The following is a 288358-nucleotide window of genomic DNA, read 5'->3' as shown; positions in this document are numbered from 1 at the left end:
GGGGGGGGGGGGGGTATATAGCCTATTGTTATTTGCACTGAATTGCGAATTATGATATTTTTGAAGAAATACACTGAATTACAATGGTGAATGTAATTCAGTGTATTTCTTCTTTAATATCATAATTAGAATGGGTGTGATAAGAGCATTAAAATGAGAAACAATAATGGGACAAAAATAAATCAAGGAACATTCAGGCTAGAATAAATAAAAATGCGATTTAACTATGACATTAATGCGATTAATCGCGATTAGATATTTTAATCGTTTGACAGCACTACTTTTAACGCTTCTCAACGAGCAGCGGGAGCCTCCCGGCCCGTCCCCCGTCACAGAGCACTGACAGACGGCCCGGTCCTCGCGCAGCAGCCCCTCCCAGCTGCAGTCAGAGCAGGAGATACACCTCTCCGCTCGTGTTCCGTTAGCATCACTATTAGCAGTTAGCAGCTTTTCCCACCTCTTCTACAGTCTACGTGTTATGCAGTGCTTTTTTAAACCATTAGCATATGATTACTGCTAGACTTAACATTACCACATTGGTTGTTTATGCGATTGTCACGTTCATAACACTAGAACCTCATCTATTCAAATATTACTTTATAAAACCCCTGTCTACAAATATGCAAATTAGACGATGACGTCATCTACAAATATGCAAATTAGGCGATGACGTCATCTGGCGACTTCTAGCGACTTTTTGGACAGCCAATAGATACTTTCCTTACTGAAGAGTTGGCAGCACTGCACGTAGGCCTAGCCCTAATCTCTATGACCATTCTACACAACACATGCTCATCTTAAGCCCATTTTAGCCTGAAATAGCAATGTGCACTTTGAATATGGAAAATGCTAACATGTATTCACATATGGTTTGGTGTCTATAAACACACACTTTATTTAGCCATCGCTACAATTACTGCTAAAAGTTACCGGTGAAGCTAGCCAGCGCAAGCCTTATGCTAACAGTGCTCATATAGTTATCAAGCTAGCTGCGACGCTAATGCTAACGGTGTTATGCTAGTGGGAGGCTGTGTCGCTAATATATTTCACATTATTCATTTCTTACATACACGCCACTATATTGTCTCACAAAAACCTTAGTTAACTCTCCAATAATTTCGTTGGGCTAATGGCAGCATAAGTTTAACCACCACGGGTCTTTTGTGAGAATAATGGGTCGGTCAAGCTGGAAAGTACTCTTAGCACATAGCTGCTGCTTTATTAGGCACATGTCCGTCTTTCTTGCTGGCTGATCGCAGGGTGAGTTCAAGTGCTTGAAAAACGTGGGTAATCATAATGTCAATAAGGTTTGGAAAGAAATATTTTCTAAAGTCTCCAAACATATTTTCACCTTCCCAAAGTTGAAAATACATTGCATGCATGCATTCCCTCTACAGCCATTGTTGATTATCAATAGCCTATTATTGATCACATTAATCACCTATATGTAACCGGGTGGTACAGTTAATATCTTTATGAATATAACACTTTCAGTTGCAGTACTTGGGAATGGGATTGCGGGTGGTTTGCAACGGGTAGTGTGGCCGTCTGGTCACAGGGTGGCAGTATTGAGTCTTACTATATAGTGCTGCGCCCAATGCATCCTGGTCCCTTCTTCCGTTGTTTACATCTGGACAGCGTTGGTCTTTTCCGTGAAGACGAGGTATATCTCCATTGTTTGCGTTTATAGAGTGGCTTATGGACATATGCTGCCGGTTGTTGCTGTATGGAACAGTTTTATAGCGATACCAGAGATAACGACTCGGGGGAAATAAGTCCGCTGGAAACTTCGGAAAGGGCTTGCCTTAGTTCAAGTTGCTGAAATTCATGCCACTGCCGTATTTTATAGGTTAGTATTTTATAAGCTAGTCTTTAGCTGTATTTTTCTATTGAAGCATTTTTCTATATTAGTATTTACTTTATTAATTTCTTTTATGATTCGGTCTCCTAGTGTTAAATTGTAGTGCAACTGTTGAGCACTGTGGGAATTAATAAAGTATTTTAAATTAAAATATATCACTCTGTCACAATAATTGAAATGTGTTCTATAATAAATTAATGCTACAAAAACCCCGAATTCATTGTGTCCTGTGTGGCAACCAATTCCACGGGCTACATAATTTGGTACCAGGAGTGGGGTGTAGCAAGAACAAATCTATTTTTTGAATTGGCAACAGAGTGATTTAGTTTTAGTTTTAGTTTAGAAAATACGGTAGTGGTGAAGATTCCAGGGGCCTCATTTATCAACAGTGCGTAGAAAAGGTTCTAAATTCATTCTTACGAATGAAATTTAGTATGTGCTTAAGTACAAAAAAATCGGTATTTATCAAACGTGCGCTGGCCTATCGTACGCACACCAGTAAGTCATCAATCTTGATAAATCCCACATGTTCTTAAGTACCATGCTCGTTCACGCTCAGACCATTTGCATTCAGAAACGCCTCCAATTAACCATATATGGTCACAACACATCCCTTTATCAACCATGTGAATGTGTTTTACCCCTCTCCGCCACAATGACAAAGAGGGCAACGAAAAGAAACTTCTCCAACACATAAATGGAAACCCTTGTAAACGAGGTTGTATCAAAGCAAAACATATTTTGTTGGCTCACTTAGTGCAGGCATTAAAACAAAAGAAAGCTTGCTGCATGGGAAAATGTGATATTTTCGAGCAAGTTGTAAGGCAACGGATTGTTTGGGGTCCGCGATCTGACAACTTTACGTGCAGTCATTCATAAACTCTTTCAATAAATAAGAGATGAAGATAAGTTCCTAACAACATTAGAGTTACTAAGTGAAATGAGTGATTGGCGAGTCTGGCGAGTCACCGCGGCTCGTCCAGCTCACAGCTGAGTGCTGTCAGATGAGACGCACAGAGAGCATCGGAGGGATCCTCCGCTTCAAAATATGTAAACGTGTGACACATTTAATGAGTAGCCTAATCAATTAGAGCTTACCTAAAAATAAGTGAGCCATATAACTATTTATTGCATTTAGGATGTTAGCTCATTTGGACGCTGTTTTGACCGTCTGTTTTCATTGATGTATTGGCGATTTTATATCTACTTCAGTTTCATTACTGAGTCGTGATCAGTGTTCTTAAATAAACTTAGATTATAATACAAGAGGTCCAAAACACAGATGGTGATTAAACAAACAAATGTATGACTTTATATTACCCTAGAAATGCACGGGTGGATTTGACGCGTGGCGATTATAGATATAAAGAGAACGCTGGCGGTTCTAGTGTTAATGCAGACGTTGAAACTCTTAAATGCTTTGCTTTGTGCTTGTAATATCGCTATTCTACCACTAGATTATGTTCGTAAGCGTGCTGAGGTGCTCCAAGGTTTGCTGCTTCCTGGAGAGACGACTCATCGGTACCAGAGCATCTGTACAGAGGATTCAGGACTCAAATTTCAGCTGCGAAGAAAAGAAACCTTCAGCAGGACATCAAGTTAAAGACTGTCTTCATAGTATCCTTAACTCACATTTTGGACTGGTGTTTCACATTGTAACCGGACTGTGCATAGACTTAAAGGTCTCATCATGAGTGAATCGGAAGATGAGGGTACTGTTATTTATAAAAATGTCCAGCCAAGCCAGGTTCCAGGTACAAGTAGCAAGGCTACAGGGGAAATGCAGGGTCATTTGCAAGAGCTCGCCAGATTGCGAGATGAGCTTTCCCGGTTAAATGCTGAAACAAGGGCTCAGAGGGAAAATAGTAACCCCGCACCAGCACGTTCATACATCTATGTTCCAAGAGAACGTCACATCACACCATTCAGTGGGGAGGGTGGTACAGATGGGAGATCAGTTGAAGAGTTTATTGAAGAGGTTGAAAGGGTCTTGAGGTCCAGAGAGCAGACACCATCAGAACAGTGTGACTACATAGTATCTCTTCTACGTGGTCCTGCCTTAGAAGAAGTTAGACTATGCATGAGGGGCCAGTCTGTGTTTCCTAGTGATTTGTTTTCCTTCTTGAGAAATGCTTTTGGGGAGAAACGCAGCGCCACACAGCTTTTGCAGACCTTTTACAACCGTAGACCTTCATCCCTAGATGTGAGGGATGAAGCCCTCCGGTGGGATATGGAGGACAGCAGGTCCCATAAGCCCAGAGTTGTAAAGAGCAGCCATGTTAAGACTGAAGTCTCAGAAACGCAGAGTTCCGCTATTAAAACAAACGATGTCCAATGCACAGTATTAGACGATGTCCAAAAAACAGTAGCCCATCAGGAAAAACAACTAGCAGAGTTAGCTAAAACACTCGCTCAGCTAACTAGCGCTGTAAGTGAACTGAGTAGGCGCAGCACTCAACCGACATACCGAGAGCCTCAGCATCAAGCTAGAGCCCAGCCTAAGTTCACACCCGATGGTCAGCCGATCTGTTTCAAGTGTGAAGGCATGGGCCACATTGCGAGAAAATGCCCACATGCTAGAAGGGGCCAAAGTGTTATGACACCTGATTTTTCTGTAGCGCAGGAAAACCCTTACCCTCGGTTGTCATGAGCCACACAACACGGGGGGAAGCAGTTGGCTCACGTAAAGACATGACAGACAGATGTAAAATCTTAGAGAACGCAGTTGGGGAATGCAAGACTGTTGAGTTGAAACTCCGGGGTGTTACAGTACCATGCCTGCTTGACACGGGGAGCCAAGTCAGCACAATTTCTGAAGGTTTCTTTAGAGAGCACTTGGCAGTAGAGGGTGAAGATGTGCATTCGGCCTTCGAGTGGCTTAAAATCACTGCAGCAAATGGTTTAGACATACCTTATATAGGCTATGTGGAGTTTGATGTAGAGGCAATGGGTTTGACTATCCCGGAACGAGGTTTTCTTATAGTCAAAGATTCTGCACACTCTTCCTCTGTTCCAGGTCTCGTGGGGATGAACATCGTCAAAAAATGCCAGGAGTTAGTGCACACAGAGTTTGACACCACACTACAGGGTAAACTTGACTCACACTGGAGGGAGGCTTTTCATCATGTCCATGCTGTAAATGTAACAGACAAGCTCTCTTTCGCTAGAGTAGCTGGTAAGGGTGTAGTCCATGTGCCCGCTTCATCTGCTGCCACAGTCATGGCTAGGGGACTCAGAACTGTGAGTGAGAATGGTCCTTTGTTGTTGCTGGAGCCTGTGGGTACTGAACCAGGTAATGAACATGTCTGATGAAGATATCTGGCTAAGGCCAAGAACCCGGTTAGGTGTCTTGACTCATGTAGATAGTGTGAAAAGCGATGAGTCTTGTGAAGTACAGTTTCAAAGAATCTCAGCAGATACTGAACAAGTGAGTATCGACAAACGTCCTGAAGCTTCTATAGATGTACAGTCTATCTTAGCCGAGCTCAATGTAGGCGGTAGCCCAGAGCAGCAAGCACAGTTGGCTTTGTTGTTGGAGAAATACTCTTTTGTGTTTGCGAAAGAAGATGAAGACTTGGGTTACACTGACAAAGTACAACATGAGGTCCATCTTACAGACGACATTCCAGTGACACAGCCATACAGACGTATCCCACCCACACAGTACAGTGAAGTCAGAGAACATATTGGCAAACTGTTAAAAAAGGGAGTCATTCAAGAAAGCTCCAGTGCTTATGCTTCGCCAATAGTGCTTGTGAGGAAGGCAGATGGTAGTCTAAGGTTATGTGTCGATTACCAAAAACTCAACTCAAAGACAAGACGTGATGCATTTCCTCTCCCGAGGATTGACGAGAGTTTTGATGCACTAAGGGGTGCACAGTTCTTTTCCACCATTGATCTAGCGAGTGGATACCACCAGGTGGCCATGCATGAGAGAGATAGGGCTAAAACAGCTTTTACTACACCATTTGGTCTCTACGAGTACGTGAGAATGCCCTTCGGTGTTTGTAACGGGCCAGCTACTTTCCAGAGACTTATGCAAGTCACAATGAATGATCTCATTTTTCAGACACTTCTGGTTTATCTTGACGACATTCTTGTTTTTTCTGAGACATTTGAAGAGCACCTGCAAAGACTTGAGACAGTGTTAAAGAGACTAGCAGAGACAGGTCTTAAGGTAAAACCACAAAAGTGTGCATTTTTACAACAGTCAGTGAAGTTTTTGGGCCACCAGGTGTCAGCAGAGGGTGTGGGGACTGACTCTTCCAAGGTCTCCGCTGTTAAGAACTGGAAAGTTCCAGCCACTGTTAAAGAGTTGCAGTCGTTTATTGGGTTCTGCAGTTACTACCGGAGATTCATCAAAGGTTTCTCACAAGTTGCTGGTCCACTACATGACTTAGTAAACAAATGTTCAGGTGTGAAGAAAACAGGAAAAGTAAGTCACCAGGTTGGTGCAAAGTGGTCACCAGAGTGTGAGGCTTCTTTTGAGCAGTTAAAGGAAAAACTTACGTCAGCCCCCATTTTGGGCTTTGCAGATTTCACACAGCCTTTTGTAGTTGAGACAGATGCCAGCTTAAACGGATTGGGAGCTGTGTTGTGTCAACAGCAGGGGGACAAAAAACGGGTCATAGCATACGCTAGCCGCAGACTACGTCAGGCTAGCGTATTGAAGTTGGAGTTACTTGCACTTAAATGGGCGGTTACTGAGAAATTCCGGGGTTACTTGCTCGGTGCAAAGTTTGTTATCCTGACTGACAACAACCCGCTCTGCTACCTCCAGACGGCCAAGTTGGGTGCTATGGAGCAGAGGTGGGTAGTAGTGATGGGTCGGGCAACACCGATGCGTCGGCGCATGTGTCGAGCTCATAGAGCGAAGCCCCGTGTCGGTGCGCGTATCGCTTTAAGAAAGTCACGTGACGATACAGTTGCAGTATCGTTTGTCGATGCGGCTCGCCGGGCGCGCCAAACTGTGTTTAAAAGGAAGCGCATCTGTGAACGGGATGCTTCTGTGCCAAAACAATCACGCATCATTTCAAACGAAAACCTTGTCTGCAAGCCATAATGGAGCCAGAGAGAAAAATAAAAGTTTCCGCCGTGCGATCTTATATCCGCAAATAAGGTATTTGTTTTTATTTCCTTGTAATTTCATATGGTTCTTCCCAGTTCCCACTTGATCTATCAGAACTCAACACCCCAACTTTCACTACAATATCAAAGATATTCAAACTTTGATTAAGATATGAAATAATACAATATAAAATACAATAAGTTAAATTATATTATTGTATAGCCTATCATGGTCATTAAATCAGTTGAGTCTGTCGTTGGGTTGCCGGTAATGATTTTAAAGATCCAGCAGATGTCAGTATGGAGCAGCACAGTGACACAGTACCGACACAGTATCAATACAGTTTGGTAATGTGTCGAAACGCTTCACGAGGCCTCATCGACCCATCACTAGTGGGTAGCACAACTGTCTGTTTTTGATTTTGAGGTTAAGTATCGTCCTGGTTCTAGCAATGCAGCTGCAGATGCACTCTCTAGGCAGGAGTTTGCAGGGGAGCCTGAAACTGACCATGATGCAGAGTTTGACAATTGTGTTGCAGTGTGTAACCCTATTTGGAGAGGAACAGTTTTGGATCCTGGCCTTGCCACTAAAGGTCTTGAGTGCTTCAAAGTGAGACAGATCCAGGTTGCCGAGTCGGTTTCTGGTGAGGATAGTGTGGGGCAAGGCAACACACCCACGCTGCCGGGTTACACTAAGGACGAGCTCATAGGTTTTCAGACCAGTGATTCCACTCTAAAGGGGTTTAGGGCGTTTTGGGATCGGGGGAGGAGGCCAGGGCCTAAAGAGAGGAAAGCCCTGTCAAGTCAGGTAAAAAGACTGTTGAAACAGTGGAGTAAAATACAACAAAGGGACGGGTTGCTATACAGGGTTATTCATGACGCACGTCATGGTGAAGTGTGGCAGTTACTTGTGCCTAGTTGTTTGAAGGACCAAGTCTAACAGAATGTACACAACAACATGGGACATCAGGGCATAGAGCGCACTATAAACCTGTTAAGAGAGAGGTGTTTCTGGGTGGGGCTATGTGTCGATGTTGAAAACTGGGTTAAAAACTGTGAGAGGTGCATTCTTACCAAGATGCCGCAGCCAAAAATCCATGCACCAGTTAAAGCCTTTCTGGCCTCTCGACCACTAGAAGTAGTGGCGGTTGATTTTACAGTGTTGGAGCAAGCCTCAGACGGGCGTGAAAATGTCCTGGTTGTGACAGATGTATTCACAAAGTTTACCCAAGCATATCCTACTAAGGATCAGAAAGCTGACACAACAGCTAAAGTTTTGCTGAAGGAGTGGTTCATGAAATATGGGGTTCCAGAAAGACTTCATTCAGACCAAGGTAGAAATTTTGAGAGTGAAGTTATAGCAGAGCTTTGCAGACTCTATGGGGTTAAAAAGACACGGACAACTCCTTACAGGCCACAAGGAAACGGTCAGTGCGAAAGATACAACAGAACACTGCATGATTTGTTGAGGACGCTTCCTCCAGAGAAAAAAAGGCGTTGGCCAGAGCACCTTCCTGAACTAGTGTACGCCTACAATGTCACTCCTCATTCCTCTACGGGGTACTCGCCATATTTTCTGCTTTTTGGGGTGCAGCCACATCTCCCTGTAGATGCATTGATAGGACGTGAGTGTGTTTCAGACAGGAAACAGGACTGGTTGACTGTTCATCAGGAGAGACTTAGACAGGCACATGAGAAAGCGAGAGTGTACTCGGAGCAGAAAGCAGCGGAGAGAATCACACTGCAAAATGAAAAAGTGTATTGTCCTCCTGTCGACATTGGTCAGTTGGTTTTTCTGCATCATCGCCCTTTAGGTAGACACAAGATTCAAGACGCATGGGGTCCAACAGTTTACAAGGTAGTTGACGTCTACGGTACCACACACACAGTTGAGCCTGTTGAGGGAGGTCCTGTTAAGAGGGTTCATAGGTCAGAGTTGCGTCCTTGTCCCAGACCAGTTCCAAAACCAAGAACTATAGCTAGGTTGCAGACTAGAACACAGCCTGTAGCCAAGGACATGCCAGAGTCACTTGGACCTGATTTTGTTGTTGTTGAAGAAGTGTTTCCTTCTCAGCTAGAAAGAGGGAGAGTTGATGTATCAGTATCTTCAGATGCGAGTGATTTTGAGGAATCTAAAGAAAGTTATCCAGATGTGAAAAATGTTGACACTGAAATAGAACATGTGGATGGTGATGTGTATCCAAAGAACAGTGATGACAGTGATGGTGACAGCACCTCAAATGGGGACGACGGGTATACATTTCCAGTCAATGATTGTGCACAAAGTAAAGCCTATACACCTAGAGCTGCCGTTAGAAAAAGCAAAAGGGCAACAGCTGGGTCTCATTCTAACCCATTTCACCTTCCGAAGTCATCTTGTAATGCTGTTTCAGTCAGCACAGACAACGAGGTTTGGACGAACGTCTGTACTTCTCTATTCACATTTCTCTTCACAGCCGTTTTGTATGGACTTTTTCGGTGAGAAATAGTGGTTGGGAGGGTACAAAGAGGAACACTTAGAACACTTCATTGTTGAGCAAATACAAGCATTGTTGATGTTTTATGGTAGAAATGATCAGAGTAAAGCTGAAGCTGGATTTGAGCTTCTTTAAAGTTCTGTAGTCACCGAGGACGTTGACTTGCTGCAGGGGAGTATGTAACCGGGTGGTACAGTTAATATCTTTATGAATATAACACTTTCAGTTGCAGTACTTGGGAATGGGATTGCGGGTGGTTTGCAACGGGTAGTGTGGCCGTCTGGTGGCAGTATTGAGTCTTACTATATAGTGCTGCGCCCAATGCATCCTGGTCCCTTCTTCCGTTGTTTACATCTGGACAGCGTTGGTCTTTTCCGTGAAGACGAGGTATATCTCCATTGTTTGCGTTTATAGAGTGGCTTATAGACATATGCTGCCGGTTGTTGCTGTATGGAACAGTTTTATAGCGATACCATGTCTATCTTAGAGATAACGACTCGGGGGAAATAAGTCCGCTGGAAACTTCGGGAAGGGCTTGCCTTAGTTCAAGTTGCTGAAATTCATGCCACTGCCGTATTTTATAGGCTAGTATTTTATAAGCTAGTCTTTAGCTGTATTTTTCTATTGAAGCATTTTTCTATATTAGTATTTACTTCATTCATTTCTTTTATGATTCGGTCTCCTAGTGTTAAATTGTAGTGCAACTGTTGAGCACTGTGGGAATTAATAAAGTATTTTAAATTAAAATATATCACTCTGTCACAATAATTGAAATGTGTTCTATAATAAATGAATGCTACAAAAACCCCGAATTCACATATAGATCTCGTTTTTTACTGGATCCTGGCCACTGGGAGGATAGAAAGACGGATGTGTGCCTGGTCAGTAAAAGCAGCAGCTATGTGCTTAACCAGCTTGATCGACCCATTATTCTCACACAAAAGACATGTGGTGGTTACAATTATGCTGCCATTAGCCAAACAAAATTATTTGTGAGTTAACTAAGGTGTTAGTGAGATGATATAGTTGTGTGTATGTAAGAATACTGTGAAATATATTAGCGACGTGGCCTCCCGCTAGCATCAACGTTAGCATTAGCATCGCAGCTAGCGCACTACTAGGCCTATATCATAGATATAATATATAACGTATATATGTCTATGGGCCTATATGAGCAGCGTTAGCATGAGACTTGCACTGGTTAGCTTCACAGGTTACTTTTAGCAGTAAATGTAGCGGTGGCGAAATAAAATGTATAAAGAGTGTGTTCATGGACACCAAACCGTATGTGAATAAATGTTAGTATTATTCCATATTCAAAGTGCATGTTGCTATTTCATGCTAAAATGAGCTAAAGCAGGGCATGTGTTGTGTAGAATGGTCATAGAGATTACATGTTTTTTGAATGAAAAAATCATGTCAACTTGTTAAAAGTTCAATGAGAATTTTATTTGATTAAGGTACCAAAGATATTTCAGTTAAGCAACGCTAGGCATTATGTTATATAATAATAATAATAATAATAATAATAATAATAATAATAATAATAATAATAATAATAATAATAATAATAATACATAATTTGGAACCGTAATGCTATGCTATAATGAGTTAGATAAAGGAAACAAAATGAACTAAGAACTGTTTACTGATTATTTATTTTTTTTCTATGTACATCAACTGGGTGATTAGACAAGATTCTTGGATTCCAGCTGCTTCATTTGGAGACGAGCACTGCAGGCCTGAGGCCTGTTTCAGGTAGCTGGTTTTGAGGCAACCCAGAGTTTGTTCGCTCTGAGTTAGTGGAAACTCTGGGTTTTCCGTTTCAGGTAGCAGGTTCAGCGCAACCGAGAGTCAGTTACTGCGGCAACATACGCCATGGGTCTAACCTGCTCGGGAGGTGGTTAGACCTACCCTGAGTTTGTTTTCACTTTACGCTGCAGCTCCGACTGAAGAAAGAGTGTCACTGTCACACGCGTCCCTGTACAGTTTGAAGCAAAATCACTCCATAGAAATCTCCATCGGGATGTTTTTATCATTTCCTGATGATTTTACGTTTGACCGATCATTTATCTGATCAGTAGCCTTGTTCTCAGCCGTTCATATAGGCGGCCACGTTACACATCGTGACATGCTCTACATTCAGATTAGTAAACCTATTTGTATTGTATGCTTTTTAACGTCTGTGCCACTGAACAGATTTATGTCAGGTGGATTCATGTAACGCTGCGGCTGCACGCGATCGTTACTGTTCACTTGTGCGATCCTAAAGTCACAGACGAGCCTCGTTAAATAGCCTAATATGAATATAAAAATTATATAATAATTTAAACTGTGATCACTTGAGGAAAATGGATCTGGTAATAAATCAATCAGGCTCTTCAATGGAAACTGTCACCTAATGTGTCTGTTTACTGCACAGTATTAGGCCATAGCTTGCCAACATATTATCCAGCGAATATAAAACACTGTCAGTAATGCTGTACCGCGCCAGCTTTATACTGCTGATATGCGTAACTTTTTAAAATAGACTATGGCTTCTCATAAGGAAGCAAAATTATTATCTTGACAAAAAATGTTTGCTCTGTTTTTTTCTGAATTGCCGAGGAGATTAGATCAGAGTTATGAGACAATATACCCGTTAATTCTTCTCCATACCATAAGCTCATTCGTTAATATTTCTAACTCTAGTGGGAGGAGAGGAGATTTTTTTTTTCTTTTTTGAGAAGTGGAGAAGTGGGAGGATCAAGCATTTGTTTCTTCTGTTTCCATGGTGAATCATGTTATCAGCGATCCATTGACGATGACTTTTACGCACGCGATCAACCCAGAGTGAACACGCTCAGAGTTGATTAACCCAACGCTGATCCACTGTTCTGAAACCGAAAACCCAGAGTTGCTCGTCAACCCTGCGCTCTGAGTTGACCATCTCTGAGTTGACCAACTCAGAGCGCAGGATTAAACTCAGAGTATGTAAAACCAGCTACCTGAAACAGGCCTCTGGAGTGGCCAGCAAACCCAAGAAATTGATTTAAAGAGAGCGAGAGATTATAAATGAGGGTCACCCCTCAACTGATCTTTCAAGTATAAATAAAGGTTAGATGAAATACATATACTCATTCAAATAACAGTGATAGGGCCAGGTTAAACTAGTGTTTAGTCAGAATAGAGTGATCATTATTTAGTTTTATCTTCAGTTCTTAATTAAAAATGGAACTGTTCTGTTCTTGGTGTATTTTATTTTTGTTTATGTTGCAACACTTCAAGGAAGTATATTTACTGTTAAACCTAACTGCTGAGTCAATGTGTCTTGTTTCACCATTGCTGTTAGTAATCCATGATTATTTCCTCCTGATGGTTCCTTTCAGAGAAAATCATTAAACTGGATATAATTTGTTGAAAAAACTATTTTGGAGTTCTTTGATGGTATTCATGTCAAATGTGAGAGCCGTGTTTCCAAATAAAACTAAAGATTCTAAATAAAATAAAATGTTCTTTCTTTTTTAAATAGTGACTGAATTGTGTTGATAACAGATTATTGTCATGAATTGATTTCCAGTTGGAAATATTTTCAGTATGTTTAATATTGTTATTGTAGAGAATTTACACGGGTCACAAAGAGCATGTTGATTGATGGATTGTATTTAGGTAATCCTTATTCAGCACTATTTTGCATTTATTAAGTGTAACAAGTCATAAATGGTTCCCACTTTACTTTACTTTTATTTATCCACGAGAGACCAATTGAGGGGTGACCCTCATTTACAATGACGTCAAGTTCAAAACAAATTCAAAGGAAAAACAACAATACAAACAAAATATTCAATGCAAATACATCAAATACACAACAACAGGTGAAGAGAAAAAACAATTGAAACATTTACATAGTGGTGAAAAGTGTCAGCAATTAAAATGAAATGGGTGAAAGTACATATAGCCTAATTAAAACAGTTACAGGTAGAGTTTGGTAGATGTAAGATAGTTTGTTTAAATTGGTTAAAGGATATGAAGGTATTCAGTTGAATTTTTTGTTGTAAGTTGTTCCAGGAGTCAGGGGCACTGAAGCTAAAAGCTGTCTTTCCCAGCTCAGACCAGGCTTGTGGGACATAAAGCATAAGCATGTCAGTGGAGCGGGTCTGATAAAGCCCATCTGAAATTTGCAGCATTTCTGTTAAATAACGAGCAAGCTTCCCGGTCAAGGCTTTGTAAATAAAAATGTGCCAATATGCGTCACGTCTCTCTTTAAGGGAGGACCACCCAACCTTTTCATATCAAACACAATGGTGTGTGTCATAAGCATCTCCTGTGATGAACTTTAAAGCGGAATGAAAAACAGAGTCTAGGAGTTTAAGACATGAATGAGATGCATGCCGGTAAACCACATCACCGTAATCAAGGACAGACATGAAAACTGCCTCAATAATCCTTTGCCTACTAAATAAAGGGAAGGTAGTTTTGTTCCTATAAAAATAGCCAATTTTTTTGTCGTAGATTATTTATATGAAAATTAAAAGTAAGTTTATCATCTAACCAGATGGCGAGATATTTGTAGGGGAGAACGGGGTAATTTGTCACACGGGTAGGTTGTCACAATCGTTATATCTCGGAACCAGAAGGCGCTGTCTGTGAAATTTTGGTATGTAAATATCCACAACTGGGATCAGAGGTCACCTATATAGTTTTCCTTGGAGTTAGACTGCTGCATTTGAGGTGAGAGGACTGTTAGTGTTTTTCATGTCAAATTGAAAATATTTAGCTCCTCTGTATTTTTCTTCTAGGCTTTTACACAATGGGTTTATAACAAACACTTGTTACCCTAAAAAAGTGTGAAGGGTAAGCTATAGTTTAGATTGTTTTTAGCAAGCTAATTAGTTGTCAGATGGTTGTTGGCCTTGATGCTAGCAATAGATTCCAGTTGGGGTTGGTCGTCAAATTTTTTGGGGGGTTGGTTGTCACATGTTATCCAACGGGTGCAGCCAGGAAAGGAACCCAAAAACAAAAGAAAATGTCGAGCTGTATCCTCACTGACACCCCAGAGAAGGAGAGAATTGAGCAGGAAAGGCAGCTAGCATGCAAAAGAGAAAAAGGGCAACAAAATCAAAACGACCCAGTGCATCCCAAACTAGACCAGTTGCCAAGGCTACTGCACCCCAGTGCACTCCACCCCAGATGGAGAAGAAGAAACAGAACAGAAAGAGACAGGAGGAGGAATCTTCATCAGATGAAGAGGATAGTTTGTGTTTGGTTTGTATGGAAACGTTCTCCAGCACCCGTTCAGGGGAGGTAAGGGAGAAGTGTTGTATGTGCAACCAGTGGGTACACAATCTCTGCTTAGTTAGAGTGAGCAGACCCTACATTTGCCATCTCTGTAACTCAGATAGTGCATGTGTGTATCCTAGTTAAGTAGGCAATTATTGTTAGACCTATTTGTTTTGTTCTTTATGTTGTTACATACAGTAGGTTGGTCTTAATATGGATTTCCTTTTTGTTAATTCCTTGCTCATTTTGTGTTAAGATGCATAAAGTTATGTAGGCCTATTTTTCAACTTGACAATGAAATTAAACTTTCAAATGTAGTTCTGCTTTCTTGCCTTCTTTTTAAGATTTTTCCCATAAAGATAACATTGTGACAAACAACCCCATAGTGTGTGACAACCGACCCCTTGATGGGGTTGGTTGTCACAATGTGTTAGAGTGTCTTTGATGGTAAATTTCTTCTTTATTAAAATAAGTTAGAAAAGCGAGGGGTTCACATTTCAAGCCAACACCTTAAGCCTCAATTTAATGTAGGAATGACTATTGAAAGATGTTTAGGTGATGAGCAATTCTCACTAGAGTAAAAAGTGTGCCTACTTACCCCGGTCACCCTACTCTGTGACTCTTTCAATTAAAAATCCATTCTCTGTAAAAATATTAAAATCATTCAAATTTGTAGTTCTTGCTCTGGAGAAACACATATATTTGGTTTTGTCAGCCTGAGGTCCACTAGACAGTCCTGCAGGGTGTTAAAAGAGCTGTGTAGGTTCTGATGGTGCACCCAATCGGAAATGCAATACAGTACTGTGTCGTCAGCGTATAGATGGGCGTGACAGTTTTTTAGCGATGAATGTTATTTATATAAATTGTGAAAAGAACTGGACCTAAAATTGAGCCCTGTGGGACACCATTTGCAACAGTTAAAAACTCAGATTGGTATCTTCCCAGTTTAACTGACTGCCGTCTATCAGAGAGATAATCCCTAACCCAGCTACATGCAGACTGATCAAAGTCAATGTCATGCAGCCTCTGTAAAAGCAAATGGTATCAAAGGCCTTTGAAAGATCAATAAAAAGTGCTGCACAGTGCTTTTTCTTGTCTAATGCTGTAACAATGTTGTCTACAACCAAAGTCACAGCAGAGACAGTACTGTGACCTGCCCTAAAACCAGATTGGAATGGGCTCAAAATGGAAGCACTAGTTCGAAATGTTTTTAACTGATTATTAATAAGTGATTCTAGAATTTGTGCAAGGCATGGGAGTTTGGAAATTGGCCTGTAGTTATTAAGATTATTTTTGTCACCACCTTTATGTAAAGGAATTATGTGTGCTTTTTTCCAAATTTTAGGAACTATTCCAGAGGAGATCGAAAGATAAAAAATATTGGTTATTTGTTTTGATATTATATGTGTAGAGAGCATGATTGAAAACGGGTCCACATTGTCCTCTCCCATGTACTTATTGGGGTTGATGGCTAGGAGCGCATCTACAACAACACTTGAGAAGAAGATCAAGGCTGAAAATAGGAGTTTGAGAGACAGGCGGTACGTCTACTGGTGGTAGAAGGCGTACATCCTCCATTCTGAAAGAGTTGACCAGCAGCTACAAAATGCTTATTAAAAGCTAAGCCAATCTCTTTTTGATCATTGAGAGTGTGACAATTTAATTTGATCTGAGTGGGAACTGTGCTAGAATTTTTTTTTATTATAGTTCACAGCTTTCCAAAATAGTGCAGGGTTAGAGTAGCAGTTTGAGATTAATTCAAGGTAATATTCAGATTTGGCTTTCCTAAAGTGTCTAAAAATAGTCCAATTGGTATTATCTCCAAGGCGTCTAGCTACAGACCATGCTTTATTTCTCTCGGAAAATAAATCAGACAGTTCACTTGTAAACCAGGGGTTTGATCTATTTTTTACTCTATGCTTTTTAAGGGGCGCATGCTTGTTTATAATTGAGGTGAAAGTATTGATGAAATAGTCTAAGGCTAACTCAACATCCGAAATTTCCGTAATGAGTTGAATGTCACTATGACGGAGATGACTTTAAAAGGCTTGCTCAGTAAAACCTTTAAAATTACGCTTAATTATGATTTTAGGCTGAGATATTTTTAAATGAATACTTCTGATACAGGCCACTGGGCAGTGATCACTATTCCCAAGGTCAAAGATACATTAACATTAAGAAATGGTTAATTATGCTTAAGTGACGCTTAATCAGCACTAGTATGCATGTATTAAGTGTTAATTCATGAGAAATGGTTCCCACTTTACAATAAGGGTCACAAAGTCCATTAAAAAATGGTTAATTACACTTAAGTAATGCCTATTATGGTTAATTATACTTCAGTAATGCCTATTCAGCACTGGTATGCATATATAAAGTGTCACTTAATGGATACATTTTTCCCACTTTACAATAAGGGTCACAAAGAGCATTAATAAATGGTTGATTATGCTTAAGTAATGTTAAAAAAATTACATTTGTTAACAGTTAATTAATGCTTATTATTATATTAATCAACTTTTGGTTCATGCTTAGTTATTGTATTAACTAAGGTTAATATAGAATATTTATAAACATTAAATAATGTATTAATTAATACCTTAGTTAACATGAACACCATTAGTAAATGCTTACTAGACACATTAGTTAACCGTTAACTAATGGTTAGTTAACCTTTATTAAGCATTAACTAACCATTAATTAATGTACCCTTATTGTAAAGTGTTACCCATTTATTTTACAGATCGTTCTCGCAGTGCGTAATGTGACATTATAAAGCACTTACAGGTTGAACTCGGATTAAAACAGTACACCATTTAGCCTAATTGATAGTCCTACACTTAAGAACGTGATTTAAGTCTGACACTGTCCCCTAATGAATAGCATATGTGGAAAATCACTTTCGTTTTGGGCCACATCAAAATTAATAAAATTTTGATTTTGATTTAGGCTAATATCCCTTTTTTGCATCTTATAAATACCAATAAAATAAATAGCCTAGATACAAAACCTGTAGTTTGTATTTTCCGAACAAATATGAATCTACTGTGAAAGGTTAACCTGCGAGTCTGCAGCGATGTCCGAACTGTGACAGCCGTCACCTGTCACGTCCCAACTGTAATCGCTACTGATGAAAAGAAAGAAGCCTACAGTGAAATAATGTTGCAACCTGTGATTTTATAGAACGCTTCATTAAGAGCCAGTGTGTGTAGATCGCCAGGTAAAATCATTTGAGGTGAGAGCATAGAGTGGCGCTGCATACAGTAGGTCTAGGCTATTTTACATTTTCTGCATCAATAACTGTATGCATGTGGCAAAAAGCCAGTTCACTCTGTGTAAGCCTTATGTCACGGCTTTGTTTCGTTCATTAACTTACTGATCAATAAGTTTACTTATTTAACGAGTTTCCTCAGTGAGACTGTATCGCTCAGACAATATAGTCAGGTCAGCGGGATTTCCAAATGTGTAGTTTCCTTAAAGGGCAGCGCTCTTTAAGCTCAAACTCTGGAACAAAAACTGGTCTGAGCAGTTAGCCCTGCAGCCTCTGTTACCACGGTGATCTAGCCAGGTAGAAAGAGAGCCACCTTTCGTGATACTGAAAACTCTGGCTTCAGACTCAACAGACCTCGCTCAGCCCTTAATCTCGCTTCGTAGTATACCCCTCAGAGGGCTTCGTAGTATACCCCTCAGAGGGGTATACTACGAAGAAAACTCAACAGAGCCTCGCTCTCTTTTCTTGATCTGGTTCAACATAACACAAACCCTTGCTCAGAGCTAACCGGTATCACGAAGGCAGTTATCAACCTCTTATGTCCGAACTGTGACAGCTGTCACCTGTCACGTCACAACTGTAATCGCTACTGATGAAAAGAAAGAAGTGCACAGTGAAATAATGTTGCAACCTGTGATTTTATAGAACGCTTTATTAAGGGCCAGTGTAAATTGCCAGGTAAAATCATTTGAGGTGAGAGCATAGAGTGGCGCTGCATACAGTAGGTCTAGGCTATTTTTGTCAGACCCAAACAAGGCGAGGACCACAATAGCGTCACGTTCAACAGTTTATTAAAGGATTGGGGGAAAGGGAGTGTATGAGCATGTTCAGAGAACGAGAAGAGCAGGTCCGGTATTGCAGATAGGAGTCAGAAGCGTAAGGAAACAGGCAGAGTAACTGGTGCTGGTTAGCAGACGATCCGACAAGGAGTGACTGAAAGCCAGGGTTTATATACAGAGGGTAATGAGCAGGGAATGCAGTGCAGCTGGCAGGTTAATTAGGGCAGGAGTGGATACAGGTGTGGCTGAGCAGAGTGGAGCGGCAGCAATTAGTGCTGTTAACAGGGCAGAGGGAGAAGCTCCTGACAGAACCCCCCCCTTAAGGGACGGCCCCAGAAGTCCCCAAAAAACGTCAAACAGGGCGGGCGGAGGGTCAGAACTCCTCTGAGCGGTCAGATTCCCTGGCCTCATCCTCCGAGGGGGCCTGAGAGGGACCATCAGGGGCCAGGGCAGGGTCAGGAACTGGGCAGGAGGAGCGACGGGACCCCTTAGGACGACCCCGACGGATGGCAGGCTGGTCCGGGTGCAGACGGTGGAAGTCGGCGATAAGAGTCCGGTCCACAATTCGACTGGACGGCACCCAGATTCTCTCTTCAGGCCCATAGCCCTCCCAGTCGACGAGATACTGGAGGCCCCTACCCCTCCGTCTGGACTGAAGCAGGCGTCGAACGGTGTACACCAGCCCACCGTCAATGAGGCGAGGGGGAGGAGGAGGAGGGGCCGCTGGGACCAGTGGGCTTACATGCACTGGTTTGACTTTTGAAACATGGAAAGTGGGGTGCACCTTCATGGAAGCTGGCAACTGGAGCCGGACTGCGGTAGGACTGATGATCCTCTGGATAGGGAATGGGCCGAGGAACCGAGGTGCTAGCTTACGTGATTCCACCCTCAGCGGCAGGTCCTTGGCTGACAGCCACACCTTCTGGCCAACACAGTAAGTGGGTGCTGGTGTCCTCCGACGGTTAGCCCCAGTGGCATAGCTGGTTACTGACTTGAGTAGTGTGGCACGGGCTTGTGACCAGGTGCGGCGGCACCGGCGAGCATGGGCGAGGGCAGACGGGCAGGAAACCTTTCCTTCCTGACTGGGGAACAGAGGGGGCTGGTAGCCATATACACACTGGAATGGAGACATACCGGTGGCAGAACAGGTGAGGGAGTTGTGGGCGTACTCTACCCATGTCAATTGTTGCGCCCAAGTCTGGGGCTTACGGGAAGCCATGCAACGGAGCGCCTTCTCCAGTTCCTGGTTCGCCCGCTCTGACTGACCATTGGACTGGGGATGAAACCCAGATGTGAGACTTACTGTGGCCCCTAGAAGATGGCAGAACTCCTTCCAGAATGTAGAGGTGAATTGTGGGCCTCGGTCTGAGACCACGTCCTTGGGCAGCCCGTGTAGACGGAAGACATGATCTACAACACTCTGGGCTGTCTCTCTAGCAGATGGCAGTTTCGGGAGGGGAATGAAGTGCGCCATCTTGCTGAACCGGTCAACCACAGTGAGAATGACAGTCATACCATCCGATGGGGGCAGGCCTGTTACAAAGTCCAGGGAAACGTGGGACCAGGGTCGTGAGGGCACCGGCAGAGGCTGGAGTAATCCAGCGGGTGGCTGATTGGAGGATTTGTTCTGGTTGCAGGTGGGACAAGCACGGACAAATTCTCTGACGTCCCTTCTCAAGGAGGGCCACCAAAAGCGCTGGGCAAGGAGATGGCAAGTGCGGGCTGAACCCGGATGGCAGGCAAGGCGGGAGTTGTGTCCCCACTGTATGACCCGGGATCTTAAGTTCTCAGGGACGAAGAGACGGTCATCAGGGCATGCACTGGGGCCGGGATGGTCACGGATTGCCTCTTGAACCTCTTCCTCGACATCCCAAGTCAAAGCAGCTATGATACAGGGATCAGGCAGGATGGGGGCAGGTTCCTGGGAAAGGGCGTCCTCCTTCTGGAACTGGCGGGAAAGAGCATCCGGCTTGGTATTACGTGAACCTGGGCGGTATGACAGGGTGAAGTTGAACCTGGTGAAAAACAAGGCCCAGCGGGATTGTCTGGAGTTGACGCGCTTGGCAGTGCGGATGTATTCGAGGTTTTTGTGATCTGTCCAGACCAGGAACGGCACCGTGGACCCCTCCAGCCAGTGACGCCACTCCTCCAGGGCAAGCTTGACGGCCAAAAGCTCACGGTTTCCAATGTCATAATTGCGCTCTGTAGGCGAAAGCCGGCGGGAAAAGAATGCACAGGGGTGCACTTTGTTGTCCTCCTCTGCCCGTTGAGAAAGTATGGCCCCGACTCCCATGTCCGAGGCATCCACCTCGACGATGAACTGTCGGTCTGCATCCGGCATCAGGAGGATGGGTGCCGTGGTGAAGCGGGCCTTGAGGGTCTGGAAGGTTTTGTTAGCCTCTGGGGTCCAGACAAAGGGATGTTTGGTACTGGTCAGAGTGGTGAGGGGAGCGGCGACGGTGCTGTAGTTCCGGATGAATTTCCTGTAGAAATTGGCAAAGCCAAGGAATTGTTGCAACTTCTTCCTATTCTCCGGAACTGGCCAGGAAGAAACTGCCGAGACCTTTGCGGGGTCCATCTGGATATTTCCCTCAGCCACGATGTATCCCAGGAATGACACAGACTGAACATGGAATTCGCACTTCTCAGCTTTGACATAGAGGGAGTTCTCCAGGAGACGACGGAGGACCAGTTGGACATGACGAGTGTGTTCAGACAGGGTTCTGGAGAAAATCAAGATGTCGTCCAGGTACACAAAGACGAATTTATTCAGCATGTCCCGCAACACATCATTCACCAGAGCCTGGAATACCGCTGGTGCGTTGGTGAGGCCAAATGGCATGACCAGATACTCGTAGTGGCCGGTGTGGGTGTTGAATGCTGTTTTCCACTCGTCGCCTTCTCGTATGCGCACTAGGTGGTACGCATTACGAAGGTCCAGCTTGGTGAAAATTGTGGATCCCTGAAGCAGCTCAAAAGCAGAGGTGAGTAAGGGCAGAGGATACCGGTTCTTCACAGTGATGTCGTTCAGACCTCGGTAATCAATGCAGGGCCGAAGAGAACCGTCTTTCTTTCCCACGAAGAAGAACCCGGCACCAGCAGGAGAAGAAGACGGGCGGATGATACCAGCTGCTAAGGAGTCCCTGATGTAATCCTCCATGGCCTTTCTTTCTGGAGGAGACAGTGAGTAGAGGTGACCCTTAGGTGGAGTAGATCCAGGAAGAAGGTCAATGGCGCAGTCGTACGGACGGTGTGGGGGCAGAGATGTGGCTTTGGTCTTATTGAACACTTGCCGGAGACCATGGTAGCATTCAGGAAGGTTAGAAATGTCAGGGGCAGTGCTGGGGGGTATAGAGTTGGTGGGCAGCGAGGCAGCACGCAAACAGGTCAGGTGGCAGTCATCTCCCCACTCTTTGACAGTTCCGGAGGCCCAGTCGAGGTGAGGATTGTGGAGACGGAGCCATGGGTGACCCAGGATTAAGGGTTGGCCCGGGGAGCAGAGTAGGTGGAAGCGGATGGTCTCTTGGTGGTTGCCTGACACCAACATTGAGATGGGGGCTGTGATGCTGGTAACTGTGCCAAGTATGTGACCGTCCAGGGCCCGGGCTGGCACGGGAGCGGACAAGCGGTGGCTTCCCAAGCCCAGCTGACGAGCAAGTTCTGTGTCCATAATGTTTGCTTCTGCACCAGAGTCCACCAGGGCTGCCAGAGTGTGGGTTGTATCAGACAGGTAAAGACAGACTTGGATCAGGGTTTTACTATTGGTGGAGGACCGAATGTTCGATGAGCCCAGCCGGATTCCTCCTACATCCGGTGAGCTCCGGCTTTTTACTGGACAGGTGGCGGCTCGATGCCCATCACCGCCACAGTACAGACACAGGTTAGAGGTGATGCGTCGCTGTCGCTCTGCAGGGGTTAGTGAGGCGCGGCCGATTTCCATCGGTTCAGGCTGGTCTGGCTGGTAAGATGGTGTGGCAGAGGAAGACGGGAGAGCGGTCGAGCTGCTCCGTGTGCTGGTGGATGGACTGCTGCGCCCCCCCTCTCGACGACGGGCCTGGATCCTGCGGTCGATGCGGACAGCCAGAGCCATGGCTTCATCGAGGGTGGAGGGTTGATCATGGGAAACTAACTCATCCTTTATGTAGTCCGCTAGGCTGTGGAGGAACGCAACCACCAACGCCTCCATGTTCCAGGGGCTCCGACTTGCCACTGTACGAAAATCGATGGAGTAATCCGCCACGGTCCTTCTGCCTTGGCGAATACTCATCAGGGTCTGTGATGCCTCAGCTGCTGTGGATCCCAAGTCGAAGACCTTAAGCATCTCCTCGGCGAACAGGTTGAAGGCAGCACATGCAGGGGTCTGGCGCTCGAACTCAGCCGTTCCCCACAGTCGAGCCCGTCCCGTCAGGTGAGTGATCACATAACCTACTTTAGCCCCCTCAGTGGCAAAGGTTCGGGGTTGCAGGCTAAACTGGACACGGCAGCTCGTCAGGAATGCTCGTACCTGAGTTGGATCACCATTGAACCGCTCAGGATTGCCAATCTTGGGTTCGGGGAAGGCAACAACTGCGGCGGCAGTGACCGGGGCAGAGGACACGGGAGCTGGGCCGGTGGGCAGACTGGCTGAAGCTGACGGAGGAGTAAGGTTGGTGAGAAGTTGGATAACCATGGCAAGTTGTTGTTGCTGCTGCTGAATCTGTTGTTGCTGCTGCTGGCTGAACTGGAGCAGAGAGGCGACGTCATCTGTCATGCGGTAAACCTTACTCTCTGTATGTTCCAGGCGCTGCATGGCGGCGGGTTGTCCAGGGTTGTCGAGTTCCATGCTGGGTGAGACGTGCGCTGGGTCCATATTTGGTCGGATCGTTCTGTCAGACCCAAACAAGGCGAGGACCACAATAGCGTCACGTTCAACAGTTTATTAAAGGATTGGGGGAAAGGGAGTGTATGAGCATGTTCAGAGAACGAGAAGAGCAGGTCCGGTATTGCAGATAGGAGTCAGAAGCGTAAGGAAACAGGCAGAGTAACTGGTGCTGGTTAGCAGACGATCCGACAAGGAGTGACTGAAAGCCAGGGTTTATATACAGAGGGTAATGAGCAGGGAATGCAGTGCAGCTGGCAGGTTAATTAGGGCAGGAGTGGATACAGGTGTGGCTGAGCAGAGTGGAGCGGCAGCAATTAGTGCTGTTAACAGGGCAGAGGGAGAAGCTCCTGACAATTTTACATGTTCTGCATCAATGCATGTGGCAAAAAGCCGCAGCGCGATGTTACAGTTCACTCTGCTGTAAACCTAATGTCACGGCTTCGTTTCGTTCATTAACTTACAGGGGCCGTATTCACAAAACATTTTAAGGCTAAGAGTAGGTCCTAACGTGCTGATTTAGGAGTGACTCAAAAATAAGGGGCGTTTCACTCCTAATTTTAGGACTCCTAACTTTTTAAGATAAGTGTAATTCACAAAGCATTTTAGCGCTAAAACTAGCTCCTAAATCTATGAAAAGCTAGGAGTCCTCGAGAGGACTCCTAAGTCACTAAGAGTAAATCACAGACACTCATTTGATGGCATTTTGGAGAGATTTAATGCTAGTGAGCTTTACAAAAGGTACCTTAATAGCTGTAAGGGTTTAATGATCTTAGTAAAGCTATGTTTAGAAAGTATAGACACATTTATATTTATTATATTTATATAAACTATTATTTGTTAAGTTCCTTTTCCTGCAGTTGCTTTGGGTTTACGATGCACTGAAAGTTACTGTTGGTGTCACGTTTGGGTTTAATTTGTTACTAGAGTAGGCCCATATGTTGCGCTTCCATCTCCTCCATTCCACAGGTCCGCTACTGTATAGTTGCGTGTCTCGCCTTTTTCCTTCCGCATGCACTTTACGATTTCGCCAGTTGTTGTTTCTAAATGGTGAATTTCCTGGTTTGTCGCTGTCTGACTATTGCTGCATAGTCCGCCGTTGAGGGAAATACAGTGAGAGTGCATGGCGTGCAGCTGTTCAATGAGGATATTTTTTCCGATTCAAATCATTGTAAAATTTTAAATTAATAGACCTATGTGGCGCTATTGTAGGTTAATTGTGAACGAATGTGTGGGAAACCCTGCAGTATCTTGGTTTCATGTTAAATCAGTGTCACTTGTCATTAATTGTATATAAAAACTCTTCACTTTAATACAGCGACATGATATGGATATCTCCCACAGTGGTTCTATCATAAACTCACTCTTAGCTCTCATTCCCTCTCAGCCAATCACTGTGGGCATAGAAGGTATGAACATGACATCATACATAGCAACAGGGTCAACACCGCCCTCTATTCTTAGCTCAGGAGTAAAAGTTGATCTTATCAGCTTTGTGAATAGGTTTTAAGAAATTACTCCTTACTAAGAACTTTTAGTGCTCCTTAGGAGTACTCTTAGCGCTAAGATAAAATGTTTTGTGAATACGGCCCCTGATCAATAAGTTTACTTATTTAACGAGTTTCCTCAGTGAGAATATATCGCCAAGACAATATAGTCAGGTCCGCGGGATTTCAAAAGGTTTAGTTTCCTTAAAGGGCAGCGCTCTAATAGGCCTTTCACACCGCCGCAAAATCGGAGCTAGTTCCGGGCTAGTTCGGAGCTAGAGCCAGTGTTTTGGTTTCACAACGCCAGAGAACCGGCTCCGGGCTGTAAAAACCGGTTCAACTCAAACCCCAGGATTGAGCAGGGTTTGAGGTAAGAACTGCTTGCGCCAGCGGCCGGGGAAGGGATTATCCTGACCAACCAGGCCAACTCAAACCTCATGCCCGCCATATTTAAAAACACCGCTACTACGAGACGTAAACATAACATAATTACCGAACGTAACGATCAAATTGACCGGCGAAAATACGCTGTATGGGTCCTGTTTGCAAAGTAGCGTGACCAGATCCCAATTCACCAGATGTGGGACAAAGACTACGTTTGTGCGGGACAATGTGCCGTTTTTTTTTTGCAAAATAAACTTGTGTCACCACCGGTAATGCCAGAGACACGGCTTTCTATATTGAAAAACACTATCTTTAGATCAGCGCGCAGCAGTTAAGTTACAAATAGAGCATTAAGGCTGCGGCTTCACATTAAAAGTATTTCACTGGCTTTACATTAGCATTTCACTGGACAAACGTGAGTTGGCTTTTATTTTGAAGTAACATGAAAGTAAACGCTGAAGCAGGCAGCACCTTCACAGCATGGACATATAAACACAGCCCACTGAGCCGAGCAGCGCGACAAACAGAGACACACACGCACACACACATACACACACACACACAGATAAAGTGAGAGCCAACACGTGTAAAAATAAGACGTATTCGCCGCTGTTGTTGTGCTTAAAGCTAGCGCTAGCTTTAGCGTTAGCCACGAGAGCAGCGGCGTCGGGCGACGTACACACACGTTTACAGTGACGTCATGACGTTGCTCTCTTGCCGGCTCCATGGCTGGCTCTGGTCGTTGTGAAACCAACCGGTTCATAAGTGGGATAAGGCTGTAACCAGTTTTGAACTGGCCCCAGCACCAGCCCAGAACTGGCTCATGGTTCTTTTTGGTGTGAAAGGCCTATAAGAGCCGAATTTAAGCTCAAACTCTGGAACAAAAACTGGTCTGAGCAGGTTAGCCGTGCAGCCTCTGTTACCACGGTGATCTAGCCAGGTAGAAAGAGAGCCACCTTTCGTGATACTGAAAACTCTGGCTTCAGACTCAACAGACCTCGCTCAGCCCTTAATCTCGCTTTGTACTGGTGTATTTGAGACATCCTGTTGTCACTCAGGGTTAGGGTTTTTACTGTTTACTTGTTTGATTGCTGTTCAGTCAACCATGAAGCATAAAACCCATCACACTGGTTGAATAAAATAATTTGTTGCGTTAATGCAGCCTGGACTGACTTGATCCATGTCAACAAGTTAATAATCAGCTGCCCCCCCCAAAAAAAACAAAAAACAATAACAATAACATGAATTTTAATTAAAGAGGATTTTCTTACTTGTTTTTACTAATTTGAACTGAAATACTTATAATGCTTAAAATAGTGAAAGTAAAGGCATTGTGCAGTTGACCTATTGGGGGTCTACTGAAACTACCTGTCGTTTAATTACCCATCAATTGTTAAAATAAGATGGAAGTTTTTTCCCAGATACACATTACTTTTTAAACTATAGGTTTAGTTACACATGTTTTTGTTTTATCAGTTACATGAGTGAATTCTTACTTATTAGTTTCATTACACGTTTGGCGTGTTAGGGAGATAATATTTGAGTTTTCAGATAAAGTAATTGGCCATTGGAATCAAAGCCAGTCTCCGGTTAACCTGGATATACACAGAGGAGCATCAGACCGGTGCGTATGTTCACCTATGCACTACAGCCACCGCGTGGTTACAAACGGGACTGGTACGCGCGTGGCTGATGCAGATTTCCACGGCCTGCAAGTTGATGAAAGTGATTTGAGAAGCAGAGGAAGCCTTGTGCGTTTTTTTCTTTCTTGTTCTCAACTTGCTAATTATTTCTTTCTCTTTTTACGGCGCAGGCCACTACATCGCTGCACGCAACACCAGCGCTCGCCGAGGACGCACCTCCAACTCTCCATCTCCATCTGCGTGTGCGTGTGCGTGTGTGTGTGTGTGTGTGTGTGTGTGTGTGTGTGTTTACTTAGTCAGTCAGTCAGTCAGTCAGTCAGTCTGTCTGTCTGTCTGTCTGTCTGTCTAATAGTGACCCCCCAGCACGCCGTTTAAAGGGAAGAAAAGAGTCAACGAATCACAAGGAGAAGAAGGATGCAACAGTTGATCTGCCCGAGTTGTTGCACAGTTTCCTTGTTTGCGTGGAGACAGACAGCCGCGCGCACACGGAGGATGGTGGGTTTGATTCTTGTGGCGTCTGTCAGATAAAGCTTTAAAATAATTTTAAAACAGAAAAGATCGGAGCGGTCGTGGACCCCCCGCCCCCTTCTCTCTCTCTCTGAAAAGCAACAAATATATGGACATTTAGGCTGACGTGCACTTGGAGGGACTTCACGCGCGGCTGGTATGGAGTTGAAGAAGTGGGGGTTTCGGATGATCTGCTGCGGCGGCGAGTAGCAGCGCCAGCAAAACATGCATCGGATTCTGCAGAGGAGGCGAGTGCGCAGGCTGCGGGTCGTCTGGGCTTCTCTGGCCCTGGTGGCGCTGTCTATGGCCGCGTGCAGCGCGTTGTTCACGGCGTGGACCTGGCGGCAGACGCGGGACCTGTCGCAGTCATTCAAGATCCTGCAGGACCGACTGGAGCAGGTTTGTATAATTCTTTAGACAGCAATCGAGCCTGCAAACACCCCCCTCACACCTCTCCTCTCTTCTCCGAATAGCATATAATATTTACTCTCCTGCAACTTTTTACAAAACTTCGTGTTCAGTTATGTAACTTTTTCGTGGCACGAATAATCTTCGCGGGAGGTGCATGGAAATTTGCAATCCCGCACTTCTTTTACCACCTCTCCCCTTTACACATACTCTATTCTGCTGCACCATGTATTTTTACATGGGTTCGTTTAGAAAGCTGCACGACTAAGTTTTAAGTTTAAGTTTTTCCTCATGAGTGCAGTGCAGTCGAGTTGTGTGGAGTTGCTGCTTATTTCTGTGTCCAACCAACTCTCTCTCTCTCTCTCTCTCTCTCTCTCTCTCTCTCTCTCTCTCTCTCTCTCTCTCTCTCTCTGCTCCCCCCGCCATGTTTAATTACTCTGGTGCCAGTTGTGCTCCAGTTTTATCTCAATTTACTGGAAAGCCTCAACTATTTGGCATGCGATCACTTTGTTCCCAACTGGCTGCACACACTGGCTCAGGCGTGATACAGGCCACATGATAAAAGACTACGGCAAGTGTCAATCCTGCTACACCTCAAATACTCAGGTCACAATCTGAGTTGCATTTACAGAAAACACTCACTAGATCTTTTTTTTTTGCACTATAGCAGCAACGTTTATACTGAGGGACGAGGTTGCATCACAAGGCACAAGTTATTTCTCTAAGAGCAGCCAAGAGGAGCTGATGGAAATTCTTCTGGTCTCGAGTTCAGTTGTTTCCAAAACCTAGGTTTTCACTGGAATTGAGATCATGGGGACAGGTTGGCTGTGTATCATGTTGACAGACCTGCTCGAACGGAGGCTTATACACACACACACACACACACACACACACACACACACACACACACACCAAAAATTGGACACGTGGAGTGTTGATGCTGGAGCTTTTCCCAAGGGGCCCCCGTTCTTGTCCATTTGACCGTTAGCCAACTCCTGATGAGAGCCAGTGAGTTGAACGTCTGGAGAGCGACTCGCTGCCTCCATTTCCACAGTAGCAGTAAATTTTAACATACCTTCTCCGTCAGCTACTTCTCCTTTTACTTCATATAGACCTCCGTCAGTCATTCAAGGCTTAAAGCTTTTGCTGGCTCGACAATAAGTAAAAAGAAAAGAAAAAATGCATTTCTTTTGGAAAAGGGAGTTAAGACATGTGAGGAATGCAAAGCACTAAAAACATGCAATAGGTGTCGCAACCTGGTCTCCAGAGGAAGTGGTGGGCCGCCTAATTCTAAAACGGCTAGCATGGCAACAAGGGCAGGATACTGGGAAAAGACATGCCTGTTTATGTGGCTGCCTGGCTGAAAGAGTCTGTGGCTGTTTGGGATGGGTGCCAGAAAAAAGTCATAATAAACTTATTAGACATTTGATAATAGCGCTTTCTTTTTCTTTTCTTTTCACAGGTCAATACACAGAGGAAGGCCATTGTTCAGCTAATTCTGGAGAAGAGAGAGCTGCTAGTGGGGCACAGAGTGAAGAGAGATGGTATTGAAACAAATCCCACGGATGCATTTTCTCAACTTTAACACTACTGGCACGTAGATGTTTTTGTGCAAATCGCCAAAGACACAATACATAACCAACTGCAGTTGTGTGTTTCTTTTGTGGGGGGTGTGCGGGGCGGGGGGATGGAAGAACATTTAACACAAACGCCAGCCACTCATGGCCCACACGCCACTATGGTCAGGCCTAGCGGGCCCGCAGGCACTACCCGCTGCTAAAAGTTGACACAGGAAGAAGTAGGCAGCTGGTCAGACCTGAAATTACAGGTCTGACCACAACGGCCTCGGAGCCCTACGAGCCCAGAACACCAGCTGGCATGGGAGTGAGGCCCTTGTTGCACGCTTTCAGGCAGGGAAGTTGACTTCCCTCAAGTCCTCCTACAGAGCACACGACTGACACAGCTATGATTTGTTGTGAAAGCGGTGATATTTGATGACCTATCATTGCAGCATTTATAGCCCACTGCTTGCGTCACCGTCATGGGGCTGCTTGATTGTTTCGCATTTTGTCCGAGAGTGAACCCTAAGGCGCTTTTGTGGACTAATGTCCAAACTTGACAAAAGGGTTCGTTTAGAAAGCTGCACGTCTAGCCAAGATATCTCTATTGATAGTCAGCAGACTACTGGCTTTTATTATTTGGTAACAGATATCTGACTTTATGCTCCAAAGCGTATTAAACAGTGTCAAGAAAATTCATGGCTATCAGTGAAAGAGAGAAAAAGCAAAGCAAAAAGGGCCAAACAGCTTTTTCCAGTTTGTGGAAAGTTGACCACCGTAGAGCAGGACACTGCTGTTATGTTCTCTCTTGATGACTGACAGCTTAAGTCAGGAAACTCGGGCCCAGCCTGAGGGGCTTTGCACTCGCCCATGGCAATTCCTAAGTCTACAGGGTTCACCCACCTGTGAGTTATTTTAGCAGGGGCCTAATATTCCTGTGTATGATTGCGGCGGTTGGGGGGGCAATACAGCGAAGCATAAAGTATGTATTTCACAGTTCATTTATACAGCATTGGAGCTGTATCTGTGTTTTCAAATCGCTCCCCGTAGGCCCGGATCCCTCAGCTAAAATTAACCTTTCAAGAGGGAAAAGGAGCAGTCATTCTGCAGCCTTTCAGTGTTGCATTTATTATATTGTATTTATCCAAGCAGGGGCTGTAGCTGTGGGTCAGGCCAAAGACCTTTTTCCCTGCACTTAATTTCTCTTATTTGACGTTCTCAGCTTCTCTTAGGCTACATTTAATGCTTTCACTCCCCCCCTTGACTCCTATTCTATTACAGTCACTCTCTCTCTCTCTCTCTCTCTCTCTCTCTCTCTCTCTCTCTCTCTCTCTCTCTCTCTCTCTCTCTCTCTCTCTCTCTCTCTCTCTCTCTCTCTCTCTCTCTCACACACACACACACACACATACACACACACACACACACACACACAGAGAGAGCTCTCCATCCTCCTTCACTCCATCTCGCTCCTTCTTCTCTGTATCCTGTATATTCTAGATGACTGCGAACAGCTGGCACTAAGATTAGCCCCCACAGATTAAAGAAAAGGCCGAAAGGTGCGAAAATAACAGTTTGAGGAAATATAGAAATATATCAAAGCACGTGATAGGAAATCAATTGTCCATCTGCTATCCGCATAAAAAGAAAAGACAGTTTGAATCTTAAAGGTCACATATTATGCTAAATGCACTTTTTAAATGTGTTCTAACATATCCATGGGTCCACGGTGTGCCTAGAGACTGCCAAAATATAAAAAAATAACAATTTCTCCTTTTCTCACTCTCCCCCTTTCTGAACCCCCCACCCCTCCCCCCCCAATATACTCCAGTCAGAATTCTCGCCGACTATTACGTAATAGTCGGCACAGCCACATCCCCATATTTTCTTTATATGTCCATGCTTCCCCCCCAGAAACGTCCACCGTGCACTAGTCTATGATGACCCCCCCCCCCCCCTCCTCTTTTCATATTGGTCCACGGCCCGAGATACGATGGAAAATTTTCCCCGCTAAGCGACAAGATGCCCTTAGTACAGCCTGAATGTTACATACACCAACACAGAATGCTTTTGCTCATACTCCACTAATTTATCTTAACCACAGCAGTCTATTAATGCCTCGTTTTTAATAACACAACGGATAGGAAGCTACCTGTGCTTTTTTTTAAACGGTGAAACTAAAATAATAGTTTTTATTGGTAGTTTTGCCTGACTGGTGTATAGCTATTAGCTTTGGGACAAGCAACCAGCTATGGCTTAGCTCCGGGTAAACACTGTGTTCACAGTCACGCAGTGTCTCTCTAGTATCGCGAGAGCACGGCAGAGACGGTGGGAGAGCCCCATGGACATATAAAGAAAGCCCGGCAGAGAGGTGGGAGGGGCCAGCCAGATCGCACAAATATAGGTCATCCTGAGACCAGAGGACAATCAGGGTATAGAGGCTTGCTACAATAAATGATCTGAACGGGGTTTTCAGCAAACATCTAAAAAAATAAGTATTAGGGACTACTTAGACCATATAAAATTGACAGCAAAGTGCATAATATGTGAGCTTTAATGGCCGCAAATTAACACACCATGCTATTAGACACATACAGATGGGAGTGATTGTTTTATCAAAAGAAGCCACAGATGCATTTTCTCTCTTACTCAAACTCATATTCTGTCTCTTCTTTGCCTCCCGAAAAAAAGGGGCGACAGTACGAGGGAGGAATGGAAATGGAAAGAAAGCGGCGTCTCATTTTGAGAGTAAGTGGCCTGGCAGATCCTTTATAGCCATCTCGTGTAGCATCTGTTGAAGTGGTTTCAATCATATAACCCTACACGATTACACTCGTAAAATCTTAATTGACTTTCCCCTTTTTCTCTCCCTCTTACGATTACTTTTCCACCAGTAACCAAAGTCTCCTCGCAGCAAGGTAAGAGTCGTAAAAAATGAAGGACAGTGGATCTGTGGAAGTTTTGTTTGTGAGATGAGTAACCTTGGTACTGTGTGTGTGTGTGTGCGTGCGTGCGTGCGTGCGTGCGTGCGTGCGTGCGTGCGTGCGTGCTTGTGTGTGTGTGTGTGTGTGTGTGTGTGTGTGTGTGTGCGTGTGTGTGACAGTGGGAGAGGGCGGTGTGATAAAGGGTTGGGAAGAGAGGACGTTGAATATGAGCAAAGCGGTGAGGTACAACAGGGACCAAGGCACCTTCACTGTGGAGAAAGCGGGCGTCTACTTCCTGTTCTGCCAGGTGAGTTATGTTTTTTTTTTTCTGTTGGGAGTTGTCATTAATGAACAGCTTTGAACTACAAACTGGCTCCCAACTACCCTGACATCCTTTTTGGTCATCATCTCACATTCCCCACTTTCTTATGAAGGTATTATGTAGCAAAAGTCTTTAGCACACGTTACTACAGATTTTGAATGCGTACACTTAAGTCACAAATGTGTAACAGTACATTTGAAGTCGTAAATATTTATTTTGCATGTGTACACTAAAGTCACAAATGTGTAACAGTAAATTTGAAGTCGTATATATTTTTTGCACCATTGTAAACACAAATTAGGGGCTACCAGTTCACAAGTCCTTTGTTACAGGTGTACAAATCATATTCTGTGCATCACAACTTCAAAGAGTAAAAAAATGTCCTCACAAATAAAATGATATAGAACGCTATGTTGATTCAGCATTTTAATGAGCGAGCACAAGTCTATCGCTACAACTGCTCGAATCTGCTCCTACAAGTCTCAGCTCTGGGTTTTCTTGCAGGTAGTTTTGCAACATGTCTAGGTGCTACATGTGTAGCAAAAGTGATTTGTACCCGTAGACCCAGAGCGTTTGTGGGCAGGACAACATTGTCGCATAATCCAATGAAAGCGCTGGTCGGGACCCGTGACGTCGGCATGTGAACAGACGAAGGAAAAGCCTGTTTCCTTTGTCTCTTTTCACCAGAAAATATAGGAAACGAGTGATAAAAACTACCAAAACAACTACCATAACAGAGAGAGGAAAGCCCGTTTGTGGGAGTACATTGAGACGACACTTAATTATATATTTATTCTCCGTATTTTCTCTATGGATTGTTGTGGACAGGCCCCTTACTACCAAAAATGATTTCCTCTGTCTTCACTGAATTTATAATAAGGAAATTCTTAAAGAATGTTTTAAACAAAAACATGCCTGCTGCTGCCTCGGACGACACTCCAGGGGCCTGTTTCAGGAAGCGGGTTTCAAGGCAACTCAGAGTTTGTTCGCTCTGAGTTAGTGGAAACTCTTGGTTTTCCGTTTCAGGAAGCAGGTTTAGTCCGTTAATGCAGGAACTCACGCCGTGAGTCTAACCTGCTGCCGGAAAGGTGGTTAGACCTACTCTGAGTTTGTTGTCGTGTTATGCTGCAGCTCCGACTGAAGTGTCACAACGCGTCCCTGTACAGTTTTTTTATTTTATAATAATATTTTTATTATTTTCTTAAACAAAACAATCACAGACAACATATACATACACCACAAGACAAGGGGGGGAGGGGTGCAGATCCATACTTTTAAATAAATTCATTTAAATGTCTAGTTTCTTAAGTTCATACTTATAAAGTTCCAGGGTCCTTCTTTACCACAGTCATGGTCATTGAGAGCTGATGCTGCTCGCTCCATTGACAGGAGGTCTAAAAAGTCCTTCAGCCAATTTTCAATGCTAAAGCAATTGGGTTTACGTATATCTTCCAATTTATCAAAATAATTTGCTTCGCTGACAGGAAAGCCAAGGCTATAATGCGTTGGGTGACTGTTGATTCAATGTTTTTGACTCTACTGCCTAGAAGGCAAGTTAATGGGCAGAGTGGTATTCTCACATTCAAGAAAGAAGACAAATTATAAATAACACATTTCCAAAAACACTGTACTGCGGGGCACTGCCACAATTGATGTATCAATGTTCCAGCCTCTCCACAACCATGCCAACACAAATGAGAGAGGGAATTGTCCATTTTATTTAATCAGCTTGGTCTTATATAAGCCCTGTGCAAAATTTTTAATTGAAGAATTTTATATCTTACACATTTGGATAGGGTTGTAGTGTTTTTTGTTACAGTATCCCACTGTGCATTACTCAAGGATATGCCCAAGTCCTGCTCCCATTTGTGTTGGATAGAGGATAGGTTATCAAAGGATGCAGTGGTCAACAACTCATACAACCTTGACACTGTTCACTTTCCTGATGCAATCTCCCTCAGTTTTATATCCAACTCTTTATCCTGGATCTCTACTGTGGGTTGAAATAAGTAACCCCAAAATAGATTTTAATTGTAATTATGCAAAAAAGTCGACATCTTTTAAATCATATTGTGTTTTTAAGACATTAAAGGGTACCATATACCCATCCTTCACTCTCTGACCCACTTGGTTTATACCTCTTTGTTGCCACGATTTGTTTGTTAATGTTTTACCACCAGCTTTTAATACAGGGTCACTCCATATAGGGCATGATGGTAAGTATGCTCCATTGAAGGGGAGACGTTTCTGGATAATTTTCACAACCTCACAGGAACATTTTATTAGAGGATTGACTATTTTCAAGTTGGTTTTAGGGTAATACCATAAAGCGGTTAGGGAGAGGGATTTGTCTTGGTTGGCTAAAATGTTTTCGTCAACCCATTTCCAACTCCCTAACTCACTCTGTCCTGTATAGGCCCACAACAAAGGAAACCTAGCATTGTAGGCAAGGTAATAAGAATAAACATCTGGGACTCCCAATCCACCTCTTTTCCTCTGTCTGGTTAATCTTTTGTAACTGATTCTTGGTTTGTTATTACTCCACAAGAAATCTGTGAATAATATATTAATTTCTTTGAACCAGTAAAGCGGGAATTTAAGAGGAATTGCTGATATAAGAAATATTAATCTAGGTAAAATATTCATTTTAAGCACTTCTGCTCTGACCCATAATGAAATGGGTAGAACTGTCCATCTCTTAATGTCCTCCTTAATTGTTTTAAGGAGGAGAGGGCCATTTAAATCAAAAATATCCTCAATGGGAGTCTTAATGTTGATTCCTAGATATCTCATCCATTGAATGGGGGCTGAACCCAGATGTGAAGGAAAGGTCATAGTATTTAATGGGATGGCTTCACTCTTATTAAAATTCACCTTATACCCTGAAAACTTCCCAAATACCTCAATTAATTTCATCACTTGCGGGATTGACTGATGTGGTTGTGATAATGTTAATAACAAATCATCCGCAAATAAATTAGCTTTAAAATCATGACCCCCAATCTGGATACCAGTGATTTTCCTCTCTGCTCGGATAGCACATACTAGAGGTTCTAAGGCCAAAATGAAGAGTGATGGTGAGGCAGGACAACCCTGCTGGGTAGATCTTAGAAGTTGGAAAGGTTCGGATACAGTTCCATTAGTTCTAATTGAAGAACTAGGGTTGTTATAGAGGGCCTTCACCCAGTTAATAATAATTGGTCCAAAACCAAATTTTTACATAACATGAAACAAATAATGCCACTCTACCCTGTCAAAGGCTTTCTCAGCATCCAGCGATATGGCTATTGCTGGATGCTGTAGAGTGCTAGCTGTCGCCATTACCTGGAGGAGTCCCTGTACAGTTTTACAGTTTTTCACAATTGTTTAAACACATTTTTTGGAACATCAGACACAATGTGCACAATCTGAAACTAATTTACCAACTGCTTAACCAATTCTGCTGAACTCCAAACACATTTCCTGCCTTAGACTCATATTCTCATTCCAAAACACACATTTTTCACAACATTAAACACAATTCTCTATATCTTGCACACTCTTCCTGAATTCTCTCTCATGGTACTCACACATAACACACTGCCAATCAAATTTCTAAACTCAAAAGGCTTTTGTGCAGTTAGCTATAGAAGGGTCAGAGATGAGCTCCTGTTTGCTGTGATTTACAGTAGACTGCACATTTTGGTACAAATGCAGTTTTTGCCTAATACTGTAAACACTAAAAGTGACTGCTATCACCACAGCATCACAACCTCAAACTTTTGTAACCATGCCCTAAACCAAAGCACCAACCCGATACATGATAAAACACGATATATGCTTTGCACTGTTTGAAATTTTTCAACACACTTCTTGAAAAAAAATTACAGTTTTTCCACAATTGCTTGAACACATTTCCTGATAGACTACGGTACCTCACTTTTTCAAAACACAAATCTCAAAACTCAAACACAAAATGCAAAATCCTTCACCTCTCTTGCAAAAGCACACTTTACCCTCAAAACAGTGTTAACTCTTCACTAAATGGTGTTTTCTTTTCAAATGACAAACACATACATCATATGACTAGACATTTCTAGCACTCATTGAACACTGGTGTGCAGAATGGAAAACACTATAGTATAAATGCAAACCACTATATGAATGCTTTATCAGTAGAATTATGCCTTTGCATGTTCATACATTTTCACCTACAGTAACAGCAAATACTTTAGACTGATTGGTATTCTGTGTTACTGTAGGTGAAAGTGTATGAACATGCAAAGGCATAATTCTACTGATAAAGCATTCATATAGTAGTTTGCATTTATACTATAGTGTTTTCCATTCTGCACACCAGTGTTCACTGAGTGCTAGAAATGTCTAGTCATATGATGTATGTGTTTGTCATTTGAAAAGAAAACACCATTTAGTGAAGAGTTAACACTGTTTTGAGGGTAAAGTGTGCTTTTGCAAGAGAGGTGCAATTTGTGTTTGAGTTTTGAGATTTGTGTTTAGGGTTTTGAAAAAGTGAGGTAGTCTATCAGGAAATGTGTTTAAGCAATTGTGAAAAACTGTAAGCAAAGTCACTCCATAGAAATCTCCATCAGGATGTTTTTATCATGTTCTGATGATTTTATGTTTGATCGATCATTTAGTCTGATCAGCAGCCTATTTCTCAGCCCTTATGTCGTTCGGCAGCCACCTAACACACCGTGAATATGCTCTGCATTCAGATTAATAAAAAAATATGGAGTATGGAGAAGAATTAACGGGGATATTATCTCATAACTCTGGTCTAATCACCTCGGCAATTCAGAAAAAAACGGCGCAAAAATGTTTGTCAAGAGAATCATTACGCTTCTGTACGAGAAGCAATAGTCTATTTTAAAAAAGTACGCATATCAGCAGCAGCAAAAGTATTGAGCTGGCGCGGCACAAAATTGCTGACAGTGTTTTATATATTCGCTGTATAATATGTAGGCAAGCTATAATCATGTCCGGTGAACAGACTGTCGCTTCTTTTAAATGGGGAGTGAAATAGGCTACTTTAACGTCAGACAAATTAAGCAAAATTTTTCATTGTATAAGCCTAATTGATTTATTAACAAATCTATGTTCCTCAAGTAATCACAGTTTTTCCACCTGACAGAAATCTGTTCAGTGGCACAGATGTATGAAAACAAAAAGAAAATAGATAAGCCTACAACACAAATAGGTATATTAATCTGAAAGTAGAGCATGTTCATGGTGTGTTAGGTGGCCGCCGAATGACACAAGGGCTGAGAACTAGGCTATACCAATTTTGTGCATGTTCTCAGATTATGAAACACGGGCGTGCAAATGTGTTTTACACCAACTGCACTGCAATGATTGTAGCAAAAGTGTCAAGTGCATGACTCTTTGAAATTGTGATGCACAGAATAGGATTTGTGCACCTGTAACAAAGGACTTGTGAACTCGTAGCCCCTATTTTGTGTTTACAATGGTAAAAAAAAATTACGACTTCAAATTTACTGTTACACATTTGTGACTTTAGTGTACACATTAGGGCCCGACCGATTTAATCGGCCGATTATAGCACCTCTCCGAAAAATCATCAATTTGACTAAAAGGGACGATTTTTTGCAGATTTTTTATTTTTCAAATTCAAGCAATCAAGTTGAGTGAAATGCATTGCTGCCCCGGAGGTAGCCTACATGAATATCAGTACAGTTATAGCCTTAACAGCAGCAGCAGGTGTGTTGTAATACATTGGATTAATTCACACTTGACAGTTCCCCCTGACACCAATAGCAGAGCCATTGGTCATCTCTTGACTGTTAATAGTAATTGATAGAATTTATATAGTGCTTTATTGGCGGTCATTCAAAGACACTTTACATCATACATATAGAAAATGTACTATATATTTACTTTATTTTACTTACAGAAAAAGAAAACAAAATACAGACAAATTAAAGATAAGGTTTGGAGTGGAGTCAGGTGTCATTATGCTTTCTTTAAGAGGGGAGTTTTGAGTTTACTTTTGAATGAGTTTATTTAGTCTGAGATGCTGATGTTTGGAGGGAGGGAGTTCCAAAGGGTTGTGTGCAGTTAAATAAAATGCTTAAAGGGGACATATTATGCAAAATCTTGGTTTTAAAGGTGTATTTCCAAGGTCTACTAGAAAAGGTTTTCATGGTTTATTGTTCAAAAAACCCAATAGTTTTCTACCATTTCCCATTTCTTCATCGCCTTTTCCAGCCTTCTCTGCCCTCTATCTCAAAAGGTAGGTTTTGACAGCTTACCCCCCTTCGCACAAATACTAGTCTGCTCTGACTGGTCAGATCTACATGGGCGTGCATGCACCGCCCTGCTCATTTACTCTATACCTACCTACATGGGCATGGCACACGCCCAGCTGTCAGTTTTGTTTACTTTTGGCCAATGCAGCATGGAGACCAATGTAAACATGTTTAGCTTCATTTCTACCACAAATATCGGCACACTAACCAGTTCTAAACTAAAAGATGTACAACTGAACCTGTTCAGACAGGAGTCTGAGCTGAAAACTGTGAAAATGGCATCAAGATTTCTGATTTCCCTGACATTATCCTCAGGTAAATACTGTTTAATTATGTCACAGTCAATAACATAATTTGAGCTAAGTATTTATGCATAAACTCTCTAAACTGGTAACATACACCCTGTTTTACGTTTGTCTTTACAGGTCTGTGGAATGATCTACAGCCCAGTGGAGTGAAAAAGCTTTGGTTGTGAACCGATACTGAGTTGACATGTAAAAATGTACAGTAACCATAATGGAAAAGAATGTATCCTGAATCATGTCAAGATTCACTGGAAAGACATTATCTTTTGTAAAATGTATGGTTGAAATAATTATGCTTTAGGTTTGTCAGAGCTGCAAATTATCTCACAACATTTCAATATCTAGTAGATAATGTATCATTTGTATTGTGATCACTCATTCATAATAAAGTTACCGTTAAAAAATGTATTGTGTTGCTTACTGTCACTGTTTGCTACCTGTAGTAAAGGATTACTTGAAACTCACATTTTCATCTCGCTGAAGATTTTCTCTGATAAAACAGTATCATTACATTTTAAAAAGACCAAAAACATCCTTAAAAATAAAGCAGTTTATTCATAGCCAGTGGAATGAAAATATGAAGTGTACATATCAAACAGAAGCAAAGCCATAACTTTTATGTAACTGTCCAGTTGTTGTTGGGCCCTGAAGAAGACCACCTGTCCCACCCAGTGAACACATCCTCCTCTGAAGGAACGGATAGTGTGACGGTCTTGGTGGCTCCATCAGGTCACTCAGACACCTGTAAAACATGGCACATTCAATGTTACATCATGTAGCCTAGCTGACATGTATAGGCCTACATCATACATCTGTTATGGCAAAGCTACAACAAATTCAGTATAGCCCTGGCTCAATAAGCAAGTTCTGAGTGATACTGTGTGCTTTTTGAAATATAATGGACAGGAAACAAACACCAGCAGAGACAACTTACAGTATTCCTGTCTATGTGTACATTACACTGGAGATCATGTAATAGGCCTACTGCTGCTTGTACTACAGGTTTATTTTGCTTAAAAAAAACGGCACTTTGTCCCGCACAAACGTAGTCTTTGTCCCACATCTGGTGAATTGGGATCTGGTCACCCTAACTACACACTGTCCGCAGACTTATTGCGGTGTGTACTTGAGCTATACAGTCAGACAGCTAGCAGGTAACAGGATGAAGCTATTAAAAAAATACTCTTCAGTTTCCAACACACCCTACAGTTTCACCGTCTGTTTTTCACTCAGGGGCCGTCACGGCAGGACTAACGTGAGCTCACAAAAGAGCCAAATAACTGTCACTGCAAAAGACTCACAGCTCTAACCGTTAGCATAAAGCTAACGGTAAAGCTAGCGGGCGCTAATGCTAACGACTAAACCCCGCATTCTCTCATTTCAGTCGGTGTTAGTTATTATAGGAGGGATAAAATAAAGCATATTACAGACATTGAACTAACAAACGGACAGAATTATTTTTAAAATAGGACTACTTACATTTCGGACGGATGGTGTCTCTCAGTCTTCCTGGCACAGTCTCCTCCACACTCCAGTAAAAAGGCTTTGATCACACTAACAGATTGCAAACCTTTGCTGGAGATAGCCTAACAAAAAATGAAGTAAATCCATTCAGCCCTAGTGTGCTTCGAGGCTGGGGTGTGATGGTAGCTTGAGGTTGAGCTCACACTGCTTGCTTCTCCTCTGTTGTTGCATGAGCGAGTGGAGGCTCAGCCAGGTGTGTGTGGTTACCAACGGGGCGTCTTGATTTGCCAATCAACTGCCGAGTTTCTGGTGAGCTTTCCCGTGGGAGTATTTATGATAATGAAACCGACCGATTTCGTCATCAGTCGGTGTTTTTTGGGAGAAACCTTCAAATCCCCCCTTTTTCGAAATAAGTGTCCCAGAAGAAACTGACATATTTGTCTTTTTGAAGCTTGTGTGTGCTGGTAGGGACGCCAATAACCTAAACAGTGTGCCCAAACACCGGCAATGTTTGGTTTTTCATAATATGTCCCCTTTAATGTCTGAGTTTAAAAAGGCGTCATGACACTTTAGTCATATTTGTAACACTTTATTTTTTTTAGATAATGCATATTTCAATTAATTATAAGTTCCTGTACACCTATCGACAGTAACAAGTATTTATATATATTTAAGGGTTCAAAAAAGTACATTATTTCAATATATATTTTGTGGATTAAAAAAATAATAATCGGCCAATTTAATCGTAATCGTAATTTTTCTCTGAAAATAATCGTGAAAATGCATTCAAAAATCCATATCGGTCGGGCCCTAGTACGCATTAAAAATCTACAGTTACATGTGCTTAAGACTTTTGCTACAATAATACGTTCATACTTTCTGTTCTGAGACTCCACCTGAGAGATAAACTAATCAATGCTTTGTATTAACTATGGATCAAACAAACAACCTAAAGATCACACCGAGAAGTTTAGCATCTTTCAACTAATTGTTTTGGTTCTCAAGGCCTGCAACTTTGACATTTTGGTTGACTCTCACAGTTCTCATCTGCAGGGCTTTGTGTAAAAACTGTTTTATAATCCTCAAAGTGTAATGTATTGAAGGAGGCATGGTTTTGTTTTCATTAGCAAAACGGAGTTGGCAATGGAATAAAACATATTTTTTGCTTTTAACAAGAGTTTTGAGGTGCATTTTAAACAGCATGCAGTTTTAATGTGATTATACCTTCGACCTTGATTTTATTTTTTTATTTTTTTTAACAAATTTTTATTATTTTCCAAACAAACAAGACAAACAAACAACAACAACGAAAACATAACAGAGACACACAAACCCCCACCCCCCCACCCCTCCCACCCACAGGACAGGAAAACAGATCATACACTACAACAATAATTTGACACTTTCTGCGGCATCAACTAAAATGTTCAAGTTCTTTGTTTTTGCACCATGAAATTTTCCCACTGATTGTTCCATGTTGAGAATGTCCAGAAAGGCAAGCAACCATTGTTGTCTGTACAAAGAATGTGGGGCCTTCCAACGTAATGCAACCATTTTCTTTGCTGCCGTTAGACCGGCCATCCACACTCGCCTTTGTTGGAAGGAAAAACCTAGAATAGAATCATCATTCAAAATAAGAACCAAAGGAGAACAGGGTACAGTGCATTCCATGATAACTGACAGACAAGAAGAGACACATTTCCAAAATTTGAAAACTTCAGGACATTCCCAAATCATATGAATAAAAGTGCCCGGAAGACCCTGGGTGCAAAGTGTGCAGTTCGGGGAGTGTCTGGCTTTCATCAAAAATAATTTCCGGGGCGTACAGTAAGATCTCCAGACAAAATTATAATGTGTCATCTGATGGTTAGGGTTTCTAGAAGAAATTAAAATATTGGACCAGACTCTAGGCCAATTTATAGAAGAATGAATTAAAGATAAGTCCTTCCTCCATTTGTTATCAATTGGCAAAGGATTGAGTGTTGCCTTTATCAACATGAAATATAATTTTGAGACCAGACCTCGGGTAGCAATGCATGAATATATACAATGTATTGGATGTGTTGGTAACTCTTGCCCCCAGGGGATTCTTAAGGTATTTAGAGCAGAACGCAACTGCAAATAAAAGAAAAAGGACGACGTTGGTACATTGAACTGCTGCTGAATGTCATGAAATGAGCCAAGATTTAAGTCTTTTGTGATATCAGAAATGATATGGATCCCTCTATCAGACCAGTAAGGAAATGAGACAGGCCGACCTCCAAGTCGTAAGTCATAATTATGAAATAAAGGAAAATGCTGATGAATTTTTATGTTGCTCTTGGTGTGCTTGCTCACCAGGCGCCAGACTGAAATTAAATGTGAGATTATTGGCCCAAATTTAAGGTTACAGAATTTAAGAGGAATATTACAATGTACTACATCTTGTAGTCTATGTGGATACACCAGTTTTTCCTCTATCGAGCGCCAAGAGACAGAAATATCACTGTTCAACCAAGAGTGCAGGGGGCGAAGGGTAAAAGCCCAAAAATAAAATTTGAAATTAGGGAGATTTTGGCCGCCTGCACATTTTCCCCTTTGCAAAGTGGAAAATTTAATTCGAGGGCGTTTGGCATTCCAAATAAATTTAGTTAACAGTGAATTCAGCCTATCCCAGTATCCCACTGGAGGTGGCAGAGGAATCATAGAACTGAAAAAGTTTATCCGAGGGAGAACATTCATTTTAATTATAGAAAACCTTGACTGAATAGAGGTTGGTATTTTAATCCATCTCTCCAAATCTGATTCCACAGCTCTAAAAATAGAATTAAAATAGTTTTTAGTTATTGTATTAACTGAAGAATATATTTGAATACCTAAATAACGGAAATGTTTGACAAATGGGATCCCAGAGATCTCTTTGGAATTACACATAGCTTCATTCAGGGGAAGTAGGGCTGATTTTGACCTTGACCTTTGACCTTGATTTTAACCCTGGATCAAATTCATATTTGCAACTACAGTGATTAAGCAGCCACACCTTTTTTTCTCTCTCCACGTATTCTTACCTAGTGCAGCTTTTTAAAATACTTTGCTGTGTAAATGTAAATGTAAATGTGTCATGTATTTTAGAGAAGGGAATATCAGGTTTTGTGTAATCTCATTTAGCCAGACTTCAGTCTTGTCAACTTGAGTCTTGGTCTGGAGAAAATCTAAGTGAAGAAAAAAAAGAAAGAATGAAAGAAAGTTCTGAGGCAGTCTGGTTTATTTTAAAGATTTGATTAGAAACAAGTTCTCCCAGTGTTTCTGACCTCTCTTAATGAGCCCTCCACCTTCTGTGTGTTTCCCCAGGTGTTGTTCAACGAGCAGCAGTCCCAGTATGTGAAGCTGGATGTGGTGACCAGTGGTCAGAGACCCCAGAAGCTGCAATGCATGGAGGGTTACGGGACAACCCCATCCGCCGGGCCGCACCCTTTCCACTTCCTGAAACCCTGCCAGGTGTCAGGCCTCCTGCGCCTGGACAAAGGCACTGAACTGCAGACCATCACAGGCTCCTCCTTCAGACTCCACAGTGTGGGCAACCCATCAGCCTCGCCTCACATCTTCAGCATCTTCAAAGTCAACTGAGGCTATGGAGTGTCTTAAGTTACATAAAGTCATCAGAGAACAACAAAATTAACTTGTTTTTGTGTGGATAAGAATTTTTTTTCTACGTCGGGAAACAACCGTAAAGCAGTCAAGAGGGCAGCACCGTGCCTCAGCCGCTTCCCGAAGACGTTTAAAACCTGACATCTGTGGAAGTTGTGGATTTTTTTTTCTCCTGGACAGCCGTGCTCTGTTGGAACGCAAAACACAGACTTTTGGATTAAAACCAAGACCCAAATTGGACGAAATGCCTCGATGAATGTCTGCCGAGAGAACAGATGTGATGGAAGCTGTTCTGTAGATAAAGGAGCATTGTATAAAAAAGACAATACAGATTTTAATTTTAGCCTTTGTATCCTCCTGTGATAAATTGTGCTTACACTCCCTTTATAAGACTATTGGTAAAGCTGCACAAGCACCTTCCACTCTTTTTTATCACCGGTCCCTCAAAAAGCTGGGTCTGCAAGTGTCAGCTCTCGACACTATGGAAAGCCCACGAGTTGTCATCGATATTTAAGTGTCAATTTTTAACAATAGGCTTCTTTATACTTATTTTATGATCTTTTCAATGCAGCGTGTGTCTTGAGTGTGAGATTACCGCTAGACCTTTTTGTTTCTTTTAGTAGTGTCTTTTTAGACATATCAAGTTAGGGAGCTGGCAAAGAGAGGGGAACATTTTCAATCCGTGTGAATTAATTTTTTGTTTTTCTAAAGTTAAATATGATTGTAAGGATTTTTTTATGTACAGTACTGTCAGAAAAGTATTTGCAAGTCATACAGTTTCGTCATCATGCTAGCTTGCTCACGATGACAATGCTAACATGCTGATGTTTTAGCAGGTGTAACGTTGAACACTCACCATCTTACTTAGTGCGTTAGCATGCTAAACCTTTGCTAATAAGCAATCAAACATGGTAATATCAATGTGTATTGCACATATTACATTTTTTGACATGATCACCAAAGTTATTAGGATCCATCAAAGAGTAGTTGAGATATTTCATTCAGGATCATGAGTTGTGGACTGACCCTTCTGTGACTCAAATTGAAGCAGTAGCTTATAAATAAAAAGTTAGTCCCAAACAATGCAGAGTGCTTAAAAAATTTGCTCCAAAGGGGCCAGGAAATGACTGTGCTAGCCAATCTGGGTAATACACACATCTTGATAACGGTGCATCCAACAGCTACAAGGTTTGTCATCATGTTAATATCTTGATTTACGTTCCTCTGTGTTTCTAAGTCCCATCGACATATACTTCTTTATTTTTATGTCCATGAAAAATGAAACTCCTTCCATTCTCTCATATGCTGCTGCTTTTCTGTAATAGTCCCTGCTACAATGCAAACCGTGTGTATTTCTAGCAGTGGGTTTCAGCACTCCCACTCTTGTTTATAAGTAGTTTTTGTGGACGGACCGCATTGGTTTTCTCCTCGGCACTTTACTGCAGTGGACGTAAGGTTTTTTAATTGGAGCCAAAACATTCATGTTTTCAAATGGAAAAAAAAAGTCAGAAGTTTGAATGTTATATGGTTATATTCTGTTTGGTTTCCTCATCAATTTCCTCTTTCCCTTTGTCTCACTCACTCACCCACCCATCCACCACCCTGTACACATCATGTTTCCTCTTCAGCACCGAACGCATCCACGCACACACACACACACACACACACACACACACACACACACACACACACACAAACAAACCAAATCCCCTGAGTGTGTCCTCTGCACACACAGACACATCAGCAATCGTCTACATTTTCACTTCCTGAATCTGAACCTGAATCACATAGCTGCTTCGAGGGAAAACATGCCTTGTCCCTCAACACACACACACACACACACACACACACACACACACACACACACACACACACACACACACACACACACACACACACACACACACACACACACACACACACACACACACACACTTCCCTGCCCCGATTCCTATTTTTCTGAATACCGATGTTCCTTGAAAATTCTTGTGAAGTTTTGTGAAGAAGTTCACTGTAAGGATACATATGACTCATGTTGAATAAACTTTCTTTTTGGGGGGGAAATGTTATATGAGTAAGATTAAACAGCTTGAGTGTGACAAAATGTTAGCCTGGTGCTACCAGACCATCGTACTTCATTTCATTTGTACAGAAGGTCTGGAACTGCTGTAATTGGCAAACGTTCACTCACTTGGAGGCGGGTGTCTGTTGAAGTTTAAAACTATTGGATCTGCTCAGTGCCACTCTGGATTAGCCAACCAATCGCATAACGTTTGGTCGTGCCGTACGTCATGAGCCGACTTCTGACGGTGCGTTCCAGTTGTACAGGGAACTCGGAAATTTCCGACTTCACTACATATTGTAGTCTACGGATCTACCGGGACCTGGCAACGGTAACTTGCTAAAGCCTAACGTTTAGTTATTTGGATGAGAAAGGTTGTAGGCGTCCATACTTTCCCGAGCAGATGCACTGGAACACAGACAGGTCGGAACTCGGAACTACCAAGTCGGAAATTTACGAGTTCCGAGTATAAAGGAACGCAGCATTCAACTGAAACTGGAGCGCGACTTCGACGTCATCGTTCTCAGCCACTCGCTCTGTTCGCTGATTGGACAACCAAAACTCTGGACGAGCAGAATCCCACTATTACGCCCCATCCCCAGACTGACTACTGAAGGGAAAATGAAATTTGGGCAGAAGTAGATGGGCGGGCGGAGCCAGGCTAACAAAATGTACATACAACACGTTTTTTTTTAATTCTACAAATTTTCTCTTTAGAATAAAGTTCAAATGTATTTATTTACATATAAGTCATTGCTACACTTGTAATGACAAACCCACAAATCATTATAACTGCACTTCCTGTCAGCTCTTTTAGCGTGTTTAGGCTAATTGTTTTGACCGGGTTAGGGTACAAAAGTGTAATCTGCTTTTGATTTGAAAACTTTTTGTTCACACTTATAGCTCTCCTCCAGCCATGGAGAAGCTGGTCTGATACATTAGACTGTTACATTAACTGCCCAGTACCCAAATAGTAGGCTGGTGAAATTAGCAACAGTGAACATAGTGGAGCATTTGGCAGTTAAAGAAGTAGATATTCTCCAGCTTTAGGTGGCGATACTGGAGACCCAAAACCACTAAAAGCAGAGTGAATAATAATTCATAAAAATAAATGCTAATATTACGCGATGTTAGCCTGTTGTATAAATGCTATCACATTAGCCATAACGACATTATTTTGCTTATGTCGTTGCACCTGAGTGGCCCAAAAAAGTAGTCAAAGGAATGTAAACGTTTTTATGACATGACAACAATGTAAAGCTAGTGCAAACTATAATAATTACCCTGACACTTAATCAGTTTAAAAAAGTAGTTCAAACACTGCAAAGGACACTTGTAAACTTCATCAAATGTATTAGCATTTCAAGGATTATTACAGGCTCTTAAAGTAACTAGTATTTACCACAAGCAATTTTATTCTAAGTATAATGTTTATTTCTTGCAACAATATACATACAGTATATTTTATATATACACTCACCGGCCACTTTATTAGGAACAGCTGTTCAATTGCTTGTAAAAACAAATAGCTAATCAGCCAATCATGATGGTGCATGGCAGGATCGATCCATGCTTTCATGTTGTTGACGCAAAATTCTGACCCTACCATCTGAACTTCGCAACTAAAATCGACTCAGATCAGGCAAGATTTTTCCAATCTTCTATTGTCCAATTTAGCCTGTGCGAATTGTAGCCTCAGTTTCCTGTTCTTACTGTAGCTGACATGAGTGGCACCCCATGGGGTTTTATGTAGGGCCCGACCGATATGGATTTTTGAGTGCCGATGCTGATTATTTTCAGAGAAAAATTACGAAAACGATTAAATCTGCAGATTTTTTTTTTTTTAAATCCCCAAAATATATATTGAAATAAATTACTTTTTTGAACCCTTAAATATATATAAATACTTGTTACTGTCGATAGGTGTACAGGAACATATTATTAATTGAAATATGCATTATCTAAAAAAAATAAAGTGTTACAAATATGTCTAAAGTGACATGACGCCTTTTTAAACTCAGACATTAAGCATTTTATTTAACTGCACCCAACCCTTTGGAACTCCCTCCCTCCAAACATCAGCATCTCAGACTAAATAAACTCATTCAAAAGTAAACTCAAAACTCACCTCTTTAAGAAAGCAAAATGACACCTGACTCCACTCCAAACCTTATATTTAATTTGTCTGTATTTTGTTTTCTTTTTCTATAATTAAAATGTTCTATATGTATGATGTAAAGTGTCTTTGAATGACCTCCAATAAAGCACTATATAAATTCTATCAATTACTATTTACAGTCAAGAGATGACCAATGACTCTGCTATTGGTGTCAGGGGGAACTGTCAAGTGTGAATTAATCCAATGTATTAAAACACACCTGCTGCTGCTGTTAATAGGCTATAACTGTACTGATATTCATGTAGGCTACCTCCGGGGCAGCAATGCATTTCACTCAACTCGATTGCTTGAATTAAAAAAATAAAATAAAAAATCTGCAAAAAATCGGCCATTTTGCCGATTTTTCTGAGATGTGCTATAATCGGTCGGGCCCTAGTTTTATGCTGCTGTAGCCCATCTGCTTCAAGGTTGGTCGTTTTGTGCGTTCAGAGATGGTATTCTGCATACCCTGGTTGTAACGAGTGGTTATTAAAGGCCTACTGGTTGGAATATGAAGGTGTATTGAACTCGGAGATCCTATTTAGTATAAATGTGCAAAACATTTTTAAATCGGATCATCTTAGCCTGAGAAAAGGCAGAAAGAGTGTTTTATGGTCTCACTGTCTAACCCAGCGTTACTCATAGCGCGGCTTGCGAGCCGCATGCGGCTCGCCAAGCTTCTATGTGCGGCTCGCATGGCAGTAAAAAAATACTGTGATATGTTCATGCAGTTAATAGAGATATTTCATAAAACCATTAAAAACAAGCAGATCTATAACATTAAAACTATTAAACTAACGTGGCTGCTCTCATACAAATAAGTAATAAAAGAATAAGTCAACAACGACATTACAAGGTGGAAATACAGACTAGAAAATATATTTAAACTTGCTCAGCCGTACGCTGACTGACAGCTGGGTTGCCAGATTTGCGGTTTTCATGCATTACAAAGGAGAATGTGCTCTTGGATAAATTGGGCTACTGTGGGGGACAAAAATAACTCACGGTCAATAAAAATATGTTATGCATGCCGTCTATCACAAGCATGCTCACGAACATGGAATATATTAAATAATTTGCAAAAAAATAGATCTCGTTTTATATCGCTAAATTGGAGGACACTAACAACCTGGCAACCATACGCACGGTACCGCAACAACGCTAGCTTGGATGCGATTTCAACATTTATAAGGACTGAAAGTGATTGAACATGTGCTGAAAATTGATAGATTTCTAGTCATAACCAGTTGGGCATCAGGACAGATAAAAAGCACCACAAACGAGGAAAATTAAGTGTTTTGGCTAACCTGCATTGTGTATGTTCACTTTGATCAGACAGGGTTCCCAATTATTATTCTGAATTATTCCAGAAAAATAATAGGCTGCTAAACAGCTCACATAGGACACAGTTGAATTAGCCTCTTAATTTTCCTCTCATAGTGCACCAGATTGATGCATTTACCTTTGAAAGGTAAAACAAAATATATTCCAGGGGGGTATTTTATGAACACACCCATGTTGATTGAATATGTCATTCATAATTTTTTTTTTTACAAATATTTGAATAAAAAGTAGGATACTAATTTATTCTTCAATAGCTTTGATGTTATGTGACCCAGTGTCTCCAAATTATTCCAGATAATAGTACACAGTCAAACAACTCTTAATTTTCCTCCAAAAGTGCACCAGATTGATGCATTCTGGGTTAAAAGGTACCAAATTTTCTTCCGGGGGAGCATGCCCCCGGACCCCCCTAAGGACTGAGTTCCCTCAGTTTCACAAAATTCTGTGGGAAACACTGGTTCAAGAATGACATATTAATAAGCAGGCATGCTTATGTATGACTGGATTTATAGCTTTTGATACTTTGCGGTAAAAATGGCTCTCCTGCTGACTTTGTCCTGTCAGTGCGGCTCTCCTGAAAAAAATAGTGAATACCACTGGTCTAACCCTACAGTTTCCTTCTTGTGACATCACAGTAAGGGTTAGGATTAACAGGACAGCTGGGCCAAGGGAAGACTAAGGGAACACTGAGGGAAGAAAAACCTCATTCATTATATTATAATAGTTATTTTATAATGATAGAATGCTGGTCCCGTATAGGTGAAGTATTCCTTTAAGTACCGGCCCTCAAGTATTGAGGGCCCGCAATTACTGTTCTTTGTTTATTCTTCCATGAAATTTTTCTAGCTGCTACTCCTCCCACACCGTTACACGCAGACATGCAAAAATTTCACAGAACGTGCGTCCCCACCCCACGGTAGGGTGACCAGATGTCCCGCTTTGTGCGGGACAGTCACCCATTTCCATTACTTTTCACACGTCCCGCAAATTGAGACGTTGTCCCGCATTGTTATTGACAGTGAGCCCCCCTTTAAATGCATGTTTTATAATCTGGCATTTATAGCTGTGAGGAGACAGAAGTCTCCGTTTATGTGTGTGTGTGGGTGTGCGTCTCTCCGTTTGTCTGTGTGTGTGTCTCCGTTTGTGTGTAACGCGCCGCCGGGGCTGCTGGGCTCAGTGGGCTCTGTGAAGGTGCTGCCTGCTTCAGCGTTTACCTTCCTGTTACTTCAAAATAAAAGACAACTCACGTTTGTCAAGTGAAATGCTAATGTGAAGCCAGTGAAATGCTTTTAATGTGAAGCCGCAGCCTTAATGCTCTATTTGTTTAACAGTAGCTAACTTAACTGCTGCGCGCTGATCTAAAGATAGTGTTTTTTAATATAGAAAGCCATGTCTCTGGCATTACCGGTGGTGACACAGGTTTATTTTGCTAAAAAAAACGGAAATTTGTCCCGCATTGTCCTGCACAAACGTAGTCTTTGTCCCACATCTGGTGAATTGGGATCTAGTCACCCTACCCCACGGGGTGTGTTATTATACAGTTTTTTGAATTTCCGCTAGGGGGCGCTGTTATTAAGCCCCGACTGAAAAAGTTTGAGAGGCCACGCCCCGCACACCGTAAGTCCGATTGACTTGAAATTTCTCACACAGGTGTATGTTAGGGTGCTCTACAAAAAAGCCTCTGGGACCATTAAATTCTTCAGGGAATATTTCCGCTAATTAGCATAAACTGATAAACAGGGTTTTAACCACAATTTAGTCAAATTTTACTCTATCAACACCAAATTCCTCACGAAGCCTCGAGGGACTACGATGCACATTTCCGTAAAATATTAGTAGGCTAGCTTGAAAAACAGTTTACGCAGGGGCGGGGCCTATCAGCAAATTGGCCATAACTCATTGACCATAGGTCCTATCATCATAAAACTTGCAGGATATGTGCAGAAGACATGTGGTAGCATGTCCGCAAAAGTTTGTCTAGATTATCCCATAGGGGGCGCCACAAATGCTAAAACCATAATTCAAAAATGCAATGTTTGACAGGCCACGCCCCTCGCCCCCTGACTCTGATTGACTTGAAATTTCTTATACTTGTACAGCTCATGGTGTTCTACAATAAAGCCTCTTGGATCATAGGGATCAGCCATGATTTTTTTTCTTCCCTAATTTACATGACCTGAAATACAGTCAAGTGATATCTACTTCGTGGATTTCCAACCTATCATCACCAAATTGTGTATACAGCATCAGGGGACCGACATACACATGTGTATAAAGTTTTAGCGTGTTAGCTCAAAAAACATGGCCGCCCTTAACGAAAACGTCTTCGCGAGAGCGGCCATTTTTCTGCCGATTTGCCACGATTGCCCAATAGTATCCAGCTGCAGCCCCGGAGACAAACACCCTGGCGTGACAACAACACCCAGGCGTGACGGAAGTAACTGTGGTGTGAGGACGTTACCTGTAGATTTTATTTTTGCAACGTCATAAACTTCTAAGTTGTAAACAACGTCAAACAATAACAAGACTGCAGACCGATACTAAGTTTGTGTTATTTATATTGTTTTGGCGATTATGTTCAGGCATCACAGCTGGGTGGTTAGGGCAAGGGGACAGGGAGAGGTTAGAATATAGATAGAACATTGACGGAACACCGCGGCGGCCATCTTGAGTACGTCACGTCGAACAATAAAAAAGACCGCAGACCGATAGGCTACTAAGTTTGTGTTATTTATATTGTTTTGAGGATTAGGTTCAGGCATCATAGCTGGGTGGTTAGGGTTAGGGCAAATGAGTGACGTAGCAGACATGTCATGGAAGCTAAATAGTCAAAAATCACGTCCGTCACACCACAGTTACTTCCGTCACGCCTGGGTGTTGTTGTCACGCCAGGGTGTTTGTCTCCGGGGCTGGAGCTGGACTCTACTCCGATTGCAACCTTCAATCGGCCACAACTCGGGACTCGAGATTGGAAAGCCCGCGGCGGCGGTTCGTAGAAGCGTTCGAGCACGGCTAATTAACTAATTGACCATAGGTCCTATCATCATAAAACTTGCAGGATATGTGCAGAAGACATGTGGTAGCATGGCCCTCTAAGCTTGTCGAGATTAACCCATAGGGGGCGCCACAAATGCGAAAACCATCATTCAAAAATGCAATGTTTGACAGGCCACGCCCCTCTCCCACTGACTCTGATTGACTTGACATTTCTTACACACGTACAGCTCATGGTGCTCTACAATAAAGCCTCTTGGACAATAGGGGTCAGCCATGATTTTTTTTCTTCCCTAATTTACATGACCTGAAATTCAGTCAAGTGACATCTACTTTGTGGATTTCCTACCTATCATCACCCAATTGTGTACACAGCATCAGGTGACCGACGTACACGTGTGTATAACGTTTTAGCCAGATAGCTCAAAAAACATGGCCGCCCTTAACGAAAACGTCTTCGCTAAGAGCGGCCGTTTTCCTGCCGTTTTGCCACGATTGCGACCTTCGATCGGCCGCAACTCGGGACTGGAGTTCTGAAAGCCCGCGGCGGCGGTTCGTAGAAGCTTTCGGGCCCGGCCGACGGGCGGGGCGCCGCCGCGGGGATTGGCGGCCTGCGCAAGGCTGCCCGTACTTTCAAAATCTCCGCGGGATTTTCTAGTTTTTTTGTTGTGCATAGGTATTCTTTTTTTGGTGCTACCTAACACATATATATAGGGGAGAACGTGGGAATCTGAGGCATCGGGTAATGTGAGCCACCCCCTGTATCTAGGCAACGGAAAACATTTGTGGTCATGTGAGATATATGTTTTCAAGCCCCTCTCATTTCCCCATGGCCCTGAAAGAGAGGACCTCATGGTTCTGTGGTAAGCATGTTTTTTCACCAAAATAGGTATTTTGCATGTAAAAGTAAATTTTCTTGCTGTCAACTTAATCAACTGTTGTGCCAAAGCAAATGTATTCACGTAGAACAACTTGTATCATATGTGTTGAGGAACTACCAACATATAAAAACCATGTGATGATATTAGCCAAAGATTAGCCTGAAATGCTAAGAGAGGTAGTTTTTTCTCAAATTGTGGTGGTGAGGGAAAGTGTGAGCCAAATGCTGTGGGGGAAAGTGAGCCACTGTCTCACTTTACCCCACCATGAGGCACAAGTTAAGTTTAGTCTTAAACATATTTTAATGTAATATTACATGACATATGTTTTATTTTAATGTCATACACATTGTAGAAAAGCCATCATGCCAAGGAAATACACCAGGAAGACGACCTGGGGCAACCACATGGAAAGAGCACCTTCTCATCTTTCCCTGTAACCTTCAGGGCTGGAATGTAGAGTATGCCTCGTTGTAGAGTATGACAGGCTGATGTTATAATCCAGTTGGGTCTTCTCCTGTGTTCTGAGTCCCAGGCTGTTCTTGCTGGTTCTGATTTTCCTATGCTTTGACCCCCAGACACAAGCTGGCTCTAAGGGTCCTGTGTTCTGACCCCCAGACTGTGTTCTAATCTAACTGGTTCTATCTTTCATTTGAATCTTATTAAAACCTTTTGAATTATAATTTGTTGTATTTGATTTTGTTCAGAGTCACTTTCAAGTGTTTAGAAAATGTGCTTTGCTTAATTGACCAAACCCCATCATTCTTTTACTAGTCCGACATTAGTTCTGGAATGTGTGGCTAGCTTTCAGGATTCTTACTGTTACAATATGTGTTGTTATGGTAGTTTCAGAGTGGAAAAAGTAAGTGGATCAGTTTACCCCACAGCTGGGGTAAAGTGAGCCACATGACAACTTTTTTTTAAACAATCATATTTTCACTGCCCTTTGTCTTGAAAAAATTCTGTTAATGCCCATTTCTAGGAAACATGCTGAATTAATGGGAAATGTGTAAATTTGAGTGATAAATCATTTTAGCTCGCTTAGAGGGGATCAAATGTAAAAAGTGGCTTACCCCGTTCTCCCCTATATATTTTTTTAATGCTACCTAACACATAAGTATTCTTTTTTTTGTGCTTTAACACAGGTTTTTTTTTTGTGTGTTACCTACTACATAGGTATTCTTGTTTTTGTGCTACCTAACACATAGTTTTTTTTTCAGGGCCCAGACTCCTAAAGGGCCCCCCCACTCCTTCCTATCCAGTCAGGTACACTGACTTTTCCGCACATATACTGTACATACAATTATAGTAGCGGCCTTACCTATGTTTCACCCGTTTCAATTGAAACGACTATTTTTTTTATAAATAATGCTTGTGCATGCTACCAGGCCAAGGGGCCCAAGGGCCCAAAGCCAGAGATACTGATAGTAACTTTACATGTCGCATTGTCAAAGAGCTCACTCATGTCAATAACAGGGTCCAAAAAGGAATAGCCTAAATATAAGGAAAGAAATCAGCATTGGGCCCCTCAACTAGTAGGGGAGAAATACAAAATCAAGTCCAAAAAAACAGCATTATTAGTTCTGTCTTATGGGCTTCATGAGGGGCCTCTAAGGCCCCCACACACATTTAGGAATAAGCTTTCTATGTGTACATTCTATACAAGCCCGGATTATCCATATAAAGGTTCGGGCGAGTGCCCTGGGGCACCAGCCAAATATAGCCATTGGGGGGCACCAAATGATCAGGACAATGATGAGACCCTAAAATTTTTTTTCATATTTTACATCGGCCATATAGGGGAGAACGGGGTAAGTAGGCACACTTTTTACTCTAGTGAGAATTGCTCATCACCAAAACATCTGTCAATAGCCATTCCTACATTAAATTGAAGCTTAAGGTGTTGGCTATAAATGTGTGTCTCTCTTTTTTTCCAACTTATTGTAATGAAGAAGTAATTTACCATCAAAGACACTCTGACACATTGTGACAACCAACCCCATCAAGGGGTCGGTTGTCACACACTATGGGGTTGTTTGTCACAATGTTATCTTAATGGGAAAAATCTTAAAAAGAAGGCAAGGAGGCAGAACCAAATTTGAATGTTTAATTGCATTGTGAAGTTGACAAATAGGCCTACATAACGTTCTGTAGCCTTGGCAGCTGGTCTAGTTTGGGATGCACTGGGTTGTTTTGATTTTGTTGCCCTTTTTTCTTTTGCTTGCTAGCTGCCTTTTCCTGCTCTATTCTTTCCTTCTCTGGGGTGTCAGTGAGGATACAGCTTGACAATTTCTTTCGTTATTGGGTTCCTTTTCTGGCTGCAGCCTTGAGATAACATGTGACAACCAACCCCCCAAAAAATTTGACGACCAACCCCAACTTGAATTTCTTGCTAGCATCAAGGCCAACAACCATCTGACAACTAATTAGCTTGCTAACCACAATCTAAACTATAGTTTACCCTTCACACTTTCTGAGGGTAACAAGTGTTTTGTTATAAACCCATTGTGTAAAAGCCTAGAAGAAAAATACTGAGAAGCAAAATATTTTGAATTTGACATGAAAAACACAAAACATCCTCTCACCTGAAATGCAGCTGTCTTCCTCCAAGGAAGTCTATGTATGTGACCTCTGATCCCAATTCTGGACCTTTTTTATATCAACATTTCAGAGCTAGCGCGCTCTGGTGGCGAGATATAACGAATGTGACATCCAACCCATGTGACAAATTACCCCGTTCTCCCCTACTGAAAGAGACACAAACATGTACAATATTTAATTTCATTTTCATTTAACTTTTATTTAATATTTTATTTAATATTTTATTCAATATGAACCATTGTTAAGATTATTAATGAAAAAATATATTATTATTTTGACTTGAGTGTAAGCAAAGTGCCCCCCTCCCCCATCATGGACCAGTCCACAATGACACGGCGGCATCGGCGCCAAATTTATGTAAACAAAAGCCGCGATTCAAAATGTTCCTTCAGTCGGAAGTTTTTTTTGCCAGCAAGAAATGGAGGAATAAGTTATAAAAGGTAAGGCTCATCGACCATTATTTCTATTGGCTAATGTGTAGCTATGGTGATTTTATAAGCCGATGTGACGCCACAAAGGTGTGGAGAGGTGGAAAGAGAGAGACACTAGGCTCATTAGAGCCCAGTTGCGGCTCGAGAGTTGCCGAGTGCAGACGGTGGAGTGAGCAAAAAGCCTGACAGCTCCGAGTTGGCTCGACTTGCATGTGCCGTTGGAAGTAGCGTCTTTACTGCGGATGCAGTTCGTTTTCTAGTATTATTTTGAAGGCCTATTAGAAACATATTAGTAGAAGAGCTACACATACTACAACTGATTAGAAGCAGAATATGAAACCAATAGGAGTAAACACTTCAATAGCGAGGGACATTTTCAAAACAAGAAACGAGATAGGCCTATATCCCCATTCCCCACACATCTTTATCTTTCTTGTTATTTTACGAGATAAGTCTACTTTTAAGTGATAAAACAATACTTTTCGATCCAAGTAAAGGAGGTTTAGTATTGCTCCCTTTACATAACAAATAAAGAAAGTTAAAGTAGGTTAAATTTCAAAACAGAGTAATTTCAGTAATAAGAATGTAACGTTGATGAAGTGTATGTAGGCCTAATACAAGATCCTTTTTTTAGAGATAAACATGATGAACTTTATTATGCTGATGTCTAACATTTAGCATAGCCTACAATTCCCAGAGACCATTTAGATCAATGTCAATTAGCCTATGATTTAATCTTAATGGTATAAAGATATCACTTCACTTCAAAGTAATGTGACTCTGATTCTATACTGTTCATAAAAAGTAGACATCCACCCTTTATCTGTTGAAATGGGCCCCTCCATCATAGAACATGGGTCTGCAGACCAATCTACTGTACTGTTTTTACAGTTGCAGAGTAAAGAGTGCTACTTGCTTAAGAACAATCTGAAAAATAATGTTCCTTCTGCAGCTCAAGATTTGATTTTGCCTTTAAATTTTCCTCTCAAAGTGCACCAGATTGATGCATTTTACTTTAAAAGGTACACATTTTCTCCCAGGGACCATGTCCTCAGACCCCCCAACAAAGACCAGTATCCCGAAATCCTGTGGGAAACACTGACTTCCTTAATATGTTTTTGCCAGTAATTGTATGTATCTGTGTGGAAAGGTCAGTGTACCTGACTGGATAGGGAGGAGTGGGGGGGGCCCTTTAAGAGTCTGGGCCCAGGGGCCCATTATCTCATAATCCGTCTATGAACCAACTTGATTCCACAATCTTATCTATTTTCGCGGCGAGCATGCACAAGCATTATTTATTAAAAGAAAAAAAAAGTGGGGGGCCCCACTCTAGGTCTTGAAACGGGCCCCCAGATCGTTAAGGCCACCCCTGCCTGGTAGCACGCACACAAGCATTATTCATAAAAAAAAAAAAATCTGGAGGGCCCCCCTGATCGGGTGACCCCTGGAGGGCGGGGCCCGTTTCAATTGAAACGGGTGAAACATAGGTGATACTGAATAAAAAACCTATGTGTTCGGTAGCACAAAAAAAGAATACCTATGTGTTAGGTAGCACAACAAAAAACCTATGTAGTAGGTACTAGAATTGTGTGTACCTTATTGTAAAGTGTTACCCAGCTCAGAATCCTGGCAATCAATGATTAGGAAAAAAACAAATGTAATAAAAAAAACAGGATGTGAAATAAAGCAATAAATGTACTGTAGGCCTATAGTAGTTTAGGTTGGCCAATGTAAGCAACAAATCAATAGATATTGCATGATAACTGTAAAAGGAATATATTTTAGCATTTACAAATATCTGATGATTGTTGTGGCCAAAGTCGTTGCTGTTCAGCTTCAGTTGGGCTATATACAGGTGAAACTCGAAAAATTAGAATATCGTGCAAAAGTTCATTTATTTCAGTAATTCAACTTTAAAGGTGAAAATAATATCTTATACAGACTCATTACATGCAAAGTGAGATATGTGAAGCCTTTATTTGTTATAATTGTGATTATTATGGCTTACAGTTTATAAAAACCCCAAATTCAAAATCTCAGAAAATTAGAATATTACATAAAATCAATAAAAAAAGGTTTTTAAATACAGAAATGTCGGCCCTCTAGAAAGTATAATCATGCATACGTACTAAGTACTTTGTTTGGGCCCCTTTTGCACTAATTCTTGCCTCAATGCGGCATGGCATGGATGCTATCAGTCTGTGGCACTGCTGAGGTGTTATGGAAGCCCATGTTGCTTTGATAGTGGCCTTCAGCTCGTCTGTATTGTTGGGTCTGGTGTGTATCATCTTCCTCTTGACAATAGTCCATAGTTTCTCTTTGGAGTTCAAGTCAGGAGAGTTGTCTGGCCATTCATGCACAGTTATGTGCCTATGTTCCCACAGCCTGTTGGTTCCACAGCCCAATGTTCCCGAAATTGGCTATTAGGTTTAGGCGTGACAGCTGGGAGGTTAGGGTAAGGGGACAGAGAGAGGTTAGAATACACACCCAATCACACACACAGACATACTCATTTTTATTCTATAGTTAGATACTTAGAAATGTGGGACCAACGGCCTGTGGGACTAACAGGCTGTGGGAACAGACACGCTCCCACTGCAGGTAAAGTCATTAGAATTCCTCCTCCAGCAACTTTGAAAATCCGTAGCAAATTTCATGGCTTGGTGTTGAGACATTTCACTCAAAACCACACGTCAAGTTAAGCGCCAGACGAAAAGTCAGGGGGTCACCGCAAATTTCATGTTAATCCGTCCAATGTGAGATATTTCAATCTGGACCACAGCAGGGGAGCAACCAACTTCGCTGTCCCTAGAGCATGGAGCTGCTAGCTAGGCTAAAAACAATGTGTGTGAAATAGAAACACCAACTGAAAAAACACCCAAACAGTGATCTTTATCGTTTCATCTAGTTTTATTACAAACAAACAAAAAGAGAGAATGGAAAGAAAGAAAGAAAGAAAGAAAGAAAGAAAGAAAGAAAGAAAGAAAGAAAGAAAGAAAGAAAGAAAGAAAGAAAGAAAGAAAGAAAGAAAAAGAAAGTTGGAGATGTGTCATCATTGACAAGTTTTAACTGGCACCTATTATTTAATCGTTGCCATGACATAGTAAGGACAAAGTAAAAGTGGAAGAAAATAACTAAGTGCTTGTTTTTGACACAATGTTTTAGGTGTGTGTGTGCGAGGGAGGGGGAGGGTATGGTGTAAATGAACTGTCTAAATTGACATCAGGTTGAATACAGTTTGATGACTTAACATTTGTTCATCTATGTTTATTAAGGCGTTTTTTTTAATGATGCGAAATATAAAAAGGATTTCAAGCCTCTGATTTTCCACCTAATAACCTTATATTTTTCTGTGGTAGGTAAGAAAGTACATTTCCTTTTCTTGCTCAGAGATGAATTTAGGGTTAAAATATGGCCTATTTTTCTATATACCTATTTGCAAGCCACAAATCTAAAAAAAAAAGCAAGAAAAATCGTTTTCTTGTAATATATCTACCTCTGAAGTATGCTCAACTTCTTTGTTTGCGTTCTCTTGCAGTTACAGGACAAACATGGTAAAAGAAGTGCATTGTGTGTCACGCTCATCATGTTTTTCATAGTTGAGTACAAACACAAATTGTCTCTTTTGGTAGAAGCTCTTTCTCAAATATCAACGCCAAAGAACGAACGGCAACATTGACAATACTCAACTGACTAAATCGCGAGAGTAGAAACACAAGAGTGCACAAATGAGCTGATTCAAAATTGTTAAGTATGTCACAGGGTTTTGTAGGAAGAAATAGAAAGATGGAGGGGTGAAAGTGGGGTAACAGGAAAAAAAGATTGATTGCGAGAGGGGGGATTGTTGGATAGGTTCTAATAACACTGACTTTCTTATGAAATGTAATAAACATTCATAGGGTTTTATTTTTCTGAAAAAAGATAGCATTTTCATTAGGCCTTGAACAAAACCCCTCAAAATGCCTCAAAGCTCTGTATTTAAAGTAGAACCAGGGAAGCAGTATGGGGGTTTGGGATGGCAGCGAATACTCAATGCGCTCAAACCAGTCCTGAACATAATTGTGTGTTTTTCTGCATAAGTACCATCAGAAAACATTTTAAAAACTAAAGCGAGCTGCTATGACTGAGAAATGAGAGGGTTTGGCCTCTTATCAGGGGATACAGGAACAGTACGACTGTAGGCACAGCTTGACACCCCATCCCCCTTTTTTCTACGAGACAGCGTTATTGTGATTAAAGCATGCTTCAGGGGATGGAGTGATTCTTTTCTCTTTTTTTAAATGCAGCTTCCTGTTTAAACCTCTGGCGAGGAGGAGGAACGTTACATTGTCTTAAGTGAGATCTAAAGGTTTCTGGGGCACAGGACGTTTAAGCTTTGTGTGTGTATCTGTGTGTTTAAGCGTGTTAGTGTGTGTGTGTGTGTGTGTGTGTGCAGTTTAGGTTATGCCTTGTTCACATTGAACAAAAAAATAGGAGCGGCTGGGTTCCCTTATTTTGGGACCCTACCCAACTTTTGACAGTGGAAATGTAAAAGCACCAAACCGAAACACTCAATGGAAATGTGGCTTAAAACCATCCCAAGAGGAGGAGGCTGCTTATGAGGAGTATAATGGTTTGAGGCAGACAAGAAAAAGGTCACAAGAAATAATGAGACTATATGGACTGTATGTACTGCAGGTGTGTGTGTTTAGTATTTCGGGGAGTAACAGTCAGCAGGGAAAGGTTTTATAAGACTCTTGGGAGAGAAAGATTTTTTTGCAGCAGATGGGTGTCAGTGTGTGTGTGTAAGTCTAAGTCTGTTTCTGTGCATGTGTGTGTAGTCTAGTCATCGATGCAGATGACCTCTCCACTGCGCTGCTCCAGCCTGCTGAGCAGCATCTCTGCTTCCTGATCCTTTTTCACAGACATGGGAGGCCCATTCAACACTGCAGGGAGACAGACAGAGAGGGACCGGGTTCAGTTCAAGGCTGTTCTACTGAAGCCCACTTGAAAAAAGAAAATTCACGATGAAACAGTGTTCTTAAACAAATATAAACATCTCTTCAAGGCGACTCAAGCTTTAGACTTGCAGTTAAAAAAATGTATTAGGACCACTTTCGAACAAAAAAAATTACCCGCGTATGCGCGAGCGCACGTGTGTGCGCATATTTTTATGAATATCTGCAAAAATACGGCTGAGAAATGAAATAAAAACATTGTCTCAAATTAGAGGTTCTTCCGTTTCCGTGGTATTTTCTCACGGTACTATCTGTCCCTTACAGCCTTAGAAAACAATGCAAGAAGTGAGCCTCGCAACACCTCCCCCAGCCCATCGCGCGTGACTCTTGAAATTAAATCAACCAATCAGCACTAAGTAAAACACTAAGGACATCCCCCATTACCGTAATACCTGTTTTTTTTTACTGAAGGAAACAGCTACCATTCCATGGAAACTAGCGAGCGGAATGTCACCTACCGTCTGAAACAGCCTTTAGTCCTGACTGTATTATGTCCCTTAGATTATCTTTGGATGTAGGATATGTAGGGAAACAGACACAGTAGATTTAATATGTCAATGTCTGGCTAGCCAAGGACTCTCGCTAATCATGGCTGATCCAACATCTTGATGTTTCTGGATGTACAAAATATGAAATATGTGCATCAAGGCTTTTCTGAGGAGTGTTTTTCTTCAGACATCTTTTGCAGTGGTACTTAGACGGGTGTAAATAACATCCTCTTTTTGCATCATAACACAAACGTTTATGGGAAATATGTCATTAGTTTTGCATTAGTTCCAGCTTTTTCAGCATTAGTTTTGAGAGAGTATCTGCAAAGGACTTCATTACTGCAACACATTACAGCTTTTAAGACATACAATGATAATTGATAATCCTTTTAATGAGCAAACTTGCATGACACAGTACATCGATATATAACAAATAAAGTAGGCTATCATGTTTATGATATTGATACAACTGCTCAATGCATATGCTTAACTGAAAACCTGGAGAAAGTGAGGCCGACAATAAGTAAACACAGACACACACACACATACACATACACAAAAATTAACTTCAGTCTACACGTCGCACAGCTGGCCAGCAAAGGGATCTGCGATGTAATATTCTAATCCCAGATTTGTGTGTTTTCATGAATCTGTTTAGGGAGTGGAACGGTGATTTGAGCGCTCCTTTCAAAACAAAAGCCAGGAATAGACTAACAGCACACTTCTCACTCACGCCACGGGGAGAGATAATCTGTCATAACACCCTCTGCAGATCAAAGATGTGATAAGAAGTGTTTTGTGCTGAGGACGTTTGAGGCTGTGTGTGTGTGTGTGTGTGTGTGTGTGTGTGTGTGTGTGTGTGTGTGTGTGTGTGTGTGTGTGTGTGTGTGTGTGTGTGTGTGTGTGTGTGAATGTGTATGTACGTGTGTGTCTCGAACCAGCGTGGGGATCACTTATGGGAAAACGGATGGCATTTTGCCAGTGGAGGCCAGCAGAGGGGATGGAGAGAAAGCGAAAGAAGAGAGGCGGAGTTGATGTGTGACTTGTGTGTGTGTGTGTGTGTGTGTGTGTGTGTGTGTGTGTGTGTGTGTGTGTGTGTGTGTGTGTGTGTGTGAACGTGGGGGGCAGACAGAATCTGATAAACAAAATGAGGTAAAGACTGGGTGAAAGAGCAAGCGGAATTAGGGGTGCATAGCTGATGAAAATATAGATTAGAAGGAAAAGGTAATAAAATAAAGAGCAAAAAAGAGAGAGAGAGGGGAAAAAAGTAGAATGCTATAGAGGGGAAGAACCTGACCGATCTGTCGTTACGGCTTATACGACAGCAATAACATAGCAGCACAGAACTTCAGAAGAGGTGCTCTTAGTCACTGGGCTTTCACACCGGTCGAGCTTTTAGTTTGTCTGGCAGACCACAGCTGGGTTTTCCTTTCTGCTGCCTTGGACATTGTTGCTGCCTTCTTCTCCTTTTTTCTTCTTCTTCGCTCGTCTTCACAGTTTAGACACGCCCCTTGATGTCTCAGTTCTCTCCTGCTTCCCTTGCTGTTACAGCTAGTAACCAATGTAGCTCCCTCTTATGGATTATAACTTTGACTGTCACTATAACAAAAATCAGTCCAACAAAAAATAAGCAATTGGGCATATAAGGTGGTAAAGAAGAGGAATTCAATGAGGCACTTGTGTTACACCAGATAACATTCCTTCTGCAACATCCAACACAGTTCATTACGCTCTGTCACAAAATTCAACCTTATACCTTGCTCTTTCCCTGCAGCTTTCCAGTAGCAGCCTCATTGTTGGAAAGATACATATTTTGACATTATGATACATTACGATAAATACAACAGCTCACACCTGAGATACCATAAACCTAAAAGCCTTTAATTCATCTACTAGGCCAGAAACCGCACTGGATGGTGCATCTCAGGTCCAGAAAGGCAAACAACATCCCTGGCCCAACATGACAGCCTGTGTCTCTCCCCCGCAGGTCCTGCCTATTATCTGATAGTGGAAACAAACGCTGCCATCTTGGCAGGAAACGCAGCATTTTTGCTGGTTGAAAAGGCTTTTGAGTCAGTGTGTGTGTGCCAAACCCTTGAATCTGGAACAACCTCCTGTCTCCAAGCTGTCAACTGTGCAGGAACCAAAGAGGCACAAGCTTGATTTAAGAATCTACTTTCTTACTGAGACATAAAAAGAGTTTCATGAATCCATGTTACAAGAGTTTGAATTTTGGTTCAAAAAACTTTTTGCATGCATGCATGTCTATGTTCCTCTATGCATACAAGTGTGTTAAGTTTCCATTTACGGCTGAGTAACACACCTCAGTATTTTTTTAAATGCGAATCAACGTTTGAAATGTATTGAAAATGTTTAAAGTATTGAAAGTTGGCAGAAAATGCTTGGTCAGATTAATAGTCTTGGTTACGTTGCTGTTCTTTGATCAGATATATTTTAGATGTTTAACCTGCCTTAACCCTGATTTACAGATGCTTTACAGCCTATTATCTATACCTAATAAAGCCGATATTGCCAACGCATTAGCTAACATTTGCCTCTTTAACCTTCCAGCAGACATAACGATACAAGCATTAATTTGGAGTGTTTCTGGCTCTTTTTTTGGTCTCCACCAACTCCAGAAGGAATAATCTTAGCTCTAAAGTTGATAACTGCTCCAGTATGTTCACCAGCTAGTTGCTAACCTTTAAAAGAGTGTTCATGGGTCCTATAGAGCTTTCTCCCTAAAAAACAGCTGCCTGCAGCTGGAAACAATGTTGATGAGAACCGCAAGACTCAACCAAAACAAGTAAAGTTGTGGGTTGATCAAAAACAAAGGTAAAGTATCCCAAAAAGTACTGTTTTTAGTATGTATTGGTAAAGAAACTCTTAAACACATTTACACAAATACAGTATATAGTTCTTATTGCAGGCCACACTTCTCTGGTCTTTATGTCCTTCAGGCTTAAAGGAGAATACCATTCAATTTCAGTTTAAAAATGACCGTAGTTAGGTTTGGACTGAACAACAGACTGTTCAACTCTAGCCCCCTCACCAAACGAGGCAAAGTAGTTTGTACTGTACACGGACACACACACACACACACACACACACACACACACACACACACACACACACACACACACACACACACACACACACACACACACACACACACACACACAATTACACAGTCCAGGGTTTTTTATTTTCTCCAGGATTGGGGGACATTTTCCAGCGTGGGACCCATCACACTGTAACAGCTGCTCATATATACACATTTTTTGTTTGTGACAGGAAAATGGAGTGATATTCTGACTACCCTCCCCCTAACCACTTTAAAAGGTATAACAGTAAATATGCTCTGTAATACAGTACATCTCCCAGTATCAGCCCATCACAGTGGGCAATATTGCTACATTGCTGCTGATACAGACTTGAAAAAAGGAAATGTCTTGGTTTTTCTTTTCTTTTAATATATATATATATGCTTCTTGCGTCTTTGCTTGGTTGGACTCAGGAATGCAAGGGCAAAAGAGTCCATGGGAAGAAATGTTGTATACTTAGATAAATAAGATAATCCAAGTCCAGTTCCCCCTTTTTTATTTTGACTTTGCATTTCATCTGCATCTACTCAGTAGATAAAAAGATAGCTCTTTGCAGGTTTCTAGGTTGTGTGTGAGGTCCACAGTGTACATACGTAGTGTGTGTGAGTGTGTGTGTGTGTGTGTGTGTGTGTGTGTGAGAGAGATGGAGGAGTCAAGGACTGTGGAGGAATGAGGGAGTACAGGGTCAGAGTGAGGGGACAGGCTTGTTCGGTCGGCTGCTGGATGAAGAATTAATCCCGCGGGGAAATCTTGCTCGACGCGGAGGAGAAACAGAAAAAGAAGTCTTTAGAAAAATCAGTCTGAGGAGTTATGGAAGAAGAAAAAAATATCTCTCCTTGTTGCATTTCTCTATGCTTTGGCCTTCATATCTGAATTCCCTAAAATTCTGTGATTGCATTACCATACCAGCTTTTTTTCCTTAGTCCAGACATCGTTGCCTCCAATGTCAGATTTTGGGGCTTTTTCTCTGTATTTATTTTTTCCAGGCAGGTCATCACTGTTTTCTGTTTTTCTGCTCATTCCCAGCAAGCTCTTTTACCTCTCTCATTCTGCAGTTGATGGCTTGTTTTCTTCTACGGATCAAAGCAGCTCCTTTTCACAATTCATGTCCTCTCCTCTTTTTTTGCCTACAGTTCTTATTCCATCCATCCTGTGAGATTTACGTCTCCCTTTATATTCCTGACATTCCAGCGGAGGCTCCTTCCTTGGGTCCTATGCCGGTTTTTCGTTTCTTCTTCTGCAGCTTCCACTGTCTCCATTTTTGTTCCATTCCAGGTAATCTGAGTACCTAGAAACCCTCCAGGTAATCTGAGTACCTAGAAGCCCTCGCTTTGCAACAATATGGCCACTGGGAGAACTTCTGGGCCCCAGCCCTGAAATCCGTGGTGCACCAATCAAAATGCAGTTGGAGTTTGACCTTTGACCATAGAGGATGATTGGCCCGCGCATATAGTGAGATTATGATTGACCGTGTGGGCTGGAGAATCTCAACACATACACAACACATTGCGTCAACACAACCTACCGAATACTCTTATTGCCTGTACATATCAGCTGGCTCCGCCAAGCACAGGTTTTGTGGGGCTTCACTCAAGACTACAGTCTAGGAGGTTTTATCAAAATGTCCTCTCTTCTTTCCCCTTAGGTGAGCCCCTCCCCTCAGGGTTTCTTTGGTCGCCCGTTGCGCGGCAGGTTCTCGACTGTGTTGCTTAGCCGGTACTTGACGATGATGCTGTGCACCGTGGACTTTGGCATCCTCAGCTCGTGCCCGATGCCGCCCTCTGACTTGCCGTCCTTCCACAGGTCCACCACTCGCTGCCGCTGCACCACGTCGTGCTCCTTGGTCTTCTGGCAGGCGGCGTTTGGTCCGACGGCCCCAGCAGCTCCCCCGTCGGCTTCTGTGGGGCAGACAAGCGGCAGACTGTAGTGGAGACTCTGAGAGAGACGAATGGGGGGGGGGGGGGACACTTTACTGGTCCCCGTAGGGAATCTCTTTTTTTACTTTGCCCCTCAGGGGTCTGTGGTCAGCTAATGGGGGGGGGGGGGGGGGGGGGGGTAGTGTTCTGCACAAGTTCTGCTCACTTCAGCAGTGTGCAAGTGTTTGCAGTCATGAGGACTCCAGTTGAAGGGTAAATCTGTCATTTGAGGTTTTGTCTAGCATGTGGGAGTCCTGTTAGTACAGATGAGTGGCGTCCGCATGGCAGAACTGAGCACTTGAGGTATTGATTAATTTTGCAGCAGAGTTCACAGAGTGCAGCTTAAGTAGATGATAAAGTTAAAAAATGCCACGGCAGACATGCATATTTCTGGATATGTTTTGTGTACTCAAGTGAGGGATATTCTCTCAGGAGAGGGCTAGTAATGGAGGGAAGCTAGAAGATTGCCAAATCAGAGAATTTTGTTGTTTTAACTTCGTCAATTTCTCTTGCTCACTTTTTGGCTTTGTTTCTTTAGTTTAAGAAAAAGAAGGGGGAAAAAAAGGTCAGGAGCGAACGCGGCCCCAATCAAGACCGTGAACCTGGCCTCATTTGCTGCTCGCTTCTGCCCTGCCAGGGTTCAGGATGTTCAGACTGCACTCGGCTCAGCCCGGCTGGTGCTCAGCTGAGGCCCGAGAACACAGAAAAAAATAAAGAAAAAACAACAACAGAGTAACACAGCTCATTGGGACTATTTCTGAACAGGCAGCGCCAGGGCCCAGCCCTCCGCTGGTTCACAAGTCGGAGCACGATGTTTACACAACCAAACTCCTTCTGCGGTTTCTGTCCCTCTCAAAATACCCTGGTACAAAGTCTGAAATTTTTTCTTGGCATGGTACGATATAGACAGGCTGAGCATAATGACATTTTCAGAGATAGGCCCTGGCTCTCTCGAATGCAATGCGTTTGACAGATGTCTCGGTCTACACTTACATAAATCAAGATACTGAGTGAGAGGCATGCACAGCACCGAGTGAGCTGAGTGTTGTGGGTTATTCTCTGGGCAAAGCTATTGGGGAATATCAGGTTTTACAAGTTATCTCTGCCACATCTCGGCTATCTAAATATCTCCGAACACGAATACACAAGCAGACAGTGCGCGCGTCTGGTGAACATATGCTGTTACCAAACTCATTTTTATTAGTTTTAATTATTTTTGTGTTTTAATTCAAAAGCTTATAAACCTTGCTGTGAGCCACAATATGACTTCAAATGAGAAAATAAACATGCTAGCAAAAGAAAAATACTCCTCGGAGTTTTGTTAATACTCCTGACTGTCTTTATTTGTTGCAGAATGTGTCGCTGCTGAGTTGATATTGGACATGTTAAGAGATGAAAAATGCCTTAATATAGTTGTGTAGCACGTTTGTGTTTGATTTTGGTAATGTCTATTTCAGGTGTCTATCTGGCAACCACATTAGAACCTCTGCTGCTACAGATGTTTTCTTTTTCCCAATATTGAGAAGGTTTCACAACTTTAGCTGCTCGGAAAAACTGTCTTTTCAAAGTGCTAACAACAGTGCTGCTCTAGGAGCCACCAGGTAGTTCTTAGCTTGAAAGATTATATTGAAATCTAAGCATTAAATAAAAAAACTCTATTGAAGTTTCCGAGAGTAAGTCATTTTGATGAGGCCCGAGCTTTTCTTTGCTAAATGTTTCTTCCATAACAACATAACCATATAAAGATGAAATTCCACAGGCGGCATCTTTAAATAGAAGCAACATTTTGGACCGGTTTTGCCTACCATCAGCTGTTCAAGTTGCCAAGTAATCAAGTCCAGATCTCTAAAGCCGAGGTTTCTGCTCAGTTTGGGGTTTCGTGGAGTTTGATGCACTTTTGACTGTGTCGAGGCAACATAGACCACACAATCTGGGATAAGTGAGCTTGGGCTGCTTGTGTATTCCCGTGACGACTTCCGATGTTGCTACAGATTGCTGATATTGATATAAAAGTTACGATCTCTATTGCAAAGTGAACTTAAAATAGTCATTTTAACATTCTCAGGACTACAGTTCAAAATAAGCCTGCTGGCACATTTACAGAAATGTTGATTAATGTGCAATGTCCTTTAAATAAATAAATCAAATCAAATTAACAGCGATTTTGTATTTCCTTTCCAAAAAGTTGTGACACTTGCGAGAGATGCATTAATGAAAACTTCAGTTGAATTAAAGCAGCACTGGCCCAAATATCATCATTGGTTTTGTTATGGCTCTCCAGTAGAGCCACAACAAAACCAATGATTTTTTTAACCATTTTAAGGATTATCCTCTATCACCAAATAGAATTTTTTTTTTCTGTGGTCTAAATTTGTGTAAATCATGGACGCCTTAATACCTTATGTTTTTTATTATTGATAGCAATACTTTTTTTTCTCTCTCTCTCTTACTCACAGATTCACAGGCAGAGCCCTTGCACTGGCAGGTGAAACCAAATGTAACCAGAAGCACTTACCTGATAAGAAGGAGCCGGGCGGCATCTGACTGTAGTTGGCCCCTCCCATGTGCAACGCGCCCGGAGGGGAGAAGGGGGCGCTGTAGTTATGTGGGGTCGCGTAGGGTCCTGGAGGTATGGGCTCCACATAGAAAGAAAAGGATTTTAGAATTATTTTTAGGAATTATGTGCATATAGGTGATTGATTCATAGATATAAATGTGATAGGGGAGATTGGCCTAAGTTGTGCCACTTTTTACTGTAAGTGACTTTAAAGTGAGGCCTTGACAGTAACGTCTCCAACTCTCATATGTACATATATTTTAGGGTGCATCCCTGGCAATAAAAACTTTGGATCTGGAATAAACTGTTGAAGAAATATAGCTTTCGGAAAAAAAGTTGTCTTGTGGCACAACTTGCCCCCGGTGTGGTGTAAGTTGTGCCGTTGGAGAGAATACCATGGGGTAAATTGTGCCATTGATATATATCTCATAAATTGGAATGCAAGACAAATCCATTAGACAATCACTTATTTAAGGTGTATTTAAAGTAAATAAAGTAAATATTTTACAAAGATTGAAGACAATTTTCTTAAACAAGGCCTAGCAGATCTAATGGTTTTACCTGCAAAAGCTCACAATGACAAAGTCACCATCATCATCTTTCTGGCCATCTGGGGCCGTATTCACAAAACATTTTATCTTAGCGCTAAGAGTACTCCTAAGGAGCACTAAAAGTTCTTAGTAAGGAGTTATTTCTTAAAACCTATTCACAAAGCTGATAAGACAAACTTTTACTAAGGAATGGGAGGGACTCCTAAGCTAAGACTAGAGGGCGGTGTTGACCCTGTTGCTATGGAGGATGTCATGTTCATACCTTCTATGCCCACAGTGATTGGCTGAGAGGGAATGAGAGCTAAGAGTGAATTTATGATAGAAACACTGTGAGAGATATCCATATCGTGTCGCTGTATTAAAGTAAAGAGTTTTATATACAATTAATGACAAGTGACACTTTTCATTTAACATGAAACCAAGATACTGCAGGGTTTCCCACGCATTCGTTCACAATTAAGCTACAATAGCGCCACATAGGTCTATTCATTTTACATTTTACAATGATTTGAATCGGAAACATATCCTCATTGAAGAGCTGCACGCCATGCACTCTCACTGTATTTCTCTCAATGGCGGACTATGCAGCAATAGTCAGACAACGACAAACCAGGAAATTCACGATTTAGAAACAACAGCCGGCGAAATCGTAAAGTGCATGCGGAAGGAAAAAGGCGAGACGCGCAACTATACAGTAGCGGACCTGTGGAATATAGGCCTACTCGAGTAACAAATTAAACCCAAACGTGACACCAACAGTAACTTTCAGTGCATCGTAAACCGACAGCAACTGCAGGAAAAGGAACTTAATACATATTTTTTTATATAAATATAATAAATATAAATGTGTCTATACTTTCTAAATATAGCTTTACTAAGATCATTAAACCCTTAAAGCTATTAAGGTACCCTTTGTAAAGCTCACTATCATTACATCTCTCCAAAACACCATCAAATGATTGTCTGTGATTTACTCTTAGTGACTTAGGAGTCCTCTCGAGGACTCCTAGCTTTTCATAGATTTAGGAGCTAGTTTTAGCGCTAAAATGCTTTGTGAATTACACTTATCTTAAAAAGTTAGGAGTCCTAAAATTAGGAGTGAAACGCCCCTTATTTTTGAGAGTTACTCCTAAATCAGCACGTTAGGACCTACTCTTAGCCGTAAAATGTTTTGTGAATACGGCCCCTGAACTCTCATCAGTGGTGTCGTTAAGTGGAATGGAGATGTCACTCTCTTCTGAGCTACTGTAGACAATCACTTTCTTTTGGTGACCAGCGTATACAGCCATGCCAATGGCACATCTCTCAGAAATGTACTTTGCACTAGCTGCTCTGCCCTTGTAGAACCAACTGCCACCTGGCATATGCGATTCCCCCTCCATTTCTGCCTTTAAATCAAGGCTCAAAACCCATCTGTACACCCTGGTTTTTCCTCCCCATTAACTATCTTACCTCTGCAATACTATCTTTGTTTATATGTGGATGTCTGGGCTTTATGACTTTTATTTTGGTTATTGTTATTTTACCTTAATTTTTTACCTACTGAATGCACTATGTTCAGCACTTTGGACAGTGCAAACTGTTATAAATGTGCTTTTATAAATACATTTTACTTACTTACTTACTTATAACTTACCCAGGCCCTCAAATCACCCCAACCCCAGAATTTTGGATAATAAGCATGATGCAGCAGTTTAGGGCTGACATTGTGCTCACTATATAGACACAAAGTGTAGCATACCAAAGCACTAAAACATGTGTCAAATGTTTTCAAACGTGTTTATAATTGTTCAGACACAATAATCAAAAAACCTTGATCATGGAAATTTTACTTTGAAAGGCAAAAAACTGTTTTTTGAGCTTAAATGTGCTTATATCTTATTCCATGTTTCTCTCTTCTATACAGGATGAGTTAAATGGATGGCTTTTCTTAAATATGTGGTCACATTTCCAATTTCTTCTATGGTTTTCTAGAAACAAGGGGTGGCACAACTTCCCCACCGGCACAACTTAGGCCACTCTCCCCTATATAGATATATCTGTAAAAATATAAAGAGAAAATGTTTTTAACATATGAAAGCTTGCCAAAGAAAGAAAAATCTGCTGACTCAACAGTTGAAGTGAGAAAAATAACAGGTAGGTGACAAGATAATACGCTCTTTGTTTTCACTGGCCATCCTCCATCTATTATTTTTTTGCTCCGTGCAGGCAGCTTGAGCATGTTTTGACTTGTGTGTGTTATGGAAGATTTTATTGGACTTTATTATCTGTGAAAGCAAAACAGTTTTGTAAAAGCACAGAAGACAATTGACAAGTGTGTTGTTACGCTGACGACAGGCAGGCAGGCAAGCAGGACCCAAATGCAAGACGTTTCAAATAAAGGTAATTTATTGTCCAAAAAACACAAAAACTCCAAAAAGGCAAAACGGCAAGGCACATGGAACACAGGAACGGACTCACCAACAGGTACAATGCTCGGACCGGGAACAAAGAAACACTGGGAGTTATATACACACACACAAGACAGGGTAGACAACGAGGGACCGGTGAAACACATTAGGGAAGGGAGCAGTAATCAAACAAGAGGGAAGCTTGACAGGACATGGGGAGGAACAAGACACACGTACCAAAATAAAACAGGAAACCCGGGTAACACCAAAACAAGACAAGACAAAGACAGACCATGACAGTAGCCCCCCCCCCCTAAAAGGTCGACTTCCAGGCGACCACACACTGAAAAAAAAAAAAAGTCAAACCCAAACAGGGTGGGTGGAGGGGAGCCAGGAGGAGGGAAACAAAAAAAATGGCCTGGGGCAGAGCACGGGGGTGACCGGCTGGTCAGGGAACTGGAGTGGGGCAGTGCACGGGGTGACCGGCTGGCCAGGGAACAGGAGTGGGGCAGAATGGAGGGGTGTCAGGCGGGCGGCCAGAAAAAGGCCCCAGGAAGCTTCAGGCGGACGGCCTGGGGGGCAAGCAGGGGCACGGCAGGGAGCTTCAGGCGGACGGCCTGGGGGGCAAACAGGGGTAGAGTGTAGGTGGAACCCCTCAGGAGGCCGACGGCAAAGACGATGAGGGCTCAGTCCCTCTGGAGGCCTGCAGGGACGAAGACGAAGGTGAGGAACCCTTTCTGGAGGCCAGCCTCGGCCAAGAAGAGGACGATGGAACCCTCCTGGAGGCCGACATCGACGAGGACGGACCCCCGCAGGATACCAGCGAAGGCAGAACCACTCAGGCGGCCGGCCACGGCGAAGGCAGGCCCCCGGAGGAAGGCAGGGCAGAGGGCGGTCCCCCTCAGGCAGGAGCGAAGGGCGGTCCCCCTCAGGCAGGACCGACGGGCGGACCCCCTTGGGCAGGAACAGGGGGCGGTCCCCTTCAGGAAGGCGAAGCGGCCGGTCCCCCTCTGGAAGGCGAAGAAAGCAGGCCTCCCCTGGCAGGCCTGGAGGGTGGGTTCCCTCACAAAAACGTGGAGTGGGCTCAGGAACTGGACAGTGTTCTTGTGGTTGCTTGAGTTCCTTCAGGAGCAGGCAGCTAGCATGCTGGGGCTGGTAGCTAGCATGAAGGGGTTGGTAATTAGCATGCTGGTTGCTGGAGGCCGGGGACTGGAGCTTGCTGCTGGAGGCCGGGGGCAACTCGGGAGCTGGAGAGCATTGAGGAAATGGATAGCAATCCAAACTCACCACCCCCACTCTGATAGTCCTTAAGGCAGGAGGAGGCTGGTAGCTTGGGCCCAGGGGCTGTGGCTGGAAGCAGGAGACCGGGGGCTGTGGCTGGAAGCAGGGAACCGGAGGCAGTGGCTGGAGGCTGGAGCGTGGAGGCTTAGGACAGTCGCAAAAGTCCGGTGGCAGTGGCATATAGCTCTCAGGCCAAAAAACTGTGGGGTTGAGAAGCTCGACTGCCCACTCGGGTAAGGCGCCCTCCAACTCGGGCTTAGCAGTGACAGCCTTGTATGTACGCCCCAACACATGCACCTGCTCCTTCCTGCTGGGAATGTTCTCCCAGCCGTCCATGGCACTGATAATAAAAAATAACATATCTTCCAACTCACGGCAAAAAAGAGCGTCTGCTGGGTCCAATCTTGGTCCGAGCATTCTGTTACGATGACGACAGGCACACAGGCAAGCAGGACCCAAATGCAGAAAGTAGTGATGGCAGTGTGACACTGAAGCTTCGATACGTGCTTCAAACCCTGATCTACAATTCCCAAGAAGCACTGCTTCGAAGCTTGCTTCAGAGCAAAAAAAATCATGTGACATGTGACGTCCGAAGCAGCTACTGATTCGTTGCCTGAATGAATCACTTGACTGGTCCGCGGCTCGGTGGAGAAACTTTGAGCAAAACAAAGAAACCGGCTCAATCCATAAGGCAGCCTACCTCAATACAAATCTTTAAGTGTCTAACCCCATCCCACATAATCACCCCCTAGAGTTACTGAAGCACACCCAACCAACCTTACCTGAAGCCAGCTGGTCACCGCCTAATTACACTCAACAAAAATAAAAAACGCAACACTTTTGTTTTTGCTCCCATTTTTCATGAGATGGACTTAAAGATCTAAAATTCATTCCAGATACACAATTGTACCATTTCTCTCAAACATTGTTCACAAATCTGTCTAAATGTGTGATAGTGAGCACTTCTGCTTTGCTGAGATAATCCACCCCACCTCACATGTATGCCACATCAAGATGCTGATCTGACATCATGATTAGTGCACAGGTGTGCCTTAGACTGTCCACAATAAAAGGTCACTCTAGGCTTTATTGGGGGTCTGGGGACTTAGAACCAGTCAGTATCTGGTGTGACGACCATTTGCCTCATGCAGTGCAACACATCTTCTTTGCATAGAGTTTATCAGATTGTCAATTGTGGCCTGTGGAATGTTGGTCCACTCCTCTTCAATGGCTGTGCGAAGTTGCTGGAGACGGCTTTTGGTGGAGAAATGAACATTCAATGCACGAGCAACAGATCTGGTTGACATTCCTGCTGTCAGCATGCCAATTGCACGCTCCCTCAATGCTTGTGGCATCTGTGGCATTTTGCTGTGAGACAAAACTGCACATTTCAGGGTGGCCTTTTATTGTGGACAGTCTAAGGCACACCTGTGCACTAATCATGATGTCAGATCAGCATCTTGATGTGGCACACCTGTGAGGTGGGATGGATTATCTCAGCAAAGCAGAAGTGCTCACTATCACACATTTAGACAGATTTGTGAACAATGTTTGAGAGAAATGGTACAATTGTGTATCTGGAATGAATTTTAGATCTCTTTAAGTCCATCTCATGAAAAATGGGAGCAAAAACAAAAGTGTTGCGTTTATATTTTTGTTGAGTGTATTTAATGAAAAAAAAAATAACACAATCGATGCTTCAATCGTTTACGGGAGTTGTGCATAGTATTTATGTAATAGAACAATGTCAAGTATCGATTAGATTAGACTAGGGGATAACACACTGACTGGGAGTAGAAGACCGTTTGTGTGTGTGTGCGTCAAATAATTTTCAAAGCAGGGATACGTTGAATCCACTGCAACCTCGCACTTCGCCAGCAGAGGTCACTGTCACTGAAGCTTCGAGTAATTAACCTATTTTCGAAACATTGGCTCAACTGGTTCAATGCTTCATAAAAGCTTCATTTGCCCATCACTAGCAGAAAGTTTCAAGTGAGGGTAATTTATTGTCCAAAAAACACAAAAACTCCAGAAACGCAAAAAGGCACAAGAAACAGAGGGACGGACTCACCTCGGACCGGGAACAAAGAAACACTGGGAGTTATATATAATTTTTGACTTGCAAATATGTAGAACTTACTCTGAAAATACAAAGTCATATTTACGCATTTACAGATCCATCTCTGCTTGTGAAAAAGGGTGTGCATATTTGTGGATTGTCTCCTGTGAGTTTGTGAGCCACATTACATTTTTTCATAATTTTAGCCTTACAAATGTGAAGTGCAATCATTTGTATGTGTGTAATTATGTTTTGTAAAGTTATATCCACACAAATAAAAAGTGATTTGAAAATAGATAATATGTAGAATTTAGGCTGTAAATGTGTATTTAAAAAAAAAAAAGTTTTAAAAATGCAAATAGTTTCACCACAAAAAAAGACATGTCAACTCCTATTTACGCATTTACGGATCCGTTTCTATACGTGAAACTGGCTCTGCATATTTGTGGATCGCTTCCTGTGTGCTTACAGAATATTGTCTCATTCGTGCTGCAGAGATCTGTAAATTGAGATCTGTAAATTGAATTCTGTACTTAAGGTGCAGTTAGACAGGTCCACCAGCAGATGGCGAACTCCCGGCGCAGCCTTTATATACTATTTATGGGCGAACTACATGGCCCCCTTGACCAATCAAACGAGCTTGTTTAGGGTCGGCCACCTCATTGGTTCATTTGGAGGCCTGTCATGCGAACAGAGGAGGGAAAAAAACACGTCCGAGCTGGCTGCAGACTACAGGAGCTGAGAACCTTTCTGAAACATTTCTGAAAACATTTGAATACAAAAACAATACTTGTTCAATGGAAGTAATCAACTGGAAAAGTTTCATTATATCTATTAGTTAGTTACCTTCAATAACTGTAGCCCATAATGTTGTAAGAGGGGATAAACTCTAAAAAGCTACCAATATTAAAGGTCTATCACATAAATACATGTTCTAGGGATGTATACGATACAAAAAAAATCACAACTAAAATTTTAGCACCCAGATTGTACCGATATACAGTATATGTGGTCTGGCTCATTGACTAAGTGAACTCAGAGCAAAGTACTGTATGTGTCCATTCAAGGGATATCAATCTTTATTTCAGAAACACGTCAAATAAACATACATCCTCAGGATACAATGTTGAGATTCAGTTCAGATTATTTGGGGCTAGTAGGCACACTTTTTACTCTAGTGAGAATTGCTCATCACCTAAACATCTTTCAATAGTCATTCCTACATTACGTAAATTGAAGCTTAAAGAGGACCTATTATACTACTTTTCTGGTCTTAATTTCTTGTTTTACACTGCTATAGAGCAACCTGACACGAATCACATCACAAAAAACTATGTAGATTTTCGGGAAGCTCTTTCTCTTATTTTGGCGATCCAGCACATCCTGTCAACACTTGAGTGTGTGTGCTTCGGCAATCTCCGCTCCCTCCGCCTGTGCATCGGCCATCTCCGCTACCCTCCCCCCCCTCTTGCAAACCCCACTCCGTTGTGATTGGTTACCTTCCTTCCGGAACACTTTCAGTGGCGGGAAGCGCGAGCATGGACCTATAATGGCGCGAGGCAGACGCAAACAGGGAAGTGACAGCATTACCATACATGGAAACATCCGAGTGGTCACGTCACAAATTTTTATGCGACGTCACGAATTATGAAAGGGTAGACCGCTTTGAAGACGTGACTTCTCGACTGGCTAGAATAGTGTTTAGTGCTCTGCACAGACACCCCAGACGGTCAGCAGGGAATACGTCGAAATGCATGTAAGTCATTATTTGATAATTTAGTATGGTTAAGCATGACTATGAATCATCATAACAACGTTTATAGGTCATAAAAGTCAAAAAGCATCATAGGTCCTCTTTAAAGCGGCAACGAGTAACATTTAAATATCTTTTAAACAGCCTCATGTTTCCTCTCATAGTCATAAATTACCTTTAACAGCAAACGAGACCATCAGTGCAAAGAAAGACGTTTTTATATAGTTTTTATTACTGCATTTGACCTGGTCGTACACCAAGTCCGATTTTCGGTTCGCTCGTGCATGCTCTATGGTCACATATCCGTATTGGTCGCAGATTTCAGTATGGCGCAGGAACGCGATTTGAGAAGCCTATCACTCCAGGTGAGGGAAGGGGATAGGGAGACCAGATCCCAATTCACCAGATGTGGGACAAAGACTACGTTTGTGCGGGACAATGCGGGACAAAGTGCCGTTTTTTTAGCAAAATAAACTCGTGTCACCACCGGTAATGCCAGAGACACGGCTTAGATATTAAAAAAACACTATCTTTAGATCAGCGCGCAGCAGTTAAGTTAGCTACTGTTAAACAAATAGAGCATTAAGGCTGCGGCTTCACATTAAAAGCATTTCACTGGCTTCACATTAGCATTTCACTTGACAAACGTGAGTTGGCTTTTATTTTGAAGTAACAGGAAGGTAAACGCTGAAGCACTGCAGGCAGCACCATAGATATATATAGAACACTATAGACTACACCAGGGGTGGCCAACCAGTCAGAGACAAAGAGCCACATTGTTTACTGTGTTACTGCAAAGAGCCACATCGTACACACGGGTACACACAGTGGCGATTCCAGGAAATTTTGACTGGGGGTGGCCAACCTGGGCCACAGAGTTAGAGTGGGGTGGCCATCGCACCCCTGAATGAATAGCATGTGATATGCTGTACAACCAATTCAAAGATGATTTATAATCCCAAATCATGTTAGTATCCATTGTAATGTTTGTCAGAAAACTAAACCCCTGAAGGGGGGTCTGGGGGCATCCCCCCCCCAGAAGATTTTTTTGTGTTTTTAACATGTAATCTAAGCATTCTGGTGCATTCTCGCGAAGATAATAAAGGAAAAAGTCAATATTTATTTCAGCTCAGATGAATAGTAAAATTAGCAAGACAACATAACTTGCTAGCAGCCAGATGCCTAACAACTGGACAGAGAGACGGATGACCACTAGCTTTTGACCAAATATCTTGCTAGAAAAATAAACCTTTATTTATGAAAGTCTGCCCTTGCTAAGAACATGTTACACTCGCTAACTACAAACTTTAATTTTTTTATTCAGATTTCAAAAATCTGCTAGGACACGTGCCTATACACATGCATGGATATGCTGTTTTCAAGACCTTTGCTGACCAGAGACCAGTTCTAGTGGCCACAGTCCTACCATTAATTTAGTAATTGAAAATTGCAAACTGATCTCATATCAGTGGATTGGAGTGTTTGTGTGATGAACTTGGCAACTACCTATCAAAAAAAGTTAAGAAAGAAAAAAAAATACACATAATCTCTGAACTAGGATACATATCAGGAAAAAAATGTAATTAAAAAAATAAAATGAAAATAAAAAATAACATTTGAACTGGGGGGGCCACTGGGGTGGCCAGTAAGATTTCAGGGGGGGGGGGCGTTTTTATTTTCGCGGGGAGCTTGCACATGCATGCACAAGCATTATTTATTAAAAAAAAAAAAAAAAAAAAAAAAAAAAAAAAAACAGGGGACCCCACACTAGGATTTGAAACGGGCCCCCAGATCGTTAAGGCCGCCCCTGTGATAATGACAGGACTGGACTAAAGACGACAGGGCTGTCATTTTCAACAATGAACATTGTGTGCACTGCCTCACACACAAACTCTCAGTTCAACCAAGTCCACAAACAAAAATATAACAATTTAAAATAGCGTTTTTCTCTTACTTTGCATGTTGCTTTGTGGGACTTACTTTTAGCATGGAGAGAGCTGAAGTGGCGCTGAAGATTTGAAGCCTTGAAATGCGCAAATGACACCTGGCATATAAGGCAGAATGGCTTGGCATAACGTTCAACAAAAAATATGAACTCTCCCACTCTGTTTCGGAACGAACTTGACACAAATAGTTTACTCACGGAAAACCTCCCTCCAAGCTGAGCGGGCAGTTTTATGTTGCGTCCGCACCAAACGTTTGCGAACGTTATGTTGCGTCCTCAATTAAACATTTGCGAACAGGCATACACATAGGGCCTACACATTAATACAATAAAAAATGAAATAATAGACAACATGTAAAACGAACGTAAGAGCCGCATGAAACGTTTGCGAACATGCACACACATAGGCCCACACAAAAAAAAGTAGGCTATAAAAAAAAAAAAAAAATAAATAAATTATAATCACATAATTTGATATGAACTGAAGAGCCGCACGAAGCTGGGCAAAGAGCCGCATGCGGCTCGCGAGCCGTGGGTTGGCCACCCCTGGACTACACAGACAAACACACACAGACAAACGGAGACTGCTGTCTTCTCACAGCTATCGGATAAATGCCAGATTATAAAACACGCATTTAAAAAGGGGGGCTCACTTTCAATAACAATGCGGGACAACGTCTCAATTTGCGAGACGTGTGAAAAGTAATGGAAATGCGATCTGGTCATCCTAGAAGGGGAGCGGGAGCCTTGTTTGAGACAGTTATTTGTCGTCATAATGACTGATAACGGGGCTGAACCATCAAAGAAAAAAAAGAAAATGCAATGAAGAAAAGCTAAAAGGGAGAGTGATAGGCGGGCGGGAGGGCGTTGCCAAGCAACGTATACACAATTTCACGGAGTGAACCTAGACTGCAGTGTTTACTCCTAAATGAATGAGCGGTAGCCTACTAAAACAAAGTTTACTTTGCCTCACCACTGGTGAGGCAAAGTAAACTGTAAACTGTGAGTCACCAGCATCATCAGATGACCATTATTCATCTGAAATAGTCATTATTTACAACAACATAAACACATTACCTCATCGTGATCCATAACTAACTGCCGTCTCTCGTTCATTCGCTTTGTGTGGGGACACATACTCGTTCAGCTCCGTGAGAGGTGACAATGGATCAACTCATTGCAATCAGGTGTAGTTGATGCTGTGTCACTAACCACTCTCACCGAGCCGAAAAGAGTCCGGTGCCCTCACACTTTCAACACACGGACACGCACTATATTGCTTCCTGATTATTTGAATCTTGAGGCCCTGCACGAGCTAGAAAACAGCTTCACGACAGCTGGCGTCGTAAAAATACTACCGCTTTTGTTCAAAGGTGTCGCCAACGTGCCGACTTACTCGTTGTAGCTTTAAGGTGTTGGCTTGAAATGTGTACCCCTCACATTTTCTAACTTATTGTAATAAAGAAGAAATTTACCATCAAAGACACTCTAACACATTGTGATAACCAACCCCGTAAAGGGGTCGGTTGTCACACACTATGGGGTTGTTTGTCACAATGTTATCTTAATGGGAAAAATCTTAAAAAGAAGGCAAGAGAGCAGAACTAAATTTGAAAGTTTAATTTCATTGTCAAGTTGAAAAATAGGCCAACATAACTTTATGTATCTTAACACAAAATGAGCAAGGAATAAACAAACAGGAAATCCATATTAAGACGAGCCTGCTGTATGTAACAACATAAAGAACAAAACAAATAGGTCTAACAATAATAGCCTACTCAACTAGGCTACACACATCTGTTTCTTCTTCCCCAGCTGGTGTGGAGTGCACTGTGGTGCAGTAGCCTTGGCAACTGGTCTAGTTTGGGATGCATTGGTTCGATTTGATTTTGTTGCCCTTTTTATCTTTTGCATGCTAGCTGCCTTTTCCTGCTCTATTCTTTCCTTATCTGGGGTGTCAGTGAGGATACAGCTTGACATTTTCTTTTGTTATTGGGCTCCTTTTCTGGCTGTAGCCTTTGGATAACATGTGACAACCAACCCCCCAAAAAATGTGACGACCAACCCCAACTAGAATTTCTTGCTAGCATCAAGGCCAACAACCATCTGACAACTAATTAGCTTGCTAACAACAATATAAACTATAGCTTACCCTTCACACTTTTTTAGGGTAACAAGTGTGTTGTTATAAACCCATTGTGTAAAAGCCTAGAAAAAAAATACTGAGGAGCTAAATATTTTCAATTTGACATGAAAAACACAAACAGTCCTCTCACCTCAAATTCAGCAGTCTAACTCCAAGGAAGACTATGTAGGTGACCTCTGATCCCAATTCTGGATATTTACATACCAAAATTTAATAGACAGCGCCTTCTGGTTCCCAGATATAACGATTGTGACAACCAACCTGTGTGACATATAACCCCGTTCTCACCTATATAAAGTATATGTGTGTGTAACGGCCTCTGCACACATCCTGCGTCTACCTCTGGAGCGCGTCGCCTTACCTTACTGCTGCGTCTCTCTGACTTTTCTCGGACACACATGGAACATCTCAGCAGCTGCTGCTGCTGCAGCGCTGCTTCTAAAAGCCCTATCTTTCTACATAGAGTTTTCATAGATAATTCCCATTAAAAAGGAAGTTCTTTCGTGTCATTTATGATACATATGATTCACATTGAGTCTAATATTGACTCTGGACAGTAATCCGTGCGCCCCACTGCCATTTTTTTCCTTTTCTTTTTTGTCACATTTTCGCTTGTTGGAAGTTTTATTTTGAAAGGGACACACCAGGAAATGGTGAAACTACAGCGATAACTGCCGGTATGAAGTCAATATAACTCTCAGCAGAGTATTTCTCTATCAGTTAAAGCAGAGAGACCCGAGAGAGACGCGCGGCTCTCAGAAAAAAATAGGCGAGCCTCCTGAGGTAAACGGGAGCGTCGCTGCAGACGTGCCTCCGACGTGCATCAGCAGTGCGTCTGAGGTTGGATGTGTGCCCGCTCTAGGTTGATTACACGGTCAGTGACAAAAAGTCAGACGCAGACGCGAGGTAGACGCGCAGTAGAGGTAGGATGTGTGCAGAGGCCGTTAGTGTTGCAAAACTGTACTTATTCACAGTGGCGTGGCGTGGGGATTTTTTTTGAGGAAGCCAAGTGAGACAACACCTTTAATCTACATGTTTATTGGAAGGTGGGGGACAGAAAAGGGTAGGCTACGTCGCAGCTTGTATTTAATGTAACTACAAGAGCTATTATAGCGCCTGGTCACTTTACCAGGACTTACACGCCTGTAATCTGTCCGACACCGCTCGTTCGCTCTCTCTCTCTCTCTCACTCACTCTCTCTCTCACTCTCTCTCTCACTCACTCACACACCTCCTTATCGTCTTATTAAATTATACATTTTATTATAAATGCACCCCCCCACCCCGACCGGAATGCACAACTAGCCGCTTAATGCCCAATGCAGATTCAAATTCATTCACAATATAATTAGGGGACGTTTTAGGCTATTTTAAGTTTCACGTTCACGTGAGACACGACTCACACAATCAGTTGTAGGTGCTTGACATACACACTTTCGAGACATCCTTTTCGTTTAAGCCAAATATTCATTACAACACTATAGCCTACTTAAGACAACCCAGAACAACTTCAGTGGATATACACAAACACAAAACACAACACACATAGCTACACAGACAGTTAAGGGAACAGCTAACCCGCGCCAGGAGAAGGTGTGTATTTTACTCACTATTTGTAGAGGAAGGCCATTAGCTGAAGTTTGCCGCTACCAGCTAGCCACTCGGTGCAGACATAGTTCTCCTCACGGAAAGTGCGATAAACTTTCTTTCTCAGATTTGATTTTTAATGGCTTCTCAATTGGCAGTTTGGTAAAATAATTTGTTACTAAATACTCAAAATCTCCACCCTCCATAACTGTTCTTGCTAATATGATAACAATGCAAACATGCTAATCTCCCGCTATTGTTATTGTTGTTAAATTTCAGTGACGTTGATAATGATGCTTTGATTTGATTGGTGTGAAGCCAAAGGCCGAGTGGCTTCCCTTGGCACCCTCCTGACACCCTCCTGACCAATCACAGGAGGGCAGTGTCCTCACCTGATTGGTCAATTCTTTTTCTTTTTTTTACCAAGGGAAGCCAGCTCGGCCTGGCTTCCCTTGGCTTCCTCGCAGACATACAGTGTGCAGTGTCGTGTTTCGCCGCGTCTTCAGAATCTAAATGTAAAGGGGCGCTGTTTCGCGCATTGTGAAATGCTCAACGTGAGGAGAGAAATGGGGAAGAAATGACAGCAACACAGCACCAAAGATTACCGAAACTGTTAATATAAATGTTTTTATTGGATGACAACTACAGCCTAAAAAACAGGGAAGCCTGGCTTCCCTTGGCCTCCGGGAGAAAACGCCACTGCTTATTCACGCTTTTTAAGTATCGGTACTTTAAGAAAAACATCTGTTTTAACTGCTGCAAAATGATGAGTAACATTGCTGCGCAGCAGCAGGCAGTGTGTGTGTGCAGGTCTAGACATGCATGCTCACTCACAAACAGTGTCACCAAGTCTCACGCTTTGGCCGTGAGACACACGCATATCAACCAGTTCACACGCTCACACGCCACACCTCCAATTTCTCACGCAGAGAAATGAATCCCCGTAATATATATATTTTTTTTGGTACTTTTACTTTGAAAGTCTTATTTTGAAAAGCTAAACGGACTGAGTTCCGTGACATCCTCTTTCTGCCATGCTTTCTGCATGCGCGGTGTCTTTATAGGTCCATGGCAGTGTGCAGCCATGGACCTATAAAGAAAGTGTGCAGCCCGTAGCCGCAGCAGCCACTTGGCAAACCACCACGGCCACGCCCCCCTGAGTTACACTACAAAACTAATAAAAACCCTCCGCCTCCCAGTCCCGCCCTTTGTTCAAATTATATGGAAAATTAATGACAACAAGGACGCCGGTATTAAATGAACAAAGAGGTAAGAACACCTTAATTCAAATCAGTCACTTCACTTGATATATTCAAGCTTGTTTTGCATTATGTTATTGAGCTGGTTGACACACCAACACATTTTTGTTCTAAAATGTTGTCAACATTAATTGAATGAATGTATTGAGTAACTAAGCTTAATGGTTACTGTGGGAAAAATATGTTCTGAGAAGACATCAAGTGTCATAGATTTAATATAATAATGGTGAATTGAAATTGGATAATTGGATAATAATAATAATAATAATAATAATAATAATAATAATAATAATAATAATAATAATAATAATAATAATAATAATAATAATAATAATAATACATTTTATTTACACTCAACAAAAATATAAACGCAACACTTTTGTTTTTGCTCCCATTTTTCATGAGATGGACTTAAAGATCTAAAATTCATTCCAGATACACAATTGTACCATTTCTCTCAAACATTGTTCACAAATCTGTCTAAATGTGTGATAGTGAGCACTTCTGCTTTGCTGAGATAATCCATCCCACCTCACAGGTGTGCCACATCAAGATGCTGATCTGACATCATGATTAGTGCACAGGTGTGCCTTAGACTGTCCACAATAAAAGGCCACCCTGAAATGTGCAGTTTTGTCTCACAGCAAAATGCCACAGATGCCACAAGCATTGAGGGAGCGTGCAATTGGCATGCTGACATCAGGAATGTCAACCAGATCTGTTGCTCATGCATTGAATGTTCATTTCTCCACCATAAGCCGTCTCCAGCAACTTCGCACAGCCATTGAAGAGGAGTGGACCAACATTCCACAGGCCACAATTGGCAATCTGATAAACTCTATGCGAAGAAGATGGGTTGCACTGCATGAGGCAAATGGTGGTCACACCAGATACTGACTGGTTCTGAGTCCCCAGACCCCCAATAAAGCAAAAAAATGCACATTTCAGAGTGGCCTTTTATTGTGGACAGTCTAAGGGACACCTGTGCACTAATCATGATGTCAGATCAGCATCTTGATGTGGCACACCTGTAAGGTGGGATGGATTATCTCAGCAAAGCAGAAGTGCTCACTATCACACATTTAGACAGATTTGTGAACAATGTTTGAGAGAAATGGTACAATTGTGTATCTGGAATGAATTTTAGATCTTTAAGTCCATCTCATGAAAAATGGGAGCAAAAACAAAAGTGTTGCGTTTATATTTTTGTTGAGTGTATATAGCGCTCTTCTCTCACTCAGAGCGCTTTACAAAAACAAAACAATAAACAAACAATAATAACATGTAGAGTTGGGTTGGTGGGTGAACTAGGGGGAGGCAGAGGAGAAGAGATGGGTCTTGAGTTTGGACTGGAAGATGGTGAGGGACTCCGAGTCACGGATATGTTGGGGGAGGCTGTTCCAGAGCCTGGGAGCTGCCCTGGAGAAAGCTCTGTCACCAAAGCTGCAGAGTTTAGATGTGTGGGTGGAGAGGAGACTGGCTGAGGAGGATCTGAGGGCCCGAGGGGGTTGATAGGGGGAGAGAAGGTCAGTGAGATATGGGGGGGCCAGATGGTGGAGGGCTTTGTAGGTGAGGACCAGGAGTTTGTAATTGATCCGGAATGAAATGGGGAGCCAGTGGAGCTTTATGAGGACTGGGGTGATGTGGTTCCACGAGTTGGTGTGAGTGAGGAGACGGGCAGCTGCATTCTGGACACGTTGGAGTCTGTTGATGGAGGTGGTGCTGATGCCGGCGAGGAGTGAATTACAATAGTCAAGGCGGGAGGAGATGAAGGCATGGATGAGTCTTTCAGCAGCATGGGGTGTGAGGGAGGATCTAATCTTTGCAATATTACGGAGGTGATAGAAGGAGGTTTTGACAGTGTGACAGATGTGGGGTTCAAGGGAGAGGGTGGGATCAAAAATAACCCATACAATGTTGAATAGGCCTACATATAGAATAATTACCTTTATTACAGTTTAACCAAATGTTTTAACAATAGGCTACAGGAGATATTTGAAAGCACTACACATGCATTGTAGGCTATTCAATTAAATTTGTGTCAGCGAAACCGTGAATGTTCTCTTTTACTTTACATAAAAATGAATGCAGAAAAGGCACACATTGCTTCATAAAAATTCACCAGAATGCAGGAAATTAAGTGTTTAATGCTAAAAAAAATTCTGGGGGGGACCCCCACTTACAATATGTCCACACCCAATGTTTAATTAAAACCTGTCCTACGACTTTGCAATTCATGAATTTGTTTATTTTAATAAGATTTTTGATGTTTTATCACATTTTCCAATTGTCTTTTATTTCTGATTTATTATTTATTTATTTATTATTCTTTCGGACAATTCCACACAATACACAATTTTCTCTTGCAAATATTCATACATCATACTTTGTGTTGTCCGAAGGGAGACGGAAGAAGCCAAAGGCTTATCAGGTCCCGCCCCCATTATTATGAACAATATGTAAACTTGCAGGACACTAGCAAAAATTATTGGGTGGGAAAGAGGACACGGTTTTGGGTCCCTCGGCCAAAAAATCTCACTCCAAACTTTTGGTGAAACTTGGCAGCCCTGCTCACAAACTATCTGCATGCAGCTCTATCCTGAGAGACAGACGTGACTGATAGAAACTTCAATGATTTGGCCGTCGTTAAGTTTGTTAACACAGTACAGTAAATATGGAATTATTAAAGAGACACAAAGCCCATCTGTAAGCAAGGAGGAGCCAACAGACATGCCGAAACAAATTCAAAGTGTGACAGCTTAGACAATGTGATAGAAAGGCCTAATATAAATGCTCTTAAAAAGAAGTAAAACCAGAGATTAATTGTTTCGGCTAATTGTTTTATTTGGTTTTTAGCTTTTTAGGTTAAATATTATATGTTGTTAAACATATAATGCAAATAAATCAAGATGTATTTATTTATTAATTGTTGAACCTGCAAACGCTAGGACTTTACCACAACATGCAAGCTGGTGTTCACAAGTTTACAGATATTGGTGGCAAACTGGGGGTGGGGCGTGCTGCTCCCGTAATTTGAATGTTTTTGGAGTTGTTTTTGTGTTTACTGAGAGTCCTTAAGTGCGGTATTTAACGACAGCATGACTACCACGGTCAAGTATTTAGCGAGTTTGTGTGTCCTGATCGCCTTTCTGGAACCAGTATTTGCGATCTGTATTACACCGGCAAATTCCATGACACGCCATTGAGGGAGGCTCACCTACTTGGGGCGACTGTGGCTCAGGTGGTTAAGCTGGTTGGCCAATGATCCTAGGGTTGGCGGTTCGATCCCAGCCCGGCCACTTGTGTCATGGTCGTTGTGTCCCTGGGCAAGACACTTCACCCACCTTGCCTCGTGTGAATGTGTATGACTGCTGTATGTTTGAGGTGGTGGTCGGAGGGGCCGATGGCGCTGAATGGCAGCCTCGCTTCTGTCAGTCTGCCCCAGGGCAGCTGTGGCTACTATGGTAGTTTACCACCACCGGTATGACTGTGTGTGAACGAATTGTCTGGAACCCTGTAAAGCGCTTTGAGTATCATGAAAGGCGCTATATAAATCCAAGCAATTATTATTATTATTACTCACGGGAGACTTTGCTGGATCTGCGGCCTGTCTCGCTGGATCTAAAAGCAACACCTTCTTGCCTGAATGGGATTCCTCAGCATCTACAGACGAATCATTACATCAGGCGCATTCGTAGGAAAAGGGGATCCAGAGGAGGAATATGGAACAGAATGAGGAGACGAGGTAGGAGGCTGCCACTACCTGCAATAACTCTCTCCAATGTGCGGTCATTACGCAACATCTTTCCGCACTCAAACTTGACTCAGAGACTACCGTCAAACCAGCCTCTTTTGCTTCACGGAGACATGGTTGTCAGAAGAAATAACCAATGTCGATATAGATGGATTTAAGATCATCCGTTTTGACAGAGACACTAGGGTGACGCGGAAGTCGATTGGGGGCGGGCTATGTATGGCTGTCAACACAAAGTGGGCTGTCAACTTCACTGTCAGAGAGACTGAATGCAGTAAACACCATGAAATCATGACAGTGTCGTTCAGGCCTCACTACCTTCCCCGTGAATTTGCACAAATTACAGCCATCCAAGTGTATGTCCCTGGACCTGATTTCGCATTTGCAGCGGAGCGCATTGCTGACTGCTACAACAGAGCTGTCAATCAGAGCAGCGATCAGCGCTGTCTTCCTGCTCGGGGATTTTAACAGATGCGATGTCACCACACTGCTTACGAACTTGGAGCAGTATGTCACCACACCTAAACCACACCTCGCAAAGCCCCGCCCAGCACTCGGTCGCTCCGACCACAATGTCATTCTGCTACTTCCAAAATTCAGACAAAAACTAAAAACAGAAGACATACAAACAAAAACTATTCAAGTCTGGAACAATGACTCTGTTGATGCATTAAGGGGCTGCATGGAGATCACTGACTTGGAGACACTGTTATTCCAACAAAACAGGTCAAGCTGTACCCGAACAACAAGCCTTGGGTTACCAAGGACCTGAAACAGTGTCTTAACAACAAAAAGGTGGCATTCCTACAGGGAGACAAAAACAGAGTAAAAGAGTGTAACAGTGAATTGAGAAGGAAGATCAGGCTGGCCAAACTCCACTATAAGAACAAAGTGGAGGAAAAATTCACCACTGGCAATGCAAGGGAGGTATGGCAGGGACTCAACACCATGATGGGCAGAGCCCAGAAACCGGCCCTGATCCAATGCTCACCGCCACCTTTGCTGAGCAGCTCAACACCTACTACAGCAGGTTCAACATGCCGCACCCCCAGAATGACTGGACCCTCACCAGCGATTCATCACTCACAGTGGATAAAGGGAAGGTCACATCCATGCTTGGCCGCATCAACCCTCACAAAGCCTCTGGCCCGGACAGGCTCAGGGGCAAGGTGTTGAGGTTATGCTCAGCTCAGCTCCAGCATCTCCTGGACTCCAGCTGTGTCCCACGGATGTGGAAGGAGTCCATGCTTATACCGGTGCCGAAGAGAGCCAACGCCAGGGAGATGAAGGACCTCACATCCATTCTCTCTAAGTGTATGGAGAGGGTGGTGTGTGATCACCTCACTTCTATGGTGGTGGACAAGCTTGACCCACTCCAGTTTGCCTATAAGGCAAAGCGTGGGGTGGAGGATGCCTGTTTGACTCTCCTGGACACCGTTTGCAGACAGCTGGACTCCACACACTCCCACACACGGATTTTATTCATGGACTTTTCTTCTGCTTTTAACACAGTCAACCCGGCCACCCTCTGCAACCGCCTTCTGGATCTACAAGTCAACCCATCTCTCCCTGCAGAACCGGTCCCAGCACGTGGTGGTAAATGGCTTTAAATCCAATAACATGATTTTAAACACTGGTGTCCCCCAGGGTTGTGTATTATCACCGATTTTATTTTCCATCTACACAAACAACATAACAAACAACAACAGTGACATTTCCCTTTTTAAGTATGCAGATGACATCCTCGGGATTTATCCTCGGGAGACCAATTGAGGGGTGGCCCTCATTTGCAATGGCGTCGAGTATATATGGATATATGGATTGTATAAATATAAAAAAATATATATATATATAAAAAATTATTATAAAGTTATTGAGCTGTGGAAAAGGGGTAGGATTAAATAAGTTTATACTTCTTCCTACTCCTTTTCAGGCATATCAATTCAATGTTATGTTTATTTTTTGTTTATTTTGTTTATTTTTATTTGTGAAATCATTTGAACATATTCTTTGTGTTGTGTTTTCATGCTTTTAGTTTTTCTTTTTTTTTGATATGTCTGAAATAAAGTTTAATCAATCAAAAAAAACATGGCCCTGGTGGCCGACATCAAGGATCACTCCTATCTGGCTGCCTACTATCAGCAGGTCAACACCCTGATGCTGTGGATCAAAGAGAGCTCTTTGGAGCTCAATATCTCCAAGACCAAGGAGCTGTGTTGTGGGGGGAGGCAAACATCTTCCCCCCAACCTCTCTTTGAACCTCTGAGGCTGAATGGGCAGACAGTTGAGCAGGTAGAGGCCTAACCCTAACCCTGGGCACAGATAGACACCCTCCTGTCCTTCTCCCAGCACACAGACTCTGTGTACAAAAAGGCACAGCAACGCCTGTTCCTGCTGAGGAAACTGAGGAGCTTTGATGTCAGACAGGACATTTTTTTTTTTTGTATAATTCTTTTTATTTTGGTTTCTTTGTAACAATAATCAAACAAACAAACAACACCAGACAATACATACAAACTAAGAAAAGAGAGAAAAAAAATTAAAATAAGAAAAAGGACAAATGTGTATGTTGTTCATTATTGCATGATCACACACACACACACACACACGTAACATTTAAAGACACACAAAAAGAAAAATCCATGTCCTGCGATCTCCACTGTAGTTCCCCCCTCCCTTCTCAGCAATGTTACAAGCTTTATTTCTCATAGTGCCTCATAGATGTGTTTCCATACTTCATTAAATTGATTTGTTTTGTTGTTGTCTTCGGATAATGTATTTTCTATGGTCAGATAATATTTCATAAGTTCTTTCCAGTTCTTTAATGTAGGGGCCTCTGCATCTTTCCAGTATTTTAAAATTAGTTTCTTGTAAACAAGGGAAGAAAACATAATTTGCCATCCCATAGGGTACCTTACACCTTCGGGGTTCTGAAAAATACACAGCTGAGCTGAGAACTGCATTTTTGTTTTACAAATGGTTGATATCCATTCTTGGATTTCATTCCAACCTTTGTTCACTTTCATACAATGCCAAAAGGCGTGTATGAGAGTCTTGAGAGCCACACTTCACACACTGGTCAGAGGAGTCAGCATAAAACTTATGTAATTTATCTCTAGTATAATATATTCTTGTCATCAGTTTATATTGTATTAACCTGAGATTTTCATTTGTGGTAATTTTATTTGTAAAATACAAGCATTTCTTCCATTTTATATTGGCTTCTTTGAATTGGAGATCTTTATTCCATTTTCCATAGAGCTTATGCATTGAGTAGTGTTTAGATTCTTCCTTCAAAAGAATATTATATATGCTACCAATTAACTTTCCTTTCCTTTTTTAAACATAACCTCCTCAAATGGTCCTTGAACCAAATTATAATGTAAATTAAAGTTTTCCATTATCCAGTTTTTTAACTGTAAATATCTAAACGATTCTTGGTTTGACAGTTTGAATTTATTCTGAAGTTCTGTGACTTCAATGGTTGAACCCTATTGTGCGAAATTAGTAGATCTGACAATTGATTAATTCCCCTTGTACTCCAAGTACTCCAATTGAGCTCTTCATTCTGGATTTTAATTGATGGATTATTCCAAAGTTCTGTGTTCCTAGGGATACTAATCTGCGCTCCAAGTATTTTTCCAATTTTGTTCCATGATTTTAAAGTGCTATTTGTAACGAAGTTTGATACTTTTATATTGTGTTTTGTAAACAAAGCTGTGAACAGGTTTTGGGGTTTTAAATGGTTACTTTCTATATCAATCCAGGGTTCTTCAGCTGTATTATTGATTATCCGATCTATGTAAAACATCTGTGATGCATAGAAGTACAGTTCTAAATTTGGAAGTTTAAGACCACCTTCTGTTCTTACATTTTGAAGAAGAGTTCGATCTTTATTCCATTTTCCATAGAGCTTATGCATTGAGTAGTGTTTAGATTCTTCCTTCAAAAGAATATTATATATGCTACCAATTAACTGTTTCTTCTTTCCTTTTTTAAACATAACCTCCTCAAATGGTCCTTGAACCAAATTATAATGTAAATTAAAGTTTTCCATTATCCAGTTTTTTAACTGTAAATATCTAAACGATTCTTGGTTTGACAGTTTGAATTTATTCTGAAGTTCTGTGACTTCAATGGTTGAACCCTATTGTGCGAAATTAGATCTGACAATTGATTAATTCCCCTTGTACTCCAAGTACTCCAATTGAGCTCTTCATTCTGGATTTTAATTGATGGATTATTCCAAAGTTCTGTGTTCCTAGGGATACTAATCTGCGCTCCAAGTATTTTTCCAATTTTGTTCCATGATTTTAAAGTGCTATTTGTAACGAAGTTTGATACTTTTATATTGTGTTTTGTAAACAAAGCTGTGAACAGGTTTTGGGGTTTTAAATGGTTACTTTCTATATCAATCCAGGGTTCTTCAGCTGTATTATTTATTATCCGATCTATGTAAAACATCTGTGATGAATAGAAGTACAGTTCTAAATTTGGAAGTTTAAGACCACCTTCTGTTCTTACATTTTGAAGAAGAGTTCTGCTCAGTCGATGTGCTTTATTGGACCAGACAAACGAGGTGAGTAAAGAGTTTAGTTGTGTGAAGAATCGTTTTGGAGGAATTAAAGGTATTGTTTGGAAGATAAAGAGAAATTTTGGTAACCACATAATTTTAAAAAGATGTATCCTTCCAATTATATTTATGGGCAGGTCTGACCATTTCTTAATACAAATTTTTAATTCATTTATTAGAGAGATAAAGTTATCTTTGTATAATTGTGTTTTTTCAGGGCTTATGATGCAACCTAAGTACTTTAACTTTTTTTTCCACTGAAGGTTCTTTAAATCTTCTGGGATGCATGTTCCTTTATTAATTTGCATCAGTTCAGTTTTTTCAATATTCATTTTATAACCAGATATTTTAGAAAATCCGTCTATGATCTTCATTACCTTTGGAAGAGATGTTTTAATATTAATTAAATATAACAATAAATCGTCAGCAAATAGACTCAGTTTATATTTTTGTTTATCTACCCTAATACCACTCACTTGTTTGTCTAATTTTCTGAGCCAAGGGTTCAATGGCCAACGCAAATAAGGAGGGGGATAACGGGCATCCTTGTCTAGTGCCTCTTTCTAACCTAAATATTTCAGATAAAGTCCCATTAACATAAACCTGTGATGTTGGTAATTTATAAATCGTCTTTATCATGGTAATTATTTCATCAGGAAATCCAAATAATTCTAATACTTTAAAAAGATATACCCATTCTAAACGGTCAAAGGCTTTCTCTGCATCCACAGCCATCAATGTCAGATCAATCTTTTGCCTTTTAGCATATTGAATTAATGATATACAAGTTCTAATATTAGTTTTGAGACTCCTATTTTGTATGAAGCCAGTTTGATTATGGTGGATTATATCAGGTAATAATTTGGCTATACGATTATTTAGGACTTTGGTAATAATCTTATTGTCACTATTTATTAAACTTATAGGTCGAAAATCAGATGGTTTGTTGCACTCCCGTCCTGGTTTTGGTATCACGTTAATAATTGTTTGATACATTGTTTGTGGAAGAGCCTGGTGCTTTCATGCATTATTAATAACTTTCAATAATAGTGGGTTAATCTGTGTCCAGAATATAGAATAGAATTCAATTGGGAAACCATCATTTCCTGATGCCTTTTTTAGGAGAAAACCATCAATTGCACTTTTGACTTCTGATATTGTTATTTCCTTTTTTAGGTCTTCTTTTTGTTCATCAGAGAGACATTTAAGTTTAACTGACTTTAGAAAGGGCATTGGGTCAGATTTCTCAGTTATATCAGATTTATATAAATTTCCATAGAATGTTGCAAATTTCTTATTAATTATTTCATTGTCTATAATTAGCTTGTTGGAAGTGTCCTTTAATGCTACGTTGTGCCTTTTAACTACTCTTTTAACTAAGGCGCTCAGTTGCTTACCCGTTTTATTAGCCGTTATATACGATATTTTATTTGAGTTATGCTTAATGTCTTGAACCTTTTTAAGTAGAAGATTATCATATTCTAATTTTAATTTTTGCAGTTTTTCTAAGTCTTCTTTCGCATGTGTTTGTTTATGGATATTACGAAGAGAATGCATTGCTTTTTCTACTCTGTCAATCTCTTTATCTAGTTCTTTCTTCTTTCTAACTGAAAATGATATCATTATCCCTCTTATATACGCCTTAAATGTATCCGATATAATATCTATTAGAGGACTATCAGTAAAAGAAGCGTTATCTATATTTGTGCTTTTAAATATGTCAATATGCTTTTTTATGTAATTAAGAAATTGATTATCAGTCAAATATTTTCGATTCATTCTCCAGATTTTATGAGAAAACGTATTTGTTGGTGGTGTCGTTACACACGTAACTGCTGCATGATCTGAGATAACTATGTCATGGATCTTTGTAAATATAACATTGCTGAGCCCTATATCCGATATGGAAATGTAGTCTATTCGACTATACGATTTATGAGCATGTGAGTAATGTGTGTAATCCCTACCTTTGGGGTGCATTACCCTCCACATATCATGTAATTCATTTGTAGAAAGAAATTCTAAAAGTTTTGTTGGTGGTTTTGCTTTTCTACTTTTACATGAGCTGTCATGTGTGCTAAAGATGTTGTTAAAGTCACCACCTAATATAATTATTCCTGTTGGAGTCATATCAAGTACTTTCTGAATTTTATTTAGGAATAACCCATCAGATGATGGTGGGACATAAATATTGATTAGTGTATATCTACTTCCAAATATATCACATTTAATAACTAAGAATCTACCTTCTGAGTCTGCGTATTCTGATATTAGGTTAAAGGGAATGTTCTTACTTATAAGTATGCCAACACCTCTGCTACTAGAAGTGAAGGTAGACTCAAACACCTCCCCCACCCACTGTCTCTTAAGAAATTGTATTTCCCTGGGTTTGAAATGGAGCTCTTGAAGAAAGACTATGTCAGAGGAAATTTTTTTTAACTGACCTAGAACTTTATGTTTTTTTGCACCTTCTTTTAACCCGTTAATGTTCCAGGTACAAATGGTACATTTGTTGGGTATGGTTTCTAACGATTTATTTAGTACCATTTCTACTTGTAATCTTACTTGTGGGACACATAGCTGCTTCAAAGCGAGGGGAAACCACCGTGGAGATCACAGAGCACAGACACATTTGACACAGACAATAAAAGACTGATATACATGAAAAGAAAAGAAAAAATACACCTACCCTTGAAAACTTCTCATCTCTAAACATGCTTTCCTGAGCTAATTCATTTGCTCCCTCCCCTGGTGTATAGCAATGGTCATAAAGAATAACAATGTTTTCACTTTAACAAAGCAATATTGTACCTCCTCGGTCATATCATCATAATTTGATAAATAATCCAAATAAATATTGGTATCAAGGAGAGAAGGGAAGAGGAAAGAAGAGTGGAGGAGATGCAGCAGCGGGCCCGAAAGGAGGATGCAAATTAGTTACAGAGAAGAAAGGAAAAGGAGAGCAAAAAATTTTAATTTAAATAAAATAAAATAAATACTATAATTCCTTCAATATTCCTCAAAGATAGGCCTACAAGAGGATGCACATAGGGTTAAAGGATAAGGGTAGAAAAAAGAAAAAAAAACACTACTCCCCTTATACATCATTCAAACCTCCTCGAACTAAGATTTACAAATGCCTATAGCCTTTTTCCCCCCCACACGTTACCTCAGCGTCCTCACGCATCCGCCACGTCATCCACTCCTACACACGTTCACATTCATTCCTAGCACACGCTTCCATCCACCCCCCCCCCCAGTAAACACAGCAATAACAAATAAAGTAAATTACTCTAGACCTGAAAAACAAACAAAGCAATTAGTCTACTTTACAATAAATTAGACATTTCATTAATTAATTCCACACTTTACACGAGAAAGAAAATAAAGGTCCAGAGTTGACTTATAGGCTTTTTACTTTACCCCACTAATTGTCTTTGAGTAATTACTTCATCTTACGTGTAGCCTACTCTTATGAAAGAGAAGGATGTTTCTTGCAGAGCTCCAGCAGGGCCTCCTGTGGTGTAGCGTAGTTCAGCGGTTTTCAAACTGTGGGGTTATGGCAGGGGGGGCGCGGATGAATATGTAAAAAAAAAGAAAAACTAAAAAAAAAAAAAAAAAAATGTTTTTTTTTTTTTTTTTAGTTTTTCTTTTTTATACTAAGATCACGGCATAGCTGGATACAAGTTCTTCTGCTTCGTTCCTCTCACTGCATTTAAATGCATTCAGTAAATTACAGAGAAATAGGTCTCGTTAAAGAAAAAGAGCACCAAGCCCAACCCAGAGGACCCTGCATAATATTTTATTTCAAATTTATATTTCTATGGAAAATCCATGTGTCCTTCTTCAATAGCTTCTAATTCATCAGACCCAGTGTCTCCAAATTATTTGTTCACACAAAATTCCTCATATTTGGCCTCTTAATTGTCCTCTCAAAGTGCACCAGATTCATGCATTTCACTTTAAAAAGGTGAAAAAAAATCTCCCGGGGGGGCATACCCCCGGACCCCGCTAGGAGGGTCTGGTTCTCCACTGGCTACTATTCTCCTCCAGCAGGACATTGGAGGCACTAGCGAAAAAACACTGGGTGTGTGAATGACATTTAACTAGTCAATAATTTGGGCAAGTCTGTCTACCTATCTTTCTCACTCCGATGCACACTCAGTCAGTATTATCCATGCTTAAAGGAAGCAGGATTAAAACACTGGATTTAGATGTTAAAATGTATTAAATGTGTTTACAAACGCACAAAAATGTTTAGAATGTTTCAAAAACATGTTTAAATTTGTAAAATTTGCTGAAATTTGTTCTCTGACGGGGGGCTCACTCTCTCACACTTTGAAAACCCCTGGCGTAGTTCATCGTTTTCTCACCGTCTTGCACTTGCAGAGATGAAGGGAAACGGAGTTGGGTTTTAATATCCAGTTTGTGCAATTGTTCTCTCAGCGGCCAAAACGCCTCCCTTTTCTTGCGTAGTTGTGTCGAGATATCCGCTGTGATTCTGTAGTCGGTGTTGTGTAGCACAGAACTTTGTCTCCTTTCCCTCGCAGCTCTTAAGATCAGTATTTTCTTCTGAAGGTGATGTAGTTTGAATATAATGGTGCGGGGGAAACGCGCACTCTCTTTGAAAGGGCCAAGGCGGTGTGCGCTTTCGAAATCTTCTTCCTTCAGTTTTACGTTCCACTCTCGGTCTATGAGTCTAACCAGGAAGATGTTCATTCCCGAATTATCTTCCAGCCGTTCAGGCACATTTAGAAGCCTCAGATTGTTTTGGCGCTGGCGATTTTCAAGTTGGTCAATGTAATCCAGAGCTGCAGTTTGTTTTCAAGCTCTTTAGTACGGCATTGCTGCGCGCCTTGATTGACCACCTGCTCGTGCATTTCTCCTGTTAACTTTTAAATTTTCCCGTCCATGGTATCAACTCTTTTTACAACCGTTGACAAAAGCTTGTTGGTAGCCGTGTGGAGGTCTAAAAGTTTGTCAAGTTTACTTTCCAGTTCAAACCTTGCGTATGCTCCAGCTGTATGTCGGCAGGTGCGGCCTCGGCCACCTGTGATCTTGTTTGGTTTGGCATCGCGGAAGATTCCAATTGTCGCCTTTTCTTTTCCCCTTTTCTTTCTTTTCACCACAGGTCCAGTTAATGTGAAACTTCCTCTTGTACTTAGTCGGTACTGATTGAGTTTTAATGTCTTGATTTACACTTTATTTGACCATTGCACACCACATTGCGAGGAGACTCTAGCCCTTCCGTCCTCTCACGCCGCGCATGCTCAGAGTCAGACAGGACATTTTAACAGCTGTCTATAAATCACTCCTAGAATCTGTACTCATGTTCAACATCACATCCTGATTCACCCTCACCTCTGTCAAAAACTAATCAAAGCTTTCCTGGATCATCAATCAAGGAAGCAAAATAACTGGCAAAACTCAAATTCAATTATCAGTACTCCACAGCCAGGCAGTTAAAAGGAAAGCCAACCTCATTACACAGCATGCCACCCACACCCTGCACAAGTCCTTCCAACTTCTGCCATCAGGCCGCCGGTATAGAGTACCCCTATCTAAGAAAAACATACACAAAAACTCATTCATACCCATTGCCATAAACAGCTTAAACAAAGAATGAACAATGGACAAATGAACCCTGACGCACTGTCACTTTAAACTTTACACATATCCACAGCTTTTATCTTGTTTATTTTTACAGTTTTTAATATTTATACTTGTTTTAAGATCTATACACACTGTGTGTGCTCTCAGAAATCAATGTTGTATGAATGCCTATCAGTACATTGTCCTGTTTGTATGTTGAGCCACGTCAAAGATGATTTTCTGTTACGACAGACAAGAAAGTTTTCTGAATCTGAATCAGCCGTTTTAAATGAGCAATTACTACTCAATCAGTAGCCTACTGGTAATATAACATACTTTACAGCATGTAGTTCTACACTTCTGTCAATAATAATTTATATTATTTAAAACATGCTCTCATTAGAGCACAGACCTCCACTAAGAATGTTCATTGACTCATTTGTGTTGTACTTTAGTGCACTGCTGTAGTGCGATTGATCCAGGGTTTGAAAATGAATTAGATCATTTATGTTAATTAAAAGTGTATTTAATATGCTGTTCAGTGTTCTCTACTACCAGCAGAAAAAAAGTGTATGAAATAATCTCACTTTTCTAAGAGAAAACAAGACAAACAAATGACCTCGTAAATAAAATAAAAACACTTGTACAAAGATGTTTGTAATCACATTGGCGGCTAAGTTATCTATAACACTGAAAACTTAAATAAACAATTATTGAAACATTAGAATAATTCATGGAAATCTTTCCCCACAAATGTATGTAGACTTTCTAAGATTAAAGTGTCATCATATTTTAAATTATTTTAATTAATGTAATAATTCAGATGGTTCACAGGTTTTTGCCATGGTATTGTTTCAGTATTGGAACAGAGCTATTTAAGGCAAGTATCGTATCAAGTCAGAATTTTGGTATGGTGACAACACTAGTGTGTGTGTTTGTATAAAAGCAGGCAGCTGACCGGGGGGGAGTGTGTCTCTGTGCCCTTGCTGGCCAGTCGGCTGAGGATGCTCCTCTCAGACATCTGCAGGCGGGCGGCGATGGGTGGGACTCTGGCCAGCGCGGCCGGTAGCCGGGTAACGTCGGCCTTCATGTCACTCAGCAGCTCCTCCAACTGGTTCAACACTGCAATGACAACTAACATCAACAACTACCACTTTCTCTTAACAAGGATTTATTTTCACAATCACAAATCCTTATTGATAGATTATGTTTATACTGTATTGGTTTATGCAGAAAAAGGTATCTTTGATTATTTTCTTTGACAACATGGAACGTAAATACAGGTAATATTTCATTATAGCTGGAGTCAGAGATAGGTAATAGATCATTTGCTTTATTTAAAAAAATTAACGGTCCAAAATGAGATGGATTTTTAGTCCCTTCTTTTATATGAAGGTATATGTGGTGCATAAGTCTTTAGCACATGTAACTGCAGATTTTGAATGCGTACACTGAAGTCACAAATGTGTAACAGTAGATTTGAAGTCGTAAATATTTGTTTTGCATGCGTACTCTAAAGTCACAAATGTGTAACAGTAAATTTGAAGACGTAAATATTTTTTCTACCATTGTGGACACAAAATAGGGGCTAAGAGTTCACAAATCGTTGTTATGGGTGCACAAATCCTATCCTGTGCATCACAACTTCAAGGAGTCATGCGCTTGACACTTTTGCTACAATCATTGCAGCACAGTTGGTGCAAAACACATTTGCACACCCGTGTTTCATAATGTGAGAACATGCCCAAAATGTGTGCATTCGTAAACCCAAATGTGAACTAACGCATCAGAAGTTGCACATCTGTGAAAAATGTCCTCACAAATAAAATTATATCGAGCACAGCATTTTAATGAGCGAGCACAAATCCATCGATACAACTGCTCAAATCTGTTCCTACGAGTCTAAACTGAGGGATTTCTCTGCTCGAATCTGCTCCTGCAATTGCAGGTAGATTTGCACCACGTCCAGGTGGTATAGTTGGTGCAAAAGTATTTCGTACCCGTAGAACAGATTTGTATCCGTAGAAGGTGGGCGGGACAACATTGTCGCATCATCCAATGAAAGCGCCGGTCGGGACCCGTGACGTCAGCATGTGAACAAACGGAGGAAAAACCTTTTTCCTTCGGGAGGCTGGCAAGATGGCGGCCAGTGCACACGCTTTGTGCTGAGCTCTGAGAAGTTTTGGGCATAATTGTTCACCTAACAGGAAAAGTTGACCAGATGGTACGCTAAAAGACTGTTAAAAATAGAAAGACCCGATTTAAAACATTAGTCTAACAAACTTGGACCTGTGGTTGTATACAGCTGAGCTGCTTCACAATCTCTGTCCGGAGCCGCAGCAGTGTCTGGACTGACGGTCACGGACACGCGGTCGGACATAGACCTAGGGTCTAGCTAGAGCCTACAGTACACGGAGCCATCCCACGGAAACTATGAACTGTAAGTCTGGTTCTTATGTTTTTAAACTTCAAAGTTGGTCGGTATAATACTTTCAATGATGAGAAGCAACGTGTGGTTATAATGTATTGCAGGCAGCATAGCTAACCACTAGCTAACAAGTCATAATGGGTATAACAGCTAATGTTCGTTAGCATATTCTTTTAAAGGATGTACCGGTTTTTAAGGCATTTGGTCACTTCTAAGGATGTTAATGATTAACTGTTAACGTAAAATAAGAAGGCTGACCAATGAATCCTTCCGTTAATCAGTTAAAATAATCCCGGCGCTAGCCAGGGAAATATGAGTCAGCTGAATACTGGAGTCTTGTTGCTAAAATAATAATCAGCGTATCTGTATGTCTGCTTTTCTGGGACATTGGCACCTTCATACATAGCCTACTAGTTTTACATCAGGATGTAATGTTAGCATGTGTCGACCTCATATAGAGCGTTTTCTGTCTTAATAGTGGCTATGAAGATCCAAATAAACACATGTGAGCAGTATACTATTCTGCTCAGCCCGTCTCAACATCATGTTGCTGTTTCTGAATAAAAACAGGTAGACAAGTGTCCCATTATGCAAAGGATTTTTTTTTTAATTGTGCAGCTCCATCGTGTTTAAATCATATTTTATATCTGTTTTTCCAGCCCGAAAAAAAAACATTTACAACTCATTTTAAAAGTCACTAATGACAAGATACCCCCCACGAAGAGAATGAATTGCAGGGCTGTTATAATAAACTATTAGTTTTTAGCTTTGTGTTCTTAATCAACTTGAACCTACATGTATTTTATTTATTTTATAAATCTTAACATTATCTTAACATCTGAACGGGACATCTGCTTTTCCACAGACTCATCTTGGCTGTCCTGCACAAGGCCTGCACAAGTGTCTGGGATTTCCACCCTGTCAGGGAGAAGCCATTGTACAGTGAGCAGCTACAGTCAGTCCTAACTATTATCCGTCATGTGTTTACTATAACATCACTAATGGGATCTAACAATTGTTTCCGTCCCCAGTGTATGCATTGCTGAGGGAAGGACACTCCAGATAACTGAAGACTTCACTGCTCCTGCTGCCTTGAGAAGATCTCCGAAGATGGAGCAGCGTGGAACTCACCTGGCAGTCACAGCACATCAGTCTGACTCTACACTCTACACACAATTTGTTTTCAATTTTTAGATTGTGATTATTATAAATCTAGACAAAGTCAGATCATACTCAATTCATAATCATATTGATTGCAGTAAATGAGGTGACATACTCAGTCATGTTTATTTGTTTGACATATTAAAAAGGTAGGGGAGATTGTGATTAAATATGGTAAACAGTTGGGCTACAGACCAAGGACTAAGTTACTAGTTTTATGTTTTGTTTTATAAAGTCTTGTTCCGGCACATGCCAGAGCATTTTGGGTATTTTGTTCATTTTCTCTTAATAAAATAACGCCATACAAAACTTTACTTGGAGGTATGCAATTGTGAGTGCATTCTAGTTTTAAACTGGTTGATTTGTATTTTTCATTTTGACCGTATGTATATGTTTAGTAAATCCACAAATATTTTAAAAAGTCCAAATCTTGTGATTTGTTTGTGGGGTAAGCTTTTACTGTACATTTGTGTGATTGTTATGATAACTGCAAATCATAAATATAATTGATATAGGACATTTATTAGTCTTGCTTTAGCAGCATGCAGACCTACTTATTAATGCAGCACGTGATCTGAATTAACATGTTCTAAACTGCATAAAATGTTATGGTGTGACACTTTGTGATTGTGATTAATTAAAGTAATCACTGAAATGAGGTTATATGAAGCTTTGTACCCTGTTCTTCTGGACACGTCACATGAGGTAAGGTGTATAGCAGAACTGTCTGGGGATAGGCACACTAGTTAAACCTGATCATCTAATTATCAGTTTGTGATACAAGTAGTGATAATTTCACATGGAAAATGTGAGATAGAGAAACAATTATTCCAATTCAGTTTTAATGTGTCCTCTATACTTTTCTATTGCCTTGTAGAGTAGGTTACTTATTCACTTCACTATTCACACGTTTAAATTAATTAAGCTTACTACATTTAGAAGACTAAGTGTATGATTTATAAGCATATTTCTGGATTTAGATACATGCTGAATACTCTGCAGCAAGATATGTAGGCCTACTTTATTTACTTTGGTCCTCAATGCCTGCAACGTCCTCCTCACCCCCTGCGTGTGGTGTGTTTTAACCATAGATAGTTTTAACAGCCAGGAGCCTTGACAGCGGCTGCGGGACAATAAACTATTGTCGATAGTTAGCCTGCTATCGGTGTATGAATGTGTGTGTGAATGGTAACGTGTAAATGGGAACAGGTCTCCCAGTGGCGGACTCGGACTGTTTGAAGGGCAGGGGCGAAAAAATAAAAAGGGCACATTCTGGACAACATGGGGCCCCACCAGCGGACACAGTGGCTTTTCTAACTTGATGGTGTTTTGTTCCCCCAACAGAGCCTTAAAGGCAGTGCTGCCTGGAAGGTCCTATCCCCTATCCTTAGCAAGTGCTGCCTTGAAGGTCCCATTCGGGGCACTTGTTACATCTCCATGTAGCACTAAAAAAAATTGTTAGACTCATACAATAAAACGGGTGGTCTGGGGGTCCCCCCCCAGAAAAAAATTAGCTTCAAAGACACTGTTTCCCCTTATTCTAGCAACTTTATAAACACCAAAATGAGTTGTTCACATCATTGTGCACTTTCACATTTTAGCCAAAGAAAGGAGGATGCCTTTCTGCTTTCATCTTTACTAACATTTAAGTAAAAATTAGACTGGAGAAAATTCAATGTGCCGCTACCATACAGTCTTTGACCTTTGACAGCCAGCTACGGAAATATTGAAGGAAGTTTTCCCTCATGTTGAGGTGATAGCTGACCATTATCGTCTCTCTTGCATGAAATGACCTACACTTGAATGATCTTGAACGCTCAAAAAATGTACTTTTAAACGGATTATGCAAACTGAAAATATTAAGTTTTTCTAACTTGGCATCTAATTGCGCTTTTCCACTATGGGTACTGACATACTCTTAATCCGCTTTTTGCTTTTTGATCCAGTGGAGATTTAAATACCACTCGATGTAGCTGTTTGTCATAGCGACGCTACATGAAAGCAACGCCTCTTTCGCATTCCCCGTTCGTCAGCTACCAAAGAGAGGAACGTCTGCACCTCATTAGAGTACCACACCATGTTTTTTTTGGTTTGCCATATTGCTCCAGAGGGCACATCATCATCATTTAGGCCTATTGTATGGAGGGGGAACCTAGGGCACTCAATCATATTTGTTCACGTGTAAAGGGCAGCCAATAAGGCACTTTCTCTCATTTTCACCACCATAGAGGGCACTTTAGCAACACTTTTTCAACCATGGGGGCACCAGACGGGCAGAAGGGCACTAGAAGGACCAGACGGGCAGAAGGGGACTATCAGGGCACTAGAAGGGCACCAGACAGGCAGAAGGGCACTAGAAGGACCAGACGGGCAGAAGGGGACTATCAGGGTACTATAGGGGGCACTAAAAGGGCACCAGATGGGCAGAAGGGGACTCATTGAGGCACGTCATCAAATTTTCTTGTTCTAGAGGGCACATCATCATAATTTATTGTATGAAGGGGCACTCTAGAGGGCACCTAATCATGTTTTGCATGTGAAAAGGGCAGCCAATAAGGCATTTCCTCTCGTTTTCACCACTCTTGAGGGCACTTTAGCGCGCTTTTTCAACCATTGAGCAACGAGGGGGGGCGATCGCCCCCCCCCTGCCCCCCCCCCTGAGTCCGCCACTGAGGTCTCCCTTGCAAAAGTCTTCGGACTCAATGGGATATACCTGTATAAATAAAGGTAAAAAAATATATATACTGTATATATATATATATAAATAATGGAAATTCATTCTACTTTTATTAAAATGTAAAGGTTTTAAAGAGAAAAACAGCTGGTTTAAACAGTTACACCAGTGCCAATCACACAGCAGACGTTAACTGACGTCGACGCTGGCCCTTATATCTGCTAAAGTAAACTTGTTTATGACTTTCACTACTGGCATAAGGCTCCACTATAGTTCCCTCTTATTCAATTCCCTTATTAATTCAGTGAATACAGAGGAAATAATTTTTGGTAAGACCTCAACCTGCCCACAACGATCCATAGGAGAAGAAAATATGGAGAATAAATAAATAATAAATTGTCCACCAAGTGTTGTCCCAATCTACGCCCACACATGGGCTTTCCTCTCTCTGTTATGGTAATTGTTTTAGTAGTTTTTGTCGCTCATTTCCAACATTTTCTGGTGAAAAGAGACGACCATGGACATATGAGGGAGACGACGGAAACAGGCTTTCCCTCAGTCTGTTTAAATGCTGACGTCACAGGTCCCAACCGGCGCTTTCATTGGATGATGCGACAATGTTGTCCCTCCCACCTTCTACGGATACAAATCTGTTTTACGGGTAAAAAAATTTTTGCACAACTATACCACCTGGACGTGGTGCAAATCTACCTGCAAAAAACCCACTGCTGAGACTTGCAGGAGCAGATTCGAGCAGAGAAAACCCTCAGTTTAGACTTGTAGGAACAGATTCGAGCAGTTGTATCGATGGATTTGTGCTCGCTCATTAAAATGCTGTGCTCGATATAATTTTATTTGTGAGGACATTTTTCACAGATGTGCAACTTCTGATGCGTTAGTTCACATTTGGGTTTACGAATGCACACATTTTGGGCATGTTCTCACATTATGAAACACGGGTGTGCAAATGTGTTTTGCACCACCGGGGCGGCAGTGGCAAAGTGGGTAGGGAGTCTGCCTCTGGAGTGCAGGGTCGGAGGTTCGATTCCCCGCCTACCCACATGTCGAAGTGTCCCTGGGCAAGACACTGAACCCCAAATTGCTCCCGATGGTTCAGACAGCGCCTTGCTTGGCAGCTACTGCCATCGGTGTTTGAGTGTATGTATAAAAAATGTGTATTGTGAAGCGCCTTGTGACCCTGGTCTGTGAAGGGCGCTATATAAATAAAGCTTACTTACCAACTGTGCTGCAATGATTGTAGCAAAAGTGTCAAGCGCATGACTCCTTGAAGTTGTGATGCACAGGATAGGATTTGTGCACCCGTAACAACGATTTGTGAACTCGTAGCCCCTATTTTGTGTCCACAATGGTAGAAAAAATATTTACGACTTCAAATTTACTGTTACACATTTGTGACTTTAGAGTACGCATGCAAAACAAATATTTACGACTTCAAATCTACTGTTACACATTTGTGACTTCAGTGTACGCATTCAAAATCTGCAGTTACATGTGCTAAAGACTTATGCACCACATATACCTTCATACTTCCATCCCATCATCCCTGACCTTTATGTAGGACAGCGTTGGCCGGCTTGTTGCCCGCCAGCGACTCCTTGCTGAGGTGCTGGTGCGACTCTGCGAGGCACTCCACCTCCGTAAAGCGCGCGTTGAGCGCCATGGCTGGGTGGCTGGGGTCCTGGGTCATGTTCAGGTAGGCTGCCCGCCGCAGCTGCTCCTCTATCACCAGTGCCTGCTCCAACAGCTGGAGGACAAGAGAAGAAAATGCACTAGTGTCTACAGTACAGTGTCACTATAATGTATCTATGTAGGTATTTCTGCTATGGATCAGAAAATCAAACAAAAGAACAGCATTAGATAGATGCAGCTATTAATTTTTTCTAATATTTCTGACACACTTTGATATTAAATTGCTTTTCTCTAATTTCATTGCAAAAATGTTGTTCCGATTTTATGTAACTTTTCCAACCATTTAGGTACATTTTACATGTGTCTGATAACAATATCATGACATGTTTTTTCCAATTGTTATGTTAATATAAGTTATGATTGCGCCTTCTATCTCTATTGCTTCAAAGTTTTCTAAAAAAAAAATTTTTAGAAAGCAAACAAACAAAAAAACTGACAGAGGAGAAACGTTTAACCAAGGAATTTCAAGCTTGTTTCTTTAATCTGAGATTGACCCCTGCTTTCTCACCAACCACTTGTCATCAACCAATTGTTTAAATGCTTTACAGCTGTGACAAACAGTGTGAACACACCACAAACCCAAAACCTGCTTAGAATTAGTAACAAGTTTGGAACTGGGCTACTGCTTAAGATCTTTAGAAGTTCCCTTTTGTGAGGTTATACCAAACATTGGTGTTGTATTATCTTGATGCATCGGGGAATTTATTGGGCTGTTGCCCTAAATGTGTGATTCACACTTATATATACGTAGAATAAAGAAACAATGAAGAAACAGCAAGAGAATGACAGAGATAAAGAAACAGAAATGTGGATTCCTGCACAATGCTCTTTATTACTCAGAACCAAATAACTTTATTTTTAAAAAACACACACTTCCAATGACCAAAATCAAATCAAACATGAGATATGTCTTTTAAAAATGTTCAATAAATATCAATGTATTAAAGACTTACATTTTACATGAAACTCACCCAAATTACTAATCAAAGGAAAAGAGAAAATGAAAAGCTCCTAAAAGGCTGATTCTCCCCTCTGTTTGCCTACCAGCTCTTAATTTTTTCTGCCGGAACGAAACTGCTATCTGTTATGATCCTGCTTGGGCCTCAAGCACTTGTGTTGTTTTTCCCTTTTACCCTTGTCTATGTGCTGGTCTAATTGCAGGGTTGGAGTCAGGTGTGCTGGAGTCAATCACCAGCATTCACAGCTGCCATCAATCATCAATCAACTGCTCTTCATATACCCGGCCCTACCTTCCAGACACTGCCAGATTGTAGATTCTGTTTCCACACAGTCAGTCCTCTCTCTAAGCTAACCTGTTTGCAGCTCCGCTTTTTGCATTTTTCCTGGCTAACTCCTGTTTTTTTCTGCCACAGCTCTCCCGGCCTGACTCCAGCCACCAGCTCCAGCCCTCGCCCGCCAGCACTTCCTCCCGGACCCCTCTGCCTGCCTGCTCTAGCCTGCTCACACTCAGCTCCCTGGACTTGCCCCGTTGCTCTCTCCCTGGAGCCCCATGACAGCCAGCTTCCCCCCGGATCACGGTCCTAACCCCCTGCTGGTTACTTCCAAAATAAATCTTCTTAAAACTGATACTGTCTCCGCGCCTGTGTCCTCCTGATCCAGCCGTTACACTATCATTGTCACTTTATCCTTTATTATTGATATTTCCATATCTTGGCTGGCATGGCAACGGTTATGGAAGCATTTCAAAGGGAAATTATGTTTCATACAGTGATTCAGTTGTGGGTACGTGTCCCGTAAAAAAGGAATTATTTGCTGCTAATGTGTTGCACAAGATGGGAATGGTGTCAAAAAGTAACCAGTAACAACTAAAAACACACTAAAGAGGAATTGTATGTGAAATACATTTAACTTTTTTCCAACTTCCAATAAATTAGTATTAGATATAACGAGAAATTAAAGGAGTAAAAGAGACAGAGAATGAGGATGGTGAAGGCAGGATCTGAAACATGTGAGCCGGTCAAAAACAGGATGAGAGCCGTTCCAGAAATGCAGTGGTCAGCAATACCATCCGGTCAATATGTGGGTCTAGGGGAAACCGTCATCCGCCCATCAAAACCAGGTGATCCACGACAACGTATAATAGGGCTTGAGAAATTTTTCATAGCAACTAAAACGTCTAACTTTTTTATATGAGAGCTTTAGTTTAAATATGAAAAACCATGTTTATATGATTATTTTATTGGTACAACCCAAACTTAAATATTTTAACTGGCTATAAATGTAATGTGTTTCAAGAAGAAGTTGTAGCTACGTCTCGTCTTAGGGGCACTTTATACGGTGAAAACGTGACAGTTTTCCCATTTTTGGTTTAAAAAAAAAAAACCCGTTCAGACACAATTTATATGACATCTTCACTCGTACACATGTTTTCAGAGGTAACGGGACGACATCGCTGTAGTACGCATGCCAAGCCAATAGTCAGCGGTGACACAGCCTAGTAGATAGCTCTTCCGGTACAATTTGATGCATAAAACCTTACTGTAACCGAAAATTAATGCCACTAACGTTCATATAGCGGTTGGTGTAAGCTTGGGGTTACAAGTATTGCAAATGACAAGCTTTCTGTCCTCTTATTTCACCGCATTGAACTCGTGAAAACAGAAGACATGCTGATAGTGAAGGGGCTTTGTGAGCGGCTACTTTCCTGTTATTAAATGCTATTAATGTTTAGCAAGTGAAATGCTTTTACTGTGAAGCCGTAGCCTTAATGCTCCTTTTGTTGAACAGTAACTTAACCGCTGCGCGCTGAACTGTGGATAGTGTTTTTTAATGTAGAGAGAGCCGTGTCCCTGGCATATAGAAGCTACACACGTTTATTTGGCTAGAAAAACCGGCAGAGCACAAATCTTTCCCCAGACAAAGTGGCCGGTGGTCTCAATAATCGCTTAGACTAAATTGGCGAGTGTTATATTTGAGCCCTGCACGACGCTCTCCGCTGATCACAGTGATGGTGCCACGGAGACGCCGTGCATATTATGTTGTCTTCTAACTTTATAACTCGCGTGTGGGTATTTTGACAGCAAATGATATAGACTACGCATACGTGAAGTGGAACCGTGGCGTCAGCGTTACCAGGGGAAATGGTTTCGGTGTTTACAAGAAACCAAAACCGTTGTGTTTTCCAAAAAATCCTCCCTGGTAGGTGATCTCAAAAACCTGCGGTTTCATGCCTGCGTTTGCTGTTTTCATGTAAATTATATAGTGCAACCGCGAGAATATTTTCGCGTATGCACCGTTTCGTGTTGTCGTGTAAAGTGCCCCTTACCTTGAAGCGTCGAGCCAGGAACTTGTTCTTCATCTCCAGGAAGTTCCCTTTATTCGCCTGTGATTTGAAAGGCTCATTGACGATGGCGAACTGGGGATCATTCTGGATGTCCTGCCACCGGGCGTAGCCGTGACTGGTACACTGGTCAAGGGGTCATGGAACACTTTTGTGTAAGAGAAGTGAAACAGCATTATTCGGGCCATCGCCTTCCCTTGTACCACTATCATAAAACTAACACTAGAACATTAGAAATGTACCTGGCGCCAACCGCTAGCCCGGCACTTGTGACGGCCCCTGTCTGCATGGCTCATGGTAAACTACTGCCAAACTCTTTCTGAAGATACAGTAAGTACTAAGTTTGGGGTTGGTTGGACAACCGTCCCCTAAGGCTGTTTACAACATTTGGTGATAATAGGTAGTAAATCCATGAAGTAGATGTCAGGTGACAGTATTTCAGTTTATGCAAATATGGAGGCTTTTTTGTGGAGCACCATAAGCTGAACTTGTGTGATAAATTTCAAGTAAATCGAAGTCAGGGGGTGAGGGCCATGGCCTGTCTGAAGGCCACTATCATTGCATTTTTTAAGGTAAATAGTTTTGCCATTTGTGGCGCGCCTCCATGGGTTGGGCTCAAAAAGCATAGGGGGAGACAAGCTACCACACGTGTTGTGCACATACCCCCCACGTTCCATGATGATAGGGAGGATGGTAAATGATGTATGGGCAAACTATCTTGCTAATCTTCTAGAGAAATGTGTGACTCTGGCCCCCGAGGCTGAGTAAAAAATGACTTGTTGATAGAGTGAAATCTGAAAAAGGTGTTCTGAAATAACCTTTTCTGTTTATGCTAACTGGATCAACATTTTTCTAGGAGGACATATACATATGGTCCCAGAGACTGTTTTGTAAGCAAGTGCAGCTTTACTGACAGGAAAAATAGATTTGATATAATCAACTAGCAATCAACAAATTAAACGGTGTGATCTAAATGTTCCTTATTCAGAATGATGCAATGCAGGACAGAGAATACAGACAGGAGACATTCTTCATGTAGGAGAGAGATGCCCTTGAGAGAGAGTTTATACCCAGCAGAAGGGAGAGTTATGTATCTGCTAACAAAGGACTACTTGTTCAACTGACTAACCCAAGGCAGATAGATACAATACATCCAAGGATGCAAGACGCAAGAAAGAAGACAAACAATCATAAGAGACGTCTAATGTAATAACTGCATGAGAATTTTGTAACCAGGCTTTCACTCTTTCTCTGAACTTTGATGTGATCACATCAACTTGCCTTGTCATTTTACCCAAATAAAACTGAGGCCTGGATACCGAATTTTAAACCTTTCTCCATGGCATTTATTCCTTCATACATAAGGCTAAAGAACACGGTTAATTATAGTTATTATTACCTAGGTGAGAAATTTAAAGTACATTTTTCCTTTGGAATTTGATAACAGCGTGTGGAGGATTGCTTAGAAAAATAATAGCACGTCAAAAAAGTGTAATATGCGGGAGGAGTAGCAGCTAATAAAGAATAAGAAGGAAAAGTATGAAAAATGTGCTCACCCTCATTATTCGGGCATGCACATAATAAATCTAAACATGGGAATGTTTTCAGAGTTTAACATTTTGGAAAACATATTTATTTGCTTTCTTACCGAGAGTTAGACGAGAGAACCAGGAGACGATTAGCATGAAGAGCAGGGGGAAACAGATTGCTAAAATCTGCCTAACAGCACATCCAAAGCTCACAAATTAACATTTAGGGCCACATCCACTAAGGCACATGTGTCAAGGCCTAAATCAATTTGGCAATTCCATTCGATTCAACCCACCAATAAAAAAAAATCAAATAAATAAATATAGGAGAGAGTGGCCTAAGTTGTGCCGGTGGGGAAGTTGTGCCACCCCTTGTTTCTAGAAAACCGTGGAAGAAATTGAAAATGTGACCACATATTTAAGAAGAGCCATCCATTTGACTCATCCTGTAAAGAAGGGAGAAACATGAAATAAGATAAAAGCACATTTAAGCTAAACAAACTGTTTTTTGCCTTTCAAAGTAACATTTCCATGATCAAGGTTTTTTGATTATTGTGTCTGAACAATTATAGACAAGTTTGAAAACATTTGACACATGTTTTAGTGCTTTAGTATGCTACACTTTGAGTAAAATAACAATAACAAAAATAAAAGACATAAAGCCCATACATCCACAAATATAAACAAAGATAGTAGTGCAGAGGTAAGATAGTTAATGGGGAGGAAAAACCAGGGTGTACATATGGGTTTTGAGCCTTGATTTAAAGGCAGAAATGGAGGGGGAATCACATTTGTCAGGTGGCAGTCACAAGCACGGAGCAACTAGTGCGAAGTACATTTCTGAGAGTTGTGCCAGTGGCATGGCTGTATACGCTTGTCACCAAAAAGAAAGTGATTGTCTACAGTAGCTCAGAAGAGACTGACATCTCCATTCCACTTAACGACACCACTGACAAGAGTTCAGATGGCCAGAAAGATGATGATGGTGACTTTGTCATTGTGAGCTTTGAAGGCAAACCACCTAGATCTGCTAGGCCTTGTTTAAGACAATTGACCTTCAATCTTTGTAAAATATTTACTTTAAATAAACCTTAAATAAGTAATTGTCTTATGGATTTGTCTTGCATTACAGTTTATGAATGGCACAATTTACCCCATGGTATTCTCTCTTGTGGCACAACTTACACCACACCGGGGGCAAGTTGTGTCACAAGACAACTTTTTTTCTGAAAGCTATATTTCTTAAACAGTTCATTCCAGATCCAAAGTTTTTATTGCCAGGGATGCACAACATCCTGAATCATATGTACATATTTGAGTTGGAGACATAACTGTCAAGGCCTCACTTTAAAATCACTTTGAGTAAAAGTGGCACAACTTAGGCCACTCTCCCCTATATATTTTTTCCTTTTTATCATGTGGAGCCTGTGCCATATCCGCACGTCAAATACACGCAGCCAACCAGTCGCGTAGCTTACTGCTAGGAAAGTCGGCTGAAAGTTCCACAGCTCAGGATTTTAAGCCATGAATTGATGAACTTGTATCTAAAAAAATATGTCAGTTTTCTGAGGGCTGTAAATAGGCCAATCTATGTGGCTAAATAGCATGCTAATATTGATGATTGATTGTGTCAAGTGTCTAAGGATAAATGCTAACATTATCTGGTTTCTAACTTTTGCCTTTAGTGACAATATAGCTCACTAGCTAACATTAGCTAGCCGCTGATAGCCCACCCCTTTCTAATGGTGGCTTGGCATTTTATTACCAGTGTCATAAACAGTGTTGGGAATAACGCCGTTAGGTTACGCCGTTATTTTTTCAGTAACGGGGTAATCTAACTAATTACTGTTTCTGTCGTTACACCGTTATCGTTACTGAACGTTAAATGCGGTGCGTTACTATGAATTGATTGAATAAACTGTGTAATCCGAACGCACCCCTGGCTCCATTCACAAACTGCTAGTGAGGAGACCGGGTGGGTTTCGTTTTTATAGGTTACAGTGTTTGTTGTTTCTTAAAGTGTTTTAAGATGTGTTTTATTCAGTCTGGATGACGTCAGTCAGCCGGAGCGTCTGTTTAGTGAAGTTTCCTTTTCTTTCTCTCTGTTGTGTGAGCGTTCAAGTTGCCACAGTATCATTCCACGGTTGAAACGTGCTTTCCCTGAGTTTGTTTGCAGCGCCATTGGCCGCGTTTCCCAGATGCGATCGTTCTTTGGGGCCAAAGAAGGGTCGAAAGAAGGGTTCGCCAAAGAAAGAAGGGTTCGCCAAAGAAGGAGCGTTAAGATACGGGTGTTTCCCAGATGGCTTCTTAAGTCCCTTCTTTGGAGAGCCGTAAGATGAAGCGAAAGAAGCATCGAAAGAAGTACTTTGGTGGGAGCTGTCCACCGCGGTCGTGCTGAAACTGAATAAATCGATGCCAGGCAAATCGATCACCCACCTCTTTATCAGCGCATAAGTCACACACAGCGCCCCGTGGTCCCCCGCACAGGTTCAATTAGTTTAAGTATGTAGCGTTTGTGTGGGTGCGAGTGTGTGTGTGTGTGTGTGTGTGCCAACAGGTGTATCCAAGTAGTAATCAGGCCCATTAGCGCATATATACCCCCGTGGATATAGGCACACATATGTGAGAATGGAAAGAACCGGCGTCAAAAGAAGCAAGCGGGCACCGGCGTTTACCGCAGAGGAGATGGGCGTCTTGGTGGACGAGGTCTGGCAGCACCAGGATATCTTATTCGGGGGAACAAAGGGCAAAAAAAATATCACCGTCAAGAACCATGTTTGGAAGGCCATAGCCCAAAAGATGTCCCCCTCCAGCCCATGTGGTCTGCGTGACTGGGGCGCTATCCGAAAGAAGTGGCAGGAGTTCCAGAGCCAGACTAAGAGGAAGAGTGCCAAGGTGAGGAGCGAAGCCATGGGCACGGGTGGTGGAGCACCGGGTGGGACGACCCTCACTCCCGACGAGGAGAAAGTCCTCTCAATTATCGGGAAGACGGCCTCTGAAGGCATTAGTGGGGGCATCGATGTGCTGGGGGACGAGGGGCTCTCATTAAGTGAGGATGAAGAGGAGCCATCCGGGAGCAGAGCAGGGACGTGCACGCCACCAGGAGAGGACGACCCCCAACAACCATGGCCTGTCCCTGCGCGCCAACCAGCAGGGCCCGGTGTCCGTATGCGTGGAGGCTCACGATGGCGGCCCGCGATAACAACCTGCACCTGCAGTGAGACGCTGGTGCGCCTGGAGAGGGAGAAGCTGGAGGTGCTGCGGGGGATGGAGGGCCACCTCCAAAGACAAACTGCCCTGCAGGAAGAGGTGGTCCGGATGAAGCAGGAGAGGTTGGAGCTGCACCGGAGACAGCTGGCGCTTGCAGAGGCCCAGTTCAACCGTCCCTCCATCTCGGTGCCAATCATCTTTCCCCAGGATTCAGGTATGGGTATTTCAATGTTTTATCTGCATTACCCAATGTATCCCGTTCAATTTCACTAATCAATCTCCCTTCATTGCAGGTGATGCAGAGGCCCAGCAGTAAATGCAGCGCGGAGCCCCCCCCCCCCCCCATCATATGGTTTCAATAAACTACTTTGGTTTCCTTTTCAACCATGTATTGTGTGGATCATTTTGCATTGAAATGAGGGTGTCAAATAGCAACAAAAAGTCCCAGGCAATTTGTAATTTATCTAAGCGTAGGTTCATGACATGTGCGTATTGTGCGCCCTTTCAGCACAGCATGTTTTGCGCTAATTTCCCACTTGTTACATGGTCACCTCAGAAATGTGGGCACTATACTCCCACATACTGTATGCAACAATATTTCCTTAACAATCCAGTGCCATACTTTCAGGTAAAGCACCCGGACACTGAAGCAATTAATCAGTGTGCAGGACGTTACATGTAGCCTACATCTGCTGGTTCTGTTTATTTATTTCAGCCTTCAGGCCTGACAGTGGTTGTGGGTTTATGGTTGTGGGTTTATGGTTGTGGGTTTATGGTTGTGGGTTTATGGTTGTGGGTTTATTAGTGATCAGTGCTTGGCGACTTGTGGTGAAGGGGTAGGGGCTGGGGTTGTTGGACCTCAGAAGAGGTGGATAAGTTCCTGTCTGGTCTGGGCTCCGGCCTGATGCAGTACTGCTCGCACATTGCGGGGGGCGGGGTTCGGGGCTTCGTCCTCTGAATGTTGCTCTTCAACAGGAGGCGGCTCATCTGCGCCAACGCGCACTGCAATGTTGTGCAGCATGGCGGTGACAACAATCACTTGGCAACACTTGATTGGTGACAAGCGCAGCCCCCCCGACGAACGATGAATGCACCTGAAGCGGGACTTCCAAATGCCAAACACCCGTTCGATCTTCGTCCTGGTGCTTGTGTGGGCCTCATTGAATCTCTCCTCCTGTGGTGTTGCTGGGTTGGTTACCGGCGTGACGAGGTAACTCCGGAGAGGGTAGCCACTGTCCCCTAGGATGATGCCCCGGCCAAACACTCCTCTGCCAGCCTTCTGCCCCACAGCTGAGTTGGCCCACATGAAACTGTCGTGAGTGCTGCCTGGCCACCTGGCGACGATGTCAGTGATGAGGCCATTGTGATCCACCACCACCTGCGTGTTTATGGCCGCGTAGTGCTTGCGACCAATCCAGCACGGATCCACCAGGGAGGGATTGTGGATTGGAATAAGGGTGCCATCTACCAGACCGATCACCCGGGGGATCCCAGCCACTGCGTGGAACCCTTGGTGGACCATGCGGACCTCGTCCCGTGTGGTGGCCATCTTGATATGGGTCCGGGCATGGCGCAGGAGAATTGGTGTCACAGCTGCCACACTCCGTGACACCGATGCCTTGCTGAGGCCGGTGCCGTCCCCCACCACCTCCAGGAAGCTCCCCACTGCGTAAAAACGCAGAGCAGCCAGGAGCTGCACCTCCGGGCTGAGGGCAAAATTGCAGCGGGTTGCTCTCTGGATGTGTGGAGACACCAGAGTTATTAGTCGTTGGATCTCCGCACGGGGCAGCCGGTACTTTGCCTGGACGGCCCGGTCTGACAGCACGTCCAGTGGGGAGAAGTTCTGACGCACGTAGGCGTTAATGTAAACCGTCTGGCTTCGCGCACGGCGACGCGGCTGGTTGGCAGCGAGAATTTGCTGTATTGCAGCCATGGTTTCTCACACGCGCGGACTTTGGCAACGCCTTTATATAGAGTAGCAGGTGGATCCGCTCTCAATGAGGTTCAGCTGAATTCAATTAAATCTGTTTCCTTGATATCTGTGAAATGCCACAGGGTTGTTGATGTTTTTTTATGTGTAGTACTATAAACTCTTGTGTGTGGAAAACGTAAACCTGTAATTCATTAAAAAAAAAAATTCTCTATTAGTTTATGTTTATTGCGCCAGGTCCGCATTGAGCATTGTTTTATTATTTCGAAAAGTGGAGGAAATAAATTTCCCTACGCGGCATGATCACTGACGATTTGGTCGCTAAGAAGGTTGAAAGAGTGGGTCAGCTCCGTCGTACAGTTCCATCTTAGTGAAAGTACTACTTTCGCTAAGAAGGAATCTGGGAAACGCATTCTTCTTTCACAGCGTTCTTCAGTGCGCTCCAAAGAAGAACTCTGCCCAAAGAGGCTCTTTGGGATTCTGGGAAACGCGGCCCTTGTGAGTAAGTGCATGGAGTTTCCCGATCGCTGTATTAAGCTATAATTTATGCACATCTCCTGTGATGAATCTTAAAGCAGAGTGAAAAACAGAGTCTAGGAGTTTAAGACATGAATGTGATGCATGCCGGTAGACCACATCACCGTAATCAAGGATGAAAACTGCCTCAATAATCCTTTTCCTACTAAATAAAGGGAAGGTGGTTTTATTCCTATAAAAATAGCAAATTTTTTGTCGTAGTCGACAAACAAGATTATTTATATGAAAATGAAAAGTGAGTTTATCATCTAACCAGATGCCGAGATATTCATACTCTGTGACTCTTTCAATTAAAAATGAAGTGCAGGATAAACCTTGTGCTGTCTGTAGATGTGCAATAAATGTCAAAGGTTATGTAGCCAACCTATAGCCAAAATTCTTTGACATATAGCATTTTTTTTTTACAGTAACGCAAATAGGTACTTTCCCTTGTAACTAGTTACTTCTATTTTAAAGTAATTCAGTTACTAACTCAGTTACTTTTTGGAACAAGTAGTGAGTAACTATAACTAATTACTTTTTTAAAGTAACGTTCCCAACACTGGTCATAAATAGTTAACACTGGTGCTGGGTCATGATTCCTATTAAAAAAATACCCAAAATGTGATATGTTTTGAATGTGCAGAATGTTTTGAAAAATCCAGGAGAATAAATATTGTGGCTCCATCCAGAATGCCTGAGAGCCTTACTGCATTATATTCCTTATAATTGTTTCACCAGAAACCTGGATGTTGTCTTTTCCTTTACAAAAAGAAAGACATGTCCACCATAAATTGATGCAGAAAAGGCACAGATTGGTAATAAAAATCCACTAGAATGCAGGAAATTAAGTGTTTTACGCTAAAAAAATTCTGGGGGAGCACCCCCATACCACCCACCTATAATCCCCCCCCAAAATGTTTTAACAAATGTAGCCTATGCCCCTATATGTACGCAGGTTATATACCCAGATATGTTGTTTTATTTTTGGATTAAAAAATGTCAGTGAACGACATGTCTGGCCCTTTGTGCGATTACCATGTCGTAGAGTGGCCCTTTGTGAAAATTATTTTGACACCCCTGCACTAGGATTGCTCCGCTATTGCTGCTGCTAAACCTGTGCAAAGGAGAGAAAAAATAGCACCCTAACCACGAAGCACGCGCAAAGGCGGAAATGCGCGCAAACTGCACTGAAACTGCCCTGTGGAGCAGACAGCTCGACGGTGCTCCTGGCCCATTTGAATGTATTTAAATTAGGGAATATTCCAAATCCAGTGCATAATTGCTCCATTCCTATGCAAGCCTTCTTGCAAATATCACCTTATCCTCAATCTTATCCTTAGTTTTCTTTTCTTGTAAGGAAGTTTGTTTTTTGTTTTTTTCTCAGAGTGTCTCCCTTAGGCCTTTCACACAAAATCGGAGCCGGTTCTGGGCTAGTTCGGAGCTAGAGACAGTGTTTTGGTTTCACAACGCCAAAGAACCGGCTCCGGCCTGTAAAAACCGGTTCAACTCAAACACCAGGATTGAGTAGGGTCTAAATCAAGAACTGCTTTTACACCAGGGGCAGGGGGCGGGGTTATTCTTACCTTCATGGAGGGATTATCATGACCAACCAGACCAACTCAAAGCTCAAACCTCATGCCCGCCATATTTAAAAACACCGCTACTAAGAGACGTAAACATAACATAATTACCGAACGTAGCGATCAAATTGACCGGCGAAAATACGCTGTATGGGTCCTGTTTGCAAAGTAGGGTGACCAGATCCCAATTCACCAGATGTGGGACAAAGACTACGTTTGTGCGGGACAATGTGCCGTTTTTTTTAGCAAAATAAACTTGTGTCACCACCGGTAATGCCAGAGACACGGCTTTCTATATTAAAACACACTATCTTTAGATCAGTGCGCAGCAGTTAAGTTACTGTTAAACAAATAGAGCATTAAGGCTGCGGCTTCACATTAAAAGCATTTCACTGGCTTCACATTAGGATTTCACTGGACAAACGTGAGTTGGCTTTTATTTTGAAGTAACAGGAAAGTAAACCCACTGAGCCGAGCAGGGCGACACAGACAAACGGAGACACACACACACACACACACACACACACACACACACAAACGGAGACATGTAAAAATAACGTATTCGCCGCTGTTGCTGTTCTTAAAGCTAGCGGTAGCTTTAGCGTTAGCCACAAGAGCAGCGGCGTCGGGCGACGTACACACACGTTTACAGTGACGTCATGATGTTGCTCTCTTGCCGGCTCCATGGCTGGCTCTGGTAGTTGTGAAACCAACCGGTTCATAACTGGGATAAGGCTGTAACCAGTTTTGAACTGGCCCCAGCACCAGCCCGGAAATGGCTCATGGTTCTTTTTGGTGTGAAAGGCCTACCTGTGCCACCCACCCCTCCTGGGTCCGGGACAACTGTAAAGGTGTTTCCCCCTTGACGGCGGCCCGCTCACTCACGTAAACACTGAACAAGGGCAAACTGCGCCCAACTGCCAAACTTTGTGGGTGTGTTACCGCCGGTATCTACTTACCGCCGGTATCTATATGGTGCTAAAATGGGGCAGATTCATTGCAGGCGCAATTTCCACGTAATTCATGAATAAATTAGCGCGCGCAATCCATTCTTATTGGATGTGGCCCCAAGTTTCATGTTTGTTTGATTCATGCACAACTGGAAATGTAAAGACGACAATTTTTGTTTTTGCATGGAGTTACGTGCTGTAACTATTGTGTGGCAGACTAGCGAGGGAAACTCCTTGGAAGACAAAGCTACAGCACAAAGCTTAACCTTAAACCCATAAACATTATTTCTTAAATTTCTATTTTTGTATTCTATTGAATAAATTTGATTTAAAAAAAATTGTTATGCCTATTTTTAAACTTTAGATGGAGCCTTACTAGCTGTTTCCTGCTCCTTCCAGTCCTTATACTTACTTAGTCCACAGTCAGCTAGTTTAGATGCCTTAATGACTGGAAAACAGCTAATCCGCCTCTATTATATGTGAATGTAAAAAGCCACGTAAGCTGCTACCCCCTGCATCAAATATTTATGTCAAGCTAAGAAAAGAGTATTATTGATCTAATTGCTGATCTAAATTTCGAGAAGAAGGAAAATAACTTTATTTCCCATATGTTGAACTATTCCTTTAAGCGAAAGTGATTTTGAGGGTTGTTTATATTTTAATGTTATGTGTCATAATTTTAAAATACAAAATTGCAGTCATAAACTAGGTTTCAGGCTGCGTCTAAAACAAAGTATTTATCCCCTTTTTTATTTCAGGCCTCAGCATTAACTCGCGGAATAATGAAAAAATTTTATTGTGAATACTGCATGGCCTTAATTACCATAATAGAGAGAACAATATTTCCTAAATGACCCACTACATCAGCCTCCAGCAGACACAGCGTGCTGTTTACTGAGCTCTGGCTGGCTTGTTGACTTATTACGCTGGGCTTCTGCCTTCAGACATAAAAATAAACACAGCAGGGTCATCGCCCGGGCGACCGCTGTCAAGGATACATCACGATACCCGCCAGCAGCCAAAAGTCGTGTCGTCGGTGCCAGATCTCGTTCATCTTCCCCGAGGAGATGGCAGCCCGCTCCTCATTCTGCCAAAGAGTGTGCAGCTCTGCAGGGTGAAGCCAACACAAAGGGAACAATATTAAATAAAAACAGGCTTGTCTCAAAGTGCTTAGCGAGCTGAAACCTAGCTGCAGATGTTATCAGCACAAAGAGATTTTCTGGGTGTACGACAAAGGTGAAGATCATTTTGGCTCACCGGTGCTTTTGAACAGATGCTCTGGAAAGCATGGGGAATGTTTTTTGTTTGAGATGTGAGTTTCATGTTGTTTAGACTTCTTGGTGACTTGTTTGGAATACTCCAGTTATTTCACCTTTTCACTTAGCTTTCAAACCACATCTATTTTTAAACAATGCACATTGTCACTTGTATTAGGGTGTCCAATCTCCCGCAAGTCGAAAATCGATTGAAATGACGTCACAATTCCAACCTTCAAAGTGGAAGGTGGGATTGTCGATATGCTCCGCCCCCAAAGTCACGTTCGGCAGGTAACCACTACTTATTTTTCATCACATTGCACATTTCAATGTATCTTATCTACTTTTTACTTTCTATTCTATTTTAAACATACTGTTTTATATTGTAAAAAAAATTCATTTGCACTACTTAGTATTTCGAATTTATCTACCGTAATTTTCGGACTATAAGCCGCGACTTTTTCCCCATTTTTCTACCCTGTTATTACACAGCACAGAATATGTTCTGTAGCTACTAGGGATGGGCGTTAGTAATCGAGTACTCCTCGTTTCAAATGAACTCGATTGGTGGATGAGGAAAATCGTTTTTTTTTTTTTTTGTCTTAGGCCGGCGGGCCGCGGCCGCCCCTATTTTAAAATGTTATACGTGTACAAAACAGCACAAAACGGATAAAATAAAGTTTAACAAAATTAAATATTTTGATGCAAGTGCAATAAACTGAGCGTTGTGTCAAACATAAACTGCAAATAACTGCCACCTCCGTGCCACCGCAGCGCAGCCTGTGTTCTCCACAGCACCGCGGAGCTGAACACGGTCTCTCCTTTCTTCTCCAGAACATTTTCAGGAATATAACTGTCCAATTATTTCAAAGCAGATGATAAAGTTACGTTTATAAAAAGGGGAGATGACACCTGTTACTCTCAGTTAGTAATGAGTAGACTCCAGGTGAGCATGCAAGGTGCTCTTCGCTTGGAAAGAAAAGAAGAAGCAAGGCTTACTTCAGGCACATTCGCTCCGAGCCAACAACAGTTAAGAAGCCTTCAATAGGGAATATGGGGATAAGATTCAAAAACCGACCGGGTGTAACGTTCCGTTAATGAGGAATTAGTCGTGGTAATTATTCATGGACACGGAGTGAGCATTACGCGGTTGGATATAGGCCTACAACTATCTGCTTTGTTGAGTTATTTATATGTATTTAAATAGTAGGACAATCATTTTATATTATCTGCTGCCCTTCTTATTTTAAATGGTGACTTCGGCAATTTTTTTTGTTACAACTATACAGCCCATGCTTTTTTTCTCTTTTTTTCTCCCCATCGCAGACCTAATCGATCGGTTTAAATTGTGGCCCGTCTATTTAATTACTTTCAGTGAGGAAAATGTGTTTTAAACTTGTGGAAAAAAATCCTTAATATCATATGGCAACAATGACTGTTTGAAATAAGCATTGAGCGTTTTATTGCCGTTGTTCTGTAGACAGATGCGTTGCGTTCTAAAAATAGAAAAAAGTTTAACGAGGAATCGATTGATCCTCGAGGAATGCAAGCGATCACACGAGTAGCGAAAACACTCGTGCCCATCCCTAGTAGCTACTATTGCACTAAATGGTAACACTTACGTACGTTATGCAAATATGCAACTTGTTTGTTTAAATGTTAATAAATGGGAGCTTCCTCAAGCAGCCATCTCTTTCCCGACAATACCCTCTGTGCACGAACTCTTACATATGGTAATTAAACATTATAACACCTGCGGCTTATAGTCCAGTGCGGAAAATAATGCGGTAATGTAAATATTGTTTAGGTTATGTTTATCTTATTCTACTCTATATTTTTTTCTGACGTTCCTATTTCACCGTGGGCCAGTGATAAACGCCATTTAGATTCTGATGTATGTCTTGCATATATCAGAACTGACAATAAAAAACTTTGACTTTGACTTTGACTACCTCTGACTATGGTTGAAGTTCAGGTGTGGAACTGTTTTACGTTCCCGGTGAGCTTACCACAGTTTGCAAGCTATGGTATGCAGGTGTAACATGCATGCCCAAACGTTGTTTACATTTGCATGTCCACATGCATCACGCTACACTCATTTGGTGTTGTGCCATTGTGTATTAAGCTGCCTGCCATTAAAAAGTGCTTTCATTCATGCTGAAAATAAAGCACCATGCCAGTGCTGTGGCCGGAAATAGAGTGTGTTCCTCAATCCTCTCCTGGCCACTTGTCCTGCACATTTTAGATCTCTCCCTGAGCCAAAAGCTGATTTAAATTATCAGCTTGTTATCAAGCAGCTTCAAGAGTTTATAACAAATTGGCTAATCATTTAATAAGCTGTGTTGTGGGAGGATGGCAGGTACCTCTTATGATTTCTCTTTTTCCCCCCCAATTGACTGGTATTGTTACATTTACATCGAAAATAAATGAATCACATTTGACAGTGTGGACCTATATATACATTGCAAATAACAAATAAAAGCCTAATGGAGATTATATAACTCATGACCCCATGTAGACATTATTTTTTTTTAATCGTGAATCAAATCGAATCATATCCTTAAAAACAAAAATCAAATCAAGGATTTGGAGAATCTTGACACCTCTAATTTATATATCTAATGATTATTAATACATGAGTGTGGAGAAGGGGTAGTATTAAGTAAGTATATACTTCTTAGTATTAAATAAGTATATACTTCTTACAACTCCTTTTCGGACATGTACAAATGTTTAAATATTTTGTTGGTTTATTTATCTATTTTTTGGGGTTTCTATCTAATTAACTTTGTTTTGTTTATCTATCTATTTTCTTTTTTATTTGACTATTTTCTTTTATTTCTGTTTTTCTCACATGTTTGAAATAAAACAAACTAAATTAAAGATAAATATCTTAAAATGTTGAAGTACAAAATGTAATTGCTGTTGAATTGAAGGTGTTTGCAGAGTTGAAACAGTCTCAACCAGAGAAACAGTTGTTTGATGCTCACAGAAATTAATCCCGTTGTCAATGCACAAAATTATATTTGGATATCTCACACAAAATCATGCAATCATACTGAGGTATGAGATGTCATAATTATGGGCATCTTTCTTATGTTTCCCTTTCTTTTTTTTAAATCCCACATTGTTTGTCGCATGCACGCTGCAGGTAACTAAGAACACACCAGTGAAGCCGCCGTCTGCGATGTTGAACATGAAGCGCGGCCGCTCAAACTGAGTCTTTCCGTTCCCCCTCTGAGCCTCCTCCTTTGCTACTTTGACTTCTTTCCTAGCACCCTTTTCACCTTTGACTTCCTCTGTTAATCAGAAAAGATGGCAAGGGTATCGTTAAGCAAAAAAACAAACAAACTGTACACATTTCTGTGATTTTTTGTGCATGCACAGTGAGACGCACCTTTCTTCACATCAGCCCCCTCGTTCTTATCCTTGGAGTTTGTTGCCTCTGTAGCTGATGCGGGAGTCTCTTCCTGCTTTTCTTTCTCCTTCGCTCCTCCCACCTTTTCTACTTCTACAATAATAAAGAACGTTTCAATAAACGTCAGTAAGGGCTTGTTGCTAACGTTTCTTTTTTCTTTTTTCTGTGTTTTAGTTTTTACCTGATCGCTCTTCTTTGACCTCTGCGTCTTGCTTTGCAGTTCTTTCCGTCTCTTCATTACACTTCTCTGTTGTGGTGTCCGGAGCGTCAATTGTTTCCATCTTCTCCTCCTCTTTCCACTCGCTCTCCTCTTTGCCTTTGTTGTTTGGACCCTGGGACGCATTATGAGTCTCTCTTGTCGAAGAAAGCTACGGAAAGATGAACAACATTGCTCTCATGTACTGGGAGTCGGTTTTGTTGTTGTATGGTAAAACTTTCAAATATTAACCTCTAAATATTTTTTTACGGAACTATAGAATGATATTATTATTAATCATTATTATCTTTGCTGTCTCTGTTTATTTTACAGACCAGTGGTTGCAGTGGTTTGAGAATTCAAAAAGGTTTTCAATTCAAACAGGTTTGTAAAAAAAAAGGGATGTTAACACAAGGGGGGCCACTGTAGCTAGCTACATGCTAGCCCATTTACAGAGCCTAGGCTGTGTATTAACAAGATGGTGAAGGTGAGGAGATATTCAATGATTTTCAAGTGTTTTTCACAATGAGCATTCTACCGAATCGCTGACACCACCTTAAGATTTGCAAAAACAGTGACATACAGTGCTGCTTGAAAGTATGTGAACCCCTTGAGCATTTTGGAATTGTATTCTGTTGAACCATTAATCATTCATTTTAAACAATACCAGTTTTTACATGAAATAACAGATGTTATTAATTCAACATTTTTCTTTTTCAGAAATCAATTGCTAAAACAGATGTTACAAATGATTTGCCAACTTTTGCATGTGCAAAGGTTTGTGAACCCTAAGCTGCATTGCTTTAATCGAGCAGGTAAACACAATCAGGTGGGCCAAATTGAGTGATGAAATGGACCAATGTAATGAGAGATCTTAACCCATTGATGCCGGCTGCTGCGCGACGCAACATTGTATCTCCTGCCGGCTGCTGCATAGTGCAGCATTGTTGTTTTATCTAATTTTCATGGCGTGCGCAGCATAGAATGCACCGTTATTGGTTCAAATACACATTGTTGATTTTTTAAGACCACGTGACCACCCAAATGTTGTGTGGTTTGCCGAAAATCACGTCAAAAAAAAAGACGGCTGTGTCGGCGATAGTGTAATACAGAACAGTTAGTGGCGTTCGGAGCGCAGAATCTAGGGGCCTATCCGAATAGTCCAATCTCCTAACCTATGAACCTCCTTTCCTATACCTTAACCCCTAAACGTCATCGGGGTTAAGGAGATATGAAAGGTGCTTCCTATCGAACATAGGAAAAGACAGCACTGTTTCAAATGAATTCGACTCCACTTTTCCTAACCGACGTCATTGCGCGACGGCGAGTATTGCTGACGTGAGTCAGTAGCGTGAAACTACACTATTCTCCGAAAATTGACTACAAGCGCTCGTTTGATCCATGCGTTCTTTTCATATTGATTTTAATCAGGTTGTAACCAACAGAGTGAGAATCACTCCCATATATCCCAATTCACATGTGGAATAAAAAGAGGCTACACTTATGTTGATGTTGAAATGAACTGCCCCCAGTAACTTCATTAAATGTGAAGTTGGTATTTTATTTTCTTATGGTGTAAATTATGTGCTACGAAAATAACTATTATGATGTTGGTCTTTTATGAGTTCTTTATTATCTTAATGGGGGAGGGGAGGGGGGTATTTTGTTTTAGCCGAGTTAAATCTTCCTCTCTTCTCTTCTCCTCTCCTCTCTTCTGTTTTACCTCTCGTTCGTATTCGTGTAGAGTCGGTAAACTCCGGCGGTGGCCTGTTGCTTTAAATCTTGCTGCCGTAAAGGATTATGGGATACCACTATCTCCTTCCTTTAGCATAGGTCCGGAGTAACCTATGCTAAAGGAGGGTTAAAGGATGAATCGAGGCTCCTTTCCTATGCCTTTCCTAAGCAATTTGAGAATTCGGATCACCTATCTGCCGAGTACTTCCGGGTCATCTCGATAGGAAAGGAAATTTCCTATGCTAAAAATACTATTCGGATAGGCCATGTGTCTACTATAGGCTACTGGCGAAAATCACACAACACATTGCATCTATTTATTAACAATATTTATGAATTCAGGCTATATTTTGCTGCTCCAACTCAAATTCAGCCCAGCCAGGCGATAGTTAAGTTTCAGTTTCGTTTTCATCTCCATGTTATACAGCCGTTTGGACCAGCTGATCGGCTCCCGACAGCGGGAGTCAGCCTGCATTCCAGTTGTACTGGGAAGTCGGATTTATGGTGCCAGTGATAACTGAACTAAATTATAAAATAAAGCTATCTCTTCCTCCCTCTATCTGTCTATCTTTCTCTCTCCACTGCACACTCAGTCACTACTATCCATGCTTAAAGGAAGCAGGATTATAACCTCATTTAGCACATTATTTTTTAAAGGTGCTGCAAGCGGAATGGTTCTTTTAGCTAACTTCCTGTCAGTTACTGCAGTTAGCAGTCCCCTCGCTCGTCCCTACGTCACCACATTAATGCACTGCGGTCTTCAAGCAGCGAGTTATCTAGCATCATCTCAGATCCATAAGTGTGATCAAACATGATAAAAACCATCAACATAACGTCGGCTTTCTGTTACAAATGAACAGTCCCATAGAATATGGTCGCGCGTGCAAATACACACACGCGCGCAAACTGCAATCAGGTTGTATTCAGGGATGCAAAACCATGGATTCACCAAATAAATGCCATTTTATAGCCTATCATATATTTGCTCAAAGACATAGGAATAGAGACAGCCAAATTGAAGTATGGTGTGGTAGCATATGTTTTAGTTGATTATAATTTATTTGCAGTATTTACACCATCATTTGGATTTTCAATTAATAAAAAAACTACATTTAAATGTATATATTCACCTTCTGTCCTTTATCTTTCCATTCATACAACAATATACAGAGAAAATGGTAATTTTTCGGGCCTATTTCGAATGGTAGAATTAATCGTGATTAATCTATTTTTTTATTGGTTTAGTTCAGGGACAATCAAAAGTCAGCGCACAGCTTAAATCTGTTATGTTAGAAAGCACACACCAAGCTAGAAATCTTGGAGTAGTGATAGATTCCGACTTAAATTTCAAAAAACACATTAAATCAATTACTAAGTCAGCCTACTACCACCTTAAAAATATATCGAGAATTAAAGGGCTAATGTCTCAGCAGGATTTAGAAAAACTTGTCCATGCATTTATTTTTAGTAGACTTGACTACTGTAACAGTGTCCTTGCTGGCCTTCCTAAAAAATCAATCAGACAGCTTCAGCTAATTCAGAACGCTGCTGCTCGAGTCCTCACTAGGTCCAAAAAAGTGGATCACATCACCCCAGTTCTGAGGTCTTTACATTGGCTTCCTGTTAACCAAATAATTGATTTTAAAATATTGATGTTGGTCTACAAAGCCCTAAATGGTTTAGGGCCAAAATACATATCTGACCTACTGGTCCCTTATGAACCAGTCAGAGCTCTCAGGTCGTCTGGGACTGGGCTATTGAAAGTCCCCAGAGTAAGGACCAGACAGGGAGAGGCAGCCTTTAGTTTTAATGCACCAAAGCTCTGGAATAAACTTCCAGGGGACTTGAGGTCCGCTTCAACACTTGGCTCTTTTAAATCAGGTCTGAAGACCGTTCTGTTTCCGTTTTAACCTGAAATTTTAATTTCTCATTTTGAATACATTTTTTTTTTTTTTTGAATGTGTGCTCTTTCCTTGATGTATTTTGTTCTTGCTTAAATTCTTTTTTGAATGTGTGCTCTATGCTTGATGTATTTTGTTCTTACTTGATGTATTTTGTTATTGCTTATGTAAAGCACCTTGAATGGCCTTGTGTCTGAAATGTGCTCTAAAAATAAACTTGCCTTGCCTTGCCTAATTAACATTCAAAATGTAAGTGAGCCAGAGTTAGCCTAAGAGGCGAGTTTTCATCTGTTGTCCCCTGCCAGATATGTAAAAGGCAACCTAAAATTACAGAAATAAAATGCTTGTATAAACAAAGATTAAAAAACAACAGAATCCTTTAATCTGGTTAAAAATTTTAATCGTTTGACAGCCCTAATTTTATTTCATGTTTCTATGTGCTACACAGGCTTATGCCTCGTTTCCACCGAGTAGAGCGGGTCGGGTCGGAGCGGTTCGGTCCGGGTAGTTTGGCTTTTCATTTGCCAAAAGTTGGGTAGGGTACGGTTTAAGCGCACCTAACCGCTCTGAGCCGCTCCCGATCTCAGTACTCCTCCGTAGGGGTACTAGCGGCCTGAAAGTGGCCGAAAATGCATGAGAAGGCGGAGCTACACACTGCCGTCATTTGATTGGTCGAAAGAATCATTTCCGCCATGTGTAGATCTCGGCAAGAGTGAAGAGAGTCTTGTGTTTTGGCGAAAATGTGAGCACAGCTCTGTTTATTGTGTGGTGTTTTTCCTCGTCAATAAATTAATCAGTTGGTTACACTGTGTCCCATAGTCACGTAGCTGCTGCAGCCAGCACTGTTCGCTCACTGTCTCTATGAGTTGCGCCGAGCGGTCTCTGTGTGTTTACGCCATAGATAGTAGTAAAATACACGCTCACAACAACACGGGGGGAATACATAAAGAAGCGGCTGGTTTGAATCATCTCCGCCGTTTGTAGTCACCTCGGCTAGAGTGAAGAGAGTTTTGGCGAAAATGTGAGCGCGGCACTGTTTATTGTGTGGTGTTTTTCCTCGTCAATAAATTAATCAGTTGGTTACACTGTGTCCCATAGTCACGTAGCTGCTGCAGCCAGCAATGTTCGCTCACTGTCTCTATGAGTTGCGCCGAGCGGTCTCTGTGTGTTTACGCCATAGATAGTAGTAAAATACACGCTCACAACAACACGGGGGGAATACATAAAGAAGCGGCTGGTTTGAATCATCTCCGCCGTTTGTAGTCACCTCGGCTAGAGTGAAGAGAGTTTTGGCGAAAATGTGAGCGCGGCACTGTTTATTGTGTGGTGTTTTTCCTCGTCATTAAATGAATCAGTTGGCTACACTGTGTCCCACTGCTACGATGTCACGTAGCTGCCGCAGCCAGTGCTGTTCGCTCACTGTCTCTATCAGTTGCACCGAGCCGTCTCTGTGCTCACAACACGGGGGGAATAAATAAAGAAGCGGCTGGTTTGACCAAGCAAAAACAAGAGACCGCTGGCTTGACCACAGTTGTTCCCACAGCCCGATAGTTTGACCCACATTCTGGCGTCGGCTATCGCAGTCCAGCCTAAACCCCGCCCTACCAGTAAGGGTAGGGTCGGCGGTGGAAACAACACCGAGATTCTTAAAAGTGAGCTGTCCCGCTCTGAGCCGCTCCGATCCGACCCGCTCTACTCGGTGGAAACGAGGCATTAGATATTAAGGTTTTGGTAGACGTTGACAATTCGTAGTATTTTTTCAGAAAACCCTCAGGCATTAAGGACATGCATCCTAGATTGCCATAGTCATCAATGGGTTAAGGGAAGAAATTGGGCGGCACTAGATAAAACAGAGATAAAACCAGGTCAGTTTAGGCTCACCAAAGTGAACCCATACAGGTCAGACATGCTAAAAGGGAAATACAATCTCAGAGGATCTCAGGAATAGAGTTGTGATGCTGCACATTTGTCTGGGGACAGCTATAAATTAATTTAAAAAAAGTTTGAGCTCCAGCGGTCCACCGTGAGGCAAATCATCTACAAAGGCAGAGCTTTAAGAGTGACTGAACATCTGCCTAGAAGTGGACTTGCTTTAAAAATATCCACAAGCGCCACAAGGAAAGGGATTTTTCAGGTAAAAGCCAACCCAAACATTACATCTGGAGATTTGCAGACCATTTGCCACCACCATTCTCCACTAGGGAGAAGTTTCTTTTGGCGGTAGGCAGAGTTGCGTTTTTGCCCAAACATGACGGTTTTGGTTATGACCAAACAGTTACATTTTGGACTAATCTGTCCACAGAATAGACTTCCAGAAGGGAACTTCTGAGGGGTATAGAGCCCGGCTCTCTTTTCTTGATCTGGTTCAACATAACACATACCCTTGCTCAGAGCTGACCGGTATCACGAAGGCGTTTCAGCTTCAGGCTCTGTGTGTGTCCCCATGAAAGGGGGCGTTTGACCCTTCATTTGACTCTGCTTCCGCACAAAATGGACTGATCTTGTGCCGCTAACTTTACACAAACGGACTGATTGCGAGCAGCTGAGTAAAAAAGTGTGTCGCTGACTTCATTCAAGAGGAAGAGTTTGTCAGTCTGAATTATTACAGAACAGCAGAAAACAGAGAGCCGAAAAAAACTCTTACTGCAAATAAGGAGAGTGGAATGCTGCCAGCATGGAAATGATTTATTTATCTTGCCGATCGTTCTCGCAGTGCGTAACATGACATTATAAAACAATGAAATGTTGAACTCGGATTTAAACACTATACCATTTAGCCTAATATATTTATAAGCTACTTTGCTATATTTATAGCACTACGCCTATATTCCCACACTTAAGAATGGAATTTAAGTCTGACACTGTTCCAAAATGAATAGCCTATGTGGAAAATCACTTAAGTTTTGGGCCACATCAAAATGAATACAATTTTGATTTAGACTATTAGCCTTTTATTTAAATCTTACAAATACCAATAGGCCTACATTAAAAAACCTGTAGTCTGTATTTTTCGGACAAATATGAATCTACTGTGAGAAGCTTAACCTGCGAGTCTGCAGCAATGTCCAAACTGTGACAGCTGTCACCTGTCACGTCCCAACTATATTCATTATTTCATCGCCCTCATCTTCCCTTGATGTTCCAGTGATAGCCTATTCAAAGCCCCTTTTCATATAGTAAACGTCATACACTACTGATGAAAAGAAAGAAGCCCACAGTGAAATAATGTTGCAACCTGTGATTTTATAGAACGCTTCATTAAGAGCCAGTGTGTGTAGATCGCCAGGGAAAATCATTTGAGGTGAGAGCATATAGTGGCGCTGCATACAGTATAGGCGTAAGCTATTTTACATTTTCTGCATCAATAACTGTACGCATGTGGTTCATTAACTTACTGATCAATAAGTTTAGATGTAACAGTTTCCTCAGTGAGAATGTGATACTGAAAACTCTGGCTTTAGACTCAACAGACCTCGCTCAGCCCTTAATCTCGCTTCGTAGTGTACCCCTCAGGTATCCCCAGGTGATCTCTGGCAAAGTTGTGACAGGCAGTTTTGTTATTTCTTTAGAGCAGAGGCTTCTTCAGCAACCCTCCCATGGAAGCCATGTTGACTGAGTTTTCTTCATATCGTGGAACCATGCACATCTGTACCAGATGCTTCAAGAGAGGTCTGCAAATCTCCAGATGTAATGTTTGGGTTGGCTTTAACTGAAAAATCACTTTTCTTGTGGCGCTTGTGGATATTTTTGAAGGAAGTCCACTTCTAGACAGATGTTCAGTCACTCATAAAGCTCTCCATTTGTAGATGATTTGCCTCATGGTGGACCGCTGGAGCTCAAAAAAAAATTTAATTAATTTATAGCTGTCCTCAGACAAATGTGTAGCATCACAACTCTATTCCTGAGAACCCCTGAGATTTCTCTTTCCTCTTGGCATGTCTGACCTGTATGGGTTCACTTTGGTGAGCCTAAACTGACCTGGTGTTATCTCTGTTTTATCTAGTGCCGCCCAATTTCTTCCCAAAAGATTGGTCCATTTCATCACTCAATTTGGCCCTCCTGATTGTATTTACCTGCTCGCATTAAGCAATGCAGCTCAGGGTTCACAAACTTTTGCACATACAAAAGTTGGCAAATAATTTGTTTTGTCTGTTTTAACAATTGATAACCGTAAAAGATTTTTTTTAAATTGATGAACAACCATATTTCATATAAAAAAATACTAATATTGATACAAGTTAATTAATAATGGTTCAAATAAATAAAATACCAAAAGGCCCAAGGTGTTCACATACTTTCAAGCAGCACTGTAAACACTCCTGAACAAAATCTAAAAACAGGGGGAAAACTGCAAAGTATTTGCATTTCTCGGTGGTTGATCGTAACCAAGTTGCCATGACCATGAATGCCCTACATAAAGCCATCTTCACAACATGGAGCAACGTTCCCACCAGCCTCCTGGAAACACACTTGCATCATGCATGCCTAAACGAATCTTTGAACGGTAGGCCTACTGAGTCCTTTTTTGATGTTTCTGTTTGCGTTTTTGAGTTTTTAAGGCTATTGAACTTTTGATCAGATGATGAACAGCGTGTTTGAGTTTAAATTCAGTTTTCAATAAATTGCTTAATTTGTTTTTTGTCTCTTGCTCCTGATGGCATTTTGAAGCTGTACTTACAACTTTGTTACGATCAACCACAGAGAAATGCAAATACTTTGCAATTTCCCCCCGGTATTTAGATTTTGTTCAGGAGTGTATAAAAAAGTATAAATGACAGAATGCAGATGTTTTTGCTGTTGAGTTTTAAGAACAAGTGCCCCACCTTCTCAGGCTCTGCGGTCCTGTTGTTCTCCAACCCTTTCCCCTCATCATTCTCTTTTTCCTTTACTTTCTCTTTGTCTGACAGGGCCTCGGCTTCCCCTTTATCTTCCTCCTCTTCCACCTCTTTTACATTATTTTCTGGTTTGTCCGTTGGAGCAGGTGTTGCTGCAAAACAACATTAAACAAACATTTCAGTAAATTAAATTTCCCTCCAATTCTGCCTGGTAGGAGCGCCTCCTGCTGGATGTGTATGAAAGTGACGTGTTTGGTTACCTGGCTCTGAGGTGCAAGGTGTGTTGTTGTAGCTGGCATCTGGGGTGGGCATGGCGGTCTTCACGGCTGGAGACGAGGCCCTGGAGGAGAGCTTGTCTATGTTGACCTCGGGCTTGAGCTCCGGGAGACTCCAGCGCCCGTTGATGTGCTCAAACTCCTGGATCTGGACACAAAACGCTCAGCAAAATGAAGAAAAAAATAATAAGAAAAAAAGCCTGGCACACACTCACATTACCATTATACCCCTTTATTTAAAGAGCACTTATTATGCTTTTTCAACTTTTATGACCTATGAACGTTGTTATAATGATTTATAGTCATGTGCCATACTAAAGTGTCAAATAATGACTTACATGCATTTAGATGTATTCCCTGCTGACCGCCTGGGGTGGCTGTGCAGAGCGCTAAACATTGGCTATTGCAGTAAGGACTCATAAACATATCTCTGGAATTAGAATAGGGGAGCAGAAGCACCGTTTTGCATTATATGCATGCAGATGATATTATTGTCTTCCTAAAAAATATGGGAAAATCCATTCCTGTTCTGTTAAAATTGATCAAGACATTTAATAATAACGACAACGACCCAAAACACAAAGCAAAAGTGGTGAAGAAATGGTTAGCGGAGAACACATTAACGTTTTACAGTCAGAGTCCTGACTTGAATTAAATTGAGAATCTGTGGAGGGAGCTAAAGATCAGGGTGATGGCAGTGAGACCCTCCAAACTGAAAGAGTTGGAGCTGATTGCTAACGATAAATGGGCAAAAATACTAGTGGAGACGTACAAAAAGCTGATCAGCAATTATAGGAAGCATTTGATTGCTGTAATAGCCAATACGTTTTTTTTTTATTGATTATTGAGAAGGGTATGAATAATTTTAGACATGCCACATTTTATTCAAATGTAAATAAAAGCTGAAAAAAGGGTTAACCCTAACCCTCTGGGAGAAGCCTGTGTCATTTCCAATTAAGAAAAAACTTGATGGTTGAATAAAAGTAAGTTTAAGTCAAAATTTGCTAGGGGTATGAATAATGTTGGGCTTGACTGTATAAACAATATAGAGAAATGGTTATTTTGTGTATATAGAAAATGTTTTAGATCTTTGCGTTCAGCTCATGAAAAACGGGAGTATTCATATGTTGCGTTTATATGCGTTATTTTTTCCCTTTGTGTGTGTTATGTAATATGCTCTATGTTGTTATTGTACTTTTGTGTTTGTAGGACCCCCTCGAAAAACGAGATGGGTTCATCTCAAGGGGTAATTCCTAATTAGAGAATTTGAATGGGGCGACTGTGGCTCAGGTGGTTAAGCTGGTTGGCCAATGATCCTAGGGTTGGCGGTTCGATCCCAGCCCGGCCACTTGTGTCATGGTCGTTGTGTCCCTGGGCAAGACACTTCACCCACCTTGCCTCGTGTGAATGTGTATGACTGCTGTATGTTTGAGGTGGTGGTCGGAGGGGCCGATGGCGCTGAATGGCAGCCTCGCTTCTGTCAGTCTGCCCCAGGGCAGCTGTGGCTACTATGGTAGTTTACCACCACCGGTATGACTGTGTGTGAACAAATTGTCTGGAACCCTGTAAAGCGCTTTGAGTATCATGAAAGGCGCTATATAAATCCAAGCAATTATTATTATTAATTATTAATTATTATTGAATCAAAATGTACAACATCTAGTTTGACGAAAGGAGACTAACATCCTTTTTCTGACCTTCTTCTTGACGAGAGACATGACGCCGATTCGGGTGAGCACCGGCTGGCGACACAACCCTTCCCTCGGCACGCCATCTGCAAACGTCTCGGCCCCGTCGGCCACCGGCTCGCACAAGTGACGCATGAAGAGAGAAACATAAGCTCTGCCACAGAAGAAAAAGAGTGTATATATTATTTATATTGTTTATGGACGTACAAAAATGTAATCAACGCAGAATTCCCTTACTTGAATTCTTTCTCACTCTTGCCCCTGAGGTCTCTGACCAGCCACTGAGAGGAAAAAGCGTCCTGAGATGGCATCCCCCAACGCATAACCGCATTCAGGAAAGCCTTTCGCTGCCGTGTGTTAAAGCCCAGAACCTATAGAAAGGAAATAACAGTATATTTTATATTATTCCTAAGTGAAGGTGGCTCCTTTTGGACTTTCTGCTAAAATGTATCAGTGCATTGTTATTACTCTGTGAGGCCTTAAATGAACATTTCATATTGGGTATATATATACTGTATACAGTCCCCTCCAAAAGTATTGGAACAGTGAAGCCAATTCCTTTATTTTTGCTGTAGACTGGAAACATTTGACACCAAAAGATGAATATGAGATAAGAGGTCAACATTTCAGCTTTCATTTCTAGGTATTTACATCTAGATCTGATACACAACTGAGAAGATAGCATTATTTGTAAAGGAACACCACATTTTTAGGTGAGCAAAAGTATTGGAACAGATACTTAAAATAAATTAAAGTGAATAAGACTTAATATTTTGTTGCAAATCCTTCGCTTGCAATAACTGCATCAAACCTGTGACCCATTGTCATCCCAAAACTATTGCACTCTTCTACTTGTGCATTTATTCAAAGGGTGAAACTAAAGGAAATGTTTTTATTGGTAATTTCCCTGACTGGTGTATAGCTATTAGCTTACTGTGTTGTTGTCAAGATGAACCTTTACCAAAAGTGATGGAAAGGCTACAGTTTGGAGAAAGAAAGGATCTGCTCGTGATCCCAAACATACAAGCTCATCTATGAAACACGGTGGAGGCAATGTCATGGCTTAGGCTTGCATGGCTTCTTCTCGAACGGGCTCATTATTCTTCATTGATAATGTAACACATGATAGCAGCAGCAAAATGAACTCAGAAGTCTACAGAAACATTTTGTCTGCCAATGTAAAGAAAGAAGCAACCAAACTGATTGGATAATCATTCATAATGCAGCAAGATAATAACCCAAAACACACTGCAAAAACAACAACGGAGTTCATCAGGGGCAAGAAGTGGAAGGTTTTAGACCGGCCAAGTCAATCTCCAGACTCAAACCCTATAAGAGCATGCATTTTACCTGCTAAAGAGGAGACTGAAGGATGTACCCCCCCCCAAAACAAACAACAACTTAAAGAGGCTGCGGTGAAAGCCTCGAAAAGCGTCACAAAAGAAGAGTGCAAAAGTTTTGTTATGTCAGTGGCTCACAGGCTTGATGCAGTTATTGCAAGCAAATGATTTGCAACAAAATATTAAGTCTTATTCACTTTAATTTATTTTAAGTCTATCTGTTCCAATACTTTTGCTCAACCTCAAAATGTGGTGCTCCATTACAAATAATGCTATCTTCTCACTTGCATATCGGATCCAGATGTAAATACCTGGAAATGAAAGCTGAAATGTTGATCGCTTGTCTCATATTCATCTTGTGTTGTTGTTTCCAGTCTACAGCAAAAATAAAGGAATTGGCTTCACTGTTCCAATACTTTTGGAGGGGACTGTATAAAAATATATACGTATTATTAAAATCTCCCAAGGCCTTCCTTGAATAGGCCTGATTGCCTAATAATGCTAGAATAAACTTTTAACAATGCACTGCGTCCACTATAATCAGGGTTATAAATAAGGTTGGAAGGTTCAGAGGTTGTTGGCGATGTAATAACAGCACTGTCATCTCTGATTCAAGATTGAAAGATTGTTAGAAAAATATCTAAGAGTGCAAGTCTGACTAGAAACAAAGATGATGGCTTCCAGGAATGTAAAAATAAAGAACAAAAAAACACACACAAATTAATAGAGCAAAACTGGTTCTAGAGAGTTGTACAAACCTCAAGGTTGCCTCCCACTCGGGCCAGAAGAGGAGGCAGAGGTTTATCCTTCTCATTCCTCAATTGGCGACGCGACTGCCTTCGTCCTGCAGGTTTCAGGAGGCCACATAGGAGGATTACAAAAACTCATGGAAGAATAAAATGAAAGATCTAAGAGGGGTCAAAAACTTCTGAAATGCTTCAAGCGTTTTCAGCCGGTTTCGCATATTTGACAATCAAGCTTGTCCGACTCTTCAACTGTAACTGTAGCAACTAAATAAATTTGAACCTGTAATTCAACACAGACATGACTGTGTGTAAACAACAGTTAAAACAGGCATCTTTAAGACTTTAACTGTTCATGAGCAGCCCCGCTTAGTTTCCATGTCTTGGGATGGACATTTAGAATGTTTTCTTTATGCAGTTACCAACAAGAATTAACGGTTATTAACCAGTTGACTGTTAAGATTTAATGTAGCCTATGTATAGTAAAATACATGAAGCATAATAGCAGGGCTCCCAACCTTTTTTGTTCCAAGGACCGGCATATTCATTTAATTACAATTCAAGGACCAGTAGTCAATTTAAATGCCACTCACTGTATGTCACTCTCTCACACACTCACTGAGTCAGTGATAGATCATGTGATAGATGCAGGATAGCCGCCTCACTCACACTCGAAGATTTCCCCATCCACCTCAAGAAGGCTAATGCTAGTGCTATGTTAAGCTAGTGGGAGCCCACGCTGTTAATTAAATGATACAAACACATGGCATGGGAGTGTTGTGACCATACGTTGTGATTGGCTATCTTTCTTGGAGCATACGAATGGACCTATTATAGAGCTGTTAAGCGGAAGTCCCTTACTTCCGGGACATGGGACCTCTCGGCTCGAAAAATTACAACGGTAGTCAATGGAAAGAAATGTATTATTTTCTGGTCCCAGTCATGAAATGCCTTCGATTACACATATGTTTTGTATGGATTTAGATGGTATTTTTTCGTGCAAAGAATGGAACAATTTAGCGAGTAGAAGCTGGATACGGTCAGGTTTTGTGCAGAGCGCTTTTGTGGACTACAGCTCTTCGCTGCTCTTGACGCTTATGATATACGTCACCACCACTAGCACCCGTTTAGCTCCGAAACATGGCTGTGTCAATAATGCACTTTACTGCCTTCATTCAAGGACAAGACAAAAGTCTTCAGCGTGGCGAAAACCACTACAAAAGTGGACATGTGGAGAGTTTCACTTTCTCGAGTGGGGAGATTGTCGGCGTCACAGAGGCGACAAGACGTGTAGTTTTTTCTCGTTACATTTTTTCAAAAGCCGTCAGACGAATAATCATACAACATACCGTCAAACTCTTCACATGAAAAATTATCATTTAGACCCATACAAAACATATATGTAATCCAGGGCATTTAATGACTGGGACCAGAAAATAGTAGATTACTTTCCATAGACTCCCATTAATTTTTTTTCAGCCGATAGGTCCCATGCCCCGTAATTCCGCCACTTCCGCTTAACAGCTCTATAAAGTTGAGCGTAGCCTACACTACTCGTTTAATTCTTTGCCGGCAGTTTGCATTCTTACATCCGGTTTAGCGATATCAAATATCAAAGTAGCATACAGGGAGTAATAACTGGATCTGAGAGAAATTAAGATGATTTTTTTTTTTAGCGTTTAACCTTTAGTATTAACCGGTTAAAGATCTTCTTAACAGTTAACGGTTAAAGGCTGTTACATACTCTGCGAGAAGAAAGAACAAAGTTCTCGGTGACAGAGCTGCGAGAAGAAAATGACGTCATTTTCTTCTCTCAGCTCTTGTTTAGCTGTTCTCGCAGCTTGTTCTCGACACATCACCCGGGCCGAACTTTCTTCTCGCAGCTTGTCCGAGAACTATTGTGTGATTGGTCAGTCTGAAGTCAATGAGGAAAGCGAAGTGAAATCAGCTGGCGCTACTGAGTCAAATTACCATGGTAACAATGCGCCGCGGTGAGGAGTTCGGCAGTTGAGTTCTCGTGAAGTATGTAATGTCAGACCAGAAAGAACTTCTCGCAGCTCTGTCACCGAGAATTTTGTTCTTTCTTCTTGCGGAGTATGTAACAGCCTTAACAGGTTAACCATGGACATCCCTACGCTCTCTCTCTTTTTTTTTTTTTTTTTTGCTTTTTATGCTTTAATCTCTGTTTACCTTCTGGCCGATCGTCAAAGTCCTCATCCTCCTCCTCGGAGCCCACTGAATACTCGGACTGGTTATCTGAAATGTCAGCATGCCACTCTGAAACAACACGGTGGTCTGTCAATAGGCCAGGCCCATTCACCTCCACTGTGACAACAATTACTTAAACAAAAAGAACACATATCGGAAAAAAACTGCTTCTACCAGTATGATAATAATAATGCTGTCAAACGATTAAAATATTTAATTGCGATTAATCGCATTAATGTCATAGTTAACTAATTAATCGCATTTTTATCTATTCTAGCCTAAATGTCCCTTGATTTCTTTTTGTCCCATTATTTTTTCTCATTTTAATGCTCTTATCACACCCATTCTCTACACCCTTGTAATTCAGTGTATTTCTTCTAAAATATCATAATTTGCAATTCAGTAGTATTTAGGCTAAATACAAGTTGTTGTAGGCCTAAATGTTTTGGGAGTCTTTTATTTAATCCACGGCTTATTTCAGACTGTGTGTGGAGTGGACACACTATACGCTTGTGTGCCGGTGGTTGACATGGCGCTGCTGCAGGCGAGGCTTCAGTCGCCCTTCGCAGCGAAAATTAAAGTGAAAATTAACGACTGGCGGCTGCCAATAACAACCCTCCCCCCGCCCCTGTCCGGAAGCAAAGCCATTGGCCTCGCCCTCTGTCCATAGCCCTTCGCACCGTCTTTGCCGTGCCTATTACCACGGTTACGTTTACCCGTGAGAAGAACCAAGTCTAGTGCTAGTAACGCAGGAGCTCAGCCGCACTTTGAACTGTTTGACATGACCGATCCTTGTCTACATGAAAGACTATGTTCATACAGATGGACTGACAGCCACAAGCTGGAAACTGCATGTTCACAATCAAAATGCAGCAAAAGATGGAGGCTACTGCGAAGCTACTCAGTGGCTAACGGCTCAAAATAACACTTACATCAGTGAAAACATTAGTTTCAAAGTTTGACTTCTACACTATTAGCTTCCAATCCTTTGTCTTGCTAAAAACGAGCCATTGCTAGACTGCTGTGGGGAATATAAATAGGTTATTATGAGCAAAACCTGCCTGCTTATCCCGAAGCTAATAGCTATACACAAGTGAGGCAAAAATATCAATAAAAACATTTATTTTAGTTTCACCGTTTGAAAAAAGCACAAGTATCTTCCTATCCGTTGTGTTATTAAAAACGAGGCATCATTAGACTGCAGTGGTTAAGATAAATTAGTGGATTATGAGCAAAAGGCTTCTGTGTTGGTCTATGCAACATTAGCATGCTTTGCTGTACAACAGGCATCCAGACCTGCAAACTCATAGGGGGTGAAAAAGGTGACAAACATCCAACCCTTTTAGGGGGATCGGGTGTTTGCGCTGTCCAAATTATTGACTATTGTTAAATATCATTCACACAACCAGAGTTTTCCACTATTGCCTCCAATGTCTAGCTGGGTGAAAATAGTAGCCAGCTGAGATCCTGACCCTCCTAGGGGGGTCCTGGGGTATGCCCCCCCCGGAGATTTTTTTTTAAATGAAATGCATGAAGCTGGTGCACTTTGTGAGGGAAATTAAGAGGCTAAAACTGAGGAATTTTGTGTGAACAAATAATTTGGAGACACTGGGTCGGATGAATTAGAAGCTATTGAAGAAAGACACATGGATTTTCCATAAAAATATTAATTTAAAATAAAATATTATGCAGGGTCCTCTGGGTTGAGCTTGGTGTTTTTTTTCTTTTACGGGACACATTTCTCTGTAATATAATGAATACATTTAAATGCAGTGAGAGGAACGAAGCAGAAGAACTCTGTTGTCCAGGTATCTTTTTTTCACAGGGCTATACAGTGCATGGGCATCTGAGGGCAGCCCCATTTGCAAATGTTTTTAAATAAACTCAATAAGTTAGTTAAACTCGGACCACCTCCCAGATGAACTGATTCAATTATTGGGCTATTAACTATCTAGATCAAAACATTGTATACATTTTTTGTATGATATAATAATATGATGTTAATATCAAACACACAAACAAATTATTATTATTTTTTTAAATTAAAAAAGTTTTTTGGGGGCCCCCCTGGCGGACGGGGGCCCTAAGCAACACTAAGTTCGCTTATGCCTCGGGCCCGGCTCTGATTGTGAGCACACTGCAGGCGCTTAATTTCTGCAATGTGCGCTCATTAAAATGTCAGCTTCACTTAAGAGTCCAGTGTGGGTCAACAGTGCAGTGCAAAATATGCAGCATAAAGTTATAACATTCGTCTACCACCATGATGTTAAATCACCTTCACACAAAGCCTCCGCCTGAGCAAAGCAGCGAGTCGATCGATGTGAAGGTGAAAATCACTGGGAGACCTCACCAGTGTGAGCGAGTCACTTGAGCCGCCCTGCAGAAAAAACTCTGTGGTTTGATGGATAAAATTATCGTCGGGATATCCTGCCTGTTTACGTTGTCTACGGAAACGGCTTCCGCAATCTGTTTGGATGTCTCGAGTCTAAATACACAGAGCCATGTCGGCAAACTGACCGCGCAACTAAATAACGCCGTTTGCGTTAACGCCGTTAATAACGCGTTAAACTGACAGCACTAAATAATAACAATAAATCTTAACAATAATTTAAAAAAATTATAATACTGTGCAACTAACAGGCTAAACATCCTTCTCGGGCTGTGTCATTTTTTAAATCCAACGCTTGCTAAAACAATCCAGTACTGAAAACATTGACTTGAGCTTTTTAGGATCCACACCCAGTCCCTACCTTGATCTTCCTGTGCAGCGTCGTTGTAGTTGACAGGCTTGCGGTTCCTCTTGCCTTTACCTAGTTTGCTGGCCAGGTCTTCTTGTTGCTGCTCGTAGTGGTGCCGCAGCAGTTTCTCCCAGTAATCCGGATCCACGTTCTCCTCCTGTTTGATGATCTCACGCTCGATTTCCTCCACCTGGAGTATCAGAAGAATAAGTGAACTCCGGTCAAAACTTTTCTCGGACACACCAAGGTATGCAGCCGTGGTCGAGTTTCAAATGTCTGATAATTTCTCTAAACTGACTGAAGTCGTCACACTTGCAACCGACTTTTGTGCAAATATCTAATGTCTCCAAAATGAACACAACTGTCTTAACACTTTCTTTAAAAGGCAATTTCCAGGGTTAATAAATTGAACTTGGTGCATCCTGTCTGTCCTGCATATTTCCTCATTATGAAAACAATAAACCCATTCACTGCCCAAAATAAACAGTCCAGCAGCAACTCCTTTCCGTATTCAGGGACATATTTCAGGAAGCAGGGTTAACAAACTCTGAGTTCAACCCTGCACTTTGAGTTGACCGACTCTGAGATAAGCAACTCTGGGTTATCGGTTTCAGAACAGTGGATCAGCGTTGGGTCAGTCAACTTGGAGTCTGCTCACTCTGGGTTGAGTGCGTGCGTAAAAGCCATCATCAATGGATCGCTGATACCATGATTCACCATGGAAACAGGAAAAACAAAAGCGTATGCTCCGGCAGTCCGGGGGGTTGCAGGGGCGACCGCCCCCCCTCGTGCCTCAATGGTTGAAAAAGCGCGCTAAGGTGCCCTCAAGAGGGGTGAAAACGAGAGGAAATGCCTTATTGACTGCCCTTTTCACGTGCAAAACATGATTGGGTGCCCTCTAGGGTGCCCCTTCATACAATAAATTATGATGATGTGCCCTCTAGAACAAGAAAATTCAATGACGTGCCTTAATGAGTGCCCATATAGTGCCCTTCTGCCGGTCTGGTACCCTTCTGGTGCCCTTCTAGTGCCCTTCTGCCCATCTGGTACCCTTCTGGTGCCCTTCTAGTGCCCTTCTGCCCGTCTGGTGTCTCCATGGTTGAAAAAGTGTTGCTAAAGTGCCCTCTATGGTGGTGAAAACGAGGGAAAGTGCCTTATTGGCTGCTCTTTACACGTGAACAAAAATGATTGAGTGCCCTAGGTTGCCCCTCCATACAATAGGCCTAAATGATGAAGATGTGCCCTCTGGAGCAAGAATACGGCAAACCGATTAAAACATGTTGTGGTACGCTAATGAGGTGCAGACGTTCCTCTCTTTGATAGCTGACGAACGGGAAATGCGAAAGAGGCGTTGCTTTCATGTGGCGTCGCTATGACAAGCAGCTACATCGAGTGGTACTTAAATCTCCACTGGATAACCAAGCAAAAAGCAGATTAAGAGTATGTCCGTACCCATAGTGGAAAAGTGCAATTAGATGCCAAGTTATTTTTTGAGTGTTCAAGATCCGGTCCTCATTCAAGTGTAAGTCATTTCATGCAAGAGAGACGATAATAGTCAGCTATCACCTCAACATGAAGGAAAACTTCCTTAAATTTTTCCGTAGCTGGCTGTCAGTGGTCAAGGACTGTATGGTAGCGGCACATTGAATTTTCTCCAGTCTAATTTTTACTTAAATGTTAGTAAAGATGAAAGCTGCAAGGCATCCTCCCTTCTTTGGCTAAAATATGAAAGTGAACAATGATGTGAACAACTCATTTTGCTGTTTATAAAGTCGCTAGAATAAGGGGGAACAGTGTCTTTGAAACTCTTTTTTTGTTGTTGTATGAGCCCAATAATTTTTTTTAACATCTACAAACACAGTGTTAAAGGGGTAGTTTGGAAGTTTGGAATTTTGGACATAGGGCCTGATTCCCAAGTTAGCCTAAGTGTTCTTTATCATTGGAGACAGTTTTCAACACATTTCATTCAGTCCTTCTAGTTGCTGAGTTTGCTCGTGCTAGGCTAGCGCAACTAAAACAGTCTTACCCACTCCACAGTACACCCGAGGCCAATCAATATAACACTAGACTATCGATGTAAATGTCTGTGTTGATAGAATAATGTTAGAAATAAAACCAACCTCGCATCGCATGAATCATCGCATTTTGAGGGACTACTTTCTCAACAGCAGCGGAATTTTACTTTGATCCGGCTAGCTGTGTAACCGAATCACTACAGCAGAAAGTAAACAGAGCAGCGTGGGACAGAAGCGGAAACGAAGGACTAGGCAACATGGTTTTTCAGTGTGCATTTAGGAATTGTAAAAATAAACCCTACAGATGTGCACCACAAAGTTTCCACCAATTTCCAGTGGCTTGTTGCTGTTGCTTTTGTTTGGACATAAAAACACCGGTGGAAACTGTTCGCAAACGGAGTATTTGTAGCGATAATTTCAGACCGGACGACTTTGAGAAACCCCCGCAATCTAAAGAGCAATAAATCACTGAAAACAAAAGCGGTGCCATCCATCTTTTCAGATGCACCAACAGCCACTGATGAACAGGTAATAACTTTTGGTAGGCTACGCTAGCTAATAAAGCTGGCCCCTTTCATAATGTTAGCATACTGACAGATTGATGACAACGTTAGAGGAGATTAGTGTTTGATACAACAAATTCCTCATAATCGTCTTCAAAAGCAGACGCATCGCTAAGTCCTCCAAACGTGGCCATATCTTGTTAATTGAATAGGCTAATACAATTCCTTTGTGCACTGTACTCTGCGTCTGTAGCAATGACTGCAGCAGATAAACAAACTATTATAGAGCCTGTAACCTAGGTAATATCAGTCCGCCGCTACCGAAGCCAGGAATACAGTCATATGAAAAAGTTTGGGAACCCCTCTCAGCCGGCATTATAATTGACTCTGCTTTCACAAAAAAAAGATAAAAGTGGTATGTCTTTAATTTACCAGGAACAGCTAACTACTGGGATGTTTTCCAAACAAAGATTTTTTGAAAAGCAGTATTTAGTTGTATGAAATAAAGGTTTTAAAGGTGTATTTCCAAGGTCTACTAGAAAAGGTTTTCATGTTTTATTGTTCAAAAAACCCAATAGTTTTCTACCATTTCCCATTTCTTCATCGCCTTTTCCAGCCTTCTCTGCCCTCTATCTCAAAAGGTAGGTTTTGACAGCTTACCCCCCTTCGCAAAATACTAGTCTGCTCTGACTGGTCAGATCTACATGGGCGTGCATGCACCGCCCTGCTCATTTACTCTATACCTACCTACATGGGCATGGCACACGCCCAGCTGTCAGTTTTGTTTACTTTTGGCCAATGCAGCATGGAGACCAATGTAAACATGTTTAGCTTCATTTCTACCACAAATATCGGCACACTAACCAGTTCTAAACTAAAAGATGTACAACTGAACCTGTTCAGACAGGAGTCTGAGCTGAAAACTGTGAAAATGGCATCAAGATTTCTGATTTCCCTGACATTATCCTCAGGTAAATACTGTTTAATTATGTCACAGTCAATAACATAATTTGAGCTAAGTATTTATGCATAAACTCTCTAAACTGGTAACATACACCCTGTTTTATGTTTGTCTTTACAGGTCTGTGGAATGATCTACAGCCATACAACATTTCAATATCTAGTAGATAATGTATAATTTGTATTGTGATCACTCATTCATAATAAAGTTACCGTTAAAAAATGTATTGTGTTGCTCACTGTCACTGTTTGCTACTTGTAGTACAGGATTACTTGAAACTCACATTTTCATCTCGCTGAAGATTTTCTCTGATAAAACAGTATCATTACATTTTAAAAAGACCAAAAACATCCTTAAAAATAAAGCAGTTTATTCATAGCCAGTGGAATGAAAATATGAAGTGTACATATCAAACAGAAGCGAAGCCATAACTTTTATGTAACTGTCCAGTTGTTGTTGTCCCACCCAGTGAACACATCCTCCTCTGAAGGAACGGATAGTGTGACGGTCTTGGTGGCTCCGTCCGGCTCCATCAGGTCACTCAGACACCTGTAAAACATGGCACATTCAATGTTACATCATGTAGCCTAGCTGACATGTATAGGCCTACATCATACATCTGTTATGGCAAAGCTACAACAAATTCAGTATAGCCCTGGCTCGATAAGCAACAAGTTCTGAGTGATACTGTGTGCTTTTTGAAATATAATGGACAGGAAACAAACACCAGCAGAGACAACTTACAGTATTCCTGTCTATGTGTACATTACACTGGAGATCATGTAATAGGCCTACTGCTGCTTGTACAACAGGTTTATTTTGCTTAAAAAAAACGGCACTTTGTCCCGCATTTTCCCGCACAAACGTAGTCTTTGTCCCACATCTGGTGAATTGGGATCTGGTCACCCTAACTACACACTGTCCGCAGACTTATTGCGGTGTGTACTTGAGCTATACAATCAGACAGCTAGCAGGTAGCAGGATGAAGCTATTAAAAAAATACTCTTCAGTTTCCAACACACCCTACAGTTTCACCGTCTGTTTTTCACTCAGGGGCTGTCACGGCAGGACTAACGTGAGCTCACAAAAGAGGCAAATAACAGTCACTGCAAAAGACTCACAGCTCTAACCGTTAGCATAAAGCTAACGGTAAAGCTAGCGGGCGCTAATGCTAACGACTAAACCCCGCATTCTCTCATTTCAGTCGGTGTTGGTTATTATAGGTGGGATAAAATAAAGCACATTACAGACATTGAACTAACAAACGGACAGAATTATTTTTAAAATAGGACAACTTACATTTCGGACGGATGGTGTCTCTCAGTCTTCCTGGCACAGTCTCCTCCACACTCCAGTAAAAAGGCTTTGATCACACTAACAGATTGCAAACCTTTGCTGGAGATAGCCTAACAAAAAATGAAGTAAATCCATTCAGCCCTAGTGTGCTTCGAGGCTGGGGTGTGATGGTAGCTTGAGGTTGAGCTCACACTGCAGCTTGCTTCTCCTCTGTTGTTGCATGAGCGAGTGGAGGCTCAGCCAGGTGTGTGTGGTTACCAACGGGGCGTCTTGATTTGCCAATCAACTGCCGAGTTTCTGGTGAGCTTTCCCGTGGGAGTATTTATGATAATGAAAACCGACCGATTTCGTCATCAGTCGGTGTTTTTTGGAAGAAACCTTCAAATCCCCCCTTTTTCGAAATAAGTGTCCCAGAAGAAACTGACATATTTGTCTTTTTGAAGCTTGTGTTTGCTGGTAGGGACGCCAATAACCTAAACAGTGTGCCCAAACACCGGCAATATTTGGTTTTTCATAATATGTCCCCTTTAAACAATTCTACATCATCGACGTTAGGCGCGTAGACGTTGGCCAAGATGACTGACTTACTGTAAAGTTTGCCTGAAACAATAATAAAACGTCCATTTTTATCTGATATAATGTTTGAGGACTCAAAAGGAATATTACTATCAATAAGGATAGCTGTGCCCCTTGCCTTACCCCTGAAATTAGAATGATAAAATCGTACACGCCAGCATTTACTTAATCGCCCATGGTCAGAGTCATGTAAGTGGGTTTCTTGAAGGAAAACTATTCCAGCCCTGAGCCGTTTTAGGTGGGTTAAGACCTTACCCCTCTTCACTTGGTGATTTAGCCCCTTGACATTCCAACTAATTAAATTAAGATTGCCCTTCATCGAGCTCAGTTATAGTGAGAATAAAAAGAGTTGCTCCGATAAGAAAAAGAGTAGCAAAATACAGAGGTAAAGAAAAACACAAAAAAAAAGGAAAACACAAATAACTGAAAACACAGCAGGTGATAACTTATGAGCTAAACCCCCAGTTAACACCACCCCATCCCACCCAGAACCCACCCCATATATTGCTCTAAACAGCAAACCCCAAAAGACCCTTACTAGTCTCACAACAAACATTCCAAGCCTTAACTTTCTGACCTGTGCTAGCTTCCCACATAAGTATTGTACAATTCACCCCATAACAGCTAGTAACACTATGAACAATCCAGCAAACTGTCAAAATGACAACACACTAAACAAACATACCGTGCTCACCCAACAAATTCGAAATACAAAAAAAAGAACAAGGCGTGAGTTAGACAAGCTGTCCAAATGGCAAAAATAAATAAAAATAAAAAATAGAAACAGACACGCTTATCTAGCCGTTTTAAAATAGAGATACAAATAAATAAAAGCGAGTGAGCTAGACAATACGTCAAAATGACAAGCAACAAAAATGTCACGTTCACCCAGCTAATTTACTAATTTTTAAAAAAGGGAGAAAAAATGCGTGTAATACCATCAGTCTGAGAGTTTGGCTGGGGATATGAAAAGAGCATTTGTCCAAATTGTATACTCACAGCAGGCAATCGTATTTACGACGGACTCACACCCAATGTAGAGATGTAGTTAGATGCTTCAGAGACAGACCGCAACCACTTTCTCTCGCCGCTCTGGAGAGTAATGCGAAGCCTGGCAGGGTAGAGAAGAGAGGGACGGAGACCGCGCTGATAAAGCTCAGCCAAGACCCCCCTGTATTCAGCCCGCTGCTTCACGACCTCCGCGCTGTAATCCTCGTAGAACCGGAGCTTGTGGCCGTGGTATTCCAGCTCGCCCTGTTTACGTGCCTCTCTCATGATCAGGTCGTTAGTCTGGTATCGGTGGAAGCGGATGACGACGGATCGCGGCCTCTCACGCGGGCCCGGTTTGGGTGCCAGAGTGCGGTGAGCTCTGTCCAGCTCCGGGGGAGAAGGGAGAACTTGATCACCAAAAACCTCAACGAGGAGCTCGGAGAAAAAGGCGGTGGGGCGTACACCCTCAAGTGACTCTGGTAAGCCCACAATACGAACATTCTGTCTCCTGCTTCTCCCTTCCAAATCCGATAGTTTAGCTTTCAGCAACTTGTTATCTTCCTGCAGTGAGGAGCACGTAGCCTCAAGTTGCTCCAGGCGTCCGCAAACAGTTTCTGCATTCTCCTCGAGATCGGTTATACGTTTCCCCTGGCCTGAGACCACGGCCTGGATGTTGTCCAGCTTAGTGTCCATGCTGGCGAACGATGATTTAAACTCAGCGGCTATGGATTTAAACTCAGCGGCTATGGATGCTCTATGCTGCTCAAGCAGATCCGGAATGGAAGCCATTGAGCTAACACCAACGTCCATGCTAACCACGCTGTCCGAGGACATATCTGATTCTGCCGAATCTCTTTTTGTGTTTTTCTTGCTTCTAGGCATTTCTCCAAAACAGTATCAGTGTTACCGGCAACACAAGCACAAAAAAAATCGATGAAAATAGGGTTTAATCAGTTAGGTCTGAAATAGTTAGTGGGAGCTATAGAGCAAACACACCTACCCCATGCTCTGTAACCCGGAAGTCCCCTGCCATTTTTAATCTAGGTCTGCGTTTACTCCAAATAAATGAACTGAGCCAGCTATTCAAATCTTTTAAGGCCCTATTCGAAAACAGTATAGGAATCATTTGAACGGGATAAAGTAATCTGGGTAACACATTCATTTTAAATCAGAGCTATTCTTCCTAACCAAGAAACAGGGAGTGAATTCCAACGTTCTAGATCTTGTCTTATTTTCCCAAATAATGGGACAAAGTTGGATTTGTACATCTGACTAAATGATGGGGTGATAAAAATACCTAAATAAACAAAACCAGAGGGCGACCATTTGAAAGGAAAGGGTGGTATAGTATTAGGTATCGTTTTAAGACTACCCAAGGGCATAGCCTCTGATTTGTTTAAGTTAATCTTATATCCAGAAAATTTACTAAATACGTTAATCATCTTAAGGAGGGCCGGGACTGAGGTCTCAGGGTGACATAAAAACACAAGGACGTCATCAGCATACAGAGTTATTTGACATCTTTCCCCAACCTGTAAGCCATATATAGAGGGATCCATTCTAATGGCCACAGCCAATGGCTCCATGGCCAGGGCAAACAGGAGAGGAGACAAGGGACAACCCTGTCTTGTACCTCTATGTGTAGGAAAGCATTTTGATCTTAACCCATTAGTTAAAACTGCAGTTTGAGTGTCACTGTATAGAATTCTAACCCATTTTATAAAATTACTACCAAGTCCAAATTTTTCTAAAGTGTAAAATGAGAATGACCATTCAACTCGGTCAAACGCTTTCTCCGCATCCAGAGAAAGCACAAGACAGGTCATGGATTTTTGTTCAAAGGCCTGGATAACATTGAAAAGACATCTAATATTATCAGTTGAATTCCCGCCTTTTACAAAACCAGTTTGGTCTTCTTTAATTAGGGTGGGCAAAATGTCCTCTAGATGAGTGGCTAGTATTTTAGAAAGCAACTTTCGATCTACATTCAAGAGGGCTATGGGTCTATAGGAGGAACAGGACTCAGGACACTTCCCCTTTTTCAATAAAAGTGATATGTTAGCCTCCTTAAGAGTTTGTGGTAATTCTGTAGTTGAAAACGAATCATTAAACATTTGAAGTAGTGGTCCTATAAGCAGGTCTTTAAACTCCTTATAATATTCGGAACCGAACCCATCGGGCCCTGGAGATTTCCCACTCTGGAGGTTTTTAATAGCATTCAATACTTCATCTCTAGTGATTGGACCATTTAGTAAACATTTTTGTTCTTCTGATATTGTTGGGAGATCGATCTGTGTAAAAAAGCCTTACATTAGTTGAGGTGCATCATTCGTCTGTTCTGAGGCGTATACATTTGTATAGTATTCCTTAAAGCAGTCATTTATCAATTTATTTTCATACGCTCTAATGCCATCGTCCTTCATAATTGCTGCTATAGACTGGGATTCTACTCTTTTTTTAGCTAGGTATGCAAGACACTTCCCTGGTTTGTCACCGTGCTCATAAAACCTCTGTTTGGTATATCTAATGTTTTTTTCTGCCTCTTTAGTAAGGTGACAATTTATAGCTGATCTGAGAGCAGATATTTCTTTCCACAAAATAGGAGTTGGTGAACTAATATAAGCTTTTTCTTTAACTGATAATTTAGCCTCTAGAGATTTTTGCTTCTCTAAGTTTTGGCACCTCTTAGTGGCAGAAAATGATATGATCAAACCTCTTGCATATGCTTTGCAGGTCTCCCATAAAAGTGAGGGATTATCTGTTGATTGTGAATTAATAGAAAGAAAAGCTCTAAATTCAGTGGAAAAGTAGGATGTAAAAGTATTATCTTTAAGAATAACAGTGTTAAGTCGCCATTGTCGAGACTGATATGACGAAACTGGAAGTTTTATATCCATAACCACACTTGCATGATCGGATATAACAACTATGTGACAAGTTAAAACTAACTGCAATTGAGCTCTTGGCAGAAAAAAATAGTAAATTCTGGTCTGACAACCATGAGGTGCAGAAAAGAAGGTATATTCTTTGTTAGCAGGGTGGAGACTTCTCCAAACATCATCAAATCCAAGATCGTTACAAATTGCAGTGAGAGCTTTTGCTTGGGGAGAAGGAGCCTTAGCACTATGAGGAAACCTATCTATGAGTGGATTTAACATACAATTAAAATCACCACCCACAATTACTGTATCAGCTCTCATTTCTGCAAGGTCCACAAACACTTTAGTGATAAAGTCTAATGGGTGAGCAGGTGGATAATAAACATTCATTATTAAAATCTCTTGTCCTTGTAAACTACCTTTAACTATAACATAACGACCATTTTTATCTTTGAGGCATTTCACCATTTTAAAGGGCAAAGTGTGTCTAATAAGTATAGCAACACCCCTGCTTCTGGTTGTAAAAGACGAAAAATATACTTGTCCAAACATACCCTTTTGTAATTTTAAATGCTCTGTCATCAAGGTAGGTTTCTTGCACCAGTGCAATATCTATATTTTCCCTTTTTAAGAAGGTAAGTACTTTTCTACGTTTTATGGGGTTATAAAACCCTCGTATATTCCAGGTGCAAACCCGTAGCTTATTTGCCATTACTTCAAATTCCTATTGTAATACCTTGGCACACTCCCTTTAAAGAACTGAAAAATAAAAAAGACTGAGCTGCATAGAAACGGTAAAACAAGTATAAAAACACAACACATACAGAACAAACCCCATAAAGAAAGGGGGAAATCCCTACTAAACATGCAGGGAATAACAATCCTTCTTTTGCTCTAAGCCAAAAGCCGACAGCTCCACCTTGCGCAATCTCGCGCCTAACCATAGAATAAACGCATGTCCCACTCCCCACACTGATGTAACTTTAGTCCACATTGTGCGTTATAAAGAAATAAAATAAAAAAGATCAATAACACGGCCACATGAGTACTTACATACTGTTATATCAGTCCAATAATCAGAGCGTAGGACGGAGAAAGAGAGTACTTTTCCGTCAGAATGATGAAGAGCCTGTCATCTTAACCGAGAGTCCACAAACGCCGCAGCAGCCTCCGGTGTGTCAAACCTCTTCTCCGTCCCGTTGACCGTCCATTTCAGCGTGGTGGGGTAGATCAATGCGTAAACGATACCCATCTTCTTCAATCGCTCTTTCACGGAATCAAATGCCTTGCGCTTCCTGACCACTGCTGCCGAGTAGTCGTTGAAGAAAGAGAGGCGTGGTCCAGTGCGCGCGGGCTGGTCCGGGTCCACTCCGAGACGGCGGGCTGCATTCATGACTTGTTGCTTGTCGCCGAAGTTGTGGAACTTTAGAATTATGGGTCTTGGCCGTTGGTTGGAGCCGGGCTTGGGCGCCAAGGAGCGGTGCGCGCGGTCCAGTTTAACCCGTCCTCCTTTGGATGTCAGTTTAAGATAATCAGGTATCCACTTTTCCATGTAACGCACAGGATCAGCTCCCTCCGTACCTTCAGCCAGTCCCACAACCCGAATATTACATCTGCGCCCACGATTATCCGAGTCACCAATGTGCTCCAACATTGCTCACTTGTTTTTCCAGACTTGTGACTTTGGCCTGCAACGACTCCGTTGTGGTCTCTATGCCAGCAATTATATCTTCCGCCTCGCCGCCTCGGGTTCCCAGAGCCTGAATTTGGGTTGTTTGGTCTCTTCTAGCCGCAAGCACCGTGTTTATTTTAGCGTCGATGACTTTGGTGATGTTTTCAGATAGTTTATCCATTGCTTGAAAAATATCTGTGTCAGTGCTGCTGCAGCTAGCATCTTCACACTCGGCCATTTCCAAGGCGCTAGCTTCCCCGCTCTGCCCCGTGAGCTTCTTTTTCGGCCTGGTTCTGGTCATGTTGTCTGTTATTTTAAAGAAATAGTTGTCCAAACTATTACTCCCACCACCAAAAATGACAATTCTGCAACGCAAATGTGTAAAGTAATCGGATAACTGAAAAGTATCACCGGAGCTTCCTGGAACTACGTGCTTCTCTACGACGCCATCTTAACCCCCGGGTGAGACTGTTTTAGTAGCAGGCTAATTGTACCCCAATCCCGTGCGCTAGCCTAGCGAAGGAATATTTACCCCATCAAGGGGTCGGTTGTCACACACTATTAGGCCTTTCACACCAAAAAGAACCATGAGCCAGTTCCGGGCTGGTGCTGGGGCCAGTTCTAAACTGGTTACAGCATTATCACAGTTTTGAACCGGTTGGTTTCACAACGACCAGAACCAGCCATGGAGCCGGCAAGAGAGCAACGTCATGACGTCACTGTAAACGTGTGTGTACGTCGCCCGACGCCGCTGCTCTCGTGGCTAACGCTAAAGCTAGCACTAGCTTTAAGCACAACAACAGCGGCGAATATGTCTTATTTTTACACGTGTTGGCTCTCACTTTATCTGTGTGTGTGTGTGTCTCCGTTTGTCGCGCTGCTCGGCTGTGTTTATATGTCCATGCTGTGAAGGTGCTGCCTGCTTCAGCGTTTACTTTCATGTTACTTCAAAATAAAAGCCAACTCACGTTTGTCCAGAGAAATGCTAATGTGAAGCCAGTGAAATGCTTTTAATGTGAAGCCGCAGCCTTAATGCTCTATTTGTAACTTAACTGCTGCGCGCTGATCTAAAGATAGTGTTTTTCAATATAGAAAGCAGTATCTCTGGCATTACCGGTGGTGACACAAGTTAATTTGCTAAAAAAAAACGACACATTGTCCCGCACAAACGTAGTCTTTGTCCCATCTGGTGAATTGGGATCTGGTCACCCTACTTTGCTAACAGGACCCATACAGCGTATTTTCGCCGGTCAATTTGATCGCTACGCTCGGTAATTATGTTATGTTTACGTCTCGTAGTAGCGGTGTTTTTAAATATGGCGGGCATGAGGTTTGAGTTGGTCTGGTTGGTCAGGATAATCCCTCCCCCAGCCGCTGGCACAAGCAGTTCTTACCTCAAACCCTGCTCAATCCTGGGGTTTGAGTTGAACCGGTTTTTACAGGCGTTGTGAAACCAAAACACTGTCTCTAGCTCCGAACTAGCCCGGAACTAGCTCCGATTTTGCGGCGGTGTGAAAGGCCTATAAGGGGTTGTTTGTCATAATGTTATCTTTATGGGAAAAATCTTAAAAAGAAGGCAAGAAAGCAGAACTACATTTGAAAGTTTAATTTCATTGTCAAGTTGAAAAATAGGCCTACATAACTTTATGCATCTTAACACAAAATGAGCAAGGAATTAACAAAAAGGAAATCCATATTAAGACCAACCTACTGTATGTAACAACATAAAGAACAAAACAAATAGGTCTAACAATAATAGCCTACTCAACTAGGATACACACATTCACTATCTGAGTTACAGAGATGGCAAATGTAGGGTCTGCTCACTCTAACTAAGCAGAGATTGTGTGCCCACTGGTTGCACATACAACACTTCTCCCTTACCTCCCCTGAACGGGTGCTGGAGAACGTTTCCATGCAAACCAAACACAAACTATCCTCTTCATCTGATGAAGATTCCTCCTCTCTTTCCTCCTCTTTCTCTTTCTGTTCTGTTTCTTCTTCTCCATCTGGGGTGGAGTGCACTGGGGTGCAATAGCCTTGGAAACTGGTCTAGTTTGGGATGCACTTGGTCGTTTTGATTTTGTTGCCCTTTTTCTCTTTTGCATGCTAGCTGCATTTCCTACTCAATTCTCTCCTTCTCTGGGGTGTCAGTCAGTGCGTTTACATGCAGACTCATAATCGGGTAACTAAACGAATAAGACTTCAACAGGACTTTTAAACTGCATGTAAACACCTTTATCCGATCTACTTCGCACACAAATCGGCACAATAACGGACAAGAGATGTCGGATAAGAACACCTAGATAAGTCGTTCGTTGTCGGCATTCTCTCTGCATGTATACAGGGATCGGACATCGCTTATCGGACTTCTCGTTCTGTGCTTGTGTGCCTGCGCGTGATAGGCTACACCATGGGTTATTGACGGAAGAGAACCGGACGTGGCTCTTTCAACACTTGTTGAAAGCATGGTTGAAAGGGCTACAGCGCCACCTAGCATAGTGGAGACAGCCATGCATTGGACATTTATCCGATATCTGAAAGGCCATGTAAACTCAGACAAGTGACACGGTCCGTTCGAGTGTCTAGTTCGATATATGTGATAATCTAATCTAGTTGTGCCATGGAAACGCACTGAGTGAGGATACAGCTTGACATTTTCTTTTGTTATTGGGTTCCTTTCCTGGCTGCACCCGTTGGATAACATGTGACAACCAACCCCCCAAAAAATGTGACGACCAACCCCAACTGGAATTTATTGCTAGCATCAAGGCCAACAACCATCTGACAACTAATTAGCTTGCTAAAAACAATCTAAACTATAGCTTACCCTTCACACTTTTTTAGGGTAACAAGTGTTTTGTTATAAACCCATTGTGTAAAAGCCCAGAAGAAAAATACTGAGGAGCTAAATATTTTCAATTTGACATGAAAAACACTAACAGTCCTCTCACCTCAAATGCAGCAGTCTAACTCCAAGGAAAACTATGTAGGTGACCTCTGATCCCGGTTGTGGATATTTACATACCAAAATTTAACAGACAGCGCCTTCTGGTTCCGAGATATAACGAATGTGACAACCTACCCGTGTGACAAATTACCCCGTTCTCCCCTACTAGCACGCACGATGTGTGCTTTTGCATGGTCATAACTGCGCGAAAGGCCGCGATCTGTAGTAAATAAATATACACATGTGTCTCCAAGCGTTTCTCTATCAGCTGCTCTGTGTATGCAGCTTTGCGCGCGATTGTACCGCAGTGTAAGTGTATGGTCCATTATTTGTATTTAGTGTGTCTGCATAGTATTGCACCAGTAGAACTTTGCTTTGTACTGTCTGCATGTTTGCACAACATTTGTACCTTCACATAGCAAACAAAATTGCACAACTGTAAAGTCAGTGTCTGTAGTTTTTTGTATTCAAATAAGCAGTTGTTGTATTTCTGTACTGTGCATTGGCATCTTTGAGCAAAATACAGCCAAAATGTTCGCTGCGGCGCGCTGCGCAGCGCCTCCCAGCGCCTCCCATGACCCTGGACAGTGACCCCTTGACAAACACATTTTTGGGGGAACACACTTTAAGGTGTTGCGCTTAAGCCGGGAACACACCGCACTGGCCGCCTGCAGCGGTTGGCCGCGTGGACGCAGGAGGCTCGCCGCTTGGTCATATTGGGCCATATGCACCGCAGCCGCCGCCGGCCGCCTCGTCGAGGGCGGCGGTTGACCGCAGCCGCCGCCGGCCGCCTCGTCGAAGGCGGCGGTTGACCGCGTGAACGCAAGAGGCTCGCCGCTTGATCATATTGGGCCATATATTCCTGACGCCGACGCCGAGATCAGACCCGTCACACTTATGGTGCAACAACAACTACATGGTCCAGCTGTGCCAAAAAATACAGATGTAGGTTCACTATGTAACCAGCGGCAGTCATGTCACAAATAGCATTAAAACAGCTTGAAGACGCACCCCTATCGCAAATACACATTAACAGCAATTCAGCAACATACCAAACACAATAACAACAGCAGTGTGTGCTCAGCTGCAAAAATAAAGGCAGACATCAGCCTACCTGAAAGTGAAAGTGCGCCGGGTCTGACGGAGGACAACACCGGTGCTTCGCTGTACTATATTGGAATTCCACACGGACACTGCCATCAAATTTGGGTTCATATTATCCTCCGGAACAGCACACAGTTGGGTGAGTTTCACTATGCTAACTGGCGCTACCTTGGCTAAAGTACAACCAACAGCTAAACAGATGCAAAATAGCCTACACATATTTGCAGAATGTATTGGAAGCCCAATGTCCTCACTCCACACGCCCACCTCGTCTTGTAGACCACCGGGCAATCTCAACGCTGATTGGCTATCGCGGCGCAGCGACGCCAAAAAGATAAATAATTTCATCTTCTGCGTCCGCCGCATATGTTCGCCGCGCCACAAATGGCAGCGCCTTCGATTCACGCGCTTCGATGAGGCGCTGCCACGCGCCGCACAAGCGCCCGACGCCGATTCTTGGGTGGACGCGCGCTAGTACATTGACTTTGTATGTAATCTCGCCGCGCGGCCAGTGCGGTGTGTTCGCAGCTTTAGAGTAGCCTACATTTATTTCTATGTTTTTTGATAAGCTGTTGCACTCTTAGTAAACCTAGGCCTACCTGTATTTTGATAAGCTGTTGCACTTAGAGTACATTTATTTCTATGTATTTTGATAAACTGTTGCACTTAGAGTACATTTATTTCTATGTATTTTGATAAGCGTTCAAGGTTTGAAGAGTTAACCTATTGTGTTTTCCTGAACTGATAAGATTTGTTAAACACGTAAACAACAGGCAGCCTATGTTAATCAAATAGGGATTTTTTTTGATAAGCTGGTGAACTCTATTTGATAAAATAAAGACGATATATGCACTCCTATGTCGTTGTAGTGTTTTACAGTATATGTAGCTATATATGTAGCTATTGATGATGCTATTGCTCATCAATTTTAGGCATTTTTTTCTGGCCCCTCATTTTGGATCATTTCCACCAACCGGCCCCCATTCAAAACTAATTGAATAGCCCTGGGTTAGGGGATAGGGCCTTCCAGGCAGCGCTTGCTAAGGTTAGGGGATAGGGCCTTCCAGGCAGCGCTTGCTAAGGTTAGGGGATAGGGCATTCCAGGCAGCGCTGCCTTTAAGGCTCCGTTGGGGGAACAAAACACCATTAGAAAGAGAGTTAGAAAAGCCAATGTGTGCGCTGGTGGGGCCCCATGTTGTCCAGAATGTGCCCTTTTAATTTTTTCGCCCCTGCCCTTCAAACAGTCTGAGTCCGCCACTGTTAACACATATAACTAATCAGCCTATCACACGGTAGAAACTCAATGCATTAAGGCATGTAGACCTGGACAGGACAACTTGTTGAAGTTAAAACCGAGCAACAGAATGGGGAAGAAAGGGGTTTTAAGTGACTTTGAACATAGCAATGTTGAGGGTCCCAGAAGGGCTGGTCTGTGTATTTCAGAAACTGCTGATCTACTGGGATTTTCACGCACAACCATCTCTAGAGTTTCCAGAGAATGGTCCGAAAAAGGAAAAATATCCAGTGAGCGGCAGTTGTGTGGACCACAATGCCTCGTTGAAGTCAGAGGTCAGTGGAGGATGGGCAGACTGGTTCGAGATGATAGAAAGGCAACAGTAACTCAAATAACCACTCGTTACAACCAAGGTATGCAGAATACCATCTCTGAACGCACAACACGTCCAACTTTGAAGCAGATGGGCTACAGCAACAGTAAACCCCACCGGATGCCACTCCTGTCAGCTAGGAACCTGAAACTGAGGCTACAATTCACACAGGATCACCAAAATTGGACAATAGTCACTTTTAATTACTGCGGGAACTCTTCGGTCTCGACTAGAGCTATCTGGCGGCGCTGGCCATGCCCAGTTTGAAAACGGAGCCGGTGAGTGTTGCCGGACGTGGGCACAGGGAGCAAAACTATAGGACAATGCACGTGCAGCCAGTGGAATTCCTGTGTAAGGCCACTGTTGGTTACTTTCATTATAGATTAATCTGAAGATTATTGTTCAATATTGTTGCCTTTAAATGTCCTGTTTAGTCCGAACCCCTTAAAATAGTCAGTTCACCTCCACAGGAGACAGAGAAAAAAGCACCATTTGGCATTTTTCTTCCAGAGAACTATGTGTATTTCTTAATTTATTGCGAAACCACTCTCTCTCTCTCTTTCTGCTATTTTTGAAACTTTATTTGTGTGTTGGAAGGAGAAAAATGGCTGCATCTATATAGCGCTTTTATCCAAAACACACCATAGGGACCCGGGGGACACTTTAATACATATGGCGCTTTTCCACCGCACATGTAGCTCGACTCGACTCAGTTCAACTTGGCTTGGTAGCAGCACGGGTCGTTTTCCACCGCAAATAGTACCTCCTGAACGTGGGCGGGGTTGTCGTAAGGGGCTGAAAGCCTACTCCGGAGCAAAGTAGCAAAGCAGAAATTACGAGCAGTTGTTGCACTATTAACTGAACCAACCGCCAAAAACACGGATGAAAAATGTTTAAGAAATACCCCCCTTGTATCTGTTTGCTAAAAGAAGTAGAAGAATATTGCTACGGGCCATTAAAAGGGATGGTTGTTGTCCCGATGTGTGAATCTGCCACACAGTCAGCTGTAGGGATGCGTCACGTACATCCCTATGCACGTAAACACGGGCATGATAAAGTTGACTGTTTAGTGCTTGTTTCAGGATACGTGTTTTCAAATGCAAGCCGTGTCTCAGCCTGAATATTTTATTGAGGTAATCAGTTCAGTCCGAGGCTTGTAATGTAATCGCTCGCTATCATGTCTGTCCCAGCTGGCTACTATCTATTTAGCCTAGCTGCTAGCTGCCCTACATGTCTCCTCTCGTATGTTAAAAGTAACTTCCCCAACAACCAACACTGGGTGAGCTTAGCGAATATATGGAAAAAAAATTTGGATCTGTGATGCAAATCAAATGAAAGAGAGCCAGAGTAGGCTGCACACTGCGTAAATACACTCAAAAGTCCCGGAGAGTTGGGGAGAATAAACAATAGAATGAAGCCGGTAGTCTCTGGCCAATCAGAAGCGTCGGCAGACGGCCGGCCACTGATTGGCCAGACAATAGTCTCTGGCCAATCAGTGGCCGGCCGTCTGCCGACGTCACCTTTTAGCATCGGCTCAGCTCGCTTGGAACCTAGAGTGAGGCGATACCAAAAAAGCAGCCGCTACCAGGTACCAGGTACCATGAAATTGCGGTGGAAAAGCCAAAAATGCGAGTTGAGTCGAGTCAAGTTGAGCTGATACCATGCGGTGGAAAAGCGCCATTAGTGTTTAACGCCAGCGATAAAGCCTTAAACAATTCTAAACCTTTCTTCTTGCTCCTTCGTCCCTCCATCAACAACTTTCTTTGTTTTCCACCACTTTGGATTTAGTCTTGGGAAAGATTTTCATTAAGTTCAAAAACATAAGCTGGGAAACGTCCACAAAAGGGTTTTTTAAAACAAATATATTGTAAAGATCCTGTTCACCTTATCCTCCTCTCGGACCATGTACTGGGCTACTTTGAATGAGCTGAGGTACTCATTCATGTTCTGGACGTCCGTGTCGTCTGTGGCGTCCCGGCTCCGGTCAAGCAGCCTCTCGATAGCGCTGCTGTCGTAGTGGATCACGCTGCCCTCGTCCTCCACTTTATCCCCCGAATTGTTCTTCATACCTGTCACGAGTGAGGAGTGGAGACAATTTGTACTGTAGGCAAAAATAAAAATGAATCTTTAGTGTGACAAAATAATTTCATGCAGGAGAATAAGCCGGCCAACTCTCTCTTAATAAAGTCAATCCCAAACCAATTTTGACCAAACATAAAATCTCTAAAACCGTACATGATCATAATTTACTGAAAATCCTAATTTTCCTTGACAAATTAATTTTGTCATTTAAAAAAAAACCTTCTCCTTCGCTCTTGAAGAGCTCTTCCGTTCCGAACTTGAGGATGTCATCCAGTTCCTGTTTGGACATGGAGCCGGCTTTGGATCCCAGGCCCGGCCGGACTACCAGGTGGGTCAGCATCATCTTCCTCTTGGCCACCTGGGTGATGCGCTCCTCCACAGTGGCACGCGTCACAAAGCGGTAGATCATCACCTTGTTGGCCTGCCCGATTCGGTGAGCTCGACTGAACGCCTAGGAAGAGAGGGACACACTCATGAAATAAAAAATGAAGCTCATGTAGGATTGATTTGTTTCCCTTTCCTCAGTGGCTGCTTGTTCTGCAGTTACCTGGATGTCGTTGTGAGGGTTCCAGTCAGAGTCGAAGATGACCACTGTGTCTGCTGTGGCCAGGTTGATGCCTAAACCTCCGGCTCTGGTGGAGAGCAAGAAACAAAACTGACAAGCGCCAGGAGCTGCAGACAGAGAGAACCACACAGCCATGTCAGCATCCTACTGATAGCAGTAACTTGTGTTGGCTTTTTGATGGTAATATGGTTTCACTTACAGGGCATACGGAAAGTATTCACAGCGCTTCACTTTTTCCGCATTTTGTTATGTTACAGCTGGATTAACTTTTTTTTCTTTCTCAAAATTCTACACATAATACCCCATAATCTTGTCCAACAACTGAATTTTTCCACAGGTGGACTCCAATTAAGCTGTAGAAACATCTCAAGGATAATCAGTGGAAACAGAATGGATCTGAGCTTCATTTCAAAGAATTTGCCATGTTTTGATTAGTTTCATACTTCACAGTTACATTTATTTGACTGTTGTATATTTGTGATTTCTATAACCTCAGTTTAGCTATTTCTACTAAATAAGCACTAAATAAATGAATACAAATAATATTAAATATATCTGGGTGTGCGATCACTTGTTTTTTCATTAAGACAGATTTTTCTGGCCTATACAGTTTAACCCATTGATGACGGCTGCTGCGCGATGCTACATTGTATCTCCTGCCGGCTGCTGCATAGCGCAGCATTGTTACTTTATCTAATTTTCATAACGTGCGCAGCATAGAATGCACCGTCATTGGTTCAAATACACACAAGGTGGGTTTTGTTGATTTTTTAAGACCACGTGACCACCCAAATGTTGTGTGGTTTGCCGAAAATCACGTCAATCAAAAAAAAAAAAAAAAATAATAAAGCAAATAAGCCAGCTGTGTCCGCGATAGTGTATTACAGAACAGTTAGTGGCGTTCGGAGCGCAGAATCTAGGCCTACTATAGACTACTGACGAAAATCACACAACACATTGCATTTACACTGTAAAAAGTAACCAGGATTTCACAATATTTGACTGTAAAATTTGACAATAAATTACAGTGAAAATCACTTTACAGGCTCTAACTGTATGTTCACAATATAATACTGTAATTTCAAATGTTACTGTTATTTACTGTGATATTTGCATTACAAGGATTTCACAACATGTTACTGTAATTTTCCACAGTTAAATACTGTATTCAGACCATTCCCTGTGAAAACACAGTAATTTACGTTAACGCACTGCATTGTGGGAGGTCCCGCGACTTTTAACTGTCACCGAGCCGTTAACTGCCATTCGGCGCCAAGTGAAGACAGAGGAAGAAGAAGCTTCAATGATAAGGTAAGTCCCTCTCAGTTTTAGCATTAATAGGTGGTTAATCTTAAACTATTGCGGTTAAATGTGTTAACAGTTAGTCTGAAAATAGAATGTGTAAATTTTTTCCACAATCTTTTAATTTTTTTTATGAAAATGTAAATGTTTCTAAAGCCTAAAATATGCTTTTATTCCAAATATTGTTGACTTGATATACTGTTGATTTTGAAAGGACGTGGACTGATTAATCCACATGTAAGCACACTCTTACGGAAAATATTGAACTTCGAATGGATATCAATGTAAAATGTGTCTTGTGTTTAGAAAAAAGTGTAAATGTGGTGTTTTTCCTCTTCAATTAATTAATCAACTAGCTAAACTGTGTCCCACTAATATGATGTCACTAGTTACTTTGTCATTTAGTTAAATAGTTCTTCTTTTTTATTTATTTAACCTGAACCATTTATAATTAACTTAATTATAATTAGATTAAGATGCAATGATATAAATTATAATAATTTATGTGATAGTCTGTTCATATTGGAGGCTATATTTATCCAATTTATTATCGATGGCAGATGACGTTGCAAGTGTGGGTCAAATAAATTCACTTTGTACTTATAACTATATCGAGGTGCATCTGAAACAAAATTCAATATCAATGAAAAATTCATTTTTTCTGTAAATGAATTCAAAAAGTGAAACTTAAATATATTCTATAAATTCATTACACATGAAGTGAAATTAATCTAGAATAAACATACTTTTCAATTCAATTCAATTCAATTCAAAAAAACTTTATTTGTCCCCAGGGGGCAATTGAAGGCACATAGAGCAGCAGCATTACAAAGGACAAGGCCATGTCCAAACATAAAACAAACAAAAACACAGCGTTGCTACCTGGCAGACAATACACACAAGCACAGGTGTCTACAAATACACAAATATATTTCAGAAGGTCGACATTTCTGTATTATAAATCCTTTTTCTGATTGGTTGTATGTAACATTCTAATATTTTGAGATAATGGATTTTTTATTCCATGATCAATCAATCATCCAAAAAAAAAGGCCTGACATATTTCACTTTGTGTAATGAATCTATGAAAGTTTCACTTTTTGAATGGACTTTCCATGATATTCATTTTTTTAGATGCACCTGCAGACTGCTCACTGTCAACTATTTTATCATAAAACAATGCAGGGACATCAAGAACAGTTGGCAGAGAATACATCTCCTGTATGAAATGAACTGACCCCTGATTTACGGTTTAAACTAGCAAGGCATTGTGGGAAAATAGGCCGTCTTTTCCATTTTTCCATCAGTAAATCTGTGTTCGATCCTTGGGTCTACTTCTGAAAGCTGTGGGCTGGCACTTAACAGAATTACACCTGGCTTGACAAAGCAGCCCCTTTACATCCTGGATTGGCGTTTATGCAACTAACTAATCCAAAGTGCCCAGGCTAGACTTTGTCAAGGCTGGCTTTATCAATCATCCTGGATATCTTAATTCCACTTTTATGCAATAGGCCCCTGGTGTAATTGCAGGGTTGGAGACAGGTGTGCTGGAGTCAGTTCCCAGCATTCACAGCTGCCATCAATCAACAATAATCTGCTCTTCATATACCCGGCCCTACCTTCCAGACACTGCCAGATTGTAAACTCTGTGACCCAGTCAGTAACTCTCCAGCCACCTAGACCTTTTGTAGTTCTGCCTGCATTTAGCTTGTTGCTAAATTCTGTTCTTTTTTGTCAGTCTCCCAGACTCCAGCCACCAGCTCCAGTCCTCGTCAGCCAGCTCTTCCCTGGACCCCTCCGCCTGCCTGCTCTTGCCTGCCTCTGCTCGTCTCCCCGGATTCTCCCCTTGGCACTTCCTCCTGGACCCCCATGCCTGTCAGCCCACTCCAGAGCCCGGCCCAAAACCTCAGATTCCTTCTAAAGAAACCCTCTTAAACTGGTACTGTCTCTGCGCCTGTGTCCTCCCTGTCCAGCCGTTACAGAAATAGCATACCACATGTCACAGTTACAGCTGCCATAGGTTTATTTGGGATCTCTGCCACTCAGACCTATGGGTTACCGTGCCCTGCCAAACCGAACTGCTACTCAGTGGAAAGGATGAATAACTGTTGTACATTTATAGTTGAAAGCATGGTTCATAAAGTTTGATTCAAAATGTTGTGTTTTCAAGGTTTGAAATGTGCTTGAAATTGTGAAACACACAAAAAGTTGAAAAAGTTAAATGTATTAATGTGTAAATAAATATTGAATTGAAAAAAATGCCTGTTTTCTTTGTTTTCCTTTTACTTTAGACGCATGTTTTTAAAGTTACAGTATATCGCTATATCACAGTAATTCCATGGGAAAGACAACAGTGAATTTACAGTAAATTACTGGCTACCTAATTGCATTACTTTCACAGTAAAAAAATTTAAATACAGCTATTAATTGTAATTTAAGTACCGCAAGGTACTGTAATAACACAGCTATATATTGCTATATTACAGTAATTCCATGGGAAAGACAACAGTGAATTTACTGTAAATTACTGGCTACCTAATTGCATTACTTTCACAGTAAAACATTTAAAATACAGCTATTAATTGTAATTTAAGTACCGCAAGGTACTGTAATAACACAGCTATATATTGCTATATCACAGTAATTCCATGGGAAAGATAACAGTGAATTTACAGTAAATTACTGGCTACCTAATTGCATTACTTTCACAGTAAAAATGTTAAAATACAGCTATTAATTGTAATTTAAGTACCGCAAGGTACTGTAATAACACAGCTATATATTGCTATATCACAGTAAGTCCATGGGCATGGTAACTGTGAAGATACTGTATGCAGTTGTATTTTTATTGTAATTTACTGTGATTTATTTACTGTAAATTACTGTGAACTATTTACTGTAAATTACTGTGAAAATATGTACAGGAAATTACTGTGACCATACCGTGAAATTAATGCAATTAGGTAGCCAGGAATTTACTGTAAATTTAAGGTATTTTTTTACAGTGTATTTATTAACAATATTTAACAATTTAGGCTATATTTTGCTGCTCCAACTCAAATTCAGCCCAGCCAGGCGATAGTTAAGTATCAGTTTTGTTTTCATCTCCGTGGTATACAGCCGTTTGGACCAGCTGATCCAAACGGCTGGGCCAAACTGGGAAGTTGGATTTATGGTGCCAGTGATAATTGAACTAAATAATAAAATAAAGCTATCTCCTCCATCCTATATCTGTCTATCTTTATCCGTACACTGCACACTCAGTCACTACTATCCATGCTAAAAGGAAGCAGGTTTATAACCTCATATAGCACATTATTTTTAAATATTTTATATTATTTATTCTTTTTTCCCCCCATCTAATTTTGACGATTTTTAGAAAAAAAAATTGGTTTGTAAGCGCTAAGGGAGCATGTTTAAATAAAACCTGTGAACCTTACCTTTTAAATTTATTTTATTTCATGTTTCTATTTGCTACACAGGCTAAGATATTAAGGTTTTGGAAGATGTTGACCATTCGTACTATTTTTTCAGAAAACCCTCAGGCACTAAGGACATGCATCCTAGATTGCCATAGTCATCAATGGGTTAAACTGTGTCTCTTGTAACACCGGTCATTTGCCTAAATCTGAAACTTTTTTTCAGCCAGAAAAGTTTAGGGATCTAAATGTATACGTGTTAAATATATAATTTTTTGTGACCAATTTTCTATTAGTTTTACATAAATTTTGCTGGTGACAAATGCCCCCCCCCCCCATGGCCTGAGTTCTTTGTTCTTTGTCCAACCAAATGATCAGTTTTTAAGTAGCTGCCTGTGTAAGTGTACATGTTACTTGGAACTCTAACTGTAAAGAGAAGTTTTGCCAGCGTCTCACCATTGAAGCGGTCAATGGCCTCTTGTCTCAGCGCCCCTGTGACGCCGCCGTCAATTCTCTCATACTTATAACCTTCATGGTCCAAGAAATCTTCTAGTAAGTCCAACATTTTAGTCATCTGTAACAAGAGAAATTTTTTTTTTTCATCTATCCCGGAATACCCTCGCACAGCTGAATGCCTGCTGCTGAGTGAACATGTGTGGAGGTGTGTCCATCTGTGTGTGTGTGTGTGTGTGTGTGTGTGTGTGTGTGGGTGTACCTGTGAGAAGACCAGTACCCGGTGTCCCTGATCTTTCAGTTTCCGCAGCATCTTCTGCAACAGCGTCAGTTTCCCAGAGGCCTTAGTGAGGGCCGACCCCTCGTAAGCACCGCTGGGAGTTTTTTGTGCTTCCTGCAAAAACAAACAAACACACACACACACACACACACACACACACACACACACACACACACACACACACACACACACACACACACACACACACACACACACACACACACACACACACACACACACACACACACACACACACACACACACACACACACACACACACACACATAAACCAATGCAAAAAGTTAAATACAAGCAAACAACAAACAATCTCTGCTTGATGATTATTTTACTCGCAGTGACTAATGAAAGGTTACATAGTATGTAATGTAAAGAAAATTCCAGAATCCCAGCTTTCATTTAAATGATAAGCAACTTCTTAAAAGTAAAACATATGACACAAAAGCACTACATAAACATCACCAAAAGGTGTCACTGCTCTGTGATTTGGGAGTAATTCTTAAGGAATGTGTGTGTGTGTGTGTGTGTGTGTGTGCGTGCGTGTGTGTGTGTTCTCACCATGGAGGCAACAGGGAAGAGGTAGGGGTGGTTGCAACACTTCTTTAGGTCCATCATGATGTTGAGCAGGGACACCTGGGTTCCACCGCCTTTGGAGTTCAAAGCGTCAAAGTTCTTCGTCAGGATCAGCTTGTAGTATTTCCTGTATTTAAAAATCGCAAAGACAAAAAAAGGAACGATACAAACAATAATGTAAACAATGCCCAAAAAGACTTACGCGCCCCACACACATCCTACCTCTACTGCGCGTCTACCTCGCGTCTGCGTCTGACTTTTTGTCACAGACTGTGAAATCAACGTAGAGCGAGCACACATCCAACCTCAGACGCACTGCTGAGGCGCGTCGGAGGCACGTCTGCAGCGACGCTCCCCTTCACCTCAGGAGGCTCGCCTATTTTTTTCTGAGAGCAGCGCGTCTCTCTCGCGTCTCTGTGCTTTAACTGATAGAGAAATACTCTGCTGACAGTCATACCAGCAGCATTCACTCTAGTTACACGTTTACCCGGTGTGTTTATTTCAAAATAAAACATCCCTCAGTCGTATACGCGAATAATCCCTTTATTTCACGATTTAATTGTGCAATCAAAATCCGAGGGATTTAAAACCTAATTTTCAATTAGTTCTGGCATTTCATTTTTGGATAAATGACACATATAGAGATCCAATATAGTGAAGAAATAAAAAAGATCATGATGAGCGCAACAGTTTTCCGTTGCTCTATCTGTGTCTACGGCCTTCTTCTTCCCCGACCACACCCCCCTCTCTCTCTCCCGTATAAATCAGTAAAGTGATTTTTGAAATACTCTGCTGAGAGTCATATTGACTTCATACTGGCAGCTTTCGCTGTAGTTTCACCATTTCCTGGTGTGTCCCCTTCAAAATAAAACTTCCAACAAGCAGCAGCAGCTGCTGAGACGTTGCATGTGTGTCCGAGAAAAGTCCGAGAGAGGCAGCAGTAAGGTAACGCGACGCGCTCCAGAGGTAGACGCAGGATGTGTGTGGGGCGCGTTACAGTATCTCACAAAAGTGAGTACACCCCTCACATTTCTTCAAATATTTCATTATATCTTTTCATGGGACATCACTGGAGAAATTACACTTTGATACAATGTAAAGTAGTCAGTGTACAGCTTGTCTAACAGTGTACATTTACTGTCCCCTCAAAATAACTAAACTCACAGCCATCAATGTCTAAAGTGCTGGCAACAAAAGTGAGTACACCCCTAAGTGAAAATGTCCAAATTGGGCCCAAAGTGTCACTATTTTGTGTTGCCACAAACACACCTCCAAGACCACCACTGCCTTGCTAAAGAAGCTGAGGGTAAAGGTGATGGACTGGCCAAGCATAAACCCTATTGAGCATCTGTGGGGCATCCTCAAACGGAAGCTGGAGTAGTGCAAGGTCTCTAATATCCACCAGCTCTGTGATGTCGTCATGAATGAGTGGAAGAGGATTCCAGTGGCAAACTGTGAAGCTCTGGTGAACTCGTGCCCATTTCTAGAAAACATCCTGAATTAATGGGAAATCTGTAAATTTGACTGATAAATCATTTTAGCTCGCTTAAAGGGGAGCAAATGTAAAAAGTGTCTCACATTACCCCGTTCTCCCCTACATTTGAAAGAAAAAGTTTCAAGTATCTTCACAGTGCCGTATTCACCAAGACTAGGTGAATACCTAGTATATGGCTTGTCCGTAATTGGGTTTAGTAGTAAAATTAATGTTAAAATTACTGTGTGGTAGATATAGATTCATAAGTAGTGGCAAAAAATAATACAATAAAAAATAAGGTTAGTTAAAAAAGATGTGTCACGAAATAAGCTCTACCACTTTCTCTAACCCAGTGGTTCTCAATTATTTTCTGTCATGCCCCCCCTAAGGGACAAAAATTGTCCCCTAAATTGAAATACTATTGAGAACCTGCTAATATTTATTTATTTATCTGTACAAAACCACTGTATGAGTTTCTGGCACGAGTATTCTGCATACAATCACCTTATTATAAAATTAGATGACAAAAATTAGCTGAGATAACTTCTGCAGCAAAAAAATTCAAAGTTCAGTTTATTAGCTCAATTTGTAACATTTAAACAAGACTGCTCAGTCTGTGTGAATCTCAGGACAGAGAAACAAGAGCAAATGATTCACTGAGGTTTGCATTTCATTCAAAACATTTTTCTTTCTTTCAAAGGTTTTTTTATTCAACAAACGATTTGCGAAGCAATTACATTACAATGATTAAGTTTTTTCCCCTTTTTTCTTCCCCCGAACACACCCGCCCATATCCCAACCCCACACGCAGCCACAAACAATCCTGCATCAAAAAATCAGCACAAAAAACAATACACAATGTTAAAAATGACATAAACGAAATACACGCTACAAGAAACAAAAATAAACAATCAATATGAAAAAAAAAAAAAAAAAACATAAAGAAATAAAATTAAATCAAATAAAAGAGGGGAGGAGGTAGCTACTCTTCTATTGTTGTTGTTGTTGTTGTTGTTGTTGTTGTTGTTGTTTTTTAAAATAATTTTGGAAGGGGCGCCAAATTCTGTCAAATTTATTCTCGGATCCCTGGGTAGTATAACGTATTTTCTCTAAATTCATACATGACATAATGTCTCTAATCCAATGTGAGTGGCACTCACTCACTTCTTCAATAGCTTCTAATTCATCTGACCCAGTGTCTCCAAATGATTTGTTCACACAAAATTCCTCAGATTTAGCCTCTTAATTTTCCTCTCAAAGTGCACCAGATTCATGCATTTCACTCAAAAAAGGTAAAAAAATCTCCCGGGGGGGCAAACCCCCGGACCCCCCTAGGAGGGTAAGGATCTCAGCTGGCTATTATTTTCGCACAGCTGCACAGTGGAGGCACTAGCGGAAAACACTGGGTGTGTGAATGGTATCTAACAAAGATCTATAGTTTCAGCAGCGCTACAATTGGAGAGGGGCCCCCAAATCATATTTCGCTTGGGGCCCCCTGAAGGCTTGGGCCGGCTCTGGTGAAATTAAACGTTCGCTCACATTCTGTGCATCTCCTTGGGGCTAAGCCCCCCCGTCCTTAAAACCTAGTGACGCCCCTGGTGAGTGGGAAGGAGGAGCAGGATCTTTCCACTTGAGTAAGATAACCCTACGAGCAAGTAATGCGGTGAAGGCCAGTACCTTCAGCTTCACTTTAGGCAAGCCCGGATTTGGAGCAATGCCAAAAATTGCAGTGAAAGGGTTCGGCTCAATTTGATGCTGAAGTACTTCAGAAATTGTTTGAAAAACTGATGTCCAGAACTCAGTCAAGGTGGGACACAACCAGTACATGAGAAAGAGTGATGCCGGTGCGCTCTTACAGCTATCACAGGTCGGGTCTACATCGGGGAACATACAAGCTAATTTAGTTTTAGATATGTGGATACGATGTACTACTTTAAATTGCACAAGAGCATGTCGGGCGCACATGGAGGTAGAGTGTATCCGATCCAGGACTGAATCCCACATGTGATCTGTGAAGGCAGAACCTAGGTCCTGCTCCCACAGGGTTCTTATAGCTGCTAATAAGGGGCTATGCAACTTCGAAATAAGGTTGAAAAACACAGAAATTGAGCCTTTTAATGTGGGGTTTACAGAAAGAAACAAATCGACATGATTGGCTGGCGGTTTATAAGGGAATTGGGGAATTAACTTCTGCGTAAAATGCCTGATTTGCAGAAATTGGAAAAAATTAGTCTTTTCGATACCAAAATGTTTTGTCAATTGAGAAAAACTAGCAAATAGATCATTAATGAATAAATCACCAATGCATTTTAAGCCTTTTTTATGCCAGATCTTGAATGCACCATCCACCGTCGAGGGAGTAAACAAATGATTAGCTGCAATTGGGCTGAAAAGTGAAAAATTCTGCATTCCAAAATTCTTCCTAAATTGGGTCCAAATTCGAATGGAGTGCTTAATCACGGGACTACTGTTGGGAATAGCCGAAGAGAGTGGAAGTGCGGCGCTTAAGAGGGCAGATAGAGACAATGGGCTAATAGCGCTGGACTCCATTGTTACCCAGACTGGGGCTGAGTCGTCAAGGTGAAAATGCACCCAATACACTAAAGAACGGATATTAGCAGCCCAGTAATAGTATTGGAAATTAGGGAGGGCCATTCCACCTGTTTGTTTGGGTCTTTGAAGAAAAGCTTTCCGTAACCGAGGGTGTTTACCATTCCAAATATAATTTATCATTAAAGAATCAAGGGCCTGAAAAAAGGATTTGGGGAGAAAGATGGGGAGACATTGGAATAGATATAGGAACTTTGGGAGTAATGTAATTTTAATTGAGTTTATTCTACCTATGAGAGAGAAAGCCAGAGGAGACCACTTCGATAATATTTGCTTCGCCTGATCCAATAATTTGAGGAAGTTCGATTTAAATAGGTTTTTAAAATTTCTGGTAAAACATACCCCAAGGTAACTCAGATGATCTGTCACCACTTTGAGTGGGAGAGCTGTATAATCAAGTTTAAGAGCTTCTTTATTAATCGGAAAGAGTTCGCTCTTACTCAAGTTAAGTTTATAGCCAGAAAACTGACTAAAGACCTCCAACACAGAAAGTGCCTCCGGTAAAGAGATGGCTGGCTTGACGACAAACAAAAGTAAGTCATCGGCGTATAATGATACCTTATGTTCAATTCCTCCTCTCCATGTCCCCTGAATCTGTTTGTTACCGCGAATGGCAATCGCAAGTGGTTCGATTGCAATAGCAAAAAGGAGCGGGCTCAAAGGACAACCCTGCCGGGTCCCTCGGTGCAGATCAAAACTACTTGAGTAACGGCTGTTTGTTAATACTGAGGCAGAAGGGCATGCATATAATAATTTAACCCAAAAAGTGAAAACAGGACCCAAACCGAATTCTTCAAGGGTGAAAAACAAATAATTCCATTTTACTCTATCAAATGCTTTTTCAGCATCCATATAGAAGCGAGGCATTCTGATTCAATATTTCTGGGGGAATATAAAATGTTCATTAGCCGGCGGATATTATAAAATGATTGGCGTCCCTTTATAAACCCAGTTTGGGTCGGGGGATATGATAGAGGGGAGAACATCCTCCAATCTGTGGGCGAGAATTTTAGCAAGTATCTTCACATCTGTATTTAATAGTGAAATTGGTCGGTATGATGCACAATCTAGAGGATCTTTATCCTTTTTTAACAACAGGGAAATACAGGCCTGATAGAACGAAGGCGGGAGTTTACCTGAGTCAAATGAGTCTGAGAATACTGAACATAAAAAAGGCGACAATTCGGCTGAAAATGTCTTAAAAAAGTCAGATGGAAGTCCGTCTGGACCAGTAGATTTGCCTGATTGCACAGATGTTATTGCTGCAATAATTTCCTTCTGAGTAATAGGTGCCTCAAGGCTATGTCTCAGGTCTTGAGAAAGGGAAGGCATGTTTAGGTTACTGAAAAAGGTTTCCATCACCGTTACGTCTACTGTACAATCAGAACTATACAAATTTGAATAGAATGTTTTGAACTTTTCGTTTATCAATTTCTGATCTGATGTTGTACACCCACTGTCTGTCCGTATTCCAGGGATGAGTTGCTTCGCTCTAAATCCGCGCAGTTGATTGGCCAGGAGTTTACCAATCTTGTCACCATGCTCGTAAAAAGTACTTCTGCTCCTAAGCAACTGGTCAGCAACTTGACGAGAGGAAAGAAGGTTGAATTCTGTCTGAAGTTTTTAACTTTCTTTGTAAAGTTCAGATGAAGGTGAATTAGCATATTGTCTGTCTATGTTCAGAATCTGATCAGCAATTTCAGTTTGTTTCTGTTTTGTACACTGATTTTTGTATGCTGCAAATGATATAATTTCACCTCTCAAATAGGCTTTCAGGGCTTCCCAAATTGTTGCATTGGACACATCTGGTGTTTTATTTATACTCAAAAAAGTTTTAATATGTGTAGAGATGTGTGAAAGAAAACTCTCATCTGTGAGCAACAATGGATCCAGTCTCCACTGCCTTCTTGTATACTCAACGTCAGAGAAAGCCAGTTGAAGGAGCAGAGGAGCGTGATCTGAGATCACAATACTTTCATAACTGCATGACTTTAGGTCTGACATCAATGAATTATCAACAAAAAAATAATCAATTCGGGTGTAAGTATGGTGGACATGTGAAAAGAATGAATATTCTCTTCCTGTGGGGTATAAAAACCTGTATGGATCAGAGAGGCTATAATCAGCAAGAAATGATTTGATATAACCTGCAAATCTGCTAAGAGTGGCAGGTTTGGGGGAAGAGCAATCTAAGACTGGATCTAGATAACAATTAAAATCCCCACCAAGAATAAGAGAATGGGAATTGAGATCAGGGAGTTGAGAAAAAAATCTCTTAAAGAATTCTACATCATCGACGTTAGGCGCGTAGACGTTGGCCAAGATGACTGACTTATTGTGAAGTTTGCCTGAGACAATAATAAAACGTCCATTTTTATCTGATATAATGTTTGAGGACTCAAAAGGAATATTACTATCAATAAGGATAGCTGTGCCCCTTGCCTTACCCCTGAAATTAGAATGAAAAAATTGTCCACGCCAGCATTTACTTAATCGTCCATGGTCAGAGTCAAGTAAGTGGGTTTCTTGAAGGAAAACCATTCCAGCCCTGAGCCGTTTTAGGTGGGTTAAGACCTTACCCCTTTTCACTTGGTGATTTAGCCCCTTGACATTCCAACTAATTAAATTAAGATTGCCCTTCATCTAGCTCAGTTATAGTGAGAATAAAAAGAGTTGCTCCGATAAGAAAAAGAGTAGCAAAATACAGAGGGAAAGAAAAACACACAAAAAAAGGAAAACACAGCAGGTGATGGCTTATCAGCTAAACCCTCAATTAACACCAACCCATCCCACCCCGAACCCACCCCATATATTGCTCTAAACAGCAAACCCCAAAAGACCCTTACTAGTCTCACAACGAACATTCCAAGCCTTAACTTCCTGACCTGTGCTAGCTTCCCACATAGGTCTTGTACATTTCACCCCATAACAGCCTAGTAACACTATGAACAATCCAGCAAACTGTCAAAATTACAACACACTAAACAAAAATACCATGCTCACCCAGCAGATTCAAAATACAAAAAAAAGAACAAGGCGTGAGTTAGACAAGCTGTCCAAAAGGCAAAAAAGAAAAAGAAAATAAAAAAAGAAAGAACAGACACGCTAATCCAGCCGTTTTAAAATAGAGATACAAATAAAATAAAAAAGCGAGTGAGCTAGACAATACGTCAAAATGACAAGCAACAAAAATGTCACGCTCACCCAGCTGATTTACTCATTTTTAAAAAAGGGAGAAAAAATGCGTGTAGTACCATCAGTCTGAGAGTTTGGCTGGGGTTTATGAAAAGAGCATTTGTCCAAATTTGTATACTCACAGCAGGCAATCATATTTACTACGGACTCGCACCCAATGTAGAGATGTAGTTAGATGCTTCAGAGACGGACCGCAACCACCTTCTCTCGCCGCTCTGGAGAGTAATGCGAAGCTTCGCAGGGAATAGGAGAGAGGGACGGAGACTGCGCTGATAAAGCTCAGCCATGGCCCCCCTGTATTCAGCCCGCTGCTTCACGACCTCCGCGCTGTAATCCTCGTAGAACCGGAGCTTGTGGCCGTGGTATTCCAGCTCGCCCTGTTTACGTGCCTCTCTCATGATCAAGTCTTTAATCTGGTATCGGTGGAGGCGGATGATGACGGGTCGCGGTCTCTCACGCGGGCCCGGTTTGGGTGCCAGAGTGCGGTGAGCTCTGTCCAGTTCCGGGGGAGAAGGGAGAACTTGATCACAAAAAACCTCGACGAGGAGCTCGGAGAAAAAGGCGGTGGGGCGTGCACCCTCAAGTGACTCTGGTAAGCCCACAATACGAACGTTCTGTCTCCAGCTTCTCCCTTCCAAATCCGATAGTTTAGATTTCAGCGACTTGTTGTCTTCCTGCAGTGAAGAGCACGTAGCCTCAAGTTGCTCCAGGCGTCCGCAAACAGTTTCTGCATTCTCCTCGAGATCCGTTATACGTTTCCCATGGCCTGAGACCACGGCCTGGATGTTGTCTAGTTTAGTGACCATTCTGTCGAACGATGACTTGAACTCCGCGGCTATGGCTACTCTATGCTGCTCAAGCAGGTCCGGAATGGAAGCCATTGAGCTAGCACCAACGTCAGTGCTAGCCACGCTGTCCGAGGACATATCTGACTCTGCTGAATCTCTTTTTGCTCCTTTCTTTCCTCTGGGCATTTTTCCAAATCAGTGCTAGTGTTACCGGCAATACAAGCACAAAAAAATCGATGAAAATAGGGTTTAATCAGTTAAGTCCAAAATAGTCAGTGGGAGCTAGAGACCGAACGCACCTACTCCATGCTCTGCAACCCGGAAGCCATTCAAAAAAAATTTAAACTGTAAACATAGTTAAGGTGGTGTTTTTTATTATTATAGGCCAATAGGCCTTCTGTGATGCGATAACCAATAATTCATTAATGTTATTATTAGTCTACTTGCTTGATTTCTTTTTAAATAGCCTACAGAGACACTTGGAGACACATGTGGACATTTATTTACTGCAAATCGCGGCCTTTCGCGCGGATATGACCATACACAAGCACACATGCGCTTGCTAGCACAAAAAATAAAAAAATAAATAAAAACTATTTTTGTTTTTTGGTCAGTTGGAAATCAAGGCAGCACGCCAACTCACGGCGCCCCCCCCCCCCCCCCCCCCTTTATATTTTGCTCTGTGTGTCTGCTTTGTCCTCAAGCTTAGGACAGGCAAACATTTAATGACTCTCATCCACGTATCTCTGTCACTGTGAGGCTGTAGCGTGTGTGAGAGAGAAACCAAAGACCCGCTCTGACACACGCACGCTGCCAGTCACACAGCGACTTAACTTATAACTGTTGCTCTAATTAAAACACTTTATTTAGGCCTACCAATAAAACATGCATTAGTCCAGTTTTTAACAGCAGGGGTGTCTTTGGTAATTATTCTAATAGGCCTAAAAGTAAGACACTGCACAACACTAGCGTGGCAGTCAATGTGTGAAATAAAATAATTTGCTGGTTCACACACGGTTTTATCTCTCGCTCGACATATGACATGTAATTCCATAACAATATACACGGTGCCTAATTCAGACAGTGCAGTGTCGTCGACCCACTCTGTCTGGTGCAGATTAATTTTGAAAGGTAGACCTCCAATGAGGGCTGAATAATATGATGTAAAGACTTTTCTGACCTGTCGCTGGATTTAGTCTTCCTCTTACTCAGTCACCACTCACTAACGCACTCACTCAGCGACATTCACATGTCTAGACTGCAGAGTGAAGCCAGCCAAAAATAACTACATCCACACTTCTCCCCTAAAACCCCCTCCTGTGTCGTACTTCTGCATGGGGCTGAGCTCCACTCTGACAATCAGCTCGGTCTTGGAGGGCATGTTCTTGAAGACGTCTGCCTTCAGCCTACGCAGCATGTGAGGCCCCAGCAGGTCATGGAGCTTCTTGATCTGGTCCTCCTTGGAGATGTCGGCGAACTCCTCCAGGAAGCCCTCAAGGTTACTGCATGGAGAGATGGAAGGGGGAAGGACTGGTAACACTGAATTCTTAAGGTTCGCCCACACCAAACGAGTAGCTCGCGATAGAGGCATAAAAAATCGGCATTTTTACATAGGAAACCATTGGTTTAGGCGCGTAGAGGCGTTTCGAGCGTTTCAGGCGTTAAAGCGGCGCGTTTCTGGCGTTTCATGTGATTTGATGCTCCTACGTGTGTAACGCCTCATTGCTTGAAGTTGAAAATATTTAACTTTTTACACCTATATGCGTCACTCTTAGCCGCGATAGCTAATCAGCTTGGAGAATGAGCCAACGTCACGGACATCGGCACGGTCGGAGTACAGTATACACAGAGGCTGAGAAACATAGAGGAGAAAAATGTCTTTGTGGGCAGCCGGTGCTGTATGACAGCCACTCTGGGTTCTACAAGACATGGGGAAAATGACCCAGGAGAATGTAATTCCTGGTTAATTCAGTGAATATGTGCAGCTTTAATAAACCAAGTTAGCGCCTGAGAGCATTATTAAACTTACCATATTATGAACATAATGGCCAAGTACGGGGAACTTTCACCGGTGTTTGCACCGGTGTTTATCTGCGTCAGCCCCTGTCACAGCCAGGTAGGGGAATGAAGGCTACTTGCCCTTATTTTGTACCGCTGTGTACACAATGCTGCTGTATGTGTTTGGTATGTTGCTGCCTCGCTTTTAATTGTGTACATTTCCAAGCGGCGTGAATATACAATGCTGTTTTAATGCTATAGGTTATTTGTGCTGTTCAGTTGCTGTTTATTTGTCATTTGGCACAGTTGTTGGCTGTGTTGTTGTTGTTTGTGTGCGGACATGCACACTGTTGTGTCAGGTCTGATCTCAGCCATGGTTGATTAAGGGAAATAAAATAGTGAGAGGGAAGCTGGAGGCGTAGATGCGTTAGATGCGATTAACCATTTTTGACACAAAATGATCAAGTGACGCATTAGGGCCGTTAGAAGCGATGGCCATCGTGTGCTACGCGTTTGGTGTGGGCGCACCTTTAGTTCAAGCAGACATAAACTGACTCCATTAATTATATATCACAGAAAAATTAAAGAAGTTATACACTGTATTTTATGTAAAGAAAATAAACATTATCACTATTTTGGCCAATGACAAACATTTGTTGCAAGTGACTGTTAAAAGGTTCACCAAAAAAAAAGAAAATATCAGTGTGTGTGTGCATGTGTGAAGTCCTACTTAAAGCGGTTGGGTGTGAGGAAGTTGAGCAGGTGAAACAGCTCCTCAAGGTTGTTCTGCAGAGGAGTTCCCGTCAGAAGCAGCTTGTGGTCGATCTTATAGTCGTTAAGACGCCTGAAAAACTGATAAGACGAGAAAAGTTAAACTTCCTATTAAACGTCTGAAATAATTTAATATACATGATTAACAATATTAATATATTCCTCATTGGTTGTTAGGGAAAAAATATTGTAGGTTATTTTAAAAGAGTAGGCGTTATTACTCAGTTTGTCCACCAGAGAGCACTGGTAAATTTGACTACAATGTTCTATATGCCCGGGGGGTTTTGTGTTTTTGATATTAACATCATATTATGCAAATGTAAGTTATCATACAACAAAATAAATATAATGTTTTGGTCTAGATAGTTAATAGCCTAATAATTGAATCAGATCATCTGGGAGGTAATCCGAGGTTAACTGATCACGTCACGTTCAAGTCCATGGCATGCACAGTGTGTATTGAGTTTATTTAAAAACATTTGGAAATGGGGCTGCCTTCAGTTGCCCATGCACTGTGTATAGTCTATAGCCTATTTCAGCCTCATCTGTGGAAATAAAGATAGCTGGACAAGAGTTCTTCTGCTTCGTTCCTCTCACTGCATTTAAATGCATTCACTATATTACAGAGAAATAGGTCTCGTTAAAGAAAGCTGAAATTTGTTCTCTGAGGGAGGGCTCACTCTCTCACACTTTGAAAACACCTGTTCTATATTAAATCATCATTGGGATTATAGTGGGATTTTTCTAATTCCAATACCTTCCCCAAAAATACATAAGCAATGGGCTTGGAGTTATACTGCAGAAAAGGAAGATTGATAGACAAACACACACACACACACACACACACACACACACACACACACACACACACACACACACACACACACACACACACACACACACACACACACACACACACACACACACACACACACACACACACACACACACGGCTTTCCCTGGCTCAGAATGGGCCTTTAGGGGGTCAGTACGCGGACAACTTTTTTGGGGTCGCGACTATGTGCAACCGTAAAGGCAAAACGTTTGTGGATTTTAAGAGGGGCGAGGGGTTAGAAGAGGGGAGTTTCTGTCCAGCTAAAGAGCATTTCAGTCAGTCTGTCAATTACTGCGTTACCGTGGAGCTCACTGACTCTGATAACATCACAATAAAGAACCTGTAGATATGAAGTCAAAATGTTACTACTGATTGATTACCTGTTTAATAATGTAATTGTTTATAATTGATCCAAACCATGGAAATTGCAAGGTTGGGCTGCTCGATTATGAAAAAATCCTGATCATGATTATTTTGATAGACATTGTGTAGGGGAGAACGGGGTTATATGTCACACGGCTTGGTTGTCACAATCATTATATCTTGGAACCAGAAGGCGCTGTCTGTTAAATTTTGGTATGTAAATATCCAGAATTGGGATCAGAGGTCACCTACATAGTCTTCCTTGGAGTTAAACTGCTGAATTTGAGGTGAGAGGACTGTTTGTGTTTTTCATGTCAAATTGAAAATATTTAGCTCCTCTGTATTTTTGTTCTAGGCTTTTACACAATGGGTTTATAACAAAACACTTGTTACCCTAAAAAAGTGTGAAGGGTAAGCTATAGTTTAGATTGTTGTTAGCAAGCTAATTAGTTGTCAGATGGTTGTTGGCCTTGATGCTAGCAAGAAATTCCAGTTGGGGTTGGTTGTCACATTTTTTGGGGGGTTGGTTGTCACATGTTATTTAAAAGGTTCAGCCAGGAAAGGAACCCAATAACAAAAGAAAATGTCAAGCTGTATCTTCACTGACACCCCAGAGAAGAAGAGAATAGAGCAGGAAAAGGCAGCTAGCATGCAAAAGAGAAAAAGGGCAACAAAATCAAAACGACCCAGTGCATCCCAAACTAGACCAGTTGCCAAGGCTACTGCACCCCAGTGCACTCCACACCAGCTGGGGAAGAAGAAACAGAAGAGAAAGAGACAGGAGGAGGAATCTTCATCAGATGAAGAGGATAGTTTGTGAATTGGTTTGTATGGAAACGTTCTCCAGCACCCGTTCAGGGAAGGTAAGGGAGAAGTGTTGTATGTGCAACCAGTGGGCACACACGCTCTGCTTAGTTAGAGTGAGCAGACCCTACATTTGCCGTCACTGTAAAGCCTTGTTTCCACCGAGTAGAGCGGGTCGGATCGGAGCGGTTCAGTCCGGGTAGTTTGGCTTTTCATTTGCCAAAAGTTGGGTAGGGTACGGTTTAAGCGCACCTAACCGCTCTGAGCCGCTCCAAATCTCAGTACTCCTCCGTAGGGGTACTAGCCGCCTGAAATGGTGCCTAAAAAGCGGAGCGACACACTGCCGTCATTTGATTGGTCGAAATAATTATTTCCGCCATGTGTAGTCATCTCGGCAAGAGTGAAGATAGTCTTGTGTTTTGGTGAAAATGTGAGCACAGCTCTGTTTATTGTGTGGTGTTTTTCCTCGTCAATAAATTAATCAGTTGGTTACACTGTGTCCCACAGTCACGTAGCTGCCGCAGCCAGCACTGTTCGCTCACTGTCTCTATGAGTTGCGCCGAGCCGTCTCTGTGTGTTTACACCATAGATAGTAGTAAATACACGCTCACAACAACACGGGGGGAATAAATAGCCTAAAGAAGCGGCTGGTTTGAATCATTTCCGCCGTTTGTAGTCACCTCGGCTAGAGTGAAGAGAGTTTTGGCAGTTGCACCGAGCCGTCTCTGTGCTCACAACACGGGGGGAATAAATAAAGAAGCGGCTGGTTTGAACAAGCAAAAACAAGAGACCGCTGGCTTGACCACAGTTGTTCCACAGCCCGATAGTTTGACCCACATTCTGGCGGCGGCTATCGCAGTCCAGCCTAAACCCCGCCCTACCAGTAAGGGTAGGGTCGGCGGTGGAAACAACACAGAGATTCTTAAAAGTGAGCTGTCCCGCTCTGAGCCGCTCCGATCCGACCCGCTCTACTCGGTGGAAACGAGGCATTTCTCAGATAGTGAATGTGTGTAGCCTAGTTGAGTAGGCTATTATTGTTAGACCTATTTGTTTTGTTCTTTATGTTGTTACATACAGTAGGTTGGTCTTAATATGGATTTCCATTTTGTTTATTCCTTGCTCATTTTGTGTTAAGATGCATGTTATGTAGGCCTATTTTTCAACTTGACAATGAAATTAAACTTTCAAATGTAGTTCTGCTTTCTTGCCTTCTTTTGAAGATGTTTCCCATAAAGATAACATTGTGACAAACAACCCCATAGTGTGTGACAACCGACCCCTTGATGGGGTCGGTTGTCACAATGTGTTAGAGTGTCTTTGATGGTAAATTTCTTCTTTATTAAAAAAAAGTTAGAAAAAGTGAGGGGTTCACATTTCAAGCCAACACCTTAAGCTTCAATTTAATGTAGGAATGACTATTGAAAGATGTTTAGATGATTAGCAATTCTCACTAGAGTAAAAAGTGTGCCTACTAGCCCCGGTCTCCCCTAATCACGATTATTAAAGAAAATTATTAATTGATTTAAGAACATCATGCATTTATTTAACTTTAAACAAGGTTGTTTATATTTACACCATGACTTTAGACTTTAAACATATCCTAATTGAAAAAAGGAAAATGCTACTAAATAAGTGAAAAATATTTTTAATAATTGAATAAAATAATTATGTAAAAATAAAAGTGTGTTTATAGGGCACGTCTTTTGCTAGCATTGAATGTAGGGGCATACTTTATTCATGTCTCATGGAGCTGGATATTGCATTGTAGAGTGTTGACTGTTGTGGTGGCAGAAGCATGGACCTATCATAAAAAATGGCAGAAGTCAAGGAGCTTTAAACTGCCTGTTTTTTTTATTCCTTGGTCATAGACCACTATGATTCGACTTAAAGTGATTAAACTAATTGGTCGTGATGTTTGGAGATGCAGACACGGCCACATTCCTTATTTTCTCTCTCTCACGGTCGCGTATGTCACATGACTCGATGTCCGCGCGTGACATATCTTGCACATTATTTAGTCTGTTGTGAGTCTGAAGTGTTTTGAGACACAATTAGTTTTTACCTTTCTTCTCGACCAAAGGCTGACTTTCTGCCGTCTTCTACAAGTTTTTCAAAGCTCCCGGCAATACTTACAGTCTTCCTCCAACTCGGCACCAACTGTAAGCTGAACTACCAGGTGAGGGAGGGGCCGAGCAGAGCGCACGGCTGAATGAAGGGTTTGCTGCATTAACAAGCCTACACGCCAAGGCGTGCGGCCAAGCCCCAACCACAGCAAGTTCTACACATAGATAGTAGGTTCTACCAGCAGCCAATGCGAAAGTGACAAACATTGCAGTAACTTCCGGTGGCCACTAGGGGCAGGTTTAAAAACAGAGCTATTTTTCCTTGACTCCAATGTAAAATATCCCGTTTTCACAGCATTATTAAACCTATTTAGGGCCTGGACCAAAAAACCATTGTAGTCTGTATGTTTAGTTCATATCTCCATGACAACACTGAGGGGGGGTGATTTTTTTTTGTAGCAGGCTAGTTTTTATTCTTTTGGAGGTTAAAATATATGAACAATTAGGGGTGTGGCCTCTTGAGTGACAGCTAGCCTCTGTCCCTCACTTCGTATCCAGTAGAGGGTGTGCTGTTAGCCTAGCTACTGGCGGGCGTGCTAAGGTTGCTAATTCGGTGTACGTCACGGTACGTCAGCTAAATGGGTGTATCTCCCTCCCCCCAACGTCACATCAGTGCCCTTTTTGGTAAGAGGAAATGAGGCGGAGTCAAACTTTGACAAGATTGCAGGGCGCATGGATTGGAAGAACTGAGATCAGCCCGGATGCTACACAATGATAGTTTAATTACGATTATTTAGTTTTCATGATTGAGGGAAGACATAATAGTAATCGAAATTGAAATTCTAGTTACCGCCCAGCCCTACAAGAAGGATGACTGAAATTGGGCTGAATTTGGAGAGGTTTTAAATTGCTACATTTATTCTCAATTTCTTATTTTTTTGTAATTCAAGTTTTTTTATTGGATTTTCGCTTTGGTGCAGACGGTACAATGTTACACATACAGATACATTTGTAATTGCAGTACAAATAAAGCAGTTGCCATTAAAAAAAATAGAAAAAAAAACCTGTATCCGTAAAATCAGGAGAAAACAAGAGCAGCTCTAGGGGCACATTGATATTGGAGTGACTAGAATGGTTATCCATGCAACAATCAAAAGCATCAGTACATTCCATTAACTTTGTTCAAGTTACAGGTTTGTCGGTCAGTGTGATATATGTCCAGAAACTATACCATGCTGGTGCATTATCCTTGTTTATAGTAATCAGCTTATTACAGTTTTTCACAATTGTTTAAACACATTTTTTGGAACATCAGACACAATGTGCACAATCTGAAACTAATTTACCAACTGCTTAACCAATTCTGCTGAACTCCAAACACATTTCCTGCCTTAGACTCATATTCTCATTCCAAAACACACATTTTTCACAACACTACACACAATTCTCTATAGCTTGCACACTCTTCCTGAATTCTCTCTCTTGGTATTCACACAGAACACACTGCCAATAACATTTCTAAACTCAAAAGGCTTTTGTGAAGTTAGCTAGGGTCAGGGATGAGCTCCTGTTTGCTGTGATTTACAGTAGACTGCACATTTTGGTACAATACAGTTTTTGCCGAATACTGTAAACACTAACAGTGACTGCTATGACCACAGCATCACAACCTCTAACTTTTGTAACCATGCCCTAAACCAAAGCACCAACCCTACAAACACGATATATGCTTTGCACTGTGTTTGAAATTCTCCAACACACTTCTTGAAAAAAAATTAAACTAATTGAATACCAATCAGTCTAAACCTTAGCACTACAAATAGACCCCAGGTGAGCTCAGCTCCTTTCTGAGACAGTAAAGAGTCAGGGGAAGAGGAGGAGAGAGAGCGACAGGAGTACGAGGACAAAGAAGGCAACAGAAAGAGACACATACAACCGGAACACTATAGTGGACCATGTTATAGATCATGGCCTATCAATGAGGGAGCCTGACAGCGAGTGCAGCTAAACCTGAGTCGCTCCATAATTAGGAGATTTAGACTGGATCTCAGGTGATCATTTCCCTGTTGCTTCTCAAAGGATGACATTAGCCTCGTTTGAGATGTCGCCGTCTAAGACCTGCGCAATTATGACGCTCGTCTTGCTGAGCGCACAGCATTTATGCAGCATTTTTGTTGTGCGCTCAGCAAGATGCGCGTCATAGTTGCGCAGGTCTGAGCAAGACGGCTCCAAGTCGAACGAGGCTAGTGAGTGTGATGTTGATGAGGCGATGTGGCCAGATGCAAATAGGAGGCGGTATCCATAAAAGGATTCATAATCCAACCACCCAATTCCTTACAACGCTGTTTTTTTTACCATTGTTCCCTAATTTTACTGTAATTGTTTCTTAGTTTATACTGAGACACTGAATTGCTTGAACTGCAGTCCTACCTACTCATTGTGTTTGTTTGAAATGGCAAAATAAACTATTCTGCAACATGTGTGTTAGGATTTGGCAAAAACCGTAAAGTATTTGTTGTTACTGTAGGTGAAAGTGTATGAGCATGCAAAGGCATAATTCTACTGATAAAGCATTCATATAGTGGTTTGCATTTATACTATAGTGTTTTCCATTCTGCACACCAGTGTTCAATGAGTGCAAGAAATGTCTAGTCATATGATGTATGTGTTTGTCATTTGAAAAGAAAACACCATTTAGTGAAGAGTTAACACTGTTTTGAGGGTTATGTGTGCTTTTGCAATGGAAGTGAAGGATTTTGCATTTTGTGTTTGAGTTTTGAAATTTGTGTTAAGGATTTTGAAAAAGTGAGGTAGTCCATCAGGAAATGTGTTTAAGCAATTGTGAAAAACTGTAAGCATATGTTCATATGAGGCTGTTTTTTTTCATGGTGTTAACCCATTCTTTTAAAATCCTGGAGTTTTAGGTGTTTTCCAGTGTTTAAGAATTGTCCTTGCAGCCACTGTAATGCAAACCATGATGACAGAAAACTCTTTACTTGACATGTTATATAGTTGACTTCTGTCACCTAACAGGCAAAGTCTTGGAGATACTGGTCAAATACAGTGTAATAAAGTGCCTGCTTCTTTCTGACATTTCCAACATAAATTGTTATTCATTGCTCCCATTCTATATAATCTTAGTGGTGTTAAGTAGTACCTGTGTATTATTTTATATTGGGTGAATTTCCCTTTGGCTTCCCTTATGTACTTTCTATTGTCAGATATAATTTTCAACCCTGTACTGTCCTCCATTATACAACCTAAATCTTTCTCCCATATTACTTTTAGGTTATGACAGTCATAGCTTAGCAATTGGTTGGTTTTCCTATAAAATATAGAAATTTGTTTGCACTCCCAAGGTAGTTTGAAGTAATACATGATGTGGTTTCTATCTGAATCTTTGAGGTCCTGACAGCTCCTGATTTGAAGGTACTTCCAAAAATTGTCTTTTCCCTTGAGCTTATTTTCTCACTAAGTCTGAGTATGATATGAACACATCATCTTCAAATAGATCAGTAATGTTACATATACCACTACCAGTGTTGTGCCTGAACGCGTTCATATTGGGGGCGAACGTGAACTGAACGTGTGTATTTCTGCCTCATGAACGTTTTTGCGAACGCGCTCATTCTGGCGTTTGTGAACAGCGCTCTTACAGTCGTTCAATCGTTCATGGAGTGCCAGATTTCCATAGAAAACCCCGCTAAAAGACATCGTAATATGTAGCTGAAAAACACCCAATCTGGCAACACATGCCACCACAGCGTCGCACCGCCACTGCGTCATCAAAATGCAAAAAAACAAAAACAAATGAATGCAGCAGCACTCAAGGCCGAATTCCACCGGCTGCCTCTCCGGTCCTTCTCTGCTCCAGCACGGCAGAAACAGTAATACAATTAAGAGCAGTCAGTGGGTGAGTTTCCACCACGTCCGCTGCACCGTCTCTCTGCTCCGCTGCTGCTCCAGCTCTCCGGTGAAATACGCACTGCTTCTATTTCTGCCGGATGCCTGAGCTCACCGCATCAATTTAGCACAGAACACATCGAGATAGACAGGAAAACAGGCGCCGACAAAACAATAACACCTCCGGTTAATTTTCTAAATAAGACAATCGGTGTTCACTGCAGGTGACATTCTTAAAACAGAGACACATACGAGCATGTCCACTGTTCTTTTATTCGTTCGGATGGGAACAATAACCTTCCGTGCGTTCGTTGTTGTGTAAATACCATAGGCTATAGGAGAATCATTATCAAGGGCGATCGCCCGTCACTTTTATTACCGCGGGAACTCCTCGTTCTCGCAACTCCAGCTTTTCAGCGGAGTTGGCCGTGCCTGCTTTGAAAACGGAGCCGGTGGGTATTGATGGACGTGGGCGCACGGAGCAAAACCGTTGGACACCGCACGCGCAGCCAGTGGAATTCCGGGGTCACTCAGACCATGGACCTAGCCTCAGGCTCTACCTCTCCTTCGTATGATTGTTACCTACCTCCGATTGTGTTTGTGTTAATAATAATTATGTCAACACATCTTCTGGACTTTGTTGTTAACAGTAGGCCCTACACTGCAGTTTAGAATGGTCTCCTTGAGGGTTTTACTAGTTTAAGTTGTAGGCTAATTTGTTTGTTGAACCTGCCTGGTATATTTCCCAGTATTGCTTTATTTGAATGAAATGTCATGTGAATTGTTTCCAGGTTTGGAAAATTATAAAAATGGAAAAACATTTGCACCTTAACTGTTTTTGTTAGAATAATTCTTCATTAAAAAGACCATTCAAACAGCAACTTTTTCCTCATGTTTTTGAGAATATACTGTAGGGGAAAAGCTGCAGCTGGTTTCTAGTGTGGCCTGAATGTTATTGAAATCATTTCTGTCTGTGGTTCTATATGGTATGTGGCAATTATTTAGAAAAATAATAGCCTGCAGCAACATATTTAAAAAAAAAATAACTATGAACTAGTTCATTTTTGAACTGTGAACTTAGTTCATAATTTTGAATTATGAACTATGAACTGAACTAGTTCATTTTAAAGGGTGTGAACTGAACTTTGAACTAGTTCACGTAGAAAAAGAACTTTCCCAACACTGACCACTACTATGCCACTTCTTCCAAAATACTGATGTCTTTCCAATTTTAATCATGGAATTATACCATAAGGAGGAGTAGGATTGCTTACAATATAACAATTTAAACATTTTATGTATTTTAGTCCATATCTCTTTGGAGTGTGCCATGATAGGATAAGGTGAATTAAGCGAACACTGGGAGAGTCTATCTATAGGTGATAAAGGGAGTGCCAACTTATTTTCAATAGCAACCCAGTCTAATGTATTATCTTTATTCCAGTGTCTGGTTATTTTGGCCATTTCGAAAGATATATACAATCATATGAAAAAGTTTGGGAACCCCTCTCAGCCGGCATTATAATTGACTCGGCTTTCACAAAAACAATATACAAGTGGTATGTCTTTAATTTACCAGGAACAGCTAAGTACTGGGATGTTTTCCAAACAAAGATTTTTTGAAAAGCAGTATTTGGTTGTATGAAATAAAATAAAATGTGAAATGTGGCTGTGCAAAAATATGGGTACCCTTGTGGTTTTGTTGATTTTAATGCCTGTAACAGCATGTAAAACTGATGAATTTAAACACAAAGTTGGTTGGATTATGTTGTTAAGCCTTGAACCTCATAGAAATGTCTGTTTAATCATGAGAAAATCTATTTTAGGTGCCTAAATGCAAGTTGCACTTCTCTTTGACTCTCTGCTGAAGTGAGACAGAATGGGATCATCACAACTGCTCCCAAAAGATCTTAAAAACAAAGATTATTCATTATCATGGTTTAGGGGAAGGCTACAAGAAGCTTTCCCAAAGGTTTCAATTGTCAATTTCTACTGTAAGGAACGTTGTCAGGGAATGGAAGGACACAGGCACAGTTGCAGTTAAACCCAGGTCTAGCAGACCAAGAAAAGTACAAGAGCGGCATATGCGGCGGATTGTGAGAATGGTTGCACACAACCCACAGATCACCTCCAAAGACCTGCAAGAACATCTGGCTGCAGATTGTGTATCTGTACATGGTTCAACAATTCAGTGCAATTTGCACCAAAACATCTGTATGGCCGGGTGATGAGAAGGAAGCCCTTTCTGCGCCCATGCCACAGATACAGTTGCATGGAGTATGCAAAAGCTCATTTAGACAAGCCAGCTTCATATTGGAAGAAAATGCTTTGGACTGATGAGACAAAAAATAAGTTATTTGGTCTTTATAAAAAGCATATGTTTTGGTGCAAATTGCGCTGAATTGTTGAACGATGTACAGATACACAATCTGCAGCCAGATGTTCTTGCAGGTCTTTGGAGGTGATCTGTGGGTTGTTTGCAACCATTCTCACAATCCGCCGCATATGCCGCTCTTGTACTTTTCTTGGTCTGCTAGACCTGGGTTTAACTGCAACTGTGCCTGTGTCCTTCCATTCCCTGACAACGTTCCTTACAGTAGAAATTGACAATTGAAACCTTTGGGAAAGCTTCTTGTAGCCTTCCCCTAAACCATGATAATGAATAATCTTTGTTTTTAAGATCTTTTGGGAGCAGTTGTGATGATCCCATTCTGTCTCACTTCAGCAGAGAGTCAAAGAGAAGTGCAACTTGCATTTAGGCACCTAAAATAGATTTTCTCATGATTAAACAGACATTTCTATGAGGTTCAAGGCTTAACAACATAATCCAACCAACTTTGTGTTTAAATTCATCAGTTTTACATGCTGTTACAGGCATTAAAATCAACAAAACCACAAGGGTACCCATATTTTTGCACAGCCACATTTCACATTTTATTTTATTTCATACAACCAAATACTGCTTTTCAAAAAATCTTTGTTTGGAAAACATCCCAGTACTTAGCTGTTCCTGGTAAATTAAAGACATACCACTTTTATATTTTTTTTGTGAAAGCAGAGTCAATTATAATGCCGGCTGAGAGGGGTTCCCAAACTTTTTCATATGACTGTAATATAATCTTGAGTCCGGCAATCCCATTCCTCCTTTATCTCTAGGTGAACACATTTTGCTATGCTTAATTCTGAGTCTTTTCCCTTTTATTCTCAATTTTTATAATTTTGGCGCTGGTGATTTTCCTTTGGCACTGGATAAATCCTCTTTGGGGGGCGGCAAAAAAATTCTCTATGCCGGAAAAACCCTGACATACATACACACCACACACACACACACACAAACAGACACACTAAAGTACCTTGGACTGGTTGTTTTTAAGGCGGTGAGCCTCGTCCACCACCAGACAGGCCCAGTCGATGGATTTGAGAGCTGTCTGGTCGATGGTCACCAACTCGTAGGAGGTTAGCAGCACATGTAATTTTATGGGAGCTTCTCTCTGCAGGAAGAGAAGAGAGGAAGGAGGATTTCATTTTCAATATGTTAAAAAAAATTATCCTTATTTGTTTTGATTTTGAATATTGTAATGTTTGATGTTTTATACTATGGTAACAGGTTTACATTTGGAAAATGCACTGACAAAAAGAGTCTTATTTTAGTCTATTTGTCCATTCAAGACTTCTGTAGGAGGTGATGAAAAAAGATATATCACAATGTACTGTATATCATTCATATAATGCATATCAGATCATATATATTTTTTTTTTTCATGGTGTTACTTTGTTACATGGCACTATAAGGCCTCAAACACACTGGACGCAAAAGCGCCTGGAAGTGCAGACAGTTTCACTTTGGCGCCACTCTTGACAGATCTGTCCTGGCAGCACCAAAGAGTGCAGCGCTCCTTGCGCCAAGCACCGATCGTTGCAGGGTCTGGTCTGTGTTTTCTGGTTGCGGCGAGAGAATCGGACAGAAACCACATTAAAAAATCAGTTAACTGCATAAACAAACCCATTATTAAGGTTTGTACAGTTGTGTTCAAAATAATAGCAGTGTGTTTAAGAAATTGAGTAAAGATCAAAATCCTAATAACAGCTTTTATTTCCATACACGCAAATGCATTGGGAACATTGCACATTCTATTCCAATTCCAAATATGAAGAAACATTTGTCAAATGTTTCTATATCTTTACAGAAAGTGAAGAAAAGGGAATATTAGACTGTTCAAAAAAATAGCAGTGTCTGCATTTTTCTTTACAACTCAAACATTTACTGTATCAACTGAAAAATGCATGAAGATTTAGCTTTCCTATGAATCACTGAACTAATATTTAGTTGTATAACCTCTGTTTCTGAGCATCTGTGTTGCAGGGAGCCGACCAATTTATGGCACCTGTGAACAGGTGTTTCAGCCCAGGACGATTGGACTACATTCCACAATTCCTCTGCATTTCTTGGTTTTGCCTCAAAAACAGCATTTTTGATGTCACTCACCACATAGGTTTTCTATTGGATTAAGGTCCAGGGATTGGGCTGGCCACTCCATAACGTAAATCTTGTTGGTCTGGAACCAAGATCTTGTTCGCTTACTGGTGTGTTTGGGGTTGTTGACTTGTTGGAACACCCATTTCAAGGGCATTTCCTCTTCAGCATAAGGCAACATGACCTCTTCAAGTATTCTAATGTATCCAAACTGATCCATGATCCATGGTATGCGATAAATAGACCCGACACCATAGTATGAGAAACATCCCCATAACATGATGTCTGTGCCACCATGCTTCACTGTCTTCAAAGTGTACTCTGGCTTGAATAGGGGCCGCAGACAGTTTGTCAGATGACGGTACACTGTCCCACAAGACAGTGAAGCATAGTGGCACGGACATCATGTTATGGGGATGTTTCTCATACTTTGGTGTCGGGTCTATTTATCGCATACCATGGATCATGGATCAGTTTGGATACATTTAAATACTTGAAGAGGTCATGTTGCCTTATGCTGAAGAGGAAATGCCCTTGAAATGGGTGTTCCAACAAGTCAACAACCCCAAACACACCAGTAAGCGAACAAGATCTTGGTTCTAGACCAACAAGATTAACGTTATGGAGTGGCCAGCCCAATCCCTGGACCTTAATCCAATAGAAAACCTATGTGGTGACATCAAAAATGCTGTTTTTGAGGCAAAACCAAGAAATGCAGAGGAATTGTGGAATGTAGTCCAATCGTCCTGGGCTGAAACGCCTATTCACAGGTGCCATAAGTTGGTCGGCCCCTGCAACACAGATGCTCAGAAACAGAGGTTATGCAACTAAATATTAGTTCCGTGATTCATAGGAAAGCTAAATCTTCATGTATTTTTCAGTTGATACAGTAAATGTTTGAGTTGTAAAGAAAAATGCAGACACTGCTATTTTTTTGAACAGTCTAATATTCCTTTTTCTTCACTTTCTGTAAAGATGAAGAAACATTTGACAAAAGTTTCTTCATATTTGGATTTGGAATAGAATGTGCAATGTCCCCAATGCATTTGCGTGTTTGGAAATAAAAGCTATGATAAGGATTTTGATCTTGCCTCACTTTTTTAAACACTGCTATTATTTTGAAGACAACTGTATGTGTTGATTGAAGCAGAGAAGGAGCAGGGGCTCTCCTCCAACTCACACTGGGAGACGGTAAGAAAAAATAACACTAAAATAACTAGGTACCACGGGTGTGGACATACATGCAGACATTTTATATTCATGAGGTTGTGACTAACACATGGTAAGGCTAGCGCTTACTGAGCTGACTGGCGCTGAGAAATTCGCTCCCAATGTTGCCAACCAAATGATTTCTGGGGCACTTCGAGGTGCTTCCGCTTCCAGTCTGTTTGGGGCGTAACAGTTATATTTTGCCAGGAATAAAATTATTTATCATATCATTACAACAGGATTTCCCTGAAGATCAAAAACTGTTAATAATGATGTATCGCCAAGCCCCAGTTAACACACATTTTTCTAAGCTCTCTATGATCCTCATCCTCTTCAAGGACTTGGCTGTCCTACCAGAACCTTCACCCCTGCCTTCTCACCCTCAGTTTGAAGGCTTTCTTTCCTCCTCTGACGGTCGTGTCATCAAAGGAGAACTCGTTCTCCCTGATGATGGCTCTGCTGTCCTTGTCTCCCGTGTACGTAACCACGTAAAAGTCGGGCGCCCACATCTCAAACTCCCTCTCCCAGTTGATGATGGTAGAAAGCGGGGCGCTGACCAGGAACGGACCCTTGGTGTGACCCTAAGAGAAGGGATGAGGATGATGATGATGATGATGAAGAGGTCAGTAGCTGCCTTTAGAACAGGACAATAATAAGACCAAGTGGCTCCAGTACCTCTTTGAAGAGCGAGTAGAGGAAGACTATGGTCTGGATGGTCTTGCCGAGGCCCATCTCATCTGCCAGGATGGTGTCTGTGCCTTGAGCCCAGGAAAAGCGGAGCCAGTTCAGACCCTCCAGCTGGTACAGGTGCAGCGTCCCACGCGTCGATGTGACAAAGTCCGGCTGTTCCTCATATTTTATCGTAGGCTGGGAGGACAAATGCAGGGAACAAATTAGAGATTTATATAATATAATACACTCAACAAAAATATAAACGCAACACTTTTGTTTTTGCTCCCATTTTTCATGAGATGAACTTAAAGATCTAAAATTCATTCCAGATACACAATTGTACCATTTCTCTCAAACATTGTTCACAAATCTGTCTAAATGTGTGATAGTGAGCACTTCTGCTTTGCTGAGATAATCCATCCCACCTCACAGGTGTGCCACATCAAGATGCTGATCTGACATCATGATTAGTGTACAGGTGTACCTTAGACTGTCCACAATAAAAGGCCACCCTGAAATGTGCAGTTTTGTCTCACAGCAAAATGCCACAGATGCCACAAGCATTGAGGGAGCGTGCAATTGGCATGCTGACAGCAGGAATGTCAACCAGATCTGTTGCTCGTGCATTGAATGTTCATTTCTCCACCATAAGCCGTCTCCAGCAACTTCGCACAGCCATTGAAGAGGAGTGGACCAACATTCCACAGGCCACAATTGACAATCTGATAAACTTTATGCGAAGAAGATGTGTTGCACTGCATGAGGCAAATGGTGGTCACACCAGATACTGACTGGTTCTGAGTCCCCAGACCCCCAATAAAGCAAAAAAATGCACATTTCAGAGTGGCCTTTTATTGTGTACAGTCTAAGGCACACCTGTGCACTAATCATGATGTCAGATCAGCATCTTGATGTGGCACACCTGTGAGGTGGGATGGATTATCTCAGCAAAGCAGAAGTGCTCACTATCACACATTTAGACAGATTTGTGAACAATGTTTGAGAGAAATGGTAATATTGTGTATCTGGAATGAATTTTAGATCTTTAAGTCCATCTCATGAAAAATGGGAGCAAAAACAAAAGTGTTGCGTTTATATTTTTGTTGAGTGTAGTCAATTCACAATTTCAAGGCCTTTATTGTGAAACCTCTACATTTTGCGCTGTGGACCAACGTAGCTATTTTACATTTCACTTTGAGACTGGGTTGGTAAGAACTATTTTCTCTAATATGAGCTGGTAGTGACTTCCATTCTTGTGACGCTGTAACTGAGAATGCTGAGTGGCTAAAGGCACTTTTTCTAAAGGGTACAACACAGTCTCCCCGGGACAAGCCTCTGGTTGTCCGGTTTGAATTTGTTAAAAAAAAAGCAGTAAGAATTATATACCAAGCAAATTACAGGGCACACACTAATAACTTTTTTATTGAAGGTAAAATTCTCAAATTACGTGATGTGGTAAATTACCACACCGTACAAATTATTTACAAGGCTTAAAAACATAGTTTATAAGTAATGTTTTAAGAAAGAGGAGTTTCGCATGATTTAAGAAGAAAAAGAAAATTCACTGAGAAAATTATACGGACCACACTTAAATCCTTTTTGATTTCTGTAAAGGGTATTAAACTATGGAATGATCTTGATGTCACAGGAAGTTGCAGTTTGCGCAATTTCCAAAAAAATTATGTTTCAAAAATTATTGAAAATTACAGACATACAGCTCACTAATAAGCTGAGCACAATGTGAATGTCACTACCATAATGTCACTACCATTATGTTTAAAAAATTATTGAAAATTACAGACAGACAGCGCTGAGCACAATGTGAATGTCACTACCATAACAATACCATAACAAATAACAGAGGTCAGCAGACAGACTTGACAGTTTTTGAATACTTTTGCAGATGTGTTTAGACTACCAGAGAAGAAATTGAGAAGGCCACATCACACTGCATTGTCACAGGCAGAGAGGATACATTACAAAAAAAATTAAAAATAAAAATGAACAGGACTGAACTTAAAAGCTGAAGCAAGCAGATTGATCATGGAACTACTAAGTTGGTCTTTAAATGTGATTGACCGCGTGTTTTCAACCAGACGAGCAGGAGCTGGAGAGGCACAGTGTCCAGATGGCACCTTTCTGGCCGGTCACGTACAAGACAGCTGGAATGAGTGAAAAGTGGTTTGTCTGGCTGCATTGGACATTGAGGATGTCGAAGATGTATACATCTTCGCTGGCATGACGGTGGGGATACTTGCTTTGGGATTTGGTTTGTATGTTCTGTATCGCAAACTGAAGAAAATCACTGATGCAAAAGCCGAATGGAGAGATGGCAGACATACAGCGTTGAAAGTTATGGATGGAACAAAAGCGGCTATTACTGCTGTAAGGGGGGACATAGCAAAAATGGGATCCGATATTGCAGCTATCAAAGGAGACATCGCAAAAATGGCTTCAGAGGAAAGAGAGGATAACGATGAGTAATCAAAATTCATTGGGAAAATGGAAAGCATGTCTGTTGTGCACTGTCAATGAATAAGGAGACATAAAATTGACTGTGTATTGGACTGCAGCTTCTTTAAAAAAAAATGTTTTTAAATAAGCAAAAACAAAACAAAAAAACAACAACAAAATTGTGTTTTATCTGAATCAGTAGCTGTGTATCTGAATCTGATGAAAATGGGGGGCGGGACCTGAAAAGCCTTTGGCTTCTCCTGTTACCCTTCGGACCATAACACAAAGAAATATGTATGAATATGTGAAAGAAAAAATTGTGTATTGTGTGAAATTGTCCGAAAGAATAATTAATTAATTAATTAATCAATCAATCAATCAATCAATCAATCAATCAATCAATCAATCAATTAATCAATTAATCAATTAATTAATTAATTAATAAATAAATTATATAGACTCATTGCATGCGAAGTGAGATATTTCAAGCCTTTATTTGTTATATAATATAATATTTTGATTATTATGGCTTACAGCTTATGAAATTACCCAAATTCAAAATCTCATAAAATTAGAATATTACATGAAATCAATAAAAAAAGGATTTTCAATACAGAAATGTCGGCCCTCTAGAAAGTATAATCATGCACATGTACTCAGTACTAGGTGTTGGCCCCTTTTGCATAAATTCCTGCCTCAATGCGGCGTCGCATGGATGCTATCAGCTTGTGGCACTGCTGAGGTGTTATGGAAGCCCATGTTGCTCTGATAGTGGCTTTCAGCTCGTCTGTATTGTTTGGTCTGCTGTGTATCATCTGCCTCTTGACAGTATTCCATAGATTATCTATGGGTTTCAGGTCAGGAGAGTTGTCTGGCCAATCAAGCACAGTAATACCATCGTCAGTCAATCACTTACTAGTGGTTTTGGCACTGTGGACAGGTGTCAAGTCTTGCTGGAAAAAGGAAATCAGCATCTTCATAAAGCTAATCAACAGACGCAAGCATGAAGTGCACTAAAATCTCCTGATGGATGGCTGTGTTGACTTTGGACTTGATAACACAGTGGACCAACACCAGCAGATGACATGGTGCCTCAAATCATCACTGACTGTTGTAACTTGACACTGGTCATCAAGCAACTTGGATTCTGTGCCCCTCCACTCTTCCTCTAGACTGTGGGACATTGATTTCTAAATGAAACGCAACACTTAATTTGGATCAGTGATAATTTGAGGTATCATGTCATCTGCTGCTGTTGGTCCACTGTGTTATCAAGTCCAGAGTCAACACAGCCGTATACCAGAAGATGTTAGAGCACTTCATGCTTCCGTCTGTTGACAAGCTTTATTGAGATGACAATTTCCTTTTCCAGCAAGATTTGGTACCTGTCCACAGTGCCAGAAACCACTAGCAACTGGTTGACTGACCATGGTATTGATGTACTTGAATGGCCAGACAACTACCTGAACTCCATAGATAATATATGAGCTATTGTCAAGAGGCAGATCATACACACCAGACCCAACAATACAGACGAGCTGAAGGCCACTATCAAAGCAACCTGGGCTTCCATAACACCTCAGCAGTGCCACAGACTGATCGTCACCATGCCATGCCACATTAATGCAATAATTCATGCAAAATAAGAACCCAGACCAAGTATATAGTAGATGAATGAAAATAATTATGAAAAGAGCGACAGTTCTGTATTATAAATATTTGTTTTGATTGGCCTTATGGAATATTCTAATATTTTGAGATGCTCGATTTCTGGTTTTCATGAGCTGTAAGCCGGAATCCTGTAAATTTAAACAAAAAAATGCCTAAAATATATCACTATAAGTCTAATATATCTAGACTAGAATATATGGAACTTTCACCTTTTGAATTAAATTTGATTTAAAAAAAAGAGCTTTTCCATGATATTCTAATAATATGAGTTTCACCTGTACACTGTTGAAGCGGTGGGGGGGCTTTGTTGTGCAACATTTAAAAAATAAGGAAAAGATTTGCATACTTTATTAGGTTGTCCCAGCTCAGAAGTTTCTACTTTCTTAAAATAAGACAATGGTGGTAGGTGTTTGACTTCCGGTCCAATACTTTCAGGGTTTGTTTATACAGTGTTTCAAGTGGTTTAAGTGTTGTCTTATTGGCTTGTGCAAAGCTGGTCAAACATTATGTGAAATGTGACATTATCAAATCCAAATTCTTTCAAAGTGGAAATAAGATAACTCCAGCTAACTCGATCAAATGCTTTTTCCGCATCTAAAGACAAAGCAGCTATCGGAGCATTCTTGTCTTTTATTTTCCAAATGAAATGTAAAAGGCGCCTGAGATTGTCAGAGGAGGTCCTGCCCTTCACAAACCCAACCTGGTCTGGATGTATAATTGTTCTTATCACATTATTGACTCTCAATGCAAAAATCTTTGTAAAGAGCTTGCCATCACAACACAGAAGGCTAATGGGTCGATAACTTCCACATTCTAGGGGATCTTTCCCTTTTTTTAATATAAGGGTAATTATTGACTCGGTCATTGAGGTCGGGAGTTTCCCTGTATCTATAGTTGCATTGAACGTTTTTAGAATTTCAGTTAAATTTCAATGTAAGTTCCTCTACAAACTTCTTATAAAATTCACTAGGAATTCCGTCCACACCCGGGGTCTTCTCACTTGGTAACAGTTTGATTGTTTTATTTAGTTCCTCAAGAGTCATTGGTCGCTCCAGATTCCTCATGTTCTCCTCCGAGAGCTTAGGGAGGTTTAGTTTAGCAAAAAATGATCTTCCTTTATTTATATCCTTCTGCCCCTCTGATCTGTACAGCTCCTCATAAAACTCTTTAAACACGCTGTTAATCTGTTTGTGACTAGTGACCAAATTCCCATTTTTGTCTCTAATTCCCCCAATTTGACGTGCAGCATCTCTGGCTTTTAATTGGCTGGCTAGTAGTTTACTAGCTTTGTCCCCTGACTCATACCATTTTTGTTTCAGTATATATAGCGAATATTCTGCCTTTTTTGTGAAAATAGTGTTTAGTTCGTATTTGATCTCGACTAGCCTCTCTAGGCTCAATTCGTTGGGATTTTCTCAATATTCCTTTTCTAGTCTTTTAAGTTCTTCTTCATATTTAGATATACGTAATTTGTCCTGTTTTTTTATCAATGCAGTTTGTTGTATGAGGATTCCCTGTATATAAGCTTTAAAAGCATCCCACACATTGACCTGTTCAGCTGTTCCATTATTAACTTCAAAAAAAGTGCTAATATGCTCTCTAAGGTTAACACAAAGCCCCTCATTCTGTAGAACACTGGTATTCATCCGCCAACCTTTAGATCTTTCTTGTGCCACTCCCAATGATACAACAAGGTCAATGCGGGCATGATCTGTCATAGCTATTGTGCCTATGCTGCATGCTGCAATGTTTTCAATAAGAGCATGTGAGATCAAAAAATAATCAATACAAGAATAGACAGTGTCTATTTGAAAAAAAAAGTGTAATCCCGTGAGGATGGATTTAGAAGTCTCCATGCATCGTATAGTACCATATTATTGCATAAGACCTTAATAGCATCCAGAGTCCTGGACGGTTTAACAGTTCTACGCCCTGATCTATTCAAGAACACATCCAGCACTTGGTTGTAATCACCACCCAGGATCACAGGAAAGTCCCCAAAGTCTAAAATAATTTTGCTGAGATGTACAAAGAAGTCTGGATCCTCAACATTAGGTGCGTAGGTTTCCTAATATTACATTTTGTCCTGATAAATTAATCAAAATAATAATTATTCGTCCATCTTTGTCCCTGAATTCTTTCTCTACCTTTACATTTAATTTCTTAGAAAATAGTATAGATACCCCCCGTTTTTTTTGGTTAAAGGTGTTGTGATAGGCCAAGCCAATCCATCTATCATGAATTTTAAGGGTATCTTTTTCCAGAAGATGTGTTTCCTGAAGCATCACCACATCCGAGTTCCTTTGTTTCAGGTAGGTTAGCACTTTGCGCCTTTTAACATATGAGCCCAGACCATTTACAAGATGAAATTTTGATTATATTAGTTCCCATAGGTTTCTAATTTGGTATGATAATCCAGCATGTGCATCCAGGTCATAACTTTAAGATGTACAGCCATCATAGTCCCACAGTGCAGAACAGAACAAGCAAAAAGTGACTGGCGTTCCCTCCCTTTACAAATAACAACAACCCCCTCATAACAATCCCCCCATTTCTGCCCCCCTCCCACCCCCACCAACAAAACCTTAGTCCACATGACGTGTCCCGAGTAGAAGATCCTGCGAGAGGCTTCTTCAACTGTGTTTTTGAAATATATTAAATGCCATATGTATGGCCTGAGAGAATAAATTTTTTTTGAAAATAAACATTATAAAATGTAACTTAAATTAAGCGCCCTAATACAAGACCCAGCTAGGTAGACAATTAGAATAATAATGAAATGTATCCATTACTTTATGCATACACATAAATAAAAACAAATGAAGGGCATACAGATCGAGAACAAATTAAATAAAAGCTAGTCATAGCGTAAAAATAAAAAATATAATAAAAACATGACTTGACAGCTTGTCATATCAAAATATAAATCACCCCAAAAAGCCACATGTATGTAGCCAAATCGAATGAACTCTGTACTTACATAGTGTCCCCTTTTCTTTCCTTTTAAAAAAAGTAGGATGGGCCAAGTGTGACACTTTGCTTAAGGCTCTACGTTACATACGCATACGGATACGGAGCCTTCTGTCTGTACTCTGCGTACATTACGTCCGTATTTCTGCACGTATCCTGCAAGCTTGCGGATGCGTACCAAACGGACAGAACGGAGCATTACTACCGAAGATCACGGGGGGCGCACAGCCAACAGTTCACTTTCACTTACTGTACATTTGTTTACAAACACAAACGAAAGACACAACACTTTAGAAAATGTCTTAACTTCTGAGGAGAAGTTTTTGTGAGTTGGTACGAAGTTACATACACATTTATCTATCTATGAAGTTACACGGCCGGGGCACAGAGACATACAACTACAACAGAGCAGCATTGAGCGGGGATCGCACGGGGAAGAATGTCAGCTAGACGGGAGGCTGACGGCAGCAATAGAGTGATGTCCTCACAGACCCCCGCTGTCTATAATACAGCCTCTAGTTTAGCCTCTTCCATCGCTACGGTAGAAGGCTATATCGCTAAAGCTATTTCTTCCATGGACCTATTATAAAATATTAATTCCAGTTGATTCACTGTTTGACTCTTCTTCTTCCTAGTTGAGTAACTTTTTACTCTGAGCGGCGCTGCTGCCCACTAATGGTTGATTTGTTAAATGTTGATTCCAACATAAAGGACGCATGGAAGTATGAGGGCAGTGACGGATATAACGTTGTAAACGTACGTCTCTATTTACGCACGGAATTGGAGCATAAATGAGCCTTAAGGTCTATTCAGCTTCCTCAGCTGGATGGTGATTATCGATCCACTTCTTTGCCGCTGCTGCGTCCTCAAATCGATGCCTTGCTCCGTCCACAGTGAGCCAAAACACCGCTGGATACTGCATGGAATATTGCAGACCCCGCTTCATGCATATGCGCCTCACCTCCGTGAATTTGCCTCTTCTGAACGTCCTTGGTGAAGTCCGGGAAAAAGTCAACCTTAGCACCCTTCCAATGAAATGTGCCAATTTCCTTAGCTCGGAGTCGTACTTTCTCTCTGTCGGTAAACCGTAGAAATCTCACCAATATGTGGCGGGGTCCGGTGGCGCGCCGGTCTTGTGGGTTGACGTTTAGAGCCGTGGGGGTTAGGGTTGGCACACATTCTTGGTCATGTGAGATATATGTTTTCAAGCCCCTCTCATTTCCCCTTGGCCATGAAAGAGAGGACCTCATGGTGATGTTGTAAGCATATTTTTCACAAAAATTTCTTTTTTGCATGTAAAAGTACATTTTCTTGCTGTCAACTTAATCGATTGTTATGCCAAAGCAAATTGATTGAGGTAGAAAAACTTCTATCATACATGTTGATGAACTACCAACATATGAAACCATGTGATGATGATAACTGAGGATTAGCCTGATTTGCTGAGAAAGGTAGTTTTTTCTCAAATTGTGGCAGTGTGGTAAAGTGAGACAAATGCTGTGGGGTAAAGTGAGATGGTGTCTGTGCCCTCTTTTAATGAATCCATTATATTTGAGGTAGCAAGGAGACTAGTTTGAATAAGACAAAAGACAATGTGGGCTGGAGGTGGGGGTTGATGGTTGAAGGGGTGTCAGCAAGGGCATGGTTTGGCACGTATGTATGTGGGGGACAGGAGAGTGACCTTTAACACCAATAGACTCTAAGTAATATGTCTTTATTCAATGAATGATCCCAATACAACAAGTGCATAAAAATATTAATCAAAGACTCAAAAGATGGAAAATGACAGCTTGGTCTAGTCCTGTGTTCTGAGTCCCAGGCTGTTCTAGCTGGTTCTGATTGTTCTTTGCTCTGACCCCCAGACACTAGCTGGCTCTAAGGGTCCTGTGTTCTGACCCCCAGACTGTGTTTTAACCTAACTGGTTATATCTGTCATTTGACTGTTAATTATTGAATATGAATTTTATAGTGTATTTGATCAGAGTTACTTTCAAGTGTTTAGAAAATGTTTTTCTTAATTGACCTAACCCCTGATTCTGTTACTCGTCCGAAATTAATTTTGTAATATTTAGTTTTCAAGCTAGATGTCAGGATTGTAACTGTTACAACATTTGTTGTTATGGTAGTTTCAGAGTGGAAAAAGTAAGTGGATCAGTTTACCCCCTTGATTTCTCTGGTCTGTCTCAGTTTACCCCACAGCTGGGGACACAAGACAACTTTTTTTTAAACAATCATATTTTCACTGCCCTTTGTCATGAATAAGTTCTGCTAATGCCCTTTTCTAGGAAACATCCTGAATTAATGGGAAATGTGTAAATGTTACTGATAAATCATTTTAGCTCCCTTAGAGGGAAGCAAATGTATAAAGTGTCTCACATTACCCCGTTCTCCCCTACTGCATCACTCAATAAAAAAACTAAAAAACTAGGGCTGTCAAATTAACGCGTTAATTTCGATTAATTAATCACAGAAAAATGTACGCGATTATCTATATTGCCCTTTGACCCGGTGCAAAAGAGGTGAGACGATAGCGGAGCTGCACCTGTAGCTTGCTGACACGGCCCGCACGGGATTAAAGAGTAAAGAAAGAAGCAGGGGAAAGAGGCCGAGGGCTTTATGTATGTGTTATGGGCTGCTCCGGGCAAATAAGCATGAAGGTAGGAATAAGTCTTTTGTTAACATGTTGTTGTCCCCACACACTCCAGAGGACATACACTTGACTTGGTCATCTCTAACTCCGCCCCCATCAGCAACCTACAGGTTTATGATCTCGGCGTCTTGGATCACAGAGTTGTGTCTATGGGGCTCCCTTTTCTTTCCCCCCACACCAAACCAAAGCGGCAGATCCACTTCAGGAATGTGAAAAATATCAACATGGACGCACTGGCCTTGGACCTTCAACATCTCTCCTCTGGCTCAACTGACTCCCTCTCTGTTGCTGACTCAATGGACTTATACAACCAGTCCCTGAGCAGTCTCCTGGATCTCCACGCCCCCTTAAGATCGAGGTCAGTCTCCTTCTTGCGCTCCGCACCCTGGTACACCAGTGAGCTACGTACAATGAAGGCGGCTGGGCGTGTCCTTGAGCGGCGCCTCAAGGCCTTTGGTCTGACTGTCTACAAAGAGGCATACAGGGAACACAGGAGGGCATATGCTGATGCCCTGGAGAATGCACGGTCCAGGTTCTATTCCACAATCATCAACAATAGCCCGGGTAACTCCAAACAACTCTTTTCAACAATCAATCACCTTCTTAAACCCCCTTCACCATCCCAATCTGAGGCCACTGAGGAGAGGTGCAACATGCACATCAACTTTTTTAAACAAAAAGTGAATAACATCCGCTCAAAACTCTCCACCACTGCTGTCCTGCCCCTTCCAACTGCTGACCCACCGATTGACTCTGTCCAGACCCTTTGCTCCTTCTCCAGCATCACACAGGAAGAGGTGGAGGACGTCATCAGGAAAATGAAGCCATCCACCTGTGCACTAGACCCCTTCCCTACAGCTCTGCTGAAGGCCAACATCTCTGCCGTCTCTCCGCTCATCACCAAAATTATAAACCACTCCCTCCTGGCCGGCCATATCCCATCTGTGTTAAAAACTACTGTTATCAGACCATCATTGAAAAAACCTACCCTTGATCCAGAAGTCCTCTCCAACTACAGGCCCATCTCAAATCTCCCATTTCTATCAAAAGTTCTGGAAAAAACAGTTGCAGCACAACTTCAGGATCACCTCATACAACATCACCTGTTTGAAAAATTCCAGTCTGGTTTCCGTCCGTACAGAAACAGCCTTGGTAAGGGTCACAAACGACCTCCTGATGGCAGCAGACACCGGCTCCCCATCTCTCCTCATCCTCCTGGACTTAACAGCTGCTTTTAATACGGTTGACCACAATATTCTCCTCCACCGCCTACAATACACCATTGGGCTATCAGGAAACATACAAAACTGGTTCACCTCGTACCTCACTGACAGAAGTGAGCACGTCGCCCTGGGCAAAGCAAAATCTCACACCAACAACGTCACCTGCGGTGTCCCCCAGGGCTCGGTGTTGGGCCCCACTCTTTTCTCACTTTACATGCTCGCCCTGGGCAGTGTCATTAACAGGCATGGGTTATCATACCACTGCTATGCCGATGACACACAGCTCTACATCAGGACAACCCCCACTTCTTCTGCCCCTCTGCCAACATCCACACTGACCACCTGCCTGGAGGAGATAGAGGCGTGGATGAAGCTCAACTTCCTACAACTAAACGGCTCCAAAACAGAAGCCATCCTTGTTGGCACGCCACATCAGCTCCGCTCCCCCACCATCACCAATATCACCTTCTCTGGCCAAAACATCCCCCTTTCCACATCTGTCACCAACCTTAGTGTTGAAATGGACCCTCAACAAAATTTTGACACCCACATCAAACACCTCTGTAAGACAGCATTCTACCACCTCAGGAACATCGCCAAACTCCGTCAAACACTCACCCTGGCAGATGCAGAGAAGCTCGTCCATGCCTTTGTCTCCTCCAGGTTGGACTACTGCAATGCACTCCTCATCGGGATCCCTGGCAAGAGCATCCAGAGGCTCCAGTACATTCAAAACAGTGCTGCCAGGATCCTGATGAGGGTGCGCAAGCACGACCACATCACCCCCATCCTGAAATCACTGCACTGGCTCCCTGTCTCACTCAGAATTGAGTACAAGGTCTCCCTCCTCACCCACCAGTGCCGTCACGGACATGCCCCCCTTTACCTTCAGGAACTCCTCACCCCCCCGACAACCTCACGTACACTCCGTTCAGGATCCACTCACACCCTCCAAACCTGACATACAAAGCTGTGCACCATGGGTGATCGGGCCTTTTCTGCTGCTGCCCCTAGACTATGGAACGCCCTCCCTGACCACCTGAGGGCCCACAGACTACAGCTCTTTTTAAACGGAACCTCAAAACACATCTCTTTAAAAGAGCATTTAGCTAAACTTTCTTAGAGGTTCCCCCTTTTTAAGCACTTTGAGATTCTTGAATATAAAGTGCATCATAAATAAAATGTATTATTACTATTATTATTATTATTATTCTCCACAGTGTCTGTGCATTATTGATTTAGTGGGTGCCTAATTAACAATGTAGGTTCAAAACATATCTCTTAATCTTCCTCCGTGTCTCTGTTTGCTAGCTGCGATCGTCTCCCACAAACGGACACCCGCCCCCTCTCACTCTTCCTAGCTGGCATATGCCTGTCTTTTTTCCTCCTTTGTGTGTGTGTGTGTGTGTCTCAATATTTTTGGCTATGAGTAGGACGGTGAATGAGTCGGCATAGGCTATGCGCACCGCACCTGTGGCAGTGCAGCGCTGTCTGTTGTGTGGAAGATAGACAGTAGTCATTTAGCAAGAAGCAGAAGTTACGAGAGAGAGAGAGAGAGAGAGAGTAGCCTATACAGTTGTTTATAAACAGGCATACAAGTGTCATATAAGTATGCGATTAATTTAAATTAATTCATCACAGAGCCTGTAATTAATTAGATTAATTTTTTTAATCGCTTGACAGCCCTAAAAAAAACAAAAATAAACAAGTAAAATATCATTTTCATGAGGCAGTCATAAAGTGACGGATCATAAGTAAACACGTTTGTCGGCCCGCTCTGTGCTCTGTGTGTATTCTCAGTAGGCCAGAGTGGGGTAAAGTGAAACGCTTTTTACAATTGCTCCCCTCTAAGCGAGCTGAAATGATTTATTAGTAAAATGTACACACCTCCCATTAATCCTGACAGCTAACTTGACAACCACATATTCCAGAACTAATGTCGGACTAGTAACAGAATCATGGGGTTTGGTCAATTAAGCAAACTTTTTTTCTAAAAACTTGAAAGTAACTCTGATCAAATACAACATATACTGTAATTCATAATGTTTTAATTAAAATTCAAATGACTGAAAGAACCAGTTAGATTAAAAAACAGTCTGGGGGTCAGAACACAGGACCCTTAGAGCCAGCTTGTATCTGGGGATCAGAGCAAAGGACAATCAGAACCAGCTAGAACAGCCTGGGACTCAGAACACAGGATTAGACCCACCTGTCATTTTCCATCTTTTGATTAATTATTTTTTCTGCATTTGTTTCAATTTTAATCAATCATTGAATAAAGACATATTACTTAGAGTCCATTGATGGTAAAGGTCACATAGGTTAACATTTTTACCCTATTCCCCTGCAGTGTCTTCCCTATAAGCAGAATAATACCTGACCCAACCAGATAAAGAAAGAAAAAGAAAAAGAACTGAGGTCCAAGTTGTTCTGGAACTGAGATTTGGTATAATATACAGAACTCACATCAGTGACCGGTGAAGCAGGAGCCTCCTCTTCTTCACCTTCCTGGCTCTTGCTCCTCACCTTCCTAGGTTTGTCCGGATCCTCCTTCATTATGGCGTCTCTGTTGGGCAGAAAGTTATCACTAAGTCAAGACATCAATCGGCCAAGAAGAATGTAAAATAACAGATACAGAAATGTGAACAAAAAATGTGTTCTTGCGTTACAATCCAAGTCCATCATGTTTCCAGCGGGTCCTACCTGTGTCTCCAGTAGTTTCCATTGTAAATTGAAAATTCTGGTATCTCCATGTCGTCCCTCTCCCAGGTACACTGATCATAGGTCAGGTCTCTCCATTTGACCAGGTAGTGGTACGTCCCCTTTTTATCCACACTGGCAGGGAGTTCCATACAACACAGTGAGTGCTTATGTGTTACTTATGTTGCTTGAAGACCAATATTGTCTACTTCAATAGAGAAAAATATCTTGCTGACTGTAAAATGTATGCACTAGGACTCCCTCACCTGTGGTTGATGATTCGGTGGATCATCATCCACTCTGGCTTGATGCCGTATCTGTAGTATTTGTCCTCCAGGATGGCGTACTGCGGGTCCTTGGCCCTCCTTTTCTCGCTCTTGCCAACACCGGTCTCGTCCTCTCCGCTCGAGCCGTAGTCCAGGCAGGGAGGCTCTTCCATGTCCGTCTTCCTCTGGTAGTTTCTGTACATTACCGAGTGGAAGATCTCCAGCTGGGAGGGAAGAGTGGAGACACATTGTTTGCTGATGTTTCTTGTTTTTTATATATACAGTAGCTTGCGAAAGTATTCATACCCCTTGAGATTTTCCACATTTTAACACATTACAACCACACACGTACATTTATTTTATTGGGATTTTATGTGATAGACCAACAGACAGTGGCGCATACTTGAAGTACGTGAAGTGGAATGAAAATGAAACATGGTTTTAAAAAAAATGTATGAATAAAAAACTGAAAAGTGTGGCGCGCAAAAGTATTCAGGCCCCTTGAGGCAATACTTTGTAGAACCACCTATCGCAGCAATTACAGCTGCAAGACTTTTGGTGTAGGTCTCTACCACCTTTGCACCTAGATCAGGAATCAGGCGTCGCAGAAAAGTATTAATTCCTTCGGATCCCTCCGGAATGCAAACGACCAACAGATTTGACTGTCTGCTTTTATTTTCCATATAGTCCACCTTTGATTGTAGCGAGGCCGTGTTTTTCTCCAGTACATGAATGTATTTGAGCGCATCTGCAACGTCATCTTCGGCTTTACTCACTTTTTGTTGAATTTCTATATTTTGCTCTGACAAGTCGTTCATATCAGTGTCAAGCTGATTTACTTTCTTGTCTAATGCTTGGATATTTGAGAGAACCTCCTGTTTGCTGTTTTCGATTGCGCCACCCGCGGTCAAACTTTTCGCGCCCTGAGAGTTCCAAAAGCACACTCCTGCGGCTTCCGAAGATAAAATGTTTAGCCCAGTTTCTAAACTGTTGATTCGTATATTAGATATCCTTTTCAATGAATCATTCCAATGTAAACTAGAACTGCAAGCAGTTGTGAACGGGGGCCAAGCCTCCCACGCAACTCGCGATCGGGCGTCGTCGTCCGCGGCGCCGGCCCCTCGCTTCACGGAATCCGGGGATGTAAAGTTTTTGAATGTGGGATGTTTGGTTTGGGAGTTATAGACCAAATGGCAAAAAAATCGCAGAGAAAGATGCTCAAGTGTGTTTTTGGCACCCCCTTTTGGAGCAATTTAAGGAAAAAGTAGAACCAACCTGAGAACCATAGGACAAACACATGTGTGAAGTTTGGTGTTAATAGGATGAATCGTTTTGGATTTAGGAGCAGTTTGGTACAAGGTAGCTAATGTGCAAATCTTTAAAGCCCTACCTAGAAAGAATTCTTTATACAGCTTTTGCTCGTGGGAGTCGGTAGAGCATAATGCTTTTGGTTTCGTCCAAATCGGGCAAAAACTGTAGGAGGAGTGTGTTTTGGTGACTGACACAGTTTTTGCGATGTAGCGAAAAAAAATCCCATACGAAAATGGGCGTGGCCTATCTCAAGAGATGCAGCTGACTTGTGGGCATCTGTGGATATAAAATGTTTGACTGTGGGCAGTAGCGGCCTTAGCTATGTTTCAACCCATTCAATTGAATGGGGCCCCGCCCTCTGGGGGGCCCCCAAGCCCACCCTAAATGGGCTTTTTTTTTTTGACTGTCGGACTTTCGGTGCGGAAGTTATAGCCCAAAACGCATTTCCCTTTGTTGTAGCGCCACCTAGTGGTCGGCATGTCTGAATTTTTGTGTCTGCGTACCAGGCACGGACCTGGATAAGCCATGCAAGTGGCATGTCCCAACCCTTTACGGTTTGGGCTGCAGCACCACTTTTACGTAAGGAATAGGAAAAGGAAGAATAGGAAGAATAAAAATCCCAGCAAAAACAATAGGGTTCCCTGCCCCGCAGGGCTTGGGAACCGCGTTGCTCTGCAAAACGCGGTCCCAGGCCCTTCTCGGGCTTCGCCCCCTAATAAAAGTCCCAACAAAAACAATAGGGTTCCCTGCCCAGCAGGGCTATGGAACCGCGTTGCTCTGCAAAACGCGGTCCCAGGCCCTTCTCGGGCTTGGCCCCCTAATTAAGTTCAATATAACTTAGACAGACAGGCCCTAGTGCAGAGCTCACTCATTCGCATTCAACCCCGTTGAATCAGTGCCCCTTCAACTTACCGGGCCCGCAGCTGCAACACACTCCCCTGTGGGTGCGCCAGCCCCAGACACTGGCATCACACAACTGATCGTTGCCTCTCCCCGCAGAGCCCCAACAGGGCTTAAGCAGAATTGATTGATTGATTTTATTTTATTTGTGTATGGACATGACAATGACATTGGACGAACCAGATGCAATGTTTTCAGTGTGTTAGCATAAATGCTAGTTTACAACACCTGTCCACAGGAGGCTTTTAAAAACAACAAAATAAACAAGTCAAAACAAAAACAAGATCAAAATACTGATAAAAACTGACAATTAAAAGAGTAAAAATGCAGTATACAATGAAGTACAGAGCAGCAATATAATAAGTCAAATATATATATATGATACGTAGAGTAAAACAAAGGCAGCATGATCAAACAATACACCAGTTGTAAATTATTTGTGTGAGCACTGTTGATTTGATTTGAGCCGTTGTTTAAGTTCTGTTAAAAGTGCTGCTATAGTCTCTAGTTTTAGACTAGTGGGCAAGAGGTTCCACAGTTTTGCCCCCTTTGCAGAGAAAACAGACTGACCGAAAGATGTCTTGTGCATTGGCACAAGACAATAACCATTGATGGAGGCTCGTGTATTTGCCCGACGAGAGCTCTGACGTCTGATGGCCAATTCAGACAACAGTGGTGACACATGGTTATTTACACACTTGAAAAACAATTTAAGATTACTCAAATTAATAAAGTTATCAAAGGTGAAAAGGTTGAGTTTTTTTAGAATGCCACAGTGATGCCATCTCATGGGTTTCCGGTCCATGACTTTTATTGTCTGTTTGTATATTGAAAAGATAGGTTTTAATGTGGTAGAAGAAGTTTGTGACCATGATGTGATACAGTATGACAAATGAGAAAAAATCATAGCGTGCATAAATAATTTGGCCGTTTGACATGACAAGTCCCCTCTTATAAAACGGAAACAGTTCAGATTTAGTTTGACCTTCTTTGCAACATACTTAACCTGCGTAACAAATTTTAAATTCTTATCCAGGATGATGCCCAGATATTTTACTTCATTTACTGATTCAATTAATTCATTTTTGATCCATACCTCAAAAACATCGGTGACAGGTCTATTACGGATGGAGAAGCACATAGAGACGGTTTTCTTCACATTAATGGTCAACTGAGACAGCTCAAGCCATTTTGAAATGCTGAGTAATGCTTGTGTCAGGTGCTCTCCTGCTAAGCTGGGTGTTTTACTGGACACATGGATAACAGTGTCATCGGCATACATTTGACAGTTGGACCCCGGACAGCAGTTTGGTAGGTCATTGATATACATAGAAAACAACAGTGGACCAAGTACAGACCCTTGCGGTACTCCCATGCTGCTGGCACGCAGATGGGACCTGACCCCATTAACCCTGACACATTGCTCTCTCCCCTCCAGGTAAGATGTAAACCACTGCAGAGCTTCTGATGACATTTTGAACTGTTTTAACTTGTTCATTAGAGTACTTTGGTTTACCGTGTCAAAGGCCTTTTTTAGGTCTAGGAACACTGCCCCAACAACATTTCCTTTATCCATTGAAGCTTTTATGTTTTCAAGCAAATAACAATTAGCTGTTTCAGTTGAGTATTTCTGTCTAAACCCAAACTGCTGTGGATGAAGCAGCTGGTTAGACTCTAAATGTTCCATTAGTTGCTCAGCTATAATTTTCTCCAGAACCTTTGAGACAACAGGGAGGATAGCAATAGGCCTATAATTACTCGCTATGTCCTTGTCTCCTGATTTATAGACAGGGGTAATTATTGCAGTTTTCCAGCTTTCTGGGAATATTTTGGTTTGTATAGACAGGTTAACTAAGTAAGTGATTGGCTCTAACAGGTAGCTCTGATGTTTCTTGATTAATGCAGCATGAAGATTATGAATATCTTTTGACTTGGAGTTACTCATGTTTGTGATCACCTTTTTAACTTTATCATGAGATACCAATTTAATATAAAAGGAGTCAGACTGAGCATTGTCAAGTTCTTCAGTAGATGACTCTGTAGCTTTAAAATTACTTGCCAGCTCTTGTACAGATTCAATAAAAAAGCAATTAAAAACATTTGCAATGGACTCATTGCTATGGATAAAAGTATCACCTACTTTCAGACCGGTTATTTTGGGGTGCTTATGCTTGCTGGAGTTGGTTAGTTTGTTTATATGTTGCCACAGTTTTGAACTATTACCATTGGCCTCTTCAATGAGTTTAGAGAAGTAATTGGTCTTGGCCTTTCGTAATTCAGACACTACTTTGTTCCTCAGGCCTGTGAAGATAAAGTAGTCAGTATTGTTTTTTGTTATTAAAGACCTTTTAAGAGCAAGATCTCGCTTTTTAATTATCTGAATGATATCACTGTTGACCCATGGAAGAGATAATTTCTTGGGTCTGCTTTTCCAGGTTTGTGTGTATTTATCAATTAGATCACAAAGGGTCGAGACAAAGTTGTTGGCACTGTGGTTTAGATCTGGCTCTTTAGTTACCTTTTCCCAATTAATTTCACTCAAGTCATGCTCGAAGTCACCAACTTTTGACTTGGGAATTGCAGTTGTTAGAATTTGATTTTCTGTTTTGTTGTGGTGTACTAGGCGTTTTTTTGTTAGCTTTCGTACCATCAGTATCATATTATGATCTGAAAGGCCAGTTATTAGATTATATGTTTTTGTTACCCGCTCTGGCCTGTTTGTAAAAATCATATCTATGAGGGTTTCACTTTTCCTAGTGATTCGAGTAGGTCATCTACTGATCAGCTGTTTGTATTTAAATTTCTCCATTGTTGATTTTAATTTTGATTTACCACTTTTATCCAACCAGTTGATGTTAAAATCCCCAAACAACATACATTCATGACAGTTATCGACAACAGAGAGAAGATTTTTCAGTGCATTGTAGACATTTGCATCATGAGATGGGGGATTATAAAGCACAACAATGTTAAATTTCATTTTAGGGGAGAGCATTACAGTCAATCCCAGGCACTCTAAATTCAGGTTCAGTTCAAGCTTTACACATTTAAAATATTCCCTAATATAAATTAAAACACCCCCTCCCCTTCCCTTGGCCCTATCTCTCCTATAGCATGTGTATCCTGATATGTCAATTAGGTCAGTAGGAACATTAGGATTTAACCAGCTCTCAGAAATACACAAAAAGTCCAAATTAGAGTCATTAAGTACATTCCGGATCTAGTCTATTTTAGGTAGTATGCTTCTGATATTTATATGTCCTCCCAGTATTCCTTTAGGTTTACATTCAGAATTCCATATGATTTTGGCATGATTCACAGTTTGAAAAAGTCTTAGCTGCCGTTGTTTCTGGACTGCGCGATTAGTGAAATGTTTTTTGGCCTTTGCAGGCGACCGTCTTTGTTGACATTCGCCAGCTGTCACAAACGGTTCACCGCGAGAGCGACAGTTTATAGCTAGAATACTGTATGGATTAATACCAAGCGCCGAACTCACCCCAGTGTTAGTGCCGCCGGTGGTCCCGGACTGGCCAAGCACCACAGCCGCCGAAGCAGCAACAAGTGCGGGATTATTCAACTCCGCGCTTCCATCCGAGCCCGAAGGGCATGACTGCAGCCGCCGCACCGGCCCGACATGCTCTCCCAGCACTGCCGTGGACACCCGGGAAACCAGCGCTACACCGCGAACATCGACAAGTGGACTAGCCCGTCCACCCATCCATGCCTCCCCAGTGGAACCGCACCGACCAGTATCCCCTCCGGCGAGCCGACTCCCAAGACCCATGACCCCCGTGGCGACGCCAGGACAGACGCTCTCCTGCATCAGAGCCTGCTGAGTCTGGGTGAGTTGCAGCGGGGTTGTGATAATAACCGGTTGGAATGGATGAGTGACTTCAAACGATTCCGACTGCACCGGGTTGATATTTTGCTCGGTTGAAATAGCTGGTGAGCGAAAAAGGGGTCCAGGATTTAGATGAACATCTCCAGATAGTAGTAGCAATAGAAGTAGTATTTTGACAGAAGACTGGCTGTTATTCCGTCTGATTGTAGTTGTGAGTACTGGCGTGAGCAGCTGGGCCCGACCGTCCTTGAGTAACCTCGTGTAGGCTGCGACATATCCAAATCCTAAGAATTTGAACTGTGCTTTTGCTGATAAAATGCCCAGTGGATCAGCGGTTGTAGGCCTGTGGGGATGGTTGTCTTTTGCGGCCAGAGTCTCTGGTGCTTCACAGGCGACCAACGCCGGTATCAGTAGTAGGAAGCCACAGGTGAGGAGGTACAAACCGGCATTGCTTTGTTCATGCTTGCCTTTGTTCTTTCTGAACAGTTTCAAAATGCCATGCACAAGATTGTTTAAAGGCCAGACAATCTTAAAAAGTAGGAGGAAAAGATTAAAAACAGCGATGTTAAAATATCTTTGCACCTGAGTGGAGCCTGCCAAACCACCTAAAGCAGCTGCTGCCATCAATATCACCATCCAGCAAAATCAATATGGAGTATAATATGGTAGCATCCAGCTTAATTTTATATTCCGGCAACCAAAGCCCAACCCGTGAAGGATGCAGCCAGCTAGGAAAAGAGCCCACAAACCTCTCCCAGTGGCTGTGTTTTCCTGAAGGAGGCCAGGGTTTGTACCATCGGCAGGACCCCCAGCAGAATGCATGCGAGCAGAAGCGGCAGGTGAACATACAGTCTGGTAATTAATTCAAGTGGTTTGAGATTCCGTTTTCTGTCATTGTAGAATAAGACCCTTTTATTAAGACAGGGTGGCGTGTTGTTACTAGGGGTGTGCACGTGTACATGTGTACATGTGTACACGTGTAACCATTTAGTAAATCATAAAACAATCAATAAACGAAAAAACCCCTTTTAATTTTTTTTTCTTCAAATTTAAAATTTTCTTTTTTCAAAGTTTTTAAATATGTTCTGGAGACACGCATTTAATGATTTCACATCACTTATCACTAATAAACTAATTGTTGAGGATAAAAGCTAGTCTGCTGAATCTGTCTGTCCCTCGGCGTGTGAGTGTGTGTATCGGCGCACACACACACACACACACGGGGAGTCGCCGTGCTCGAGTCACAGCCACGGACGAGTGATGAAAGATAACCTAAAGATTAAAGTTACCCGGTTGACGCGAACTTTGCACGTAAGTAGCCTGAACTTTATAACACCTGTTCAACCTGCATAAACGTGGACATGTAGAAAGCGATAGGCTATATTGATCAGGAAATTAATGAAGTGGGATAATGACGGCGAACAAATGACAGGCGAACGTGTGTGTGTGTGTGTGTGTGTGTGTGTGTGTGTGTGTGTGTGTGTACCATCGACCTATTATAAGAGGTGTGTAAACGAGCGTAGTTAATGTCAACTGTGTGTTTACAGGCGAACAAACGCGTATGTGTGTGTGCGCTCGCGCCTACAAGACGGTGGGCGCACAAGGACAATGACGTCACGGTTAACCGTGTACACGAAAAAAATTCCGTCGTGTACACGGTTAGACATTTTGTAAACGTTCACACCCCTAGTTGTTTCAAATAAAAACTTTCAAATTGTTGATAAGTGGAGATAGCACATTCAGCACGGAGCCCAACCAACCATGTCGTCTCCTCCACCTGCACCATGTTACACTCCATCAGATATGTCTGGTTAAAGCCATTTCCTTTTAATTGTTTTTTCTAGCAGATATGCTACTGTAAATATTCCAAAAGGGTATTTTGTTTTAAAATTTGTGAAGCATCGCTTTTAAAATATATCCCCTCCACTGTTTTTCTCTCACCTGTAGCTCTGTGATCCAGGTGCAGTGCCAGTAGGACTGAGCGGTCAGCTTGACAAAGAATTCCCTCTCGGCCCTGCCCTTCATGGGTGGAGGTAGCTGGGCGTCCGGTGGTGCGTCGGGAGACGGGGTAACAGGTATGGGAGGCGGTGGTTCACCCCATCGCCAGTGCAGGATCTTCTGGACGCGTCCTTTGATTGGCGGACACTAGAGGAAAGGAAGGAGATACAATCAATGATAAATCTTTGGTTGGGTGGACGGATCAAGTGCTTGATTACGACAAACACTAGTTAAAGTTCCTACGAGCAGCGGCGTTTCCAGGAAATTTTGACTGGGGTGGCCAAGGTGGGAAACAGACCTAGACTGGGGTGGCCATCGCCAACCTGAATGAATGGCATGTGATATGCTTTATAAACAAATCCCCAAATCATGTTACTATCTCGTGTAATGTTTATTTTCAACAAATTCTGGGGAGGGTGGGGCCATGTGGTAAGAAAACTAAACCCCTCTCTGATGCCCATAGTGAACAATCACCTATTCCCTATATCTGTTGGGAATATCTCCTACATCTTATGGCAAAATCGAGGCATTTAAGTTTTCAGAGACCTTTATAAAGACAGCACTTTTGCTACTTTTTCAGACCTGTCCAAAGATTTTAATTTACCTACATCCCATTTATTTATGTACTTTCAAATTAGGCATTGTGCCTCATGGCTCTGGAAAACAATTCCGCTGTCAAAAGCAAAAATGCTTAGGAGCGTGAGCTTGGGGTAGATTTGACAGATCAATGGTGGGAGAAGGCTGTGCATAGTATACGCTCATCTTCTCCTTGTGCCAGGCTGCAGCTTATACAGTTTTAAGTGTTACATAGAGTCCATTTTAGTAAATCCAGACTATCGGAAATGTATCCAAATGTTGTGGACCAATGTGACAGATGCCACGCCTCCTCTTGTAACTTGAGTCATATGTTTTTTTTCTGTCCCTGACTACACAGACTCTGGAATGACTTTTTTATGACCATGACAAAGGTTCTAGGAGCCCAAATTAAAACAGACCCCATTGCAATATTTCGAACCCCATCTCAACAACCCCATATCACAGCCTTACAATCAGAAACATTAGCCTTCACTTCTCTTCTGGCAAGACCAAAAAGTCAGGGGTCGCAATAACCAAGCAAAAAAAGGTCTTTTGAGTAGTGTGTGTTGCCAGTATAAATCAAATAGCAGAGAATGCTCGGGAGCCAGCACAACATGTCCTCCTCGTTCACATGCTAACCGGAAGTCTCAAAGTCGCACGCAAACTTTTGCCGTTTCAAGACCTTTGCTGACCAGAGACCAGTTGTAGTTGCCACAGTCCTACCATTACAGTTTTTCACAATTGTTTATAAAAAGAAATTTGGAACATCAGACACAATGTGCACAATCTGAAACTAATTTACCAACTGCTTAACCAATTCTGCTGAACTCCAAACACATTTCCTGCCTTAGACTCATATTCTCATTCCAAAACACACATTTGTCACAACACTACACACAATTCTCTATATCACACTCTTCCTGAATTCTCTCTCTTGGTATTCACACAGAACACACTGCCAATCACATTTCTAAACTCAAAAGGCTTTTGTGCAGTTAGCTATAGAAGGGTCAGAGATGAGCTCCTGTTTGCTGTGATTTACAGTAGACTGCACATTTTGGTACAAATACAGTTTTTGCCGAATACTGTAAACACTAAAAGTGACTGCTATGACCACAGCATCACAACCTCTAACTTTTGTAACCATGCCCTAAACCAAAGCACCAACCCTACAAACACAATATATGCTTTGCACTGTTTGAAATTCTCAAACACACTTCTTGAAAAAAAATTTAACTAATTGAATATCAATCAGTCTAAACCTTAGCACTACACATAGAACCCAGGTGAGCTCAGCTCCTTTGTGAGACAGTAAGAGTCAGGGGAAGAGGAGGAGAGAGAGTGACAGGAGTACGAGGACAAAGAAGGCAACAGACGGAGACACATACAACAGGGACACTATAGTGGACTATGTTATAGATCATGGCCTATCAATGAGGGAGCCTGGACAGAGAGTGCAGCCCAACCTGAGTCGCACCATAATTAGGAGATTTAGACTTGATATCAGGTGATAATTTCCCTGTTGCTTCTCAAAGGATGACATTGAGTGTGATGTTGATGAGGCGATGTGGCCAGACGCAAACAGGAGGCGGTATCCATAAAAGGATTCATAATCCAACCACCCAATTCCTTACTACGCTGTTTTTTTTTACCATTGTTCCCTAATTTTACTGTAATTGTTTCTTAGTTTATACTGACACACTGAATTGCTTGAACTGCAGTCCTACCTATTCAATGTGTTTGTTTGAAATGGCAAAATAAACTATTCTGCAACATGTGCATTTGGCAAAAACCATAAAGTATTTGTTGTTACTGTAGGTGAAAGTGTATGAACATGCAAAGGCATAATTCTACTGATAAAGCATTCATACAGTGTTTTGCATTTATACTATATAGTGTTTTCCATTCTGCACACCAGTGTTCAATGAGTGCTAGAAATGTGTAGTCATATGATGTATGTGTTTGTCATTTGAAAAGAAAACACCATTTAGTGAAGAGTTAACACTGTTTTGAGGGTAAAGTGTGCTTTTGCTAGCCTGGAAATCCATACCCTGATATCTTGAACGATAGCGATTTGCGCTGGCAAATTAAATTTGTCTGGGTCTGGGAATGCCAGGCTATGCTTTTGCAAGAGAAGTGAAGGATTTTGCATTTTGTGTTTGAGTTTTGAGATTTGTGTTTAGGGTTTTGAAAAAGTGAAGTAGTCTATCAGGAAATGTGTTTAAGCAATTGTGAAAAACTGTAACACTGTTTTGAGGGTAAAGTGTGCTTTTGCAAGAGAAGTGAAGGATTTTGCATTTTGTGTTTGAGTTTTGAGATTTGTGTTTAGGGTTTTGAAAAAGTGAGGTAGTCTATCAAGAAATGTGTTAAAGCAATTGTGAAAAACTGTAACTAGGCTACCTAAAAAAAACTCAGATCTGGGAGGGGGCAGAGGTTAGTAAGATTTCAGGGGCGGCCATGGTCCCCCCAGGCGCTGTCTACAAGGAACTTTCAGCTTCTGTTAATACTAGCGGCATCTTTGGAAAAAAGCGGTAGTCTTTTTTTGCAACACCGGCACCCAAGCATGTGCCTGCGTCATGAGCATTTGTTTAGGAAGCGAGTGAAAGAAAGAGCGTAGGATGCATCGCAATGTGTTAATGTAACTTTAGTGACTAGTGTTAGATATATAATGGTAATATGACAATGGTGAAGCAAGTTTCGATCTGTCTACCGTTAATTGTTTTGTCTTAGTTCCCTGGAACTCGTACCCAAGCAAAGGCATCAATGAAAATAATTTTTTGACTGATGGTTTCGTTTGCAGGTACAGTCCATTTATGATCATCAGAAGAAAAATTAGACTGTTTCATGAACATAACAAAGTTCCACTATGGAGTTTTAAGTACCTAGATATGTACATATCGAAAGTCGAAATGGCCCTGAAAATGTATTCAAATGTAAGGAGAAATTGGATTATATTATTCTGAATTAAAGAAATCAGGTGAATGCAAGAGGCAGACCATAGCCTTGTTACTTAAGTCAATGTTAAAGGCACCAACTGAGCGTGCCATTATCATATCCATCATGCAGTTTTGTGTGGCAGAAGCAGAAAAGTAAATACAACACTGTGAAAATAGGAATTACTGTGCATCGCGGACACAGCCACACTCCGTTGGGGATCTCGGGCAGCGGAGGGTTCAGACAGTGGATGTGGTAGGAGGAGGTGCAGGTGTCACAGCACAACAGCTTGCCTCCGTCCTTACAAAGCCGACAGAACTCCATGTGGTCGTCATCCTCCTCCTCCTCCACGCTGACCTCCGATATCACTCGATTCTCGCTGTCCTCCTCCAAATCCTCAAAGTCCTCGTCCTTGGCCTCCCACTGGATTCCCTCTTTTTCCTGGGTAAGGACAAATAAAAGGCCATCAGAATAAATGTAAAGGTTGCAATAAAAATGTTTTCTTGAAGTGTTGATAATAATGTAACTAGTCTCACTATATAATTTCACTGTAAAAATGAGCATCTACATCCAAAGCCCCACTTCAGGTATTTTTTGTTTTTGTCTGGGCAGGGTTTGTGTATTTCTAACTGCAGCCGGCTACAAATCCTCCATTCATATGTCACCTTTTAAGCAGTTTTTTAATCACTTGATGATGAAAATGCGCATACTGATGCTGAGCAAGATCACACACAAAAAGAAAAGCAGGAATAGACGTGTCCATGGCAGTAACTGTACTCACGCAGTGAGGGCAGCTCCACTTTCCCTCAGGGGCTTTGTCCAGCTCGGGCTCAAAGCAGACCAGGTGATACGCTCTGGGGCAGGTGTCACACAGGATGATCTCGCCGCCCTGCTGACACACCTCGCAGTAGTCCTGATGGTCCGTCTCATAGCCGTTCCCCTCTTCACCTGGAACTGGAGGGTGAGAGACAACACTTTTAGATGAGGAACTAAATCTTTGTCGTTCATCTGAAAATGTGTTTTCTTGGAGGGGATTATTCACTGAAAACACAAATTAAAGCAAAAACATTATCATAACCCTGCAGAGAAGTATCTCAGTGTTTGGAAATATAACTCAAAACCTGACACAGGAGTATCTGCACTACACTGTATATCACTGATAGTCACACAGTGTACAGGCTTGTGCCTACTTTTCTTCTTCTTCTTAGTTGGCCTCCCCCGCTTGTTCTTCTTGCTGTCCGAGCGAACCGAGGAGCTGTGAACGCTGGAGTCCTCCTGCTCAGACTCCTCCTCGTCCTCGCTCTGACGCAGGTGGTGAGAAAGAGGCAAGGAAGTGAATAAGTGATGGAAAAGAACAAAGAGGGCAGAAACGTGTAACGGGAAACAGGAAAAATAAATATTTGGCTGGAGATCCGTACTCACAGAGCAACTCTTCTTCCTTTTGGAACCCATAGGTGACAGTTTAATACGAATGGGTGCCATTTTTCTGGCTTTGGCAGCAGCCAAAGCCTTTTTCTTGTCCGGGAATCGAGGGCTTTTACTGCGCTTCTTATAGCCAGGACCTGGACAGATACGATCATATTGAAGAACGAAATAGTGTATATATTTTGTATAACCACAATTTAATATGAAAGATTATTATTGCTGTTGTTTCATGTGTCTCTTCTACTGTAAACAAATTGTCCAAGAACCCTTAACGTCTGCTTCACTGTGTTACAAACAGTCCAAACTGACAGTAAAGGTGTGCAGGGCTGAGGATGACAATTCACCTTTGCCCTCTTTCGTCTTGGCCTTCCTGAGCGGTGGAGGAAGCAGCGGCGGCAGCTCGGGCGTAGCAGTTGCTGCGGAGACCTGCTCGGCAACAGCGATGGCGGCGGCAGCAGCAGCTGCTGCCACAGCAGCGGCGTTGCCCTTGAACGGGTTGTTGGAGCTGAACTCTCGCCACTTGGCCCCCAGGATGGTCATCATCTTTGACATGGGGATCTTAGGGTTCTTCTTGGCTATCATCGGCCTGAGGGCGAGAGGTTGAGATGATTGTTCAGTTGTTTTTGGTGAGAGAAAACCCCAAGGGCAAAGCGCAATTTAAGCCGGCCTACTTCTAAGAGCTGTTGCGTGTAAACTTTCTCTTACAATGACAATCTGAGAAAGGGTTTTAAATAAAACAATGTTTTATTTAAAATGTTGTAATATTCATCTGCATTTACTAATACAAGGAAATTGTTTTTTTGAAACTTTTATTTTAATGATTTTGCTATTTTTTACAGACAAACAAAAAACAAACAAAAAACAGAATAGGTAAACACCTACAATACATACACACCCCCCACCCCTTTCCCCCCTCCCTCACATAAACAGAAGTGAAATAAATAACTAAGACACAATTACAACCCTCCTATTGTACTGGGGTCAAAAGACATTTCTTTTTGCGTGAAAATGTGTTTTTCATTATATAGGGGTTGTTCAATACTATGCTTTTGATGATTCATATAAATTTGAAGTGTTTTGATCAAATTATGGGTTTTTTATTAAATTTTATAACACCTGTTATACTCTGGGGTCAATATGACCCCGCAGCATACAATGGTGCAATGGGGCAAAATGTCACACTATACTGCTTCTAACAGATGAAATACCCGCCCCCCCTTCTTCTAACGACATCCACACACACACACACACACACACCTACACACACACTCACACACACGTCACCAGCACACACACACGAACACACACACGCACCCACCTACACACACACACACACCAACACCCACACACAAACACACCCACACATGCCTGTACATGAGCACACACCCACGAGCGCACACACACACACACACACACACATGCACACATGAGCACTCCCCCCCCAAAAAAACACACAGACACACACAAACAGACCCAACACCTGTGCCTTTGATGTGTGGGGTCAAGCAATGGTTTAGAAAACAAAACACATAAACAGATCGTTTCTCGCAGACTCTGCACCATTTCAAATCTTAGGCTGAGACAGGCAGCATGATCAGTAGGCAGCAGGCTTTACCTTAGACCCCGTTTCCACCTGGCATTAACATGTGGTTTTTGTGATCCGATCACATGAATACAGCTCTAACTACAGGTGAGAACACTCTCAAGACGCATTGAGATCGGATCACAAAAACCACATTCGGAGGTGGTTTACGTCGCTTGTGTCGCTTGTATCTGCATTCATTTGGTAGTGGAAACACGAATGTGGTTTGTGTCTACATTAGGGACCTCCTACTCAACTGCTGCCCCCTGCCTGGGCGGAAATACGTTGAAAATGCATCACTGGCGTTCATGCAGCTTTTATAGAAGCCTCATGAACGAGTTGCAAATGACAAACTACTCCTCTGTTTTAATTTCACTGCGTAAATCTGAAAACACGGAAATCGCTGCTATTGACTGGAGAGCTGCAAGACAACGACTTCCTGTTCTTATCTGCTTAAGAATAAAAGTCCACTCGCGTTTGGGTAGTAACAGGCTTTTAATGTGAAGGCGCACAGGAAATATTCTGTTCGCATACAGTATCTTAACTTCATACAGAAAGCCGGCGCCGCCCGTGTAGCCTACTGGTGGTGGTGACAAGACGTTAGAAAAGGCGCCCCGCAAACACACATCTTTCACCAGCCAAAGAGGCGTAATAACTTACTCGCCTAAGAGTTTTTACTTTTATATATGATCTATCTATGATATTTCCCGCATTTGGCGAGAGCCCTCTAAGCAGTGTTGTGCATCGCGCCTCCTTGTCTAAATGAGACAGTAGCATATCTCATCAACCTAGACTGGTAATTATCTTTGCATGTAATGCATTTTAATAGCAAATGCGATTAAAACTGTGGCACTGTACAGCCCTGTGTGTTTACTTGTTTGAACCCCACCGGTTAAAAACACCAATGCAAACGGAAATGATGAACGTGTTGATTTAAATACAGCGCGGGTAAATGGAATCCGATCACAAGTAGACAGAGAAGTCACATTTGAAAATACAAGTGGGAACACACGGACTGAGAGCTGTCCACTTGTAACCAGATTCAAAAAGTCAGATGTTAATGCCAGGTGGAAACAGGGTCTTAGAGGCTTGTGAGCTCATTTTGAACCAAGTTCAACAAAATGCAATGAAGTGAATCAGCAAAGATCACTCCATAACTACCGGCCTCGCATGCAACTGAGGGACAAATCGAGGGTGACTCACTTCTAAAAAGCTAATTTTTTTAAAGTTTTACGTGTTGTAATATTGTGTTGTAATGTTAAATAAGTCAGGTAAAGAGTGAGGATAAAGTTGAGTAAAAGTCTGAAAAACTGAGGTTAGTGATTATTTATGCTTTTTGCCTTAGAAACAGTCAAACCAGGCGAGAACTGACCCTGCCTGGTTTGACTGTCTAAATCAAAAAATGCATACTTTTATATAAACAAGGTCTGTTGGCCCTAAATTCAAAAACTAAGGGAAATATTTGTGGTAATGGGTTGGACTCAAGTCAGACTAAAGGTGTAACACAAAATTAATTGATAATTTATACTTTATAGGCTTTAAAAAACAGCCGAACCGGGCGGGGTCAATATGACCCCAGAGGACCATGGGTGTTTGTATTTGCTCCTATTCAAAAAATCTAAGTGATTCAAAAACAGTTTTTTCACTAACCTTTGACATAAGCCACTCTCTAATGAGTCATATAGTCAAAATCATGTTAAGGAATTTTTTTTATTTTTTTTTATTTAATTTTAAATCGAAAAAATTGTATATTTTTATGTAAACAAGGTCCGTTGGCATAAAATTCAAAAACTAAGGCAAATATTTGTGGTAATGGGTTGGACTCAAGTCAGAGTAAAGGTGTAACACAAAATGTATTGACAATTTATACTTTAGGCTTTAAAAAAACACCAAACCGTTTGGGGTCAATATGACCCCAGAGGACCATGGGTGTAAGTCAGTCGGGAGTACATTACGAGGGTTAAGAAAATAAGCTGTAAATAAACAAAAAACAAAACAAAGCTAAAACAAAAACAAAACTGGGGCAAACCTCACACAATCTAGTTCCCTATGTGCTGGAGCACTGGGCCCCATACAACGGAGAATCTGTGGGGGTGGTCGGACAGCTCATATCTCAGCCTTTCGATATGTAAAATACCCACCAGTTCCCTCAGCCAATTATCGAACTGAGGGGCCAGGTCGGATTTCCACAGTTTTAAGATACATCGTTTAGCAATTACCATGCCATAAACTATGATTGTACGTGCATTATGATCCAATGTTTCCAGGGCTGTGACAAAACAGAGCGGTTTCCGGATCAGGGGTTAAGGAAACATTTAAAACATTAGAATACCATTTAAATACAAGACACCAAAAGTTGTGAAGATTTGGACATTCCCAAAAGTGGTGATCAAGTGTACCCTCTGCAATCTTACACCTGTTACATAAAGGTGAGAGATTTGGGAAAATGTTATACAGTTTAACCTTAGAATAGTGCAATCTAAGTGTGACCTTGAATTGAATTAGCTGAAGCCTCGAGTTTATAGAGCAGGATTTTATGCTTTTTAGTGCTCCTTCCCAGACATCGTCAGCTATTCCAATGTTTAAGTCTTTTTCCCAGGCTTGCTTTATTTTTAAGGTGGATTTGTCCTGCCAGTGTAGAAATATTCCCACAAAAGATGATATCAGGTTTTTAGCTTCTGGTGAGCCCAGTAAAGTTTTGAACAATGAATCATCTGCGGGCAAGGATTCGAAGGATGGTTTATTCTGTCTGATATAATACCTCAACTGTAGATACCTGAAGAATTGAGCTTTCGACAGTGAAAACTTTGATACTCGCTGATCAAATGAAGCAAAGTGACCATTTATATAATGGTCCTCAACTGTTACTATTCCCTTCCGACTCCAATCTCTGAATGTTGAATCTGTGAACGACAGGGGGAAGGCATGGTTATGCCAGATTGAGGCATGTATGGTCGTGTTCGGTAGTTCACAGGCCTTCCTAATTTGGTTCCAAATTATCTGACAGTTGGACAGGGTAAAGTGGTCTCCTCTAAAGGAAGCAGGCGGTCTGGGAGAAGAGAAAAGGAGGGCAGTAAGAGGTTTTTTAGGCCAAGCTTTTTTCAATTGCCAACAGTGTTGGGAACGTTACTTTAAAAAAGTAATTAGTTATAGTTACTCACTACTTGTTCCGAAAAGTAACTGAGTTACTAACTGAATTACTTTATAATAGAAGTAACTAGTTACCAGGGAAAGTAACTATTTGCGTTAGCCTACTGTAAAAAAAAAAGTTGCTATATGTCAAAATTTTGATTTTTCTGAGCAGTTTTCACAAGTCAGTTGAAATGAGTAGAACAGACAGGTAGGCCTACTTGTAAGCTACATCACCTTCAATATGTATTGCACATCAACAGACAGCAAGAGGTTTATCCTGCACCTGCAGTATTTTGTTCTCAACAAAAGTAGTAGAGGAAACTGCTGAATGTACCGTGCTGATCTGCTATATCACTGGATTCACTTCAGGGGTGTCAGCTAAAACACCACTTCAGGCCAAAAACGTCAGACTATGAAGCATGAGACGATGAGAGGAGGAGTAAGGATGTATCCGCTGTTTATTTCCTTCTTTAACAAGCACAGCAGCATACAGATCCCAGGAAAAGAACAATAGCAATATTCGGCTCGTGATGACACGCTAAACAGCTGTTGCAACCGGCGAATCACGTCCGTTTAATAGCGTGCATAAATTATAATTTATAGAGATCAGGAAACTCAATGCATTTACTCACAAGGGCGATGCAAACAAACTCAGGGAGAGCACGTTTCAATCGTGGATTGATAGGTGGTTACTGCGCCAACGTGCACGCTCGTAGCTCACACAACAGAGAGAGAAAGAAAAAGAAACTTCACTAAACAGGCGCTGACGTGACGGCGCTAACTGACAGTTCTAATGTCATCCACACACCGGTCTCCTCACTAGCAGTTTGTGTAGTATGGAGCCAGGGGTGCGTTCGGATTACACCGTTTATTCAATCAATTCAAAGTAACGCACCGCATTTAACGTTCAGTAACGATAACGGCGGTGTAACGGCGGAAAAAGTAATTAGTTAGATTACCCCGTTACTGAAAAAAGAATGGCGTTACGTAACGCCGTTCTTTTAAACGGCGTTATTCCCAACACTGATTGCCAACCAGGGGGCAGATCAGATCTAATGCCTTTTTCATATGTAAATTGCCAATACACCATCACTCTAGCATTGGCAGCCCAGTAATAATGTAACAAACATGGTAACCCCAGTCCGCCATTTTCCCTGGGTTTCTGAAGATGGGCTTTTGAGATCCTATGTGCTTTATATCCCCAAATGAAAGGCATTATAATAGAATCAATTGATTTAAAGTAAGATTTAGGAATATAAATTGGCACATTCTGAAATAGATACAGAAATCTCGGCAGGGAAACCATCTTTACTGCGTTCACACGGCCAATAAGGGAGATCGGTAATATTCTCCATTTCTCTATGTTCCTCTTTAGTTTGTTCAATCTTTCCGTAAAATTTAACTTAAAAAGTGTCTTTGGGTTTTTAGATAATTTAATGCCCAGGTACTTTAAACTGACCAGATTTGTTTTAAACTGCGTATTGGCTAGAAATGTTGGGTCCAGATCTGCTGTTAAAGACAAGAGTTCACTTTTTTGCCAGTTTATGGTGTAACCCGAAACGTCGCCAAAATAATTAATTAGCTGGAGTAGGTGGGGGATGGAATTCTCGGGGTCGGCTACAAAGAGGGCGATGTCTGCGTACAGAGAAATCTTATGGTCCATCCCATACAAGGAAATAGTTATGCCAAAAAGAGAAACACTACTTCATCAATATCTCACATTACTGGAAACCTTGGTTACTCACCGATGTGCGTACACTAAGGCTAAGTCCTTGTTGCAGCAGACCCAGGATAAGCTCCGTCCCGGAGCGTTTACAGCATGTCTTCCCCCTATCTCACCCCATTTCAACTCTGTTTGCTTAAAACTACAGTATCCATCAAAGGTGAAAAAAAATCACACATGTCCTTTTTCAAATATTTGCTAAAAAAATCTACCATTTGCATGATCATACTGGGCAGCCATGTTTGTTTGTTTTGTGGTGTATAGCCACGTGCCAAGAATTAATCCAATGTGAGACTGCAGAGGCCCAGTTGATGAAAGGGGCTGGGCATTTCTAAATACAGGTGAATCTAAAAAAAATATATATATCAAGAGAATGGAAAATGGAAAAGTCCATTAAAAAAGTGAAACTTTCATATATTTTATATCAGGGCTCTTCACTGGACCGCAGGTTAGTTAACATTAGTGCTGCTTCATGAGCAGTGAGACTTGACTCATTAAAAAAACTTCCCAAAACACATGTTTTATGTTTTGAATGTGCAGAAAGTTCTGAACAATACAGGTGAATAAATATTTGAAAGCAATATAGAATTCCTGAGAGCCTTACTGCATAATATGACATCATATTTGTGTCACCAGGAACCTGATTGTTGTCTTTTCCTTTACAGGAATATAGCACGCCTAGACCCCAGCTAATAATATGTCCCCCCCAATGGGAAACAAAACCTATGCCAATCAACATGATATACAGTATTTAAAACGTTTTGTCAACCATAAACACAACAAATGAGTACATATTAAGTTAAAAGAGGTTAAAAACACATGTTAGTGTTTGGCCAGGCTTAAAATTCAACACTTCTTATTTATTTTTAACTGGGGGTCCCTGTTTCTTTAAAGACCAAGGCTGGCTGAAGACACCTGTTCTAGATTCATTACACAAAGTGAAATATGTCAGGCAGGCCTTTCTTCTATTTTCATTTTAATGATAATGGCTTACATATTATGGAATAAAAATTCAGGCATCTTAAACTATTAGAATATAGCAGTTAGTAGCTTCTAGATTAATTTCACAATTTCACCACGTCCTGCAAACCTTTGCACTTAAGCATAACTGATCTCATCATAACTCTAAACCCGATCCCCGTGCTGATGGCACTTGCAATATATAGAAAACCCTGTGAATACTGAACCGATATGTGATGTCTTGATTTTAATGGGAGTTTCTAGAATCAACACCACAAGGAAAAAACTAAAGATGGGAGAACAGTGCACCTCATGAACTGGCTGAAGGCTTTGTAGTTGGTGAGCTCCATGTAGTCCTCTTCTGTGAAGGTATGATCAACATCTTCCAGACCCCACTCCCTCGCCAGCTGGGCCGAGGTCTTCTGCTCTATCGGCTGCTGGGGATTTAGGAAAAACCCACCAGTCAGAAGAGGATGGATGGATGGAGCAGTGATCAAACTTCATCCAAAAAGATAACTTTACCTTTGCCGTCTCCTCCTGGCTGCTCTCTCGGTTCCCGTAGTCTTTTTTCTTCTTCTTGGTCTTCTTCTCTTTCCTTTCTTTATGTTTCTTCTTTTTCTTTTTCTCCACAGATCCATAGTCGCTTGCCACACTGTCTGAGTTGTTGCCGTAGTCTTGCTCTCTATCCGAGTCTCTGTCTACATCGCTGTCCTGAATAAGTTGGGTATGACATTAGAGAAATGCCGATGTAGTGAGTTAAAGGTGGAGTCAGCAATACTGGAGAATGCTTGTTGTCAAATTACTTTTTGTGAAAATCAGTGAATATCTCCTCATTATCTGCTACCTTTGTCTGTGTTTGTGTGCTGAAAGAAAATATGGTGTTAATACACAGCCTACCCTTTGTAAATAGACATGTTGCTAGCTACGGTGGGCCCCCTTTGTTTACATACCCTTTGTTACCATATAAGTTTACATAGCCTAGGCGGTGTGTTAAAACCAGATTTTTTTCAGCACACACAGTATGGATAGGTTAGGATTGTGAGCAGATATTGACTGATGATTTTCACAAAAAAATTATTTGTGAAAGTGAACAAGCATTCACCAGAATCACTGACTCCACCATTAAGCCCAAAGTGTGACAGCGGGACAAACTTACGATCTTCTTGCGTTTCTTTGCTTTCACTGGTCTCCCCTCCTTTTCCTTCTTCTTCACATCCTTCTTTTTCTTCGGACGGCCTTTCTTCCTGCACGTGACCTCTGTTTCTGAAAGCTCTGGATCTTCATCTGAGAAGCGTAGAATGGGCGGGATTGTGAAAAAGGAAGAAGAATAGAATATAAGAATTAGATGAGCAACAATCTTCTCAAACACTTACCAGGACAAACAGACACCCGGCTTATCCCCGCTGCACATCATTACACACAAAAGCTTTGCTGTGGCTTCGACAACCTCTGACCTTGGCCTGAATTGTGACATATATGCTGAATTAGACATAGTTTGTCAGAGGGGGCTATATGTAGACTTGACAGCTGGTGTTGGTGGTTCCATAACGTATAAGGATAATTGGTTAATGGCAATGCAACTATTAGAATATAGCAGTTATTAGCTTCTAGATTAATTTCACGTGTAATGAATCTAGAATATATGAAAGTTTCACTTTTTTAATTAAATTACAAAAAGCTTTTTCTAACTATTTCTTTAGATGCACCTTTATATATTGATTGATTCAGCTATCCCTGGTTGTGCTTGTTACTTAGAGATGCAAGAATTGCAGATAGAGTAAGAAATTAGCCCACAGTGAGTACAAATGTTACAGGAGCGAAACTGCAACATCACATTTAACAACAAAACTGTGAAAACCTAACTAATAAGGTAAATTTAAACACCACGTCCTGCAAACCTTTGCACTTAAGCATAACTGATCTCATCATAACTCTAAACCCCATCCCAACACTAGCTGTCATAGACTTGACAGCTGGTGTTGGTGGTTCCATAACATATAAGGATGATTGGTTAATGGCAATGCACCGCCACCTTAATAGCCCAAACAAACTGTAAAACGTCCTGACCAGAATATAAATATTATATTTGATTTAAGGGAATACAAATAGCCAAGTGTCTTTCTCCCCTATAGCCTATGCTACCTCTGCAATATCAGACCATCATGGAAAGCAATTTAACTTGCAAGTTGAGCTGGCTTAGGAGTACAAAAAAAGGAAACACATGCAGGCACATAGAGACAGACAGCATCAGCAAGCCTTCGCTTCAAAGGCAGCAATGCATTAAAGCATGGCCAAACTGCAGGCGGTCACAGACCCATTTTTATTTTTTTTATGTGTGCCTGCCTTAGTAAGTGATCCCTACCACCCAGGGCCAGCCCTGTGCATAGGCGGTATAGGCGAATGCTAAGGGCGCATCCATCCCTAGGGGGCGCCGCTAAAAATACAAATAAAAAAAGGGCTACCAAAATTTTAATTTTTTTTACTAATACTGTTAATTCTATCATTTCATAATATGAGTTAAGCTTAAAATATCACAACTACAGAGGATAGACAAACTATAAGATAAATTATAGAAACACAAGGTCATAAGTGCTATACATAAAGCCATGAGATATCAGAAGGCTTGATTCTGATTTAATAAAAAGCAGGAGCAAGCTTTTCTGCTTGATTTTACCTTACCGCTTAGCTTTCTATTATTTACTGCTTCTCTTCACTCTGGTTAGATGATAAACTGCATTTCATTTTAATGACAAGAGTTTAATCTAATCTAATTTCCATTTTAAAGCTTCTCTTATTTTTTTCACCATTTATTATTATAAATAATGTAACAACATGTATACTTCTCTTCTCTCTTCAGGTTTTCATTTGAAATACTTTGGGCCACCTGTCCTGCAGACATCTTCTCCACCTTAGCACAGCCCAGTGATGCAGCATGGGGAATAAAGGCTTCACCAATAGACCCAAAGGCAAGAATAGTCAGGCTGTAGCAAGGTGAGGTGAACTTGTTGAGATATGAAGATGAGTTCTTAAAATCTAAATGTACACAGCTCTTTCTGTTGGAATCAAGTTAAATAGCAGTACAGACCAGAGGTTTCTGTCATTTAATTTTGTAATATAGCTTTTGTGTGGAATTATATTCAATGCAAAGTTATGAATTATTATCATTGTCTCAAAACTGTCCTTCTTTTTCACCCACTGAAATGTATTTGTCTCTTTTTCTCATGTCTGTGCTTTCTTCTTATGTTTTTCTTATTTTTCATTCATTTTAACTGCTGCCATTCTTGCTCAGAAAAGAGGTAATTTGACCTCAAGCAATTTTGCCTGGTAAAATAAAGGTTAAAAAAATGTAAACTATACTTTGGCTATAATAGATTATACTTTCAAATTGTAATGGCTGCATTATTTTGTGCAGATGGTAATATTGTATTCATTTTTTTAATGTTATGTCACTTGTTTTGTAATATGTTTTTTATTTTGTGGGTTATTTTCTATCTAAAATAAAATGAAATGTCAAAGACAAAGCTATCCAGTTCTGTGTGAGTGTATGAGCAGTGGTAGTGGACCTGACTGCGATGCAATGGGGGGGGGGGGGGGCGCGCCATCTGAAATCTTGCCTTAGGCCACCACCAGCAGCATTGCCCCCCATCACCCAATTCTATACCTCCGCTTGCCTCTCTCACACCCATGGAAACATAATAAGAGCTCCCACCTCGTATAACAAGCTTAGCCTACCCTATGGAAAGTAAGCCTAGCCCCACTCTTCCCCGCCTAGCTTGTGCAGCACGCAGCCGCCGAAGGCACGGCTGGGAGCGGCGGCAGCACACGCGGGACTCGGTGATGCAGAGGCCGCGGGGCGGTGACATCCATATTTTTCTCTCTCTCTCTCTCGCCGGGAGGGGGGAGCAACCGCGGCTATGTCGTGGAGGGGTTAAAGCCCTTTTCGGGAAGCGTGACACTGATTTATCCGTCTGGGACTGCACGGCTTATGCTGGCTGGTCCGGGCTCACACACTAATTACATCTAAAGAAAAATCAATGGATGATTAATGCAACATTCATAGCATGTTAACGCGCGTGTAGCTTACCGTTTATATTAGCCTATATGTAAGTTAAATGACCTGCCTGTTATGAATAAAGTAGGCTACGACCTGTAGAAGTGCTATTTTTTACTTGTGCTGTCGCAATGTGTAGTTCAAACCAAGCCGGAGACTACTTTCTGCACCCTCTTGAGACTGCGCACACTGTCACCTCAACTTCCAGAATGTCGCAATCACTCTTTGGATCAATACTGAACATTTTAAAAGCTGCAGCAATTAAAAAATAAACGAAAATCTTATGGTGTGTGATAGTTTTTGTCACCACTACGCGGTTTAACACCCAGCTTTCATGCATGCCCATCTAAACAAAACCGCATCCTACTCATCCCGGGGTGGATATCAGATATTTACAGCCTCAGGGCCAGGGGAATCCATATGCCAGCCTTTTATTTATTTTTTAATGGCGTGGGCATTTTTTTTGCACCTCTCTGGGGCGACCTTTTTGCCCGGGCACGGGGATTCGCTAGTCATTCTGTCAAGTCTATGGGAGCTGTAAAAAAAAAAAAAGTGGCAACTTTTTGATGGTGGAGATTATGGGGAAAAGAAGCAGCTGTAGCAAATTGAGTTTACTTTGTTGGTGTTGGAGGCGACGATAAGGAAGAAGGGGGCGAGAGATGAAATGTGCAAAACAGTCCGCACAATAGCACTGAATAAACGCACACCTTTGCATTTTTGCAACCTGGATAGCAGTTGTGTTTTTGTTTCCAAAGCGTTCGCTCTCATAGGCTTTATTTTTTTTGTTCAGAAGAAAATATTCCACCTATACGGCTACATGTTGGTGCAATAACTGGGGGAGATGGATGTGTGTAGTGGGCTTAAGGTGGTGAAACAGTTCCTCTTCTTAAAGAGAAAAATTTGAAAAAAAATCGCGACTAGACCAAGTGTCAATTTTGTATGCGTGCACACGGGTCCCCGCTGGTCTCCAGGCTACTGTACCTAGCACCGATACAGGGGCACCAAACTGCGGGCATCAGCTAGTATTCCATGCCCCCCCTGTTTTTTTTCCACGTTTTTTAAAAGCGCTTTAGGAAGTAGGCTAAGTGTGTGTGTGTGTGTGTGTGTGTGTGTGTGTGTGTGTGTGTGTGTGTGTGTGTGTGTGTGTGTGTGTGTGTGTGCGTGTGTGTGTGTGTGTTCGTGTGCGTTTGATCGGTTTTCTGCGCGCGTTCCCGATTTGTCCGCGAGTTGTCTTTACTGTAGTCTAGCCTACCTTGCGCGGCTGGTGTTGCAGTTTCCAGAGGCGCCGCCGGCGAGTTTATGTCGCTTGCGTTCTCGTGTAGGTCCCCGTCTTCGTCGTCGTCGTCTTCTTCATCAAAATCTCCTCCCTCGGAATTAACCACCATGCCCTCGTCTTCCTCACAGGAGCGGAGAGCAAAGGACATTATATTCCTGTCATTGGATCCGTGCTCGTATTCCAATAAAGAAAAGCCTATTCTTGCCCGATTGTATGGTATTTATTTAATATTCAAATCGGCACAGAAAAAAGTGGGGGGCGTTTTGAAATATTTTACACCAGGCAGAGCAACAAAGATGGCCGCCTTCTTATATTTATTTTTTAACAACCCCCCCAATAAGAAAAAAAATCCCCTTACATGAAAAATGGCTGACTATATTATTCCAGAACGCACCCCCTCCTCCTTTCTCTATCTCTCTCCGTCTCTCGTTATACCCGCCCCCTCCCTCACTAAAAACACATTGTTATAAGAAAAAAGGTGTGTGTGACTGCATGTAAGTTACATTGTTACTTGTTTGTTTGTTTCTGTCTGCCTCCCCTCCTCAATACGAGGCCCCCTCCTTCTCTGTTTTTCTCTCTTTCTTTCTCTCTCTCCGTCTCCAGTCCGGATCAGTCACGAATCCGACAGACTTGCCTGGTGTCACTGTCACTCTGCGAGATGACGCGCAACAAAAACTCTGGCTTTCTGCATTGCAGAGCCCCAACACAAATCTATCAAATATTGCCACCTTACATTTCCCGGAGCCCCCACCGTTGTATGAAAAAGTATTTTGGAGCAACGGCAGGGTTGTGTGTGCGTGCGTGCGTGCGTATGTTTGTGTGTGCTGGGGACTCCCCAGGAGGGATTGAGGGGGGAATGGGGGAGGGGGGGGGGGGGGGGTTGGATCTGGAGCAGCCATGCCCATACTTACATCAGATTGTATTGCTTAAATATTTAACTAGTTGTGGTGGGGATGGAAACAAATCAAAATATTCAAACTATAGCTTATCACATGGCTTCTCCCTTAATAAAATGCCATTTTAAAAATCCCATAACACGACAAGACATTTTTTGTGTGCACTTGACTGTAAAAAAACATGCAGTTATTAGCAGGTCGGAAGGCAGTAATTTAAGGCCATGAGAATCCCTAGATCCCATGCGGCCCTCAATGGATATTCAGGGCACTTTTGTATTGACAAAGGGAATTTGGCCTTTCACATTTAATCCTCACAGTGCAAATTTAATACAAATTAAATATGGATCATGAAGATGAGAATCTGTTTTTAGAAAATATATGAAAAAAAGCATTGTTTGATTAAGACGTTTCCAATCCCTGCTGAGCTTCAGGAACAATTTTATACAAGAAGGCAATATCTTGTAAACTTTGAGGGATTATTATAAAGTTTGCACAAAAGTTGACTGACTGAAGTACGAACCAATTAGATTTTTGAAGTCAAGGTCACAATGACCTCATGCCTCACGACCCCATTATCTTAGGCCCTGTTTACACTGGAAACCGAAACTGTCATTCACTTGACAGAAAACACAAACTTTTGAAGCCAGCTCCCAGGGTGGAATCTTTTTAAAACTCAACTGCAGCGGAACCTTGTAAACTAGCGAAACCGGTCTCTCTGGTTATAAAGATAGAAGACAACATGCACGGTGTCTCCGCGGCACCATCACTGTGATCAGCCGAGAGTGCTGTGCAGGGCTCAAATAAAACACTCGCCAAATGCGGGTACATTTAATCAAAGCGATTAGTGAGTTATTAAGACCACCCGCCACTTTTGCAGGGGAGAGATTTGTGCTCTGCCGGTTTTTCTAGCAAAATAAACTTTTGTCACCACCGGTAATGCCAAGGCCACGGCTTTCTACGTTAAAAAACACTATCTATAAATCAGCGTGCAGCAGTTAACTTACTGTTAAAACAAACAGAGCATTAAGGCTGTGGTTTTCACATTAAAAGCATTTCACTGGCTTTACATTACTAGCATTTCACTGGACAAACATGAGTTGACATGAGACAGGAAAGTACCCACTGACACAGCCCCTTTACAGTGCTGCAGTCACCAACAGCATGTCTTCTGTTTTCACGAGTTCTATGCGGTGAAATAAGAGGACAGAAAGCTTGTCATTTGCAATACTTGTAACCCTAAGCTTACACCAATCAATTAAGGTTCTATGCATCAAATTGTACCGGACGAGCGGTTTTCCTAGTGATGGGCAAATGAAGCTTTTGTGAAGCACTGAACCACTTGATCCAATTGTTTCGAAAATGGGTTCTTTATTCAAAGCTTCAGTAACAGCGACCTCTCCTGGTGAAGTGCGAGGCTGCAGTGGATTTAAAGTATTTCTGCTTTGAAAATGATTTGATACACACTTACGGTGCGAACACACCTTTAAGGTGCGAACACTCCGCCGCGTTGCGAGTTTACATACAAAGTCAATGTATTTTGCGAGGCGCCGCGCGAATGGGCGGTGTAAGCCCTGACTGCAGCTCGCAGATCGAGGAGGGGCTAAATGTGGGTTGGGTTAAACGTTTAACTCCGCCTGAAGAATGTGCGATGCACAGCCCGTGACTGTAGGTTGTGAACCAGCGGGGAGTTCTGTGCCAACCCAGAGTCACTGTTGGCGGGTCTGGGTTGAGGCCCTACATTTTTAACCAAATACAAATAGTATTTCTGTGTGTGAGATTGGGTGTGTGTCTCCCTTTTCTAACCTATCCCTGTCACCTTACCCTAACCCTAACCACCCAGCTGTGATGCCTGAACATAATCGCCAATTTCAGGAAAACATAGGGCTGTGGGAACATATTGATGACCCCGAGGCACACGGCCGGGACCGACCAACACCGACAAAGAGTCACGGTTGTCGGGGCTGGGTTGAGGTGTACAGCCGGGGGCCGGCCTGGAAGTGGCGAATGAGCTTGGCGTTATGGATGTGGCCGAGTTAGAGTGAGTGAAAGTGGGTATGGGGGTCCTCACAGTGTCCCCTTGAAAATCATACATTTAACTATTAGCATATATTATATAGTAATATTAAAACCTACATATATAATATGTATAGGGGAGAGTGGCCTAAGTTGTGCATTTTGGAAGTTGTGCCACCCCTTGTTTCTAGAAAACCGTGGAAGAAATTGGAAATGTGACCACATATTTAAGAAGAGCCATCCATTTGACTCATCCTGTAAAGAAGGGAGACACAAGGAATGAGATATAAGCACATTTAAAGAGGACCTATGATGCTTTTTGACTTTTATGACCTATAAACGTTGTTATGATGATTCATAGTCATGCTTAACCATACTAAATTATCAAATAATGACTTACATGCATTTCGACGTATTCCCTGCTGACCGTCTGGGGTGTCTGTGCAGAGCACTAAACACTATTCTAGCCAGTCGAGAAGTCACGTCTTCAAAGCGGTCTACCCTTTGTAACTTTGTGACGTCGCATGAAACTTCGTGACGTCACCACGCGGCTGTTTCCATGTATGGTAATGCTGTCACTTCCCTGTTCGCGTCTGCCTCGCGCCCTTATAGGTCCATGCTCGCGCTTCCCGCCACTGAAAGTGTTCCGGAAGGAAGGTAACCAATCACAACGGAGTGGGGTTTGCAGGAGGGGGGAGGGGAGCGGAGATGGCCGAAGCACAGGCGGAGGGAGCGGAGATGGCCGAAGCACACACACTCAAGTGTTGACAGGACGTGCTGGATCGCCAAAATAAGAGAAAGAGCTTCCCGAAAATCTACATAGTTTTTTGTGATGTGATTCGTGTCAGGTTGCTCTATAGCAGTGTAAAACAAGAAATTAAGACCAGAAAAGTAGTATAATAGGTCCTCTTTAAGCTAAAAAAAACTGTGTTTTGCCTTTCAAAGTAAAATTTCCATGATCAAGGTTTTTTGATTATTGTGTCTGAACACTTATAGACAAGTTTGAAAACATTTGACACATGTTTTAGTGCTTTGGTATGCTACATTTTGAGTCTATACAGTTAGCACGATGTCAGCCCTAAATTGCTGCATCATGCTTATTATCCAAATTTCTGGGATTGGGGTGATTTGTGCCAAAGGGCCTAGGTGAGTTATAAGTAAGTAAGTAAGTAAAATGTATTTATAAAAGCACATTTATGACAGTTTGCACTGTCCAAAGTGCTGTACATAGTGCATTCAGTAGGTAAACAATGAAGGTAAAATAACAATAACCAAAATAAAAGACGTAAAGCCCATACATCCAAATAAACACAGATAGTAGTGCAGAGGTAAGATAGTTAATGGGGAGGAAACACCAGGGTGTACATATGGGTTTTGAGCCTTAATTTAAAGGCAGAAATGTAGAGGGAATCACATTTGTCAGGTGGCAGTTGGTTCCACAAGCACGGAGCTAGTGCAAAGTACATTTCTGAGAGTTGTGCCAGTGGCATGGCTGTATACCAGGGGTGTCCAAACTACGGCCCGTGGGCCAATTGCGGCCCGCGGCCCGCTTTTTATTGGCCCGCGGCCGATTTAAAAAATATAATGTAATATGGCCTTTTTTTTTTGCATTTCTTAGTTAACCCACTAGTGCAGGGGTGTCAAACACTGATTGATTGGCCCGTGGCACATTTTAAAAATATAATGTAATATGGCGCTTTTAATTTTTAAATAATTTAAATGCACTCATTATATTACAGAGAAATATGTCCCATAAAAGAAAAAGAGCAACCAGCCCATCCCAGAGGACCCTGCATAATATTTTATTTTAAATTAATATTATTATGGAAAATCTGTGTCCTTCTCCAATAGCTTCTAATTCATCTGACACAGTGTCTCCATTTTTTTTTCATGAAAAAAGTTTGGACACCCCTGCTGTATACGCTGGTCACCAAAAGAAAGTGATTGTCTACAGTAGCTCAGAAGAGAGTGACATCTCAATTCCACTTAACGACACCACTGATGAGAGTTCAGATGGCCAGAAAGATGATGGTGACTTTGTCATTGTGAGCTTTGCAGGTAAAACCATTAGATCTGCTAGACCTTGTTAAAGAAAATTGTCCTTCAATCTTTGTCAACTATTTACTTTATTTACTTTAAATACACCTTAAATAAGTGATTGTCTAATGGATTTGTCTTGCATTACAGTTTATGAGATATATAGCAATGGCACAATTTACCCCATGGTATTCTCTCCAACCGCACAACTTACACCACACCGGGGGCAAGTTGTGCAACAAGACAACTTTTTTTCCGAAAGCTATATTTCTTCAACAGTTTATTCCAGATCCAAAGTTTTTATTGCCAGGGATGCACAACACCCTGAAATATATGTACATATTTGAGTTGGAGACTTTACTGTCAAGGCCTTACTTTAAAGTCAATTTGAGTGAAAAGTTGCACAACTTAGGCCACTCTCCCCTATAGGCCTATCAAATATAATATTATCGTTATATTCTAGACAACAATGTGCTGCCGGATCTGCGCCACCAGATGGCGCCCGCACGGAGTTAAACGTTTAGCCCAACCCACATTTAGCCCCTTCAGCCAAAAGAGTCCTCAAGTTTTATCAACAAAAGGTTTACAACAATGTTCAGAGCTGCATTGTTCCCCAGACAAAACAAAAATAAATTAAAGCGGTGATGCTCATCAACTTTCAATAATCTTACTTTAACTGTAGCACATACTGAACCCCATTCTGTCATGAACCGTCACTTCTCCTCAGTCCATAACAGAGGAACTAATGGGATAACTGGTGAGGGTGATTGGGTGTTACTCTTCCGCATGCCCACTGTACCCTTCAAAATAACCACAGTACACATGTGTTTAAATGGTTCTTTATTGATTGGTCAAACATCACGTTTTTCATTTGGCTTCCATATATGTTTGGAGTTAGGTCAAAGTTCAAACAGATTTTGTTTTCAGTCAATTCAATTATCAAGCTTCTGTTAAAAAGCTTTGCTCATGAAAGAGAATGTTTATGTGAAGATATGAAGTCATTTGGCTTCACCTAGTGTCCACTGTGTAGAAATGCCTCAGGGCCCATAGAGCAGGGACAGTTCAAACCCTCTCCACTCTTAGAACTATACAGTATAATTATATATTTATGTAAATATTCTGACACTTTTCTCTAACAAAAGAAAGGTTTTAATGAGAACCATGTTTCCATTAGAACACATGTTGTTCCAATGATTTGATATTTCCAGTTTGACTCTAAATTTTTCTATATCTGTTTAAAGGTCACAGAGGAAGGTGAAGCAGGATGCACATCCCAAACCAACAACCAGTATGAGACATTTATTGAAGTCAGCAACGCCAATGTAGTGGGTTTTTATATCCTTTACATCCATATAAGAAGCTTTTATGTCTGAGTCTTTTTTCTTTTTTTTTCATAAATGCGAAAATACTATCAAAAAATAGTGCAGGCTTTTCATCATGTTTTTAAGAATAAAATGTATCATAAATCATACAATGAACAACATATGAACATATACTTCTCTAATGCCCTTCAGAAGAGAGCTAAGAATGATTATGGAAAGTTTAATTTAGATGTAAGTGATTCAGAAGTTGATTTATGATACATTTTCTTCTTAAAAACATGTTGAAAAGTCACACACACACATACACCTAAGTATTCCTTCTAATTCTTAATGAACTATTTTACACTCTCTTGTCTGCAGGTCACCTTGTCACAATCGGTCACACCTAGACCAGTCAAGGTGAGAAGGTTTTATGAGAATTTAAATAATTAAACAAGAATGACAAAAATACAAATAGGGTGAATACAGGCATCTTGGGACACTTTCCGAAAATATATGTCTTGTGGAAGTTCTAAGTATGATTCATAGGTATTTTCCCCATCACATAATACCATTCGAAACAGCTTGAGATCTCTACTACACAACAGAGAAGAACAAATAAGTCAAAATTAAACACAGGATGAATGACTCTTCAGCAAACACACATTGACCCAAAAAACATTTTTCAAGGCATTAGGGGAGAACGGGGTAATTTGTCACACGGGTTGGTTGTCACAATCGTTATATCTCGGAACCAGAAGGTGCTGTCTGTGAAATTTTGGTATGTAAATATCCAGAATTGGGATCAGAGGTCACCTACATAGTCTTCCTTGGAGTTAGACTGCTGAATTTGAGGTGAGAGGACTGTTTGTGTTTTTCATGTCAAATTGATAATATTTAGCTCCTCAGTATTTTTCTTCTAGGCTTTTACACAATGGGTTCATAACAAAACAGTTGTTACCCTAAACAAGTGTGAAGGGTAAGCTATAGTTTATGTTTTTAGCAAGGTAATTAGTTGTCAGATGGTTATTGGCCTTGATGCTAGCAAGAAATTCAAGTTGGGGTTGGTCGTCACATTTTTTGGGGGGTTGGTTGTCACATGTTATCCAAAGGCTACAGCCAGAAAAGGAACCCAATAATGAAATAAATTGTCAAGCTGTATCCTCACTGACACCCCAGAGAAGGAAAGAATAGAGCAGGAAAAGGCAGCTAGCATGCAAAAGAAAAAAGGGCAACAAAATCAAAACAACCCAGTGCATCCCAAACTAGACTAGTTGCCAAGGCTACAGTAAGTTATGTAAGCCTATTTGTCAACTTGACAATGCAATTAAATGTTCAAATTTAGTTCTACTTTCTTTCCTTCTTTTTATGATTATTCCCATTAAGATAACATTGTGACAAACAACCCCATAGTGTGTGACAACCGACCCCTTGATGGGGTTGTGTAAGGGTGTCTTTGATGATTAATTTCTTCTTTATTACAATAAGATAGAAAAAGGGGTTCACATTTCAAGCCAACACCTTGAGCTTCAATTTAATGTAGGAATGACTATTGAAAGATGTTTAGGTGATGAGCAATTCTCACTAGAGTAAAAAGTGTGCCTACTTACCCCGTTCTCCCCTACTGTCATCTTGGTACACCTGTTATTGGCATCTTGGGACAATTAAAACACATCAAACTGAAGATGTCCCAAGATGCCAATTGGCATCTTGGGACAGTGACAAAATCAAATTTTTAACAGAAAATAAGATTGATCTGAACATGATTTTTTAAAATTCTGATTGACCACTCTATTACCTAACATAATATATACACATTACAAACATCCATACATTTGTTAGATTTTTATGATCTTAACATCATTTACAAGAAAACGCTGTCATTTGACTTTTCATCTAAATTCACTGCAATGCTGTTGAATATGGCTAGACCATGCCACCAAAAGTGATGTCATGACCACATAACCAATATTTTTTCATTCCAAACTTTCTCATGATTGGCTCAGTGTAGAATTTTAGAAATAAAATATTATTCATTAAAAGAAAAACAAGATTAAGCTTAAAGAGGACCTATTATACTACTTTTCTGGTCTTAATTTCTTGTTTTACACTGCTATAGAGCAACCTGACACGAATCACATCACAAAAAACTATGTAGATTTTCGGGAAGCTCTTTCTCTTATTTTGGCAATCCAGCACGTCCTGTCAACACTTGAGTGTGTGTGCTTCGGCAATCTCCGCTCCCTCCGCCTGTGATCGGCCATCTCCGCTCCCCTCCCCCCCCTCCTGCAAACCCCACTCCGTTGTGATTGGTTACCTTCCTTCCGGAACACTTTCAGTGGCGGGAAGCGCGAGCATGGACCTATAAGGACGCGAGGCAGACGCGAACAGGGAAGTGACAGCATTACCATACATGGAAACATCCGCGTGGTGACTTCACAAAGTTACATGCGACGTCACAAAGTTACGGAAGGGTAGACCGCTTTGAACACGTGACTTCTCGACTGGCTAGAATAGTGTTTAGTGCTCTGCACAGACACCCCAGACGGTCAGCAGGGAATACGTCGAAATGCATGTAAGTCATTATTTGATAATTTAGTATGGTTAAGCATGACTATGAATCATCATAACAACGTTTATAGGTCATAAAAGTCAAAAAGCATCATAGGTCCGCTTTAACTGTCCCAAGATGCCCATTGTCCCAAGATGTAGAAATAGGATTGGAAATGTTACTGAATTTTTTTTGTGTGTGTGTGTGTGTGTGTGTGTGTGTGTGTCAGGGATGGAAATTAACTTTTTTGCCTACCAGCCACTGTGGCAGGTAGATTTAAAAATCTACCAGCCACTCATCTTTTTTACCAGCCACTTTTTATACGCAATATCTTTTTTAATATATGCGTTAATGTTAAACAATACAATAGTAAGAATAGCTAATGAAAGTGTTTTTCATACAAATGTTTTCCATCAGAAGTCATTTGTACTGTAAGTAGGTGCTACCAAGGAACTGAGTTGCAAATTAAATGGTACACTTACTATATATGATACACAATACACGTCATCTTTATTTCAAAACATTGTATAATTGAACTCCATATATACTCTGGGTTCAATGGAACTTTTTTTCCCAACTGGCCCGCTTGGCCAATAGATCCGAGTTTTACTGGCCCCTTGTATATTTTCACTGGCCCTGCAGACACCTTTTTTTCATCATTTAGTCAATAATTATAATACAGTATTGAAGTTACCTTTAGATTTCTTTTTTCTTTTTAGTTAATGATATGAAATGTTGATATTGTTTATCACTTTCTCCATATGCATTAGGGATGTGAATGTGTCGACACATTGACCGGTTTTCCACTTGCGCTCAAGTCGAATTTAAAAATAGAAATCTGAAAATCAGGGAGTTATGCCGTTTTATTAATGGGAGATGTCACCGTGTCACGTCTGGTCGTGAGCGCGCTGCAGGAGCGTCACTTCTGCAAGGTGCGTGCATGAAGTGATCAGCTACACATAAGAGTCCGGTGTGGGACCATTTTTTCACTGTTGATAAAAAACAGTGCAGTGCAAAAGATGCAGCATAATATTAAACGCTCGTCTGAGACTATGACGTTAAATCATCTAGAAACACACGATGCCTTCGTCCGAGCAAAGCAGCGTTTCACCGTGAGATCATTAGTGAGTGCGCGAGCCACCGCACGGGGAAGAACTCTGTGGTTTGAGGCTCAAATAATAACCGGGGATATTCTCCCCGTTAGCGATACCGATGGGAAAGGCTTCCCTGTTTGTATGCGATCTGATTGTATGTCTCGAGCCTTAAATACAAAGCCATGTCGGCAAACTGACTGCGCGACTCAAGGGACTGTATGTGAGCCGAATCCCTCCGTTAGTTTCTGTTTCAGCCGACACAATTAAAATCACCTCTAAGCACGGACAGCGTTTAAATAAAGCATCTCATTTGTATTACCATTAGGGCTTTGATGCAAATACTGTAACAACGGCGGCAGCTCTGCTGCTTAAAGGAAAAGCGCAGTTTTCACTTTATTTTCAGCACCTCAACCTCTGCTGTGGGAAGAAAAAAAGGGGGCAAAGTAAGTCGATTGATTTGTCGACTTATGCCTCCACACGTTAACTCGCAGATAGTATTTCCTAGCGGAGCGGATCGCACCGTAGTTCAGTTCGACTAGAAAGGCAAAAAGAAACTGTTGAACTGTGTAGCGCCCTGTCATCATGTTCATGACGAATGTATTAAATATGCAAATTAGATCGGACCTGACTGGAAAGTATTACCCGACACAGTGGCGGGTGAAGTGACACAATTTACACGCCAGCACGCAAATCTACCCGCATTTGGCGTGTGGCGGGTGTTAATTTCCATCCCTGGTGTGTGTGTGTGTGTGTGTGTGTGTGTGTGTGTGTGTGTGTGTGTGTGTGTGTGTGTGTGTGTGTGTGTGTGTGTGTGTGTGTGTGTGTGTGTGTGTGTGTGTGTGTGTGTGTGTGTGTGTGTGTGTGTGTGTGTGTGTGTGTGTGTGTGTGTAGTTGCAGTGAGGATCTACACGAAACAACAAAGACAACGGTTCGACAACAAGACGCTGACCTCACTGTTCATTCCTGAGATCACGGTAATAAACATTTAATGAGATAACATAGCAAACACTCAATGTAGAAAGTTCACAACTGAAAAAAATACTTGGGCTATTTAAAAAAAAGAAACTGGTATATTCAAAAATTCCTACAATAACGTCATGAAAATATACTGGGTTATATGCACATTAAGAGTTTGTGTCTGTATCCAGCAGCAACACCAATGCCTGTATTTGAAGATCCTATATAAGTTATGCCAGAACTCCTGTGAATGATTGAGACCTTATTTGGCAAAAAAGGACAAAGCTACGCTTGCTCATACTTTCTTTGCATCAGAAAAGATGGACAACCCAACCCACTCTTTCCCTTTACTGACCGACAACCGACTGTTGATATTAACTGTTAACCGGCCAGATTAAAAGGTGGAGTCTGTGATTCTGGAGAATGCTTGTCAGAATCAGCGATTATGTCCTCACAATCTGCTACCTGTCCTTAATGTGTGTGCGCTGGTTAATACAAAATCCAGTAGGGCTGCAACTAACGATTATTTTAATAATCGATTAATCGGTCGATTATTTTTTCGATTAATCGATGAATCGGATAAAAAAAAAAGAAACATTTGTAAATGCCGCATCTTTATTCAAAAACTGAACATTACTTCAAATTCACAGTGCAGACTGCAGTGTCAAAACACCAGGTTATTGCTCCAACGTCCCGGAACTATTAAAAGTAATATTAAATGATAAAAAAATTATAATAAACCTAACTGGGATAACACAAAAAAAACATACAATATATAAGGGATGTCCATGGTAACCCAGTCAACCGATAAGATTTTTAACCGGTAAATACTTACGGTTTAAAAAATTAAATCATCTTAATTTCTCTCAGATGACAGGGGATCGTTAATTTTTATTGATATTGATACCATTTTCAAGACTCCTTAACGCAGTGGTTCTCAATTATTTTCTGTCATGCCCCCCCTAGGGGACAGAATTTTTTTCGCGCCCCCCCTAATTTGAAATACTATTGAGAACCTGCTAATATTTATTTATTTATCTGTACAAAACCACTGTATGAGTTTCTGGCATGAGCATTCTGCATACAATCACCTTATTATCAAATTAGATAACAAAAATTAGCCGAGATAACTTTTGCAGCAAAAAAAAATCAAAGTTCAGTTTTTTAGCTCAATTTGTAACATTTAAACAAGACTGCTCAGTCTGTGTGAATCTCAGGACAGAGAAACAAGAGCAAATGATTCACTGAGGTTTGCATTTCATTCAAAAATAGGCCAATAGGCCTTCTGTGATGCGATAACCAATAATTCATTAATGTTATTATTAGTCTACTTGCTTGATTTATTTTTAAATAGCCTACAGAGACACGTGGACATTTATTTACTGCAAATCGCGGCCTTTCGCGCGGATATGACCATACACAAGCACACATCGCGTTTGCTAGCATTAATAAAAAAATTAAAAAATTAAAAAATAAATTCTTTTTTTTTGGTCAGTTGGAAATCAAGGCAGCCCGCGCCCCCCTGACAACTCACGGCGCCCCCCCATTTGAGAAGCACTGCCTTAACGATCCAAGTCTTTATTGATATCACTATTGATACTTTTCTACTATTTTGTTGAAATAGAACTTGTATTATTGCTTTAATTGCAGATATGATCATAGCTCAAGATAGGACATTAAACAGGGTCATAATTCCATCTTTACTATCTATTTTATATTGCTGGGAAAACAAGTTTTCACCAAAATCTCAAAAAAAAAAATTTGTGTTGCATTTGAACACATCACTCATATTACTGAGCAGGCCTGAACACATCACTTGACATGTTTTGCTGCTTTTTTTAACCTAACTAGCTGTATATCCTTCCGATTTTAACATGGATTTAAAAACTGGATTATTATTTTTAACTGACGGTGGGACTTTCTACACCGTTCGGTTGTGTGATTACTGCCGCTGCTTTGAATGACTGTTGATGCGCCGATGCCGACTCTCCGAGCCCGTCTGCACACCGTCTGCAGCAGCAGCAGCTGACAGAGTGTTTTTGGACTAGACGGATACTGAGTTGAAGGAGTTTGTTTTAACCCAAAGACAGCAAAGTTACAACACTTTTATATAGGCCTACAGTCCAGTGTTAGATATGACCAAAATACAAGCTGTGGCCGCTCACACTATAGCTTTCCTGCACCGCTTCAAGTGCGGAAGTCCAAATAAAATCCAGCGTTAATAAACAGCTTTGGCTCTGTAAATGGGCATGTCGCTAGCACTGACAGGCAGACAGACTACGGTTGCGTTCCGAATCGCATACTTTCTACTATATAGTATGTAGAAAAAAGATTTAGGATGTCCCGATTCTTATGGCCAGATTGAGGATGGTTAGAAGTACCCGGATGTCCTACTTCATGCGGCCAAGATTGTTAGTGTTGAAAAGTGCATCCTATTTGGGCGATTCTGACCCACAATCCAGTGCGCACGTGAAGTGACGTAACATCGACGAAGCCTCCATATGAAAACAAACGGGGATGCGACGGATATAAAAGCAAGAGGCAAGATCAAGGCGCAATGTTATGATGAAATAAGAGAGAAAAGTATGTCCCAATAGAATGCCTACTGCATCCTAACTAGATTCTTTTAATCGTCGGATGTAGTATGTAGAATAGAAAAAAGAAAGAGTATGCGATTCGGAACGCAACCTACGCCTCGCCTTTTCTCTCCATCCTTTTTTCCCTTTATATGTTAACAGAGAATCTTAACTGAACATATGTGTTCACATGTGGAGGTCTTTAATGTGTTTTTTTAATATACTTTTGAGGACGAACAGACAAGCTGGCCGAGATGTAGACGCCGCCAAACGGAAGCCAAGCTCTTGACCGTACCCTGACATCCTCACATGATGAATCTCAGCTCTGTTCCCCCCTAACCTCCCCCAGAGACCACCCATCTTGCTAAGTAAGTATCTCCTCACTACCTGTCCTCACTGTGTGTCCACTGAATACAAATCTGGTGTTAATACACAGCCTAGGCTCTGTTAACTGGTATGTAAAATAGTGGGCCCGGTGTGTCAGAGCAACTGGTGATCAGGGTAGCTGGTGGCATTTGCAGATTTTTCGTAGGCGTGTCTATTTAGGACCCCTAGTCTAAAAACCCGGGAAATAAACCTATTCAAAACATCGTCTCTCTTCGCATTCATTTATCGGTTTATTTTATACATGATGTCATAAACCGTTTGCGGGATCATTACCTTTGGTCCCAAAGTACATAAATAATTAGTTGTCTTCTGCGCAGGGGGGAAGAAAACTTATTCTTGGCGGAGTCGAACCAGCGATCTCATCAACCCATCCATAGGAAACTATAGTACCCGAATTTTACACGGTGCGCCACAAAGCCAGACGAAAAAACACTGTGCTAGTAGGATATTATCATTTTCACATAGGCAAATATTGAATCATGTACAATGCACGTCAAATGAGCAAATTGCAGAATAGTGTAGTTGTAGTACAAATAAACGGTCCAAAATGTACGCTATTAGGTGTTTCTTTGACTAATCCTTGTCTATTTCTCCCATCTTTGACGGACATTATCTCAACATAAGTTATTTTCTTTTTTCTATAACATTCACTTCTACACCTCAAATTCAAATTCTGGAGTTTATTACAGAATAATTTGTTATGTTGTTAGTTATATGATTAATGATACATTTATTCTGGAAATACATGCCGAAAATGCATTTATAAAGGCCTAGGCCTATATAGCAAAGTTGCATATTCATTCAAACATTTCTGTAAAAATTGTAATACACAAAATATATTTTTTAATCTAATTAATCAACTGGCAACATTTTATGATGATCTATTATTTACCCTTTTCACAGTGTCTCAAATCAAAGTTCAAATATGCAATAGAAGCTCTGTGTCCTAGAGACGAGCATCACAAAAGAAAAGACAACAAAATGGTCATTAAAACGAGATTTTACTGAACACAAGCAGTGCAGAAATAGTGTCAGTAAAAGAACAGTAGGACTACACCCAGTGTGGTAGAACTTCCACAGACTGCACGCAGAAACACAAGAACCCTAGATCCACTCCACAGTGTCCAGCAAAACGTCTGAATTAAACTCAAATATTAGACTTGTGTCTTATGCTTTCACCTCTCTCTGCACCTACCTCTACTTGGCTCACCTACAGTATCTCCTGCACATAATTTCCTACTAGCACCACTGTTTACGCTCTCCTGTTCACTCACACAGACTAATAAATAGGCCTACAACAAAGCAAAATAACAGATACAGGCCTACATGAACCACACTGTCACTGTCATTACAAATATAGGCTACTCCCCAAACCAACCTCAAACAAAAATACACACCTCAATGCGCACTACTGTCAGTAAGCAAACAGAAAGATTCAACACTCCGTCACATCTTAAATGTCCTTAAGTGTCACCATATCTGGCTTCAGCTATTGCTCTCCAAAACCCTTAAACCCTATGATTAAAATCTACAAATGTGTAAAATAGCATCCTTTTAAGAAAGACTGCACACCCTTGATCATTTGTTTTCTACACTTAGGCTACCTCTCGCAAAGCCAGACCAAACTACAGCAAATAACAATAGCCTAGCTATCATTCAATCTTCATACCCGAATTTGACCATGTACGATCTACATTGGTTCTAAGCAATGACTGTGGTTCCGAGTAGTGAATAACACATTGTAGTGATGATAGAAAAACGTCTGAAATACGATGGTATTTGCCCAAGTGTAATGTTGCAGGCTTACAGAAAAGTAGCAGAGGCTGTACTTGCGTCGGAGTAACACTCTTTTATTTTACCGAAACAAGAAGAATATATTCCAATACAGTGTGCCAGCGTCCTACTCTCTCATGCTGTCTGCATGGCTGCAAGCATCTACTACGTTAAACTTCTTCTTCTACGACAGTAATAATAACACATCAACAACAGTTTTCTTCTTCTACTCAAAACCTCCTCAGTAATACAATAGATTCGCCTAGTGGCGGAACTTGACATTACACCTTATAATGTATTAACCGGCATGAACCAGTAACACAATCATGCATTTATAGAACATATATTAAATCACTTGAGCTCTGCTTTAACTGTATAGAATGCCCACAATAACTAAATGAATACTCTTTTGACCATGTAAACCTATACCTCTACAGCAGGGGTCGGCAACCCAAAATGTTGAAAGAGCCATATTGGACCAAAAAAACAAAAAACAAATATGTCTGGAGCCGCAAAAAATTAAAAGCCTTACATAAGCCTTATAATGAAGGCAACACATGCTGTATGTATCTATATTAGCTATATTAGCCTACTATCAAAATTACTAAGTTGGCTACAAATACATTATGAGCCTTCACAATTAAATGTTTTTTTCCCCGCAGCGCATCCTAGAGAATGACGCACCACGTGACTACTCTGTTGTATGTTGTACGATGCCGCCTCAAGTTTAACTTCATTACAATAGTAATGTATGATGTTTCATTGCTTTGATGAAATTAAAGAAATGCAATAAAGAAATCAGATTTTTTATGTCGTTTTTATTTTGAGGATTCGAAAACAACAACAAAATGGAACGTGCATAACGTGCCCCTTATCTGGGCAACAAACGGAGTGTAATAAAACGCAGCCTGCATTTATAAAAATAAAACAGCAGCCTTTTGAAAAGGTAAAGTATATAAAATCAAATTAAGACAGTTTAGTTTGATTTCTGTGCAAATGCCAAGCAAGTCAGTGCCTTTCAGTGGTATTAATTGGATCATTTCTTCTTGCGGCCCATCGGAGTTCACGTACCTGCATAAAAGCGCAGTCTGTTCAATATCGATCACATCACAGGACTCATCACAGGCAATTGAGTATGCTGGCGCTGAATTAATGTCCTTGATTTGCTGATCGGTGATGTTGCCTGCCATTTTAATGGCCCTTTCCTTCACTGTCTTAGCGGAGAGAGGCATGTCTTTGATTTTCTGTATTATCTCGGTTTTGTTTTTGAAATCTGCAAATAGGTGTTCTGATATGTTGATGAACGACTCCTTCATGTAGTCACCATCTGTGAACGGTTTTCCACGCTTTATTATCTCCCGGGTTGCAACAAAACTTGCAGCAGTAGTGGAGTTTGGAGATGCAATCCACTTCTTAAATCTATTTTTGCGCTCCTCTAATTTCTCCAGAAGTAATTCAATCGCACTTTTTCTCTCACTCCCAACTGGGTACTCGGCTGCAAATGTAGCATGCCTTCCCTGGAAATGTCTTTCCACATTACTCTTTTTGTTATTTGACAACTGGCCCATCACACAGCCGCCGATTTGTTTACGACAGCCACCTGCCTGGCATCCCGCCCTGCTGATAGAAACGTGTATCGCAGGCTATGACGCAAATCTAGGGTGACAGAAATGTTGATATTTAATATTTATTCTACACATTTTTAAAGCATTGGAAAACGTTAAGAATGTTTGTGTCATGTTTGTCCTCCTACAGAAACCATATTAAAACAAAAATTATATTTCCCTCCCCCATCTTTTTCCATTTTCAAACATTTTTGAAAAAGCTCCAGGGAGCCACCAGGGCAGCGCCAAAGAGCCGCATGTGGCTCCAGAGCCGCGGGTTGCCGACCCCTGCTCTACAGTAACAAGTGTCACACATTAAACTGAGTCTATTAGCCACAGCTAACACAGCCAACTTCACGCTTAACTTGTGACACAAATATCTTACCCCAAACTTTAGGCTACATTTCACTAAAAAGCTGAATGGAAGAATAATCCCAGACCCTTCTCAAGTATATCCGAATATAGCGATATATGTCCAACTCTTTAAAACTGACGAGAACATCTTGTATTCAACCACACACAGCCTATCAACTTATTTACGTTTGCGTTATTTTCACAAGGCAACGACACATTCACCTACACGCTCCTAGCTGTCGAAGCTTGTCCAGCACGAAGCTTGGAGCCAGCTGTTGGCTGTGGGGCAACGTCTGACGAGCAGATTAGTTCGTGATAGCACATCAACAAATACCACCGATCGTATTTAATATGCATCACCTATGTTTCCAACTCATCACTATACATTACTCGGAACCCGTCCAGATTGTATGACTCTCAGTTTGAAAATCGGAGGACAGTAAATTCAGAAAACTAACGCATTGCGTGGGAGATTTTTCTTTTTTCTTTCATAGGCTACTGAATACATCCTACTGTGCGAATGGCATACTATGGGTAGGCTATGTGACTGAAAACAGTTTTTATCATGATGTTTTAAAATAAACCGACAAATGAATGCGACATAGAGACCTACTCCTGGTTCATGTGTTGGATTATCTGGTGGTGACCTGGTGGTGACAGGCTTGGGAGGATATGGAGCAAGTAGGCTAGCTAGCTGACAGTCGATGCCTTGTCAGTTTTAAATTGTACATTTAACGCTATTATTCAGATTTAGGCCTAGGCATACTTCAGAAGGATTGGTGATTATTTGTCACGCTTTTAGTGAAATGTTGTTTGTGGTAAGCTATTTGTGTGTTACCATTGAAGCGTGGGGGTGTGTGTTAGCTGGGGTTTACTGGGATATCAGTTTAACTTGTGAATGAACTCTACTACCGTGTTTCATACCGTGTTCATATCATCACTATGTGTTTTTCAATACTCGGAGCCAAATATGGATGTGATATCACATTACACTATTGTCAATGTAAGGAAAACAGCAGCATTTTGCTATTGTAGCCTACGTAGTTAGACATAGTTAGTGGACAAAGAACTGCAATTCGCTCTTTTTACATAAGTTTTTTTTTTTAATTATTATTATTTTTTTAAATGGAGATAATAACAAACTAGCACAGACGTTGTTCACCAAATTGGTGGCGTACTGATAAGATTCTGACACAGAGTAATTGAGATGGATACGAGGTTGCTGGTTCGCCTCTGACTGATGTACTAATTATTTTTCTTTTTTGGTTTGGGGCAAATGTAATGATCCAGATCAGGGCAACTGGTGACAGTAGACTCGATGCCCGCAAACGTGACATATTTAGGCCTACTATCCGATCTACTTAACCCTTCCAACCCGGAGCCCGCAGTACTGCGTTCTATTGCGTTACTTGACGTGCTGATCACGTGATCACCTTCGATCCGACGCAGCATAGAAACTAAAGCGGGGACAACTTCGCCGACTGTGTGTGTCGAAAGTACTGGCTTAAAGCTATATGCCAGTCTTTGTTTCATTTAAATTGACCCAGTATAACCAGAGATATAATGGTTTGAAGTTGATACATATCTATTTTATTTTCGCGGGCTCAAAAGTATGATAATTCGATGGTCGCGGCCATTATTTTGTCATTTTACGATCAGAAAATGATGCCGGAAACTAGTTCCTACTCAACAGGCTGCATTTACCAGGGAGGGGAGGAGGAGGGGCAGGGGTTGGCGGAGTGATACGAAGCTGCACCAAAAGAGACGAAGAAGAAGAGTGACAGGGGGCGGGAGCTGTGGGAGAGTCTCTCTATGCGAGAGAGAGAGACGAGGCTGCTAGCTAACAAAATTGACAGACGCGGAGGAAGATTGAGAGGTAATGAGAGGTTTGAAGATAGACTACTGAGAATGTTTTAGTCATATTGAAGAAAACTTTTAACGTAAGTCAAGCTATCAGCTTGTTCTTTGACATGAAGGAGGAGGACAGTTCATCCTCAGAGTCAAAGTATGTAGGCTACATAAAGCCATTGTTGTCTGACTGAAGCACTGAGTACACACACAGCAGCCAGCCTTCATAACGTGTAGCCTACAGACACAGTAGCCTAATAATCTGTTCTTTACACATACATGTCATATGTATCCATATACTGTATGTGTTATTATATAGGTCTACCTAGGCCTAGCTTTTTTTAAATAAAAAGGCATATATGAAAAAAATTGTTTTTTTTTGTGGTTTGGGTCCATAATAGGGGTGTGAACGTTTACAAAAATGCCTAACCGTGTACACGACAATTCTTTTTTCGTGTACACGGTTAACCGTGATGTCATTGTCCTCGTGCCCCCGCCGTCTTGTAGGCGCGCGCGCGCACGCACGCACACACACACGCGTTCGTTCGCCTGTAAACACACAATTGACATGAACTACGCTCGTTTACACACCTCTTATAATAGGTCCATGGTAGACACACACACACACACACACACACACGTTCGCCGTCATAATCGCGATTCATTCATTTCCTGATTATCGCTTTCTACATGTCCACGTTAAATGCATGTTGAACAGGTGTTATAAAGTTCGGGCTACTTACGAGCGTAGTTCACGTCAACCGGGTAACTTTAATCTTTAGGTTATCTTTCATCACTCTTCCGTGGCTGTGAGTCGAGCACCAGCACGGCGACTCCCCGTGTGTGTGTGTGTGTGCCGATACACACACTCACTCACACACACTCGCCGAGGGACAGACAGATTCTCGGCAGACTAGCTTTTATCCTCCCCAATTAGTTTATTAGTGATGTAAAATCAATAAACGCGCGTCTCCAGAACATATTTAAAAACTTTGAAATTTGAAAAAAAAAAAAAAAACGGTTTTTGTTTATTGATTTTTCCTAAACGGTTATGATTTACTAAACGGTTACACGTGTACACGTGTACACGTGCACACCCCTAGTCCATAATGTTCAAATATTATGTCAAATTGAAAAAAAAACTGGCAGGTAATGTAGGTGAAGTTTTACTGAAACAAAATAACCAAACACAGCAAGCTTAACATTTTTGTATGTGCCCTCTGTGTTATGATTGACAGAACTTTGAGGAATTTGGGGAAAACGCCTATGTATTCACCTGCTATTTGTTCATAAAATTTGTATGAAGGTTGATGCCACGGTTGCCACCTCAATCAAACTTTTAAATTACCATAAAAACATTCCATGTATTCATTTTCAGCTTTCAAAAAAATTCAATATGAATTTTTGAGTTACCCATGGTAGCAATAATATATTTTTTAATCCGTTTTTACATTTATCATGTTGTTTTTGGTCCAATATTTCATTTTCATTTCATTTAACTTTTATTTATCCTCGAGAGACCAATTGAGGGGTGACCCTCATTTTCAATGACGTCGAGTTCAAACAAATTCAAAGGAAAAACAAATATGATCATTTATCATGTCAAAATGAAAGAAATAACTATCAGGTCATATAGGTTAGGGTGTTTTGAACAAAAAGATACCAAACTTTGGGATGATAAACATTTCTTACTGTAGTTTAGTAAGGATTAGGGCTGTCAAACGATTAAAATGTTTAATCAGATTAATCACAGGATTCCATGGATTAATCACGATTAATTCTACCATTCGAAATAGGCCCAAAAAATTACCATTTTTTCTGTATATTGTTATATGAATTGAAAGATAAAGGACAGAAGGTGAATATATACATTTAAATGTAGTTTTTATTAATTGAAAATCCAAATGATGGTGTAATTACTGCAAATAAATGATAATCAACTAAAACAACCAACTTAAATTTGGCTGTCTCTATTCAGCAAATATAGCATAGGCTATAATGGCATGTATTGAGTGAATCCATGGTTTTGCATTCCTGAATACAACCTGATTGCAGTTTGTTCGTGTGTCTGTGTGTAGAAAAGGCCCCAAAGTTCATAAGTTAGTGTTTGATATTTTTACAGTGTGTTAAGATGTGTTTTATTCAGTGTGGATAACTGTCAGTTAGCTGCCGTGACGTCAGTCTGTTTAGTACGTTTCCTTTCTCTTCTCCCTCGGTCGGATGTGTGAGCGTTGCCGCAGTAATCGATCATTCCACATGTGAAACGTGTTTATTTGAGTTTATGGGAATCACCCGTGAGTGAGTAAGTAGCCTACATGCAGTCCCGATCGCTGTTATAAATTAGGCTATAGCTTATGCATGTTATTAAGGGCCACGATTCGCGGGTCGCAACAGCTGTTGTAACGTCTCCTCACGAGTCACGAGCGGAGTTTAAGCCTTTGTTTCTTTTCCTGCGATCTATGCTGCTGTGTCTGTGAAAGAAGGAAAATAAAGAGCGGATAAAACATACTCCTCCTCTCCTAGTCTCATGCTTATAGTCTGACGTGTTTGGCCATAAGTGCTGTTCTGGCCGACACCTCTGAAGTGAAACCTGTGATACAAGCAGATCAGCGCGGTACTGATACATCCACCAGTTTCCTCCGCTACAGTATGTGTGTGTGTGTGTGTGTGTGTTTGTGTGTAGCCGACGTTGTTGTCACGTAGGCCTACACACACCTCTGAAAACTGCAGACGTTTGTTTCCTCCCGTGAACGGAGCAGAATGTTTCTCCTGTTGCTTCCGAGAGCAACTGCCAGCCGCGACACAGACGTGGCTGTTAGCAGCAGTTATAGGTCCGTGGTTAGTAGTTTAAAACATAGACTAGCGTGCTGCTATGTTTGGCTGTGCGCAGCTACTGATCCTGGGTCAGCCACAGCGTAAGAGTGACTGTAGTGTAGAGCGGGTGGGATGCACGGGGCGGATCATTCTGCACATGCGTTAAATGCGTTAAAAAAAATTAACGCATTAATTCCAGAAATGACCGTACTTTCCGTACTATATGCCGCACTGGACAATAAGCCGCAGGTGTTATAATGTTTAATTACCATATGTAAGAGTTCGTGCACAGAGGGGATTGTCGGGAAAGAGATGGCAGCTTGAGGAAGCTCCCACATTTCAACAAACAAGTTGCATAGTTGCATAACGTACGTAAGTGTTACCATTTTGTGCAATAGTAGCTATTAGGGATGGGCACGAGTGTTTTCGCTACTCGTGTGATCGCTTGCATTCCTCGAGGATCAATCGATTCCTCGTTAAACTTTTTTCTATTTTTAGGACGCAACGCATCTGTCTACAGAACAACGGTTGACCGCAATAAAGCGCTCAATGCTTATGTCAAACAGTCACAGCTGCCAAATGATATTAAGGATTTATTTTCCACAAGTTTAAAACACATTTTCCTAACTGAAAGTAATTAAATAAGCGGGCCACAATTTAAACCGATCGAGTAGGTCTGCGGTGGAGAGAGACAAAAGAGAGAGAAAAAAAGCATGCCCTTCTTAAAATAAGAAGGGCAGCAAATACAATAAAATTATTGTCCTACAATTTAAACACATAGATAGGCTAAATAACTCACCAAAGCAGTAGAAGTAGTATCCAACCGCGTAATGCTCACTCCTGTCCGTGACTAATTACCGCGACTAATTCCTCGTTAACGGAACGTTACACCGTCGGCTTTTGAATCTCAATCCTATATTCCATAATAAAGGCTTCTTAAATGTTGTTTGCTCGAATGTGCCCGAAGTCAGCCTGGCTTCTTTAGGCCGACGTGACTTTCCAAGTTTTCCAGCACCGCATTCAGCTCCGCGGTGCTGTGGAGACCACACACTGGCTGCACTGCACGGAGGTGGCAGTTATTTGCGGTTTCTGTTTGACACAACGCTTAGTTTATTTAACTTGGATCAAAATATTTAATTTTGTTAAACTTTATATCCGTTTTGTGCCGTTTTGTACACGTATATAACATTTTAAAATAGGGGCGGCCCGCCGGCCGGCCTAAAGGCTACAAACACTAAAAAAAACAAAAAACGATTTTCCTCATCCACCAATCGAGATCATTTGAAACGAGGAGTACTCGAGTACTCGATTACTAACGCCCATCCCCAGTAGCTACAGAATATATACTGTGCTGTGTAATAACAGGGTCGAAAAACGGGGAAAAAGTCGCGGCTTGTAGGCCGAAAAGTACGGTAATCACCTTGCGTTAACGCGTTAATTTTGACCCTAGTAAGGATTGATCAAAAGTATGCAAAACGGCCAAAATAGCCCTAGGGTTCAGAGGGTTAATAGAAACAATGTAAATGTTATTTTGGGGTTTGACCAATTTCAGAACAAATATCTTAATTAAATATGTCTGACGGACTTCTGATGAATTTACTTTTCACACAAAATATAGAAACGCAATTCAATTGAAGTAATATGTACAAAGGGTCACAAAGGACATTTACAACATATTATTGTTATCAAGGAGACATCATATATCGTACCAGGCTGTGTCCGTTGATCACCAGTCCGTACTCTCCGTTCACTACTTCGTCTGACATCACTTTCCCCCCTTTCCCTTCACTCCCCTCAGGCAGGAACACTAAATCGTCCTCCGCTGCATTTGGTTTCATTGAGGTCTGTGCATTTCTGACCCACAAACACAATCAAACATGTATAAGATGCACAGAAACGTCTCACAATCTCTTCACTCGTGTTTTTTTCGTTACTATTGCATTGTTGAGAGGAGCCTGAGGCCTAAGAATTGCATTGCCAATGACTGCTGCTGTAATTGTTGTGCATATGACTAAACTTCTTGAATCTTGACTCAATCAGGTTGCGATAAAGGCCAATCATTTCCCGTATGAATTCAAACCCTTTCTTGTAAACGTCCACTGACCTCAGCTCAGTTCTGACATCATCAGGTGAGTTGCCCGTGACGATGAAGACCTCGTTCATCTCCTCCCGCAGTAAGTTGCAGGAGTAGCCGATGTTTTCTGCCGTTTCTGCAACACAAATGATCAACATTAGTACATAGACAATGTCCAGCTGGCCTGGTCATGTCCAAAGGTGTATAGTGTATTGTAGTGTGTAATGTATGTTCTTCATGTTATGTTTGTCAGTGTCTGATGTATGGACTATCTGTTTACTGTCATTTGTCTGATGTCATGAAGTGAAGTGCGACTGTGCCGCAAACCCAACTGCCCCACGGGGACAATAAAGTTTTCTACTACTTCTAGACAGTAACCACGGTCGAACAGTGATTCTGATTTAGGGCTGCACGATATTGCCCAAAATTATTATCACAATTATTTTGGTCAATATTGATATCACGATATTTTACCACGATTATTCAGTCATTTTAGTGAGTAAAATATTTGTATTGGATTGTCACGTAAACATAACAGCGCTTTCATATCCTATGCAATATTACTGATAATGTACATATATTTGCATAAATATAATAATTATTTACCTGAAGTCAATGCATTTCCACAAAGAAAATATAAATCAAAATATTGCACCAAAACTTTACACAAAATCAAATCAACAGAGCACTGCTTTAACTTTTCCTTGAGCTACATTTCTGTTAAATAACACATCTTTGTTTCCTCACCTGACCTCATCCATCTCCTAAAAGCAAAATATAAAATATTTTACTCCATTCATTGTACCTGCATGATGGATGTGTATAAAACTTTATTTTGAACTAAATAAAATTGTGCCCTGTTGTGTACATACATCTACTGATGCCTAGTCTGGACACATCTTCAGTGATGTTCCTGGATTCACTGGACGTTTCGGGTCTTTCAACTATCAGACGCCCTCCTCCAGGTGACCCAGCCGGGGTTGATCAAGTCCCGGCTTGTGTCCAGACGGCTAGCTAGCTACCATGACTCCATGGATCTCCTCTTTTGAGCCACAGCCACCTTGAGGCTCTTTCTGCCGCTTCAGTGGTACTGCGGATGGCTCTCCTTCTCCTCTCTCCATTGATGCCTAAACTACTGTAGGCTCTGGCCAAGGAACGGGCTGCAAATCCTCTGCAACCAACCTCCACAGGGAAACACCTTGCTCTCCAACCAGCCAGCTGGCAGTCGCTGACCAGTCCTGCATACTTGGAGAGCTTCCTCTCAAAGGCTTCTTCCAAGCGATCTTCCCACGGGACTGTCAGCTCCAGTAGCACTGCTTGTTTGGTGGACACAGACACGAGGACAATGTCAGGTCGCAGGGTGGTAACTGCAATATGGCTGGGGAACTTCAGCTGTTTTTCAAGATCCACCAACAACTGCCAGTCTCTTGCAGACGTCAGGATGCCTGCAGATGCTGTTCTACTGGCCGCGGAAGGCTTGTCCCCAGCTCTGACAAAGGCGATGGTTTTATTGGAGGGGCGGAACTTTATGTTTAGCCCATGCCAGTCCTGCGGTAATGGCTTCCGCGATAGTCTTAAGGACTTGATCATGCCTCCACCTGTACCGACCATCTCCAAGTGCCCTTGTGCAGCCACTGAGGATGTGTTCCAGGGTTCCTCGCTTGGAGCACAGTGGGCATGCCGGTGTCTCTGCTATGCCCCATGTGTGCAGATTTGACGGGCTTGGGAGCACATCATAAACTGCCTGGATGAGGAATTTGATGCGTTGAGGCTCTGCTTTCCAAAGCTCTGTCCAGGTCACTTTCCTCTCCACTGCATTCTCCCATCTTGTCCAAGCACCCTGTTGCTTCATTCCCACAGCCTTGCAGGTTCTCGCATCCTCCACTGCTGCCCTCACCTCGTCCTGGACAAGACGTCGCCCCTCCTTCCCCTTGGCATTCAGCTGGGGAGATGGAAACGATCCTAGCCCAGCTCGGCCTCGTGTGACCACTCCAACCAGACACCTGTGCCGGAGCCTTGCATCTGCCTCTTCCACCGCATCCTCAGCCCTCCATTTCCTGCCAGTCCTCACTTGGATCCCTGCCTTAGCCACCTTCGGATCTCTTGAGTCCCTGTATTGAACCACTTCTCTGGCTCTGGTGACCTTAAATTCCTCCTCCAAGGATTTGAAGGGCAGTTGCAGTTTGTTGCTGTTACCATAGAGAGCGATGCTGCTCAGGCACTTTGGCAGTCCTAGCCATCTCCGGAGGTGGCTGCTGACTTTCCTCTCTAAGGTCTCAACTGTCGAGATGGGGATGGAGTAGACCAGGAGGGGCCACAGGATCCTGGGAAGAATGCCGTGCTGGTAAACCCAGGCTTTAAACTTCCCCGGTAGGCCCGACTTGTCCACGGATTTCAGCCAGCCATCCAACTCCGTGCATGTTGACTGGATGGATTTTGTGTCTCTCAGAGAGCAGTCGAAAACCTTCCCTAAGCTCTTGACCGGCTTCTCTGAGATCGATGGAATGGCTGTGCCTGAGATGGTGAACCGGAACTTGTCTTCCACCTTCCCTTTCCTCAGCACCATAGATCTTGATTTGGCGGGTTTAAAACGCATCCGGGCCCACGCCACCAGCTTTTCAAGTCCCTTCAGAATCCAACGGCATCCTGGGACTGATTCTGTCGTGACTGTGAGGTCATCCATGAATGCCCTGATGGGTGGTTGCCGTTGTCCGGAGTTCGTGCGGGGCCCTCTGCACTCCGGCTCAGCAGATTTTGTGAGCATGTTCATGGCTAGCGAGAACAGTGTCACAGAGATAGTACACCCTGTGATGATGCCGATCTCCACCTTGTGCCAACTGGATGTTATTGCTCCTGAAGAGACCCTCATCCTGAAATTGCTGTAATAATCAGCGATGAGATCTCTGCATCTGCTGGGTACATGATGTTTCATCAGAGTGAGCTGGACGAGCTTGTGTGGAATGGAGCCGAATGCATTTGCCAGGTCAAGCCACAGCACTGATAGGTTACCCTTGTTCTCTCTGGCCTCCCGAATAAGCTGTGTGACCACACCGGTATGTTCCATACATCCTGAAATTCCTGAAATGCCACCTTTCTGGACAGATGTATCGATGTAGGAGTTCTTTGCCAGGTAGGTACACAGCCGCTTGGAAACAGCACTGAAGAAAACCTTTGCCTCAACACACAGCAGGGAGATGATGCGGAACTGGTCTAGCTGAGTGGAGTTTTCCTCCTTCGGTATCCATACCCCTTCGGCCACTCTCCATTGTTCAGGGATCCTTCCCCTTCTCCAGAAGACTCTCAGGATTGTCCACAGACGCAGCAGGAGTTTGGGACAGTTCTTGTACACTTTGTATGAAGTGCCACTCGGTCCTGGAGCAGAGCTCGCCCTTGCTCTGCGGACAACCTCCCTGACTTCCTTTAGCTGCAGCTCCGACATGTCGAACTGCTCTTCAGGTTCAGGGGGGTCTATGAGGATGTTGGACTCTCCCAGCTCCTGCTCTCTTGCGGGGTCGCTGTACGTCTGCTTCAGATGTTGGTCTATGATTTCCTGCGAGGAGACCAGATTGCCACTCCGCTTCTGCCCCAGCAAATCCTTCGTGAACTTGAAGGGGTTAGCGATGAAAGCAGCACGCTTGCGTGCCCTCTCGCGTCGCCGCCTCCGGTGCCACTCTGCACGGCGGAGAACTCTGATCTTATTCCGAAGGATGCACATTAGCTGGGCCAGGCCAGTGCGTTGGAGTGATCCAGTGATGGATGTGTATAAAACTTTATTTTGAACTAAATAAAATCAAATCAACAGAGCACTGCTTTAACTTTTCCTTGAGCTACATTTCTGTTAAATAACACATCTTTGTTTCCTCACCTGACCTCATCCATCTCCTAAAAGCAAAATATAAAATATTTTACTCCATTCATTGTACCTGCATGATGGATGTGTATAAAACTTTATTTTGAACTAAATAAAATTGTGCCCTGTTGTGTACATACATCTACTGATGCCTAGTCTGGACACATCTTCAGTGATGTTCCTGGATTCACTGGACGTTTCGGGTCTTTCAACTATCAGACGCCCTCCTCCAGGTGACCCAGCCGGGGTTGATCAAGTCCCGGCTTGTGTCCAGACGGCTAGCTAGCTACCATGACTCCATGGATCTCCTCTTTTGAGCCACAGCCACCTTGAGGCTCTTTCTGCCGCTTCAGTGGTACTGCGGATGGCTCTCCTTCTCCTCTCTCCATTGATGCCTAAACTACTGTAGGCTACATGGCGGGCTGCAGCCTGAAGTTACTGTATAGCGGGGGTCACTAACAGGCGGACCGCGGTCCGGGTCCGGACCCAGACGCCGTCCTATACGGACCCGGACCTGTAGTCAATCAATTATTTAAGTATTTAAAATTTTGACGGGGCGCTTCTATTTTGACCGGCGCAGCTTTTCTAGACTTTACGGTACTGGTTTAGCGAATCAGGAAATGCTTTCGAGTTAAGCCATCCCGCCTCCTGCTACTCAGGCAGCCAATCGAATCTGTGCATTCCCGGCTCAGGCTGGCTCACAGACAAAGAGACAGTGAGCTATCATGCGAGAGATGACAGAGAGAAGTGCAAGAATTACGAGAATTTCAGCGAAATAAGTCAGATTAGAGTGAGAAAGACAGCGGGAGGAGAGTGAGAGACAGCTTTCTCTGCACGCTCGCTCACCGGCTCCGTGTGTCGCGAGCGAGTTAACGAGCGATCAACAGCTGAGTTTTTTCCTATTATTTACTATCTATGGTTTTTTCCCCTTTTGTAAGACTGGTGAAAACCGATCAAGGTGCAATCATGTGGACTCTCTATTACCCTGATGTAGACCTATGTGTGAATGACACAGACATAAGATTGACATAATCACCAATCGCCAGCAGCACTGCATCACTGCCCACAACAGCAACAGGAAAAACATTATTTTTAAAAAAAATGTTGTATGTAGTTTCAATTATCTACATTTTAAGTTTTACATATTCTTAGTAATGGCAGAATTTATAAATACAGGTTAATTTTTTAGCAAGATATTTGGCAGTAGCCCCCACTAACATTAGCGAAAGCTAGTGGTCATCCGTCCCTCAGTCCAGTTATCTGGCTGCTAGCAAGTTATGTTGTTTTGTTAATTTTTCTATTCATCTTAACTATATTAAATGTTGACCTTTTCTTTTATTATTTTCCCCAGAATGCACCAGAATGCTCCGATTACATTCTAAAAACACAAAAAAAAATTACTGGGGGGGAAACCCCCAGACCCCCCTACAGGGGTTTAGTTTCTGACATGTCACTTTTTCAGAGCTTTTCAAAATTGCAAAATAAAAATCCAGTATTAGACAAAGTGGGAGATTACTATGTTAAACAAACATAGTAGGTATAGTGAAGTTTAGAAATTATACATTGAAAATATTTCTCAAAATTATTTAATTTTTCAAAAATGAATTATATATTTTATCTTTATCTTAAGATTATTATTATATTTATTTTCACCATTTTATTTTTAAATGCAGCCCTTCTCTATGAAGAGATTAGTTTCAGTTGAGTCACTTAAATACATATATCTTCAGTATTATATATCTATAATTATTTAAAAGTGAGAATAAATATTGTTGAAATGTTTTTGAATTGTTCTTTCTATATTGATCTGACAGTCAGTTGTTAATTACATGCAGACGTTGATACAACTACTAGGCTACTTCACTATATATCACACTGAATCATAACGCAAGTTAGACATTATGATGTTCCGGACCTTTGCTTGAGGACATTTTCTCTAACTGGACCTATTTGAATTTTAGTTGAATACCCCTGCTGTATAGGCTAACTGTCAATATGCGGCCAAACGTACTCACGTCGTCTTACTGGAGTCCTGTCGGACATTAACCATGACTCCTGTGTTCCCTGCTCTCCTGATACATGCAAAGTCGTGTTGAAAAAGTATTCCATTGTTTTCTGAACGAGTAGTAGCCCTGTTTGTGGACGTCTAAACTATGACGTAGGTCCTTAGGTGACCCGTTCGCTATACATTATACTCTTGACAGCGGTCTGTCTTGCTGGAAATAACAGACCTGGCAAAGTGTCATGTAATTATGGGTTATAAATCCGGCCCCACACAAAAAAAAGAGACTAACAAGGGGATGTATGTGATTTCACAAGCGCAAATATCTGCTCGCGCGATCATCAGCAGCAGCTTGCTTCTTCGCGCGGCTCTTGGAGTGCTTTCTATCTATGCGGGCAGAAAATTGTTCACACTTTGGGGGCGGAGCCACTGGACTTTGATTGACAGCTCTCGGGGAACCTGGGGTTGCCAGGTTGGAGCATGGACACGCACATGATCAGCGAGTGGTTTGGGGAGTGATTGATTTGCTTCGCAGCTGAGCACAAATTTAAAATATCGCACATTCATGTACACGTCATCGTGGGAAGCCAATATCGTCATCGCGATGAAAATTCGATATATTGTGCAGCCCTATTCTGATTAGATAGAAAGATAGCCTAAACTAGTAATAATAAACTGGTATAATCACATGGCACCTTCTCACATATGATTTGTTATTGTTTATGATAAAACTGAATTATTGCACATAACCAAAGCTTTCTAAGACTTGCTCTTTTTTGTACAAATAAAGATGTATGACCCCAATCAAAAAAGGCTATATAGTAAGTTATAAAATAAAATAATCTCATTGTATTTAATTTCACGTTTTGTACCTTGCTTGTCACCGGTCAGAACCCAGATTTTGATGTCGGCTTTAGACAGCTGTTCGATGGTCTGAGGAACTCCGTCTTGCAGCTCGTCTTCTATGGCTGTCGCTCCAAGTAGCTGGAAAACACATTCAGATATAAAATTAACACTTTCACACACATTTGACCAAAAACATTAACTGAAACATAAGCTATTTTTCCTTGTTACTTAGTATGTTTTCCTACCATTAGATCCTTCTCTATCTCCTCATACAGCTCGTCCAGTTGTCCCTCTCTGTCGTCCAGTGTGGTGCTGGCCTCATGGTGGCGCTGTTGCCACTGTTTGAAATACTCCTCATCCAGATCCTTATAGGCGAGAACCAGAGTCCTCAGGCAAACTCCTGCAGATCCGCAGATCCACAGGCGCACACACAGACACACACACACAAACAAAAAAACACTTATATTGACGAACACTGCACATGTACCGTAGTTTTCGGACTATAAGCTGCAACTTTTTCCCCATTTTTCAACCCTGTTATTACACAGCACAGTATATGTTCTGTAGCTACTAGGGATGGGCTTAGTAATTGAGTACTCAAGTACTTCTCGTTTCAAATGAACTCGATTGGTGGATGAGGAAAATCTTTTTTTTTTTTTTGTGTGTGTCTGTAGCCTTTAGGCCGGCGGGCCGCGGCCGCCCCTATTTTAAAATGTTATATAGTGTACAAAACGGCACAAAACGGATAAAATAAAGTTTAACAAAATTAAATATTTTGATGCAAGTGCAATAAACTGAGCGTTGTGTCAAACATCAACTGCAAATAACTGCCACCTCCGTGCCACTGCAGCGCAGCCTGTGTTCTCCACAGCACCGCGGAGCTGAACACGGTCTCTCCTTTCTTCTCCAGAACATTTTCAGGAATATAACTGTCCAATTATTTCAAAGCAGATGATAAAGTTACGTTTATAAAAAGGGGAGATGACACATGTTACTCTCAGTTAGTAATGAGTAGAGTAGACTCCAGTTGAGCATGCAAGGTGCTCTCCGCTTGGAAAGAAAAGAAGAAGCAAGGCTTACTTCAGGCACATTCGCTCCGAGCCAACAACAGTTCAGAAGCCTTCAATAGGGAATATGGGGATAAGATTCAAAAACCGACCGGTGTAACGTTCCGTTAATGAGGAATTAGTCGCGGTAATTATTCACGGACACGGAGTGAGCATTACGCGGTTGGATATAGGTCTAAAACTATCTGCTTTGGTGAGTTATTTATATGTATTTAAATTGTAGGACAATCATTATATATTATCTGCTGCCATTCTTATTTTAAATGGTGACTTATGCTATTTTTTTTTGTTACAACTACAGCCCATGCTTTTTTTCTCTTTTTTTCTCCCCATCGCAGACCTACTCGATCGGTTTAAATTGTGGCCCGTCTATTTAATTACTTTCAGTGAGGAAAATGTGTTTTAAACTTGTGGAAAAAAATCCTTAATATCATATGGCAACTGTGACTGTTTGACATAAGCATTGAGCGCTTTATTGCGGTCAACCGTTGTTCTGTAGACAGATGCGTTGCGTTCTAAAATTTAAAAAAGTTTAACGAGGACTCGATTGATCCTCGAGGAATGCAAGCGATCACACGAGTAGCGAAAACACTCGTGCCCATCCCTAATAGCTACTATTGCACTAAATGGTAACACTTACGTATGTTATGCAAATATGCAACTTGTTTGTTTAAATGTTAATAAATGGGAGCTTCCTCAAGCAGCCATCTCTTTCCCGACAATCCCCTCTGTGCACGAACTCTTACATATGGTAATTAAACATTATAACACCTGCGGCTTATAGTCCAGTGCGGCTTATAGTGCGGAAAATACGGTAGCTTACAATTCACAAACACATAAATAAACCAAACACATCAAGATGGTATGTGAAGATATAAACAGAAGGCGCTCAGCTGTGTACATTTTGCAAATCAGGCAATAAACTCCAAGGAGAGAAGACAAACAGACAAGCAGGAGGTAATCATGGACCCTTAAGCCCCTTTTACACAGAGATTGCGGCATATTGACGGAACAACATCACTCCAATATGCCGGCTTTGCTTGCTTCTGTGTTATTTACACAGAACCAAGCAACGCCGGCCTGCTGGCGCATCAGTAGTCCCTTTTACACAGCGCTCCGGAATGAAAGAGGTGCTTGTAAACAGCGTCAGGTGTGACGTAAACATTTAGCGCCGCGCCGGTCAGCTGCTTTACAACAACAATGGCCGGTGAATTGAGAGCAGAAGTGCTGGAGCTTGCAGTAAGAGGGCCGTATTTTACTGTCCCCACGATGTGCCAGTTGATCTCGCTACGCGCTGAGTCCAACATCACTGGGACAGTTAACCAAACTGACTAAATCAATCCGACCGCTTCACCTCTGTGTGTGTGTGTGTGTGTGTGTGTGTGTGTGTGTGTGTGTGTGTGACAGGTTGGTTGTGAGCGAGTCTCTTTGTGAGGGCAGCGATCTGCCAATCAGACATACACACAGTGTGTGAAGTCACGTTACTGTAGACAGAAATAAAGTGTGGATATACGCTCAGACTTAGGATAATAATAGCGGCGGCGGAATGTGTTAGCAAAACAGTAGCTCTGTGGCTAACAGCTGAGCCGGAGCCTTCAGTCAGCTGAAGCAGACAGTCTAGCGGGGCGAGCAGACTATTCCCCCGTTACTAGGTCGACCTTCAAGCTGAACAAGAGCCCTCCGCTGCGCGTCGGGCTCCTGCTTCAGCTTGTCGGTCTTTATTTCTAGCAAGTGACCCGTTCGCTATACTTTATCCCTTACTTAGCCTAGCCTAGCTTTCCATTGTACAACTTCTCCTGGGCAGAAATAGACTCATACACTCTGCAAAATGAAGCGCGGGGGTTTGGATTGAGCAACGGACCTTATGATCAACTAGATTATACACCGTTCCTTTTATTTGGTGATTTTTACGGGACATCAGGCCGCCGTGGTTAATGTTAAACACACGTCCTTCAACTGCTAACATGGTCGCATGTTTAGAACGTAGACTATGGAACGTCAAACGCCCCCCTGTTCCGCAACAACAAGCTGGAGCATTTAAACAGAGAGGCGGAACTGATCGTGTCGGGAATCTTACTACCCCCCGAGGTAGTAAAATTCCCGGAACGATCACTCGCACCTTTCTTCCCTCGTTCCGCAACTGTCGCATTTACACAGCTGGGGGGAGGGCCGAAAGGCCGGCATATTCCCAGCTTTCACTGGCTGTGTAAAAGGGGCTTTAGATTAATCAGACACTGATTTTTAAATTGGTTGACTTTCACTCCAAATAACTCGATCAGTGATTGGCAAATTGGCCAATCGCAAGACGATATTTTAAATATTTTTTTTTTTCTATTTTCTTCTTTTTATTTTTTAGGTCATCTACACAATGAACTGAACAAGAAATAACAGAACTAAGTAGAAAATTAATTCAAGACATTATGAGAAATCAGAATGAAAGGAGAGGAGGAAGGATACAGAACAAGCCTGACAGAAAGTGCCTTGTGTCTATAGGCAGATTTTCTCTGTACAGATTGCTGTCAAGAAATGATTAAATTAGTCCCCTCCTTAATGGACACATGTACACAGATAACAGAGAAATATGACTGACGTTAAGGTGCTCTGTGGTGACGTCCATCAGCTTACTGCAGGACTGATGCAGACGCTCATAGATGATGGTGTCTGCACCTTTACAGAAAGCTTCCCCTCTGGACTCCGAACTGCACACACAGAAACACAGATGTTTTTATTCTACTTTCAAGACAAGAAAAAAGGTGGTTACACTGCATGCAAGAGCGTTTGTTCAAGCACTGGTGATTGAGTATTCGGTAACACTTTAGTTCAGGGTTTCTCAACGGGGGCGTTCGTACAACCTAGGGGGGCGCTGGGACCAGGCTGGGACACAAGAGCTTTTTTTTTTTTTTTTTTTTTTTATAATTTTTTTTTTTTTTAATAAATATATTTTAAACTTTCTTAAAAATCTTATAAATATTTTGACTGCAAAAATAGGTTACCTGAAATAAACAGCCTATTTTAACTTTTCATGTTTCTAACCCCTCGACCTCTTTTTAACTATTCTCTCCAATGTTCTGCGGTCTGCTGACTGTCACAGCCTTAGAAAAGAAAAGGCTCTGCAGACAGCCAATCAGAGGTCTTCGAGTCAGAACAACCAGCCAATCAAAGCCTTAGCGGCAGAGGAATCAGCCAATCACAGACTAGTATAATGACGTTTACTGATATTGCTAATGCTAGCGCAGCGAGATTCAAACTTAAACTAACTATTGTCTCTTAGGTGGAGAAAACACAGAGTATTCAGCCAAAGCATGGAGTTAACTAACACACAAGCTGAACCATGTTAAAGACACAACCCTCATATGTTGGAGAGGGACGATATACTAAACGCTGTGCACCGCGAGAGGCTCACTGAAGCCCTGTACAGCAGCCCTATGACAGCAGCAAAGCACAGCTACGTCATGAGCGCTAGTTCGCGGGATAATAATAATAATAATAATAAATTTTATTTATATAGCGCTCTTCTCTCACTCAGAGCGCTTTACAAAAACAAAACAATAAACAAACAAAAATGTCACAGTTCAACAACCAATGAAAACGTACACAATTAACTTTAATAACATAACATAAACAAACATGGCGGATAGCAAGAAAAAGTGCCGGCAGTACAATGCCAATTACATTAGTTATGGATTTATCCCGTCACCAATGAACACCACTTTACCAATGTGCCTGCTCTGCGATCAGGTGTTCTCTAATGAGGCCATGAAACCCTCGCGACTACAGGAACATTTAGTGAAAAAACATCCCGAAAAATCAGCTAAAGATCCATCCTACTTTAAGTCTCTGAGGGATCAACATTCAAGACGGCCCACCATCAACTCTCTGTTCGCCCGGAACGTCAATCACAATGCGTGTGTGTGTGTGTGTGTGTTTGTGTGTTTTTTTTTTTTGGGGGGTGGGGGGGGGCGCTAGAGTATCTCGGTAAGGTTAGGGGGGCGTTTGCTCAAAAAAGGTTGAGAACCACTGCTTTAGTATGTCCTTCAGTGCGCATTTTGCATCAGTACTCCACTGTTCGACCTCTTCAGTGCGAGTCAAAGCGGCATCTATCTTGTCATTTTGCTCTTCTACGACTGCGTTTATTTTGACAAGTTTCTGGTTAATGTCCTCCTTAAATTCTGCCAGTTCGTTTTTCACTTGGGTGGTGATTTCGTCTTAGACAGTTTTCAGGTAAATTTTCAGCTCTTTTTGCATGGCTTGGATTTGTTTGCTAATGCTATCTAAGCTAGCTTGCGGTGTGGGTGTAGCCCGTGTAGCCATAGCTGCAAGTTCAGTTAGCTTTTCTTCTTCCTCGTCAGAACGACTTATTTCTTTACCTTGTCCGTTCGGGTTTTTCTTCTTCTTGTTTTTCTTTGATCCTCCGCTCATAGTCAACGTCCATATACCTTTCTTTGTTATATTTTCGAGTTTTTGCGGAGTTTATTGTGTTGGTATTAGGGAGCACACTGTTCAAGCGTCCATACTGCTCGACCGTCACCCGGAAGTCAAGGTACAACACTTTTATATAGGCCTGCAGTCCAGTGTTAGATATGACCAAAATACAAACTGTGGCCGCTCACACTATAGCTTTCCCGCACGTGAAGCGAGCCTTCACGTGCGGAAGGCTCACTGTGGGCGTGCATGAACCTGTCGGCAGCTGGATGTAAACAGTGCCGCGCCTGCAAGTGACTTATTAATCGCGCGACTCAACGAATCGATGACCAAATTTGTTGCCAACGCTTTTAGTAATCGATTTTAATCGATTTTATCGATTCGTTGTTGCAGCCCTAATAACAAGTAGTTTGAGCTTGTTGTGCTAATATTGAAATGGGAGTTCATGTTTATTAATCAAAGACACAACTGAATACTTTTTTTTTTAAACCTATGTTCCGTAGCTTGCATGTAGAGGTATTGCAGTGATTCTCAATTATTTTATGACCTATGTCATGTTTCTATGTCCTGCTTTTCCATTTGTCCCTTGTAGCAAGCCCTCATGATGACCATAGTCAACTTGGCCCAGAACTTTGTGGGCAGCAACAACGTCAACATCCTGCAGCCTCTGGGTCAGTTCGCTACTCGCATCAACGGAGGCAAAGACGCTGCCAGCCCTGGTTACATCTTCACCATGCTCAGGTAAAGCACCAGCAGAGAGACGTACCCGTTTGTTGTGTTCTCTCTTCTGATTGGACATCAGGTTGTGGGATCCCAGAAAAGTTTATTTGCTGATTACATGCAGAATGGGTGACTGAGAGACCTGTGTTATGAAGCGCGCGCACACTATATAAGTGATCACTGTATGACTATAGAGCGATTTAACACGTATATCAACATAAATATATCGCTCACTTCACCTTTTAACTTTCACTCTCAAATTTGAAAGTGTATTGAACTATGAAAATAAAATATGCCTTATGATTCAGTTTCTTTCTTGTCTCAAACGGTAAAGTTTAGAAGAATTATAATACTTAAAAAGTATTTTAATGGTGGTCTGATTTCACGCTACAGTCCTCTGTCCAAGCTGTTGTTTCCAGCGCTGGACGGCAACCTGCTCAAGTTCCTGTACGATGACAACCAGAAGGTGGAGCCAGAGTGGTACATCCCCATCATCCCCATGGTGCTGGTCAACGGAGCTGAAGGCATCGGCACCGGCTGGGCCTGTAAGATAGCCAACTACGACGTCCGGGAGATCGTCAACAACATCAACCGCTTACTCAAAAACCAGGAACCACTGCCAATGGTAAACTGCCCTCACAAACTTTTAATTTCTATTTGAAAGATCCTATATTATGTATTTTTTCTGTTTCAGATTTGTATTACTTACTAGAAACTTGTTTTCATGGTGAAGTGTCCAAAAATCCCTTTTTATTTCTCACACTGGCATTGCTGTATTTCGTCTCTGCGAAAGACGTTCTGTTTAGAGCCTAAACAAAACTCTCTTTAAGACCCCACGTCTGCCCTCTGCACTGGTGGGCTCTGATTGGTCAGGTTCCCCTCGTGGCAACAGGCACCGCCCCCTAGCTTCACTGCTACACTGTGGAGTGAAAAGAGCGGACTGCAGTGCACGCGCGGGCAGATTTGAGCAGGCAGGGGAGGGCCTGAGAGTGTAGCAGCATTACCATACATGGACATTTGTGTTGAACACATAGCGAAATGCAGGAAATTAGGCCCTAGTGAGTGTTTAACATTATAACAACATTTATAGGTCAGAAAAAACAAAAAAAACACAATAGGTGCTCTTTAAAGCAGTGGCGTGGCGTGGGGATTTTTTTTGAGGAAGCCAAGTGAGACAACACCTTTAATCTACATGTGTATTGGAAGGTGGGGGACAGAAAAGAGTAGGCTACGTCGCAGCTTGTATTTAATGTAACTACAAGAGCTATTATAGCGCCTGGTCACTTTACCAGGACTTACACACGCCTGTAATCTGTCCGACACCGCTCGTTCGCTCTCTCTCTCTCACTCACTCACTCACTCACTCATTCACACACTTCCTTATCGTCTTATTAAATTATACATTTTATTATAAATGCACCCCCCACCCCGACCGGAATGCACAACTAGCCGCTTAATGCCCAATGCAGATTCGAATTCATTCACAATATAATTAGGGGACGTTTTAGGCTATTTTAAGTTTCACGTTCACATGAGACACGACTCACACAATCAGTTGTAGGTGCTTGACATACACACATACTTTCTATACATCCTTTTCGTTTAAGAACTAGGCCAAATGTTCATTACAACACTATACATAAGACAACCCAGAATAACTTCAGTGGATATACAGTAGGCCTACCAATGCAACTTAATCCAGGCAATCAAGGCACAATTAGCAATAAAATAACACAAAACATAACACACATAGTTACACAGAGAGTTAAGGGAACAGTTAACCCGCGCCGGGAGAAGGTGTGTATTTTACTCACTATTTGTAGAGGAAGGCCATTAGCTGAAGTTTGCCGCTACCAGCTAGCCACTCGGTGCGGACATAGTTATCCTCACGGAAAGTGCGATAAACTTTCTTTCTCTCCACACGCATTGGCCTGCCGTCAGATTTGATTTTTAATGGCTTCTCAATTGGCAGTTTGGTAAAATAATTTGTTACTAAATACTCAAAATCTCCACCCTCCATAACTGTTCTTGCTAATATGATAACAATGCAAACATGCTAATCTCCCGCTATTGTTATTGTTGTTAAATTTCAGTGACGTTGATAATGATGCTTTGATTTGATTGGTGTGAAGACAAAGGCCGAGTGGCTTCCCTTGGCACCCTCATGACACCCTCCTGACCAATCACAGGAGGGCAGTGTCAAGACAACAGCCTCACCTGATTGGTCAATCCTTCTTTCTTTTTTTCACTAAGGGATGCCAGCTCGGGCTGGCTTCCTCACGGACATACAGGCTGTGTCTTGATTCAGAGACCACGCACTTGGTAGGACGCAGTCTCGCGGTCTATGAAGGCTATAGCCTATGAAGGCCGATTTTAAGGCCGGTTTTAAGGCCAACGAGCCTTGTTAAACGAGACGGTCTCCGCAGGTCTCGGTTTACGAGCATTTCCGGTTTACGTAACAAGCCGTTACCTTGCGTGACGACTCGCCGCTCCTGTGCTGCCTAGCAACCCTGATTGCTGCCAACGGAGACAGCCCTGACAACGGAGGAAAAAAGAAAAATAAGTTGTCTACCAGACGAAAAGAAAAAAAAGTACAAGAAAAAAAGAAAGGAAGATAAAAGTTAAGAAGATGGAGCAACACGTTGCTGTTTTGTTATTTCTTATTTTATTTTATGCCATCTCTGAAAAAAACGCAATGAATCTTGGGATATGTTGGGCCGCGAAGGATAGATCTGATGCAGCCTTCAAAACCGTGAAACGAAGGCTGCATTTCACGACCGCATATGAGGAGCCTTGCAAGGAGCCTTGCAAACGGGACAGCCTTTGCGCGCCGCTATGACGCAATCGGTCTTCAAATGCAGCCTTCGTAGGCTGCAATACCTGAATCAAGACACAGCCACAGTGTGCAGTGTCGTGTTTCGCCGCGTCTTCAGTATGTAACTTTAAAGGGGCGCTGTTTCGCGCATTTTGAAATGCTCAATGAGAGGAGAAAAATGGGGAAGAAATGACAGGAGCACAGCACCAAATAATTACCGAAACTGTTAATATAAATGTTTTTATTGGATGACAACTACAGCCTAAAAAACAGGGAAGCCTGGCTTCCCTTGGCCTCCGGGAGAAAACGCCACTGCTTTAAAGTAGCTACAAGGTACTTTCATTTTGTGTTAATTCTTGCGGCCTGGGTGAGCATACCCGGACAAAGGCATTAAAAACACTGTAAAAATAGCATTCTTTGCACTGATTTCCTCGTTCGCTGTAACATGTAATTTATGATCATCAGAGGAAAAATTAGACAGTTTTTAGAAATATTTAAAAGTTCCTTGTATCTAATATGTAAAATGGACTTTTTCGTCAAAACAAAATTACGTAACGAATTATGAGTCAATCAATCAACCTATATAAACACATAAATATCAGAGACAGGCTATATCATTACTCAATGTGGTCAGTTGTCTTCATTAAAGGTCACATATTATGCTAAATGCACTTTTTAAATGTGTTCTAACATATCCATGGGTCCACGGTGTGCCTAGAGACTGCCAAAATATTTTAAAAAATAACAATCTCTCCTGTTCTCACTCTCCCCCTTTCTGAAACCCCCAGCCCTCCCCCCAATATACTCCAGTCAGAATTTTCCCCTTTTCTGACCTCACAAACTGGAAAGCCAGAAGCTTCCACTGTGCAGCCCACACCCCTATTTCTTATTGGTCCACGGCCCTGACAGACAGAGGGCGAGGCGTATCTGGCTTCGCTTCCGGACAGGGGGCGGGGGCAGCTCAAAGATTGTATATTTAGGAGGGGAGCTGCAGCTCTTTTTAAAAAATAGGCCATTGTGAGATTAGCTGAACATCAGCATAGTACAATAAATTATCTGAAAGTTTTTTTCAGCAAACAATTAAAGAAAAACGTATTAGGGACCACTAAGACCATATAATATGGTGTATAATAGTACCGAAAAGTGTATAATATGGGAGCTTTAAGTCTGAGACAGCAACGCATATACTGCCAAGGACCACAAGCTGCCGGTGAGGAGAAGTATTGTCAGAGAGTGTCTATGACGTGCATGGCAGCGACAGACCCACTGCCTCCTGCTGTCTTTTATATCGGGGACGGAAATTTGAACTCGGCTCATCAGAACATCCACACCGGATCACATGCAGATTGTCCACAGAGCTGTGTCGCATTTTCAGATCTTGCCGGTGGCAAACAGCTTTTAGACATTGCAGCCTTATCTAACTATCTCTCTCTCTCTCCCAAACAGCTACCCAGATACAAAAACTTTAAAGGGACAATCCACGAGCTGGGTCAGAACCAGTACCTGGTCAGTGGAGAGGTGTCGGTCATAGACAGAAACACCATCAAGATCACAGAGCTTCCTGTCAGGACATGGACACAGGTACTACTCAGCCTCCCTTTTCATTTACAAGTTAACTGTTCTCCATATGAAGAACTTGAGTATGTTATAATGGTAACAGAATACAATGAAATGAAGATGGTAGTGGTACATGTAGGTTCAAATGCATTGTGAGATGTATTATTCTGTCTAACTGTGTGTTCCCTGGTGTGAGCAGGCCTATAACATACCTGCAAACTCGTCGCTTTTCGGCGAAAATCGCCGTTTAGAATCAAAATATATGACCCACGTGAATCGTATAGATCCGAAGAGTTTTTGTTTTTGGGAGGGGGGGGGGGGTACCGGCAGCTGCCAGAGAAGTCAGCCAGCGCTTCCCAGACTGGACTGTGTGGGCGAGTTACCGTAGTGTGAGACGAGGGAATATCGTTATCTTGGCAATAAAACATCTTTGGTAGACGTCATGAGTATTGTCCAATCAGCGTTAAGATCGGGCACAAGCATCACTGCTGCCGCTGTGTGTTCAGACTTTAGAATTGGCTAAAAGTCTCAATCAAAACCCTTTTGATAATAAAAAAATAGAGGCTTTGATTAAACACCGTCAATGCTTCAGAGGTTAATGTAACAGCCATACTGAAACAGAAACTATACGGAGGGACGCAGCTCACTATACACTCCCTTTATTTAGTCGCGCTGTCAGTTTGCCGACATGGCTCTCTGTTAGACTCGAGACATAGAAAAAGATCGCGGAAGCCGTTCCCGTAGACAAAGTTAACGGGCAGGATATCCCCGACTGATTTCATCCATCAAACCACAGAGTTTTTTCTGAGCGGCGTCTCACTCGCTCACTGGGTCTCCCGGGTCCCGGTGATTTTCACCGTCACAGCGATCGACTGGCTGCTTTGCTGGGGCGGAGACTTTGTGTGAAGGTGATTTAACATCACGGTCGTAGACGAATGTTATAACTTTATGCTGCATAGTTTGCACTGCACTGTTGACCCACACAGGACTCTTAAGTGAAGCTGACAGTTTAATGAGCGCACATTGCAGAAATGAAGTGTCTGCAGTGCGCTCACAATCAGAACCGACCGACAGGCCCCCTCCCCCGCCCCCCCAATTTTTTTATTTTTTAGTTTGTGTGTTTGATATTAACATCATATTATTATATCATACAAAAAAAATAATACAATGTTTTGATCTAGATAGCCTAGTTAATAGCCCAATAATTTAATCAGTTCATCTGGGAGGTAATCCAAGTTTAACTGATCACGTCACGTTCACGTCCAGTGTGTATTGAGTTTATTTAAAAACATTTGGAAATGGGGCTCAGATGCCCATGCACTGTATAACCTATTTCAGCCTCATCTGTGGAAAAAAAGATAGCTGGACAACAGAGTTCTTCTGCTTCATTCCTCTCACTGCATTTAAATGTATTCATTATATTACAGAGAAATATGTCCCATAAAAGAAAAAGAGCACCAAGCCCATCCCAGAGGACCCTGCATAATATTTTATTTTAAATTAACATTTTAATGGAAAATCCAAGAAGCTTCTAATTCATCTGACCCAGTGTCTCCAAATTATTTGTTCACACAAAATTCCTCAGATTTAGCCTCTTAATTTCCCTCTCAAAGTGCACCAGATTCATGCATTTCACTTTAAAAAGTTTTTAAAAAATCTCCCGGGGGGGCATACCCCCGGACCCCCCTAGGAGGGTCAGGATCTCAGCTGGCTATTATTTTACCCAGCTGGACATTGGAGGCAATAGTGGAGAACTCTGGTTGTGTGAATGATATTTAACAATAGCCAATCGTTTGGACAGCGAAAAACACCCGACCCCCCCCTAGAAGGGACGGGTGTTTGTCACCTTTTTCACCTCCTATGAGTTTGCAGGTCTGCTATAAGGAGTCTGTGTTGGAGCCTATGCTGCAGGGCACTGACAAAACCCCAGCTCTCATCAACTAAGGAGTACCACACCGACACCACTGTCAAGTTTGTGGTCCGCATGATAGCACAATTGCCTAAATCATATTTACTCTACTCTACTTTCACTCTACATCTACTCTATTCTACATCTACTTTTCGTTAGCCTAATAGCATAATTGCCTAAGTCATATTTTAAGGGTTATAGAGTAGGGTAAAGTAGATGCTATGAGGCTAACAAAATGTAACACATGAGTTACATAAAGATGATGTTTTTCTTTTCTAAACTATATATTTCTTTATTTACTAACTAGAAAACAAATCCAAGCGTGAACTGATCCGCATGCTGGTCCAGAAAGGCTTTGAGTCGGATCCAGTGGCCGTCTGGACCAAGTCTCAGGAAAAGGTACCGATACAGCAGCTTGAATACCTTCACATCTTAACACAAAATGTCAAAACTAATTAGGCCCATTATAAGAAGATTCACTTATTATTTATTGCAATTATACACATGGCTTTAGTTCCAGGTGTGTGGTAGTATTTACTCTAATTATTAACACACACAAGAGAGAGAGCTGTTCTTGCACCAGTCTTAGCTGTGAACATTACAGCATTGATCATGGCAGTAGGCTGAGAAAGCAGTATTTTGTTTGGTGATATCAAAGCAGAGTACAGACCTTTTATATACTATCTATGGCACAGAAATTATAGGTAGATCAATAGAATAAGCCGAGGCTTATTGCACCTCATACCAGTTTAACATTTGAATAAAGTAGTCATTTAAATAACAAAAGTAGTTTAATAACCTGATTTAACGAAAGATAAAACATACGGTAAACAAACAAAACTATATATAAAACAAAAAAGTTCTGGAAGTTCCATAAATGATAGAATATAGTTAGTGGATGGATAGTGGATTATAGTTATGATATTATTATATACCATACATGATACTTACTATATGTTTATACTGTATACCACAATGTTAGCACATTATTATATATAGGAAATAATAGGAAATAAAAAAAAACACTGTGTTTTAAAACTTTATTAAACCCACACACAGATGTGAAGTGTGACCACCAGCCGGATAACAGCGATACACAGTGGCTGTGTTCAAAAAGCCATACTAACGTCCTACTCATACTTATTTTGACGTCAATCTGAGTATGTGACGGTTGTGTATGCGAGTTTGTGTCTCTGTAGGCTATTTAAAAATAAATCAAGTAAGTAGTCTAATAATAACATTAATGGATTATTGGTTATTGCATCACAGAAGGCATATTGGCCTATAATAATAAAAAAACACCACCTTAACTATGTTTACAGTTTAAAAATGTGTTGAATGAAATGCAAACCTCGGTGAATCATTTGCTATTGTTTCTCTGTCCTGAGATTCACACAGACTGAGCAGTCTTGTTTAAATGTTACAAATTGAGCTAATAAACTGAACTTTGAATTTTTTTGCTGCAGAAGTTATCTCAGCTCATTTTTGTTATCTAATTTGATAATAAAGTGATTGTATGCAGAGTGCTCGTGCCAGAAACTCATACAGTGTTTTTGTACAGATAAATAAATAAATATTAGCAGGTTCTCAATAGTATTTCAATTTAGGTGGGGGGGGGGTGCGAAAAAATTTCTGTCCCCTAGGGGGGGCATGACAGAAAATTATTGAGAACCACTGCCTTAACCCCTTAACCCTCACACAAATATATGAGGTTATAACAGTCAGCCGTACAGCAGTATTTCACTGTTTAACACTAAACTCATCCACTTTTTAACAGTAACGTCACAGAATGCATGTTTCACCACTAGGCGTCGCACTCGCACCACCGATGATGCAGAGCAGCCTGGCAAAGCAGAGCCAGAACAGTTAGTGATCGATAGATAATCAGACATAAGACTTCAGAGTATGGTGGCAAAGTGCAATAACTAATATTAACTGGTGCTGTCTGTCTGTCTGTCTGTCCATCTGTCTGTCTGTCCCTCTGTCTGTCTGTCTGTGTTCCATTTATACAGAGAACTGTTCTGATGAAAGTGATTCTGACCTTAAAAAGAATCTAGTGCATGACAATGCAATCAATGCAATGTCCCAGTCAATGCATGACTGGGACATACTTTAATTTATTTATTTCATCCTAAAATAGCCATTTTAAATAGTAGAAAGTATAGGGATTGGAACACAGCCCTGGTGCTGTATTGTATTCAGATCTATAATAATATAGAATATAATCTGTGACGGGTTAGAGCAGGCGATGGCCTTCTACAGCATTCCAGAGTTTGACGAGTGGAAGAAACAAGAGAATTTAAAACCTGGCATGTAAAGTACTACAAAGGTTTGCTGCTTGAGTATTCCAATATCTATTTAACAAATTACATTTTAAATATATGTTATTTTAGAAAATTGTGCAATTTAAAAATTTAAATCAAACTTTTTGTTCCAGGTTTGGGCACAAGTACGAGCAAAGAGGCAAAGGAATACTTTGCTGACATGGAGAAGCATCGCATCACATTCAGATACAGCGGTGCAGAGGACAACGCTGCCATTACTCTAGTGAGTTTAATGCTGCAAGTCAAGCACTGGTGTCTAGGGGATTGGAATTGTGAAAAATACACTCTAATGTAATGCAAGGTCAAACACCACCTATAAATACAAAGATTACAATTCAAATTTAGCTTCAAACTGTACAGCGGTTTCTCAGTTTTTTCTGTTGCTTGATATATTGCAAATATTATACCAGAAATGAATTAGCTAAACAAAAGTAATTGTAATGCCTTTTTCTTTTATTTGTTTGCAGTAAACATGCTTTTATAAGACAAACAGTTCTCAAATGTTAGATATTGTACATCACGAGACGAGAACCATGCTTTAGTCAAATACATTTACAATTTTCAATATGAATGATTGGAATGAGAAAGGTGTCTAATCAAAACATAGACGTGTAGGATTATGAGTGAGCGCTTTGCAGTGAGTTACTCTGTGTTCAAATCAAATCAGTTTTATTTGTATCGCCCAATATTACAAATAGACATTTGCCTCAGTGGGCTTTACATTCCATACAGTATGACACCCTGCCCTTAGACCCTTAGCTCCCTTAACCCTTTATCGGGATACATTTTTTTTTTAGAAATCTCAGGGGGAGTTGACAGAGTAAGGGATCTCCCAGTACGGACATCCTGCAATAGATGTCATAAGTAGAGAAAAATCATGTTACGGTATGTTTAAATCATGTTACGGTACGTAGTGAATGAATTGTTGTGGTAATTTTTTTCTTCAGGCCTTCAGTAAGAAGAAGACGGATGACAGGAAGGAATGGCTGACTAACTTCATGGAGGACAGACTCCAGTGGAGGATGCACGGCCTGCCCGAGGTTTGTGCCTTCTTTGATCGAACAAGATGTTTCACATTGTATGCTTGTTCTGCTCCCACTGTGGGGATTCTTTGGACCTACTAGCTTCACTAACTCTGTGATTTAGTGAACTCTAACATGCTACAGCTGAGACATGTGGCATGGTGAGAACACTTTCTGTACGTAATCTGGACCAGGCAAGTAAAGAATACTCCCCATCTCTTCATATTAGCACGGCCACGTTTAACCTCAATAGGTCCAAAATAATCCACACCTACATGGGTGAAGGGTGGAAGATCTGGTGTTATTCGGTCGAGTGGGAGATCAGCCATTTTCTGGTCTCCTGCTTTGGCCTGCAGTCTTCTACAAAAAACACAAGGCAAGGCAAGTTTATTTATATAGCACAATTCAGACACAAGGCCACTCAAAGTGCTTTACAGGGGCAAGATTAGAATACATAAAACACATTATAAAACATTTAAAAGCGAATAAAAGATGTAAATAAAATGAAAATTGCAGGTTAAAATGGAAACAAAAAAGTCTTCAGACTCGATTTAAAAGAACTGAGAGTTGCAGCAGACCTCAAGTTCTCTGGGAGTTTGTTCCAGATTTTTGGTGCATAATAACTAAAAGCTGCTTCTCCTTGTTTAATCCTAACTCTAGGGACTGTAAGTAGACCTGTCCCAGACGACCTAAGGGCTCTGGACGGTTCATAACGTATCAGCATATCAGTAATGTATTTTGGCCCTAAACCATTTAGTGCTTTATAAACCAACATCAGTATTTTGAAATCAATTCTTTGAGTGACTGGAAGCCTGTGTAAAGACCTCAGAACTGGGGTAATGTGATCTACTTTTTTGGTCCTAGTGAGGACTCGAGCAGCAGCGTTCTGAATTAGCTGAATCTGTCTGATAGATTTTTTGGAAGGCCTGCAAGGACACTGTTACAGTAGTCAAGTCTACTAAAGATAAATGCATGGACAGGTTTTTCTAAATCTTGCTGAGACATAAGCCCTTTAATTCTTGATATGTTTTTTAGGTGGTAGTAGGCTGATTTATTAATTGATTTTATGTGTTTCTTGAAATTCAAGTCGGAGTCTACAACAACACCAAGATTTCTGGCTTTGTGGTGTGGTTTCTAACATAACAGATGTAAGCTGTGCGCTGACTTTTAATTGTTCATCTTTGGCACCAAAGACAATTACTTCAGTTTTATCGTTGTTTAATTGAAGGAAATTTTGGCACATCCAATCATTGATTTGTTCAATGCACTTACCCAGTGCCTGTATCGGACTGTAGTCTCCTGGTGATATGGTTATGTAAATTTGTGTGTCGTCTGCATAATTATGGTAGCATAATTTGTTCTTATTCATAATCTGAGCTAGTGGGAGCATGTAGATGTTAAATAGAAGAGGGCCAAGAATGGAACCTTGGGGGACCCCGCATTCAATATTTGTCCGCTCAGATGTGAAATTGCCTATTGACACATAGTAGTCTCTATCCTTTAAGTAGGATTCAAACCAGCTCAGTACAGTTCCAGAAAGTCCAACCCAGTTTGCTAGTCGATCTAGTAATATGCTGTGGTCAACTGTGTCAAAAGCGGCACTGAGATCCAGTAAAACTAAGACAGAACTTTTGCCACTGTCTGTGTTTAAATGGATGTCATTGAGGACCTTAACCAGAGCAGTCTCAGTGCTGTGGTGTTGTCGAAATCCTGACTGGAAGACATCAAAGCAGTTATTCATTGCTAAGTAGTTATTTAGCTGTTGATAAACAGCTTTTTCAATGATTTTACTTAAAAATGGTAGGTTAGATATGGGCCTATAATTTTTCATGAGTGATGTATCTAGATTGTTCTTTTTTAGGAGTGGCTTGATGACTGCTTTTTTCAGGCCCTGTGGGAATACACCTGTCTGAAGGGACATGTTGACAATTTGTGGAACATCTGAGGCCATACAGCTAAAAACTGTTTTAAAGAAGCCTGTGGGCAGAATGTCAAGGCAACAGGATGAGGAGTTCAGGTGTTGTATAATGTCCTCCAGGTTTTTGTGGTTTATAAGATAAAATTCTGTCATTGCATTTGAATTGATTTTAAGAGGGAATACATATGTTGAACTTGGTATTGATGCAGTGAACACAGTTTTTAATGATTCTTCTTGCCAAAGAGTTTGCACCTGACAGCCAATACCGCTGATGGAGTTTAGATAGCATGTACTGTCAATGTCCTCTACTGTTAGTGCCTGATTTGAAGGCATTTTGAGCAGAAGCTTCTTGTTTTTCAATGACTTTCCATTGTCATGATTTACTCTTAGATCAGCTTGTGGGCAAATCCCTTTTCCAACCTACTGCTCTTTTTAATCCGTTCCAGGATGAATAGTACTCAATGAATGTTAGAGTTTTCTCTGTCTGACTTGCAACAATGCTGGTAACAGTCACTTCCCTCCGTACTTCCGGGTCATCGGGGAGGATGGAGCCCAGTTCTTTTGGCATTTCAGGCCATTTTGCTTCAGTCTCTTTCAGGAACTCTGGTCCATGAAGCCAACTTTTTGAAGTTCAATGCTCAGTCCTCGTGATGCATCATCAGCAGGGTTTTGTTTGGAGTTTACAAACCTCCACTGGTTTACTTTTGACAGGTTTTGTATGACTGCAAAGAAAGTGTGAAACCTTCTGGTCCTATTTCGAATATATTTCAGAACGTTCTGGCTGTCAGTCCAAAAGGAGGTCCTTGGAGGTCAATGTGCAGCTCTGTTTGAATCATTCTGTCCATTCGTGCAGCCAGTGTAGCAGCACTGAGTTCCAATCTGGTGATAGTCATCACTTTGAGTGGCGTGACTCGAGATTTCCCCATTACAAATGCAATATGAACTTCATCTGCGTCATTTGTTTTGATTTGATCCAGTGCCGTAGCCTTGTTCACTAGCATCGCAAAAGTTATGCAATTGTGCATTTTTCACTTGACCAAAGTTCTTGGGCTTTAGGCATCTGTCAATGTGAAATTTGTCCAGCTGCTCTAGATCATTAAACCAGGCCTGCCATTGCTTTGAGATTTCCATAGCAATTACTTCATCCCATCCATGCATAGCTGTTGAAGGATTTGCTTAGCTTTGAGTATGAATGGGGAGAGAAGACCAAGAGGATCATAAACAGAGCTGACGTATGGGATGCGCTTTTTAGAGTTAGGGTTAGCCGAAGATATCGCTCTCAATGTCCCAATACATCCCTAGTGCTCTCTCATTAGGCAGCTTCTCCCTGTCCAGATCCAAGTTCTTTACTTGTTTAGCCTTGTCTTCCTCAGGGATGGATGCAGCTCGACTGTTGATAATCCATTTTGTCAACTTGAATCCACCCAGAGAACAGATTTCTCTTAGGCTTTTGACGAGATATATTGCTTGTTCCTCTGTTGGTACCGACTTCAGACAGTCATCAACGTAAAAGTTGGACTTAACTGTGCCAGCTACGTTTGCACAGGTTGGAGATACAGCACCAAAGAGATGGACCTTCATACGGTATTCCTCCAGATTCCTGCTAATGTCTCTGTCCACCACAGAAATCTGAGCAGATTGGTGTCTTCCTCATGACAGGGTTCCCGCGGATCCTTAAAAAGTCTTAAAAAGTCTTAAATTCATAAATCTAAAAATAAGGCCTTACATAACATTTTTAAGACCTTTGAAAGATGGATTTAAGACTTTTTAATGCTAACACATGGTAAGTAGGAGTTTATGACTGTAATTGGTCTCAAATCTAAAAATAATACGTAACATTTTTTATTTTTTTAATAAATTGCCGAATAGTTTAATGTCGCGCAATCACGAGAGCGGAACATGGAGATATAAAGAAAGGAGCGGAACCAACAAAACATTTGTTTGCGGCCGTGACTCAGAGCAGACGCACGTCGCTCAGGTAGCAGTACTGAGCAGTAGCAGCAGGCCCCCAGGATGCTGCCTTCTCCGAGCAGCCAGCATGGACATGTGGCCAACCCATTGGTATTGCATGGTAAGGGGTGGAGCTTATTTTCATGCGGCCCGTAGGCAGATGTCCCTGTCCACACAGTACAAGCAGCGAACAAGATTGTGTCTCTGCACATTTTTTCTGGATATCAATCATAGACTCATACTTATCTTTAGACCATATACTATTAAAATGTAAGTTTTCTCATTTCAAAACGCCACCTCAAGCGTTTTATTAGCCCAACGGCTTTTAACGGCTTTCAGTTTGTTTTCGCCAGGCTAGATGCTACAGAACGAGACACCCGCCTCCAGTCCGCTACGCTTGCCGCCCTCTTTCTTGATAGGTCCATAATGCCGCTACGTCCATGCTACGTAATGCTTTGGGCCGCATGGAATTTCCGGATTATGCTTCCTTGATGCTTCTCTGCGCCTATGAGCAGCTTTTATAGGAATGAATGGGCGCCATGTTTCAATACGGTGTCCATTTCTTTATATGTCCATGAGTAGCAGTCGGCCCGCATCATGGGAAAGTGTAAATTCAACAAAATTTGGCTATCCAACAAGGATTTTTCTGCCTGGCTGAAACCGGTACCCGGCAATTTATACGAGGCACGTTGTACATGCACAGCGCGAAACACAAAGCCTCAAAATGAAGCTGTCAACAAACGCCAGGTATATCCCTGTTCTGTTCTACTCGTTGTGCCGTGCCTCCACCCCTCCATGCTCCACCTCCGATATCAACAACCGGGACAGCAGCACCAAATCTCCAGACAATGTTCAGTTGCACGCGTACTAGGGATGAGCCCGAATCCGAACATGTGTAGGCTATTCGGAAAAGCACGGATAATGAGATCGATCGATAGTCTCGTTATATTCGGGGGGAAAATATTTATTTATTAAGCGCTAAATTGACGCAGCGCGTGCTGCCTTAACTATAGTGGCACCGATCAGCTGTTCATCTCCGCTGCCGCGGCGGAGAGGAGAAAGACCGGCTGCATTTATGCATGGCTCCGTTACCCGCGGTCTCTCTCCATTCCGCTGGAATTTTCTGCAGCCCGTGTCACCGTCAGCCCTTCCTGCCTTTCATTTATTTCAAACCTCTGAACGTGGACCACGTCTCTCTAGTAGCGGGCAGCGGGCTGTATAATGCTATGAAATAGACAAAATCGATCTTTAAATATTCGATATGTGACGCTTCGCCTGTTTAGTTCATACAATCTGTAAGAGATAAACTGAAAAAAGTATAATCTTTGTGGGTTGAACACTTGTAGAGCACTAAACGCTGTTTCCTGATCCAAAGTAATTATTCATTGAACCAAGTTAGAAAAAAAAGGGAGAGATAGAGCAACAGAGTGAGTGAGAGAGTAGAGGGAAATAAATTGAGCAAAATAGATCGATTAGATCTCGGATCGATATATCATAAAACTTTGTCGAGTTAAAAATAAAAAGAGATGAAAAAATTAAATAAAACAGACAAATTGAATTACTGTGATGTAACACTGTTCTTTTTCAGATTCTGAATGTTCATTATATCCCCCAGTCAAAGGGCTAGTGGGGCTCAGACAGTTCATATAACTTATAATGAGAGAGAGAAACGGATGAAAAGTACAGTATGAGGTAAAAATGTATCTCATAATTAATGATATGTCAATATTAAATCAGTTTGATGCACTGAAGGGACAATAATTGCAAAAAAAATAAAAAAATCAGACATAAGCCCCGGCCATTTCCGGCTTCATATCCGAATACAGATACATATACAGATTATTTTGTTGGTTGAACAGGTACAGATAATGACGTCTACGCTGAAAGCAGAGTTACTGTGGTGTCTGACCACCGAGACAATACATTTTTCCTTTGGTCTGTTGGTCTTAAATTTCATTTCAAGTGGCATTAAAAAGGTCTTATAAAGTCTTAAATTTAACTTGCATTAAGCTGTAGGAACCATGCATGAACACGAGCTTGGTGAAACATGCTCTCAATATCTGCCATAATGGCAATGGGCTCTTGGTGGAATCTGAGCAGAACTCCAATGAGCGAGTTTGTCAAGTCTGGGCCATGAAGTAGTACATTGTTCAATGAGGTGCCTTTTATAGGATGATGTGATATGGTATACCACATCTTGCCGTTTTCCAGTTGGAGATCCTCTGGAGGAACCTTTTCAGCATATCCTTTGTTGATGATGTCACTCATGAAGCCCTTATACTCAGTAGCATAAACTTGATCTTGTTGGAATTTCCTTTTCAGGTGAACTGTTCGCTGCTCAGCCATTTGGCGGTTGTTTGGCATTATGATGTTTCGGTCACGAAGAGGTAGAGGGACCGTCTTTGAATTAGGGGTGTGCACGTGTACACGAGTAACCGTTTAGTAAATCATAACCGTTTAGGAAAAATCAATAAACGAAAACCGTTTAAAAAAAAAAATCTTCAAATTTTAAATGTTCTTTTTTTTTCAAAGTTTTTAAATATGTTCTGGAGACACGCATTTAGTGTTTTTACGGCATATGGACCATCCTGTCCTTTACCTTGATTGTGTTACAACAGAGTGCATAAGAATGCAGTGCTTTTCCATCATCTGCCTTTATGTTATCCCAGGTAAGGGCTGTAAGTAAATGATGATTTTGTGTGTGTGTGGTGGGTCTGGAGTGGAAGTAGTTGGTGATTTTCAGTCGTCTGTGGTATTGGTGCAGGTCCCTAATGAAGTTCCTCCCAGTCAAAGTTGGATGGATGGGATGTATGAAAGGCCCTTCTCCAGGAGGGTGGATTGGGCTGCGGATGGGGTGAAGAGTTTGAAGAGGTAGAGGATGTTGGATGTAGAATTCAGCCCCAGGTCAGTGTTGTGGTCGGTGTGGGTTGGGGGTTGTGTGGTGGTAGCCGGGTTGCGTTTGGGCGGAGTCATACATTTAACAGTGAGCACCAGTTATTGAAGATGGCTTTGGCTGTGGCGGGTTTCCAATGTATCGATTCAAGATTCAAGGATTTTATTGTCATTGTAGCACACAACGAATATTGACTCAAATTATGACCAGTGCATGCAGTGATGTGGTTGGCAACTGTAGATTGGACATAACAAATGTCATGTGTATGTCAGTGTTGTCAAAAAATGGTTCTGTGTTTCAGATAAACGCAGAGAACCTGAGTGCTGCAAGTCTTTGTGACGTGTCCGTCGTCTGGGGAAGCAGTGCAAAAAGGCTTGGCTTCCAAGCCGTGATGAAGGTAAGAACATTTTACCTACTGAATTACAGTCAAAACCGAAATTATTCATACCCCTGGCAAATTTTGACTTAAAGTTACTTAACTTTTATGAAACCAGCAAGCTTTTTCTTGATTGGAAATGACACAGGCTTCTCCCAAAAGATATTAACACGATGTACAAGGGGCATCATTGTGGAAAAAAATGGTCAGCTTTTATTCACATTTGAACAAAAATTGGCGAAATTTGCCAAGGGTTTGAATAATTTCGGTTTTGACTGTATATATTGCAAATGCTTTGCTTTGTTACTTTTGAAAATGTAAATATGAATGGAGTTACATTTGTTTGGATTTAAAGGCATACCAAGCGATCTCCAGTGAATATTTTAGATATATTTTATTAAACAAATATACAACAACATTAAAGCGGCAACGAGTAACTTTTAAATATCTTTTAAACAGCCTCATGTTTCCTCTCATAATCATAAATTACCTTTAACAGCAAACGAGACCATCAGTGCAAAGAAAGACGTTTTTATATAGTTTTTATTACTGCATTTGATCTGGTCGTACACCCAGTCCGATTTTCGGTTCACGCGTGCATGCTCTATGGTCACATATCCGTATTGCTCACAGATTTCAGTGTGGCGCAGTTACGCGATTTGAGAAGCCTATCCCTCCAGGTGAGGGAAGGGGAGCGGGAGCCTTGTTTGAGACAGTTGTTTGTCGTCATAATGACTGATAACGGGGCTGAACCATAAAAGAAAAAAAAGAAAATGCAATGAAGAAAAGCGAAAAGGGAGAGTGATAGTCGGGCGGGAGGGCGTTGCCAAGCAACGTATACACAATTTCACGCAGCGAACGTAGACTGCAGTGTTTACTCCTAAATGAATGAGCGGTAGCCTACTAAAACAAAGTTTACTTTGCCTCACCAGCATCATCAGATGACCATTATTCATCTGAAATAGTCATTATTTACAACATAAACACATTACCTCATCGTGATCCATTCTAACTAACTGCCATCTCTCGTTCATTCGCTTTGTGTGGGGACACGGACTCGTTCAGCTCCGTGAGAGGTGACAATGCATCAACTCATTGCAATCAGGTGTGTTTAGCACTTACTGGCATTAGTTGATGCTGTGTCACCCATAGACTCACGGAGCCGAAAAGAGTCCGGTGCCCTCACACTTTGCTTTCAACACACGGACACGCACCATATTGCTTCCTGATTATTTGAATCTGAACGCCCTGTACGAGCTAGAAAACAGCTTCACGACAGCTGGCGTCGTAATAATAATACCGCTTTTGTTCAAAGGTGTCGCCAACGTGCCGACTTACTCGTAGTGGCTTTAAGCAATACAAATGTACAATACAGTTTGAGAGAAAAAATCCTTGTCCTAATCGAGTAGTCATAACTAAATATATAAATGAAACAGAAGATGGATAGCTTGCTGGTGTAAAGGGGACATATTATGCTAAATCTCGGGTTAAAATGTGTATTTCAGAGGTCTACTAGAAAACATTACTCTTCCGCATGCCCACTGTATAAATAACTCTTCAAAATAACCACAGTACACATGTGATTTAAATGGTTCTTTATTGATTGGTCAAACATTACATGTTTTTCATTTGGCTTCCATATATGTTTGGGTTTGGGGTTAGGTCAAAGTTCAAACACAGATTTTGTTTTCAGTCAATTCAATCATCAAGCTTCTGTTAAAAGCTTTGCTCATGAAAGAGAATGCGTGTGAAGATGTGAAGTAATTTGGCTCCACCTAGTGTCCACTGTGTAGAACTGCCTCAGGGCCCATAGAGCAGGGACAGTTCAAACCCTCTCCACTCTTAGAACTATACAGTATATTTATATATTTATGTCATGTGTATCAAAAAATGGTTCTGTGTTGTTTCAGATAAACGCAGAGAACCTGGGTGCTGCAAAGTCTTTGTGACGCGTCCGTCGTCTGGGGAAGCAGTGCAAAAAGGCTTGGCTTCCAAGCCGTGATGAAGGTAAGAACATTTTACCTACTGAATTACAGTCAAAACCGAAATTATTCATACCCCTGGCAAATTTAGTTCAGCTACATAAAGATAAGTGTTGGAGCCATTATCACTCATTTAAATGCATGAGAAATGCCTCCATCTGGTGTTGACCA

General features: G+C 41.7%; 2 protein-coding genes and 1 long non-coding RNA gene across 9 annotated transcripts; 2 read left to right on the top strand and 1 right to left on the bottom strand.

Moving 5' to 3' along the window:
• The first annotated feature begins 27460 nt into the window (after positions 1 to 27460).
• tnfsf12 (TNF superfamily member 12) lies at positions 27461 to 46529 on the top strand. The gene is made up of 6 exons (XM_080052537.1): positions 27461 to 27992; positions 29464 to 29545; positions 32249 to 32305; positions 32452 to 32475; positions 32661 to 32788; positions 44169 to 46529. Exons 1-6 carry the CDS (start codon positions 27819 to 27821, stop codon positions 44442 to 44444), a joined length of 741 nt encoding a protein of 246 aa, XP_079908663.1. The 5' UTR covers positions 27461 to 27818; the 3' UTR covers positions 44445 to 46529.
• Positions 46530 to 58858: 12329 nt separating this feature from the next.
• On the bottom strand, positions 58859 to 232840 carry chd3 (chromodomain helicase DNA binding protein 3). Of its 7 annotated transcripts, XM_080052084.1 has the most exons (41): positions 232759 to 232840; positions 232232 to 232372; positions 228085 to 228212; positions 227451 to 227639; positions 227238 to 227365; positions 219876 to 220117; positions 219529 to 219668; positions 219297 to 219408; positions 218888 to 219060; positions 218293 to 218547; positions 214540 to 214743; positions 206547 to 206770; positions 206284 to 206415; positions 206047 to 206146; positions 192616 to 192807; positions 192321 to 192521; positions 189611 to 189748; positions 178249 to 178370; positions 176849 to 177022; positions 167439 to 167580; positions 166845 to 166976; positions 166586 to 166703; positions 161391 to 161515; positions 161063 to 161294; positions 160646 to 160830; positions 142221 to 142398; positions 139453 to 139539; positions 137278 to 137363; positions 135417 to 135550; positions 135189 to 135333; positions 133477 to 133639; positions 133205 to 133368; positions 124732 to 124918; positions 124530 to 124643; positions 124300 to 124431; positions 120875 to 120983; positions 110144 to 110276; positions 106717 to 106912; positions 99843 to 100006; positions 69954 to 70074; positions 64813 to 67420 (listed from the first exon to the last, which is right to left on the bottom strand). In XM_080052084.1, exons 2-41 carry the CDS (start codon positions 232362 to 232364, stop codon positions 67182 to 67184), a joined length of 6273 nt encoding a protein of 2090 aa, XP_079908210.1. In that variant the 5' UTR covers positions 232365 to 232372; positions 232759 to 232840; the 3' UTR covers positions 64813 to 67181. The 7 variants fall into 7 exon arrangements, with proteins under 7 accessions (XP_079908211.1, XP_079908213.1, XP_079908210.1 ...); XM_080052085.1 differs by lacking the exons at positions 64813 to 67420; positions 232759 to 232840 and adding an exon at positions 58859 to 61858 and having other exon boundaries at positions 232232 to 232523; XM_080052087.1 differs by lacking the exons at positions 64813 to 67420; positions 232759 to 232840 and adding an exon at positions 58859 to 61858 and having other exon boundaries at positions 227238 to 227362; positions 232232 to 232523.
• On the top strand, positions 101296 to 102622 carry LOC307269215. The gene is made up of 3 exons (XR_013845490.1): positions 101296 to 101324; positions 102178 to 102254; positions 102344 to 102622. It is a non-coding gene; the product is annotated as an uncharacterized lncRNA (long non-coding RNA).
• Positions 232841 to 288358: the final 55518 nt, after the last annotated feature.

Source organism: Ammodytes marinus (genome assembly GCF_949987685.1).
Source record: "Ammodytes marinus genome assembly, chromosome: 23".
Taxonomy (NCBI): domain Eukaryota; kingdom Metazoa; phylum Chordata; class Actinopteri; order Uranoscopiformes; family Ammodytidae; genus Ammodytes; species Ammodytes marinus.
This window is presented reverse-complemented; position numbering and strand designations above follow the sequence as displayed.

Bases quoted from the DNA above. Each gene is read 5' to 3' on its own strand.
- tnfsf12 (XM_080052537.1), top strand. From the start codon at position 27,819: ATGCATCGGATTCTGCAGAGGAGGCGAGTGCGCAGGCTGCGGGTCGTC. The intron at 32,306-32,451 runs GTAAGTGGCCTG...CTTTTCCACCAG, and splicing joins AGCGGCGTCTCATTTTGAGA to TAACCAAAGTCTCCTCGCAG. The intron at 32,476-32,660 runs GTAAGAGTCGTA...TGTGTGTGACAG, and splicing joins CAAAGTCTCCTCGCAGCAAG to TGGGAGAGGGCGGTGTGATA.
- chd3 (XM_080052081.1), bottom strand. From the start codon at position 232,403: ATGTCCTTTGCTCTCCGCTCCTGTGAGGAAGACGAGGGCATGGTGGTT. The intron at 206,416-206,546 runs GTGAGGGAGTCC...ACTCCCTGCCAG, and splicing joins CACCGAATCATCAACCACAG to TGTGGATAAAAAGGGGACGT. The intron at 166,977-167,438 runs GTGAGAACACAC...TTGTTTTTGCAG, and splicing joins TCTTCCCTGTTGCCTCCATG to GAAGCACAAAAAACTCCCAG.